This window comes from Artibeus jamaicensis, unplaced genomic scaffold (assembly GCF_021234435.1).
Source record: "Artibeus jamaicensis isolate MK-2021 breed Jamaican fruit bat unplaced genomic scaffold, CSHL_Jam_final scaffold_1019, whole genome shotgun sequence".
Lineage (NCBI taxonomy): Eukaryota > Metazoa > Chordata > Mammalia > Chiroptera > Phyllostomidae > Artibeus > Artibeus jamaicensis.
Window position 1 is genome coordinate 12,455,229 of NW_026522025.1, and position 288,358 is coordinate 12,743,586.

General features: G+C 39.8%; 4 protein-coding genes and 2 pseudogenes across 8 annotated transcripts; 4 read left to right on the forward strand and 2 right to left on the reverse strand.

Moving 5' to 3' along the window:
- Positions 1–5,931: 5,931 nt before the first annotated feature.
- Positions 5,932–46,063, forward strand: ALG6 (ALG6 alpha-1,3-glucosyltransferase). Of its 2 annotated transcripts, none has more exons than XM_037136262.2 (15): positions 5,932–6,006; positions 12,948–13,210; positions 15,500–15,584; positions 18,279–18,368; positions 19,705–19,793; positions 22,490–22,572; positions 23,223–23,287; positions 28,157–28,342; positions 28,918–29,053; positions 30,981–31,066; positions 32,654–32,738; positions 36,563–36,633; positions 38,716–38,784; positions 38,885–39,083; positions 43,286–46,063. In XM_037136262.2, exons 2-15 carry the CDS (start codon positions 13,129–13,131, stop codon positions 43,481–43,483), a joined length of 1,524 nt encoding a protein of 507 aa, XP_036992157.2. In that variant the 5' UTR covers positions 5,932–6,006; positions 12,948–13,128; the 3' UTR covers positions 43,484–46,063. The 2 variants fall into 2 exon arrangements, with proteins under 2 accessions (XP_036992157.2, XP_053511484.1); XM_053655509.1 differs by lacking the exon at positions 5,932–6,006 and adding an exon at positions 12,116–12,359.
- A 2,054-nt stretch (positions 46,064–48,117) lies between these two features.
- Positions 48,118–106,105, reverse strand: ITGB3BP (integrin subunit beta 3 binding protein). 3 transcript variants are annotated; one of them, XM_053655511.1, is made up of 11 exons: positions 105,893–106,105; positions 99,700–99,771; positions 95,844–95,886; positions 83,613–83,699; positions 74,755–74,890; positions 66,873–66,939; positions 60,895–60,973; positions 60,400–60,493; positions 59,905–59,964; positions 53,921–53,971; positions 48,118–48,452 (listed from the first exon to the last, which is right to left on the reverse strand). In XM_053655511.1, exons 4-10 carry the CDS (start codon positions 83,613–83,615, stop codon positions 53,922–53,924), a joined length of 489 nt encoding a protein of 162 aa, XP_053511486.1. In that variant the 5' UTR covers positions 83,616–83,699; positions 95,844–95,886; positions 99,700–99,771; positions 105,893–106,105; the 3' UTR covers positions 48,118–48,452; position 53,921. The 3 variants fall into 3 exon arrangements, with proteins under 3 accessions (XP_053511486.1, XP_036992158.2, XP_053511485.1); XM_037136263.2 differs by lacking the exon at positions 99,700–99,771 and having other exon boundaries at positions 105,874–106,105; XM_053655510.1 differs by lacking the exons at positions 83,613–83,699; positions 99,700–99,771.
- A 97-nt stretch (positions 106,106–106,202) lies between these two features.
- Positions 106,203–162,030, forward strand: EFCAB7 (EF-hand calcium binding domain 7). Of its 2 annotated transcripts, none has more exons than XR_008389705.1 (14): positions 106,203–106,405; positions 108,777–108,964; positions 115,677–115,888; positions 116,501–116,587; positions 117,155–117,350; positions 117,996–118,117; positions 131,885–132,026; positions 135,537–135,646; positions 137,974–138,131; positions 139,065–139,198; positions 148,394–148,542; positions 156,638–156,847; positions 160,081–160,208; positions 160,744–160,815. XR_008389705.1 is itself a non-coding variant. In XM_053655508.1 (14 exons), exons 2-14 carry the CDS (start codon positions 108,778–108,780, stop codon positions 161,880–161,882), a joined length of 1,890 nt encoding a protein of 629 aa, XP_053511483.1. In that variant the 5' UTR covers positions 106,203–106,405; position 108,777; the 3' UTR covers positions 161,883–162,030. The 2 variants fall into 2 exon arrangements, 1 of the variants encoding a protein (XP_053511483.1); XM_053655508.1 differs by lacking the exon at positions 160,081–160,208 and adding an exon at positions 161,808–162,030 and having other exon boundaries at positions 160,744–160,851.
- A 301-nt stretch (positions 162,031–162,331) lies between these two features.
- LOC119042507 (glycerophosphodiester phosphodiesterase 1-like) lies at positions 162,332–163,349 on the forward strand (annotated as a pseudogene).
- Positions 163,350–181,822: 18,473 nt separating this feature from the next.
- On the forward strand, positions 181,823–241,086 carry PGM1 (phosphoglucomutase 1). Its single transcript, XM_037136250.2, has 11 exons — positions 181,823–182,175; positions 213,589–213,751; positions 214,103–214,249; positions 215,716–215,841; positions 218,470–218,660; positions 220,149–220,303; positions 222,619–222,734; positions 231,851–231,986; positions 234,805–234,988; positions 237,992–238,126; positions 240,436–241,086. The coding sequence occupies exons 1-11, from the start codon at positions 181,930–181,932 to the stop codon at positions 240,523–240,525; spliced, it is 1,689 nt and encodes a 562-aa protein (XP_036992145.2). The 5' UTR covers positions 181,823–181,929; the 3' UTR covers positions 240,526–241,086.
- Positions 241,087–252,865: 11,779 nt separating this feature from the next.
- LOC119042506 (ferritin light chain-like) lies at positions 252,866–260,630 on the reverse strand (annotated as a pseudogene).
- Between the last annotated feature and the right edge of the window lie 27,728 nt (positions 260,631–288,358).

Sequence of the window (288,358 nt, forward strand, 5' to 3'; positions counted from 1 at the left end):
CAATAAATATTTGTTGAATAAATAAATATATCCATTGGTAATTATAAATTAACTTGATCAGCTTCATTTAAGCAGTAAAGAACTTTAAATTGCTTTATTCACAGCAGATAACAATGCAATGTAGGTTGATTTCACTTTGGTCCCATTCAAGAAGGAGGTTGGTTTTTGAGGTCTCAAAAGCAATTTCTGTCATCTATAAATATGGCTGTTTGGTGGTTTGAAATCAGGGGGGCTGCAGCTGTACGTTTGTGTGTATAAAAGTGATGGAGAGGAAAGGTAAGGCAAAGGGGAAGGACAAGGGGGAGTGGGAAGGGAGGGCAGCTGAAATACTCTACGGAGAATCTTTCCTGTGTCAACTACATTTGGCTACCTAGTGGAATAATTCATATAACAAAGGCAAAATAACTGTTTGATTTATTTTTCTTTATTTACCAGGTTGCAAAATAAAGAGTGGTTTCCTAGCTTCCTCCATTGGTGACCTTTTTCTTTTTTGGAAGTACCGTTATGGGCTCAAGAATGCAACAGACAATTCAGCAGTCAGTTCACATTTGGTGAGTTTCAGTCCCCTGTGGTTCTTATGCTTACTGATGCTCAATGTGTTATATCTATGGCCAGTGGGAATCTCTTCAAATTGGCTCCCAGTCTTTTTGACATCGACCCTACTGGTCTTTGATAGTTTCCTTGATATCTGATATAACAAAATGTTCCAGATTTATTATTTTTTAAGATTTTATTTATTTATTTTAGAAAGAAAGGGATGGAGAAAGTGAAGAGAAACATCAGTGTGTGGTTGCCTCTCACATGCCCCCCCACTGAGGAACTGGCCCACAACCCAGGCATGTGTCCTGACTGGGAATTGAACTGGTGACCCCTTGCTTCACAGGCTGGTACTCAATCCACTGAGCCACACCAGCCAGGGCCAGATTTATTTTTGTACATTTGTTTTCCAACCTGTAATTAGCTATTTTTACAAGGATCCTTGGTTCCTTTTAATAGGAATAGTATTTCAAGACCACAATCTGTGCACTAAGGATGCTCATTGTTAAGTTGGTCTTTGTTTTTAGTTCTTTCAGTAAAAAGAGCTAGGAAATATGTTTTCTTTTCATTCCCTCCCCCTTTTCTCCCTTCCATTCTCCCTTCTTTTTTTCCTCCTTCTCTTCCCCACTTCCTCTCTCTTCCCCTTCTTTTACTTCTGTCTTCCTTTCAATAATTCAATAAAATAAAAAGTAAGTTCATACTGATATTTACCTTCTATCTTACATCTTTAACTCATTTTTCCCACACAAAGAATTCTCGTATCAAAACACCAGGGATGATAGAATTTGAATATCACTTAAATCTTTCTTTTCTTTTTTTTTTTTTAAGATTTTATTTATTTATCTTTTAGAGGGAAAGGGAAGGAGAGAGGGAGAGAAACATCAATGTATGGTTGCTTTTTGTGCGTCCCCTGCTGGGAATTGGCCTGCAGGGAACTGGCCTGCAACCCAGGAATGTGCCCTGACTGGGAATCGAACCGCAATTGTCTGGTTTGCAGGCCCATGCTCAATCCACTGAGCTACACCAGCCAGGGCCTTAAATCTTTATTTTCTTTACCGCATTTTATACATACAGTGGTCTTAGAACAGCAGTACTAATCCTAATATGTATAATGTGATTCCAAAATTATTTTCTTCATTTTTTTAAACAGATATTTTTTAGGGTATATCCTATTAGGGATCTACCATCAAATTACTGTTTTAAAGTTGCTTAGAACAGTTCTTTGTGTATTGAGCCACCAATGGGATATACGCTTAAGTTCTTTTGTTTCATTTTATTTCTGAGTTTGAGGGATTTATTCTTTCCATTTCATTTTTTATAACTAATTTAAAAATTCATAGTCATACTTACAAGTTATCATGTAAATGTTTTGTCCTTTTGTGTGCAATTTTTACACTTTTGAATTTTTATATAGACCTGAAAATGAATGAAAGTAACTAAAGTCTGTGTTTAATCATAGTGCTGACATTTATTTGCTGTATCTCTTAGGGAAATCACATAATGTTTCCAACCAGCATTTCCAACAGTGTTTCAGGGGCCACTCCACAGAATGGGAAGTCGGAGGTGAGGAAGTGTGTGGGGACAAGATTGCATGGTTACGTAAGCCTGAAAATTCTATACAGTTGATTGTTGAACAACTTTGTGGGTAGGGGCATCTAACTCCTGAGTTAAATTCTGCATGTAACTTTTGACCCTCCCAAAATTCAGTTATCCCTCAGTACCCACAGAAACTTGGTTCCAGGACTGCCCACCCTTGTGGACACTAAAATCCCAGGATGCACAAGTCTCCTATGTAAAATGGCATAGATCAATGCATATAGTCGGGTCTTTGTGTCCACAGACTCCCAATCACAGATCAAAAACAGAACAGGTATTTATTGGAAAAAAGTACACGTATAAGTGGACTCACACAGTTCAAACCTGTGCTGTTCAAGGAATGACCACATTCTCTTGGAGAATCATGATGTATGTAACACATAAAAGGTGCTAAGAAAACCTGGAGTAAGAAATCCTTTTCCGATTTGTGCAATACATTGTTTTCAAACTTGTCTCTGCATTCAGAGAGTGTCCTCATACTTTTTTTTTGCAATAGTTCTTTCACCGAATGAAAGTTCATTCTGTGGGATATACTTTGGGAAATGTTGCATTCCACTTTTCTTGTATGTTGGAAGGGGATAATACATGCTCCATCACTCATTCTCTGTGTTATTGTGAGGATCAAATAAATTGGATATGAAAGACTTTAGTATATAGAAGAGACTACTGTTTCATTAGTGGTTATATTGAAATTTGGGAATGCTGGGGTGAACTCTATGCTACTTAAAGGGTAGATGTGGTTTCTGGTCAGGGCAAAGGTGTGATGAAACTTGGGAGATTTCAGAAGAATGAAAAATGACATACAGGGGTGAATTGATGATGTACAGACAGGAAAAGGGATTCTATTTCAAACAGCTATAATCAGATGAATGGTTTTTCACCTAGAATCAGGGGAGCCCTGGGCCTGATATAGAAAAAGCCTTATTCTGTTAGTGGGTGCAAATGCACTAGGGAAGGGACTAGAAACTACCATAAAATTATGATTTGCATGAGGAAGTTTGACTAGCACATTATGTATTTATTTATAATAAGTACATATCTTTGATAAGGTATGCATTTGTTAGGGCTGTCATACGAAGTACCTGGGTGGCTTAAACAACAGAAATTTATATTCTCACACATCTGGAGGCTAGAAGTCTGAGCTCAAGGTATGAACAAGGTTGGGTTCTTCTGAGACCTCTTTCCTTGGCTTGTAGGCAGCTATCTTCTCCATTTCTTCATATGGTCTTTCTTCTGTGCACGGGCATGTCTAGGTACAATTTTCCTTTTCTTATAAGGCTATTAGTCATATTGGATTAGGGCCTACCCTAATGACCTTATTCAAAATGCATTTCCTTGTGCTATGGATAGGCACTGGACATTCAGAGGTGATAGTACCTACTGGAAGGAAAGAGCAGGAGTAGGTATGTAGATGCAGAGGTGGGGCAGTTCAGCTGTGAATTAGAGGTTTTGAAATCCTCTCTATTTTTTATTCAGTGAGCATTTATTTTATTTTATTTTTATTTACTTAGTTTTTAGAGAGAGGGGAAGGGAAAGAAAGGAACAGAAACATCAAAGTGTGGTTGCCCCTCACATGCCCCGCACTGGGGACCTGAACCACAATGCAGGCATGTGCTCTGACTGGGAATGAACCAGGGACCCTTTGGTTCGCAGGCCAGCACTCAGTCCACTGAGCTACACCAGCCAGGGCTCAATGAATATTTTAAGCACTGACTTAGTTAATACTGTACCAGAAAGGAGAGATTGATACCAACTTTCCTCATGTGAAGTTGTATATTTTTCACATTAATATTTCTATATTATAGAAATGTATATGTTTTACAATTATAACTAGTTTAAGTGGTAACATTTTTTTCTTTCTTAGTGGTGCATGAAATACTGGTGCCCCTTACTATTGGTGGAGCCAATTAGATTAAATAAAATGTGATTTTTGGCATGCCAAACATAGTTCTTGTTCACAAGATGATTAAATCTTGCAATGTACTGAATTTCTCCCTACAATTATAATAATTTAATATTCTTCTTTTCATTTAATATGATTCATCAACTTGTCCTTTTCCCTCTTCACCTTAAACAAGTGTTTACTAAAGTATGGTTGTCTATTCTGCTACTATATTGTATCCCTCATTCTTCCCAAATGAAAGACTTTTCCTATCTCTATCTTCAGTCCCAACTTCCTTGCTAGTGGAAGGAAGTGACTCATAACTGGTGCCTGAATATTCCTACTTGGTTGTCTTGATGTCGCCTCAAAATGAATACAGTGTGTATCTTTCCCTCCAAAGCCAGCTTCTGCTCTAGGATTCTCTAGGTCTTTCAGATTCCTTGTAATTCAGACTCGAAATCTTGGGAACCCTCCTTGATTTTTCTCTCTTTTGTTTCACTTTTTCTGCATATCTAGTATGTTACCAAGACTTGTACATTCTTCTTCTTGCATTGCCATCTCAGTTCAGGCCTTTGTCTAATCATATGGTGACTACTACAACGATCTTTACCTCTTCCTCTGATTCATCTTATCCATAATCACCTTAAATTTTCTCTAACACTTTACTATGCACTTGACTCCTGGCAAAAAGTAATTTCATGGCCTCTTACTGATCATTGAATACATTCCAAACACCACAGTCTGGTATTCAAGGCTCTCCATAATTATTCCTTTGCAGCTTCATCACCTACTGTGTAAGCTGGAGGAAGTGTTCTGCACTTTTCAGCTGCCACCAATTTGGCTTTAACCATTTCTTTTGTCTAAGGTCCCATTCCCATCCTTTCGGCTCATGTAAATCCCCAGGCTTTCCTTCAAAGCTCAGCCGACTTCTCCAGGGAGAGCATTTCCTGATAGTTTTATTTTACAGTCAACCCTTTTCTCTGAACTCCTGCAGTGCTTAATGCGTATACCAATAATCTGCATTTAGCATATGCTCCCTTCTGTTGCTTTCTGTCCTTTTATGAAAATGCCTTTCCAAAAGGAATTAAAGGCCTTGAGGGTGGAATCTTGGCCGGCCATATTTGCCTGTATTTCCAATGCTGATGGTATTTTAAATATAGGATAGAACTTTATATCTGGAAGTTTACCTAGTCCCACTCACTCATTTCACAGTGAAAAAAACCAAGATCCAGAGTTGTTCGGACCTGCACAGTATAAAGTCAGAGCCAGATATTTGCTGATACTGACCGATTACAAATTAGAGGGTTGTGCTTATACTGAACGACAGGATTCAGAAGGGAGGAATGAGACCACTCTCTGAACAAGGAGGAAATGTAGTTGTTCTTAGCAGACAGGCAGTTTGGAAAAGCTGCCTGATGAGGAACGTGCAGTGGCTACTGGCGGATGGGACTGTTCTTTTGCATAACACTCAGGTTCTCGAAAATGGTCTGATGTCCAATAGCGTTTCTTACTTGAAGTGCCTTCCTTGCCTTAATACATTCTTCTTCACAGGCAGGTAACTTGAAGAAAGTGATGCAGATTGGCTTTTTCATTTCTCGAGGACACAGGCCCAGAAGACGTACTGCCTGCTGATGAGAACCAGCTAAGGGCTCTCGCTCTGTGAAGCGGGCCAGGACGCGCCCTCGGCAGGAATTCGTGGACTAAGCAGCAGGCCTTGGCTGTGATCCCAGGAAAGAAGAGCAAGGGGCTTTCCACCTGCCCCGAGCGTAACCCGGGATCGCAGGCCTCTCGGGTTCCTGCCCCTCGGGCCACGCCTCTTAAATCCGCCACCTCCTCACCAAGTCTTTTCCCCGCCCCGCCCCTCCCCTCACGCTGAACGGGCTCGCTCCCGCGGAGACGGAATACGGGAGGGGCACTGCGCCGCGGGGGCGAGCGCGCAGGCGCTTTCTTGGATTTCGTGGCAGGCGCGAGTCTCAACTTGCAGCGGCGGGGTAAGGATCCCGGCCTGGGGTTCAGGACCGCCTGGTTTCAGTGGGGAGGGGCTGGGGACTCGCGACACGTCGTTACCCTGCGCCGAGCAGCGCACCGCTGGCCCCTCGGCTCCTAGCTCCTTTTCACTGAGAGAGACAGCGTCTGGGCTTCCGCAGCCCAGCTGGCGGCTGCTTTGAGCGTGGGGTGGGGGAAGCGGTGATAAGACGGTGGGGGGGCTCCTTCGCTGGAGCGGCTTGGCCCCCGTTCCTGACGTTCTTAGGGTCTGGCCCGCTGGAGCAGGGTGGAGGGGGTGGCGCCGGGGGTGGGGTTCCTTTTGCAGCTGTGCTCACCTAGGATAGCGGCACTCCCGAGGTGGTGCGTCCACGTTGGGGGAAGGAACTTTCAGACTAAAAGGAACAGATTCGGCCCCGGGAAGTGGACAGCCGGGTTTTCTGACTTCGAGCCGCGCTGTCAGGGCTAACTAATCAGGACAGAACATTCCGCCCGCATAGCAACTTCCTGGCTCTGTGGGTGGGGTCGAAAGTTACTGTATTTTGCGTTACAGATGGAAAAGTTAATAAAGAACCCCTTTTATAGTACAAGAAGAAGAGTCACACATAATATCTTTAACCATTAAGGACTCAGTAAAACCAGGTACCTTCTTCCCATTTCACGCGTGAAGATCACCAGCAAATGCAGGTCCTTCTACAGGATGAGGTTAGAGCCAGATAAACCCATCGTTAAACCCATCTTTTGTTGAAATACGTTTCTTATGCCTTAACCACCCCACGTGATAGCCTAGCCTACCTGAAACTTGCTCAGAACACTTATATTAGGCTAAAGTTGGACAATTATGTTGAGTTTCATCTCAAGAATAATTGCCTTCCCCTTCTCACTAGAAGCAAGAGACATAGAAGTGGTTTTGTTAACACACGGGATGTGAAAATAATCCAAAAAAAACGCCGGCAATACAGTAGTGCACTGTGGAGTATGTGTTGACTGCCTTTGTGATGGTGTGGCTGACAGGGAGCTGCCGCCCAGCATTAGGAGAATTGTGGAACGTCACTAGACCAAGAAAAGATAGAAATTCAAAATTCTAGTATGGTTTCTGCTGAATGCTTATAGGTTTCTCACTGTGGTAGTGTTGAAAATCCTAAATCAAGCACTGGCTGGTGTGACTCAGTGGATTGAGTGCCGGACTGTCAATCCAAAGGTCGCCAGTTTGATTCCCATTCAGGGCACATGCCTTGGTTTCAGGCTGTGTCCCCAGTTGGGGGGACGTGCAAAAGGCAATCTATTCATATATCTCTCACACATCAATGTTTCTCTCCCTGTCTTTCTCCCTTCCTTCCCCTCTCTATAAATAAAAGCTTTAAAAAAATCCTAAATTGAACCATGGTGAGTCTGTGGGATGCGGGATGGTGGTGGTGTCATCAGCCTGTACTTTGTGAGTACCTGCTTTCTGTCAACCTTAAGTGCAGGGAACAAAGCAACAGCTGGGACTGGAGGATCCTCCCTGCTTGCATGGAGCATATTTATATTCTAGTTGACCCCCCCCCCCCAAAAAAAAAGTAATTTCCTTGTATACCTTTTTATTGGGATATATCATGTACAAGATAATACTGCACACAGATCATAAGTTGTAACTTGTTGGTTTATCATAAAGTAAACACATTTTTTATTCACCACTCAAGCCGAGAAACAGAACATTCTTAGCATTTTCTCCTAATAGCCTCTTTCTGATTTCTACCTCCATAGACTAGTTTTACCTATTTAAGAGGCCTTCATAAGTGGAACTAAATGTATTTTATGGTGTCTGTCTTTTTTTTAGAAGTATGTTTGTGAGATTGCTTCATGTTGTATAAAAATATAATTTCTGATGGTGAAAAGAATTAGTAAGAAAATTAAAGAAGGTAATGGTACAAACAGTAAGAGCTGGAAACATTTGTGGGGTGGTCAGGGATGATCTTCTGAGAAAAGGACTCGAGGTATAACATGAAGGGCCAGTGAGTTGTGTTAACAGTATTCCAAGAAGAGGGAATAGAAGTGGATAGGAACCGAGATGTGAATGAACCTGACGGGGTCTGAAGAGGAAGTAGTTGTGGGAAAGTGGAAGGAGATGAAATTGGAGAGGCAGGCAGGGGTCAGATCAGAGAGGGTCTTATGTAGCTGGGGTACTTGGATTTTATTCTAAGGGTAATAGATGTTTTTGATACCCTTCGGTTTCTAACTCAGCCACTTGAGGAGGATGGGAAGGCCTATCCATTGTATTCATCAAAGAAACCCTATAAATATGATAGCATTGGACAGCTATTGGGAATTAGGGGAAACATGAACATGTTCAGAGACCAGATCTTCTTGTCTAGTATCAGGATTTATATTCACTCAGACACACAATATGCTTCCACAATCAGTTTAGAAGACACTTTACAAATTAGTCATTTATTTTACACTGAAAATACTCTTGTCAGTTAGTCGCTTAGCTTGTGTTTGAAACTGTTAAAGAGGAACTTTGTCAAGAAGCTCATTTCATGTTTGGATGGATGTATTTTTTTTTTAAATTTATTGATTTTGAGAGAGACAGGAATAGGTGAGAGAGAGACAGACATTGATTTGTTGTTTCACTTATTTATGAATCATTGGTTACTTCTGTGTGCCCTGGCCAGGAATTAAACCCACAACCTTGGTGTATCAGGACAATGCTCTAATTGACTGAGCTCTACCCAGCTGGGGTGGACAACTCTGATTGTTAGAAAAGATTTCCTAATAATTAATCAAAATACCTGCAACATTCGTTATCAGTTTTGGGTCCAAACAGAACTGATAATCATCTATTATCTGTTGCCTCCCCTTCACTTCTCATGCAGTTGATTCTTGTTGGTTTGTTTTTTTCACATTTAAGTGCAGGACTTTTTAATAATTTAATTTTTTAAAAGTATATTTTATTGATTATGTTATTACTCTTGTCCCATTTCCCCCTTCATTCCCCTCCACCCTGCACAGCCTCTCCTTCCCACATTCCCCCTCTAGTTCATGTCCATGTGTCTTAAGTTCTTTATCTTTTACATTTCCCATACTATTCTTGCCCTCCCCCTGTCTATTTTCTGCCTGCCATCTATGCTACTTATTCTCTGTACCTCCCTACCCCTCCCACTCCCCTGTTGCTAACCCTCCATGAGATCTCCATTTCTGTGCTTCTGTTCCTATTCTAGTTGTTTGCTTAGTTTATTTTTATTTTAGGTGTGGTTAGTAACTGTGAGTTTGCTGTCATTTTAGTATATATATTTTTTATCTTCTTTTTCTTAGATGAGTCCCTTTAACATTTCATAAAATAAGGGCTTGGTGATGATGAACTCCTTTAACTTGACCTTATCTGAGAAGTATTTTGTCTGTCCTTCCATTCTAAATGAAAGTTTTGCTGGATAGAGCAATCTTGGATGTAGGTCCTTGTCTTTCATGACTTGGAATACTTCTTTCCAGCCCCTTCTTGCCTGGAAGGTCTCTTTTGAGAAATCAGCTGACAGTCTGATGGGAACTCCTTTGTAGGTGACTGTCCCCTTATCTCTTGCTGCTTCTAGAATTCTCTCCTTTATTTTAATCTTGGGTAATGTAGTTATGATGTGCCTTAGTGTGTTCCTCCTTGGGTCCACCTTCTTTGGGACTCTCTGAGCTTCCTGGACTTCCTGGAAGTCTATTTCCTTTGCCAGATTGGGGAAGTTCTTCTTTATGATTTGTTCAAATAAGTTTTCCACTTGTTGCTCGTCCTCTTCCCCTTCTGGTACCCCTATAATTTAGATGTTGGAACATTTAAAGATGTTCTGGAGGTTCCTAAGCCTCTCCTCATTTTTTTGAATTTTTGTTTCTTCATTTTTTTCTGGTTGACTGTTTCTTCCTTCTGGTTCACTCCACTGATTTGAATCCCAGTTTTCTTCCCATCACTATTGGTTCCCTGTGCACTTCTCTTCATTTCACTTAGTTTAGCCTTCATTTGTTCATCTACTTTGTGATTAAAATCAACCAGTTCTGTGAGCCTCCTGATCACCAGTGCTTTGAACTGTGCATCTGATAGGTTGTCTATCTCTTTGTCACTTAGAAGTATTGGCTCTGGGTCTTTGAGCTGTTTTTCTGCTTGAGCCATAATGTTTCAGTCTGTTTGAACCTATTACGTATGAGGGGCGGAGCCTTAGGTGTTCACCAGGGCAGGGCAACCCAAGTTGCTGGGTTGTGATTTTGTATATGGGGGTGGGTCTGAGATGGAAAAAATGGCACTTTGCTCTGCTTTCTGTTGCACCTCAGTCCCTTCCACTGCTTCCCCAAGCAAACCGGGACTTAACTGGTGCTGTTTCCATGCGGGTGGACTTGTGTGTGTTCTAGGACCCTGTGAGTTTCTCCAACGAATTTTCCTGTGAGGGTGGGAGTCTCTCCCTGTGCCTCAACCCCCACAAGGTTTTTCAATCGGTGTTTTGAGGCTTTATTTCCCGGGGCTAGGACCCTGGGTTGCGTGATCTGTCTTGCTCCCCAGTTATCTGCGCGCGAATGTGGGACTGATGACCAGTCAGCCAGCCACCTTGCACACGGTGCCCTGCTTCTCAGTCGCCGCCTCGCTGGGTCTGCCTGTTGCCACCCGGTGCCCAGAGTCTGCCAGCTGCCACCTGGGTGCCCAGGGTCTGCCCGGTGCTACCTTGAGCACCCAGGGTGCCTTGTACACCCGGTGTCACCGCTTTCTGTGCTGCTACCCCTCTCCTCCGCTCATCCACCCTACTCAGCCCCGCCTACGGGTCTGGATAAATGTGTCTATTTTAACTTCTTGGTTGTCCGACTTCCATACAGTTCAATTTTCTTTCAGCTTTGGTTGTTACTTTGTTTCTGAATTGTTGTCGCCCTTATTTTGCTTGTTCAAGGAGGTACAGTGTGTCTACCTACTCCTCCATCTTGGCTGGAAGTCAGGACTTTTGAATTTATTTAAATTTATCCCTGTCATGATTTCTGGAGTTAGATTTGGTTCATCATAGATGTTGTCCATATCTCTTTGGTTATGATTCTTTAGTACATCAGTTAGCTATCCCTTCCATCATTGTTTGATTAACAAACTTTTTGTTTTAGAAGTATGTCTTTTTTTAAAGATTTTATTTATTTATCTTTAGAAGGGAAGGGAAGGAGAGAAGGAGAGAAATATTAATGTATGGTTGCCTCATGTGGGTCCACTGCTGGGAACTGGCCTGCAACCCAGGCATGTGCCCTGACTGGAAATTGAACCACGATCCTTTGGTTCATGGGCCCGCACTCAATTCACTGAGCTACACCAGCCAGGTGATTAACAAACTTGATCAGCATGATATTAGTTAAGCATTATGTTCTTTAAGTTCATTGTGATTATTAAGTGTTACTGGTAGTTTATTGGTTCATGGGGAAGTACTTAAATATGATTACCTAGGGCCGTGGGTAATTGATTTAAATTGGTCTGATATATTAGTGATTTAAATGTCCAAGACAGAATATTTGTTAAGCTATATGTTTAGATCCAGGAATCAACATTTGTAAAGTCAATTTTAAATGTGACATCAAAGCAAAAAGGAGAGTGTTGTATTGCAGTTTTGGAATATATAGTGGAGTATGTTGATAAAAAGGGTTTTTTTGAGTTAGACTAAAAGAGAATTTGAATAGCTTGTAATGATGTATAACCTTGTCAGGTGCAGAATCAACATCAAAAACTGATTTAATCATGATTTTTTCTCTTTGCCTCTGTGATAAAAGTTCTAGTGAACAGTAAAATGATAAAAAATGGATGTAGTAGAAGGAAAGAAAGGGTATTTATATAACCCAAATATGAGTAATATAGTTACATAGTTTACTGAATGCTTTGTATCATTCTCCCTGACTGAGATGCTAGACTTCATTAGTTCTAGAGTAAGAAAGTAATTTTTGCCCACCTATTGATGGAATATGCCAATCTTCCCTAAATTTTCAGTTGATTTGTTTAATTCAATTTAAAAAATATGTGTAAAAACTATATCCTATGGTTAAAATGGCCCCATAGTTTTTTGTTTGTTTTTGTTTTTAGATCCTAGTTTATGGGTTGGAAGTATTCTTTTTACTACAAATGATATAGAAGTGTTGAGTGGAGGTGTTGAGAAGTGCGGAGGACGCTTTGGAGGTGATCAGGGAAGTCTTCACTGAGGACGTTGAACTTAAACTGAACTCTGAAGAAGGGCAGGATTTTTACAGGCAAAAGGAATTCGTTCCAACTTTTCTTAGGGAACTGGAATGGGTTTTGAAAACCAATCTGAACACAGGTGAAAACGTTTCAATGATCTAAGTGCACTGGCCCACAACTTTTCAAAGCTTTCTTATTTTAATATCCTTGTGGGAAAAGGTGAGAAAAAAAAGAAATATGTTAGAAATTGCATTTTACTGCTTTTTGTATTTTTTTTAAGAGTTGGGGCTATTCTTACGGATTCTTGCAAAGGTTTATTCTCTAAGATGGAAAGTTGGTGTAGTTAGTGCAGGATATTTTGGAAGAAAAGAAGTAAAAAATCAAACTACATAAATTACTTCAGTGGAAGACTTTCTCGAGTAAACAGAAAGATAAAATTCCTCTTCATTCCTGTTTCAAAGATAAATCACCCCTTTGTTTACCTTTGTGGTCTTATTTTTACCTGTAGTAAAAATAAGGTGAGCACGTTCTGGATAGAACTAAATGATTTGCTATCTACATATCTCTCTTCTTTTTCTACACTCAGAAATACTTGCTTGTAAGAGCAGACGCTTCCCCATCTTTAGATACATTGAGTCCCGTTTAACAGGAAGAGCTGTCTGTTGAGGACTAAGGAGTAAGGGAATCAAAAGCACCCCCTGTCCTCAGGGCCCCCGTTCGCCATCTTTCTACTTGGTTTAATGGGTTTGTTGTTGTAAGGACTATGCTCAGCTAAACTTGATATCCTTTTATTCTTTCCCCCTGCAGGCTACTTCTTCATAGACGTAAAAAAAATTACTATTTAACTCGTTGGAAGTGAAACATCACTTCCCAAAATTCTAATTCCAAAGACTTGGCAACATACCGTGATTAAGAAAAGCAGTGACTGACTGCATGTTAAAAGTATCCTGGCGCTGGCCCCATCTTTTCCTCACTGTGTTTGAAGAACATGGAGAAATGGTACTTGATGACAAGTGTGGTCTTAATAGGACTGACAGTACGGTGGACAGTTTCTCTCAATCCTTATTCAGGTAACATGTTTTTACTGTTTAGAAGATTGGTAAATATTCCTTTGGATACTTTTTGTTTATTTGTTTAAAAAGTTTTTTTTAATTTATTTTTAGACAGAGGGGAAGGGAAGGAGAAAGAGAGGGAGAGAAACAACAGTGCCTGGTTGCCTCTCACGTGGCCTCCACTGGGGACCTGGCCCGCAACCCTGGCATGTGCCCTGACTGGGAATCAAACCTCGATTCTTTGGTTCGCAGGCCCGTGCTCAGTCCACTGAGCTACACCAGCCAGGGCCATATAATTAGTTTTTATAGACCTAAGCATACTGAATAAATATTGCTTGTTGCTTTTAAACAAGCCATGGGAAGAGACAAATTTTGATTTTAGTATTGATTGCTTATCTTATCTTGCAGAGATTCACAATTTCTCTATACTTGATCCAAAGTGTTACTAATGATCTGAGAGCAAATAGCAACACTTGAACCAATTTTAATAACCTTTTTATCCCATCCTCCAAAGCTCTATTGGCTGTTCAGAAGGAGAAAGTCATGGGAAATCTTTTTTTTTTGCAAAATTATTGTTAATTATTGTTAAAGCATGTCTGTGTTCTGTTTAGTTGGTTAATTTCTCTCGGTTTACCTATTGCCATTTGTAATGTTTCTTCTTTTTTTTAAAGACCTTATTTATTTTTAGAGAGAGGGGAAGGGAGAGACAGAGAGAGGGAGAGAAACATCAATCTGTTGTGTCTTAAATGCCCCCACCTGGGGACCTGGCTCAAAACCCAGGCATGTGCCCTGACTGGGAATCAAACCAGTGACCTTTCTGTTCACATACACAGGCTGGAGCTCAATCCACTGAGCCATCACAGCCAGGGCTGTAATGTTCCTTCTTACTCACCAGGAACATGTAAAAGGGGAATTTTTATTCTGGAAAATTTTAGCCAGTTTTTCCTCTCTTAGAATGTTTAAAATTTCAGTGTAAAGGCAAGGAGTGTGTATTGTTTTCAAAGAAACCACTTGTTTTTTTTTTTAATTCTAACAAAATTTTGAATAATTTAGCAGTTAACAAAATGAATATTTAAGTGGTGCTTAAGCCCATCTTCCTGAGAATGAGATAAAATTGAAGCTTTGTAAATACATTAATGTGTTTACTTTACACAATTCTGGGTCCCATGTAAATAAATTTGTAGAATTAATCACAGTGGAAGGAATTCTTTATGCCCTTCCCAAGTGAAGCTCCCATGGGTACCATCGGGTTGTCCTTCTGGGTTGGTTTAAGGGCACTTGAGCAGTTTATAAAAACTTAACTACTAATTTCATAGCCAGTGTAGGTGAATTTATTGAAGTAGGTCAGACTCTGGATAGAAACTTGTTTCCTAACCCTAAAGAGAGTCATTATCCATTCTTCTATTTGTGAGAGAATGGTAATAAATTCTTCCACATTTGACCACAGTCTAGAGCAATTTCAGAAAATCTGGAAAGCTGGATTTTTTAAAGTATAGAAGTTATTTAACGTCCTCTCTGACTTTTATTATCCCGGTGGACCCAAAATAAACCAATAAAAACAAAACAAACAAAAAATAAAAATCAATTCCTTTCCCCTATACTCAATGGCCATATTTCTAAAAACAGGAACACACACACACCTATAAACTACACATACAAAAAAAGTAATTAATTCAATGGGGGATTATTTCACCTTAAAAAAATGTATGTTTTCCTCCTCCCATGCCTGTTCTGTTGATTAAGGAGTTTTAATGAAAGTATGTACTATCTGCCTAGCAATATGTTTCCTTTGAGCTCTGGAAAACTCTAGAAGAAACTGAATAGAATAGTCATGTGACAAAATACACGAGACTGAAAATGTAAGTGTCTTGAGAAGCAGTATTAGTGATCAATATGTTCTTAATTTGTAAGGAGAATTTGGAATTTAAGATGGTTTTTGTGGTTGGATATGAATTTATAGAAGAGATGTATGAATGGGGAGCAGGCAGCATGAACAGAGGCTTGGAATTTCATGCAGACAGTAACTTAAAGATGTTCTTGGCCAAGAACTGATATACAGGCAAAGTAGCCATGGCATAATTAACTGGTCTACCTACCATCATAAATTATTCAAGGTCTCACATTCAATAGTGGATAACCAGTAACTGAAATCTTTTGGATATAAAAAGGACATAGGTTTTTAGGAAACTTCTGTGTTCTTTTCCTTTACCTATGCTACCTCTATAATTTAGAAAAATTTCACAAGGAAATAAAAATCTGATATACTAGAGTATATTGTTGTTTTGCTCTTTTTTCTTTTTACCTTAGGTGCTGGAAAACCCCCTATGTTTGGTGATTACGAAGCTCAGAGACACTGGCAAGAAATTACTTTTAATTTACCAGTCAACCAGTGGTATGAACAACTTTGACTTGATTTTCTGGTTTAGCAGAATCAATTAAAATAGATTATTTGAAGCTATGTAAAAGGAAAATAATGCTACTGCTTTTTTCATCTCGAGTGTCCTCATCTCCCTGTGGACTGATGTCACATGTATTCCCTTGCACACTGCAGGCCCATTTTGAATGTCATAGCCCTGAAAGTTACCTGTTTACTCAGGTACCAGCTGGAATACGGTACCGAACTAGAACTTTGATGGTAGAATGCCCTGTGCCTTAGAAATTCTGCTGGACATGAACAGTGGAAGTTCATGGGCTAAAAATATTTCCTCTGGAGGTTTCGCCAAGTTTCTCTGTTAGAGATGGATGAAGGGTAGAAAAGGAGTAGCTGAGGGATGAAGACTGTAGGTGCTACAGTCAGACCAGGTCCTGGCTCTGCTATTTATGTACAAGCAGCATGACCTCTGGCAATTATTTAACTTTCTCTGCTACAGATTTATCACTTGTAGAATGGAAATAATGGAATGCATGTTTCACAGGGTGATTGTGAGGACTGAACAAAACGATACATGTAAAGCGCTCAGACCAGTGCCTGCAATGTAATGAGCTCTCAATAAATGTTAGTGGAGGTTATATTGTCACAGAAATTCATGCTTGTATCATTTTTATTGCACACGTTCTGGTAATAATTGAGGACATTATTTATTGACCTTATTGGATGCCTGGTAGATTATTTTGTTAGAGACTGTCTATACAAACTCTTCATATTGTTCTGTCGACTTCTTTGGTCAGATCCCCAGACACTGATTTAACCATTGAGCATCACTGTTCAGGTTGTTAGTACATTCATAATATTTTTGTCTTGCTACTAGTTAACTTTGTTTCCCCTGGCAGATTTTGAAGCTTTCATTGAACACTTTTAAGTATCTTTTTCAATCATTTCCCTTTTCTTGTTGATGCATTTCCGTAAGAATAGGGAGCATAGTTGTGAACCCTATCCTTTCTTCCCAGTGCAGCCAGCTCTCTGTGAGCGTGTACTGTTAGTGTATATCCTGGTGTGCGTACAGCCTACTGTCAGCACCTCTTCTAGTTATTTCCAGTGGATCTCAAGGGTAGAGTAAACGAAAACTAGCTTTTGCCTTAAAAGAAGCTGGAAACCAAATCAAATTGTAGTGATCAAAATGTAATTCTTGAATTTTTTGATGGTTTTCTATTGCTATAGTAGTTTTGAGACAAACCATCAGAATTACTATTTTGCACTTACTTTGTGTCAGGAAGTGACTTAACAGCTTTACTTGTTTCACTCAATCCTGTGGCAGCTCTCTCTATGAGTTATGTGTAAGAAAACTTCATGCTGATGTGCCCTGTAGTAACATGACTTTGGAAAGAACGTACGTAATTGGTGCCTGTCGTCTGGCAACCCTGTTTAGAGAGGTGGGTCCTCTGGTCGCCACTGTTGGCTGGCCCAGTTTCCCAGATTCAAGCTGTGCAAAGAGGTTCCAATGAACATGCAGGTTCTTGGGTTCACTGCCTCTTGGCTTCAGGTCTCAGCCAGATGTAGGATCCAGGATTATTTATTCACATGGCTGTTGCTGCCGCAGTGGACACCCGCCACCAGGTAGTGCCATTCTTAGTACCCTGTGCCCAGATCTCTTCCCTGTTTAGCACACTTTGATCATTCTGTTAGTACCAGTTCCTCCATTTAAACCTTCATCTATGTGACTGACATTAAGAAAATGAACGTTAACAGTCTTGGAATCATGATGAATGCTAATTTAAAAAGTTTTCTTAATCCCAAAGTAAGAGATCGTGATGCTGAGAAATTGTTACCCGTTTGAAACAGGCTTATTATGAATGATGGTTTTATGTGAGTTGTATAGTTTCATCTCCAAAATTGTAAATTCTTATGACTGAGAAAATAAATTGGATAGTTATAATGGATATAGTTATAATCGGATAGTTATAGTTATAGTTATAGTTATAATTGGATAGTTATAATGGATATAGCTGACTAGTTATAATGGATATAATTAAATCCATTCTACGTAAATTTCATTTTTATTTCTTGAGTCAAAGTAATTGTATATCGTTTCCTTCCATTCTGGCCTCCTGGAGAAACATCTTAGTTTATGAACATTTGACCTAGTTCTCTTCCTTAATTCACAGAATCTGGCAGAACACAGGCTCTCGTTCTGTTTGGTTGACTTCTTTTCAAAGTCTTCCACCTGTTTCATGAAATATTTTTCTTTCCATAAATGAAATCTTTGTGTTCTTTGATACTCATTTTTTACTTTATAGTGTTTCTTTTGTTAGACTATAAGAAGCAATTTGTTTTTTGTTGTTGCATATTTTCTTTTATACAAGTGTTAGTCATTGGTTAAGTCTAGTAATAGTTGAGTGATAAGTTCTGGTTTGTCTAGGACAGTCCTGGTTTGTGTCTATTGTTATGGTTTAATTATTGATAGCTTCCTCTTTCACTCTCAGGAGTATGCTGGTTTAGACAATAAATTAGTTATTGTACTCAATAACAACTTTTAATTATGAGTTCACAAAAATTTTTAGAAGGGGAAAAGACAAGAACGTTCAATTGAAATTTTTAACTCATCTAACATATCTTTTCATTTAAATTAAATGAGATGAGATGTTAGATGTAAGTCTACGTCCTGAATATTGATTAATGGAATGATGTTTTTTCTTTTTTCCTCCCCAGGTATTTTAACAGCAGTGATAACAATTTACTGTATTGGGGATTGGATTACCCACCTCTTACAGCTTATCACAGTCTTTTGTGTGCATATGTGTAAGTTTATCTTCCTTAATGTAACTATTTGTGTCCTTGGCAGATACAGTAAGGAACAGTATGACCCAGCTTTGTTGGATAGAGGAGAATTGTAGCTGCCATTGTATTATGGTTTGTAAAGCACTGTACATTTACAATTGGGTTGTAAAAAAGTTAACTTTCAGAGTTTGAATATTTGCATAATTCCTTTGGAGGACAGACTAGAAAGGAAGGGGAAAAATCTAGCCTTGGCCAGGTGGCTCAGCTGATTGAAGTGTCACCCTGGAGGCCAAAAGGTTGCAGCTTGATTCCTGGTCAGGGCACCTACCTAGGTTGTGGGTTTGATTCTGGTTGGGGTGCACGAGGGAGGGAAGTGAGCCATGTTTCTCTCTCACATCGAGGTTTCGGTCTCTCTCCCTTCCTCTCTCTCTAAAATCAATAAACATATCCTCAGGTAAGGATTAAAATAATAAAAATAATAATAAAAAGAAAGGTGAAAATCTAGTGGAGTTGTTACCAGTTATACGTGAATGACTGAGAAATATACCAGTATGGTTAGTTGTGCGTGGGAATGCTTTTTTTCTGGAATGGCTCAAAGTAAATAAAAAATATGGGTCCAAATGGCAATCTGACTAATCCGTAAAGTTAGAAACTAGAATTACTTCAGTGTTACACTTGTGATTTAAGATCGGGATTGCAGTCCCTTCTTTTACAGAAATGGAATAGTTTATAGATGATTAGGAACTCCACTTTGTTGGAGAAAGAGCTCTGCTCTGTAGTGCTGGTTCATTCAGACTTGAGGTGTGCAAGCAGAAATGTGAGGAACTTCACGGTATCTTCTGAGCTCATTTGTTTTACTGTTTCATATTTTGTAAAAATTAGCTTCTTGGACTAAAAACGAATTGTCGGACTACACGATAATCAGTTATATTTTGCAGTGTTCAGGGTAACATAATGTGATTGAAACTTATTTTATCTGTAACAGTTATGTTTAGTTTTATGCAATAATTTATGATTAATAGCTATTATAGCTGATTGTTAGACTAACTGAAAAGATTATAAATTATAAGTGAAATGGGACACATCGGATTGTTTTTACACTGGAAGAATTGGAGAGATGGGGTTCTTAGTAACGTGTTATTACAGGGTTTCGTTGGAAGGGAGCAGGGCAGACTGTTGTAAAGCTTAGGTCAGCTTCACATGATTAAATAAAAGGACTGAAGTGTAGGCCTTGACTCTGCTGCCTTATAGGAGCAGGGCCCACTTCTCAAAATAGATTCTTATGTCCTTAGACGTCCAGGTTGCTAAAAGTGACGGGGAATTTAGTGAGCGCATGTGTATATGCTTTGATTTGCAGGGCAAAGATGATAAATCCAGACTGGATTGCTCTCCACACCTCACGTGGCTATGAGAGTCAGGCGCACAAGCTCTTCATGCGTGCAACAGGTAAAAACAATAGGTATTGAGTGCAAAATTTGATTAAAAAATTTTTTGAACCTTTTGGTAGAAGGTTTTATTATTGTTCCTACTTATTTTAAGACTACAACTATAATATACGTATATGTGTTGATTGTATTTGTAAACTAAAAGAGGAAAAAGTAGAAAGGAATAATTCTGGGTGGTTTACATTTATTATCCCACTTACTAATTTGAACACCCAAATAAGGTAAATACTATTATTATCTTCATTTTAAGGTGAAGAAACTGAAGCACAGGTAAGTGAGATGAACAGCTCATTTGAGGTGAGATAGCTATAAATTGAAGTTTTACTTGTTTAGGCTGTTGCTTAATATCCTAATTCCAAATCCATTTAGTCTTTTTTCTTTTAAAACTTTTATTTATTTATTTTTAGACACAGGGGAAGAGAAGGAGAAAGAAAGGGAGAGAAACATCAATGTGTGGTTGCCTCTTGCCTGCTTCCCACTGGGGACCATGCCTGCAACCCAGGCATGTGCCCTGACTGGGATTTGACCCAGCAACCCTTTGGTTTGCAGCCCCAGCTCAATCCCCTGAGCCACACCAGCCAGGGCCCTTTGGTCTTTTTCTTAAAGTAAACTTTACAGTTGTATTGCATTCATTGAGTTGCTATGCCTTGTTGCTAAATTAAATAATCCACTTATCAAATGTTTATGGAGAATTTACTGTCTTTGTTCTAAGAGTTGAAGGTAATAAGTTTAGATTGCTGTAAAAGCTTTACATGATTTAGACTTTATTGCTAGCCTGGAACTTTTCCTTAATTGGCCTAAATTTAGTAGTTTGTTCTCTTGGTTATTCATCCAGGTGTGGAATCTCAGGCCCGAGAGGAAATGCCTTGCCCATCTCCCCTCCCCCACACCGTTCCCTTTCCCCGCAGTGCTTCAGTCCTGTCTGAACTGCATACTCACCACAGAGTCACCTAGCTTTTCAACCAGTACCATAAGGGGGGCTCCCCCAAATCGGAATTTATTTATAAAAAATAGTGTATTTATTCTTACATCTTTAACCTTAAGTCACCTTGAAAATACTCTCCATTTGATGCAAAACTCCTATTGAGATGTTTTTTCCACTGCTCAAAACAGTTTTTAAACTTGTCGATTTTGATGCCTCTTAGTGCTTCTGCCATTTTTCGTTTCACCTCTCCCACATTGGCAATACATTTCCCTTTAAGGACTTTTTAAATCTGGAGAAACAAAAAAAAGTCACTTGGGGCACAATCGGCTGAATGAGGGGGCACCAGGGTCCTGCTGTTTTTGTTCTGTGGTGTGGGCAGGTGCACCCGTAACGCAGCCTCTCACAACAACACCAGCTGGTACAGTGATACTGGTGGGTTCCTAGCACACTCACCTGACAGGGGAAGCCTCTACTACAAGAGGCTCTCCCTCCAGAAAATAATTCCAGCTTTTTTGTTTATTTGTTTTGTTTTATTTTTGGTTCTCCCTTGTATCTGCAGAGACCTCACCATCTTTTTAAATAAATTTATTTATTTTGGGGGGTGATTAGAGAGAGAAACACTGATCTGTTGTTCCACTCATCTATGCATTCATTGGTGGTTTCTTACATGTGCCCTGACTGGAGGTGGAACCCGCAACCTTGGCATATTGGGTCGACATTCTGACCAACTGAGCTACCTGGCCAGGGCAGGAACTCACAGTCTTTACGCACTATTTTATTTTAAGAGAGCCTCAGTCATTAAAAATTTCCTTCTTATATTGATCCTCCACTAGTGATTTTGGGTTCTGTTTCCTTGAGCTACACAGAACAAGTCTGATCTGTTATGTGTATACTTAATACCTGAAGACTTTTGAAGTCACCTTTTCCCCATGTAAGACATTCTGAGGTACTTGAGTTATCTCTTAGATGACCAGTTTGTTGAATGTGATCATGGTTTTGAGGCCTCTGGTTGTACTCCTTGGAATATGTTTCGGTTTGCCAGTGTCATCTGAAATGTGGCATCCGGAGCAAGAAGTAGATCACATGCCTCCAACGCTGACACTTTTCTGTCATTTACCTTGTTCTGGACATTGCATTTTGTGTAGTACAAGAAAAAAATAGGCTCTCTGGATAGCTGTGCTGTACTGTTGAAGAAATTAATGTACATTATTTGCTTTTCTTTGGTCTAAAAAGATTGGACATGTAGAGTTATGAGAGTTGGTTTTTTGTTGTTATAAAAACATTTCTTAAGTTTCCCCCTCACCTGGGTCTCTCAGGTTCTTTATATATATTAATTAGTAAAAGTTTATGTATTTTTAAGTAATACTTTTAAAAGATTCCTGTGTATCAATCACTGCATTTGAGGTATTCACACCAGAAAATTTGGAATATAAAGATATTAAAAAAAATGTCTACCTTTGCTTTCAGTAATCTTAATTGTTAAGTTCAAGTCAGAGCAAAGAGAGAATTACTTTTGGATATAGCTGATTGATTTAATAAGTGAATTTGTTAGAGAAAATTAAGGAAAGAGACTGTAATACCATATCAGTAGAAATTTGACAGAGGTGAAGTGAATAGAGAGTACTCTCACATAAAGGACCTGTCCAGGGTGGGTGGGAACCTTGTGTTAACAGAATTCCCACTCAGAGTTGGAGGGAGGGAGACAGTCAATACAGTATTGTGTATAGATGCTGATGGTCTCATAATTAAAATCATTTACTTGTTTTTTTCAGTGTTAATTGCTGACTTGCTGATTTACATACCTGCAGTGGTTCTGTACTGTTGTTGTTTAAAAGAAATGTCAAGTAAGAAAAAGGTAAGTTTCCAAACAACCTGATATTTCATATCTGAAATCTTTTATTAGTTTAACTATTTAGTATGGAGCTTAAGGAAGCTGTGCTTTTGGGAATAAATACTAATAGGGCATTGTTTATCTCTGTTCATTAATTTTCATTTAGAAAACATCAACTTACCTTAATTATTTTAATGCCCAACTATAATAATGAGATGCACTGAATTCTGGAAGTTGTTTACTGCTGGATTGCACAGCATGTTGAATGTCACTGAACGGGAGCTCTGGGTTTGAGTCTGCGTGTGAGAATGACCGTACTGACAGGCACGTGAAAAGCTGCTGCAGGGTGTCAGAGTCACAGTAACCAGCGCTCCCTTTGGTGATTTTTATATTAGACAGTCATTAGGTTAATGTCTGTGATCTGTGTATCTAGACATGCTTTCTCTGACAAATACATTTTAGTGATTTTTTCCTTTTTACTGACGTATCCTGTCCGTGAAGTATCACCTCCATGAAAACTTGTCTTTAGAGTTGTTTTTATAAAAATGAAATTTTTTGATAACTAGAAGGTAAGAGGGGGAGCATTTGCTATTGTGTTAAATGAAACTACACTTTTACCCTGTTTGATTCAAGTAACAGGTTACTCTCCTAATTCACAGTATTTTTCTTCACAGGTTGCTAATGTATTATGCATATTGCTGTATCCAGGCCTTATTCTTATTGACTATGGACATTTTCAGTATCCTTTACTAATTTAGAAATTAAGTCAGATGGATACACATTATGAAATCTAGGCTCAATTTGTGTGATGTTGTCATTCTGTGATATCTGTTAGGGTACTTGCTTATATAAAGTCTTTTCACAGTGATATAGAAGGATCTGTTCATGAAGCTTTTATTTAAATGGTAAAGTAAAGAGTTGTTAAAGGTAGAATTGCTTTTTCACACCAGTTTGACTTGATAACTGATTAGCTCTTCTGGGGAGTGGGAGAAAAAGGGCCACGTGTAGTTACACTCTCCTAATTTGAAAAAGGTGTGACGTGCCTCCTATCTTTTGGAGCTGTTACCCGACACCGAAAAGGAAGAACAATATAGTTTTCTCAGTTTTAAAACGACGTGTTTCTGTAACAGTTATAGCTGGAAGCTTCAGGAAATAAACCAAATGACTAAAATTTACTATGTGGATTTAATGTGTGGTTTTGATAACTAAGATAAGGAACATTCAAGTAAACGAATCTTGGAGAAAAGTTGATAAAAATCTGTACCTGGCTCTACAGTTTATCTTCTAGGGTATTAAATGTTACTATCTGTACCCGCAAAAGACATAGTTCACAGCTACATGATTGCTTAACTATTAGTTTCTCCTTTTGATGCCAATCCCTTTTAGTTATAATAAAATTGATATGTGTGTCTGTCAACAACTTGCAAAAGGTAGTCAGATCTATAGTTGTTTTTATCATATTTTTTAATCTGTCCACTTTCCTCATTGAGGTTTTTTGGTGTTTTTTTGGCATTGTAAAATCAGGGTTATTGGATACAAAATACTGTTATAAGGAAAGGAAAAAAAGTTGTTTACAAGATAGTTAAAGCTATATTTACTTAGAAATATAACACCAACACAGAAGAGTGCACTGAAGGTAAGTGCGCAGTGTGGTGAATTGGCAAACTGTAACCCGTATAGAAAACAGCGCACTGCCAGTACCCACGCCACACCTGTCCGCCTCCTGGGCACTCCTGTCGCCTCCTTTCCCAAACGTGGCCAGGTACTAGTGTTCTAGTTTAGTCCCCCCCTTTATAACCTTGTGTAAAAGAGACAACACACTGGATATTCCTTTGTGTTTGTTGTTTGGCGCTCATCATTTTGTTTGTGAGAGTTATTCATGTGGTTGTGCACAGCTGTGGTTTGTTCACTTTCATTGCTTTATAATACTCCACTGCAAGAATACACAGAATTCTCCTACTAGTCGACATTTGGATTGCCTCTGGGTTTTGGCTGTGATGAATATGCTGCCATGAATATTTTTGTAAATGTCTCTGTACACATATCTCTAACACTTCTATTAAATTTAATTTGTTTTGTTAAGCATATCTTAAATTTCAATTTACTTTTTTTTCTCACCTTTTTCTGAATTATTCCCATTCATATAGGGTCAATATTTTCCCTTTTCATTTTGGTAGGTTTTTTCTTCAATGTTTATTCTATTGTTATTTGAGAATCAGACACAAAAAGCTGCACGTGAGCTTTTTATTTGGTCCACTGGAGGTGAAGTGGGCAGGGAGCTGGCCTGTGTGCTCTGGGATCCTTAAATATCAGAGTGTGGAGGGCTTTGCACCATAGTGTTAACTTCCCCACTAGCTGTCCCAGGAGGTTTATTCTGTTTCTTTGTAGAAATAGCCCTTCTTTTGTTGCTTGGGGCAGGTGGGGCATGGGAAGTGGTAAATGCTTTGGCTGCCAGATTGTCTTTTGCACAGGAGTGAGGTGGGATTTGATTTCTTCATCTAGGGATTTTCAGTTAATCCTCATGTTTTCTTTTCAAATATTACTCAGACCCTCTGACCTACTTGGTGTTTGCAGAGTTCCCTAGGGGCTTGCAGGGCGGGTGGGTGCCTTGCTTGTCTAAGCTGCTTCTGTGTTGTGGCTTCTTCCGTCTTGTTTTATTTGTTACCACTTTCTGTCTTCTGGAAATGGGTTGAAATCTTGATCTGTTGTAACCTATTTTCCAGTTCTCTTTATGGCTGTGAATTTATACTTTTAAAAATTCCCTATCATTTTAAGGGGGTCTAGGGAGGAAGAAGTAAACATTAGGGCTTAGCTCACCATTTTGAACTAAAAATTTAATTGTGAAGTTTTAATATAACAATGTTATTAGTTTATAATCAAGCACATATATTAGTTATATTGATGCACATTATTGAGGAATTATACTGACATCAGTAAATTTTATGTTTTAAAAAATTTTTGAAGTATCATTTTATTCTCTAGATTTTGGTATGTTATTTTAGTAATAATTGTGAAATAGTCTAGCAGAAACAAAGATACGTGTTAACTATTTAGAGTCATTTTAAATCTGCACAAATCAGTTACTCTCTTTAACAGCTTTAGGAGCTTCCAAGCAGGTGAACATGTTGGGGTGTTTTTGCAATGGCGCACCTGGAGGGGCCATAGAAGTTCCATGCCGGAGCCTTGCCCTCTGCATCTTTCTGTTTGGCAGTTCCTGACTTACATCCTTTTATAAAGGGCCAGTAATCTTCCACAGGTCAAAATCTTCAGGCTGGCCACCTCCCTCTGGAACCTGGGGCTTGAACCAGGTTGTTCCCTGGGGATGGGAGATGACGGAGAACCAGTATGACTGCAGCTGCTTCATCAGATCCTGATGACAGACTTCCAGCCAAGATGGAGGCATGGGTAGAAACCATTTGCTTCCTCACACAACCAAAAGGAAGATAACAACTGATCTAAAATCAATAAACAACCAGAAGTGCCAGAAAATCAAACTGCATGGAACTCCGACAACAAGGAATTAAAGAAACAGCCAACCAGACCAACCAGACTGGTAAAGAGTGAGATGGGGGCAGATGGGCGGATGGAGAGAATCTGAGGGGAGGCATCTGACTTCGTGGGCAGGGCTGACTTAACAGGAAACGGAGCCTTCGAGCCGACTGTGGACTATGGCAGGGGTTTCCACAGTGGGAGAAACTCCCAGTCTCACTCGTTGGAAAGTGGGGCTAGAGCCCAGCAAGTGAGCTGCACTGTTCCCTCTCCGGCCACTCCCCCACAGACAGCCCCCCACAGAGTAGCAAAGAGGGTGGTCGCATTGCCCTGGTGTATACCTAAGGCCCCGACCCCTTATAACTAAACAGGTGCCATGAAACAAAGAAACAGGGCCCAAATGAAAGAGCAGAACAAAGTTCCAGAGAAAGAGCTAAGCAATGAGGAGATAGCCACGCTGTCTGATGGAGAATTCAAAGCTCTGGTAATCAAGATGATCACAGAACTGACTGAGCTTGGTTGAAAATAAAAGAACAAATGAAACCCACCCAAAGTGAAATAAAGCAAAATATTCAGGGAACCAACAGTGATAGGAAGGAAACCAGGACTCAGATCAATGATTTGGAACAAAAGGAAGAAATAAACATCCAACTGGAACAGAATGAAGAAACAAGAATTTTAAAAAAATGAAGAGAGGCTGGGACAACTTTAAACGTTCCAGTATCTGAATTATAAGGGTGCCAGAAGGAGAATAACAAGAGCAAGGAATTGAAAACTTATTAGAACAAATAATGAAGGAAAACTTTCCCAATCTGGCAAAGGAAATAGAATTCCAGGAAGCCTAGTAAGCCCAGGAAGCCCAGAGAGTCCCAAAGAAGTTGGACCCAAAAAAGGACACACCATTAACAACCACACCTAAAACAAAAGCAAACTAAAAGGACAGCTAGATCAGGAGTGGAAACATAGAAATGAAGATCTCAAGGAGGGTTAGCAACAGGGGAGTGGGCGGAGGAGAAGGGGGGAGAAGGTACAGAAAATAAGGAGCATAGACAGTAGATAGAAAATAGAAGGGGAGGCAAGAATAGTGTGGGAAATGTAGAATCTAAAGGACTTGAGACACATGGTCATAAACTAAAGGGGGGGTACTGGTGGGGACGGGGGGGGTAGGGTGGAGGGGAATGAAAGGGGGACTAGAACAACTGTAACAGCATAATCAATAAGAAATTTTAAAAAAAAAGGACACACCAAGGCACATTGTCATTAAGTCACCCAAAATTAAATATAAAGAGAGAATCTTAAAAGCAGCAAGAGGAAAGGAGACAGTTACCTACAAAGGAATGCTTATAAGACCATCAGCTAATTTCTCAAAAGAAACCTGACAGACAAGAAGGAACTGGAAAGAGTATTTGAATTCATGAAAGGCAAGGACCTACATCCAAGATTACTCTATCTAACAAAGCTGTCATTTAGAATGGAAGGGCAGATAAAGTGCTTCCCAGATAAGGTCAAGTTAAAGGAGTTCATCATCACCAACCCCTTATTATATGAAATGTTAAAGAGACTTATCTAGGAAATTGAACATCAAAAACTATAAACAGCAAAATGACAAAAAACTCACAACTATCAGCAACAGAACCAAAAAAAAAAATAAAACAATGAAAACAAAAACTAAACACACAGTGGAACAGAAACAGAATCAGAGAAATGGATATCACATGGTGGGTTTTCGGGGGGGAAGGTACAGGGAATATGAAGCATAGTTGGGCATAAAAGTGGATGAGGAGAGGTTAAGAATGGTATAGGAAACAGAGAATTCAAAGAACGTATGTGTACAACCCATGGACATGAGCTAAGGGGAGGACTGTTGGAGGGTTGGGGGTGCAGGGCGGAGGGGGGAAAAACTGTAATAGCATAACCAATAAAATATACTTAAACAGTAGATTTAATATATCTGAGGCCCTTCTTTATGATTTCCAATGTTTACCACTTAAATACTTTGAATTTCTATTTAGAAATAGCTTTCATTAAATAGTATTTTAAAGTTGTGTAAAAAATACACTATAAAATGCAAGATCTGCCCCTTCTAATTATGGAGACGGTTTCCTTGACCCGCGAACAGGTACAATTCCGTGAGTCTCGGCCTTGCCTTGTGGGGCGTTCTCGGAGTCTCTTGCCACTGGGACGTGCTGGGATCACTGGCATTTTGCTTAGCTCTAAACTATAAACAGATGGAACTTTACCACTCCTTGCCATTTTTTTGCTTTTTACTTGGCAAGTGTTTTAAAAAAGGTCTGAAAGGAAAAGGGTGAGTGGCTTTTAAATACCGGAATTGTAACAATTCAGAGAATTTATGTGGCAGACTTACCTGGAGGAAGGTAGTCTTTTGCCTTATCTTTGGTGATTTCTTATTACTGTGTTGGCTAAGGGGTGAGTGGGAAGAGAGATTAAGTCATGTTCTTTGTCATTTAAAATTTTTCTAACTAGAAAAATATTTTGATCAATGTACACTTACTGGAGGTAGCGTGGGTTGGTTTGTTACGGCACTGATGAAGGATTTCATCCATTTAAGAGCATGTTAGATTATATTCTAATTAGAAATACGTCCTGATTTGACGTTTTTCTTCATGGCTGCATAGGAATGGCATCTAAATTAAATGTTAATTAGGATGATGATGGTTTTTTTGGTGGAGAAGTGCACATCTCAATGGTTTTGAATTTCTTCACTCTGATTTGAGTAGATTCCTATCTTAAACCTGTATCAGTGGCGCAGATTTATCATGACTCTCCATTTGCATTTGTTATATTTAGTGAGATGGAGCTTGATTTCTCAGAAGTATTAACCTCTCCCTGTCTTGTCGGTTGCCTTTGTTTTTCTTCCAGGTTTGTATTGTTAATTAAGCTGGCTGGCACTGTGGTGGCTTCCTTCATTCTCTGCTGGCTGCCGTTCTTTCCAGAGAAGGAGCAAACCCTGCAGGTTCTGAGGAGGCTCTTCCCAGTCGATCGTGGGTTATTCGAGGCATGTTTAAAAACTCCTCTCACCCCTTTCTGCTCCCTTTCCTGTGACCTCTGGGATTTCCTGTAGAAGACATGCAGGGAATAGTAACTTTAGCTCCTCTCTCCTCGCAATCATTCCTTGCCAATGATTTAATCCAGTTTATAATCTCTAGCTCAGCTGGCATGTTCAGCTGGCATTACATGCATGGTAATATTTATGGCATCATGAGATCTATAATTCAATTATACATTTTTTTGTAATGAAATAGGGTTCATAATGAAAGACAGTGTGAGAAGTTGCAGCTACAGCCCTGGCTTGGTAGCTTTCTTGGTTTACAGCGTCATCCTAAATGATAAGGTTGTGGGTTCAACCCCCAGTCAGGGCACATACATGAAGCAACCAGTAAATGCATAAATAAGTGGAAAAACTAATTGATGTCTCTTTCTTTCCCCCTTTCTCTCTCTGAAATCAATAAATATATTAAAAAATGGCTTATATTCTTTTTTTTGGTCTTAGGAAATTATTAAACTAATAATCATGTTTCCTTCGATAGCTCTCATAATTCCTTATGAGATATATAAATATAACCTTCACCCATAGTAATTATTAATGAGAGTCTTTCATTTCATTTAATGCCAGCTTAATCACTCTTGTTAAACTTTTATTACACGGATAATTTGATGACTTAGATTTAGTAATTAAATTAAACAAACCATTTTTCTGAAACAAAAAGGCCTTTAATAAAGTCTGACAGAGACAGCATATTTATAGATAATTTGCTTTTGAATAAACATTTCTTTTAAAAAGAGTTAGAAAAGTCTATGTATCTTCCTAGTTTTTGAATCTGTAAATCGGATCTGTGAGAGGATGGAACCAGCAGTTTGAGAGACTTGAGAGCATCTGGTTTTTGTGAAGGAAGAATGTGTGACTTACATGTCAGTGGAGATGCTGCTGCTGCTGCTGATGATAACTAATCACTGTTATTATCACCATCGTTAGGTGCCAGACACCTCTCATGTGATTTTATTTGATCCTTACAGTGGCTCCAAGGTAGCTACTGTACCCACTTTACATACCGGAAAACTGAGGTCATATAGTTAGTGTGTGGCAAAGCTGTGATTTGCACTTTGAACATTGTGCTCCTCACTTTATATTTTTCTAACCTCAACTCATACAAAGTTTAATTCTCTCTGTGAGCTTCCTGGTTATTTGCCTTGCCTTCCATTTCAAAAATGGTGTTTATCACGATAATTATAAAAATGAGTATCTCATAATTGTTTGACGGTGTTGCTCGCCACCTCCATTCACTTGCTGCTCTCCGAGTCCGAAGAGCATGTTCTTTGATCCAACCGAGGGAAGGAGGACGGTGCAGCTGTCCGGCCACGGCCACTTTCTTCACGTTAGGCCCGCACAGCTGAGAGTCGGCAGCTGTGTGGAGGACGGGTTTTGCGAACAGAGAGCTGTAGTCACGAGTGTAATTTTGAACGTGATCCTGGCACAACTGCTGATGTCTTTAAACTTGCTGGTGTATTAGCAATTCCCTCTCGTCATTGCTAGTAGCAAGGCAGTTATATTAGATAATTTCAGATGTGGGATAACATGGGTCACATAATATGTGTTTTAAAAATTAGGAAAACAAAAGATTTCTGGAAAAATTCCCAAAGATGAATAACTTGATTATTTAGGGATAGTGTGCTGTTCTTTGAGAAGTAGTGTTTCTTGGGAACATCTAGATTATGGTTGGCTAGTGATTTAGATCAATTTCCATTGCAAAAAGATGAAAAGTGCTAGTCTGTGTGTGTATGTATGCCTTACTTGGAAAGTTCAATCAACTTAGTTATAAAATTCTGAATACAGTTTATTTAGAGGTTATGGGCTGTAGGTGGTGGAGTTTAATATTTCTTTCAATTATATGAGAATGTAAAACTAATAAGACATCTCTTCTAAGGATAAAGTAGCCAATCTCTGGTGCAGCTTAAGTGTCTTTCTGAAGGTCAAGGATATTTTGCCCCGTGACACCCAGATAATAATCAGGTAAGAGACACAAAGTTTGTATATAGTGTTTTATATGCTTTTCTCTAAAAGTGTTATGGTAATATCTTACCTACCTGGCATTATTAGGGAATTTTCCACATAACGTAATACAACTCCTCTATACAACACTCTTTTATTTGAAATACTTTACGTGAAAATCTTCCTGGATTGTACCTGCTTGCCTCTTCCTTGAACAGAGCATACGCTCAGCATGAGTGAACATGAAGAGTCCTGATTTTCAGCGGTGTACAAGTCAGGGTCCAACTAGAGGAGGAGAGTGAGTAGGTCTGTGTGTGTGTGTCCCCGCATGCACAAATTTGCTGTGAGGAAATAGCTTATACAGTTGCGGGGGCTGGCTAAGCAAACTGGAAGTCCACAAGGCCTCAGGAAGGCGTATTTAAGGGGAAGGAGGAGTGTGCTTCAGACCCAGCTGCTGTGAAGAATCTCTGAGCTTAGGGCAGGACTAAGCCCTTGAAAAGGGTTTCCAGCTGATTGAGTCAGGCGCACCCTAGACTGTCTTCCTACAGATTAACTAAAAATCAACGGATGAGGCACATTTATTAGATCTGCAAAGTCTCCGAGCAGCACCAAGGTTAAGTGTGTGTGTGCTACAAAATGGGCGCTGCCTTCCTCTGTCCTTGAGTTCTTTCAGGAAGGTCCCTTGTAGCCCATGTAACAAGGACTGTAGTTCAGCTTAGACAAGTTGACACACCAGGAGGCCACCACAAGGGGAAAATCCGTTACTGTGTTGTGTTACAGTCCTTTTTCCCAGGGCTCTCAAGGGCTGTTTGCCATGGTACCTCATGGCTCCAGATGGCTCCGCTCATTGAGTTCTTTTTCCCCCTGCCCACCAGCCACCCCCAGGAGAAGTTCTAGCAGCTTCCCACTCCCTTTCTAACTTGTTAATTTTTTATTTTCCATGGGCTTAAAAGTCAGATAATCAGCCTTTGTGAAATGAGGCCAGAGAGAGAGAGCTTTCTTGCTTGCTTATTTATTTATTTATTTACTTACTTACTTATATCCTCACCCGAAGACAGGCTTATTGATTTCAGGGAGAGGGTAAGGGAGGGAGAAAGAGAAAGAGAGAAGTATTGATGTGAGAAAGATACATTGATCAGTTGCCTCTTTGGAAGTGCCCCGACTGGGAACTGAACCTGCAACCCAGGCATGTTCGGTGTGCTCTGACCTGGAATCCAGCCTGCAACCTCGGCTAGTGCCAGAGAGATTCTCTAATGAGTACATTTAATGAATGTTTCTGTTACAAATATAGCATTGTCTCTTTTTACCTGGCTATATTTTCTTATTTTGAGTGTTTGATAATTGATATTTAGCTATCTTTGTATCTTTTCTATAAATGATACTAATTAGTAAAATAATATAAGCAACATTTAAAATTATAATGTTCTGTATTATAAAATCATGTATATATTAAAGAGTGTACATGTTTCATTGTAAGGGTTTTATTTAAATGTTTAGTCTTAAATTGAAAAAATGAAAATAAACTTTAATTTGAAAGCAATTTAAGTTGATAAGTAATGTGATCCTTACTCTACAAAGATAACAAATGTTTTTAAATTAATTTTTTAGCTTTTGTTTTACATTTTTGAGCCTGCTTCCTGCGTGTATAAAATTAACACTCCAGCCCTGTCCCAAAGCATTCAGATTTTCTCTGGTAAGTTTCTCATTACTTTAGGTACTTAATTCTTGCAGCATCTGATCTTTTAAAAATAGAGAATTATTTTCTTGCTTTGAACAGCTTCCTTGAATTGGGACATTCATTTATTTGACCAACATTTGTTGAGTGTCTGACATACGTAGGTGCTGCGTTGGGCACTAGGTCGAGCAATTAGAATCTTTCAGTTCATTCAACAGATAAATATTTAAGTGCTGTTTTGTATTATTAGTCAATGAGGGAACGCAAAGAAGAAAACAATGTGATAGACATATACTTAAATAATTTTGTGCTAAAGTAGGTGGCATTAAGTTCTATTTGGTACAAATTAGGTGCCATGATTGTGCAGGAAAAGTAGATATTAACTACTTAGGGTGCAGATGTTAGGCAGCCTTTTAGAGCAAGTGGGAATGGAGCCAAATTTTGAAAGCTGGGCAAGATTTGGAAAAGAAGGTTATATAGCAGAAGAGAATTCAAGACAGGAGGAAGAGTTAGAAGGTACAGAGATGAGGAAAGATAGGGAATGCTCTAGAACAGTTACTGAATAATGAAATTTGTGTGATGTGTACATGTATGTGTGTGTGTATGTGTGTGTGTGTGTTGAAGACAGGATATAGTGAGAGGTAAGTGTCAGAAAGACCATGGCCTGGCTGGTGTGGCTCAGTGGACTGAATGCCAGCCTGCAAATCAAAGGCCACCAGTACAGTTCCCAGGCACATGCCTGGGTTGTGGGCCAAGTGCCCAGCTGGGGGTATGCAAGGGGCAACTGATAGTTGTATCTGTCACACATTGGTGTTTCTCTCCCTCCGTTCCCCAGTTTCTAAATAAATAAAATCTTTTTTTTTAATTTTTCATTTTGATGAAGTTCGATTTATTTATTTGTTTGTTTTTAAAGATTTTATTTATCTTTATAGGGGAAGAGAAGGAGAGAGAGAAATATCAGTGTATGTTTGCCTCTGGTGCGCCCCCTGCTGGGAACTGGCCTGCAACCCAGGCATGTGCCCTGACTGGGAATCGAACTGTGATCGTTTGGTTCACAGGCCCGCACAAAATCCACTGAGCTACACCAGCCAGGGCTCTAAACAAATAAAATCTTTAAAAAAAAAGGATCAAATTGTGTAAGAGCTTGAACGTTGGGTTGAGTAAGTTGGAGTTGGATTTGTATGCAAGAAGAGCTTAAAAAAATATTTTTAAGTGTAGGAGGGGACAGGTTTCTGTTTCGGGAAGATGACTTGTGCCAGTTTGAAGATGCTTTGGTTCCCCATGCTGGACTTTAGGGAATCCTCTGAACGGGCTTACAGACTCCTCCAGGTTGTATTCCCATGGCACTGACCGTTTTGTTCCTGTGCGCCCTGGCCCATAAAATGACATTGAAAAATATCTTCTAATATGTCAAGAAAATGTGGCTTACACAAACAGTAAGTCAGCAGGCTTTATAAGGGGACAACACTTTAGAAGTCCTAATTTGTTTCAGTTCCGTGACTGCCACGTTACATACATTGCATTCTAAAAGCAACCGGAACATAGCATACCAGTGAACTATTTCCAAAGTGCATGAGTACCACAGTGTAAAACTGTGTACCACAGTTTCATGTTCTTCTCTTTTCGGTTAACTTTTCATTGACAATTCCTGTTATTTCACTTTGTGAATGAACTCTGAGTACACTGTCATTTACAGCTAATATTCTACAGGACTTGTGGATCAGGAGGGATGTGGTTAGTAATGCTCTGATGGCTTCCATAGGCCTCACTTGAAATACTGGCAAGCGTACTCAAGATTGTGCTATTTTTCTAGGAAGTAGCATGCTAAATACAGGTATATTTCTAAGATAATGGAACAGAATTTCAGGGTTTGAGTAACGGTGGCAGTGCTAGAGATGATTTACTTTTAGGGATTAAAAGCCAGATAGAAACATTTTCTTTCTCTTGAGTTCCCTAATTTTATTCTATTTGCTATGTTTTAATACCAGCCATTCTGTTTAAAAAACTAAAAAAGACTTATGTTAATGAGTTTGGTGATGTTTTGAATTCTTATTGAATACTTCTGAGAGCTTTAAAACATTTCTAATTTTCACTCAAGTGTTTTCCTTTCCATGAAGATGATATTATCCTCAGTTCCAATCTCAGTGTAAGTCTATAATTGAGGTAGTCGATAGTATGAATACTAATTATTTATAGCAGCAAAGTGATTTACATTTAGTTTACTCAGGTAGTGTTTATGGAGTTCTCTCTAATGTGTTAGGTCCTTTTCTAGGTACTGGCATGTAAGCGAATGGCAGTTAACACTTCTGCTCTATTAACCGGGGCCTTTTACGGTAGTGGCAGAATTACAGTAAACAAAATGCATGCGCGAACAAGAGAATTCCTGGGAGTAATGAGGGCCAGGAGGGAAACTGTTGTGTGAAAAGAATCCTGGTGGGCTGTGGTGAGGAGGCACTGCTGTAGGCTGAGTAAGGGCAGGCCTTTCCAGGGAAGTGACGACTGAGCCCAGACCAGAATGGCCGACCAGAAAGAGCCAATCACAAGGAGATCTGGGCTCTGACTTGACCAAAACAACTTTCTCCTCGAGGCAGGAACACATCTGGCATGTTTGAGGCATAAGGGCACAGGTGTGAAGTGCTGGTGGACAGTCATAGACTGGAAGAGGAAGGCAGGGCCCAGATCATGTAGGAGTGTGGATTTTATTCTAAGTGAAGTAGCCGAAGAAATTTAAACAATTTACGTGATCTGACATGGTGGCAGAGTGGAGAGTGGATTGGAGGGAGGCCAGAGTGTTCCTGATTAGGAGGTGAGTGCAGTAGCCCAAGAGAAAGGAGGGGCGCTCAGCAGAGGGAGTGGAGAAAAGTGGGCGGGTACTGTGTTAGGAGGTGGTGTAGAGGGTTTGCTGATGGGTTGGATGTGCAGCAGGTACAGGGTAGTGAATGACCCACGTTTTTTGCTTAAACAACCAGATTGGATGTGTATGATATTCAGAGTATAAACTTCTAGAAATAGATCTAAGTAATTTTTTACTTAAAACCCCAAATAACAAATGCTTACTATAGTTTAGTAAAGTGCACATTTCATTTCTTTTTTCTTTTTCTTTCTTTTAAAATTAAATTTGTTGGGGTAACATTGATTAATAACATTACATAATTCTCAGGTGTAGAAGATTGTAATCCAACACTTGTGCACTCTATTGCACGGTCACCACCCAAAGTCTGGTTTCATTCCCTCACCATATGTTTGACCCCTTTACCCAGGTCAGCCCCTCCCAGCCCCTGTCTCCTCTCGTGACTCCCATTCTGTTGTCTGGTATCTATGAGTTTGTTTTGTTAGCTTATTATTTTTTTGTTTTATGTTCCACATATTGGTGAAATAATATTTATATAAATGAAATGATTATAAAACATTTAATATGTTTTATTGAAATGCATGACTTAAAAACATTGAAATAGATTTGTTTTGCCAGTTTCAGATTTTGACCTTCTTGTCCTTCCTGCTTTTTAATTTAAATTGTCACAGTCCAAGGGAGGATGCAGGTGTAATTACTGTGTCTGAAGCATTTAGTAGTTTTGTTTATTGATTACAGTATCAGTGAGTTTATTTTAGATAGTTAAGTATAGTGTAATCAGTTTTTTCAAAAATATTTTGATTATATATTTGAATAAAATATTTTGCATAATAGTGTTTTATATATATATATATTTCCTTCTAGATGGAAGATACATTAAACTTTAAAGTTTTAGTTAAAGTTATTTTTATTCAGATTCATAATTAAATTGCTATCATATTCTGTAAGTTGTTTTATCTCATTTTTCTACTTTTTCCCATTTTTCTCAAAGGTTACCTGTGCGCTGTCATTCTTTTTATTTTCTTTCCATGTACACGAAAAGTCCATTCTCTTGGTATCATTGTAAGTAAAACTGTTTCTAGTGTTTTATTTATTTATTATTTATTGTGTGTTTATAACATATAACTGAATTTATTACTCATATAAAATTACCTAAGTGCAAAACAACTACACAAATGTTACATAGTTGAATAAAATTATTTAAGTCAAATTTTTTTCAGAATGATGATCTCTTACAATTTTACTTCTTTATAAACTGAAAATATTTCATAGAATTATTACTGACATACTTATTTCTCTTATTTCTAGAGAGGGGGAAGGGAGGGAGAAAAGAGATGGAAAGAAGCATCAGTGTATGGTTGCTTCTCGAGCGCCCCCTAATGGGGACCTGGCCCACAACCCAGGCATATGCCCTGACTGGGAATTAAACTGGTGACCCTTTGGTTGGCAGGCTGGCACTCATTCCACTTAGCCACACTAGCCAGGGCCCGTTTCTTCATATATTTTCTATATGCTAATAAAAATATGTCTCCCAAAGCGGCTTTCCTTGGATTGGAGTGTTTGTTGTGGTTACCTTTTTCATTTCCATGTCTGTTCAACAGTCGTCTCTCTCCAGTCGCCTCTCTAGTGGCTTTCATATGTTGCCTCCTTTCTATTTGTTTTGCAGAACCTTTGGCTATACCCTATTTGCAATCTCTAACCAAACTACTTTGTTTTAGGACCATTAAATTTTCTTTCTTAGTCTTCACAGAAATTGGGTGACAGTTACGGGTATATTATCCCAATATTCAAAGAGTATTCAATATTTGCCCAGAACACATTGGAATACTTGAATCCCAACCCACAGCCACTAAATCCCTCACCCTATTTGCTGGGCTCCTGTGGAAGATAACGTACAGAGTGACCAATGACAAATGGAAGGTAGAGCTTTGGACTAAAGCCTCGGTGCATAGCTTTATAGGAAGGTGGGCTGGCCTATGTGGAAGGCTTCTTTGCTCTGAACAAAATAGCCTCATATCATTGCAGTCTGGGAGGGCAGCTTGATTTCATCTTCCCAAGTCTGGACCTGAGTTACCACCGTTGTATGAGGCTAGCCTGACTGTACACAAATCCCTAGTGCCAGGGGATGGAACTGTGGAGAGGTGTTGCTTTTAAAGGTGTACATTTTCCCTAGAATTTCTACCCCATAGAAATGTAGCCCGTTCAGTGACCTGTAATTTGACCATTCAGATTAGCTTTTAGGCCCCGATTACTAGATAATACTTGTAAGAGTTTTTTTCAACTACTTAACAATGTAAAAGATTATTATTATTTCAATTACACATGAGAAAAAAGGTTAAATTAATCATTTATTCAAGCACACACAGTAAGTAAGTGGCAGAGATGAGACTAGGTCTTCTGTCCAGCCCCCTTCTTGAACATCATTGCCACAGGTGAACCTAGAAGGTAAAGGGACTAGGGGCTGATGGTAAGAAAGTCACAGTTTGTACTTGCGCGACCCTAAACAGCTCTTTGGTAAAGTCAGTGGCTCCATTTATTGGCATTACACTTCCTGTTCCTACACTCTTGCTCTTTTCACGTAGCCTCTTCCTATTGGTTTTTCGTTTATTCAGCCATCATCACCTGTTCCCTTTAGAGTTCTTTTTTACATCTGCTGCCCTCTCTTCAGTGGCAGAGGATGAGCCTCTGTTTCAACTTGAGTTTTTAACTTGGCTGAGTGCTGTGTAACATGGAGGATCAGAAAAAAGAAGTCTGAAAACCACTGTACTGGGAATTCACTTCATGTTCACCGAGTAAGATAAAATACATGAAGTGGCTCTCTTTCTCTGTTTAGATCCACTTATGTGATCTTTTTTGTAAAGCCACTGTTTGTGTGACCGAGAAAAAGTATTCTGTTGGTAGACTGAATTCTGGAAGAGCACCTTTCCAGTTATCTTAAGTAGTTGACACCTCTCTGCTAGACTCACTTGGTTTGGATTGATAGTTACAAAAAAATGAATCAGTCCATTTGAAGACCTTGCTGGCTGTTTCCAGTTTTTGTTTTTTTAGCTACCCTGAAAATAAGACATAAAATGTGTTTATATTTTTTTACAAGAGTTGAAATTATATTCTATAAGATTAAACTATTTTTCTTTATCATTTTAGACCTGTCTGCTTAGTTTTAAGTGAAACTCCGTTTATGTCTACTTGGTTTTTACTTGTGTCAACATTTAGGTGAGTAAAACCAATGTCCATATAATATTTTCAGTATAGTTCTCATAAACTCATTAAAGCGTTTTTACGGAGTGATTATGGTTTCTGGTTTCCCTTACAGTATGCTCCCTCTCCTATTGAAGGATGACCTCCTAATGCCCACGGTTGTAACAGCGATGGCGTTTTTCATAGCTTGTGCAACTTCCTTTTCCATTTTTGAAAAGACTTCAGAAGAAGAACTACAGCTGAAATCCTTTTCCATTTCTGTGAGGAAACATCTTCCATGTTTTACATTTCTTCCCAGAATTATACAACATTTGGTACGTTGTTCAGTTTTTAAGAAATGGTACTTAGCTAATGGCGTTACCACATTGTCTTGATTACTATAGCTTGGTATTATAGTTGGTTGTGGTTTTTTTTAAGATTTTATTTTCAGAGAGAGGGGAGGGAGAGAGACAGAGAGGGGAGAAACATCGATGTGTGAGAGAAACATCTGCGTGAGACAGACACACCGATCGGGGTGGTTGTCTCTTGCACGTGCCCCAACCAGGGACTGGGCCCGCAACCCAGGCATGTGCTCTGATCAGGAACCGAACTGGTGACCTTTTGCTTTGTGGGATGATGTCGGCTGAGCCACATCAGTCAGGGCTGCTACTTAATCCTTAACACCTTACCTCATTGCCCTGGCTAGAATCTCTAGTACAACGGTAAATACAACAAGCAGCAAGAGTGGACACTTCTTCTTCCTGATTTCAGGGGGAAAGCGTCCAGTTTTTCACTTTAACTAAGGTGTTAGCTGTGAGTTTTTAAATTGATGGCCTTTACTTGGTTAGGAAGTTCTTCTATTCCTAGTTCCTTTATTTGTTTAATTAATTATTGTTTTTTTTTTTAGCATAAAAGGCTATTGGATTTTGTCCTGCTTTTTGTGTATTTAATGATATGGTCATGTGATTTTCCCCCTTCTTAATGTGGTATGCTGCATTGTTTTTTATGTGGAACTAACCTTGCATTCTTGGGGTAAGTCCCACGTGATCATGCTGTACAATCGTTTTTATGTGCCACTGGTTTGGGTTTGCCAGTATTTTGTAGACTTTTGGTCTATATTCATAAGTGATATTGATGTGCAGTTTTCATTTCCTGTGATGTCTTTTCCTGGTTTTGGTGTCAGGATTGATACCAACATCTGCCGAACGGAATGACTGGGCAGTGCTCCACTTCTACTTTTTGGAAGTTTATGAAGCCTGGTATTAATTCTTTTATAAACATTTGGTATATAACTCATCAGTGAAGCCATCTGTGCCTGGGCCTTCCCTTGCGGGACTTTAAAAATGATTAATTCAATCTCTTGTTATAGGTCTATTTAGACTTTCTGTATTTCTTGAGATAGTTGTAGTGGTGTATCCATTTCATCTGTTATCTAATTTGTTGGCTTATAGTTGTTCATAATAGTCCTGTATCATTTATTTTTATTTTTATGTCTGGTAAGGAGTAGTGTCTGTTTTTCATTCCTGATTTTGGGAATTTGTGTCTTCTCTTTTTCTTCCTTGGTTAGCCTCGCTAGTTTGTTGGTTTCATTGATCTTTTTACAGAACCAACCACTGTTCACTGGTTTTCTCTATTTTTTGGGGTATTTTTAAATTTAATAATTTTTAATTGCATTTTTATTACCATTTAGTCCTCATGTGCTCCCTCCCCCCATAATCAGCACACTATTGTCCGTGTCCATGAGTTTTTTCCTTTTGTTCAATCCCTCCACCCCCAACCCCTCTCCCCGAACCCCCATAGCTGTCATCCTGCTCCCTGAGAGTCTGTCTATTTCCCTTGTTCAGTTTGTTCACTAGATTCCTTATATGAGTGAAACCATACGGCATTTGTCTTTCTCTGACTGGTGTATTTATTTCATTGATTTTGGTTCTACTTTTATTATTATTTTTTGCTTGCTTTGGGTTTGGTTTACTTTTCATCCAGTTTCTTAAAGGTCAGGTGATTGATTTGAGGACAACCTTCCATTTTTACACAGGCATTCAAATCCACAAATTTCCTTTGGTGCCATGGTTAAGTAGCATTCCATATATTTTGACATACATGTTGTATTTAATTAAAATATAGCCCATTTTCATTGTGATTTATTCTTTGGCTCATAAATTGTTAAAGAATTTGTTGTTTCCAGCCCTGGCTGGTGTAGCTCAGTGGATTGAGTGCCATACTGCAAAGCAAAGGGTCATTGGTTTGATTCCCAGTCAGGGCACATGCCTGGGTTGTAGGTCCAGTCCCCAGGAGAGGGCGCATGAGAGGCAACCACACATTGATATTTCTCTCCCTCTCTTTCTCCTTCCCTTCCCCTTTCTCTAAAAATAAATAAATAAAATCTTTTTAAAAAGCAATTTGTTGTTTCTAAACATTTGGGGATTTATCAGATTTCTTCCTGTTTTGTATTATAATTTAATTTTGTCATGTTTGGAGAACATACTCTGTATTATTTCAGTATTTTTAAATGTATTGACTTTGTTTTGTGTTCATTTCTCTTTAATTTCAGAAGGGTACTTTTGCCAGAAACTGGTCTTTTTCTTTGAGCAATTTGAATGTCATCCATCCCAGTGCCTTTTGGACTCCACGTTTTCTCATGAGAAGTCAGCCATTAATCTTATTGAAGATAGCTTTTGCATGTTCTTGGTTTTGGATGCCGAATAGATATCTAAATGGAGATATTAAGGAGCATTTGGATATGTGCATCCGGAATTTAGGGGAGGTGTAGACTGGAGACAGTAACCCGAGTCTTCGGCATATAATAATTAGTCACGTCACTGAATGAGCTCACCAAAGGTGTGAGTATAGATTAACAGGAGCAAGTCCTGAGCCATGGGATAGGTCAGTGCATGGAGATAGGGGACATGAGAAGGAACGTGCAAAGCTGCTGAGAAGGGTTAACTAATGAGATGGAGAGACACCAGGAATATGGTGTCATGGAAGCCAAGTGCTTCCAGGATATGGAGTGTTGTGCTATTTTGGATGCTATTGGAAGATCATAAGGCAATAATAATTGACCACTGGACTTAGTGCTGTGGTTATTGTGGGTCTTTGATCAGGGCAATTTGATGAGAGTGGTTGGGGTGAACACCTAATTGGTGTGGCTTCACTAATGAGTGGAGGAATTGGATGCACCAAATTATAGCCAGTTCTTTTGGGAAACATTGCTATAAATGGGAGAAAATGGGAGGGATTTTAGCATGTATTTTAATACTGGTTCAAGTTCATAGTACCATGACATTCCAATTAGTCCCATATTTCTTGGGAGTTTAATTTGATGATTTCATTCAGAAATTTTCACTCCCCACAAGGCTGACTCAGGGATTTTTACTTTGAAGGATACTTGTAGCTTATTTATACCTTTGCAAGGCTTTTTGGCTTCCATCCATCCCACTCTTCCATCTGGAATGATCACTGTACTATTCATAGTACAGCCATGAAAGCATCTTTTAGGGTTCTGTTTACATCCTGCCTCCTTCATGAAAGTCACTGACTACTGTTCCTTACTGCTTGCTTTCTACATTCACTTAAGGAGCTTCTGTGTACTTACGTGCCATGTTAGGGATAAAATAAGAGTTGGCTGGTCCTTGTCTTAAAGGAGCTCAGAGTATAGAGCTATACTGTCTAATACAGTAGCCAGTAGACACATGTAGAAATTGAAACTTAGAAAAATTAAATGCAATACAAAATGTAGCTCCTCATTTGCAGCTGGTACATTTCAAATGCTCAGTCAGTAGTCACATGTAGTTAGCACCTACCCTTTTGGGGTGCACAGACATTTCCATCATTGCAGAAGTTCTACCATACAGGGCACTAGTCTGGAGAAACCTGACTGCTCTGTAATTCTAGTGAATGCAGTTACTTCTCCTCATTTTGGCATTTAATAAAATGTGACCTTGTGATTTTATTTAACTAGTTCATGTATTCCCCTAATTAAATGGAAAACTCTCTTGAGGCCAGAGGACATTTTCTTGCACATGCATCACCATGCTTACTTACTGCAGCACTAGCTCATTGAGAGCGTAGTGAGCATGACATACAGTTTTCCATTTGCCACGGATAACTTTTCCACAAAGGGGTTCTTAGATTAGTTTAGAATTTTATGTCCTGTAGGAACTTGGGGTGCTGGAGCATGCTGTGAATTTAACCCTGATTAGCAATACTACCTGTTCCAGGAAACTTTCTTCAGTGCCTGGGCGGTACGAAGTACAAGACAGGTGTTCTCAGGCTTTCCCTATACACGGGAATCACTTAAATTTTAAAAAATCCTGAAGGCCTACCCCAGAAACTCTGATTTAATCGGTCTTGGGTGTGGCATGGGCATTGAGATATTTAACCCCAGTTGATTCTAACTTGCAGCCTAAGTTGAGGTCCATCATGAAGAGATGGTACCCCCCAACCCTCCCCTTCAATTCTGCTGACTTATAGCTGTAATCAGTGTTACCGGTACATTTAACTTAAGTTACTGAATAATGCTTCTTTTTCCTCCTTACAGTTTCTTATGTCAGTAATCACAATGGTCCTTCTGACACTGATGACAGTAACGCTGGATCCTCCTCAGAAATACCCAGACTTATTTTCTGTATTGGTGTGCTTTGTGTCCTTCCTGAAACTCCTGTTCTTCTTGGTGTACTTTAACATTGTAATCATGTGGGATTCCAAAAGTGGAAGAAATCAGAAGAAAGTCAACTAGCTAAATCCCCAAATGTGAAAATGTTAGCAGTGCTAAACGGTTTTGTGAATTTTTCGCTATGTATAAATAAAATCATTTTGAGAATTATATAATTATAGGGAAGAAAATTCCCTAAGATTCCATCCCAGCTAACTTACAGACCCACCTAAGCAACTTTTCCATATGAATGGATGGTCTTGGGTGATTTTTCACAACTTCCTAAATCCTCTCAACCAAGCAATAGCTGGCCTCAGTGTGACCCAGGCCTGGCACGGGCAGCAGTCAGCCTAGATTCACAGCTTGGCTTTGCCTGGGAATCTTCAAGCCCTGCACAAGTAGCAGCCTTCTCATATTGCTTTGTAGCTCGGGCAGGGTGGCCCCTGGCAAAACACACATGATAGCTGATCTTGGCCTGCACCATCTGGGAAACCCCAGGGCCAGGGTACTCAGTGGACAGCTACAGACCATGTTGGAGCACCACCACCCTGCCCCTGCACAGCTGATCCTCTACATAGGGCAGAGGTAGATAGTAAGTGGTCACAGACAATCCATGCAGCTGCCTGGCCTGGATAAATCCTTCCCATTGATCTGCCAACAGCCAGTGCTGTACTACAAGAGGAAGGTGTACTCAGCCCACACAAAGGGTGCACCTCGAATACCCAGCTTGGGTGAAAAGGGGAGTCTGTGCCACTGTACCCTATAGGACACCTACTACAATAGGCCACACTACCAAGACACAGAGTCAAAGAAGTTCTACCTAATACATAGAAATAAATATAGTGAGGCTGCCAAAATGAGGAGACAAAAAAACATGGCCCAAATGAAAGAACAGATCAAAATTCCAGAAAAACAGCCAAACAAAACGGAGATAAGCAATCTATCAGATGCAGAGTCAAAAACAGTGGTTATAAGGGTGCTCAAGGAACTTAGTGAGGACCTTAACAGCATAAAAAAGATCCAGTCAGAAATGAAGGATTCATTAATACAGGGAAACAACAGTACAGTGGATGAAGCTGAGAATCAAATCAGTGATTTGGAACATAAGGAACCAAAAAACAACCAGTCAGAACAAAAAGAAGAAGAAAAAAAAATCCAAGGATAAATAGCCTGTGGGACAACTTTAAGCAATCCAACATTTGCTTCATAGGGATGCCAGAAGAAGAGAAACAGCAAGAAATTGGAAATATGTTTGAAAAAATGAAAGAAAACTTCTTTGATTTGGTGAAGAAATAGACATGCAAGTCCAGAAAGCATGAAGAGCCCCAAACAAGATGAATGCAAAGAGGCCCACTCCAAGACACACTATAATTAACATGCCAAAGGTTAAAGAGGAGGGGGGTGTGTGGGAGAATGGGTGAGAGGTAAGGGGATTAAGAAGCACAAATAAGAAGTTACAGAATAGCCATGGGTATGTAAAATACAGTACCAAAGAACTTACATGCATGACCCGTGGACATGAACAAGGGTGTGGGGATTGCTTAAGGGAATGGGGGTATTTGGTAGAGGGGCAAAGGGATAAAAGCCAGGACAACTGTAATAGCATAATCAAAATATAATTTAAACATATCTAGAAATACACTGAATTTAATGGGAGAATTTAGCCCCTTTTAAAAGGAAATTACTGATTTTGATATTTAAATGTAATTTTATTTACATTTTACAATAGAATGCAAGTAATGGGTTTTTGTTCTTTAGGATTTATATTGCTGGTATTAAATTTGTGATAATGTTTTAAACTCCTATTAGAAGGCAATTTAAACTGCTTGAAGTCTGAACATGCCTTATTACATGTGCAAATTCGAATTTTTTAACAAGGCTGAGATTAAACTTTGTTATTTATTTCCAGAATGGCTGGTTTACTGTAATGCAATTAAACAATGAATTTTCCTGAATTGGAATCTAAGTGGTTTGAGTGAAGTCTTCTTATTACTCATGAGCACCGGGTTCTAAATTTCCAGGACTGTTGAAGTTAAATGCCCTTATGCAGCATTTCATCCTTGTGTTCCTTTTTGTTGTAACATGGTTCGAGGTTCCCAGTGCCATGAGCATTGCCTCGTATCATGCTTCCTGTTACCTTAGTCCTGTTAATACTGTATCACGCTGTATTAGCAGAAGCCCCCCTTGACTCTAGTATTCAGTTGGTAAAAGTAATGTATTATATCCATGTTGTAGTTTCTCATACAAAGATGTCTTTAGTGTGTAATAAAAACAATCACTGTCCCATCGACATATATTTTTAACAAATATATTTCTTTCATAAGACGGCCATTAAAGCAAATTAAATAAATGGTAGTACATTTTAAAGCAAATGCAAGCTAAACACATACGCAAAGACAGTCTCATTTTAGACATGGACAGCTGCGGGCTGATGCAGGAAGATACGTGTTTGATAAAGGAGTGGGTTTAGACAAAGCGAAAAACAAAAATTATTTCTTTCTCAAAGTATATGTGCATAAAGACGCAAAGGGCGGGCCAGCAGAGAAAAGCAGCCTTGAATCCCTGCCGAATCAGCAGGGACATCGCTGTCCACGGTCACCATCTGTAATCAGTGTGCCCAAATGTCAGCATCTTGGCTGGTGGGTGTAGTCCTATTTATTTATTTTTTGTTGTAGCATACTTGTGTTTAACACAGGATGTTGATTTGAATCGATGAAGTTCCAATTTAGAATAACTGGAATACAGAAATATTGAAAATAAAAGTATTATATAAACAGTAAAATAGAATGCACCTATATTTAAGATATCTTACAGGTAAATTCTGTAAATAAAATACTTTCCAGATCATTTAATCTAATCTTACTGAGTTACACTGTACCTTTTATATAGACTTACCAGCAATGATCTTAAGTATCTCTGATATCAGCTAGAAATCAGTTTGAGAATCCACTTTGAACTTTGAGAAGTTTCAAAATACCAAAAATGTTCAGTGATGAATTAAGATTAAAGAAATAGGCAATTCTGTCAGCTACACCCAGGATTATAGGGCCATTTATATTTAATATAAAGACATTTAGGCTTTATAAAAATACTATTTCTCACTTTCTTCACTAATATACCCTTCTAAGTTATTCTGAAGTTCATTTCATACAAGAGGTCTGTTTCTGAGAAGTGCAGTTTTCTGTGTTGCCAATAAGCTTAGGTTTGCTTCTTAAAATGAAGAGAATAGGGTGTATGTTCATGTATCAAATATGAGACACAGAGAAGTCATTTTCTCTTTGAGCCCTTAGAGAGGGGAAAAAAATCCCCGATGTAGCATTCTGTCCAAATGATAAACCACAACTAAGTGAGTGAAACATTTACAAAAGTCAGAGCAGCCAAAGGATCCTCTCTGTTCAACAAAAAAAGAGTAAAAGATGGATAGGATGTAACTAAATAACGGTTGGAGTAACAGTGGTTTCAAGTCTCAATTGGTCTTTCTTCTGTTATGTTCATTGGAAAATCAGGGCCAAGTGTATCCGTCCCCCACCCCCATATAAACATTAGTTTTGTGTGTGGATCTTTCTGCTTTGTCCTTCATGTGGCCTCCAAGGGTGATAAAGCGAGAGTCATCTGATCTACAATGAAGAGAACTGAGAAATGATTCTTAGCAGACCCAGCTGTTCTGAAAGGCAAAAGCTTAGGATATCAAGAGGTCAAATATACAGTAACTGATTTAATAGCATTAAGCACATACCTACATAACTTGGATTACATATGAAACCAATCTACTTCTTGACCCTTTATTTCCTTATTAATGTAGGTATCTTTATATGTTTTGGCTCACAATCTAAGGTTTTCAATGCTAGAACACAATTATCCTTTTTGGTATATTTTAGGTAATGTCCTATCACAAAGGTTGTATCACACAGTATTCTGAATATTCAGCAGACACATTATCTCAAAAATCATGTTTAAATAGTCAGAGAAGGCCATGAAGTTTAATAGTTAATTGGGCTATTGTTTAGTATCTATGTCATTTAAATTAGTTTTTTTAAAACTCATTTTCCTTTTAAAGGGTGAATCTTAAATTTCTCTACATGGAAATTCAATCTTAATTTGTTAAATTTTGTTTCAGATTTTCAAATAGTATTTTTATGATACACTGAATTAAATGACATGATAATATCTTACACAAATTTCATGAAGCCTTAGGGCAAGTACCAAGGAGTAACAGCCCTCAGAGAAAAACTGTGTTACCTGGTTGTAGCGTACTCGCTGGTTCCCTCCCCCACTTTACTGGCCGACAGCACAAACATGGTGATACAAACCACCACCACACAGAAAACAGAAGTTGAAATTAATGCTTCAGAATGATTTGGAGGGGCTCATAGACTGCCCCGTAAGAAAACTCCCTTGTTTAATTTTAGTAGCCTGTGTAGTTCAGTTTAAAAACTACTTTGTATTTAAACATCTATTAAAAATGTATTCTGATATTTTATAAAAGACATAAGAATTTTAAAACTTTAAAAATATTTCTTCTCTACAATAGAAATAACTAGAGTATAATAAGTCATCCCCGTGATAGGACCTATACAATAAACTTCTAGATAAATTTTTAAGGTTTTAAAAAGAATCTTACTAATACACATTTGGGGCTTTAAATGGAAAAACTGGTCCCTAAAACCACTCACCATTAGATTTAATGAGTTTTAAAATATATAGCTTTACCAAAGGTGTCATTTTCATAAATGCTTTATTAAATCTATTCATAAATGCTAAAAGTATACAGAAGCATACATGATAAAGAATATAAGGCAAAATCCTTGTCTACATGTTACCTTACTCATTAAAGGGTCAAGAAGAAATGTATTATTTACATTGAGATTATCTACTGGTGTGTGTAGAAAGTTTAAATTAGCTGCAAGAAATTTTATCTAGACATGCACCTGCCTAGTGCTATGATCTGGTATTTACTGGGCAGATTAATTACAAACATTTCTTCTGTTCCTTTAAATATGATCAGGCAGATGCAGAAGTCGGTGTTCATAGTGAGTGCATTTCTTCTGAATGCCTGTAAGATATAAAAGGTGAATGCTATTAAATCATCAAGAATTAGTTTCCAAATTAGTATGCATGTCATACATGATGTAAGAAGTGGTTTAAACGCCTATTTACCATGTAAGTTCATATCTAGTTTAGGTAATAGTGATCTCTCAATTGCTTCTTTTAGTCTCCTAAGCAAAATTTACCTTCAGAAACAATCATCAATATGACTACTCTGACCAGCACTCTTCACTTTTGTGAATGTGGATTTTGACATACTTTTGAGTGTAAAATTTCAACATGACCTACCCAAAACACCAACATCTACATGCCTTCTGTCTATAAGCCTCAAGGGCCTTTCAGCAGGTGTTCCCTTCAACAGCTGCCCCCACTTCCCCAAAGAGAGACAGTATTTACCGACATTCCCACTCAGACTGTGTCCCTCTGGGGCCTCCTAGTGGTGGTAGAAGTTCTAGTCTATTTGACCTTAGGAACCTGTGTGAAAGGAAGCTTTCAAAGAAAGTCATTGGTCACTGATAGCATATGTTCCCCTCGGGCATGTGGACCATCCACTCCTGAAATACCCCTTCCTCCACTGTATCGGCAGCTATGAAGAAATCGCTATTTTTGAGTCTACATGTATTCTTGTCCTACAATAAGATAGGTTGCTAATTAGACAATCAACTTTTGCCAACTCTTGTTACAGTCTGGTCTCAATTTCAGTAGATCTAGGCAGCTCTACTGTTCACTGATATCCTTATACGTTGTTGAAACACAGTTATCAGAACTAATAATACTACAGAGGAAAAGAAGGCTGACTTACAAATGTCATTTGTCCCATTTTGTAATTTAGGTTTAGGGGAACCAAGTATCTTGTCTAAGGCCACAGAGCTAAGTGATAGTGCTGGACATTTAACCCAACCCTGTTCTCTATTACAATGTCAGGCCCTGTGAAGATGTTCATCAACTGAAACAGCATGTAGGAGAATTGTGGTGGAAAAGACTGTGAGGCCAAATTCAGGATCCAGCAAAAATAAGTACTCTGATCAAGGTGAGGTCTGTGACAGGGAGTAGCAGTATGTTTGTTTTCTCTTGCTGCCATTCTATTTTTACACAAATGAAAAGCAATTATTTTTTAAATTAAGAAATTTTAAAATTTACTTTTAGCTTAGCCCTGGCTGGTGTAGCTCAGTGGATTGAGCGCGGGCCTGGGAACCAGACAATCGCGGTTTGATTCCCAGTCAGGGCACATACCCGGGTTGCAGGCCAGTTCCCTGCAGGCCAGTTCCCAGCAGGGGACCCACGAAGGGCAATCATACATTGATGTTTCTCTCCCTCTCTCCTTCCCTTCCCCTCTAAAAATAAATAAAAATCTTTAAAAAAATAAAAGAAAAAAAAATTTACTTTTAGAGGGAGGGAGAGGGAGGGAGAAAGAGAGGGAGAGAAACATTGACATGCGTTGCCTCCTAAACACCCCAACTGGGCACCTGGCCCACAACTCAGTCATGTGTCCCAATGGGGACTTGAACCAGAGCCCTTTCGGTTTGCAGACCAATGCTCAATCCACTGAGCTACACCAACCAGGTCATGAAAAGCAATTTAGATACAGTGGTGCAGTTCATGAGCAGTATTATGATAGGACTTACTGTTCATACAGTTACTGCTTCTAAAACGTATTTTGGATTACTCCTTCTCTAATACTTTTCACTGGCCCACGTCTGCCCAATGAATGAAGTGTGAACTCAGGAGCCTGGTGATCACAGCTGTCAATGGTGCTCCAGTCCACCGACCGATCATTCTGCTTTTCTGTTCATGTTTTTCTCTGCTTAGTATGTTTACACAGCCCATAAAAATTACTCACTTTTCAAATTCCAAATTCCTGGGAAACTGCAAAGTTTCCATTAGTAGAGTCTGGATGGCTCTGTCAGACAATTTAGTGGAATAACTAGAACTGATTTTAAAATTACAAACCCAACCCCAATCACCCCGTCCTGAGGTGATCTATGTCTGCCGTGTACTCTACACCACTGCTTACTCTGCATTTGGTACTGAGAGAGGGGCGTTTCCCCTTCTCAGTCTGCAGAGGAAGGAACTCCTGTTCACTCTTGTGCTCTCCATACCCCATGGAAGGGTGACACATTGGACTGGTCAAAGACCAGAATACTGGTCCACACTCGACTACTAACACAACACGTCACTACTCTTATGCAACCATCTTCCCCACCATGTAGTTTCCCTTTCACTGTCTGCTCTCAAGTCCAAATGGGCCTTTGTGCTTCCTAATTTCGGGTTGTAAGAAATTAGAAAGAATAGAAATTCGGGTCTATTCTATCTTCATCTGCAACAGAACATGTAAAGGCAGGCCTGCGGTCTTACTGTCAGAGTTGCACATGGACATGGGGTTTATTTCAAAGATACCACTTTCTCCTCAGCTTCAGGAGAGCACACAGGGTTCGAGATTCAGACTCAGTGTGGGAGAGTGGAGCCCCCGCACTCCGCTGCAGGCACAGCCCACACTGGTGACCCTGGGCTCCTACCTGAGAGCCTGCCAGACTGGGGTTTATCAGTTCCTCCAATAATCTACTTGATATTTTGATCCTCTTTGGACTCAATCCTTTTTTTGATGTTGTTGCCCAAAACCCTGAAAAGAAGGGTCTGAACTTGTATTATTATCATAGCTTGCCTTATATTATTATTTCATGTACATAATACAGATCTTGTATCCTTAGTTTGATTACCAGGTTTCAAAAGGTTGGCATTGTGCAGTGCTGTGTTTATACTTTTGTTAACTGATTTATCCACATCACTTCCAGATAAAAGCACCCCACTCTCTCCTACAATATCTTATTAACATTAACCAAAATCATGCCTTCTCCCCCCACACCCTTTTGCTTGTCTTGGATTATGGTCTGTGGATTATGGGTTGCTCGTTCCCTTACTGACAATCTCTCTTATGATAACACTTTATAGAAGCTTCACTTTTTAAAGACTCTGGGAGTAAATCTGTATGAGGTGGTTCCCCTGACAGAAGACAGGAGCTGATGTGCAGACAGGGAAGTTGGCCATTGTGGTATCAGCAGGGTAACTGAGAGAGGTTTCCAGGACAAAGTCTGGGAGCTTAATACGTTCCCACAGTCATGCCAGTTGGGCAGCTATGCCCAGTGCATGAGAGAGCAATGAGCAGATGGGGGGGAGAGGAGTCTGAGGAAGCTTCGCAGCGTAAGGGGAGTTACAAGCGGGTTTTGAATGATGGGCAAAATTTTGACAATGCTGGGGGCAATGGTGTGTCAAGAAGAGGGAACAAGAACAATAGTAAAGAAAGCCCTGGCTGGTGTAGCTCAGTGGATTGAGCACAGGCCTGCGAATAAAAGGATCTCGGTTCGATTCCCAGCCAGGGCCCATGCCTGGGTTGCAGACCAGTTCCGAGCAGGGGATGCACGAGAGGCAACCATACATTGATGTTTCTCTCCCTCTCTCCTTCCCTTCCCCAATAAAGATAAATAAATAAAATATTTTAAAAAAAGAACAATAGTAAAGAAATGAGAAACGCACTTTGTGAAGAATTTGTCTGGAGAATGGCAAGTAATCTGGAGTGACTGAGGCACAAACTGGACAACCTAGAAAGGCAAATTGTGGTCAGATCTGGGAGAGTTCTGCATGTCAGTATAAATTTGGGTTTTTCTGTGAACGTGGTGCAGTGTACCTTCTAAAGCATAATTTGTCCAGCAGCAGGTCAGGCTGTGGAGGAAAGGGACCAAAGGGCAGGGAGGCAGGTCACAGTAAGGGCAATCTGGGTGAGAGGTCATGAAGAAATTAACTAGTGCAGTGGGCAAGGAAGGAGAAGTAAACATTTTCAGAATTGATATGGCAGGAATTTGGACACGAGGATAAAACAAGACAAGAACTTTGAAGTTTTGAGCTTTAATGTGAGATGAATGCAAACCCTAGAAAGATAGAATAAAGAACAGTTGGGGGAGGATGATGGATCAGCATACCTGGGGACAATGGATAGCAGCTAAAATGTGGGTTTACAGCAGGAGGAGGATCACAAATAGATTTGGAAATAATATACATTAAGGTAAGAACTGAAGTCAAGGGAATGGAAGAGATCATGAAGAAAGTACCCAAAGGGAGGAGAAAACACTGTCAAAAGAACCCAGGGAAGTACCTCAAAGGTAAGTCAAGTTTCACTTCACTGATAGTTCTCTCTGTTGCTTCCCGCTAAATGGGAAACTGGTAGGTCAATCTAATTCTTCCAATATTTTTGAAAGTACCCTGTTGAAGTTCCACAGACCAGAAATTTTATAAAACGTTTAACCCAATAATGAATATGTGTATGCATGTATATATATATATTATATCCTTACTATTTAATAGGATCTAAAACCTTTGACCAGCAGTGAAACCTGACATTCATAGATTACTGCTATATTGTGGGCAAAAGCACAGCCTGGTGCCAGCTACTCAGGTCACTGTCCTGGCCGTCCTCTTAGGTGATTCTGGAGCAAGGTACTCAACCTCTTTGTTTTTCCGCTTCCTTGCCTATGAAGACAGTAACTGTTATCTACTTCACATAAGTAGTTGTGAAGGTTAACTGGGATATGTATAAAGTGCCAGGCATACTGAAAGTGCTCAATAAATGCTAGCTATTATTATAAGCTGTTATTTGTTGTATACAACAGAATGAACATTCTAATGAATGAAAGTGACATCATTTTCTATGTAAGATGCTTTGCAAATCTAGATTGTTATGAAGCTGATATTAATCACTTAGATACCATTTCCAAAGAAATTTATTTTCAGGATACAATAGACTTCTTTCATTTTATATTATTTCTAACAGATACAATATCTGGTTGGCCTCTAGAAAAATTAATATTAATGCCACTAAGAATGGGATAATGCTAACTTTTAATGTGAACCTTCAATTACAGGTATTGTAAACACTAATATCACATCATGAAACATACTGCTCCTGGGTAGCTATTATAATAAGCTATTTATAAATATAATTTTGCTTATCTTGCTGAATCCACTTGAACTGTTTTGAAGAAAAGGTACAATGAATTAATATGTAATTATTTAATCAACTTAGCACATCTGTAAATTCATGGACTTGTTATATCCTGTTTAGTCTGATGTGCCCTATAGAAACTATAACCTGCTTGTCCGTATCTAGTAAGCTGTTTATCCTAAAGGTGCTTAATTAAGTGCCCTCCTCACACTCATACGCATGCCCACTCTGATTTTCAAAGCTGGCCTATCAGACCAACAGTGTCCCTTCCCACCCGGTCTCTCATGGGCAGGGCACTGTCAGGCTGCCCTCCTGCTGTTTGTAAGAATGGATTAAATATAATTTCAATTAACGCTTCAAAGCGCGCTATTTTCTCTGTAGACAGACACCACCGAATTTGATAATGCAAATAAAATGTTTCCACCAGAACAAAGCAGTGAAACTTAACAAAGCTATACTTAATTAGAAAGGTGAGACAGTACCTCAGTTTAAAATGGCTTTAAGGAATTCATAGCTGTCAAGATGATGTAACTCTGTATGAAAGAAAAAAGAATATTTTAGGAAACAGTTCAGTGTAAGTTGTCACAGTATATGTTGCAGGATAAATACTGAATCAAAATGAAATTAAAATAAAGAACCCAAACATAAAGTTTTATTTTACAGTATAAATAGCAGCTCTGAGGCTATAAATTCTTGTTTCAACAGACTACTGATTTGCCTGATTCTGTGCCAGAATGTACATTTAAAAATTTAGAATGAAAACTGCCGGGAAACTTACTGTAACGCAAGTGCAGGGGTTTATTACAATTTCTTGTCTTTTGTGCTGGAGTCTACCATCCCGAGGGCAGGAGTGTGCCCATCTTACTCACTCGTGTGTCCCAGTGCTGGGACGGTGGCCTGGCTCACAGCAGGTAGTCAGTAAACATTAAGTGAGCGAGTCATGTAAGGAGACAGCAATCGTAAGTATTTGAAGATATTGAGGTAATTCCTTTAAAAATTCTTATAGCAGTCATTTGTTATTCTTCATTCATGGACTATGGATTGTGGACCTCCTGTCTGGGTTTTGTAGTAGGCTCCGGGGCTACAGAGATAGGACTTTTGTCTGCCAAGGAGGAGCCCAGAAAGTGCCCAGTACCCAGACAATCACAGTACACGACAACACTGCAACATGATACGTTTATAAACATTCAGACAAGTGTTGTAGAAGCCCAGAAGATGAAGCAATTTAGCTTCACCGAGGCGAGCTAGGGAGAGTTTTACAGACAATGGAACAGCTGAGACTGACCTTACAGGACAAGAAGTCCACTAGACAGAGAGGAAAGCAATCCCTGTAGAGAGGGAAGCAGCAGAGGGGCCTGGAGTCACAGAAGACGGGAGTTTAGCACATGCTGTGAACAGTACGAATGAAGATGGCTACTCTCCTCTATGCGAGGTCTGAGCTGAAGGAGAAATCACCTAACATTTACTTATTACACAAGCCCTGCTTTGAAGTATATAATTAGCTATATAACACTGTAAATATCTACTTTATTATTATCTGTATGTGTTTAAAATATATAAACCACTTAGAAAATTTAACTAACTCTTTTTTGAGGAGCTTTTCTATTTTAAGAGTTAAAATGAAAAAAAAAAAAAAGTTCACCTATAAGGTGACAGAAAACCAATTTCTACTAAATGTGCCAGAATAATTTTTCTCCACCTCAAGAACAGTTAGTCTTCAGTCTGTTCATTACTATCCTTTTATAGTATTTTTATTTAATAAAACCTATTAAGACTACCATACAAATCTCTTTACTTATGCTTTTATCTTTTAGCTGATCAATTTTTATATTGCTGACATCCCTTCTTCACCATTTGCTCATTTAAAAATTCATAGTATGTGAGATATGTCTCTGGAGAAAATGTCTATAAAATTTGTTACAGCTGGCAAATGTGTATGAGTCAGTGATAGCACATGACTAAATGCTTCACAGAAAATAAAATTTGTTTCTGTAGTAAGCAGAACTGTTTAAATGTTATTTATTTTTATGTTTCAAAGAAAATATATTGTGAAGTGTTGCATTGATTTAATACGCAACAATGTCTGTGTACACGCTGTAGAAAGAAAATTTATGAAACCTTTGCACAACTCCTTTAATTGAATTTTCCAAATCTCTCACCACACACAAATAATCAATATCTTCTGCAGAGAAAACCAGTCAGAATTATTACAGTCTTTCGTTGCAATTTTGTTGTCATCAGCACATACAGAGCACCTGGATATTTATAATGTCTGATAGCAAGTTATTTATACCTTTTAAACACATAATTGCTATTCAATGAGTTCAAGTCTGTGGTTTAAATTTTTTTAACTGATTACTTAAAAGGTAAAAATTGTCACACTTCTGGTAAAGTATAAAAAATTTAAATCATGAAAAATATTCCTTAAAACGCTTTGAAAAAAAGTAAAGCAGTTTGTTTTTCCTTAAGCCCTAGAAAAATCTCAAGGAAACAGTCAGAATGTCTCCCCCGAACAGTGATGGATAACGTAGAAGAACATCAGTGGTACTGAGCAGAAAGGCAGAGAAAGGGCACAGCACACACGACAGCTGAACCTCTCTAAGGAGCGAGGACCACGATGGTACGCTAATATGCACTTGGGTGACCAAAACTGCTATCTCCATTTTTTTTTATCTTCAGATAAACTCAGAAATGTTAGAGCATAGGGGGAATTTTTATTGGTTTACCTAAAACTCTTAGGTTTAAGCTTCAAGCCTCAGTGCTTTTAAAACTGAAGTATTTGTCTGAAAAAATATATGGTTTAATGTTAACATACAACAGGAAAAACTAACAGGGTAGTAGTCTTCCAGCAGTAAAATTATTTAGCTGATCTGATGAATACTTTTTCAAGACTGAGTGGGGGAAAGAACAACATATTTTTAAGTTGAAAAATACTTCAGTGGGTGGTTAGAATGAAAAGGCACTATCAAACTATTTCATCGCCTTGGAGCAGGAGGAGTTTAAAATCTGTTCTAGAGTCCAAAAATTTGAAAACTTTAAAATCCTGTAACCAAGATGAATTTTGCAATGTAAGAAAAGAGTAAGTTAGCTGAAGAAAACAGAAACGCTATAGTCTGTGCTTTTCTTTTTAAGGCTAGACATAGAAATTCTGAAGTATGTTGAATTATAAAGAGCTGAAACAATCAACTTTTTTGAACGATGTAAAGTTCAGATAGTTAACATTTCATTTAAAATATGCATACTACAACCTACACAATTATTCTCAAAAATGATAAAATATGTTTTGGACTGAAGCTAAGTGTCTAGATTTCATATCTTGGCAACTGCTCTACAATTTGCTTACATTCTTTTCAAAAATATTTTGTTTACTGGAAGCACTAGTCACAGACAGACAATGATGGCATTTTCTAATATCTCTAGAAAAAAGGGAAATACTAAGTACTACATAATGCAACCTATTGACTTAGGAATATTTGTATCAAGTTGTTTTAAGCTGAGGTTGATTATATAAAGTAAATAAATTTCATGCCTTACCATGTGATGATAATGTGACTTTCCATCTCTATCAACCCATTGAATGGTCATATGTTTTAAGTGTTCAGCATAGCAAATTAAAAATAATTACAAAAATTCACATTCAAAAATAACAAAAAGAACCTTTCATTTCATTATTTTGCTAATAGTCATAAAGCCAATATTATTAAGGAAAGTGAAGTTAGGCTTACTTCCTAAGTAACTTAGAAAAAAAACAAACCTTCCTTTGTTTAAGAAATGTGTAGTTAGCAGAGGATATCCTCTTTTATTTATACACTCTCTCAAGGCATTTCTTGATTTGCAAGGTCCAGTTCTTCTGAAAACTATAAAAATCTCAGTGTACCTTTAAATTTTTTTAATAAGTTATATAAAGCCTTAAGAATGTGTGTCAGATGTCTTTTCACTTAAAACTCTAGAGTGTTATTTTTACAAGTACACTCCTCTGACTGTATTAAAGACTGCAAATGATGCTAAACAAGCTAGCACTGAAATTTAAAACAACATACAACCAAGGGACCAATCTGAAGGGCCAACTATAGCGTAAGTGTTGGAATTCTCCTAGTATTGTCTACTTAGACATTCTCTGATAGTGAAACAAATTATTTATTTTCATTTCATAATTACCTAATAAAAGAAATCCAATACATGTTATATAGTTTTATATTACATAATTCCTAACTATATAATTTCTAATGTTAAGAAGATTCCCAAGACACTTTTACATTTAGACAGCTCTGGGTACTAGCATAACTAAAAGAAAAGAGTGAACTAAAAATGTCTATAAAAAGGCCAGATTCCCAAATAAGAAACATATAAAGCAAATTAGTTTGGCTGTTCAGGAAAACTAACGAAGTCCTCTCAAAAAGAATGTATGACCAGGAGGGGATTAGAGTTACTAACTCAGCAGAAATTTACATAAATGTGTGCGTGTGCTGGTGATCGTCCTCTGTAACCAAAAGGTGAAACAAAACAAAAATGCCACCGAAATAAAAAATTACATGTAATATTAGAGACCAGAGAAAGAGGGAAGAGCACCCAGTAAAAAGATGTAGTTCAAACTCAAATTATAAAGAAAAGAAGCGTCTATCTATTTTTCAGGTATTACTTCAAGATAGCTAAAAAGCTAATGAAGGTCTGAATACCTCAAAAAATATAAAAGGATAATGTAGCTTTTGCCAAGAAACAGAAATGGAAGATGACATATATTCTAGGATATACTATATGTATTGATATATAACATATATTATGTATATATTAACTCAGTTTTCATTTAAACCACAACAAATAATCAATGCTTATTAGGAGTTGGAAAACACGATTTAGTGATACAATCCTCTCCATGCACGAAGAAATACTTAGTCCTTAAGGAAAACCCGGTAATGAGAAAGTCAGTTTTAATGCCTAAAATGTTAGAAAATAGATTTAAGACTGATTATACCTAAACACACAAGGAATCAGTATATACTGGATAACTGAAAGATGAAAACTGTTTTAGCACAGGGAAATAACTTTAATGTTTTAATACATGTTTAGGGAAGGAAACAATACTTGTGGAAAGTTTTTCCTTCTTAATTTTTAGCCGTGACAATTCACTTACTTGTTCTACAATTTTATCTACCTCATTTCTCAAAACTGTTGGGAAAAGCTAACTATGTAAAGCCTAATTCTAATTAGCTCTAGGGAATTACAGATTTAAAAGAAAACTGGAGAATTGGCATAATATATATAGACTCAACATTTCTTCCAACTGGGAAATAATAAACATTCCAACTTCCCATTATGATCCTCTAAAACTTCTCACGTTTGGAGAGATTGAAACCAATGAAACCCATATATCAAGTTATACAGCAGAGGAGAGAAGAAGTCTCAAGCCTTCTTAAATTCTTGGGGTCCATTGGAAGTTAGCTGCTTTGCTGAATGGCTCAGGCAGCTACCCAGCTGCCTTCCCATGTGAGTTTTGGAGGAGAAGAGCCACAGCTGCTGGCCTGCCATGACTTAGTTGGCTTTTGGAGCTGACCTGCAGGGAATCCCAGCACTTTCCACTACAAGTTCACTGTCAGCAGTTAAAGATCCTAGATACAGTCTACCATGATAGACTGGTTGAACCAGTTTCAGTTATGTCTCATCAGAATCTGAAGAATGGGTGATTTGATTTGCTTTAGGAAGAAGCAACATCATATAATGAAAGGATCCTACTTTTTGGGGTCAGAATGGTCTTTAGTTGGAATTCCTTCTCTGGCACTAAAATAGCAGTATCTTTGGGCAAGTTTACCTAACATTTTCTGTGTCCTTCTTCCTTATCTATATCTAACATCTTACAGAGTTGCTGTAAAGATTTGCTGATCCTAGTAATAATCATAGTAATTATTGGTCCTTAATAAATGGCAGTCATTGGTACACAAAGTGATAGACTATACCATGGCTACCCAATTCAAGGCCTACCTCTGCAGAGATTGCTAAATGGCATTCATATGCGTGTGTTATGGGAACTTAAATCCTGCTAATTGACTTAACCACACTGTGAAATGCTCAGTGGCGTGACAATTAACAGTAGATCTAACATCATTAATGATGCCAAAGTTTCCAAAGCACTGGTTACAAAGTAACTTTATGTGTGTCTCTTTCCAATTCACCATTAAAAGTTGCTATTTATTAATGCATTGTTGCTCCATTTTTCTAAATCTCAAAAGAAACTTTGAATGAAACTACAGAAATGAAATCTTACACAGAAACATATATTTCAAAACATATTTTGCAAGTTCAGTCATCAGGGAAGTTGAGCTCATCAGATATGGTCTTCTGCTAACTGAAATTTCAGTTCAGATTCCTGGTCTTTTAAGAGTACACCAAAAGACTCATAATGATTGGTTTTAAGTTGTAAAATGAGATGAAAGGATCTTTTTATATAATAAGTTAAAACACAACTTTTTACCTTTGTTAGAAAGTTCTGAGCTCTTCTTCTCAAACAGTTTTTGTTTTGTTACTTTTGTCACTAGAGAAAAACAACTCATGTTAGGAGTTAACATGGAAGGCAAATAATTTCTCATCTTGAAAGAAACTATCAAAAAATAATTCAAAGCAATATATGTGTGTGTATGTATAGATATCAAGTACAAAATGCAATACATTATATCTTACTTAAAGAAATGAGCACTACAGAAAAAAAAGCCCAACCACAGTTTTAAAGGTACCTTCTTCCCCTTTACATTAAGAGCAATCCCTGAAATAACATAACCTGGTAAATGATATGTGGCTGCTACTATTTCTATCTCGTGTTCGGTAGTGATACATATAAAGAGGTCTATCAAATTTAAATTTGGGAAAAATTAACAGGCTTATCTCTAAAGTTGAAAATATTAAAATACATATCTAACTTTGCAAACAGGGAATGGACAGACACCACTGTAACCTCATAAAGTCTTCTTACTCAGTTCTTTTGTTTTCTGCATTTCTCTTTTTAAGAAACATGATCCACAGGAGATACCAATGAGATTTTCCAGCTTTCTATTGCCCTCTAAAGCCTAAAACAGAGTAATTTTAAATTAGTTAAATTCTCTTCAAATATCGCTGACAAATCTAGTAAAAATACTGTTTCCTTAATCTGAAAAATTAAAGCTTCACAGTAGGAAATTTAACATTTCCTGGTATGTTAACTATTGCAAGCCTTAAATACCTGGATTAAAAACAACTTATTAATTAGAAAGACTAAACATAATCTACAAATTTACTTTTAAATGTGAAAAAGCCAGGTATTACTAAAATATTATGGTTTATTAATTTTCATATTAAAAATTCCCATGAAAAGTAAATTAAATATATGCCCGGCAAACTACTGAATTGGATTCTCCAAACTGGGGCTTCTTTCCTTTCCTTTTTCAAATGGGATAGTAGAAATATAAAATATGCCCCCCAAAAAGCAAACCTGTATACTACTTAAACCTTGCATTATTTCCACAATTTCTTCTGATGATTTCTCAACTTTAGATAGCAATGCCATTAATCTGTGAATAAAGAAAAAATAGTATTTAGCAAGATCAAACATTTTAATACAAGTCATTTTCAGAACTTTATTTCTTTTTACAGAATTTTACATTGTTTTCTATTCCTTTTCTTTACATTTTCCAAAGTGGTTAGAGATGTAAATGCTCCTCCTCCATTCCTTCATTCCTTTACAAACAATACATATTATCAACCATCCTGTCTTTTTAGAGTTTCACTTTTTCTCATTCCCACCGAGTAGCAACAGATTGTAGAACTAAGAAATGTCCAAACCTGTAGAGAATTTTATGAGTTTATTTGAGCCAGACTAGCATGTTGGGAAGCGTGACGAAGCATGATCTCAAATGCCCTGGGACATGAGTTTTGCTCTTTCTTTTACGCCTTTGGAATTCATGAGGGAACGTAAAAAAGATTACCTGAAGGTGACAGAAAGCAAAGTACAGAATAGTTAACGAGATTATGTGCTCCCTTTTGTGTGACTATTTCTTCAAGAGGTCTGGAAAACAGGATTACTTCTGACAGTGCAAAGGTGTGTTAATCTAAATGCACAAGAATAACAGACAGGGTTGCTTAAAAACTTTTCACTAAAGAAGATACAGTCTGTGTTCATTGCAGTGTTATTTACAATCACCAAGATATGGATGCAGCCCAAGCACCCATCAGTAGATGAGCGGATGAAACTATGGGACATTTACACAATGGAATACTACCTGGCCATAAAAGGTGAAAAATTTTACCCTTTGAAACAGCATGGATGGACCTAGAGAACATTATGCTAAGTGAAATGAGTCAGTCAGAGAAAGACACCATACAATTTCACTCGCATGTGGAATCTAATGAACTGAACTAACAAGGAAAATCGAGACAGACTCATAGATGGAGAACAGATAACAGCTAGTGGAAGTGGGAGGTTATGGGGTGGAGGGATTGAGCAAAAAGGAAAAGGACTCATGGACATGGACAACAGTGTGGTGACTGAGGGTAGGATGGAGTATAAGGGGGCTAAGTGGTAATGGGAAAAATATAATAACAAATATAAATAATTTTTTTAAAAGAAGGAATCCTAGAGGCCCCGAGGCCCATTACCTTGTTATATCCCTTTTCCTGGGAGGACTGGGATGACATGGTGTCCATGTGACTACAGTCACACAGTCTTTAACATCATCCTTACTTTCCTTTACTAATTTACTTATCTCTGAAAACCAACAATCTCTCATTTCTGCCTGTACATTTCTCAATAATTGAAAATTTTCTACAAACTACTGCTCAAAATAATGGTCTAAGCTAACCTCCACTTCCTCGGTACTGAAATTAAGCCCTTTTATTCAGATCTCTGCCGTACAACTCTACTAACACTATACTCTCAAAGGCCACTCTTAATTCCATTGCTAACAAATTAGCTGAAAGTCACTACCTGTAAGAGATTTTATTTTTTACAGAAAAAGGTAAAGGGGTCAATGAACCTTTATTTATCTAACTTTATCTAAATTGATTACTTTGGATGATGATAGTGGGATTGTAATAAAATATATTGCTAACTTATTTTTTTGAACTCTTTCTAAGTTCAAGGCACTATACTTGTTACTTTACAAGCTATATCTTATTTTATCTTGCAAAAAACACTAGTATTAGCTCCATTTTACAAATATGAAAACTGAAGCACAAATTACTTATTTACTCAGAGTTACACAAAAAGGGCACAGTCAGGATGGAACCCAGGTTTTCTGACCTGTGTTTGTAACCAAACGCAGTGCTTCCTGAAGTGTAATTCATTTACCACTACGGTCAGAATTCCTTGGTGAGACTGTCAAGAATGCAAAGTAATCAAGACCTACTGATGAAGAATATCTCTAGATGGGGCCTGGAAATATGCATTTCCATGTGATTCTCATGCATATCAGCTAATCATGTAAGTTAATTAAAAACATTTTCTCCTAAGACTGGTTAAATTAAAAATAAGTGGACAATATAAAAAATTTGACACCCCTTGTCAAAAATTCTTTTTTTGTGTTTAGGTCTATTTATTCCATTATATTCTTAAAAGCTTTCTCAGGGAGGTTTTCTTTAGCTGTTCTTTTATTTGTAAGAAAAATTTTCTTTCTGTGGCAAACTATATATAAAATTTGTCTTTTTAATCATTTTAAAGTGTGCAGTTTCATGGTATTATTTACATAATGATATGCAACTATCATCACTACTTCCAAAACTTCTGTCACCATAGAGAGAAACTCTGTTTCATGAAGCAGTAACTCAGCCTCTGGTAATCTCTAATCTACTTTCTGTCTCTCTGAATTTCTCTGTTCTAGATACTGCACGTAACTGGAACTGTACAATAGTTATCCTTTGGTGTCTGGCTTATTTCACTTACTATATGTTTTCAAGGTTCACGTTGTAGTACATATCAGAACTGCATTCCTTTTATGACGGGATAATACTTGTAGAAGGTGTGAGGTAGGGTCCATCTACTATTTTTTTAATATTGACCTTTCAATTGAGGTATAATTGACGTATCAATTATTGTACATTGAACATACATCTGAAACACTGTATTAATTCCAGGTGAACAACATAATGATTGGATATTTGTACGTACTACAAAATGACCACCACAGTTAGTGTAGTTAACACCTGTTACCATACACAGTTACAAAATTATTTTTCTCATGAGAACTTTTCAGATTTACTCTCTCAGCAACTTCCATATATGCAATAGAGTATTATTATTTATAGTAATCATGTTGTACATTACATCCCCATGACTTACTTATTCTATACCTGGAAATTTCTATCTCTGACTGACCTGTTTACCCATCCCCCCACCGAGCACGCCCCATCTCTGGCAATTGCCAATCTGTTCTTTATATCTATGAGCTTGGTTTCTGTTTTCGTTTGGTTGTCTTCGGTTCCCCATATAAGCCAGATTTGTTTTTCTTTGTCTGACTTATTTCAGTTAGCACAATGCTATAAAGGTCTATTCATATAGTGGCAAATGGCAAGATTTCATTCTTTTTATGACTGAATAATATTCCATTGTGTGTGTGTGTGTGTGTATGTATGGAATATTATACTACACACACACACACACATATACTGCATTTTCTTCATCCATTCACCCATTAATAGACACTTAAGTTGTTTTTGTATCTTGTCTATTGTAACTAATGCTGTAATGAACATGGGGGTGCATATATCTTTTCAAGTTAGTGTTTTTGTTTTCTTTCAGCTTTACTCTTTGGCATGTAGAAATCCTGTTGTCTCAGCACCATTTGTTGAAGAGACTATTCTTCCCCCATTAAACAGACCTGGCACCCTTGTCAAAATCACTTTGGCTGTAGATGTATGGGCTTATTTTTGGACTCCCAATTCTACTCCATTGATCTATATGCTTATCCAGAACCATACTGTTTTAATTATTGTAGGTTTGTAGTGAGTTTTGAAATCAGGAAATGTAAGTCCTCTGACTTTCTTGTTCTTTTTCAAAAAATTTTTAAAGATTTTATTTATTTATCTTTAGAGGGGAAGGGAAGTAGAGAAGGAGAGAAATACAATGTATGGTTGCCTCTCATGCATCCCCTGCTGGGGACTGGCCTGCAACCCAGGCATGTGCCCTGACTGGGAATCAAACTGCAGTCTTTTGATTTGCAGGCCCGTGCTCAATCCACTGAGCTACACCAGCCAGGGCCTTTTTGAATTTTTTTAAATTGAAATATATCTCCAGATCACTGAATGAGTAGAAACAACCACTGAGTGGTCTTAAAGCTGTTCTTCCACAAACTCCTGACAGAATGTAAATAAGGTTTACAGGAAACAAAGTTTCTAAAAATATATATATACTTGACATATTGTGTAAATTTAAGGTATATGACATGTTAACTTAATAAATTTACATATTGTAATATGACTGCCATTGTAGTGATAATTAGTGCCTCTATCATGTTACGTAATTACTATTTCTTTTTAATGGATGGAATAATTCTAGCCTTAGGAAATCTGAAGATTATAATACAAATATTGTTGTCTACATTCACTATACAGTGCATTAGACCTTTAGGACTTACTTACTATTGTTTGCAAATCTTGTACCCTTAAATAACATTTGTCCTATCCCCCTACCCCCTGCAGACCACCAGTTTTTATGGATTTTTTTTAAAAGATTCTACATATAAGTAATACCACTACTTGCTATTTGCTTTCATTGTATGTCCTTTTGTACAACTTTTTTTACTATGTACATATATTGCTTCTTTTTTTTTAAAGATTTTATTTATTTATCTTTAGAGGGGAAGGGAAGGAAAGAGGGAGAGAAATATCAATGTATGGTTGCCTCTCATGCACCCCCTGCCGGGAACTGGCCTGCAACCCAGGCATGTGCCCTGACTGGGATTTGAACCACAATCCTTTGGTTCACAGGCCCGTGCTTGCTTCTTTTAAACTATAATAAGTTAAACAAAAAAATGCTTTCCTCTCACCATATTTTGCCATGTATAATCTGTATTTTACTGCCTAAATTTTTGAGGAAGAAATAAGGATGCACATTATACATGGGTAGTACTAATTCCATATCTATATAAATGCTCTTAATTCTTTTATTTATGCTTATGTGTTAAAAGTGTAATCTAGAAAGCAATAACATTATTCATACGGAAAATAATACCCTGGAACATGGTAATTGGTTTTGTTTCTAAATATAAATACATACATACATACATAAAATAAATGAAAAATTAAAAGATTTTTTCTTGAAAGTTTGGGCCAAAAACATGGGTACACATTATACACTACAAAATACAGTAGTATCTGGTTGAGATAGGTTTCACTGAGGAAGTGAGAACTTTAAACAGGGGAAGAAGGGAGTAGTAATTTATAACAGAAGTATGCTGGGATAGGGCATGTGAAAATATTTGGAGCTGGGGGAGTATGGCTAGGGAAAAGAGCTAGGAAAAGCAGGTAAAGGGGCATGGGGCTAGTGTAGGAGATGCCAAACAAGAACACTTCTCTGAGAAACTCTGCATCCTCACCATACTCTACATGGTACTCACTTTCCATCTTTTAATGTAGTTTAGCTATTATGAAAAAAATCCACTTGAGACCCTGACCTGGGGGTATAACCACAAATTACAACTTGTATAGAAAATTCATTCTAAGTTTCACTCAAATGGTTTAAAAATATTTTGAAACATTACCCACTTCTGAGTCAGAGCAGGTATATTAACATAAGATCCCAAGCTTCCAATGGGTAGAAACTTCATTTTCCTCATCTCTACCCATCCATGATATTGTGTGGTATGAAGAAGATAACAGCTGAAAGGGTAAATGAGCTGAATATATGAATTACTTTGAATATTTGATCACTGTCCTCCTTAATTCAATTTCTCCAGGCTCAATGAATACATATTCTTTCCAGAATACATAGGCAGCAGCTTTCTACAGATAATGACTTCATTCAAGGGACCTCTGGCAAGCCAATATGAAAGAAGCTGGTTGCTGGCATGTAAGCCTTCTAGGTTCCTCTGGATTCCGTCATCTGCGGGCTTCACTGTGTTCTTAGCTATTGAACCAGCTATTTCTTAGGCGTTATGTTCCCAGACGACATATTACTTCTCCACCCACGTAAATCTGAAAAGAGCTCTTCAGTTTTACCCTAAGCTGGTCTCTTATGTACGAGTCGGGAAAAGTGGGCTCAATGAGCATTAATATTAAGGTATCACATATCACCATCATGTGAACACTGCAAAACACATTACAAGTATTTCACGTCATTAAGAAAGACCACTTTAACTCAGGCATAACTCCTTACTAACTTCTGTAAGAAAATAATTTCTTGTAAATTATCACTAACAAATATGACCCCCCTCTTTCAAGACACATGTACAGTATTTAAAAAAAAAAAAACAAACTTACTCATCGTCTTTTGTTGTAGATTTCTTTCTCTTGGTTAAACTGAGATGATTCGATTTTTTTCTCCTTCCTATACATGTGCAACAAAAAAAAACATAAGGGAAAAATTGTCAAATGTTAAATAAAATTCAGATCACCACATTTTAAATAGAAAATAAAAGGGTAGACAAATAAAAGGAAAGAAAAAAAATCCTGAAATTTACTATGGGAAAAAATTTTCACTGTTATAACTTTTCAATAGTTATTTTACGTTTTTCATTTCCTGCTTTCCTATTGTTTATTCATGATGATGTTATATAAAACAAACTTTTTAAAAGAAGGGAAGGGAGGAAGTTAAGAGACAGAGAGAAATATTGACGTGAGAGAAAAACGTCGATTGGTTGCCTTCTGTGCCCACCCTGACCAGAAACCGAACCCACAACCCAGGCATGTGCCCTGACTGGGACTTGAACTGGTGACCTTTTGGTCTGAGGAACAACACACAACCAACTGAGCCACACCTGCCAGGGCTAGAAAAAACAATCTTTTGAAAAAAATTCCCAGTAGGGCTTATATATTAAAGAGAAAAAGAAAAAAACTAAGTTATTCTTCATATGTGTGTGGGGTTAAAAATGTTAGTTTGGTTTCATAGCTCTAGTAGAACTTAATGTTTACACCTATTAGTGGTCAAGTAAACAATGGTTTTATGAGCTAACCATTTGGTTGTTTGTTCTAGATTATAGTACAATATACACTATATACTTTAAACACATTTGATGTCTAAGTATTTCAAGATACATTAGCATAGTTAATTAAAGATTCTCAGTGTCTTACATATATGGCCTTTGATGTTTATTAAATGAATAAACAAGCAAATGAATGAATAATCCAAACTCTTTACTATTAATGACAAACACTAAAGAAAATCACTTCTTAAAATGTTTAAATGATGACACTCCCCTCTTACTATTCCATATTTTCATGCAGTTCCATTTGTTCAACAACTGACACAAGAACTATTATTTACTCAATGTTCTCATTACTTTTCAAAAAAACTATTTGATGTAATATATTGTGAAAAACTATCTGATTCTCCAACAGAAATACAAAGTGAAACACTTAATGTAATTTAAAATCTTCTACTAGCAAAATTTTTCTAAAAAGTAAACAGAGCCACAAGCCAAGAAACATCACAGTTTGCTGGCAGCCTCCAGAAGCTGGGCAGAGGCGTGGGACAGAGTCTCTCAGAGCCTCCAGAAAGAGCCAATCCTGCCGACAACCTGATTTGGGGGTTTGGTCTCCAGAACTGTGAGAGAGTAAACTTCTGTCATTTTAAGCTACCAGGAAAAGAAAAAGAAAAAGAAAAAGAAAAAGGAAAAAACTAAGCGAAATAAATTCTGATATTTCATTTAACCCAATATACCCAAAATACTATAATTTTACACATAGAATATACAATTATTAATGAGATAATTACTTTTCACACTAAATCTTTGATATGCAGTGTGTATTTTACACTTATGGCACACCTCATTTCAGACAAGCCACATTCCCAATGCTCTACATGTACTGAACAGTATAGGATTATACCAGAGAAGGCTCTAATATTTCCAGATAAAGTCAATTATACAGATAATGTGAAGGCAATTTCTTTCAATTTTCAAGTGTAATTTATTAAATACTAAGAAATATATAATCTGGAACAGATTTTGCAATGCTGGTTTGCACTTTTTAAATTTAATTTTTATTCCATTAATTATACTTGTTCCTAATACTAGGGGGAAAACTTATTTAAAGTATATTTCCTATGATCTGGTATTTATAATTCCATTGAGTAAGTTGGTTCAGAAGGTGATTAATAATTTCCTCACTTACTTTGAACTTTATACCTTCTCTAAAAAAATTATAACTAAACTGTCATCTCAAATTAGACTTTAATGCCAAAAATGTTGTGATTTAGAAATTTTGCTAAAGTACTAGTTACCTCTCTTGTTTATTAACTTTTCATTACTTGACTTGTCTGTACCTTAAATTTAACAGAATAAATTAATATGGTTAAGAGTTTATTTAATGAAAAATGTAAGGGTAAAAAGGTAACATTTATAATTTTGGAGAACTCTTAAAAAATAAGTCTATTAGAAGCTGTCTGTCTCAAGAAAAAAATCAAGCTAGAAATGTATGTTTTGTAGAAAACCACAAATGAAAACCCATAGTACACATTAAACCTTTATTTCAGAAAATTAGTATTAATTAATTCCCTGAATTTTGTACTATGGTGTCTGTACTCAATGAATCTCTACAACTAAATATTAAAATTACTCTGTTCTTTTACCTTGTATTTAATTTTCACATTTTAGCACCCATCAGTAATATTAGGTGAGAAATAATAAAAGAATGCTTTATTTAAATTTTCACCCATTCAATACTTTTCTAAACAGTTTTATTATTGTAAGAGGATTAGTCAAATCTCCTCCTATAAAATCAATAGCATTAATCTCAATTTTTCCATGGAAGAACTTATGTTTTACTATATATTTCCAATTGATAAGCAGGAAGAGTTTTAAAGTCTCTAAGAATAACACTTGCATCAGTTATCAAAGACTGTTAGTAAATGCTAATATATCATTAGGAGTCATTAGGAGGTTTCTAGTTACTTAACAGCTACTTTCCTTTATTTCATTCAATTCTAGTTAAAAGGCTATCTGGTCTTTTTCTTGCTAGGTTACATATGACAAACAGTTGTATGCTTGACTCCCTTTAGATGCAATTTTGCAAAACTGTAGTAATAAACATACCATCACTAAATATGGGCTATATTCAAAATTGTTTGTGGACATTCTAGTAAGGCTCCAGAGAGCCCCTTCGGTAACTAATGAAGATAGCTTACAACAAATCATAACATTTAGAAGTATAACCAATGATGATGATGATGATAACATTCCCTTATATAGTATTTTTAGGGCTAGGCACTGTTTTTTTATAAATGTTACATATGTTAACTAATTAATTTGCACAACTCTGAGGTGGTCACTCTTATTTTCATTTTACAGATGAGGAAATAGAGGCATAGAATGACTTACATAATTTATCCTCGGCAGCCCTAAAATTAGTGGGTGGCAGAATCAGGCCCTGCTGGCTGTGAAAATGGTGCTCCTACCCATGATGTTATGCTTATTTATTAACAGATTAATCTAAAGTTCAAACAGGTCTAGGCTAGTATCATGCTGCTTCTAGATATACATACTTTGTAGCTGACACACATCTCAGGCATCATTTGGTCCCAAACTAGAAGTTAAGATTTGAAGAAAATTTTGATTGACCCAGAGAGATTCAAATGATTTGTGTAAGGTGTCACATACATGTAGTAACTTTTTTCTAAAACAGTTATTGCTAGAACAAGTTGGAGCTTGCAGGCTAACAGGCAAATCGAATCTTGGTATCCTCTTAATTAACCAAATTAGTATTAGTAAACAAGTGTGGAGAACAAAGAAGCCCTTTAGAGAAACAATTGATGAAAAATAACAAGGTTAATGGTGCTTATTAAATTCAAAATACCTTTACTGAGTCCTATGGAAGAAAATATAACATTCTTAAAGTATTACCTATAATATTGACTAGAAAGGTATCAATGAGAAAAGTGGAATGGCTTTTTATCAATGAGAACATTAAAGAGTCAGCAACGGAACAAGTTTTAAAATCTTTTAAAAAAATTGATTATACTAATTACAGGTGTCCCATTCCCCCCCCAATTCCCCTTTGTCCTGCACACCCCCTTCCCACCTGCACTCCCCCTCTTTAGTTCATGTCCATGGGTTGTACATATAAGTTTCTTGGCTTCTATATTTTCTATATTATTCTTAACTTCCTCCTGTCTATTTTCTAACTACTATTTATGCTACTTATTCCCTGTACCTTTTTCCCCCTCTATCTCCCTCCCATTCCCCCTCTGATAACCCTCCATGTGATCTCCATTTCTATGACTCTGTTCCTATTCTAGTTGTTTGCTTAGTTTGTTTTTGTTCTTGTTTTAGGTTTGGTTGTTGATAGTTGTGAGTTTGTTCCCATTTTACCATTCATATTTTTTATCTTCTTTTTCTTAGGTAAGTCCCTTTAACATTTCATACAATAAGGGCTTGGTGACGATGAACTCCTTGAACTTGACCTTATCTGAGAAGCACTTTACCTGTCCTTCCATTCTAAATGAAAGCTTTGCTGGAGAGAGCAATCTTGGATGTGGGTCCTTGCCTTTCATGACTTGGAATACTTCTTTCCAGTCCCTTCTTGCCTGCAAGGTCGGTCTCTTTTGAGAAATCTGCTCACAGTCTGATGGGAACTCCTTTGTAGGTGACTGTCCCCTTATCTCTTGCTGCTTCTAGAATTCTCTCCTTCATTTTAATCTTGGGTAATGTAATTATGATGTGCCTTGGTGTGTGCTTCCTTGAGCCCAACTTCTTAGGGAGACTCTGAGCTTCCTGGACTTCCTGGAAGTCTACTTCCTTTCCAGGCTGGGGAAGTTCTCCTTCATTATATCTTCAAGTAAGTTTGCAGTTTCTTGTTCTTCCTCTTCTCCTTCTGGTACCCCCTATGATTCGGATGTTGGAATGTTTAAAGTTGTCCTGGAGGTTCCTCAGGCTCTCCTCATGTTTTTGAATTTTTGTTTCTTCATTTGTTTCTGATTGAATGTTTCTTCCTTCCTTCCTTCTGCTCCAAACCATTGATTTGAGCGCCAGTTTCCTTACTTCCACTGTTGGTTCCCTGTATATTTTTCTTTACTTCACTTTGTATAGCCTTTGCTTCTTTTTTTATTTAGTGGCCATACTCAATTATTTCTGTAAGCATCCTGATTACCAGTGTTTCAGACTCTGCATCTGGGAGGTTGGCTACCTCCTCATCATTCAGTTCTTTCTCTGGAATATTGCTCTGTTCTTTCATTTGGGCCAAATTTCTTTATTTCAGCACACCTGTTATGTTGTGAGGGGCAGAGCCTTAAGTATTCACCAGGGCAGGGCAACCCACATTCTGGCTGCATTGTGGCAGGTATGTGAGGGAGGGGTCAGAAAGGCAACGATACTGCTCGCTAGGCTTTCCACCTGCTTTCACGAGACTGGCAGCTTCTCCTGCCCCCCCACCAACCCTCACAGGTTTTTACATCCAGAGGTTCTGAGGCTTTATTTTCCTGTGTTGGAACACTGGGTTGTGAAGTCTGTCTCGCTCCTCAGTAGTTCCTCTTGATTTACCTGCACATGAATGTGGGATCACCTGGTCTACCAGCTGACACCTCACCCACCTGGGCTGCCAGCTGCTCCCTTGCTGCAAGTCCTCTCCACCTCAGTTTCCCGTCTCCACCCCTCCTACTAGTCTGGATGAATGTTTCTTTTTTAACTTCTTGGTTGTCGCACTTCCATACAGTTCGATTTTCTGGAAGTTCTGGTTTTTTTTTTTTTTAAGTTTGTTGTTTCCTTCTTTTGGTTGTGCAACCAGGTGAAGCATCTCTACCTACACCTCCATCTTGGCCTGAACACAGAGCTTCTTCTATCATTTCTCTTCATTGTTTTAATCATATTCTGTTTATATTTCTGTGCTGTTACATTGCTGCAATCTGAGTGATTTCTACAGATCTACTGTCTAATTTATAAATATTCACTTTTACTATGCAAATTTGTTGTTTATCCTTCTATCCTAATTATTAAAAAAATAACTCTGATGCATTTGGGGGAGTAAAGATGAGCAAAAAGATGTAACCGTCTTCCTTTCTTCTGAAAGCATAACAGTTTGGAGAAATTTGCTAAGGGATGGGGAGGGCAGCAAGGTAATCACACACACACACGAGATAAATGCATGTGTGTGTGTATACATACATAATACATACATCTTAAATGTATAAGGTTGAATCAGTCACCCCATTTATGGTCCATGCAGAGTCTAAGTAGAAGGAAGACTCAGAATCAGATTTTTCTTCCTTTTATAGCTAGAAATGAATTTAAATTTAATATTAAGTAAATTGTTCACACACCACATTGTTCAATGTATATTGAATGTACATATAAATATCTAGAGAAAGGGTATTCCAGAGACAACTGCAAGTACAATGTTCTTGTGGTAGGAAGGGGCTCAAGCATGATTAACGAATAATAAGAAAGAATGGCTAAAGAAGTGTAAACTTGGGAAGGGGAGTAGAAAATGAGTCAGGAGATATGCTCAGGTATTAGATGATGTATGGCCGTAAAAGTCATGATAAGGTTTTGGATTATACCCCAAGTGTGATGGGAAGTGAGTAGTAACTCAAGTGTCCTTGAAAATGTTAGATAAAAGTCCTATTTAAATCATACCTTATATTTTGTACAATATTTTAAAAATGAGGATTGTTAATAGAAATTATGACTTCATTAGGAACTTAAATTACTTCATAAGAGTCAGGCTTTTTAATTTCTAAAACATGTATAAGATGACATAATCTGATATAAGAACCTAGACAGAACTCTCTTACTTTGAGACTTCTGTATATGAGATATATATATATCAGAGTATATAAAACACATCATGTATAGTTTAATAAAAAATTATAGAGTGACCCAGTGTAGCCATAATATAGGTTAAATTGAATATTACCAGCTCCCCAGGAACCCTTGCTATATGACTTTTTAAAAAAGAGCTTACTTAGTACTATAATCTGATAATTATCCACTTAAATGTCAACTGGAATCATGTGACCAATCTTTTTACGGGCAAAAGGAATGTTCCCTTAAGTCCATATTTAATTTCAACATGGAAATTGAGTACATATCCACTTAGAACCTATTCACATTTCAATATGGAAATGTACCATCTCAAAGGCACTACTTTTTAATTTTAAACAAAATATATATCAAAAATGTATAAAAAACAGAACTATAGAACTTGAAGAAAATGTGTACACCTGCATACATTTTTGTGAAAGCAAACCTAATAGTAATAGCTTCAACATAAAAAGCATTAGATTAAAGTAAAATAAAAGTCACTTGAAAGTTTAAGATCTCATTATGGATTTCATTATAACAAATTAGGTAAAATAAGACTTTTTTGTTTCTGTATAGCTTCTAGTATATGCTTAGCACTCAATAAATGTGAAACAATAAAATATGAATTAGGCTAATCATATCTAAAATATATTTTATTAAATTTAAGCCTACTTAAAATTTTATATTATAGAAACTTGACATGTCACTGATTCATAACCTTTTTCAATATTAAAAATTAAACCTATGAAGTCTAGATTGCTATATATTTTAAATAAACATTTTAGCAATAAACTACCAGAGAAGAACAACTATATGTATGTATGGTCAAATTTAAACTAACAATATTTTAAAATAAAACATTTCACATTAAATTAGGTTATTTGCTTACAGAAAATTCTGCAGATTTTTTGAAAATGAATTTAAAATAGTAAAGGAAGAGAAGGGAATGAAATGTAATAAAACCAGCAATATAAAGATATACAAAGTGTGGATAAGACTAAATGGACAACATGTATAAAAATAATGTTTAGGAGTATCATTCTTAAACTGCATAGTGCAGTGGTACCTGAATTATGTGCCCTTTAATTTATGCACATGATGGATAGCTTGTTAAGAGGCACATCTGTAACCATTATAATTGATAGTAGCTGAAGGCAGTCAGGCCATAATTTCTATTTAATAGATAGGACGGTAAAGGAAGAAAGTCTGCAGTAGCATTTTAAAGTAAGTACCTACAAAGTTTACATTTATGTCCAAAGTAATATCTATATTCTAGCCTTTTCTATGTTGAATTCTTTAAGAAGAGAAAAATCAGCTGCAGTAATATCCATATATTATTAAATAAAAATTTTGATTTAACCAGTAACTAGAAATATATTATAATAAATGAAAAAGAATGTTTAACTAACCATTTGATGGTCCATTTTTGTGCTCTTGTTCTTTAGACCTTGTGGGAGAAGCAAATGGGCTCAACTGACAAGTTCCAGTTGTTGGAGAATAATCTGTAACACTTTTCTTCCTTGTGATTTTTGAAGGGCCAAATGACTGGAAACAAGCATTAATTTGGGACAAAAATACTATGTTTAGTTACAGATATTTGAAAATACCTTTGAGAACTCACAAAATTCAACCAATAGTGTTTTTCTTGTTCTTTCTTTTAGACTTTAAACATACTCAATTATCACCTTCAAAATGCACACTACTTTTTAAGTTATGTATATATTTTCAGTTTCCCTATGTATATACTTTGTATATATTTTAGGGCATCTCAATTGTTTGGTATTTATAAAATTTTAACATTAAAGAGTTACTACCTTCTGAGACAGTACTTCCAAACTAATTAGAGATGGCTGACTCTCCCAATTATACCCTGACTTTTACTATTAGCGGAACTTGACATACAATTATGGGGGTGGGCCAGGAGAACTCTGAGATCTCTTACTAAATCCCATAGGGAAATCCTAGGAAGGGTCAGTTCTGTACTAAACCTTCACAAAGTTGCTTTGTCACAGACAGTCTTTTGCCTTCCTGATAATCAAAGTAATGTCTAAATAATTGAGTATGAAATTTAAGGTCTTTGAGAATTTGGCCTATCCTACACTAATCCCCTCTGTAGCTTCCTCCTCTTTGTCTTCACAGGCCTTGTGCATATTTCCTATTGAAGTTAGCACATTTTTTTATGTTTTTTTCCTGCCCCATTAAAATTTGAGTTCCTGAAAATATCATTTCTTTGTTTTTGTACCCTAGAACTCAAAAAAATATGTGATAAATGAATGATACATAATTATACACCTGAAATCTATAAAATTTTGGTAACCAATGTCACCCCAATAAATTCAATAAAAGTCCAATAAACTTGGCCAAGCCACTATATACATTTGTTCCTTAGTTCACTTATCCAATATTAAATGGCACTTACAGTTCAAGTATCTGGCTATACACACATGGGCCCTAGCCCTCTCAATCTTATCTTCCCTGGGACGTAGTCTTTCTTTGGTTTGGGTCTCCGTTCATGTCCGCTTTCTCCAAACACCATTATCACACTATTAATTGCTTGTTCTTCTGAATTCCCTTTAAACTTGTTTTCATTAGTAAACAATGCTTACTAATTACCCAGCACTTGCTAACTAATGTGTACAAACAAACAGAAGAAGTTGTTCTGGCCCCAGACACAGCAGTGAAGGGGTATTAAGGTAGTGTGTGTGCTAAGGAAATCGAGACAGAAAATCAAAGCAGGCTGCAGTAACCTCACAGCACAACTTCTGTGAGGGGGCAGGGTGAGGCTTAGATAAGTGAAAATAAAAGGTATGAAAAACCTGAAATCTAGACATAAAACAGATAATATAGAGTGTTTGGGGGATAAAGGAAAGGTCTGAAGACTCAAACGCTGTCAACATTATGGAACTGAACTTTAGTTTGGTAGCTGTCTTGAAATAGTTATTTAATTTTCCAATATCAACTACTCTTTATTTTCAAGACACCATGGCAGAAATAGTGGCTGTGTCCCACTTTTCAATAATCTTGTTATTAGTTCCCAAATCTAATGCATCAATTTTTTTATAGTTAAGATTTTAAATGAAAAATACTTCTTTGTATTGAGGGAACAAGGGCATTCCATTCTTTATTTTATGTACCCACAGTAGCCACAAATGTAACCAATATCTTTAAAAAAATCAAACTATTATATCAAGTTATAACTCTAGCACAATCTTTTTTTTGTAGGGTGAAAGGGTTTTAGGTCTCTTTTATCAGGTAGTTATTATTACCTCTCCATCTTGAGTTTTCACCTGTTTATATGTATTCAGTCATAAACTATGACATTTATCCAATCCTACCCTACTTTCCCAAGAATTTATTGCCCAGAACTATTTCACTGTGTATGTACAAGAAATGAAAGTCACTACCCTAATGTACATTTATGTCGATCTGTTTTCCTATTTTCACCAAAAAATTATTTTTTCCAATTGCCAAATATCTAAACATTGTAACTGTAGATCATACATTTCTCCTTGAAAACAATTTTCTAGCTTTCATAAAATAAGTCTTTGTGTGTGTGCATGTGTGTGTGTATGTGTATATGTTTTCCTTCACCTTAAAAATACTGAGTCTCTTGCTTTCTTTCTTTTTTGGTCATCTGTGTTGTTTAAAAGAAAAAATGTCTGTCCACAATTATTATGCACAGTAATACATACTTTCCCACTAAATATTCCTCAGTAAATAAAGAATTTTTATATATCTGCCTACTGATATATATGAAGGCATAACCTTACTCTAAGTTTTTCCCCCCTCTGAAAGTTGTCTGAAGATATACTTTTAAACCTTAAAAATGCTTGAAAGTGACCCTACAATTGTTCTGAGAATTTCCATTCTACCATCCCCAAACACTGAAGGACTTGGCCTACTGATTAGTCTCCCACAACAGGAAAAGTTATGAAGATGGGATTGTCAGGCCAGTTTCAATGGTTTTTCCATACAAACTACTTGTACTGGCTCATGCCATGGGCTTTCCTAAAATCTCTCAAACAGTGTCTGGCCTCAGGAAGCCTCGTACCTCTTGTTAAGTGGCTGCAGACCTGGCAAGGCTTGGCAAAGCCAGCCTTGATTTGCAGCTTAGCCTCTCCTGGGTACTTCCAAGCCAGGCACAAGTCACAGCCATCGGCAGATCGCTTTGTAGCTCAGGCTGGGTGGCCCTGGACAGGGCACATACAATGACAGACTTCAGCTGACACCTCCTGGGAGGCCCCAGAGCCAGCGTACACAGTGAACAGCCTCAGACCACACCCAAGCACCACTCGACCACCTCCACAAGCTACACACTCAAGCGGCAGACTCAGGGAGCATCTGAGATCTAGTGGTGTGTGTCACTGGTTTGGCTCCAATAAACTCATAAAAATTCTCCACAGGTTTGGCATCAATTTACTTGGTAGCTGGGAAGAATCCAAAGTAGTACACCCAGGACCACCCCATGGACCTGGTGCTAGGTATAAGCAAGGTCCCATTGTGCCCCACCAGCTCCTTGCCTCCCATCAGGTGAATTTGGTGAGCTCCCAGAAGACAAAGACTTTAAAGATTATTGACTACCACCTGGTGACATGGTTTACTGGAAAGGGCATCTAATAAAAGGCACACTCCAACCTTGTTGGAAAGAATCTACTCAGGTGCCTAACCATGAATGAACATCTATGCCTGTCCAAGATTCCTTGAGGATGAGGAGCTGCTGACCCCAAAGGGAGACAGCTATCCCAAGACATTAATGTGGCCTGTATATCTACAGATTGATACTGAACTCAGAATCCATTTTGTGTGATTGTCTTTATCTGTCTGCTAATGATATTAGTCATATTAATAGTTATATTTGTCCTCTGAGTTTTTTCATTTAGTCCAACTGTTTATGATTACTGAACGTGTATGAGATATCTGATAATATGCTTTTCATGGCTCATGTCAATATTATACTAAATACCAAATACAGCCCTGGCTGGCATACTCAGTGGATTGAGCGTGGGCAAACCAAGGGGTCGTCAGTTCGATTCCCAATCAGGGCACATGCCTGGGTTGTGGACCAGGTCCCAGGTAGGGGGCATGGGATAGGCAACCACACATTGATGTTTCTCTCCCTCTCTTTCTCTCCCACTTTCCCTCTAAAAATAAATAAAATTCTTTAAAATGGTGGGGCAGAACAGTGGGCACAGGAGCCTCACTGCAGTGAGTCCTGCTCCATAGAGTTGGTCCCTGCAAAACAGATCCTCCACAGTGGTCATGGCCAGCCAAGTGGCCTCCAGGTAGATCCCTCCCATTGATGTGCCCACAGCAATCAAAGCTCAACTACAACAGGAAAGTGAATGCAGCCTACAGAGGGTTTGTACTTGGACTGACCAGCTTGGATGACTGGATGGCCTGTGCCACTGGGCCCTACAGAACACTTACTACATTAGGCCACTCTAACAAGACCAGGAGACTTAGCAGCTCGACTTAATACCTAGAAGCCGACACAGGGAGGTTGCCAAAATAAGGAGACAAAGAAACACGTCCCAGATGAAAGAGCAGAACAAAACTCTAGAAGGAGAACTAAACAAAATGGAAACAAGCAATCTACTAGATGCAGAATTCAAAACACCGATCATAAAGATGAACTTAGGTAGAGAGCAGATGAACTTAGTAAGAACATCAACAAAGAACTCTGAGAAACACGGAAATGGAACTAGAAAACATTTTTAAAAGAACCAGTAAGAAATGAAAAATACATGAACTTAAAGGAAGAATACATTACAGGAACTCAATAATGCAGTAGGTGAAACATAGGATCAAATCAGAGATCTGTAAGAAAAGAGCAGAAAATACCCAATCAGAACAGCAAAAAATAAGAAAAACATAAAATAAAAAATGAGGACAGTATAAGGAGCCTCTGGGGTAACTTCAAGCCTACCAACATTTGCACTTGAGGTGGGGGGTGCTAGAAGTAGTAGAGAGGGAGCAACGAATTGAAAACCTATGCGCTCTCCCAGCAGCGAGTAGAGGTCTGAGTTTTGAATCAGGGGTGGTGAATTCCCTACCCGCTGGGCAACCGGATGCTGGAAGAATTCAAAGGCCAAGCGAGGTGTGGCTGCTGGGGGGCATCATCCTGCTCACAGCCTCTGCCTCCTGCAGTAACACTATTCAAGACTGTGGAGCTCCCTCTTTGGGATCGGTGTTCAGACCCACCTAGGCCCACAGCTGCTCTGGCATGGTGGATGGCCTGGAAATGGAAGTCAGGGCCGGACCCTGCTGGGTTCCCTGTGTAACCAGCACTCAGCTTTGAGTTAAGCCAGTTCAGCTTCATACAGATTTACAAATGAACTCCTTGAACTTTTCCTTTATTCGACCAAGTGACCTCAGGACCTTGGTTTTGCAAGCCTTTGTATGCTACACTGAGCTCACACTGGCTGCCGCTCAGGTTGGAGGCTGCCAGCCCCAGGAACTGAATAGCTGGAGAGCCAACTGGGGTGGTGCTCAGGTGCCAAATTTTTCATGGCCGCCAGGTTCCACGGGTATGCTGCCTCGGTGTGCTCTAGTTGTCCTGCTGGGGGTGGAATGTCCCTGGCTGAGCAGGCCTCTGAGGATGTGGGGGGTGGTGGCTGTGATACTAACCAACCCCTGCTATTTGGGTAGCCTTCATGGGGAGGGGTTATTTTCCTGGGAAATTTGCAGACCTGCTGTAAAAGATAGTTCTTACTTTTATTCTTTTCATAAAGACATTGTAAAACAACAAATCATTGAATTTGAATGAAATTGAAGAAGGTGATTCTTTTACCTCTGGAGTTATAGAAAAGCACATTATGAAATATACTTGAAAACTGCATGGATGTATTTAAAAAAAACAAAGAAAAGAAAACCTATGTGAAAAAGTAATCACAGAAAACTTTCCTAACCTGGTAAAGAAAATAGACATACAAATCCAAGAAATGCAGAGTCCAAAACAAGATTAACTAAAAGAGGTCCACACCAAGGCACATAATAATTAAAATGCCAAAGGTTAAAGACAGAGAATCTGAAAAGTAGTGAGAGAAAAGCAGTAGTTACCTATAAGGAAGCTCCCATAAGACTGTGAGCTGATTTATTAAGCCAGTCCATGAAAGATAAATACCATATGATCTCACTTTTATATGGAATCTAATGAACAAAATAAACTGATGAGCAAAATAGAAACAGAGGCATGGACACATGGAATTGACTGAGTGCTGTCAGAGGGGAGAAGGGAGGGAATACTGGAGGAAAGAAGGTAAACAGTGTGGGGACTGCCTGAGGGAGTCGGGGGTGCTGAGTGGAGGTGGGCAAAGGGAGAAATGGGGACAACCGTAATAGCATAAACAATAAAATACAATTTTTAAAAAGAGATAAAAGGAAAAAATCCCCCAAACCAAAAAACCAAGTGTCATCCTAGTATATGAGGTTTTATATTATATATATAAACTATTGCTGCATATATAAATGTTAATATAAACTGTTATCCAGAAAACTTAATTTCAAATTCTTCGTGATATACCTTTTCAAGCAATGTAATTCATAATAAAAGCTAATTTGAAAAGAAAAGGAAAGTCAGCTGATTTCTCAATGGAAACTTTTGTAGGCCAAAGCGTTTGGCATGAGACAGTCAAAGTGAGGAAAAGCAAGGATCTACAACCAAGATTACTCTGCAAAGCTATCATTTAGAATGGAAGGGCAGATAAAGTGCTTCCCAGACAGAAAGCTGAAGGAGTTCACCACCACCAAACCATTATTACAATAAAGGTTAAAGGGTCTTCTTTCAGGAGAAAAGATAAAAAATATGAATAATAAAATGGCAATATATAAATATCAACAATTACTTTAAATGCAAATGGACTGAATGTTCCAATCAAAAGACATAAGATGGCTGCATGGATAACAAGACAAGACCCTTGCATATGCTGTCTACAAGCAACTCCCTTCAGATGGAAAGACACATGTGGACTGAAAATAAAGAAACAGAAAAAGATATTTCATGAAAATGTTAACAAACAAAAAAGCTGGGGTAGCAATACTTACTCCAGACAAAATAGACTTTAAAACAAAGGCTATATATAATAATACACAAAGAAGGACCCAGCAGCTCCACTTCTAGGTATTTATCCAAAGAAACCCAAAACATTAAATCAAAAATATATACATCCAGGGACTTCTGGCCAAGATGGAGGCGTAAATGGAGACATCATTTTGGTTGTGCCTCCTCGCACAACCAAATTGAAGGACAACAAAGATTTAGAAACAAAAACACAACCAGAACAGACAGAAAATTGAACTGTACCAAAGTCCAGCAATGACAAACCATTCACCCAGACCGGTAAGTGGGGCGGAGTTGGTGGTCGGTGGAGAGGGGTCCTGGCAGGAAGAGGCGGTGGTTAGCAGAACCAGGTGCGGGGACAAATTGAGCAAACCCAGTGAAACACGCCAGGTGGTTGGCTGACCACGGATACACACCTGCATGCAGATAAACCAGGCAAAAAACAGGCAGTGAGACAGACCACACAACCCAGGGCCCGAGCGACAGGAAATAAAGCCTAAAAACACCAACTGGAAAAACTATCGGGGGTAGAGGTGCCAGGAGAGGCTCCCAGCCTCACTGGAGAGTTTGCTGGAGAGACCCACAGGGTCCTAGAACATACAAAAGCCCACCCATCTGGGAACCAGCACCAGAAGGGCCCAATTTGCTTGTGTGAAGTAGCAGAGGGGACCAATTTCGAGAGAGCTCAGAACAAGCGCCATTGTTCCCTCTATGACCCTGTGCCCACATACAGCATCATAACCTAGCCAGGTGAGTTGCCCCATCCTGGTAAAGACCTAAGGCTCCACCACTCATACATAACAGGCATGACCTGACCAAAAATGGCTCAATTAGAAGAACAAATCAAAGCCCTAAAGCCAATACTTTTAAGCAACTAAGAGACCTTATCAGATGCACAAAACACTGTTGATCAGGATGCTCATAGAACTGGTTGATTTTGGTTCCAAATTTGATGAAAAAATGAAGGCTACACTAAGTGAAATGAAGGAAAATGCACAGGGATCCAATAATGATGAAAAGAAAACTGGGACTCAAATCACTGGAATGGACCAGATGGAAGAAAGAAACAACCAAACAGAAAAGAAAAAAGAAACAAGAATTCAAAAAAAATGAGGAGAAGCTTAGGAACCTATAGGACATCTTTAAACTTTCCAACATCCGAATTATAGGGGTACCAGAAGGAAAAGAGGAACAGCAACAAGTGGAAAACTTATTTGGACAAATAATGAAACAGAACTTCCCCAATATGGCAAAGCACATAGACTTTCAGGAAATCCAGGAAGCTCAGACAGTACCAAAGAAGTTGGGCCCAAGGAGGAACACACCAAAACATATCATAATTACATTACCCAAGATTAAAATGAAGGAGAGAATTCTAGAAGCAGCAAGATAAGGGCCCAGTCACCTACAAAGGAGTTCCTATCAGACTGTCAGCTGATTTCTCAAAAGAGACCTTCCAGGCAAGAAGGGACTGGAAAGAAGTATTCCAAGTCATGAAATCCAAAGACCTATATCCAAGATTGCTCTATCCACCAAAGCTTTCATTTAGAATGGAAGGGCAGATAAAGTGCTTCTCAGATAAGGTCAAGGTCAAGGAGTTCATCTTCACTAAGCCCATACTATATAAAATGTTAAAGGGACTTATCTAAGAAAAAGAAGATAAAAAATATGAACAGTGAATGAACAGCAAACTCACAGTTATTAACAACCACACCTAAAACAAAAGCAAACTAAGCAAACAACTAGAACAGGAGGAGAGCCACAGAAATGAAGATCACATGGAAGCTTAGTAACAGGAGTGGGAGGAAGAGAGTGGGGAGAAGGTACAGAGAATAAGTAGCACAGATGGTGGGGAGAAAATAGGGAGAGGACAAGAGTAGTATGGGAAATGTAGAAGCTAAATAACTTATGACACATGGACATGAACTAAAGGGGGAGAGGTGGGTGCAGGGGGAGTGTGCAGGGTGGAGGGGAATGAAGGGGGGAAATGGGACAACTGTAATGGCATAATCAATAAAATACATTTAAATATATATATATATACATCCATATGTTTACTGAGGCATTATTTACAACATCCAAGATATGGAAGCAACCTAAGTGTTAATTAATAGGTAAGTGGATAAATAGATAAGTGGATCATAGATAAATGGTGCACCTATACAATGGAAAATGACTTAGCCATAACATAAAAGAATGAAATCTTACCATCTGCAAACAACATGCATAGACCTAGAAGGTATTGTGCTGAGTGAAGACAGACAGAGCCAGAATTATTTCACTTATAAGTGGAATCTAAAAAACAAAAATAAACAAACAAGGAAACCAGAAACAGATTCATAGATACAGAAAACATTTTGATGGTTGCCAGGTGACAGAGGGCTTGAGGGATAGATGAAAAAGGTAAAGGGATTAAGAAATACAGTTGGTAGTTACTCATGGGGAGCGGAGAAAGTACAGCATAAGGAATATAGTCAATAATATTGTAATAACTGTATATGGGGTCAGATGAGTAATAAATTTACTGGGCTGATCACTTTGTAAGTTACTTAAATGTATAATTACTGGGTTGTATACCCGGAACTAATATAATACTGTATGTCAACTGTAATTGAAAAAAAAATTATTTAAAAAGAAAAAAAAGACTGAGATTTGAGAGATTAGCATTCTTCCCACTCAGCAATGATGACTGCTACCTACCAGATCCTTTAGGAAAAAAAAAAATAGGAATCAGGTAAGTCAAAACTACTTCTTTAATAATTTACAACTGCTTGTGATACTTACTGACTCCTTAGAGGTATTTACCACAACTATTAAAAAAAATTTCTATGACCAGACCAAATGCCAGTACACTTTTTTGTAAGAAGGTCAAACCTTGTACATTCATAAAACTAAGGTTTGGACATTGATTTTTCTGCCAAAAAAAAAAGAAGAAAAAAAGAAATGAATTTTCTCCCCATAATTTCAAATATATATGATGTTCTCCATCAGTATCTTTCACAAATTGTAGCTTGCTTTGTCACCTTGTTTAAAGCATATTCTACCAAATAGATGCCTGAATTTTATTGATTTTTACCTACTATAAACAGTCTTGAAAGTACTAACTAAGGCTTCCTTCAGTATGATTTATGGAATATTAAGGATGAACTACACTATCATTGAAATACTTGACACAGGTACTATAGGTTTTTGGACAAGCAGAAACAAAAGAAAAGTTAGGGCAGCCAAAGGAAGATAATTCTTTATAAACCTCTACTGGCTTAATTAGTTACCTCACCTAAGATATTATTATGAATAACTAGTACTAATTATAGAATTTACATTAGAAAACTCTAAATATTAGCTGTCTCAAAAACTTTTCTCGATTTGGATCTAGGGTTCCTGGAAGAGTCCTTGATACCAACAAACTTCTGATCAGCTGCCACAATTATTGTCCTTAGTGGTTCTTGTAATATTGTGGTTTTGTTATTATTTATTATTTTCATGGTAGTTACGGAGAATAAAAGCATCTTGAACGTACCTCAGTAATCTTACTGGGGTAGCAAGGAAATAATATAGCCAATATATTAGATCTGTGGTGATGGAAATGTTCTATTTCTTGACTGGGTATTTGATAGAGGTACACATCTATTAAAACTCACATGGAATTGTACAATAAAGATCTGTGAACTTCACAATATATAAATTTTACTTTGATAAAAAAATTTAATAGAAAAAAATTAAAACTAGTTAAAGATTGCATAGTGTTTCTTTTGTGCTCATTATTGTACCTTAAATTTAGGATATGAACACATTAATTTTAATATTACATATGTCCCTACTCTGTTACTCTCTTCCACTGTAATCCTGAAGAAGTTTTTAATGAAGTCTTTACCATGGCTATTTCCCATCATCCTGCATATGTCCTCATATTTTTCATAATATAAAGTGAATTCTACCTCAAACATAGTGTTGTTGGTTTTTTAAAAATCTGTTTCATTGTTCTTTAGCTATTCTAGTGGGTGGAAATGGTATCCCTATGTGGTTTTAATTCGTATTTGCAGTGATGCTGAACACTTTTTCAAATGTGCTAATTATCCATTTAAAATTTTTGTGAAATGTCTGTTCAAGTTTCTGTACATATTTTTTTGCACTGTCTTTTAAAACTATTTATATAGTGTAGGTACAAGTCTTTTGTTAGATATATGCATGAAACATATTTCCTTCTCAATCCATGGCTTGCCCAATTGTTTTCTTAATGGTATCTTCTGAAGAACAGAAATTTGTAACTGTGATAAAGTTTAATGTATCAACTTTCCCCCCCCTCTGGTTAGTATTTTTGTGTTGCATGAAATTTTGCCTACTTTTAGGTCTGAAAGATATGTTTATTTTCAGAAGCTTTATGCTTTTGGCTTTTACCATATACCTATGATACTACAAGAAATGAAAAATCATACTACATTAATAGCAAGAAAAGAGACTGGATCAATATTTAAAAAACTTAAAAAAAAAAGAAAAAGCCAGGACCAGCAGCTTCACTGGTGAATTCTACCAACATTTAAAGAAGAACTGATACCAATCCTTCTCAAATATTAGGGAAACACCCCCTAACTCATTCTAGCAAGGCAATATTACTCTGATGCAGGAACTAGACAAATAAATCACACACAAAAACAGTACGGACCAATATCCCTTATAAATATATACACAAAAATCCTTGGCATACTGCCAAGCTGAAATGAGAGACAAATGAAAAGAATTATATATTATGATCAAGTGGGATTTAACCTGTGTATGCAAGGTTGGTTCAATATATAAAAAACCAAACAATGTTATACACCATATTAAGAAGATAAAGGAAAAAACCCACATGATCATCTCAGTAGATGCAGAGAAAGCATTTGACAAAAATCCAACATCCTTTCATGATAAAAATACTCAACAAACTAGGAACAGAAGGGAACTTTCTCATTCTAATAAAGGGCACCTAGGAAAAACCTAGAGCTAACATCCTATTTAATGGTAAAAGACTGGATGCTTTCCCCTAAGATCAGGAACAAAACAACAAAGTCTGTTCTTGCCACTTTTTTCTCAACATTGTTCTGGAGGTTCTAGTCAGGGCAACAAGCAAGAAAAATAAATAAAAGGCATCTGATTAGAAAGAAAGAAGTAAAGCTACCCATATTTGCAGATGACATTATTTGATATATATAATATCCTAAGTAAAAAATTAGAGCTAATAAGTTCAGCAAAGTTATACAAAATATGATCAATATACAAAAATCAGCTGCATTTCTATACACCAGCAATGACTAATCTAAAGTGAAATTATAAAAACATTTACATTAGCACCAAAAAGAATAAATACTTAGGAATAAATTTAACCAAAAGAGTGTAAGACCTGTATACTCAAAACCACAAAAAAATTGCTGAAAAATATTGTAAAAGAAAGCAAAAATAACCTGTTTTCATAGTTTGGAAGAATTACTGCAGATTCACGGTAATATCTACCAAAATTCCAAATAACTGTTTTTCAGACCTTGATAAGGTGATCCTAAAATTCATATGGAATTGCAAGGGACACAGAATAGCAGAAGCAATCTCAGAAAAAAAAAAAAAAGAGAACTCACATTTCCTGAGTTCAAATTTACAGTAATTAAAATTTGTTTACTTTGAAAATTTACAGTAATCAAGACAGTGTGGTAGTGGCATAAGGACAGGTCTGAAGATGAATGGAAAAGATCTGAGGGTCCAGAAAAAAAAAATCAGTATATTTATGGTCCACTGATTGTCAACAAGGTGCCAATGCCATTCAATGGGGGAAAAGAGCTTTCAACAAATAGTGCTTTGACAACTGAACATCCATACCATGTACAAAATTTAACTCAATTAGGTCTTTGACCCATATATAAGAGCCAAAACTATAAAACCTTTGGCAAAAAAACATAGTAAAAATTTGTGGTGCCCTACATTATGCAACAGTTTCTTAGCTACAACCCCCAAAACACAAGCAATCAAAAAAAAGTTAATGAATTGGATTTTATCAGAATTTAAAACTTGTGATTTAAAGCACACTATCAAGAAAATGAAAGGACAACTCACAGAACTGGTGAAAATATTTGCAAATCATGCATCTGATAAGGGTATAGTACTAAAAATACATAAAAAATCTTGTAACTCAACAGTAAAAAGACAAATAAACCAGTTACAAAATGAGAATGAATTTGAATTGATATTTCTCCAGAGAAAATACAGATAGCCAGTAAGCACATGAAAAGATGCTCAGCATCATGAGGGAAGTGAAAATTAGCACCAGAATGAGATACCCACTTCAGACCCAGGAGGGTGGCTAGAATCGTAAAGTCAGATAACAACACGTGATAAGGATGTGAATAAACTAGAATTCTCAAATACAATGTTAGTGGGAAGGTGAAGCGGTGCAGTCACTGTAGAAAAGAGTTTGGAAGTTTTTCAAAAAATTAATGACAGATTTACCATATAACCAGCAATTTCACTACTAGGTATATAATCAACACAAGTGAAAACTCACACACAAAAAAGAGATTTTATTTATTTATTTTTAGAGAGGGGAAGGGAGAGAGAAAGAGAGGGAGAGAAGCACCAATGTGTGGTTGTGTCTCGCACACCCCTCAACTGGGGACCTGGTCCGAAATTCTGGCATGTGCCCTGACTGGGAATCGAACTGGTGACCCTTTGGTTGGAAGGCCAGTGCTCAATCCACTGAGCCACACCAGCTAGGGTGAACACTCATTTATATAAAAGTTTTATAAGAATGTTGATAGCATAATTATTCATAATAGTTAAAAACTGTATGAACAGCTCAAATGTCCTTCAATTGAGGAATGAATAAACAAAAGGTGATACGTTCATACAAAGTAAAATCATTCAGCCATAAAATGGAATGAAGTACTGTTAAATGTGACAACATGAACCTTGAAAACATTATGCTAAATGAAAGAAGCCAGTCACAAAAGGCACCTATTGTATGATTCCATTTGTTTCCCTAACTTGATGAGAGAAAAAGTCACACAAATCCAGGAATCACAGAGAGTCCCAACCAAGAGGAACCCAAGGAGGCCCACTTCAAGACACATCATCATCAAAATGGCAAAATTCCAAGACAAAGAGAGAATCTTAAAGGCAGCAAGGGAGAAAAAAGAAGTAACATACAAGGGAGCCCCAATAAGGTTAGCTACTGACTTCTCAATGGAAACACTCCAAGCAAGAAGAGAATGTCAAGAAATATTCCAAGTAATGAGAACCAGAGGCCTGAAACCAAGGCTACTTTACCCAGCAAGGCTCTCAATCAAGATAGAAAGCCAAATAAAGAGCTTCCAAGACAAAAGAAGTCTAAAAGAATATGCCTCCACCAAACCAGCCCTACAAGAAATACTAAAATGACTGCTTTAAGAAAAGGAAGGAAAGGAGAGAGACAGAGAGGAACACAGGTACAAAAATGGCAATGAATAAGTACCTATCAGTAATAACCTTAAACGTAAATGGATTAAATGCTCCAATCAAAAGACACAGAATAGGTGAATGGATAAGAAAGCATGACCCGCACTTATGCTGCCTACAAGAGACCCACCTCAGGACAAAAGACCTACATGGACTAAAAGTGAAAGGCTGGAAACAAATATTCCAAGCAAATGGACAAGAAAAAAAAGCTGGGTTGCAATTCTCATATCAGACAAAACAGACTTCAAAAAAGGAGCCATAAAGAGAGACCCAGAAGGTCACTTCATAATACTCAAGGGAAGAATCCACCAAGAAGACATTAACATCGTAAATATATATGCACCCAACATAGGAGCACCCAAATATATAAAGAAAATCTTAGAGGATTTCAAGAAAGATAGTGACAGCAACACAATTATAGTAGGGGATTTTAACACCCCACTATCAAAAATGGAGAGATCTTCCAAACAAAATATCAACAAAGACATTGCGGCATTAAACAGCACCCTGGATGAAATGGACTTAACTGATATATATAGAGCCCATCATTCCAAAGAAGCTAAATACACATTCTTTTCAAATGCACATGGAACATTCTCAAAGATAGACCACATGATAGGACACAAAACAAGCCTGGACAAATTCAAGAAAATTGAAATCATACCAAGGATTTTCTCTGACCACGAGGGACTGAAATTGGAAACCAACCCCAGCCCTGGCTGGTGTAGCTCAGTAGATTGAGCGCGGGCCTGCGAACCACACGATCACGGTTCGATTCCCAGTCAGGGCACATGCCTGGGTTGCAGGCCCGTTCCCTGCAGGCCAGTTCCCAGCAGGGGACACACAAAAGGCAACCATACATTGATGTTTCTCTCCCTCTCTCCTTCCCTTCCCCTCTAAAGATAAATAAATAAAATCTTAAAAAAAAAAAGGAAACCAACCCCAAAGGAAAAAACCCCAAACACCCAAAATGATGGAGACTGAATGGTATGCTATTAAACAATGAATGGGTCAAGAATGAAATTAGGGAAGGAATCAAAAAGTTTCTGGAAACAAATGAAAACGAACTCATAGCAACCCAAAACTTATGGGACACAGAGAAGGCAGTCCTGAGAGGGAAGTTTATAGCAGTACAGGCCTACCTAAAGAAAATAGAAACAGCTCAAACAAACAACCTAACCCTACGTCTGCAAGAACTCGAGGAACAACAACAAAGACAGCCGAGAGCAAGTAGAAGGAAGGAAATAACCAAGATCAGAGCAGAATTAAATGACATAGAGACTAAAAGCACAATTCTAAGGATCAATGAAACCAGGAGCTGGTTCTTTGAAAAGATAAACAAAATAGACAAGCCTTTAAGTAGGCTCATCAAGAAGAGAGTGGACACAAATAAACACGATCAGAAATGAAAGAGGAGAGATTACAACTGATACCACAGAAAGATAAAGGATTGTAAAAAAATTACTATGAAGAACTATATGCCAAGAAATTTGAAAACCTAGGGGAAATGGACAAATTTCTAGAAAGATATAATCTTCCAAAACTCAATGAAAAAGAAGCAGAAAACCTGAATAGACCAGTAACAGCAAAAGAAATTGAAGCAGTAATCAAAAAACTCCCATCACACAAAAGCCCTGGACCAGACGGTTTCACAGGAGAATTCTACAAAGCATTTAAGGAAGAGCTAACCCCTACTCTTCACAGACTATTCCAAAAAATCCAAAAGGATGGAAAACTCCCAAACTCTTTTCATGAAGCCAGCGTTATCCTAATTCCAAAACCAGATAGAGAAACAACAAAGAAAGAAGACTTCAGGCCCATATCACTAATGAACATAGATGCTAAAATCCTCAACAATATATTGACAAATTGCATCCAACAATATATCCAAAAGATTATACACCATGACCAAGTGGGATTCATTCCAGGGATGCAAGAATGGTTCAATATTTGCAAATCAGTAAATGTAATACATCACATAAACAAAAGCAAAGACAAAAACCACATGGTCATATAGATAGATGTGGAAAAAGCTTTTGATAAGGTACAACACCCATTTATGGTAAAAACACTCAGCAAAGTGGGAATAGAGGGAGCATTCTTCAATATAATAAAGGCCACATACAAGAGACTTTCAGCCAACATCATACTCAATGGGCAAAAACTAAAATCTTTTCCATTAAGATCAGGGACAAGACAAGGATGTCCACTTTCACCACTTCTATTTAACATAGTACTGGAAGTTTTAGCCACAGTGATCAGACAAGAAAAGGAAATAAAAGGCATCCAAATTGGAAAGGAGGAAACAAAACTGTCACTGTTTGCAAATGCAAATGCAAACAGTGTACATGGAAAATCTTATAGACTCTACTCAAAAACTGCTCGACCTGATAAAATGAATTTGGTAAAACAGTGGGTTACAAAGTCAATATCCAGAAATCAAAGGTACTTTTATATACTAACAATAAATCAGCAGAGACAGAAATCAAGAAAAAAATACTATTCTATATAGCAAAAACAAAAATAAAATATCTGGGAATAAATCTAACCAAGGAGGTAAAAGACCTGTATGCAGAAAACTACACAACACTGAAGAAAGAAATCAAGGAAGACACAAATGGAAACATATACTGTGTTCATGGATTGGAAGAATTAACATCATCAAAATGTCCATACTACCCAAAGCAATTTACAGATTCAATGCAATACCTATTAAAGTACCAATGGCATATTTCACAGACATAGAACAAACACTTCAAAAATTTATATGGAACCATAAACAAGCCTGAATAGCAGCTGCTATTTTGAGAAAGAAGAACAAAGTAGGAGGAATCACAATACCTGGTATCAAATTGTATTACAAGGCCACTGTAACCAAAACAGCATGGTACTGGCATAAAAAGAGGCACATAGACCAATGGAACAGAACAGAGAGCCCAGAAATCAACCCAACTCTCTACAGTCAATTAATATTCGACAAAGGGGCCAGTAACATAAAATAAACTAAAAATAGCCTCTTCAACAAATGGTGTAGGGAGAACTGGACAGCTCCATGCAAAAAATGAAACTTGAGTACCAACTTACACCATACAGAAAAATAAATTCAAGGTGGATAAAAGACTTAAATATAAGCCATGAAACCATTAAAATCTCAGATATTTCACGCAGCAACTTTTTTACTGATATGTCCCCTAGAGCAAGGGACATAAAGAAAAGAATAAACAAATGGGATCTCATCAAAATTAAAAGCTTCTGCATGGCTAAAGAAATCAGTATTAAAATAAAAAGACAACCAACTGTATGGCTACCTCAAACAAGGGTTTAATCTCCAAAATATACAAAGAACTTACACGACTCCACTCTAAGAAGACAAATAACCCAATTAAAAAATGGGAAAAGGACTTGAACAGACACTTCTCCAAGGAGGACATACAGAGGATCCAGAGACACATGAAAAGATGCTCAGTATTGCTAGCTACCAGAGAGATGCAAATTAAAACCATAATGAGATACCACTTTACACCAGTCAGAATGGCCATCATAAACAAGGCAACAAACAACAAATGTTGGAGAGGTTGTGGGGAAAAGGGGACCCTAGTTCACTGTTGGTGGGATTGCAGACTGGTACAACCATTATGGAAAACAGTACGGAATTTTCTAAAAAACTAAAAATGGACCTGTCTTATGACCCAGCAATTCCATTGCTGGGACTATATCCTAAGAACCCTAAAACACCAATCTAAAAGAACCTATGCGAACATCATCAAGTGTACTTAGAAAAAACTAGATGGCATAGCCTACTGCACACCTAGACTATATGGTGTAGCCTATTGCTCCCTGAACAGAATGTTACTGTACAAAACAACATGAGATCAAATCAAGTGCAAGAAAAAATGATGCAATCATGAGACAAAGTAAACACGAGGTGTATGAGGCTGCTGCTGGCTCAACACGCATGCTGTCTTATAGCAAACTTTTTTTTTTTACAAGTAGAAAGCATACTTGTAAAAATATTAATAAAAGTATAATAAACACAGTCACTTATTATTATGTATTGTGCACTGTACATAATTGAATGTTTTACGCTTTTAGAAGACTGGCAGCATACTAGGTTTGTTTATATCAGCGTCACCACAAACGCATGAGTAATGCACTGTACTATGATGTTGTGATGGCTATGATAACACTAGGCGACAAGAATTTTTCAGCTCCATTATAATCTTATGGGACCACCATTGTATATGAGGTCCGCTGTTAACAGAAATGTTATTTTGTGGCGCGTGACTGTGCTTATATACACACATAAATATGTTTATATATTTATAAGCAAAATTAGCAAAATGTTAATAATTGTTAAAGTTGGGTGATAGCAACATGGAAATTATGGAAGCTCGTGAAATTATTTTCTCTACTTTTGTATATGTTTACTTACAGATTTCATTAATTAAAAGGTAAAGAAGGAAGGAAGAAGGAAAGGGGAGACAGGAAAGGAGAGAAGAAAGGAGCTGATTTGAGCCAGATCAATAAGTAAACCTGCAGAATGTGTGCTATAAAATTTCCTAATGCCCAGAAGCCTTATCTTAGATAAGACAAGCTTAGGCCATGGGAATGATCAGACTGAGAAGTGTCCTACCAATGTTAATGGAATAATCTATGTCCTAATTAGCAAACCGCCCCACCTGAGCTGCCATTCTAGCCTTCTAGCAGCATGCCTACTGCATTTGCCTGAATAGGAAGTATGCTCCGCCCCCCCCCCCCCATCTGTAGCATCTGCTCCTTTCATTCCTTCTCTGAGATAGCCCGAGAGAGATTGGGTCAAGCTGGCTAGGTCTATGACCAGATAGCCAGTTGTCCCTATAAATTCATCTGGACCAGTACTGGCAGCAGTTTGTAATAAAAAATTCATCTTTGCTCACGAAAATTCATCAAGAAACTGCTTGGAGGGCAATAACTTGAGCAGTCAAACACTGTAGGTGATAATAAACTGAAATTTCCTTTACTCATCACTACCCACCAACAATTTGGGAGGTTCAGAACTAGTGGTATGTGCAGTATGTATTCTATATATTAAAGAAAGGTCACAAGGGATGATGCACACCTCTGCTTCCCCCCTTAGGACAATCATTTTTTTAAAAAAATGACTTTTGTAGACTTGCCCTAACATCATACAGCATTAATCTCCATGAAGGTTTATAGCACTGGGAACACCGGGATATGGAAGTTACCAAAATCAGTAAGACAGGGAATAGCAGTAGATCAGGATAAACAGGCTCCACTTCAACCAACGGGCATATAAAGGCCATTTCCTCTCCTGGGACACCAAAGCTTTCTTTCTTCAGCATCATATTGGTAAGGCAAAATGACCAAGTTACTGCTAGTTCCTCTGTAGCTTCACAGCAATTATGTCCTCTTAGAATTATAGCTATATGTTTTGAATGTCTGCTTTTCCTTTGCTCGGGCTAAGGCAGCCTCAGTGGGATCACTGGCATGTGGGTAGGTTCCTGGGGATCTGCCTGCTTAAGGGCTAAGGTTTTTTTGGAGTGGATGGAAGCCTAGACTTAGGACCAGTGCAAAAGCTATCATATTCAAGGTGTGAATATAGAGCTACTACCAAATGGCTAGGTAGGGAGTTCAAAAGCTGAAAATATCAGAAATAGATAAAAAAAAATAGAAGAGAAATGTTGAAGGCTCAGGCTAAGATGCTGAGAGTTGGTGTACAGCAGGCTGTGTCCATGTGGTACCAAACTAAGTCAATTGGTTTAAAGGTACAGAATTGGGCCAAACATAACAATGTATTTTCTAATACAGGATATTATCTGTAGCACTGGCTACCTTGATACATCCTAATTTGAAAAAAAAGAAGAGAAAGCCTGCCATGATGACAACTGTACTTCACAAAGAGGATAAATTCCTAAATGACCACTTTTTTCCATTCAAATAACGTTACCATCTCCCAAAGAACAGTTTTGGGGCTGGAAAGAACAGTATTTCATTTCAAGCTGGACTACTCATCTACCAAAATACCATTCTGACCAAAGAAACAGATGCAGAATTACAGTCACAGCTGCATTCTATACAGAGCGAGTTGCCTAATGGTACTCTAAATTGCTAATTACACTGCTAATGATTTTTTTAGTGGCATTGCAGTATTTTTCCACCTTTGTTTAAATTTTTTTAAAAAGCACCTAGGAACTTTTTAAAGTAGTAAACTGTTAAATAGTAGTGAGTCTTCCAAAAAAAATTCCATATAAAACCATTTCTTGAAATGGCAAGCTCATATGAGTTTTTGTGGGAGCCTATTTATTGACTAGCTATTTGTTGTAATTTACTTTCTCACCAATTTACTTGCACTTGAGATTACTGAGGCCCTAAGTATCTCAGTATTAGTGTTTGCATCTAGATCCATAATGGTAAGAAAAGATAATAAACTAACATATGTCATGATATGCTGGCACTGGGAATGTGCTATGACTAGATTTACAAAAAGTAATAGCAACTGTACAATTTTATTTCTATTGTGACAACCATGGTGAAATTTATTACAGTGTATTTTATTGTTTAATCATGCTAGCATAGCTGAAGAAGGTAATTACATTTTTGATATAAAAATGCTTTTAATGTTTTTATTTCAGATATTATAGATGGCTAGAAAATGTATATTAAAGTATTGCCATTGTTCCATATTGCTTCTTGTGCATTTAAGTGGCAGAATATTTTTCTACATATAGGAAATTAATTTCTACCAAATTATTTCATAAGGTTTCTAAATAATTTGCCTCTTAAAGGAAAACCTCCAACTGGCCAGGAATTTCCATACATTAGATTTATAAGACTATATTATATGCAGGAAATGATGTACCAATCACAATTATGTCAAAATGTTTTTTCATTATTTTTATATTTAGTAAGGTAAATTAGCTGTTTAAAAATTAAGAACACAATCTTCATATGCAATTACAAACTTGTTAAGTAACTACTTACATTTACTTCCAAAGGGTCATCCAATTTCAGTGATCTTTTAACACTGCAAACAAAATATTTGAAGAAACCTTAGATTTGCTATGTTTTAAGCAGCCAAATATTTAAGAGTAATACATATAAAGATTCTAAGTTACTTTCATGAAGTAGAATACAATAAGAAAGCAATTTTTACAAAACGGTTTTTTAATAGCATATTCAAGGTGGAATCATAATTAAACATTTAAATGGTTCTTTTTATGCATTATGTGCTTATATATGCATTATGTGCTTATATATGCATTATCATACAATTTAATTGTTAAAGTCATATTATAAAATAATCAGTAAAAGTTACTATTTATGTGTTTTAAAATACCACAAATAAAAATTATATCTAAGAGCAAAATAACTTACATACCTTCAATGGAGATATTGAAGGAATATTATTTGTACAAATAATGAACTTAAAATAGAAGTATGAGCAAGGTGAAAAAAGTTATACACATTTTTTGTAGCTTTAAACATGATTCAGTGCTACCAGACTAGGACTTGGCTGAGGAACAGATGCTCTATGTCTTTGTGAGTCCCCAATCCATATGAAACTATTTTTTGTCTCCTTCACTAAACCGATTCAAGAACATGCCAGGCTCGCTCTGTGCAAAATCTGTTCTGCTAAACTGGATGCCCAGCTGTTGGTGACAATGCTTAGAAAGGAAAGCTGAATATTTATAATACTTTATTTCATACAGCTGTCTTCTAAAGAGCAGTCATCAACATTTTATTGAATGCGGATTAAATGCTCAAAGGAGAAAAAGGTCAATATAAATTAAAACAAGTTTTCCCAATGACAAACACAGAGATAAAAGTACTTTCTTGATCTGTGAGAGAAATTCTTATTTAAAATATTCAAGAATTTGAGCATTAGGAAAAAAAGGTTGTAGTATAAATAACAGTTACAGCATAGAAAACCAAAAACTTATACATCCTAGAAATCACTTTTCATAAATAACTGACTACTGACTTTTCAACAAGTGACAGGAGTGAGAAAAGTAAAAGGGATGGACAATTTATAGTAATTAGTAGACAGTAAATATTAAATACAAAAATTTTATCCAAAAAGGGTTCACTTAAATTTGCTATTACATCTACATTAGCCTATCACATAATAACATTATTTCTTGAGATTAATTAAATTGGTTTAAAGAATTAGTTATAATTATAGACTTTAGAAGTCTACTTGAAATCAATTGAATTCGAATTCTCAATGAAGCAGTAAGAGAGGTAAGAACAAGTAAAAATGGCAGATAATCCAAAAAGGTATTTACATTTAGCTCTGGAATATATATCACCCTATTCAGGTGAGTGAGATGTTCTGGCATTTAATAAAACTTCAAAAACAGAAATAAAAATTTAAAAGTATGCAGTAGGGCATTTTATTATCCTTTGTTGTCAAATGCTGTTAAAATGCAATACTACTTTTCAGAAGGAAACAAGCCCCACCCTGTCACTACAGCTCAAAATATTTTTGTTTTATTATTGATGGTTAATTCCTTGAAAAAGGAACTAAATGTTTAGATTTAAAGACTTCTAGTTTAGGTGCTATGATGATCTCAAAAGTCCAAGGAAACATGTAAAAGTAAACAAAGTGAACACAGTTAGAATATCTTCCAGTTTAACACTTCAGTGAGAATCTAAAAACTTGATTTATTGTGGGAAATGTAGTTTTCCCATAATTCAGGCATCTAATAATCAAAAACTGAAAATATTTACAAGAAAAAAATTTAATAGACAAGATTGGAAGAAATCAGAGAAATCACTTAGTTCCCCAACAGGGGCAAGTTGGTGTGACTTGACCACTATCACACAGCTTGAGAAACTCACATCTCAGGTCGTGTGCATAAGAAATATTTGTCAAATTGAGGGGAAAAGGTAAAGAAGAAGAAACCTACTAGAGGAATTTATGACCATCTATTCTTACCATTCTGTTAGAACTGGGCCCACTGTCAAGGTATCAATTATTAAAGCACCTACCATATGCTTTACCCTTAAAAAATTTTTTTACCCACAAACAACTATAATACAAGCATGAGATGATGTCAAGCAGGTTAGGGTAATATTAACAGGAACAGAGAGAAGAGATGTATGAAATATATACATAAAGGGAGAACAGGCAAAACATGATATTTTCCTAAAGTATTCATTCACTTGCTACCAGTCTTAGTCAGCAATTCAAAGTGATATCTCTCTGGTAGTTCTGTGAAGTTTATAAGCAGCTCTTGTGGTTACTAACTTAGTTGTAAAAAACTGGGCACTCAAAAACAGGCAAAAACCCAAGCAGGCATGTCTCCAAAAACACACAACAGGCTGATGAACACACGAAAAGATGCCCAACATCACTAGTATTAACAGCAGCACTAATATTAAGGAAATGCAAATCAGAACCACAGTGAGATGTCACTTTAAAACCACTAGAATGGCTACTACCAACCCCCACCCCCCGCAAAAAAACCCTACAAGAACAGAAATTAAGTATTGGCCAGGATGTGGAGAAATTGGAACTCTTACGCACTGTTCGTGGGACTGCACAATGTTACAGATGCTCGGGAAAACCGTTTGGCAGTTCACAGCAGTTTTATTCACAACAGCCAAAAAGTAAAAGTAATGCAAATATCCATCAACAGATGAATGAGTAAAGAAAACTATATATGTACACATACATATGCCCACATTGGAGGATTACTCAACCTTAGAAAATTCTGATACATGCTACAACATGGATGAACCTTGAAAACATTATGCTAAGTAAAACAAGCCAATCACAAAAGACAAAAACTATGATTCCACTCACATGAGGTACTCAAAGTTGTCAAATCATGAGAGAAAATAGAATGGTGGTTGCCAGGGGTGATGAGGGAGTTACTGTTTAATGGGCACAAAGTTATAGTTTTCCAAGATCAAAAAGTTTTGGAGATGAATGATGCTGACTGTACATGAATGTACTTAATGCCAGAGAACAGTACACTTAAAATGGCTTAAATAATAACTTTTATGTTATGTATTATTTTAACACTAAAAAATTAAATTACTCTAAAATGATTCCTAATTAAAAAGTAGGAATGACACCTCAAAAACTCATGCAATTACATGACTTGAGACTCTCTTACAGGATTTTTAAAACCTTGGATTACTTATTTTGATTAGCTGAACTGAGGGTAACACTATGTGTTGAGAGGGAGGGTAGAAAGATAAACTTGGTGAAGCAGGTAAGACTCAGGGAGCCTTGGTGCTACCTATGCCAAGTTTTCTCCCTAGATTAGGCAAATCACAATCTCACTGAGCTTCACGAAGTTGGTAAGACTGGCCTAAAAACTTATAGAGAATTTATCAATGGAAAATAAAAGTATGACTTAGTATGTTAGTGTTTCCATTTACTCCTCACTATAATGGAAATGATAATATTGCCAGCTACAACTTCACAGGAATATATAGGATTATTGAGTATGCTTATGACATACTTAGATGAGATACCTGGATGAAAGGCAATGGCCAAATTCACATCCCATGTGACTCCTTAGGCGTAAATTGAGATATCTAAAATATTTTTTCCACTCTATGTATAAGAAGGATCAATATCCTAACCAGTTATTGCACAACATGTTTATAATGTCAAAACCATCTTTATTAAAAAATTAATAAAGAATTAGCTAAATTATTCTTATAGAAGCAAAAGAGACATATTTGGGAATAATGACCCCAGAAGATAAACAGATGAGGGTTAAGATGTTCTTGGGCTGCCCTGGCCAGTGTGGCTCAGTTGGCTGGTGCATCATCCTGTACACCAAAAGGTTGTGGTTAGACTTCTGGTCAGAGCACATACCTAGGTTGCAGGTGGAATGTTTGTATGGCAAGCAACCAATTGATGTTTCTCTCTCATTCTCTTCCTCTGTCTCTAAAATCAATAAACATGTATTTTTTAAAAAGATGTTCTTGGGTTGAATAAAGTGAGAAATGCCATAAAATTATTTCACTCCTAAATGGGTAGTCCAAAAAATGAACATTAATATTCACTACTATTACCTTCTGCAAGAAACATATAAACATGTGCATCATCACACAATACATATAAAAAGCATAAATCCTTACTATTGAAAGGGGCCAAAGAGGTTTGTCAGAATTAAATATGGCAAAGGGATTTTATATACTTTCTTGTATGCATTATATTTTGCAACATAAATATTAATAATAATCCATTAACATTGATGCTACCCTACCCTTGAGATTCCAGCACAATAATTTCTAAGAAGTTTCCCCTGAAAATGTCCAGTTTACACTAAGGATCTTTCTGCTCTACACCATAGCACCTGTACATGTCTCCTTCATGAAACGTGTCATGTTGAAATAGTCTATTTAGTCTAAGACACTTACAATATCAGGACCTTGTCAGTTAACTGGTAAGTTATGAGTTCTAAAAATGCCTGTTCAACTACCTCTCCCACTGAAATTAAAACGCCTAGAGAGGTACAGTATCTGTTCACACTGGAATCCCAAGGCCTGACACAGTGACTGGCACAAAGTTATAGAAATTAATAATTTATATTTATTTTTAATTTAAAACCTGCCTCAAATCCCAAAATATATTTACTTCCTTTAATTTTAATGATCCTCTCATTTTTGTTAAGGCTGTTTAAATGTAGGTTCTCAAAGGATGTCATACTAACATGGTTTTAATCTCTAAAACAGTCTCTTTTTAGACTATTAGACTATGCTCAAATAGTGGATTTGTGTCTTATCAGTTGTGGAAAAATCCATCATAATCTCGTCAAATACTGACTGGCATTCATCCTACCTTTTTGAGACTTCCTCTAGAAGTTATTCTAGACATTTTCATTAATTATCTAAGTCTCTAAATTCCTATATTTGATCATTGGTCTCTATGCTTTTTGGCAATTTCTTCAGATGTTTGTCAGTTGTCCAATTCTTAATCCCACTCTAATTTATGATCTACTCTATCATTAATACTTTCAGTTTTAAAAACAATTTGATGAGTTTTTTTTGTAAGTTAATTTTTATATAACTTTAAACTTAAAAACAGTTCTAGGAAAAAGACTTGTTATCTTTTACTCAGTCTGCCACTTATTTACATTCTGACCCATGTTTTATCATTCTCTTGCTATACACATATACGTATATATGATGAATAATCTTTTTCTGAGAGTAAGATAGAAACATCATATACATTTACCCATAAATATTTCTAAGAACGACATTTTCTCATATAAGCATAATACAATGATCAAAATCAAGACTTGTTTTAGATATAGTTGACATAGAACATTCATTTCAGGTATATAACATAATAATTTGATATATGTATATACTGTGCATTAATCATCATGTCTACTTAAGATCCATCACCACACAGTTACAAAGTTTTTAGATGTACACTCCGCAACTTTTAAATATACAAAACAGTAATATTTATTATAGGCTGTACATCCCCAGGACTTACTTATTTTGTAACTGTAAGTTTGTACCTTTTGACCACCTTCACTGACTTCATCCACCTTAACCCTTCACCCTTGGCCACCACTTCCAGCAACCACCAATCTGTACTGTGTCTGTAAATTTGTTTTTTTCCTTAAGATTCCACATATAAGTGAGATCATACAGTATTTGTCTTTTTCTGTCTGATTGATTTTGCTTAGTATAATGCCCTCAAGATCCATCAATATTGGAGCAAATGGCAGAAATTCCTTCTATTTAATGGCTGAATAGTCTTCCATTGTATATGTACGCAACACTTCTTTATCCAATCATCTCTTGGTGAATACTTAGGTTGTTTCCATGTCTTGGCTATGATAAATAATGCTGCAATGTACATGGTGGGGTGGGCAGTGAAGATATCTTCACAAGTTAGTATTTTTGTTCCCTTTAGATAAATACACATAAGTGGAATTGCTAAATCATATAGTAGTTCTATTTATAATTTTTAGAGGAAAGCCCATACAGTTCTTCAGTGACTGTACCAATTTACCTCCCTACCAACAGTGCACAATGGTTCCTTCTTTATCAGGTACTCAGCAGCACTTGTTATCTCTGGTCTTTTTTGATGTCATTCTAATAGATGTAAGGTGGTATCTCATTGTAATTTTGATTTGCATTTCCCTGGTGATTAGTGACGTTGAGTAGTGCTTCCACGTACCTACTGGCCATCTGTATGTTCTCTTTGGAAAAATGTGTTTAGATCCTCTGCCCATTTTTTTAACTTTTTTTTTTTTTTTGCTATTGAGTTGTATGAGTTCTCTATCTATTTTTGTTATTAATCCCTTATAAGATATATGATTTGCAAGTATTTTCTCCCATTTCATAGGTTGCCTTTTCATTTTGTTGATTTCCTTTGCTGTGCAGAAGCTCTTTAATTTGATGTTGTCCCCCTTCCTTATCTTTGCTTTTGGTGTCAAATCCAAAATATCATCACTGAGACTGATGTCAAGAAGCTTACTTCTAGAGTTTTATGGTTTCAGGTCTTATGTTTAGGTTCTTAATATACATTGAGATCATTTTTGTTTATGGTGTAATATAGGGGTCCAGTTATTCCAGCACCATTTACTGAAGAGACTGTCCTTTTCCTACTGTATATGCTTGGCTCCTTTGTTGTAAATTAATTGACCATACACATGTGGTTTTTATTTTGGGGCTCTCTATTCTATTTTGATTACTACAGCTTTGTGATGTAGTTTGAAATCTGCATGGTAACTTCAGCTTTGTTCTCTTTCTCAAGGCTGATTTGGCTATTTGGGGTCTTTTGTGGTTCCATAAAAATTTTATGATTTGTTCTATTTTTTTTAAATGCTATGGGAATTTTGATAATGCTTGCATCAAATATATAGATTGCTTTGGGCAGTGTGAATATTTAAACATCCATTTTTCCAATCCATGAGCATAGACTATCTTTCTATTTATTTGAGTGTTCTTCAATGCTTCATCAATGTCTTACAGTTTTCTGGTCTTTTCACCTCCTTGGTTACATTTATTCCTGGGTATTTCATTCATTTTGATGCAATTATAAACAGGACTGTTCTCGTAACTTCTCTTTTTGGTAGTTTATTATCAATGAAAATAATGCAACTGATTTTTTATATATTAATCAAATTCAGGAAATTAATCATTGATACAAATTATTACTAACAGTTCACATTCAAATTTTATCACTTGTTCTAATAAGTTCTTTGGTAGCCAATTTTCTACCCAGTCTAAGATCCAATCCTGGATCACTCATTGCATTTAATTGTCCCACATCTTTCATCCCCCTTAGTCTAGAACAATTCGTCAACTTTCTTTTTCTTGATTGTAACATTTTTTCCAAGAGTTTAGGCCAAAGATTTTTGTAGAATATCTGTCAATTTTGGTATACTGGATATTTTCCCATGAAGTTAAGTATTTTGGAGCAGAAATATTGTGAAAATGACGATGCATTGTCTTGAGAGCATGTTAACTTGAGGCACCTGATACTGGTTTGTCACAAGACAAGTGGCATGTTTTGGTCATTGATTAACAAGTTATTTGCCAGTTTTCTCCAATGTAATAAATAAGAAAACTTATATGTAAATATCTTGTTTCATATCAAACTTTCTCCCAATACTATTAAAGATTTTTAAAAAGTTTTTATTTATTGAATTGAGATAGAAAGGAAGAAAGAGGGAGAGGGAAGGAGGGAAACATGAATCTGCTACATCACTTATCTGTACAGTCAGTCATTGGTTGCTTCTTGTATGTGTCCTGGCTGGGGATAAAACCCACAACCCTGGCATATCAAGACAACACTCGAAACAACTATGCTACCTGATCATGGCTCTTCCAACACTTTTAAGGAGCCACTGATGATTTTCTATCATTTTAAAAATATTTGTTAGCACTGTACTCCAAAAGCTTTCCTTTCTCCTCTTTATTTATATATCACTATGAAATGATGGAATTTTATTTTATCTAATGGATTACAATCAATTTGTATCACTTATTTTGATATTTCATTGTCCCAGATTTGGCAATGGGATCTTTCCCCTTCACATTGCCCTTAACAGAACTGTAATTGTATGACTACTTCCTTACTTACCAGCATAAAAAAATGTTCTCTGTTCCAGTCCTAGAATTAGCTTTGGCTTCAGTAAGACTTGGCTTTTTGTGTTTTTTTTTCATTGTTTGTTTTGTCTTCTTTCTTTTTTTTTTGTGGACAATGACATTTAGAAATCAAGATCTGGGCATTAAGTAGTCATTACTACTTAATGTCATTGCTTATAGCTAATGGACAAAGCTAAAACAAAATGCCTACACATTCTATTTACTTGTATCTTCACATGTACATTTTAAAAATCCATGATTGCATATTGGTACTTCCAATACCAAGCCAAAATATTTTAAATTTCTCTATCTCACACCGAAAACCTAGCTCCCATGATTTTCAATCCACTTATCATTTGCCCAAGCCTACCACACATAAACTAGTTTTGTAAGTGCTAACCCATACCTCTTGCAAATCAAATCTATTCAATAAATATTTGCCTAGTAGTCTTAAAATGTGAAACATATATGCAGTCATTTGCTGTGTGTTAAACAGTATTTCAACATAGTTTTAATTTTAATATCCCTGGTGTCTAAGATATTTATTTGCCATTCATATAACTTTTTATTAGGCATTGGTTCAAATCTTTGACCCATTATTTTAGTAAGGTTTTTGTCTTTTTACTGTTGAGTTGTAAGAGTTCTTTATATATTTTTAAATATAAATTCTACATCAGATAAATGTGCTGTGATGTCAACCTCAACTTTAAGATCATATATTTACTGTCAGAATACATTTACCACAGATTCTTCTCATATAACATGTGTGTTAATATCCCAAAGTTCCATTTTTAATAGTTTTCTGATTCCCCACAACTATAAGAGGGCAGAATCACAGTTCAGGACATATCACCCCTTATATATTAAACAAATACACACCAGTTTCCATTGTATGACTACTTAGGAGGGATTTTGCTACATCATGCTTGCAGTTTCTCAAAAGTGCTAATGGGATTTTTTTTTTAAAAATAGTGCAGCAGTAGGGAGACAAGTCTTCTTAATTCTGGGGAAAGAGAAAACCTCTTCAATAATCTATAACTTTCAATGATATAAGTGAAACACATTATTGATATACTTATGTATCAGACACCATACTAAGTGCTGAGTTTCCTTATCTGGCAATTAGAGATACCAGCAGCTCCTACCTCCTGAAGTCCGTTCTTGGGATTCAATGAGAAAAGGTAAGTAAACTAAACCCTCTACCAAATTATAAAGATTCAATAAACGTCGGTTATTTCTTTACATTTTTCCACTTTCATGTCGATTCCTATGTGATACAAATACATCCCTGCTGTGTTACTTCTCATCTGACTCAAACCAAAAAATAACGGAGGAATAAATTACTCGAGAAATGCACAAGAGGGGAGACCTGAGTCAACCTGGGGGCAAGGGACAGCTGGAGAATTTCACGTTAGATATTAATCCCTCCACCCCAAAGAAAAACTTCTTCAGTGAACTTTTCAACGTTTCTACAAAGCAGCAACAAGTAAGCACGCCACAACTGGCTATGCTTCCTCGTTTCAGAGCTGGAATCCTGGTCTTCTGAGACCCAGTTCTTGAGTTGTCCCACAAATTTATACGAACTAACCACACTAAAGGGCGTTATCAAATTATATGGCGCCTTTCAATCTACTGTATCACATTCTTGGTATGTTCACCATATTTGAAATTATTTCAAGAACTAAATACATCGCTAAATACAGCCATAGCCTATAATCAGCCAAAAGCCTTGGAATATCGGAATTAAAGTGGATCGAGTCTACCGGAAAACTACGGCTTGAAGATGAGCACAGGTGGACTGAAGGTACCAAGCACTACGAAATGTCGATGGAGGAGTCAAGTTTATACTCAGAAAAGTAGAACAAAAAAAGGTTATTGGGCCACACAATATTTACTTTTGTTGCCCACAGAGACGCCCGACAAACAGCAATACCTGGGGGGGAGATACCTACGGCATTTTCACATTCAGGGAAGGATCGCCGCCGCTGGATAACACTAACGGAGCAACCTCGTTCGAAAACAGAGAACCTCCCGAAGAAAACACAGAAGCCTGAAAAGCGCGGGCGAGCTTTCGCCTGTCGTTGTGTCACTCTCAACGTAGCCCGCCGGAAACACCACCTTCGCGACAACGGATCCGAATGCAAGCGGGGAAAGGAGGAAGAGAGTGTCCATCTAAGACCTCATCCAGTCCCTCGCAGCGTAGCGCAGGACCCTCTCTCACGCTTCTGGCTGAAACAGCTTCTGATGGAGGAGCAACAGAACCGTCTCTGATCACTGTGGGTTAACGATCCCTTGATTTCTAGCCGGACCATTTGGGGAGTGCTCTATATCGTATTTCCGGTGGTGGAGCGAAGCAGTTGCCATGGTAATTAAAGAAAGGTAGAGGTCCGACCGGTTTCGAGGAGCGGATTGTGGAATCCGTGCAGAGAATTGGCTGAGCTTCCTCGTCTGTGAACTGGAATTAGGTAGCAATCAATTCACTGTCTTTGCGCGTTCCGTCCCTTACTGCTGGGTTTTTCTTCCACCTGCTACTTTTATTTCTCTATCATACTAACACTCGGTCTATATAGGTACCTGAAATGTACAAATAAATGCAGTTTTATGCCCAGAGGCATACAAAAAGAGAGACAGAGAGAGACATGTTGCCTGAGATCGGCTGTGAACATATTTCACTGTGTAGGGCGGTGTGGCTGGCTCTCTGTTTCGCTTGGCCCTTTAAAAGCCCTAGGCGCTTGTTAGTTTATTTTTCTTACTATTGTGTGGCTGGTTATTTATGGAGCCGTTTGCTGCAGTGTACTCTCTAGGCCCCTGCCTGAGTCTCGGGCTAGAGTTTTAAATGAAGGAGGTTTCCAAGCCTGAGGGGGTACAATTATATATTTATTTAAGCCTAGGTTAGTCTTTCCTCACAGAAAGGAAAAGAATAGAATTCTGGAACATTTCTGCCCTGGGATTTCCACGTGAGGCAGTCCCCTTATTTGGAAAGAGTGTTTGAGGACCATTCCTAAAAAAAAAAAAAAAAAAAAAGCGTTACATTTTGAAATTGCTTGCTGCAAAATGAACATTCTCTATGCCTTATATAACGGTTTCTTTCACATTTTTGAGTAGATGCATGCACACATATGTGTTTAAAACAGTGATGCTTAATTATAGTGATACCAATTTGCAGTAACCAGACTGTGACACCACACATCCCTATGGGGTCCTTCTAAATCTGCGGTAATATGAAAGTGTCAGGCAGGCGGTCTGTGTATTATAAATAGGGTACTTCATCCATGATAAGCGATTATTATCTTTCTTTCCCAAGTGTAAAAGACCTATATAATTCAAGAAGGTGCAAGTGATTTAGGTCTCTTGAGTAAGAATCCAATGAGTCCTGAAGGGGACCCTATCTGTGTCGTCTTATTGTTGAACTTGAAATATTCAATTTATTAGGCTGGAATGTATTTTTAAAAGTCAAAGCTGGGTAAAATAATGTTGGAAGCTGTTAGAGCACCGGCACAATTTAGGGTCTCATAGTAACTATTGTACAAGAAGCCTTCATTCACATTAATAAAGAAGAAATTGTTATTGAATTTTACTGCTTTTTCTACTGACAATTAAATTAGTGACATTGTGTCCCTCAATTTCCTTATCTGTAAAATGGACCAAAAATACCCGAGCACTGTAGTAGGAATAAATCATGTGTATGAAAGTTCTTTAAGCTCTTGTGAGCAGAGGTGCTATATAAACCCAAAACATTATTATTAGTAATGGAATACGGTAAAACCTATAATGCTATAAATAGGATTTTTTAAATTCACTAATTTAAAATGTGGGCTGTATTATCGAGATGTTAGTGAAATGACCTGCTTGGTCCTGCTGTGACTGACGGATGCCAATCGTCGGTCACATTACATCCACATTCTTATTACTGGGAAGTTTTACTCTATCTACAGTTTATTTAGCACTTAATTTGTGCCAAGCACTGTTCTGTATGCTTTACGCATATTCTTTTTTTTAAAAAATAATTTTATTTACTTATCTTTAGAAGGGAAGGGAAGGAGACAGGGAGAGAAATATCAATGTATGGTTGCTTCTCATGCATCCCCTGCTGGGAACTGTCCTGCAACCCAGGCATGTGCCCTGGACTGGGAATCGAACCGCGATCTTTCGGTTTGCAAGCCTGTGCTCAATCCACAGAGCTACACCAGCCAGGGCTTTACACATATTCTTTAATCCTCATGACAGCCCTATGAAGAGTCTCAACCAACGTGTTATTTTGAGAGAATAGATGTGTACATGGATTTTTTGTTTCTTTTGCTCTGTGATTCTTCCTTTATGTTTATGTTACCTCTTTGTTTTGGCTTTGTTCTTTTGGTATATGCATAAAGAGGGTCCAACACAAATAACTCCCCTTTTTAATTACAAAATCATGAGCATGTAATTCTAGCTTGTAATTCTGTAATGTAATATCACACTCAAGCATACCATATGACATTTTAGGTGCAATGTTCAAATTAAAACTAGAATTATTATACCCATATTATTACCCTACTAACGACACTTAAGCAGGCCTTACTTCTGCCTAACCCTGTATATTAATAAAGAAGAAACTTCAGAAAGTTGTGTGTGTGTGTGTATACATATATATACACATTATATAGCAACTGCCAAAAGGCTTCTTCTAGTTTAACATATATTACAACCTTATGCATATTATAATGTTCATCTTTTCCCCCACAAATAAAAATGTCGATGTCTTGATTTCTCCTCCCTCCCATTTGAAAGGCGAGGTGACATTTTCATTTTAGGGGATTAACAGTGACTAAAGCAATTTTAAAAATTATTTTCTGATAGAATGGCCTTCAGCCCAGGAAGTGATGCTGCTCTCTCCAGTCCGAATTCAGCACTTTCAGAGAGTCCTCGAACAAAGACATTTCCGCCGAATGAAGAGGAGATATTTTACATGAATTGTAGAGCTGCCTACTTATCTGTTTTCAAAAGCAGCTTAGAAAACATTATTTCTAAAGATCAACTTTACTTAGGTAAAAAATTTTAATGGAAATATTTTGTCTTAGTTGTTGAGAGTTAATAGATCAGAAAGACTAGAATTGGAATTACGTTGTTGGATCACCCCAATTTTAGTGGTTTGAGCAATGGAACTGCCACATTATACTGTTGTGCCATTTTCTATAGTTACATATTGTAGAATCTTCAAAATAAAACTTTCATGTTTATAAAGGATAGAATAGTATTTTTAAACCTTCTGTCAGTTACTTGCTTAAATTTTTTAAAAATTCTTATTTTGGTACTTTAAGATTTACAATAGAATTATAACACTTTTGGCATCAGAATCACTACTTTGAATTTGACCTATATTTAGGAAAATGCAAAGGATATATAAAATGGGATGAATGGTTTTAGAAGAGAAATAAGTGAAATTTTAAAAGAATTAAAAGAGTCCTGGGTTTGGATTTGTGTGAGTATGGTTGGGTTGGTGGGGGTAGGGGGAGACTGGTCTTTTTTTGCTTCTCTCCATGATCATATCTTAAATTCCTCTGGTTGCAGATATCCCCCAAAACAATCAATTTGGTCCTTGCCCAGGTGTATCAAATGACTTGGAGGCCTTCAATATTAAGAGCATTAAACAATAACACTGAATACTCATGTTATTTTCATCAAGGCTAATAACTTTATGAGTAGAGAAACTGAGTTATTTTGCCAATTTTAGAAGCATTTTCCTTAAGTAAAAAAAATCTGACATATTTTTCCAACATTTTGGGTTTATATTCAGTAAAATCTGTCTTTGAGAAAATCCATTTGGGGAATATAAAATAGTTTGCATTTTACTATAAATTATACTTTTAGTTTTTTCTCTTTATTCTTGACAGTAGAGACACGAGTGTCTTGACACTAGGCCAAGATCACAAAAGTTTGAAAGTTTCAAATACGGGCCCTGACTAATGTGGCTCAGTTGGTTGGGCATCATCTTGCAAAGCAAAGGGTCGCCGGGTCCATTCCCAGTCAGGGCACACACCTGGGTTGCCAATTTGGTCCCTGGCTGGGTCATGTACAAGAGGCAGACAATCGATGTTTCTGTCTCACATCGATGTGTTATCTGGGGGAGTAATAATGTGTTGTTTGTCTCTTCGGTGCCATGTACACTTTTGGTTTTATGGTGGGATACTCTTTGTAACATGGTAGTGACTGATTTCACAATATCTAGATTTTAAAAAAGTAGTAGTATAAATCAGTGATGTCTCTTTCTTACGACTATATCTATATTCTTCTGCCATGCTGCATGTAACATGTGCTTTGGCATTCCATTTCAAGGTTAAATAGAGCAGTACCAGTACCAGAACTTTACAATTACTTTTTCCCCCATCTTATAAATAATATAGGTATTGTAGACTTATGTCAAAGATTCAAGTAAACTCTGGCAAAAGATTAGTATCTTGGTGTAAATCTTTAAACAGCTGCAGTTACATAATGTTTTTACTGTTATCGGACTTAATTATGGGTTCCAACTAACTCTCTTCTTAAAAATTATATTTTATTGATTATGATGTTACGATTGTCCTGACTTTTCCCCCTTTGCCTCCCTTCACTCAGCACCCCCAACTCCCTCAGGAAATCCCCCCCAACATTGTTCATGTCCATGGGTCATGCGTGTAAGTTCTTTGTCTACTCCAGTTTCTGTGCTGGACTTCACATCTCCATGGCTGTTCTGTGACTGCAAATTTGTACCTCTTAACCCCCTCACCTCTTCACCTGTTCCCCCACATGCCCTTCCCATCTGGCAGCCATCACACCCTCTCTGTGTCCATGATTCTGTCTGTTCATCTGGTTTGCTCAGTTTTTTTAGATTCAGTTGTTGGGAGATTTGTGTTTTTTGCCTTTCATTGTTCATAGTTTTGATTTGCTTCTTTTTATTAAATAAGCCCCTTTAACATTTTATATAATAATGGTTTGGTGATAATGAACTCCTTTAGTCTTTTTCTTGTTTGGGAAGCTCTTTACCTGCACTTCAACTCTAAATGATAGCTTTGCTGGTTAGAGCAATCTTAGCTAGAGGTCCCTGCTTTTCATGACTTAGAATGTTTCTTGCCAATCCCTTCTAGCCTGCTAAGTTTCCTTTGAGAAATCAGCTGACAGTCTATGGCAACTCCTCTGTAGCTAACTAACTTCTTTTCTCTTGCTGCTTTTAATATTCTCTCTTTACCTTTAACTTCTGGCATTTTAATTGTAATGTGCCTGCATCCATCTTGTTTGGGTCTCTGTGCTTCCTGGACTTGCATGTCTACTTCTTTCACCAAATTAGGGAAGTTTTCTTTCATTATTTTTTTCAAATACATTTCCAATTTCTTGCTCCTTATCTTTGTCTTCTGACACTCCAATGATGCAAATGTTTTACCCCTTGAAGCTGTCCCACAGGCTGCTTACACTATCCTTATTTTTTTGGATTCTTTTTTCTTCTTCTCTGATTGGTTGTTTTTCACTTCCTTTTGTTCCAAATCGTTGATTTAATTCTGGGATACATCTACTTTACTGTTATTTCCCTGTGAATGGTTCTTTATTTCAGTTAGTGTATTCTTCACTTCTAACTGGATCTTTTTTATGGTGTTGAGATGCTCATTAAGCTCCTTGAGCATCCTTTTAACTCTGCATCTGATAGATTGCTTATCTCCAGTTCATTTAGCTCTTTTTCTGGAGTTTTGATCCATTCTTTCATTTGAGCCATGTTTGTCTCCTCATTTTGGCAGCCTCCCTGTGTTTGTTTCTGTGTATTAGGTAGAGCTGATTTGACTCAGTGTCTTGGTAGTGTAGCCAAATATAGTAGGACCTATAGGGTCCATTGGCACAACCTCCCCTATGACCCAAGGTGGGTACTTGAGGTGCACCCTTCATATAGGCTGAGTACACTCTCATCTTGTGGTTGAGCCTTGGTTGCTGTTAGCAGGTCGACGGGAGGGATTTATCCAGGCCAGTCAGCTGCAAGGACTGGCTATGACCACTGACCACAACCTCTGCCCTCCATGGAGGATCAGCTGTGCAGAGAACTGGGTGGTGATGCTCCGACATGGTCTATACCCTGTCCACTGGATGCACTGGCCCTCGAGTTCCTGGGTGGTGCATGCTAAGGTCAGCCCGCACCTTTGTTTTGCCTGGGGCCACCCTGCCTGACCTATAAAGCAATCTGAGATGACAACTACTTGTGATGGGCTTGGAGATTCCCAGGCAAATCCCAAACAAGGTAGTTGCAAAAAGGCCCACTCCAAGATACATTACAATTAAAATGCCGAAGTTTAAAGGTAAAGAGAGAATATTAAAAGCAGCAAGAGAAAAGAAGTTAGTTAGCTACAGAGGAGTTGCCATAGACTGTCAGCTGATTTCTCAAAGGAAACTTAGCAGGCTAGAAGGGACTGGCAAGAAATATTCTAAGTCATGAAAAGCAGGGACCTCTAGCTAAGATTGCTCTAACCAGCAAAGCTATCATTTAGAGTTGAAGTGCAGGTAAAAGAGCTTCCCAAACAAGAAAAAGACTAAAGGAGTTCATCATCACCAAACCATTATTATATAAAATGTTAAAGGGGCTTATTTAATAAAAAGAAGCAAATCAAAACTATGAACAATGAAAGGCAAAAAACACAAATCTCCCAACAATTGAATCTAAAAAAACTAAGCAAACCAGATGAACAGACAGAATCATGGACACAGAGAGGGTGTGATAGCTGCCAGATGGGAAGGGCATGTGGGGGAACAGGTGAAGAGGTGAGGGGGTTAAGAATACAAATTTGCAGTCACAGAACAGCCATGGAGATGTGAAGTCCAGCACAGAAACTGGAGTAGACAAAGAACTTACACGCATGACCCATGGACATGAACGGTGGTGGGGGAACTGCCTGAGGAAGGGGGCAGTGATGGATGGAGGGCGGCCAAGGGAGAAAAATCAGGACAACTATAATAGAATAATCAATAAAATGTAATAAAAGTAAAATAACATCAGTAAGTATTAAAAAATTTCTAAATTAAACCTATGTCTTAAATATGGGAATATCTACTTAGTACATGTTTTGGGCATAATGAATTTTACTTTGAGAAAATTGTTCTATAATTAATAGTTTTTTAAAAGTATTTTGTTACTGAAAATTGCAACAGATATGCTGAGTTATTACTTGGGGTACAGTTCTTAAAACTGGACGAAACACTATGTTCTTTTATGTGGGCTTTCGATTTCAAATCACAACTTCATTTAGGTCCTACTTGTATTCCCCGCTTTTAAGGGGTAAAGGTTGGCTGGGGGTGGAATGCTAAAACATTTATCTTGATTCTCTTGATAGATGAATTAAGGAATTGTGCAATTATAAACTAGGCAAAATACTTACCTTTTATTCTTAGGGCAGTGTAATAATCAGAGTTTTTGTCTACATCCAGAATAAACCTGTGGAAATAAAAAAAAATTCTGTTATCTCTAGTGTTACAAATTTCCACAAAGACTTTCTAGGTGAATGGAAGATGGCAGATACTGCAGCTGCACCTTTTGTTAGCTCTGAAAGTCACCCCCAGATAATGATTTCATTTCGTTTCGGTGCCAGAGCTTTAAGTCATCTAGGAATGATGCACTGGCATTATCTGGAGGATGGGAATGTTTCTGTTGGGCCATGGACTTCTACTATGTTATTAGCCATTTCATGGCTACAGGTAGCAGTTTTACACTTCAGGTATGCACTTTCTATTTAGATTATAAAAGTTAGGAGCCGAGAAGCTTGTATCTCTGCAAAAAACAGAGTCACTTTGAGTTATGTTTGTGCACAGTGAATGTTTAATATAATGGACTCACAGATATCTGTATCTATTACCCTGATCTGATTTCCGTTTCCTTGAGGATATATATATATATATCTTTATTACATTATATTACATAATACTCAGATTATAATTCGTAGTGTTGATTGACAATGCATGATCTTATGAAGTCTCACCAAACATGGTTTGAAATATTCAACATAAGGTTTTATAATATAATTTGATAGCACAATTCAGGGCAGTTATACCTTTTAAAATTCTGTTAATTTATCTTCTTTTTCTTAGGTAAGTCCCTTTAACATTTCATATAATAAGGGCTTGGTGATGATGAACTCCTTGAATTTGGTCTTATCTGAGAAGCACTTTATCTGTCCTTCCATTCTAAATGAAAGTTTTGCTGGATAGAGCAATCTTGGTTGTAGGTCTTTGGTTTTCATGACTTGGAATACCTCTTTCCAGCCCCTTTTTGCCTGTAAGGTCTCTTTTGAGAAATGAGCTGACAGTCTGATGGGAACTCCTTTGTAGGTGACTGTCCCCTTATCTCTTGCTGCTTCTAGGATTCTCTCCTTCATTTTAATCTTAGAGAAGATAAAAAAGATGAACAGTGAAAGGACAGCAAACTCACAGTTAGTAACAACCACACCTAAAACAAAAGCAAACTAAGAGGACAGCTAGATCAGGAGCAGGACCATAGAAATGAAGATCACATGGAGGGTTAGCAACAGGGGAGTGGGAGGAGGAGAAGGGGGGAGAAGGTACAGAAAATAAGTAGCATAGACAGTAGATAGAAAATAGATAGGGGGGAGGGTAAGAATAGTAGGGGAAATACAGAATCTAAAGAATTTGAGACACGTGTTCATGAACTAAAGGGGGAAATGATGGGGGAGGGGTATGCAGGGTGGAGGGGAACGGAGGGGGGGAATAGAACAAATGTAATGGCATAATCAATAAAAAAGTTTAAAAAAAATGCCACCTTATCCTACACCAAAAAAAAAAAAAAGAATGATAAAGTGAAAAAAAATTTTTTGTTAATTTAGTTTATAGTGCTTAGGAACCCTATCATTGATTCACTTTAGATAGTATTGAGTCTTAATATGCAGGGGTTTATTTACAAACTACCAAGTTATTCCTATTCAACTGTACAAAATGTCTACAATTGTTTGAAAGCATTATATTTTAGTGTGATATGACATGCAAACATACAAAGCTTTTCTCACAGAATTCTTTGTCTTTCATGGCTTTTAAAATAGGAATGTCTAATGAATAAGTGGTTATAGGACTATTTTTAGATGTTCTGGTTAAAACTGAAAAGTGATTTAACCATTGTGTCTCTATAATAGTCGTCTCTCAAGTACGTTGACATTCTTGATTTTTAACAGGGCTATGGATGTAAGTAGATACTTTTCTTGCATGTATTTTGACATTTGGAACATGACTAATGTCCTGAAACTCAATTTCTAGCAATGATGAACATTTTAGGTATCATGCCATGGTGGCAATACTAGTCTCAAACTAATTATTTCTTCATTTTATTAACATATTTCTTGAACCATGAAAAGAAATAATTTATTATATTTGCAGTTATTCTTATGTCCTCAAAACCATTAATGGTTGTCTTTAATCTTTTCTCTAATCTCTGTAATGGAGTAAATCAGATATTGTCAGGTAATTAAACTATGTAGGTTGAGAATTAATTGTCAAAATAGGGATAATTTATTAAATTCTAGCATTAATAAATCAAGAATTTTTAGCTGGTAACGTGTGTATATGTGTGTTTATTTTTCACAGTCAGGCGTACATTGATATCACTAGATTATCAAAACCAAAGGTAATATAGTGGCATCTGCATACTTTTGTATAACATTGTCATATATAATGGTTTAAAGAAAAATATAGTTAAATACCAATTCCAAACATTACTATAAAAATAATACTTGTTTTATTGGGCAGCTCTTCAGCATGCAGGAAGAAATCCATCACAAAAGACTATTAATAAATATTGGACTCCTCAAACTGCCAAACTGAATTTTGATGATTTTTGTATAATTTTAAGAAAGGAAAAACCTACTTCAAAAGCAGAACTGCTAAAATCATTTAAGCAATTAGATGTGAACGATGATGGCTTTATTTTACACACTGACCTTTATAAACTTCTCACAAAGGTAAGATCTGTGAAACACTTTTGCAATATGTATATTTTGCAAAACAACTTGGAATCTACCTTTGGCAACCAAAGTCCACATTAAAAATAACTATTTCATTGGCAGGTGAAATGAATCACATATATGTCATCTATAAAGTACTCAGGGATCCTTCTGGATGAAAGGTGCTTTGTAAATAAAAGATAAAGTATAAAATTGAGCCCATGTTGCAATCCCCTTGTGTTTCCTTGCAATTCTTTCCAGCTCAGAACTCTGCGGTTTTTCATATGTGATAAGTAAAAGAGAAACAAAGTATTAATGGGATTCAGAATCCATTCTGTTTCATGGTACGATGTGAGAACGTATCATTACTCTAATTCTAATAGCAGTTATTACTGGATCTATGTTACACATTGTTCAAATTTAGCAAACTGAAATTCAGCATACCGTTACAAAACAATATGATTGTAAAATTTTATTTTATATGTTTATTCTTACTTGACATAATATTCTGAGATTTATAATGAAATCATATATTCAAACTTGTAGAAAAGATTTAAATAAATTTCCATTCTCCCTATGCATAGCAAAATGATCATCATGTTGCTTGAAAATAAATCTTATATTTTTCAGAGAGGTGAGAAGATGACTGTAGAAGAAGTAAATGCCATAATAAATTTGGCCGATGTAAATGCTGATGGCAAATTTGACTACATCAAGGTATATAAGCTCATACTGATATAAATTTGCTTACCTCGTAGAAGTGTTTTGAAGGAGCATGTCTTTTTAATGTTGGCAATAACATATTTATGTATATGTACTGCTTGTACTTGAAATTTACAAGCAGTCCCACAATTGTAATCTGCTGACTATATTAAAATAACACGACCAAGTTAAAATACATGAATGTTCACATAAATACACACATACACAAACTTGCAGACTCTCCTCAGAAATATGTCTTTTGGGGGGTGGAAGAATCATAGAATTACTTAGAACAAATGCAAGTCTACATGTCTTATATGAAAATAATAATATACCACTTGTTTTTGTGTAACAGTCATTTTCACTCAGACTATGACTTCCTGGATGAATCATGGCTGTGTTTCACTAGGTCACTGGAGGGTGGTCAGTCTGACTCAAGAAAATAAAATGAGTACCCTAGTTCAGTAGGGAATGTACTCCATCTGTCAGTCGATTCCTTGCCTACTAATGTGCATTTGGTTTCTCCTCCCAAATGTATGATTGAATGTTTTACCTACTGGACTACTTTTTTATTTCTTGTAGTTTTGTAAATTATATATGACAACCAATGAGCAATGTCTCAAAACTACTCTAGAAAAACTGGAGGTTGACAGCAAACTGAGGCGTCAGCAGTTGGGGAGCCGCAGCGAAGCATTCCCTGAAAGGGGCCCATCACCACGACCAAAACCGTCGCCTAGAACTGTAAGGAAAACTGATCAGGAAACATTCTCAAATAAAGGTATTTACTTTTCGACACTAAAATTTTCTTAGTTAAGAATGGAGGGTTAATTTTTCCTTCCATCTTCACTTATCAGTGATAAAACGAATGGGAATCCAAATTTTGTCAGCTAGTGTTTCTAGATTTTCTTAGCTGTAAAAATCTGTTGAACAAAGATGTTATTATGGAACTTGACTTAGTTATGCTGATTATATTTTATTAAAACTAAAATTCAGGCTAAAAGGTGAAAAATTGAAATAAAGAATCTTATTGGTGGCCCATAAATTAGAGACCATTAAAGTCTGATAATATAAAATTTCTGACTTTATTTCAATAGGAAGAACAACAAGAACACAGGCATTTTATACTACATTGTGTTTAGAAACAAACTTTGTTTTTTTTTTTAAAGATTTTATTTATTTACTTTTAGAGGGGAAAGGAAGGAGAGAGGGAGAGAAATATCAACGTGTGGTTGCCTCTCATGCGTCCCCTGATGGGAATTGGCCTGCAACCCCGGCATGTGCCCTGACTGGGAATCAAACCGCTATCTTTGTTCGCAGGCCCGTGCTCAATCCACTGAGCTACACCAGCCAGGGCTAGAAACAAACTTTCTATTGACAGCTTTTCATAATGCAAGACCAAATAACTGCTTACTACTTGTTACAGGTGACATCCGGAGTCCTTTACTGGCAACCACCAGAAAGTTCAAAACGTCCATGTCTTTCACAATTACCATGGGGGCCAATAGTAACCAAAACTCAAAGCTGACCGAGCCAAACTTGATAACGGTATAGTATTTTAAATTAATACATAAGACTTTTTCTGGAAAAAAAATTGACATGAAGTTTATTAAAAGCTGTTTGGTATCTACAGAGAATGAGTAAAGTTTGTGAAATAATTCTTTGAGGTTTTTCTGTGGATTGCAGCATTCCTACATATGTACCAGTTATAATATCTTAAAGCAAAAATGATGGACAAGAATATTAAAAGGTTTTCAGTTTGAAAATGTTGACTCTTCAGTTTTTTAATTTGATTAACAAGTTATCTAATTATGTATTTTGCCAAGCATTTTTTTGTTTTAATAAGTACTTTTCATGGGTGTTTCCTATAAATAAATCATTCATTCAATATCAATTCCTATGAGAGAAAGACAACGAAGTCACTTTGCTAAGTCAATATTTGTAGAGTGTTAATATTGATCTTCTTCCTTTGTTTTCCCCTTCTAGATTCAACCTTTACTAGTTTTCTTTCAACAGAAAATAATAGCTGCAGAAATATAAAACATTAACTGGAAACTGCTCGGATACATTAAAAATGTGTACCTAGAGACCTCTGTAAAAGGGGGAAAAATGGTTATGACCACACACTATAACTGCTGTTAGAAAACTGAACTGATTGTTCTCAAGAGCTACATTTTTGTTTCAAATAACAACTCTGTATTTGTAATTGAACTCTGAAGTCCCTTATATCTTTAAATTGCTAGACAGTGACATTTGTTCTATATTAAAATTTTAAAACATTATCTCCAAGGAATTTTGGTCAGACTGTTTAGGAATCTATATACCCTAAGCAATTTGGTGTGTATGTCCAACATGTTCACATACAGTATTGTATTCCAGCAATATTATTTTCCACCAGTAGAAGCTTTTTGTCTTTTGCAACTAAGTAAATGTTAATAAAATTAACTTAGTTAAATAATTGCTTACCTGATTCAAAGTGTCAAAAAATATAAGTTTAGCTAGTGTAGAGATATAAATAAATGTTAGTGTAGTTTATATTAGAACAGTGATAAGACTTCTACCCTATATCCTTCTCATGTTAATTGGCTCCATACTAATATAATTCCCTTTAGTTTTACTCAGTGAATATTTACTAAAAAGGTAAGTGTATGCCATCCATTTCATTTAGTTATAAAATATGGGCCTTGAATTTAAAAAAATGAAAAATGTCTTTTGATTATTAATATGTCAAGATAATACAACATAGTATTTATTTTATTCGTTAATTTATTTAACAAACATTTATCGAGTGACTACTCTGTGCCAAGCACTATTTAAGTGCTAATCTAAGAGCTCTGGAGAGAGACAGGTCTGTGCTTGAACTCAGCTCTGTGAACTGGTAACTGGGAGGCCTTTGGCAAGTTAGGCAGCAGTCCTTCTGAGCCTCAGCTTCCTGAGACTCACTATATACATATATAAAATATATATAGTGTGTGTTTTTGAAAGATTAAATCATCTAACATATATAAAGCCTTTAGCACAATGCCAGGGACATAGTATTCACTTTAATAAAAAATAGCGTTGTTTATATTATTACAGAAATGAGAAATGACTGTAGGTCTTAAGGAATGACATGATAAAAGAATATTTTAAGCAAAGTTATTCTGTTGTATACTGTGAGAGACCTCAAATTAGGGAGAGTATCTGAGAGGCTGAGTTATTCAGATATAAAGTAATGATAAGACTTGACTTGGGGTGGTGAACACACAATACAGTATACAGATGATGTATTATAGAGTTATAGACCTGAAACCTGTATAATTTTATTAATTAATGTCACCCCAGTAAATTCAATGCAAAAAAGAGAGATAAAAAAGAGAAAAATAAAACAAAGTAATGATAGACCTATCATGACAGTTAGGGAAGCACCTAAATGCAGTGAGGAAGCCGATCTAATAGACAATGCCCAAGTGGTGCGCAGGCCACAGCAAGTGTGTAGCAAAAGCCTACCTAAATTTTGCATTTAAGATGTGAAGAGCAAGGAATGGTGCCAATAATTGGGAATTAGGTAAAAGGTACTAGAATTTAATGATTAAAAGAAGATGGCATACTGTCAACATTCAAATTCAGTAACTTTCATTTAAAATTTAATGTCTTTAGAAAATACTTCGTAGCCTTCATTTTACTTACCTGACTTTTTATATCTTATTTCTGATCTGGTTATTGCCCACTGTTGTTTACCATCTGATATTTCTTAGATGAGCTAAAGTGATTTTAAAAAGTCCATGAGCCTTTTGTTTATTCAGCAGGATTCAATTGTTTGTTTGCATTTTACTTTTCTTTCGAATCCTCTCCTGAGGACACTTTTTTTTTCATTGCTTCGGGAGTGAGGGTTCCGGTGGGGGGGGGGCAGGGGTGGGGAGAAAGAGAAATATCCTGCTTCCCATACAGGGCCCCTGGCCTGGGACAGCATTCCAACGAACTGAGCCACACCTGCCAGCATTGTTTGCATTTTACTTTAAAGTTACTTGATAAATTTCATAAATTTAATATATTTCTTAAGTTTTATAACAACTCTGAGAAGTACTTGGTTATGAGTATAGTCAATGTTTAATTTGTTTTAATTGAGAGTGCTAAAATAAATCTCAAAAAAGAATTGTGAAATTAATTCTATTCACATTCTTTAAATCTATTTTAAACAAGTTTGGATACCTTAGTTTCATTTCTAGTGGAGAAGTATGGAATGGAGAGAAGAAGGGTCTTCTCAGAAGTTAGAAAATTATTGTAGTGGGGTATACATAAACCAGGTTTTAAACCATAAGTCCACACAATTGGCAAGGGACCTGAATTACAGGAGGAAAAATAAGACCCACATAGGGATTATACTTGTATTATTTTCTATAGGCCGTACATAGGTACTGTATCACTATTCTTTTTTTAATCCTGAATTCTATCCATTTGCTTAGGATTTAAAACATTCGAGGAGTGTCAGGAATATTTCTTTGAGAGAAGAATAGCTTTAATTGATAGTCATGACTAGAATAAGAGAAAACCCCAAAGTGTGGTAAACTCCAGAGATGCAAAACTTCCTATATCCAGACTTCTAATTAAGACTGTACCTACATATGTACTCTGCAGATATTTATGTGTTGTATAACACATGTTATATATATATATATATAAAACAATAGGAATGTAAACATTTTAAGCTTGAAATGGTTGTCTAATTTAATTTTTGTGAAGACACCAAATACTAATTTTGTTAACAAAAGTTTCTTATATTTTAAAAGTGCCAATCAATTTGACCTATCAATTAGGTGGCAATTTATATCAATTTTTCTCTTTAAAAACAATCTATTTGACATTTTTAAAGTATGCACAATTTATAATTCTTTAAAAGCAAAAAGTTCAATAACTGTTTACCTGTTTGTCTTAGTGAAAAGCAAATAGCCTTCTCATCAGTATATGTCAAACAGCAATAATGATGATGGTGATGATTGCTTAATAATGGTACCTCACCTAAATCTTTAATAATAATACAGAATTTCATGCCGAAACAAATCATGTTCTCTAAGGCGTTCCAAGAAAAATCTAACTTTACAGATTTGTTTTTTGATAGCTAGAATTTTCAACTTCACTAGTTTTTATTTGTGCTTTTCAGCATTTCCTTATGCACTGTGAATGCAAAATTAAGTAAAATTTGTATATGACAAATGAATGAACAGTTCTTTTTCCTCTTGTGAATTTATCCGAATTGGTAGAATACAGCACCACCTTATGTCCTATATAAGAATTACAACTACTATTGGATTTTTTTTCTCTCAATGTTGTCAAGTTACATTATACATGGAATTTCTTAGTCTATCATTCTAAATTTTTTTAAAACTAAATCTTTTCCATTTTCTCATAATATTCATTTTTAAATTAATCTGTAATCCTCTCATATTGATTTATGAGGGGTACAGCCAATTTGTCAGTATTTTTTTTTCTTTTAATTCACAACATTTTATTCTAGGTCTTAGAGAAAAAATTTAGTGTGATTGGAAATCTTGTTTTTGCCCTGGATTCTGTGGCTCAGTGTGTTGGGCATCATCCCATAAACCAAAAGGTCTCTAGTTCAGTTCCTGGTCAGGGCACATGCCTGGGTTGCAGGCCAGGTCCCCCAGTGCCGGTGAACGAGAGGCACCCGATCGATGTTTCTATCACACACTGATGTTTCTCTCCCTCCCTGTCTTCCTCCCTTCCACTCCCTCTAAAAATAAATAAATGGAATCTATTTTTAAAAGAAAGTGTATTTCTTTTAAGGAAATTTTTGGTTGAATAAGCATTGTGTGTTTAGGCAGATCTGAAGAATTTGAGTGCTTCCCTTTAAAAAGGAGAGCTACAAATTCTTCTAGTAATGTTATTTAGTATTCAAAAGAACCTGATTATTACTCGAAGTTTGTTTGCTATTAATATGGCATTCATGTTCTATTTTATAATAGGTGCTGTCCTAAAAGTTTCCTGCCATACTAATACTGTATTATAGTATGCAGGTTGGCTGTCTTTCCAAAGAAACATCAATTCCCTTTTACTTGTACCTTTTCTAGATTTGGAAGTTAGGAAAGACTTCTAATAAAAATGTTGAACTCACTTCCCAGCAGCTATTCCTGTCATTTCATGGCCCTGCCCCAGAAATACCATCAGTACCTGGAGAAATTCTTCCATTTTTGAGTTTCCCAAATGCCACAAAGTATGTTCACTACCAGTGCATCTGGTGAAGTGCCTTATTTTTAGCTTTATTTAAATATTTTTAAACAGTGGGGGGTTTGTATAGTCATGATTATAATACAAATTTAAGAAAAAATTTTAGCTACCAAAATCTACCTTTCTTTTTGGTAAGAACACTAAATAATTTGTCTATTTTAACACTTCAGTGTATGGATAATTCCACATGATAATGCTTTCTTATACTCTACGATGATTACCCATCAACATGAAGCTTATTTAAATTCTGGATTTTAAAAACTCATGGCAGATATTTAAGTATGAAAAAGAATACAATTTTGAGTATAGTTTATAGTTTGGACAAAAAGTACAGAGATGTGGATTCTAGCTCTAGGCCCGCAGTTGGCAAGATTTGTAACTCAAACATGTCACTGTGTTTGAGACTTTCACCAATCAAAAGAGAAGTCTGCATTAGATTGCTTTTTAGTCTTCTTTCAGCTTTAATGTTCTGTAATTCTAAACTAGTACCCCTTACCATTCCAGGTGGGTAAATGTAAAAAAAATATGTTTATAAAATAGATTAGATGAAATTCCATCTGATAATACCATAGTCAAATTGATTGAAAGGAAAACAATGTTTTCCATTTGATGTCAGAATTGTAGTTCAAACTGTCTCAAAGAGTAACTTATCGAAATGCAATGTGAGTATATTTTTCCTTTTTTTTCTGTAGCAATCTTCTTCATTCAAGGTCATGTTGATTATATTAAGACCAGTTGACTTTGAGGTAATGTCAGCATCTGTTGTTAGTTCACAATACATTCCCATCCAAGAGATTTACAGGGAGGCTAAATGAAAGTCCGTACATATTCTCATTTGTCATTAATACTCGAACTCCCGGCCCTAGCCCAACTTGAAACCTCATTGTGTTATAAAATATTTGAATTTAGCACTCTGAGTGTATATTCTTTTGGAAGCATGATCTAATAGTAAAAGCAATGATCTCAATGTCTTAGACTCTAGACCTGGTATTTCAGCAGACTCTTTGTAAAAGTCTGAACTGATACAACCTCTGGGTACCTCCATTTCTGTTTATTAAAATCACTTATGTATATCTATCCCATGTTGCCTCATAGGGATATTGTTGAGATGTCATATATAATGATTTGTTTCTGTCATGAGCAATATACTTTTGAAGATGAATTCCAATAACTTAAGGTCGCATTTTAATTTCTCAGAATTAAAAGTAGACATATTTTTTACGCCCCAAAGGTGTGACAGTGCATGTGATTAATTGCTAACTGAAAGCTTGAGTAATAGTTCAGCAATAATGCCAATTTCTTAAAATTCAGTTTAAGAAGAAATCCCCAAAGAAAAGATGAATATAAAAGTTGCATAAGTTGAAAAGTACCTACAGTTAGTACTTACATGTAGGCCTCCAAACACTGCGTTAAAAGGAAATAGAGAGAATGCATGCATCAAAGCTTACGTTGGGAGGTTAATACCTAAAACAGTGAAAGAATTTATTAAAATATGTGAGAAATACACCAGTTCTGAAATTGAGCTATGAGAATAGGGGATGAATAGGAAGTTCACACAAAAGGAGACACAAATAATAAACACATGGGAAAATATTTAGCCTTGCTAGTAATCAGAGAAATTGCAATTAATGCAAAAATGCCTATAATACCAATTTATTATCATTTCACTGCATTAATATAAGTTAATGTAAAAATCATTATAATACCACATGTATAAATTAATAAGTATTTCATGTACTCACACCTTGCTTAAGAAATCACCCCGCACCACCACCCAACTTTTTAAATAATAGTGCTGACCAACTTATGGTGGTGGCAAAATCATCACATTATTCACTACTGGTGGCATGAAATTAGCATCACTATTTTACAAGGCAATATGGGAACACATGTTATTAGCCTTAAAAATACCATACTTTTTCTCAAGGCTTTTCTGAAGGATAGTACTTATTAGAAGAAAAACACAAGTAAAATAATGTTTATTTTAACATGTCTGCTGAGAAATTGGAAATGACCTGAATGTCCAACATTTTAGAAATACTTAAGTAAGAGTGTACCACTAACCAGGTAATCATAGAACTAGTTACATTGAAATTTTCAATGTTGCTTAGCAACTTTTTTTGGTGTGCTGTGGTATATATCACACAATTGACCATTTTAACCATTTTTAAGTGTACAGTTCCGTTGTGTGACATACATTTGTATTATTGTGCAACCATCACCACCACCCATCTCCAGCACTTTTTCATCCTCTTCAGTGAAACTCCGTGCCTATGAAACAGCAACTCCCCCTTTTTCCCTCCCCCAGTTTCTGGCAACCAACATTCTACTTTCTCTTAATTTAACTACTCTGTGTGTCTCATATAAATGAAACAATACACGATTTGTCCTTTTGTGTCTGGCTTACATCACTTAGCATGGTATCCTTAAGGTTCATTCATGTGCAGCATATTTCATTTTTTGAGGCTGGATAATCCTTCATTGTATGCGTATTCTATTTATTCATTCATTCATCAATGGGCATTTGGATTCTTTTCATCTTTTGGTTATTGTGAACACTACCTTATGAAGATGGTATACAAATATCTGTTTGAGCCTCTGCTTTCAATTCTTTATTTATTTATTTTATTTTTAAAAAATATATTTTGTTAATTATGCCATTACAGCTGTTCTATTCCCCCCTTCATTCCCCTCCACCCTGCACACCACTCGCCCCCCTTTAGTTTATGACCACATGTCTCAAGTTCTTTAGATTCTATATTTCCCCTACTATTCTTGCCCTCCCCCTATCTATTTTCGACCTACCATCTATGCTACTTATTTTCTGTACCTTCTCCCCCCTTTTCCTCCTCCCACTCCCCCGTTGCTAACCCTCCAAGTGATCTCCATTTCTATGGTTCACTCCTGATCTAGCTGTCCTCTTAATTTGCTTTCGTTTTAGGTGTGGTTCTTAATAACTGTGAGTTTGCTGTCCTTTCACTGTTCATCTTTTTTATCTTCTTTTCCTTAGGTAAGTCCCTTTAACATTTCATATAATAAGGGCTTGGTGATGATGAACTCCTTGAATTTGATCTTATCTGAGAAGCACTTTATCTGTCCTTTCCATTCTAAATGAAAGCTTTGCTGGATAGAGCAATCTTGGATGTAGGTCTTTGGATTTCATGACTGGAATACTTCTTTCCAGCCCCTTCTTGCCTGTAAGGTCTCTTTTGAGAAATCAGCTGACAGTCTGATGGGAACTCCTTTGTAGGTGACTGTCCCCTTATCTCTTGCTGCTTCTAGGATTCTCTCCTTCATTTTAATCTTGGCTAATATAATGATGATGTGCCTTGGTGTGTTCCTTCTTGGGTCCAACTTCTTTGGGACTCTCTGAGCTTCCTGGATTCCCTGGAAGTCTATTGCCTTTGCCAGATTGGAGAAGTTCTCCTTTATTATTTGTTCAAATAAGTTTTCCACTTATGGCTGTTCCTCTTTCCCTTCTAGTACCCCTATAATTCGGATGTTGGAGCGTTTAAAGATGTCCTGGAGGTTCCTAAGACTCTCTTCATTTTTTTGAATTCTTGTTTCTTCGTTCTTTTCTGTTTGGTCATTTTTTTCTTCCTTCTGGTCTGCTCCCTTGATTTGAGTCCCAGTTTCCTTTCCATTACTATTGTTTTCCTGTACATTTCCCTTCATTTCAATTAGTTTAGCCTTCATTTGTTCCTCTAATTTGTGACTAAACTCAACCAGTTCTGTGAGCCTCCTGATCATCAGTGTTTTGAACTGTGCATCTGAAAGTTTGGCTATTTCTTTGTCGCTTAGAGTTATGGGCTCTGGGGCTTTGAGTTCTTCTTGAGCCATAATGTTTTGCTCTGTTCGCGCCTGTTATGTATGAGGAGTGGAGCCTTAAGTGTTCACCAGGGCGGGGCCACCCAGGTTGTGGGTTTGTGATGCTGTATGTGGGGGCGGGGTCAGAGAGGGACAATAGTGGTCCCCTCTGCTGCTTCCGGCCACTGAGGCCTTCGAGGTCCATCTCACTGCTCGCTCCATCACCAGTTTATCTGCGCTCAAATGTGTGACCGAGGTCAGCCCTCAGTGGGTCTGCCCGCTGCTACTCCACACCTGGGATCCGCCCACAGCTGCCTGCGTGGCTGGGTCATGTTCCCCGGGTGGCCAGGGGGATCTTTCCTGCCCCGCTCTGCTGCTGGCTCTGCCCCTCTTACTGGTTTGGCTGAATGGTTCGTTGTTGTCAGACTTTCGTATAGTTCAATTTTCTGTGGTTTGGCTGCGTTTTTTGTTGCTAAAACTTTGTTGTTTTTAAGCTTGGTTGTGCGAGAAGGTACAGTGCTTCCACCTACGCCTCCATCTTGGCAGAAGTCCCTCAATTCTTTTGGATATATACCCAGTAGTGGAATTGATGGATTATATGGTAATTCTGCATTTAATTTTTGGACAGACTGTCAAACTTTTTTACAGAGGTTCCAGTTTCTCCACATCCTTGTCAACACTTGCTATTTTCTGTTTTTGTTTTTATTATAGCCATCCTGGTAGGTATGAAATGGCATCCTGTTGTGGTTCTGATTTCCATTCTCCTGATGATGTGTGTTCAGCATCTTTTCAGGTGCTTATTGGCCATGAGTATATGTTCTTTGGAGAAATGTCTATTCAATTCTGAGAACCATTTTTTAATTTTTTTATGATTGTTGTTGGAATGTCTAATATGTTCTGGATATTAAAGCCATTTTCATATATGATTTGCAAGTATTTTCTCCTATCATGTGGGTTACCATTTTCACTATGTTGATTGTGTCCTTTAATGCACAAAATTTTTAAATTTTGTTATATTTTTATATAACAGAAATAACATATATTTTACACAACAGTTATATTTTCTTTTGTTGCTTGTGCTTTTGGTGTCATATTCAAGAAATCATTGCCAAATTCAAAATGTCATAAAGCTTTTCTACTGTTTTCTTCTCAGAGTTATAGTTTTAGTACTTACATTTAGTTCTTCAATCATTTTATATTAATTTTTGTATATGGTTTAAGGTAAGGGTCCAAATCAATTATTTTGCAAGGATACACGGTTTTCCCAGCCCCATTTGTTGAAAATACTGTCCTTTTTCCTTTTAAATGGTCATGGAACCCTTGTTGAAAATAATTTAACCAAAAATACGAGAGTTTATTTCTGGACCCTCTGTTCTACTCTCTTGGTCTATATATTTGTCTTATGTCAGTACCACACTGTTTTGGTTATTGTAGCTTTGTAGTAGGTATTGAAATCAGGATGGTGAGTCCCCCAACTTTGTACTTCTTTTCCAATAGCAAAATGTTTTAGATGTAACATTCAATGAAAAAGGCATAAAATATTGTTATTTAGAAAGTAAAAAATAGTTTTTTTTATAGATAAGGCCAATAGTAGGAAAAATGACATAAAAATCAAATGAGGTTGGTAAAACTAGGGGGGTTTCCCCTATTTTTAAATTTCTATGTTTAGATGTATTTGGTGCTATGAAAATAATGTAAAACATGAAAATAATTTTGATTTATATAATAGAAAGATGATGTATAAGTATATGTTAGGATAATTTAGCCTTTTAAAAAAGTGAGTGAGAAATCAATCTCAGTGTAAATTATGTTCGTTCTTATTTTTTAAGTGCCATAGAACTCTTTCTATAATGGATTCATACCATTTTTATATTATTTTATACAGCAAATCCACACTTTTCAGTAGTTATTAGAGGCTTGAATTTATTATTTTTTACATTTAAATATTCTTACAGATAATTTTTTCTTTAAGATTATTTTCCCTTTCTAAAAAATCTGCACCTGAGGACATGCTTATTAGTTTTAGAGAGAGAGGAAAGGAGGGAGAGAAACAGTGATGTGAGAGAGAAACTTTGATCCATAGTCTTCATACATGCCCTGACCAGGGACTGAACCTGCAACCTAGGTATGTGCCCTGACCAGCAATCTAACTTGTGACCTTCTAGTTCACATGATGATGCTCAAAGCAACTGAGCCACACTAGCCAGGGCACATACAATTTTAAAAAAATTTTTAATTTATTTGTTTTTAGAAAGAAGGGAAGGAGAAGGAGAGGGAGAGAAACATCAGCATGAATTGGCTGCTTCTTGCACTCCCCGAACCAGGGATCTGTCCTGGCAATCCAGGCATGTACCACGACTGGGAATCAAACCAGTGACCTTTTGGTTGGCAGGCTGGCACTCAATCCACTGAGCCACACCATCCAGGGCCAGATAATTTTTTAAAATCATTCATTGCTAAGTAATTCCAAAACCTCATTAATATCTTTAGAAGTCATTAGGAGTAGAATAGAAATATGTGTTACATTTTAGGTAGGCAAGTCTACTAATGATAAAGTAAAAGGCACTTATGCACACATCCACAGAATGGTACAATTTTTCATACCTTCAATAGACAATCCTTTACTTTCTGCATAAAGTGCCATTTTCAAGTTGTACTTAATTCTAGTTATGGGATCCTGTGTAGACATATTAGTTTGTTTTTTATTTTACTTTTTAATATATTTTATTGATTATACTATTACAGTTGTCCCATTCCCCCCCATTCCCCTTCTCCCTGCAACTCCCCTCCCACCCACATCCCCCCCCTTAGTTCATGTCCATGGGTCATACATGTCCATGGGTCATGTCCATATAAGTTCTTTGGCTTCTCTATTTTCTATACTATTCTTAACCTTCCCCTGTCTATTTTCTACCTTCCATTTATGCTTCTTATTCCCTACACCTTTTCCTCCATTCTCCCTCTTCCTCCTTCCTGCTAATAACCCTCCATGGGATCTCCATTTCTGTGAATATGTTCCTGTTCTAGTTGTTTGATTAATTTGTTTTAGTTTTGGGGTTTTTTTTAGGTTCAGTTGTTGATAGTTATGACTTTGATGTCATTTTCCTGATCATAGTTGTGATCTTCTTTTTCTTAGATAAGTCCCTGTAATAATTCATACAATAAGGGCTTGGTGATGATGAACTCCTTTAACTTGACCTTATGTGGGAAGCATTTCCATTTCAAATGATAGCTTTGCTGGATAGAGCAATCTTGGATGTAGGTCCTTGCTTTTCATCATTTTGAATTATTCTCTCTAGCCCCTTCTTGCCTGCAGACTTTCTTTTGAGAAATTAGCCGATAGTCTTATGGGAACTCCTTTGTAGGTAACTGTCTCCTTTTCTTTTGCTGCTTTTAAGATTCTCTCCTTATCTTTAATTTTGGGTAATGTAGTTATGATGTGCCTTGGTGTGTGCATCCTCAGGTCCAACTTCTTTGGGACTCTCTGAGTTTCCTGGACTTTCTAGAAGTCTGTTTCATTTGCCAGATTGAGGAAGTTCTTCTTCATTATGTTTTCAATTTTTTGCTTTTCCTCTTTTCTTTCTGGCACCCCTACGATTCACACGTTGGAACGTTTAAAGTCCTGGAGGTTCCTCAGCCTCTCCTCATTTTTTTGAATTCTTGTTTCTTCATTTGGTTCTGGTCAAATATTTCTTTTTTCCTTCTGATCCAAACCATTGATTTGAGTGCCAGTTTCCTTCCTTCTGCTGTTGGTTCCCCATACATTTTACTTTATTTCACTTTGTATAGCCTTCAGTTTTTCTTCTATTTTGCAACTATACTCAGCCATTTCTGTAAACATCCTGATTACCAGTGTTTTGAACTCTGCATCTGATGGGTTGGCTATCTCTTCATTGCTTAGTTGTAGTTTTTTTTTCCTAGAGATTTGATTTGTTCTTTCATTTGGGTCATTTTTTTTTGTCTTGGCATGGCAGTTTTGCAGTAAGGGGCGGAGCCTTAGGTATTTGCCAGGGCAGGGCCACCCACTTTGTTGCTTAGTGGCACTGTATGGGGTTGAGGTGTCTGAGAGGGAACAGTGCCACTTGCTCAGCTCTCGGCCAGCTTTCAGTCACTTCCTCTGCTTCCCAGAAGCAAATTGGGCCATTCTGGTGCTGATTCCTGGGTGGGTGAGTTTGAGTACATTCTAAGACCCTGTGGGTCTCTCCAAGGAACTCTCCTGTGAGGCTGGAAGTTTCCCCTGCCGCCACCAGTCCCACAGGTTTTTTTCAGTCAGAGGTTTTGAAACTTTTTTTCTATGCTGGAACCCTGGGTGCACAGTTTGTCTTGCTCCCCAGTTGTTCCCCCAAGTTTATCCACATGCAAATATGGGACCACCCAGTCTGCCAGCCACTGCCTTGCTGTGAGTCCTCTCTGCCCTGTTGCCCATCTCCCCTGCCCCTACTGGTTTGGATGAATGTTTCTTCTTTGACTCCTTGGTTGCCCTTCTTTTGGTTGTACGAGGAGGCAAACTGTATCTACTTATGCTTCCATCTTGGCCGGAAGTCGACATATTAGTTTGGATTAGGAGAAGGGATTTGGCTAAATCAAGAGATAAGAGAGCCCATCTTATAGAAAGGTCTTTCTCAAAACTGGTATTTATCAATATGTTGCTATAGCAACGAAACTTATTCAGTGTTGTTTTAGTACATAGACTTGAAAAAATTATGCTCATTGTTACATACTTTATCTTTTAAATACAAAATGAGATTGGTTTTTCTTTCAACATACCAATTTTAGTGGTCCTTACTTCTTTATTCCTACATGCTCCCTTGATTATTGCAGCATGTTTATTTATTGGTTTCAATACTCCCTTCTCATGAACTTTATTTTATTTTTTACTTCATTATTTATTTTCCGAACTTTTCATGGTCTTAGTTCTGTTGATTCTCTCTCTCTCACAGATTGCTCTCTCAGTTTGTATTGATGTCACCTCCCTCACCCCACACACCAGACACACATTTATTGAGCACCTGTAATGTGAATGTGTCAGGCACTATTTTAGGAACTGGAATTATAATATTATTTTCATATGTAATTCATTTTTGTTCTAACTATATACTGCTATCAGTTGTAATTAAGTTGTGTCATGTCTGTTTCTCAAACTTGCAATGACAGTTGCAAATTCTGGAGGTTATTGTTCTATTTACAATTATTTTATATCCTCCTCAGACTTCTTCTCATTGCTATGCATGCTATAAACATTTAGTAAATATTGATTAAAAACAAATTTTTTCTTTATTTCAGGAGTGGCAATGTGTACAATCAAAAGGGTGCTTTTTTTTAGAAGAAGATGGCGAAATCATTAGTCATCAATACAGGATGCATATAGCTCAGAGGTCCATGGTTTATTTAACAATTAAGCCATTAAATCTGAGCCAAGTTGAAGGCAAGTTTTAAATTTTTATATATTTTTCAAAGTAATAGTTTATACCCTCTTTGAAAGTACTTCTGTAAGTATCTGATAGTCCTATGTAGTGAAGAAAATAATCTGCCTGAGAAACATGTGGTTAAATACATTTAAAGAACTTAGTTTATACCTAACCAGTTAACATATTTTGAAAAGCAACTAAGGACTTTTATATATATTTAAAGCATGTTTTATTTTAATTCACTTAAAAACCTTATGACATAGAATAAATTTTATTTGCTAATTAATCCTTAGCTTTGCTACTTATCAATTTTTAAAATTAGTATGTTTAAGAGAAGTTCTATAGAAACATAATTTAAGGCAATATGAATTGCAAATATTTTTAATAACTTCAAAGTCCTATGTCATATGACTTAAACAAATCTATTAATAACCTTTGTATTTATGGTAACATTCTTTTTTGTACACAAATACTAATTAAAAATAGTCATTTCCTAGTGTCTAAAAGTGGTTATATAGTTTTTTAAAGATTTTATTTAATTAATAAATAAATTTTATTAATTTTAATTAATTTAATTAATGAAATAATTTTATTAATTTTATTTAATAAATAAAGCCAATGCTTTATTTATTTATTTTACAGACAGGGGATGGGAAGGAGAAAGAGAGGGAGAGAAACATCAGTGTGTGGTTGCCTTTCACGTGGCCCTTACTGGCGACCCAGCCTGCAACCCAGGCAGGTGCCCTGACTGGGAATCAAACTGGTGACCCTTTGGTTTGCAGCCCACATTCAATCCACTGAGCTACAGCAGCCAGGGCGATTATATAATTTTTAACTAGTGAAAAATGTCTATAAGTGCTTTCTCTAGAAATTATTTTAATGTTGATTTTTATATTAATGTTTTATTTTATTACGTTTACATATAAACATTTTCTAACTAGAGTGTTCTTTCGCATTCCCATTCTTGTTTCTACCTAAAGTAGAGATTCTGTAAGTTTTCACTGTTTATCCTATAGGACACTTACATTTGGTAGTTGATGCCTTTAATAGCAATTACAGTAGTCATTTTTCAGGTAAAGATATCAAGATGGGCCTGCAAATTCAATGTAGTTGTTCATTCTCCACATTCTTACAAAAAAGATTTCTTTATTCATTTATTTCTCAAATATTTATTGAGAGCTCATATACTTAGTAGCATTTTAGGTGCTTAGGAAACATCAGAATATGAAATCAAAAATAGCTGCCCTTGGGAACTTTCATTCTAGTGGGAGTAATATAACAGTAAATAATACAAAATAAATAGTAAATGATACAGTATATTAGGAGGTGGTGAATGCTATAGGAAAAACAGAGGAAGGGGCATTTTGAATGCTGAGGGAATATGGGTTGCCACTGAAATGGAGTGGTTACTGTGTGCTCTGTGAAAAAGCTGACATCCGAGCAAAGACTTTGAAAAAGGTTTATCAGTTGTGAACTGCTACATGACAAACCATCTCAAAACTCAGTAGCTTAAAACAATTAAACATCTCTTTGCTCATGAGCTGATCTTCTGGGTAGTTTTGGTTTGAGTTAGGCTTGGCTTTCTCTGTAGGGCTCACTCATGTATCTGTTGCCCATTGTCGGTTAGCTGTTGTCAGGGTTTACTGGTCTTGGCTGGGCTCTCTATTCTGTATGGGGGTCTCAGTCAGGACAGCTTGACTCTGCCTCATATAATCTCTTATCCCCTAGTAAGGTAGCCTGGACTTGTTCTCACGGCGTAACAGGGATCCGAGAGAAAACAGAAGTACCATAGAGACTCCTGGAGCCTGGGCTCAGAAGTGACGTTACTTCTGTTACATTTTGTTTTTCGAAGTAAGTCATTACATAAGTCCAGATTTATAAAATGAAGAGATAGATTTGACCTCTTCATGAAGGAGCTGCAAAGCCTTGCATTGCAAGTTATATTACAGCTAAGGACAGCCATTTTTGCTGTCTTCCACAGAAGACAAGGGAGTAAGCTTTGTATGTGTAGAGGTGGTAGAAAGGATGAAGGAAGACTGGAGGAGGTGAGAGTATGCCTGGTTTTAGAGGAACGATAAGGTGGCTTGAGTGGCTAGAATGAGGTCAGGAGAGAGCAGTAGAAGAACTAGAAGGAAAAAGGACAAAATCAGATACAGGTGTTTTGTTTTGCCATAATGAAGACTTGGCCTTTAATCTTAGGGAATGAGGAAGCCTTAGGAGTATTTTTCTCATGGCTGCCATCAAGATTTTCTCTTTATCTTTTATTTTCAACAGTCTGACAATGTGTCTAGGTGTTTCTTGTTTTCCTTGTGGATACTGTTTTCTTTGTGTGTGTGTGTATATTTCATGCTTAGGGCTCTCCGAGCATCTTGGATTTATGGCTTATTGTCTTTCATAAGTTTTAGAAAAATGTCCACCTTTATTTCTTGAAATATTTCCCTGTCCTCTTCTTTTTCCACTTGCATGGTGCCTGACATCTCATCCTCCTGTGTTTTACAAGTAAGCCAATGCTTGCATTTCATCTCTCCTGGGAAAGGTCTGTCTTCCCTTGGATTTCAGGTTAGCCTGTGACCTCTGCTCTGATAGATTCAACAAAAGTTATGATTTAGTAGTTAATGCACTTTTCCTTGTTGCTAGTGTGGGAGCAACATTTTCCCAACCTTAACTCCATGAGAAGATTCTGAATAGAAACAAGACATAATCTGACTTCTATTTTAACAAGAGCAATCAGATTGCCATATTGAAAATAGACTGATGGTTGTCCAGGAGAAACAAGACCAGCTCGGATGCTGTTGCAGAATTCTAGGAGGGGACTGATTATGCTTTGAACTGGATGTACAAAGGATAAGAAGTAGAAATTCTGGATATATTTTGAAGGTTGAACCATAGGGTTTCCTGAGGGTGGGTTGTGATATGTGAGAAAGAAAAAATGTTAAAGATGATTTTGAGATTTTTTTGGCTTGGCAGTTAAAAGGAATGAATTACTACTAACGGAGGTAAAGTACAGATGGACGGTTTTTAAACAGGGGTTGGGGGAGGTCAGTTTTAGACATAGAAGTCCAGGCGGGAATGTCAAATGGGCAGTTGTTCAGGTGGGTCTGAAGTTCGGAGGTAAGTGTCCGGCTGGAGATGCAGACATTGGAGTTGCCAGCGCATGGTCCGTGTCTGGCGTCTCTTCCTCCTCCAGCGCCTCTGCAGGTGAGCCAGGGCCTGCCTCCCACTTCTCCTTAAAAGGGTTGTTTTTCCTTGGGTTTCAGGCTACTTGTGTGCCTTGCAACCTCAGCTTTCTGATAAGTTGAAGAAAAATTATGATTTTTAGAAAGTGTGTATGTAGAGAATGGTTCTAACAATCTCACAGTATATAAGTACGTGACTTATTGCAAATGCTATGATGTTTTCATATAAAAGTAGAATGTGTATTTCTAAAAAAGAAATCCAAAGACAAAAGAAACCACTAACTTCTTTTTCATATAGGAAAGAATAAATAGTGATTGCTTATTTTAAGATCTTCGGTTTTTTGTTTATAGGAAAACAATCACCTTGGTTATCAGTTGACACTGCCTTATATATTCTTAAGGAAAATGAGAATCCAACAAACCTACAGCTCATGTGTTTTACTGAACTACGAAATGGAGAAGTATACATATTTATTTTCTAATGTTTAATTAAAAATATAGTGTGAACTCAAGTTTGGGGACAAAAGTAGTTTTTGTATATATTTTTTTAACTTTTGTGTTTTATCTTCCAACTAAGGTATATACAATACTTAAACACTATGCATACTACCTATTTTTATTCATCGTGAAGGACTTTTTCTTGTTCTCTGAGATTTAGGCATTGAGGGTTGATTGGCAATCTTAGCTCCATAACTTAAAAGTTGTATGACATTGTACTTCACTTTCCTCTTCTCTAAATGCCCTGATGCCTCGCATGTGAACACTTTTTGTTATACTCAATAAAAATGGTTGATACCAGTGGACTTTTCCCCCCTAAATACAAGCAATTCAAGGCTAGAAAAGTTGCTTTAGATGTTTATCTTACTTATAATACTACTGCAAAAAAAAAACCCTTCAAGATTACTACCCTCAGGCTTGACTCATGTTATAGCGCACAAAAATAGATTGACCTAAAGAAATGCCTTTAAATGATTTTTTATGTTGCCCATAGGGTTGCTCTGATCTTTTCTAATTATATATTTACTCAGAGGCCAAATATGTGAGGCAGATATATAAATGTGGCTATTTATTTTATGAGGACTACAAAATACAACTGCTACACAACAACAGGAATAATACTATTCAAGGGCTTACTGCAATATCATATTTAATCTTTATATAGGTTCAATGACAGACAAACATTTCCCTGATGGAATGTTATATAAAAGTCTTTATTGTAGGCTTCCTAACAGACAAGAATAGTTATAGGCAAGAAACAAATAAAATGACAGAAGTTAATGTTTTGACTAAACTCCTCTTCAGAACTGACTACAAAGTTAAGTTCAAGATAAAGCATTGTCTAAAACAATAGCTGTTCCCATTTTTGTTTTGGATAAAATTACTTTCTTATGAGATTGCATGTGTAAAAATGTGAGTATATAGCAAGCCTGTAATAAAGTTTGAATGAGTTTCTATTTACCTCTCTACTATATAGGCTTCTGGTTATCTGCAATATGTCATATTTACAAAGGACTTTTCAGTTTTAGTTTTAGTTTCACAATTATTTTTTTTAAGAAGAGTTTGGTGCCTGTGAAAGATTTTCTATTTGCCATCCACAGTGGCAATTGAAGGTTATATGTGGAGGTAAGGGAGGTTCATAGGATAACACATATTAGAAAGCAGCAAGAACTGTTTTTCATTCCTGGGTATCAGTCCATATGTAGCCAATCTAAGAGACAGTGCTTCCGAAGGATGGCTTTGATCAATCTCTGGTCTTCATAACCACCCTCAGTTTTTAGAGTGCTTCCTTCATTAAAATGAGACATGGTCACTTTAAGATGATTATGATTCATTCCTCAGATTCATGAGTGTAGAAATAGGGCTGATCCTAGACTTAAGATGAGCAACTTTATTTTGGATATGAGTACCCAGGATGACCTAAAAATATACCTGGGTTTTGAAAGTTTTGGAACATACCACCAGATAGAAATCCCTAGAGCTTTTCTGTGCTGATGGGCAAAGAGCTGACAAAAAGTGCGTAGGTTTAATATATTTGACAGAGACAGCCCCTAGGTTTTATGGGAAGTCTTTGGGCTCCAGAAAGCACACAAAAAGTCCATAGAGAGGTAGCATTTTGTTTTCCTTTATAGAACAGGAGAATAAAGTGTTTTCCCAGACAAATACTGTATCATTCATTATAAATATTCTGTGATGAAAAATAGTTTTGTATAAGGTAGGTTTTTCTGGGATTCTGCCATCTTCTTATATAGTCCATATTACATAATAGTAAAATTCCAGTGCATTTGTCTACTTAATTGGATTCTTACAGATACAGCTAATTTACATGAACAGTTAACTCTTTTAAATATATTTAATTTTTATTTTGTGTCATTGAAATCTGATTTACAAATCATATATTTATATTTGAATCAAGTTAGGGAACTGTCACCTCAAATAATATTCTAAGATCTCTTTCTTTGCCTCCTGTTGAAGATATTTGCATTACAGTCATTTTTGAAGATTACCAAGGATGATTTAGAAATTATATAATATCTTACCTGTTATATTTTTGGGCATTTAAAAATATACATGTAGAGAACAACACAGAGCCGCACATCTAATGGTTACACAGCATAGAGCTGCACATCTAACGAGGATTACCACTGAAAAAAGATTTTGATAGAACTATACAGAATTGGTGAATATTGATTTAAAAATTTATTTCTAATGCTTCTTTTTTCAGGAGGAAAATTAAAAGTAATTGAGACTTATGGTGGTTGTTTCTTTTTTAAAATTCTTTTCAAAAAAGGTTTTTGGATGGACTGGTGAACTAGGACCTGGGATTTACTGGTTAATTCCTTTTACAACTGGCTGTAGGCTCAGGAAAGAAATAAAACCAATAACAGAAGAAGCCCAGCTTGTATATAGAGATGAGACAGGGGAATTATTTCTTACAAAGGAATTTAGGTAAGTCTTGTTTCTTAAGGTTAGAACGATAACATTTAGACCGGATATATACATTAGTAGCCTTCTTCCACCCTTTCCTTTGGAGCTGCCATCCCTACCCCATCATTCTAATTAGATAATTCAAGTCTTTACCAGGCATCTGAAAGTGACCCTCCATTCACGGGTGTGGGTTGCCATTCATTTCTAGGTTCCACACATTTAGCAAGTCAGTTTTAGTCGTACATCTACCAATATTTCCTACATAGCCTTAGAACTAAATTCTGGTACTTTCACTGACTTAGATAACTGTCAGATATGAAATCCAGGCACCTAGGTCATTCTCCCAAACCCTAGATATACACAACAACATCTGGTAGAAAGGCAGAAGTAGGTTGGTGAAAGGAGAAAAGAAGGGGACTACTATCAGCTGAGATACTTCTATGTGTTGAAATACTCTGATTGCTTTAGAAGCTTATCTCATATAATACTAGACTGAATTAGAAAAGATATTTTGAGCCCTGGCTGGTTTAGCTTAGTGGATTGAGTGTGGGCTGCGAACCAAAGGGTTGCTGCTTTGGCTCCTAGTCAGGACTCATGCCTGGGTTGCAGGCCAAGTCCCCAGTGGGAGCCATGTGAGAGAAAACCATACATTAATGTTTCTCTCCCTCTCTTTCTCCCTCCCTTTATCCCTCCCTACCCCTCTGTCTAAAAATAAGTAAATATATAAAAAATAAAAAGAAGCCTGTAAAAAATGAGGGCAGAAACTCAGTTATAAATATATATATGTATACACACACACACACACACACACACACATTTGGATACATTTGCTTTGTAGTTCACAAAAAGTGTTTAATGCCTTGATATTACTTCCTTTTGAAAGTTGTCTTTATAGAAAGCTTCAGTGAAGTTGCCTTGAAGAAAAGAAGTAATATGCTATTTTTATAATTTTAGGTCAACTTTATCTGATATATTTGAAGTCATTGACTTAGATGGAAATGGTCTTCTTAGCCTTGAAGAATATAATTTTTTTGAATTGAGAACAAGTGGTGAGAAATGTGATGAAGATGCTTGGGCTGTCTGCAGAGGTAAGCACGTTTCTCTTTCTTAATGGATATATTAAAAATATATAGCCCCTACTCTCATTCTTAAGAAGTAAAATGTCAAGCTTCTCCATGGAATATTATTATAACAATTAGGACAGTTTAAAAGTTAATAGCATTGTTTATAGACCATACAAACTTAAACATTTGTTTTACTTAAGTTGATAGTTGATGTAGTAATTAAAAGAAAATATGAATTAAAGTACTTAATTATAATTTTATTTTCAACCTGTGCTCTCTGGAGCTTAGAATGTAAAAACTTTGTCCTAGCTCTTGATACCAATGGGACCACAGTGGTCAAGAGTCTCGAGCTGTGCCCAGGAGAAGGCAGCAAAAAGCTCTAATAGACTAGAATTTTACTAAACATTGAGAGGTTTCCAGGGAGTCGTTTATACCTATTAAGAATTCTTTGGTTTGTTGTATCTGATTTGCATTAAAAAAGTACATCCATGGAGGTATGGAAACCAAAAATACCAAAGAAAAATACTTTGAATGAGGCAAAAGCAGTTGTCACTTAGAAGTGTGGGAATTTGTATTTAAGACGGAGACTGAAAAGTCAAAGGGAAGACCAAAAAGCCATAGCCAACTATAGATCGCAGAACAAGAAGTGTACGGAGGCCCAAATGCAGTCGAGAAATAGATTAATTAACTCACATATTCATATCACTGGGGTAGTACTATTTCCTGCTCCTCTGGTTCTTAAAATGGTCTAAGCTTGGCAAAGTCAGTGAGCCAGGAGGGAGTCTGATAGATCTGTTTATCTAAATAGAAAGTAAGGTAGAAATATTAATATAAAGGGTTTAAAAAATATATCTCTTTTTAACTGAAAGTTTATATAGCATAATCAATAATAAGAAATGCACATTGATTTATAATATTAAGCTTTAACAACATTGATAATGCATATAGTATATTATTTTTAGAATGATGTAATTATGTTGTAACTTTAGTTATGTAATCTTTTTGCTTTCTATTATTGGCACTAGAGCACATTTTATAAGATTGATACATAATTAGGATTTCTTATGGGAAAACTGTTGATAAATAAAATTTGTTTAATAATTAAGTTGGTAGAATTGATAGTTAACATTTTTTAAATTATATTTTATTGTTCATGCTGTTACAATTGTCACAATTTTTCCCTTTTGCTATCCACCACCCAGCCCCTTCCCTCCCTCAGGCAATTCCCATACTGCGTCCATATCCATGGGTCATGCATATATGTTCTTTGGCTACTCTATTCCCTATTATACTTTACATCCTCATGACTGTTCTGTAACTACCAATGTGTACTTGTTAATCCCTTCACCTTTTTTCACCCACCCCTTGACCCCCCTCCTATCTGGCAACCATCAAAATGTTCTCTGTATCTATGATTTTTTTTCTGTTCAATTCATTTGTTTATTTTGGTTTTTCTAGATTAAATTGTTGATAGATATTTGTTTAAGGCCATTTTATTGTTCATACTTTTTATCTTCTTATTCTTAAAGCAGATCCTTTAATATTTCATGTGATACTGGTTTGGTGGTGATGAGCTCCTTGAGCTTTTTCTTGTCTGGGCAGCTCTTTTTCTAAATGATAGAGATTTTTAATGATAGCTTTGCTGGCTAGAGTAATCTTGGTCATGAGTCCTTGTTCTTCATCACTTTGATTATTTCTTGCCAGTCCTCTCTAGCCTGCAAAGTTTCTTTTGAGAAATCAGCCGACAGTCTTATTGGAGCTCCCCTGTAAGTAATTAACGCTTTTCTCTTCCTGCTTTTAAGATTCTCTCTTTGTTTCTAATCTTTGGCATTTTAATAATGGTGTGTCTTGGTGTGGGCCTCCTTGGGTTCATCTTGTTTGGAACTCTGCACTTTCTGGTCTTATGTTCCTATTTCCTTCACCAAGTTAAGGAAGTTTTCTGTCATTATTTTTTCAAATGGGTTTCCATTTTATTGCCCTTTCTCTTCTTCTGGCACCCCCACGATACAAATGTTGGAAGTTGTCTCAGAGGCTCCTTTTACACTATCCTCATTTTTTTGGATTCTTTTTTTCTTGTTCTGATTGCTTGGTTGTTTTTGTTTTCTGTTTTTGGGGGGAGTTTTTTGCTTCCTTATGTTCCAAATCATTTATAATCATTTATTTGATTCTCGGCTTCATCCACTCTACTCTTATTTCCCTGTAAATTGTTCTGTATTTCAATCAATGTGTCCTTCATTTCTTTTTTTCTATTGTCCATAGAAATTAATTTTTTTAAAGATTTTATTTATCTTTAGAGGGAAAGGGAAGGAAAGAGGGAGAGAAATATCAATGTATGGTTGCCTTTCATGGCTCCCCTCTTGGGAACTGGCCTGCAACCCAGGCATGTGCTGTGACTGGGAATCAAACCAGGGTAGTTTGGTTTACAGGCCTGTGCTCAGTCCACTGAGCTATACCAGCCAGGGCGGAGTGTGTCTTTCATTTCTGACTGGATTTTTTTATGCTGCTGAGGTCCTCACTAAGTTTCTTGAGTATCCTTATAACCAGTTTTTGGACTCTGCATCTGATAGATTACTTACCTCCATTTCATTTAGCTCTTTTTCTGGAGTTTTGATCTGTTCTTTCATTTGGGCCATGTTTCTTTGTCTCAATTTGGTAGCCTCCCCATGTTTGTTTCTATGTATTAGGTAGAGCTGCTACATCTCCCAGGCTTGGTAGAGCGGCCTAATATAGTAGGTTTCTTGTAGGGTCCAGTCATACAGCCTCCCCTATCACCCAAGCTGGGTACTCAAAGTATGTCCACAGTGTGGGCTATGTACACCTCCTTTTATAGTTGAGTCTTGGTTGCCGTTGGCACGTTTAAGGTCAACTCCTGTCTGTGTTCTGTCCAGGGTCACACAGCATAAGCTACAAGGCAAAATGCAGATGGCTTCTACTTGTGCTGGGCTTGGAGGCACCCAGGTGAGGCCAACTATGAACCAAGGCTGGCTGCAACAAGTGCCAGGCCTAGGGCCAATTAGAGGTACAGGGCTCACTGAAACCAGATGTGGCTTTTTTGAGAAAATTTATGGAAATCTGAAGCAAAGGCCAATACAGGCCATTGGTATGGAAAAGCCACTGAAAACAGGTTGGGTGGGCCTGAAAGTTGGTTAAGGCAGGGCCTCAGCGAATCACCATGGTGGGGTAAACAGTGTGAGCCAGGTTGATTGGTTCTCAGATACGGTGCCTGCCTGCCGGGTCTGTGGCTTTTTGGGGGGAGAGCTGAGAAAAGGAACAATGGCCTCTCCTAGCACTTCTCTCTGGAACAAAGCTGCCCTGCAGCTCTTCCCCAGACAATTCAGTTCCTCCCCGTATGTCTCTGATGACTTTCAATCTTCTGCCCCCACACTGGAGCTCTGAGGGAGAAAGTCTGTGTGCAGGCTTTTTAAAAGGAACTGCCTGGGACTCTAGAAGTTTCTGTCTTCCATAGCCTCAGTTCCTGCTGGTTTTACAGCCAGAAGTTATGGAGACTTACCTCCTTGGCACGGGAACTCTGGGCTGGGAAGCCTGAATGTGGGACTGAGACTGTGATTTCTCTCCACCACACGCAGGTATGGGAACAGCCTGCTCCACGTCTTCGCCCCTCCTGCCAGCCTTGGTGTGGTTTCTTCTTTAATTCTGCAGTTGTAAGAATTCCATTCAGCTCCATTTCTAATGCTTGTGAATGATGGTTGTTCTGTAGTTCAGTTGTAGTTTTGATGTGGTAGTGTGAGGAGGCAAGCTGTGCTTGCCTATGTCACCATCTTGACCTGATATTAACATTTTTTGAGAACCTGCCATGGACCAGGTGGACGTACTTCTACACATCAGCTCTCTGAGCTGTGTGCTGTATTCTCATTTGACAAATAAGGAAACAGAATCAAAGAGGGTAAGTCACTTGACCATGGTTACACAGCAAAAAAAAACAACTGCAGCTGAATTTCAAACCCAGGCACTCAGACTCCAGAACTGCAGCACCATGCTATAAAATACCCCCAAGAATGACCGACTTAAAAATGACCTGGGGGAATGTCCCCTTTGTCAACATTAAAAATACTGCAAAGAAACAGGCTTTGTAGGTTCTGAAATATTTATACTTTTAGTCATATATAATATCAATTTTATTCATCTTTCTCCTTGCAAAAAGAAAATATTATTTATCTGTAAGATAGCCTTAGTAAACTTTTTTTAGACTTAGAGTTACCTTGATTTTATTATTTTTTAATTAATAGACTTTATTTTTAGAGAAGTTTCAGGTTTACAATAAAGATTAAATCTCCCAAATATCCTTTTTTCCTCTGCTACCATTCTCCCTGTTATAAGTATCTTGCATTAATATGGTACATTTGTTAAAATTGATAAACCAATAGGATACATTATTATTAACTAAAAAGCATAATTTATATTAGGTTTATATTGTGTTGTAGAGTTCTGTGGGTTTTCACAAATACATCATTTTATGTATCTGGCATTACAATATCATATAGAATCATTTCATTACCCAAAAAATCCCCTGTGCTCCACCTATTTATCAACCTGTTCATCCCTCCAAACCTTTAGCAAACACTGATCTTTCAACTGTCTGTATAGTTGTGCCTCTTCCAGAGTATTGTTTAATTTGGATATCATAGTACATAACCTTTTCAAACTATCTTCCTTCACTTAGCAATATGTATTTAAGTTCCTTTATGTCTTTTTGTAGCTTGATAGTTCATTTCTTTTTAGCACTGAAAAATATTCCATTTTTTGAAGGTACCACTGTTTATTTATTCACCTATTAGAGGATATCTTGATTTCTTCCAATTTTTGACAATAATGAATATAGCTGCTATAAACACTAAATGTGCAGATTTTTGTGTGTACATACATTTCAACTCATTTCAGTCATTTCAGTTCAGTGATTGCTGGCTAGTATAGTAAGACTGTACTTAACTTTGAAAGAACTGCCAAAACATCTTCCAAAGTGGCTATACCATTTGCATTCCCACCGGCAGTGAATTCCCGTTGTACCACATCCTTGTCAGCATTTGGTACTTTCAGTCTTTTTTGGATTTCAGCTATTCTAATACATGTGTAGTAATATCTCATTGTTTTACTTTGCAATTCCTTAATGAAATATGACATTGAGCATCTTTTCATATGTTTTTTGCCCATTTGTATATCTTCTTTGGTGAGGTATCGGTTCAGATGTTTTGCCCATATTTTTATTAAGATGTTTGTTTTCTTATTGTTCAGTTTTTAGTATATATTGGATACAGATTTTTATCAGATACCTATTTTGCAAATATTTTCTCACAGTCTGTGGCTTGTCTTTTCTTTCTCTTTTTTAAAATATATTTTATTGAGTATGCCACCACAGTTGTCCTATTTACCCCCTTCATTCCCCTCCACCCTGCACACCCCTCCCCCACCATTGCCCTCCTTTAGTTTATATCCATGTGTCACAAGTTTTTTAGATTCTATATTTCCCAGACTATTCTTGTCCTCCCCCTGTCTATTTTCTACCTACCGTCTGTGCTACTTATTTTCTGTACCTTTTCCCCCCTTCTCCTCCTCCCACTCCCCTGTTGCTAACCCTCCATGTGATCTTCATTTCTATGTTTCCGCTCCTGATCTAGCTGACCTCGTAGCTTGCTTTTGTTTTAGGTATGGTTGTTAATAACTGTGAGTTTGCTGTCCTTTCACTGTTCATATTTTTTATCTTCTTTTTCTTAGATAAGTCCCTTTAACATTTCATATAATAAGGGCTTGGTGATGATGAACTCCTTGAATTTGATCTTATCTGAAAAGCACTTTATCTGCCCTTCCATTCTAAATGAAATCTTTGCTGGATAGAGCAATCTTGGATGTAGGTCCTTGCCTTTCATGACTTGGAATACTTCTTTCCAGCCCCTTCTTGCCTGTAAGGTCTCTTTTGAGAAATGAGCTGACAGTCTGATGGGAACTCCTTTGTAGGTGACTGTCCCCTTATCTCTTGCTGCTTCTAGGATTCTCTCCTTCATTTTAATCTTGGCTAATGTAATTATGATGTGCTTTGGTGTGTTCCTTCTTGGGCCCAACTTCTTTGGGACTCTCTGAGCTTCCTGGATTTCCTGGAAGTCTATTGCCTTTGCCAGATTGGGGAAGTTCTTCTTTATTATTTGTTCAAATAAGTTTTCCACTTGTTGCTCTTCCTCTTCTTCTTCTGGTACCCCTATAATCCAGATGTTGGAACATTTAAAGATGTCCTGGAGGTTCCTAAGACTCTCTTCATTTTTTTGAATTCTTGTTTCTTCGTTCTTTTCTGTTTGGTCATTTTTTTCTTCCTTCTGGTCCACTCCCTTGATTTGAGTCCCAGTTCCCTTTCCATCACTGTTGGTTTCCTGTGCATTTCCCTTCATTTCAATTAGTTTAGCCTTCATTTGTTCCTCTAATTTGTGACTAAAATCAACCAGTTCTATTAGCATCCTGATCACCAGTGTTTTGAACTATGCATCTGAAAGGTTAGCTATCTCTTTGTTGCTTAGAATTATTGGCTCTGGGGCTTTGAGCTATTCTTGAGCCATAATGTTTTGATCTGTTTGCGCCCGTTTGGTCTGTTAGGTATGAGGGGTGGAGCCTTAGGTATTCACCAGGGTGGGGCAGTCCAGTCACTGGGTTGTGACCCTATGTGTGGGTGCTGGGTCAGAGAGGGGCAGTGGCATTTGTTCTGTTCTCTCTTGGATTTCGGTCCCCTCTGCTGCTTCCCGTAAGCAAACCTGGCCCTCCCTGGTACCGGCTCCCAGGTGTGTGGCCTGTGCACCCTCCAGGACCCTGTGACTCTCTCCAACAAACTTTCTGTGAGCCTGGGAGCTTCTCCTGGCACCTTGACCCCAAAAGTCTTTTTAATTGGCGCTTTTAGGCTTTAATTCCAATCACTGGGGCCCTAGCCTGAGCCGTCTGTCTCACTGCTTGCTCCTTCGCTTGGTTTATTTGCGCACGAATGTGTGACCACGGTCAGCCAGCCGCCTTGCATCCTTACTAGGTCCGCCTGTTGCCGCTCCACACCTGGGATCTGCCAAGGGCTGCCTGCACTCCTGTGTCATTCCGGCCAATCTTTCCATGCCGACTCCCGCTCCACCACTGACTCCGCCTCTCTTACTGGTCCGGCTGAATGGTTCATTGTTGTTGGACTTACGTACAGTTCAATTTTCTGTGTTTTGGCTGTGTTTTTGTTACTAAACTTTGTTGTCTTTAAACTTGGTTGTGCGAGGAGGCACAGTGTTTCCACCTATACCTCCATCTTGGCCAAAAGTTTCTTTCTCTTAATATTGTCTTGTAGAGGAGAATATTTGAAATTATGATAAAGTCCTACTTATCAATTTTTTTCTTTCATGGCTCATGCATTTGGTGTTGTATCTGAAAACTCATACTCATACACAAGCTCACCCAGATTTTATCCTGTTATCTTGAAGTTTTATAGATTTATGTTGTGGGTCTATGACCCATTTTAGTTAATTTTTGTGACAGATATAAAGTCCTTGTGTAGATTTATTTATCTGCATATAGACATCCAGTTGTCTCGGCGCCATTTGTTGAGAAGACTCCTTTTTCCATTGAACTGACTTTGCTCTTTTGTTAAATATGAACTGCATATATTCGTATGGGTCTATTTCTAAGATCTTTTTTCTAGTCCACTGATCCTTTGTCTAATTTTTTGCCCATGTTACATTATCTTGATTATTGTAGCTTTAAAGTAAGTTTTGAAGTCAGATATGTTAATACATGTTTAAAAAATTAATGGAGGATTGAGAATTTTAACTTTCAAAAGTAGATTAGTTATTGATAGTCTTCATAGTACAGTATCTAAGTATATTTAAAAAGAATTTATTTATTGATTTTTAGAGAGAGAGAGGACAGAAGAGAAACATCAAGTTGTTGTTCTACTTCTTTATTTATTCATTGTTGATTCTTATATGTGCCCTGACCAGGCATCGAGTCTACAACATTGGCGTATCAGGATGTTGCTCTAACCAGTTGAGCTGCCTGGCCAGGGTAGATACATTTTTAAAGTATTAATTTCTTTGGGTTATATATCAAATATTAATATTTAAAATTTATTTATTTATTTATTTATTTTTAGAGAGAGGGGAAGGGAAGAAGAGTAGGAGAGAAACATCAATATGTGGTTGCCTCTCATGTGTCTCCTACTGGGGACCTGACCTGCAACCCAGGCATGTGTCCTGATGGGAACAAGTATTAATATTTTTAATGTTGCTCTACTACATAAGTAGCTCCAACCTCCACCTTAGTGACTACCATTTCTATGATCAAATTTAATCTTCACTTACTTTTTCTTGCAAGAGTTACAAGTCACTTTTTCAACTCTAAATATTTAAAACTATTATTCAGTCAACAGTTTTTAAACCGTTATGTCTCTGCTGCTTTTCTTACTATAATGCATAAGAAAAGATATCTCAGATAAGAGTACCCATTTGCCTTGGGTATATGACAGATGGGAGTTGGAAAATAGAATCTTTCTTGTTAGAGCAGTTAACAGAATATAATCCTTAATGAGTAGCTATTTATTATCTGTATTATAGACAAATTCAGGTATTATAATATCTAGATGCTTCTAGGTGAATTTCGTTTTGCTTGACAGTAATGTTTAAATGGACATGCTTATATTTGTCTAGGACATTCATGAACTCCACAGTGTTTCCTACCATATATCAGTGTTTTAAGGACTGGGACAATTCGGTTAAAATTAGAGTAATTAGGCATATAGCAGTCTCCTTGATCTGGCACTATTTCCAGTTCCTTTTTTACTAATTTTGAGGTATTACATCAAATTCCCCTAAGTTCTGCTGTATGTAAGTGGCAAATTTATATAAAGCATTTTAACTTTTAAAAATATATATTAGTATCTATATAAGCAGGTAGGTTAGAATTTACTCAGAAAAATCACAATTTATCTTAATTTTAGAATAGATTTACATTATTTATAACTTCAGATTTTGTTTAAAAACTAAATCATGCACTGAAGTGGTTATTATGTGGAGCTGTGGGAAAATAGAATGGTATCTCCCAAGCAGGTTTTGAGTCATTCTTATTCCACTTTTACTTGGCTCTCAGATTCATAAGGCCTGAACATTTATGAATAAGAAACATTTATAAATAATATAGACAATTTATTAAATGTATAAATTTTATGTTATGTGAGAAAACTTTTGGTTGCTTTGACAGAGAATTTTGATACAAAGAAGAATGAACTAACAAGACAGGGCTTTATGGATCTGAATCTAATGGAAGCCAACGATCGTGAAGGAGATCCTCGTGACCTTTGGGTTACTCTGCTCTCGATGGGCTACAATAAAGCACTGGAATTAACAGAGGTAAAGCAGTCTGAAAGTTTTGGAGTCAGTTTAATGTACATAATATTTTACCCTGTGAACATTTTGACACCTGACTTTTGAATTGGGCACTCAAATTTTTGACCTTTAGCATGTAGATGAACCATGGGTGCAACAACACATTTTTGCTAGTTTATGTAAATTCCTATTTGGGGCTGAAATTTAGTTACTATAGGCATTTGAATAATTCAGGAACAAAGGAATTTGAACATATATGCAGGAAAAAATTATAATATAAAAAATCATATTTCTTAATTGGTGATGGCTATTTGGGTTGCTAAAGTCTCATCTCTGTGGGAAAGCTCTTTTTCCTAGCAGAATAAAGGCTTTCTTACAATAAGGAGAATGTGTCTGTATGAAAACTGGAATTCTGATTTCTTGACAAAGATACTTCTTGAATTAATATTTGTGAAACACTTGGTCAGTGCTTGTCTCATTTAAAGCACTGTGTTTATATTAGCTATCATCATTATTATTTATTAACATGATAGGTATAGAAATTGAATAAGTCTTGTAATAATCCAGAGGAATAATAAAAATTGGGCCTTACTTTTTTTCAAAATATATTTTATTGATGATGCTATTACAGTTGTGCCAATTTTCCCCTTCCACCCTCTCTGCCCAGTACCCTCATTCCCTCCAGCAATCACCCCCTTAGTTCATATCCAAGGATTGTGCATGAAAGTCTTTAGCTTTTCAATTTCCTATAGTATTCTTAATATCCCCTTGTCTATTTTATACCTACCAATTTATGCCTCTTAATCCCTGCACCTTTCTCCCCATACTCTCACTTCCCTATGCCCTCCAGCTGATAATCCTCCAAATGATCTCTATATCTGTGATTCTGGTCCTGTTCTGCTTAGTTTGTTTTTTCAGTTCAGTTGTTATAGTTGTGAATTTGTTGCCATTTTAATGTTTATAGTTTTGATCTTCGATTTCATAATTATTTTTAACATTTCATGTATTAATGGCTTGTTGATGATGAACTCCTTTAGCTTTACATTGTTTGGGATGCACTTTATCTCAACTTCCATTCTAAATGATAGCTGTGCTGGGTCAAGTAATTTAGGTTGTAGGTCCTTGCTTTTCATCTCTTTGAATACTTCTTGCCAGTCCCTTCTTGCCTGCAAAGTTTATTTTGAGAAATCAGCTGACAGTTTTATGGAAATTCCTTTGTAGTTAACTCTCTTCTTTTCTCTTGCTGCTTTTAATATTCTCTCTTGATCTTTAACCTTTGGCATTTTAATTATGATGTGGCTTGGTGTGGTCCTCTTTGGGTCTAATTTGTGTGAGCCTTTCTATGCTTACTGGACTTGTATGTCTATTTTTTTCACCAAATTGGGAAAGTTTTTTTTCATTATTTTTTCAAGCAAGTTTTCAATTTCTTGCTCTTCCTTTTCTCCCTCTGACATTGCTATGGTTCAAATGTTGGTATGTTTGGAGATGTCCCAGAAGCTCCTTAGACTATCCTCATTTTTAGAATTCTTTTTTCTTCTTGCTGACCTGATTGAATGTTTTTTTCTTCCTTATGTTCCAAATTGTTTCAGCTTCATCCCCTCCACTATTGGTTCCCTGTAGATTTTTCTTTATTGCACTTAATGTAACCTTCATTTTTGCCTGTGTCTTTTTTATGCTATTGTCATATGCCATAATGAGTTCTTTGAGCATCCTGGTAACCAGTGTTTTGAACTCTGTATCTGATAGGTTGGTTATCTCCATTTCATCTGTTCTTTTTCTGGAGTTTTGTTCTATTCTTTCATTTGGGCCATATTTCTTTGTCTCTTGATTTGGCAGCTTCCCTGTGTTCGGGTTTGTTTCTATGTATTAAGGAGAGCTGGTTTGACTCCCTGTCTTAGTGGCATGGCCAATTGTAGAAAAGGCACCTGTAGATTGTATGGGGCAGAGCCTTAGGTAGTTTCCAGGGTGGGGCAACCCATTTTACAGCTTTGTGGCTCTTTGTTGGGGGAGGGCTTGGAGAAGGGACAGTGATGCTACCTGACTTCTGGAGGTTTGCCCAGGAAGAAGCACTTGCCCTGTTTCTAATCTCTTTACTTACTTCCCATATGCTCCTGGTACCCTTCCCACTGTTGCCCTGGTGCTGCATCCCAGAGGGGATGGGTTTGTGTAAGTCCTAAATTTGTGCGGGCCCTTTAAAAGGAGTTTTCTGAAAATCTGGCAGTTTTTCCCCACCTTAACCCCCGCTGGTATTTACAGGAAGAAATTATGGGGACTAATTTTCCTGGCACTGGGACCCTGGACTGTGTGGTCTGGCCTGGGGTTGGGATCCCTCACTTCTAAGGTGTACCACCCAATTTTTATCCACCACATGTGAATGTGGGACCACCCATTCCACCACCTCTCTGAGACACACTGCACCTCTGTGCCTCTCTGCCCATCTCCACCCTTCCTACCTGTCTGGATGAAGGTGGTTTCTTTAAATCCTTTGTTGTTGGACTTCCATATAGCTTGATTTTCTGATGGTTCTGGGTCATATTTGTTTTATGGTTTAGTTGTAATTTTTTCTGTAGTTGTGTGAGGAGATAAAGTGTGTTTACTGACATATCATCTCAACCAGAAGTCAGGTCTTCTCAAATTCTATATTTTTGTTTCTGGTTTAAAATAAAGAATTTAAGAGTTTCAAAACACACATTAGATAACAGTACATTTGTTTATATTCTTTAAAAATGTTTTTTTTAATTTATTTATTTTTAGAGAGAGGAAGAGAGGGTGGAAGGGAGGGAGAGAAACATTAATGCGTGGTTGCTTCTCATGCGCTCCCTCCCAGGGGCCTGGCCCACAACCCAGGCATGTGCCCTAAACTGGGATTCAAACCTGTGACTGTTTGGTTCACAGATTGGCACTCAGTCCACTGAGCCACACCAGCCGGGGCCATTTGTTTATATTCTTAATATTAAAAACTGAAGTGATTGCTTACTCTATGGGAAATCTGCACTGGCTTGTTACATTCTCTCCACGCAGAGCAGAACATGCATTTTATTTATATAGGATTTGGGGAAAGCATGGTTACTCAGGTGAGACTGTTGATTGTTCAGCACTCAGGAGTGTACCAATTGACATGAATCTGTCCTTGACTGTTTGACTTTCAAAAGTGAGGAGCTGACACTGGTTGGCTTACAAAACTGTGTTCATTGAGATGAGTTGTTGCAGGGCAGTTGAACGGGTTTAAACTAGTGCTGGTGACTCCTCATCACAATGACAAAAGAATCATAATTTCTTCATACATTTGTGGGAACATTTTGATCCTAGCCGCCCTGTTAATTTTCACCCAGCTAAAGGTGTAGATGAAACTAACAAAGATTCATTCAACTACTGTCGTTGATTCTATTTGAAGAAGTTTCATCTGTGGGGTCTGATGTACAGTTTGTATACTTTTCATATTTTATCCTGGCTTTGTCTTTAGGTCATCTGTTGGGACAGTGACTGTACAGAAGTATTTTAAGATGCTGGATAACATTTAAACTCCGAGACAAACAGTATAACTAGAAGTATTATAGAAAGGGACTGGAGGACACTCCAGAATCATGACCCTAGATTTTCCAAGCTTGGCCAAGACAAGTTCCGAGGACCCTCTAAGTCTTCTTTGGATAACCTTTTATAGTTTGCTCTTTTAATCGATTGTAGATTGTTTTAATTGTTGTGTTAATCCAGGTACAACATGTAGTAGCTGCAATGATCAAACGTAAACAAGTCTTTTTTATTATCTGTAACTGCTTGAGTTAAATAATTTAAACTGGTTTGTTGTACCCTTAGGACTTAGGCTATATTAATTACTATGTCAACCAACATGAAGGGACATTTTTTTATGACTACCTGGAGTGGCGTGACTGCTATAAACGGGATCACTATATTCAGGAATCATTTTCCAGAAAAAGTGTTATTCTTCTGGAGTGTATGTAAGAAAATATAACTCACTGAGGGTGTTGGGGAGTCATACTCTTGGGATGGCCTAACTAACAGCTGTACAAAATAATTAACCTTGGTTCCGGGTTGGCATTGAATAATCTGATTTCCACAAGAGATGTAATTATCCATAGTGGAACTGCAGGGCTATTGTTACATGGTGTTGTGACAAATAGTGTTGCATTTTGTATTTCTCATAGTTCAAACACATTTTCCTTAAAACTGAGATTTAGGCAAGTTATTGTTACTATTAAGAGAACGTGACAGGCCATGGTCAGACATGTACATGTTAAATCAGTAAAGAGTGTAACATATAGAAAAATCGTATTCTGATAATCGTCTTGAAAAGAAGCTGCTTACTTATGATTACGTGCTTATTCAAGAATTCTGGATTAATTCTGTGCACCACGTGCTTTTAGAGGCTCTCTGGAGAACCTCACTTTCGCATATTTAAAGGATGTATCTTTCTACTTATTTAATGGCCCTTTTCACTTCTCTAGACGTTTCAGAATGACAAAAACAAAAATATTTTTGAGTCAGGAGAAAACCATTATGTAATCAAAATGCATGAATAATTATTCCAATTAAATATGTCCTTCATCACAGAACCAATAATTTGGAATGTCCTAGGCAGTGATGATAGTTGTGGCTTTTCAACAGGGGAATATTTTGACCCATTCCGAAAATAAATGTACTGTTATTAGTAGTAGTAGTACATATTCATAAACCATTGAGGGAAAATCTGTACAAAATCAATTTGGAAATGCTCAGTCTTTTAGAGCATATGCTAAGTTCATGTACCACAATCTTTTCAGGTTAATTTATTTGTAGATAAAGCATAGACTAAGCACATCCTTCATTATCACAGGGAAGGTTTCCTCAGTGTGTAATATTATGGCCTATTTATGCCATAAATAGGAATGAGTTGTTTCATGGAAGATTTTATCTCATGTTCAGATGGTCATTCTGGTTTTGTCAGATTTTATCCCCATGGGTCTTAAAATCTGATTATACTTAGTGTTTCTTTTCAGAATTTTAACAGGCCCCATTTTGTGTATCTACGATGAAATCCTTGAGCTTCTCCATGCATTTGCTTTATTTTATTGTTTTTTATAAGGACTTACTGTTAGTATTGTCAGCAAAAGAATGTCCAGCCTATAGAAAAGTCTTATAAGAGTTTATTGGAGCCAAGTTTTAGACATACTTGGAAGCAAAATCTCAGTGGATTGAGAAAATCCTCCAGAGGATGGCCATTTACAGCTTACTTTATACATGAGAATCAAAGGCAAAGGCAGAGTTTTAAGGAGGATTACACGAAATTCATTGGTGGTAGATTAAGAGTGCAGGAGAAAACAGAGTGAGAAAATCTCTCAAATTGGATAAAAAGCAGAACAGAGAGATACGTACATCTTTTACATTGGTGGGCACAGAATAGTTAATAATTGATCTTTACATGGAGGTGGTATTTGTAAAACAAGATAACAAAGAGCATTTTTGTGGCCTCATGCTCTGGTGGTCTTGTGGACTGGTTTCTGTGGTATTGCCTTTGAGGCGTCTAGAAGAGGAAATTGCCCTGACGTTTCAAAGGTTTGGTATACTGGTTGCGTATAAGCAGTGGGCAGAGCTCACTTAAGGTAAAGTAAGGAAGCTATAGAGTTGGGACATGACTACCTGCGACTACCTGCCCAGTTCAGAATCTGGGATGTTGTGATGTTACTTTTAGTCACTGAGCTTGCCAGGTCTGCTGTGTGGCCCCTGAGCTTATCGGGTTTATTTCATAGCCCCTTTTTTGTTCACAGTTTAGTAATCTTAAAAGCATTTTTAAGTGCTTTCATAGTATTTCTCATACTTTTAAAGTATTTCTATAATATCTATAATATACTTGTATTAGCATCTACAGAACTTCTTTTACTTTGAGTTTTCTTGCTTTGAGTACGCTTTCTGTATTAATTTAGTAGGTTGAATAGGTAAGTAAAAGATTAAACCCATGGACAGAAAAAAACAATAGTTTTACTGCAGCTTTTTAAGAGTAGATATTATTTTATTTAAAAATTTTTAGAGAATATGTCTTCTTAAGATTTCAAAGACTTCTTAAGATTTTTATTTTCTGTGAATTTTTAAATATTGATACTCTTTGGTTGAATAAAATGAATAACCAAGATTTGAAAATGGCAAAATGATATCAGAATCTATTTAGTACTAAAAATAAACCATTAAAATTTCACAATCATTTAAAAAATTATTTTATTGCTTTTCAATTACAGTTGTCTGCATTTACCCACTACCACTCCCCCACTACCCCAGCCAAACCCACCCGCCCTTGCTTCCACCACACCTTGGTTTTGTCCGTGGATCCTTTATAATCATTTTTATAATTATTATAAATAGCATAATCAATGACAAATCTTTTTTCAGAACTCTACATTATGAAATAGTTTCACACATCACTTATTAGATAGTTGCAACAACCCTTGGGGAATATATCCTATTTAATTCTACTTTTTCAATGAAGACATTAAGTGTTATAGAAATTAAGTGACTTCCCCATGTGATTAGGTAGCTAGTAAATGGTAAAATTCAGTTACAAACCCAGGTATTTGGCTTTCTAATCCAATGGTTTTTTAAAAAATTGTATTGTCTTTCTTTAAAAGGGTGAGTTTATCATTGGTAAAGGTTGGAGTCATTAAGATACGTGTTTTTTGTTTATTTTAATTTTTAAAAATACATTTGATTGATTATGCTATTACAGTTGTCCCATTTTTTCTCCCCTTTAATTTCCTCCACCCCGCACACACCCTCCCACCAGCATTTCCCCATCTTAGTTCATGGCCATGGGGCACATATAAGTTCTTCGGCTTCTCCATTTCCCATACTGTTCTTATTTTTTAATATTAATAAAAATGTGTGTTGATGCTCTATTAACTTCAAACTTTTATCTTTGGTCTCTTACATAAAATTTATGTACACCATTAATGTATATAAATTCACTTACTTATTTAACAAATATTTGTTAAATGCCTATATGCGATATGCCTAAACCTATACTAAAGAGGCATAGGGAATAAAAGGATGAATAAAATAAAATTTCTGCCTCCATGGAATTTTACATTCTGTGAAGGAGAATGATTAATTAGGAAAGAAAACAAATAAAATCATTTCAAAAGTGTTTTTGGGAAAAAATAAGCCAGAGGTCACAGTAGAGAACAGTAGGGGCATGAAAGGAGGTTAGGAGACGGGAGCAGCTCTCTCTGCAGAGGTGGCTCTTGAGCTTTAACCTGAAGGAGGAGGATGAGGTACCCCCGTAAAAAATGTGAAAGCATCTTCCAAACAGAGATTATACTACACGAAGTTAGGGGAAAAGCAGGTTTACAGTTGTTGGTGTGGGAAATAATGTAATAATTAATAAATAATAAAGAATTAACTGTGTTTTGTATGTTCACAACTGTAAACCTACATTTGCCCCCGCCTGTGTGAAGGCTCTGGGATAGGAAAGAGCTTCATTTGTTCTAGGATCTGAAAGAGCAGAGTAGTTGGACATAGCGAGGCAGGAGACTGGTGGTGCAGAGAGGCTAAGCTACTCTGTGCAGCATCTTGTGGATGGACTGTGCTAAAGACTGAAAGGCAAGCAGGAGAAAAATCCACTTCCAAAAGCACAGGCTCTTTAGGCCTCAGATTTGAAAGGTGCTTTTACACTAACTTTGAACTGTGAATTCATTTTTATACATTGAGTTCTTTTCGGTATTCCATGCCCACCCATTAAGTTTCATTTGTAAACGTAATTCCTTTAGAGCCCTGTGATGAGTTCTTGCTGTGTCCTTAAAGTTAGCAAAAGCAACTAACATGACCTGAGTTAGCTTTGAAATGAAGGGAGGGGTGGTGCAATCACTTAAAGGGGATGCTACCGATTTGCTAGAGGTTACAGGTTTCTTTCCTTTTCTGTGAATATTTTCAGTTAATATGCTAACCCCAAATCAGAATTTCATACTTTTCTATTATTCAATTTATAGTACTAAAACTTTCTTCTACAAGTGTATCTGAAGGACAAGCTAGAAAGTGCAGTGTACCTTCTTAAATCATGTGATAAACATATTAATAATAAATCATTTTAAATTATGTCAGAGGGCTAAAACGAGGTTTCCTTTTTCTTTCATATCAGGCATGCCCTTTTGTCATCGATGTCTATGCAGACAAATGCAAGCCAAGAATTAAAGCTGTCCATATGGAGCCATGCAGTGGGCAACTTGAGAAGGCCGTTTGTAAATCTGTCCTTAACAAAGGCGATGCCAAAGTAATGGATGGCAACGAAAATGTTATTGTACATACTCACAAGTGTGACACCTGGATAACTTCCGTGATTGAAAACAAGGTATCAGTTATGAAGTGGTCTCATAACCGCAATGTTTACTAATATTTTCCATCTTCTTGCTTACTCTAGTTTTGTATCGTAATTAAATATCTCATTGCATTAATAATATTTATAATAGGCAATTATTCTTTCTCCTGAGATTTCTAACTTAAACTGGGCATGATTTTATATATATACTTTTTAAAATAAAAGTTTTTTTTTTAAATTAAGGCATCACACAGACTACAAAAACTGGTTGTTAGAGAACCAAGGGTATGTCTGAATTTTAAAAGAAAAACTAAGCATGATGGTTTGCACATCTATCACAGCAAAAAAAGTAATGGAGACAGTGACCTTGTTTCCATGCGAAACCTGGAGTGAGTTACTTTGTAAGTTCAATCAGCTCTATTAACAGCAACAACTACAAAAAGTTGGAAAATATACTCAGCAAGTTTCTTGAAGTTGGCCAACTATCTTATATACAAATAGTATTATTTGGTTTGGAGATATTCCATATATTATGAATGCAAGGACAAGGAAGAAGCAATTTTTAAAAATTCATCTCGATGTCATCCTTTTCAATTGCCATTTTATGTATGTTTTACAATATCAATAATAGATTAGAATAATAGTATGTATAATAATTAAAATACACATTTTAGGTATATACTCAAAATTTTGTTACTTATGTATATATTTTTTACTTTAAATATTTTTTTAATTTTTCAGTTAAACTTAACATATGGTACTAATACCACATTAGTGTGAGGGATACAACCCAGTGACCAGTCATCATATACCTTACTAAGTTACAACCTGATAAATCTAATACCCATCTGACACCATACAGAGTTATTAGAATATTAACTGTATTCTGTATACTATACTTCACATCCCTGTGACTACTCTGTAACTATTTGTACTTCTTAATCCCTTCACCTTTTTCATCCATTCCCCCAACCTCTCTCCCATCTTAAAGAAGACCTTTTAACATTTCTTATAATAGTGGTTTGGTGGTGATAAACTCCTTTAGCTTTTTCTTGTCTGGGAAACTCTTTATGTGTCCTTCCTTTCTCTATTCTGGCTTTGCTGGGTAGAGTAATTTGGGTAATAGATCCTTGCTTTTCCTCACTCTGAGTATTTCGTACCAATCCCTTCTGGCCTGCAGGGTTTCTTTTTTTGAGAAATCAGCCGACTGTCTTATGGGAGTTCCCTTGTGGATAATTGCTTTTCCCTTACTGCTTTTAAGATTCTCTCTGTCTTTAACCTTTGACATTTTAATTACGATGTGTCTTGGTGTGATCATCTTTGAGTTCATCTTGTTTAGGATTCTTTGCACTTCCTGGACATGTGTGTCTATTTCCTTTATCAGGTTAGGGAAATTTTCTGCCATTATTTTTTTCACATAGCTTTTCAATTCCTTGCTTTCCTCTCCCTCTGGCACCCCTATGATGTGAATGTTGGAATGTTTGAAGTTGTCCCAGAGGCTCCTTTTACACTATCCTCATTCTTTTTTTGATACTTTTTTTTCTTTTTGTTGTTCTGTTTGGGTGTATTTTGCTTCCTTATCTTCCAAATCTCTGATTTGATCCTCTGATTCATCTATTCCACTGCTGATTCCCTGTAATGTAGTCTTCATTTCTGACTGGTTCTTTTTGTGTTTTTTAGTTCCATTTTGATTTTTTCCTATTTTTTGTTGATATTTTCACTAAACTCATCTACTCTTCCCTGAAGTTCATTGAGGATCCCTCCCAATTTTTATCCACCACATGTGGGTATGGGATCAGTCCATTCCATATCTCTGCCCCTCCTACCAGTCTCAGTGTGGCTTCTTCTTTATATCCTTAGTTGTAAGACTTGTTCAGCTAGATTTCAAACAGTTTTGAATGATGGTTGTTCTGTAGTGTAGTTATAATTCTGATGTGGTTGTGGGAGGATTCAAGCACTGCTTTTACCTATGTTACCATCTTGACCAGAACTTCCTTATGTAGGTACATTTTAAAGGCTTGAGATCATTGTTTTTTCTCTTAAAATATTGTGACATTAAATGTTTGCAGATCTATAAATACAGAGCACCATCTGGGTACAAAATATTTTATTTAGTTTTTTATTAGAAGTCTTCGTACAAACACAATTAGTTTAAATAATAACCATCATGTTTTGAAGAATTCCAAAGAAAAAATTCAGCCCAACTCTTTACACAGATTTTGCACAGATCTAATTAAGTATATTCCACTGTCCAGTACATATTTCTATCAAGCCAGTTATTTCTAGCTTTGGCCAGCTTCCCTGCTACTATTGATATTGCAGGTCAAGAGAGTACATGCATAAATTCTTAAAGACAGAGAAACTTAGTTTTCTAGAAGTTATAAATTTTCATAAAACCTTAATATAGTTGGGGTTTTTTAAGAATTGTTGGCTTTTTTTTAGTCTTGGGTGATATTTTCATTATTTTTATGCTTGCCATAAATTTCTTAAGATGCTTAAGATTTGGCTGAGTATTGAATCAATGTGAGTATTACATTATTTTACCAACTCTCCTAGTCTGACTACGGGGCACAAGAAAGTGTCACATAGTGGCTGCTTCCAAAGAGTTTCAAGAGATCTGAATAATTACGAGATATATGTTAAATTATACAGTACTGTGGTCTGTACAATAGTTTTACTATATTTGCATCTCCTGTAATTGATGTTTGTTTGGACTATGGAAGTTGGGAAGACTTTGTGATGAGGGAAAGGGGAATGTGTGAGATTTGAGCATGTGGTGTGGGATTTGAAAGATACCTAGGATTTAGATATGCAGAGAGACAGTCTTTAGAAGCAGGGAAAATTGTGTAAGACAAAACATGAGAAAAGGTTAGTATGAAGTAGAGAAAAGAGTGAGACTATCAGCTTTGCAAAAATAGAGAACTGTACTTGGAAGAGTATTAGGAAGATAAATAACATTGGTAGAATGGGTCCAGATTATACAGGGTAGGGCAAAAGTCAGTTTACAGTTGTAATAAATGAAACAATTTATTCTCGTGTCATTACTTCTTAATTATTGTATTATTTTCTTTGCAAATAATTATAAACTTACTTTTGCCCTGCCCTGTGTTTTTTCTTAAAAAAAAAGAGATAAAAGAATCTAGACTTGATGAAATAAGCTAGGGTCCCTAGCTAGTAAATTGCATTATTCAAATGGATCATAAAGCTTTGCAGGTTGGTTCCTAAAATCCAACATGTTTCCCTTTCTGCCCTCTGTGTTTTATTAGGATTATAGGGGTGGAAGGGAGTCACTACCTTACCCCAGTTCCTCTGCTCTGCCATAACTTATCACTTCTCCACCCTCCACCACCTTCTTTGCCCTCAAGAAAAATTCAACTTCCTTCACTAAAATGAGGTAAATGATAATATTTTAGAGCTTACAATGTGCCATACACTTTACATATATTTACACTGTTACTTCTCGCAACAATTCAGTGAGGTAAATACTTTCCCCCTTTTACACTCGAGGCAATTGAAGCACGGTGATATAGATTTGCAAAAGGCCACACTGCCGAGTAGCAGAAGAGCTAGAAGTGAATGCAGGTCGTCTAGTGTTATGCTACCCCTTTGTAGTCATTAGGGAGTGATCGCAGGTTCTTTAGCAGGGGAATACTTTGACTCTGCATTTCTCTCATTTTTCAGCTCCGTTCTGCTTTCTCTTGCTTCCTGTCCACCTTAGAGGCCACTACCTATTATCTCAAGTACCACTTTTCCCATAAGGTCTTCCTTGATATCCAGGCTCAGAGAATGCTTCTGTATTTCTCTCTGTGTTTCTGTGTCACCCTGTTAATACCTCTAGCCAAAGACTTACAAAATGTTTTACAGTTACCATTTTATTTGTCTGTATTTGTTAAAAACAGAACTAATAACTTATAAATCTTTTTTTATAGTCAGATGATAAAGTGATTATTCACATCAACAATGAGCTAAGTAAAAACTGCATAAACAACAGAGGACTCAACATATTTGCAGTAGAAGTGGCACCCAAATCTACAATGGTAATGCATTTTTTTCTAATTAAAGCCTTTTATTTTCTCAATTTGAAAAAAAAAAGCATTTTTACTATTAATGCTCTGAATAAGTGTATATGTGAAATAAAATGAAAAATTATTTTAAGTTTGATATTTGTATTAGTATCATCTCATGCTGGGAGATAGGAGACTTGATTCTAATTCAGGCCTCACTGCTTGGTGCAGCCAGTATGAGATATTCACTTAACCCCTCTGCTCCAGTCTCTTTAAGGGTGAAGTTAACCTGTCACCAGCCCCAAGTACTTCACAAGGTTAAGGTAAAGACAAAATGATGTACAGAAAGCTCTTTTGAACAACATATAGAAGTACAACGTAACATTAATAGCAATAGGAATTTTGATAATCCAGAATGCTTTTATGTATAGTACTTAGGTTTTCTAAGGCAACCTGGAAGAGAAAATACCAGGCATCAGGAACAGCTGGAGTTCTGGTGTTAGCGGAACTCAGGTTCTGACTTAGCAAGGACTCGAAAGGCAGGGACAGACTAGGAGGCACTGCAACTAGTCTAGAGAAGAGGAAAGGGACAAAGCTTTCTATCCCTACCCTTTCTTTCTGCCTACTATCCATGAAATCCTAAAACATCCTAGAATAGGATAAAGAAAGATGACCTTTTCTGGTGTTCCAGTGAGGCTTTTAGAAAATGTTGTAGTAATGAGGAGAGGGTATTCACTCCCCTTTCTGCCACCCTTCTTCATCCACCTTCACAAACACCACCTATCAACTTTTATACTGAAATAGAAGTTAGTCTGCTTACCTTGTTAGACATCAGATCACAGATCGCAGGTTCGTGCCAAGGATAAATAGCATAAAATTTTACATGTTCAGGGATATTTTATATAGGGTCTAGAAATACCCTACTGAAAAATTAGTCCAAAATAACAATTTGTAAAAGAAAAGTAAAAGCTTTCTGTTTTTATATGCAGGTTTGTCAACATGTAATGCCTCTGAATGAACGACAAGAATGGATATATTATTGTGTATATTCCCTTATATCTTAAATACTGTTTTTAGGAAATAATTGCACTTGAGACTATCAGACTAAGAAGAATTATTGCAGATTTAGTCTGTTACTTGTTGATCAACTATAAAGATTAATCCATTTAACTGATGCACATAAATAATCTATTCAATTTGTATGCATTTACATTTCCTGTTATATACTTTATTATTAAAATATGAATAATCTTTTAAATGTGTGGCCTTCTTTAGTGGGAAATCCTGGGCACATTTTTATTTATGAATAGTAAGTCAAAATAAAATTATAAGTAAGCTTTTAAAAAATAATATTCAATGAATTCTACAAAATTCTATACACTTTTGATTTATTCATTAAAAAAAAACTAAAAGAAAATGTGATGGCCAGCTGCAGCAGGTGCCTGTGCGACCCTCTTGGCTTTTCGATGCCCTGTCCAAGGGCTCCTGTCTGGGCCTGTACGGTTGCAGGCATATGGCTGTGGAAGGACCAGGGGCCTTTTGGGGCCCCTTTTCCTTCCTGCTGCTGCTGCTGTCGATGACACGCAGCCCCGGCAATGCCTGCCTCTTCATTGGTAGTCTCTGCCTCCTGCTGCTGCTCTTCGACTTTCAGCCTGTGCCCTCCCTTGGGGCCCTGCATGTGCTTTCTGGGTGGACGTGTTCCACCATTGCCCCGCAGTGGGAGCCACAACGTGCTCCAGAATGTGCCGGCAGCCACTGGCAGGCAGCTAAGAATGTAGCAACAGGCTGGGGTTAGATGCTGAGTTTACTTCTGACAGGGTTTATTTCTTACTATGTGATGGCACAGTAGATAGGTTAACTGATGGGAGTGGTCAATGTATGATTTGCCATTTGAATAAATTAGAAAGCTTAATGGTACAGCAAATCACAGATTCGGAAATGATTTCCCAGTGGAGATGCTCCCTCCCCTGAGGGAAGCCAGTGCAGAGCGTTCAAACCAAAACCTCACAATCTTTGATGTTAAAGGCCATACAAATATGGGTACTGATGTTCAAAGAAAGTTTACATGGAGTTTCCTCTACTGTACAGTAATAGTTTGTCTGCTCTCTCTTGCCAGAAGTTATCTATAAGATGAGAAAAACAGATTGCACTGTGGTAATAATAGGTTGAACTCATGGACCTTGAAGTCGTAGCCATACAGGAGGTAGAAAACTGGAAACAATCCGTGATTATGATAATGGCTGTTTTGCTTGATTAGAGCATATCTAATATCTTGTACCTGTGTGGAATTTCAGCTTCCCTCATGCAAAAGGATTTCATATCCTCAGGCTACTTGAAGAAGTGGTCACCTAAAGGCACTGAGGTTGTTGCTTGGACTGTTAATGTCTTTAGTGAAAAGAAGTTTCCATGAATCCCATCTTGGTTCCAGCTGTATCACCAACAGCATGTTGGAAGACTGCATCTCCGTTCTCGATATCCCATTCCCACCCCACCCCACCTAAGGAACTATATCTACAGAAACTCTCTGCCGACCTCATACGAGGATATTAAAATGTCCTTTGTGCTAACCCAAGCCCTGGGGGATCAGGTGGTACACACAAGCAGTAGCCTGTAATTGCATTTTTAGTTGAAGCAAAGCAAAACCCAGTGTTGCCACCACACTCTGTGGGATGCCTGTGTTCAACACTGTTGCTCTTGAAAAGCTGGGCCTGCAAAAAGGTATAGCTTCTGCCCCAACCTAGTGGAGTCATGCACCTTGGCCCAGTGAGGGTAAGCACAAAATTGTGTTTTCAGTTTGGGGGTGCAGATGCAGGAGAAATGCATGATCACTCCCAGTTGACATTTTAAAACTTGCCACACTTAACATAATTTCCTTATTTCAACGATTGTATTCAGCTCTGTTATCAATGTACTATAGATGTCAAACTTGTGACCACATTAGTAAAATTCATAACAGGAAAAAATGTAAATGTAGAAATAGCCATTTATATTTAATTCTCTAATCAGAAAATATAATTAAAGCAAAATCTGGAGAAATTCATTTTATATTGCAGCCAAAATCTAATCACAACTGGAATATTTTGTTTTGACGATTTTTAAAATCAGTTTACTTATGGATTACTTTTAATGTATTTTGCAATAAGAATGAAATCTAAATAGCATTTAATGGAGTAATACAGTACATAAAAAACTATACTAAGCAATTGAGGACTATATAACCATATCAGTAACAGAACGATTGGCTAGTCAGTGTCAGCTTTTGAAATGTGAATGTCAGTGTGGTCGTGTATTATGTCCTACTTAGTACATGCTAGCACACAGTTTAAGTGTCATTTAGGTTTTTGACCCTTGATTTAGAGATCTGTAAAATGGGTAGTCAGTATTTAGAAGTGTGAATTCTTTAGATGATTTTTTTTGTCTTAAATTCTTTTAAGTTTTAAAAAGTAATGCAATGTGAAGGCATTTTATTGCATACCAAATGATTTATAAATCCTATAAATATGACTGAATATTCTACTTCACAAAGTATTGATTTGCAGTAAATAAATTATCTGGCTGTGTTACCAAGAGCATGTAAGAAAGGCATCTTTGCCCCGAGGTGTAAAACTGCTCTTGGTAACAGGATGATGGTAGGTGACCGGAAGTGTTACTGGAACGGGGAAACACAAGAAAGGAACAGCGAGCACTAAGCCTTATCACTGCTCAGATGGGCCAGGCCCGGTTCCCTTCAGTTATTCACTCGGGCCGGTGGGGAAGCGTGTCTTACAGTGCCGTTCTTAGTCAGTCAGTAGAAAAGAAAGATACTATGTTTCAAGTTAAACTTCCTTTCAAATGAATAAAAATCCAGGGGAATTAGCTACTTAATGAATATAAACTGGGTTACGTTTTTGGACTTTAAAGGAAATGACTTTTTAAAGATTAATTCACTACTGTGGTATTAGAATATCTAAGAAAAATTTAATTCAAGTCCAGAAATACCGGAGGTATAGGTTGACTGTAATTCTTTATGCAACCAAACATAGTTGATGAACACATAAGAATGTTTTTGTTTTTTTTTAACTGGAGAGGTGCTTCCCCTTTTCAGGGTATTTTTGTCCAGATTAACTATAGTGTTTTCAAAGGTAACTTTGCATGTGGCTTAATTTTAAAAAGCACACAAACAAAATCTACATCCTCCAAATCTCTCCTGTGTTCTAGGTCCTTCCTGCCTGTCTCTTTAGTGTCCTCATTAAAGCTTCCGATGAGTTTTATCTATAGACACGCCCCCTGTGTTGGCTTCTTCCCGTTGTTGATTTACACACGTTATAGACTTTCCATCTTTAAGAAACTTCTCACTCCCCGTCTCCCTCTGTCATTATTTCTGTTGTCCACATTTGCAGTGTCCACTTTCTTACTCCCATTCGTGGCCATTCCCATCGTGCACTCTCATAACTTCCTTGTCATTAGACCCAGTGGAGGTTTTAAAGCCTTCCCTTCGGCGTTAGACATTGTTGATCTTTCTGGGACACCATATTCTTCAGCTTTTCTTCCCACATTTGACTGTTCCTTTGCAGACTTCTGTAGCTTCTCCCAATTTCTACATTCCCTCTCACCTCAGGCCCTTTGGATATAATGTTTCTTTCTCGCCTATGGAATAACTCTTCTCTCCACTTTTCTTGCTTCAGGTCTTAGAAAATGTCACCTTTCCCAAGGAGTCTTCCCTGATTACTACCCCCAGCAAGACTAGTTTGATGGCCCTAGTGCTTTGCGTTTACTCTTTGTTGTCACATTCATCATAGTATCCCGGAATTTCTGTGTGTTTGTACTGCTCACTAGGCTGAAAGCAAGGACAGTTATAATTCCAGCCTATGCCATGGAAACCATAATGGATAGGCAATAAGTACTTGTTGGACGGTTGAATAAAGCAGGAAGCTAATTAAAATACAGTTACTTATATTTAGTATGAATTTTTCCTAATTCTAAATAGAAACATAAGAAAAATAGAAACATAAGGGGAAAAGTCTCATTATTATTTAATCCCACGTAGGCACTTTGTTTTTCATGTCTTCTTTTTTTAAAATATTTTATTTATTTATCTTTAGAGGGGAAGGGAAGGAGAGAGGGAGAGAATATCAATGTATGGTTGCCTCTTGTGGGTCCCCTGCTGGGAACTGGCCCACAACCCAGGCATGTGCCCTGACTAGGAATCAAACTGCAATCCTCTGGTTCGCAGGCCTGCACTCAATCCACTGAGCTACACCAGCCAGGGCTGTTTTTCATGTCTTTAAATAACAGGTTAAAAACAACTAAAAAAAATAAAAATTTAATGTTTTCACTGATTATATAACATGCAGTTTTAAATGAGAACAGAATAGACTAAATGATCAGTAATTCCTTCCTACCTTAAAATTCTACCATTCTAACATTTTAAAACCAAATTGGTGTTAAGTATCAAATGTTGTCATAAGCAATTTTTAAATTACTATATTTAATAATTTTGTTGATTTTCCTTTGATACTGTAGTAGGCCTGTTTCTGCTTTTTTTTTTAAGCCAGTGGCCTTCTTTTAGATCTATTTTTGGTGTGGGTTAAATGTGAAGCAGAAACTTAATACAGTACACTAACCAGATTTTGAATATAGTCCAGGAAAATGGAAATGTATTTCAGATTTTGGCCACCAGAGGGTGAGCATATTTTATTTTTCTTTGGTCGGGGGTGGGGGCCGAGGGTGTTGAGAGATACAGAGTCACTGATTCATAATATTTCTCAGCACTGGGTTAAGTCTTTTATGATTTCTAAGCTTGCTTTGTTGAAATGTATTGTACTGTGAGTACATTCGTGCATGGGCAAGCTCACCCATTCTTATCAGAGAATACACAAAAACTGTTTCTAACTTACAAAGAGGATACTGTCCTCTCTTAAAAGGGTACTGACTTTCACTTTGTTAAACCAACAGAGGCCAACCTTAAAAATTCCCAGAGCAGACAAAACCAGTTTAATCATACAAATAAACCTTCGTTTAGCTTATCTTGCAAGGCTAGCTTGACTTGGGTCATTTCTTGCTTATGTCTCTGGAAATCATAAACAAAACTTGAACTGTTGCCCAAGGCTGGTAGGAAGTAGCCACTGAAAACTCTAATATAACCAATCAGTGTGAAGACTAAACAGTCACCACATTCTCATTGTACAAGCTGCTTTATAACAACATATTCCTGAGCCTCCATGTTTTGGTTTGAGTGTTCCAGTTTACAAACTGCCTTTCTGGTGAATGCACAATAAATTTTTATTGATTGTTACTTCAGTAATACATTGGTTTTACTTCCGTTATACTTGAAACTTGGACAACTTCATGAAATTACAAGTATAAGAGCACCTAGAAGTAGCGCTAGATTTACATAGGATTACAAAGCTTATCTTTGCTACTCAGCTGTAGCTTAATTCCTGGTGGGTGGGTGGGGGGGAGCTATGTAATATGAAGGGAAATAAGGCAAATAGAAGAACTCTTTAGGGAAGGTTGATGAGATTCGTATGGAGTGACAGTTTAGGGGCCAGGAACTAAGAATGGTTGCTGAAAGGGGTAAAAGGATTTAGGTTACTTTGAAGTGTCTGTGCTCATTAACTGGCGAATTTTGTCTAAGGAAGATGAAGAATAGGCATTTTCAATTCTTATGAATAATTCACAAGCTGACTGTATTTGTGATATTTGATCACAATGAATTTGTGTGTTAAAAATAGGTACTCTATTTTTACATAATATATTACTAAAGATCTATTTGGATGTTAAAAAGAAGACCTACATATTATAAAGGAGTTAGAGATATGGTTCTATTCTCCCAAAGTAAATATATATTTTTTCAATTTCTTTTAGATGCGATAACTACCCAACATTTTATACACATTCTTTATCCATTACAATGTAACACAAAGGTCAACCAACTTAAATCCAACTCCAGCTTAAGTTTAACCATCTAAAGGAGGCTAATGTCAACATGTAATGTAAATACAACAGTGCCAGTTACAGGATACTAGCATTGTATGCTTTCTGGCAATTTCAGATATGAATATGCAAAACTACTGAAAATAAATTTTTCTGTGCCTTTTCTGAACATCCATCGCAAAAGTTTCTGAATTCAGTCCTTGAAAGAGTTGTTTTCTTTTTAGCAGAGCAGTAACAAGTTTAGGAGACAAGTAGGCTGGCGAATGGTAAGTAGGGGCATACAATTAACAAGTGCCCGGGACACATGGCATTAGTTATAAGAGAGAAGTAGTTAGACATCTCTCTGTTCTCAGGAATAGAAGAGGCTGAGGAAATGAGTTTCATGACTCTTTTAAGGAGTAATATTGTCTTAAGCTAACAAACGCTGATCATTAATCATAAACTAGGGATGAAGGTCTGGCAACAGAATAGGAAGGGATGGTTGGCCGATGTGGGGCAGGGAGGTGAGATTCTCTTGGAAGCTTGAAGGAATGACTGAGATGTAGTCTGAAAATAAGTAATGCTTTGATTTGTTTTTAGTCATGCAATACAATGTATTTAAAATTAAATATAAAAAGGCACATTTTAAAGATGAGTCATAGGCTTCAAATTATTAAGTACTACACTTATTAGGTGAAGTTTGATAGAACAAGCTTGGACAAGTTGGAAGAATCAGGACAATTTGAACTTGAACTAATTTTAAAAGGATAAGAGGAATTTTAAAAGGGGAGAAAGGGAATTTTAGGCATTTTCTGATGTTTCTTACTTCTGTAGGATTTGCTGTAGTGTATCTTTGCCTATTAGTATCATAGGCAATAGGTCAATCGATCATATACTGAGTATACAAGTTCTGTCCAGAAAGTATCCGGCCACACATGGAAAACAGACATTTAGTGAAGAAGATACAAGATACAAGAACATAGGACAGTAATGCCTTCATCTCCATCAAAGCTATGACCTTCTTGAGGAAATCCGGTTCATTGGTAGCAGTTTGAATTAAGCCTTCAGCTACTGCATCACGATGTCCCTTCTGCTGTGGCAGCAGAGTCTATGGAACAAATTTTGCGACAACAAGTTTCATGCCAAAATCCTGTGTCAAAATCTCAGCCACAGTAGTTTTTGGAATCCCCAGATCAGCTTCTAGTTCTCACACTGTCAGTTACTGGTCTTTGTTGATTGCAGCCTGTACACATTCAACATTCTCAGATGTTCTGCTTGTTGCAGGCCTTCCAGAATGTGGATCACTTTCAATAGATTCTTGACCATCTTGGAAGCATTTGTGCCACACTTTTATTTGCACTGCACTCATTGCATCACCTCTGAAAGCCTTCTGATTTAGCCAAATAGTTTCCATGAAGGAATATTCAAGCTTAACACAAAATTTGACACAGATTCATTGCTCTACTTGCTCAGTCATTTTGAATGTGTCAGCAACACAGTACACATGCTCACTCAGTGGTGCCAACCGCCCCCACTGACTAGTACAGTAAAGTAGTCATTGTTCACGCATGTGCATTCCAGTCCACGCTCCTTGGTTGCCAAGTTACATCAATGTCATACAAACCATTCTTGTTATATTAATGATGGCCGGACTTTTTCCGGACAGACTTCATATATATGTATGTACAGAGTGTGTATATGCATAGAGCATTGATTTACTTACTGCATATACAAAGGTGAGCGAGTTAGACTTTGTACCTTTAGCATACATTTTTAAATGCCTCATCCTTCATGACACCTTTCATCTTTTCCCCAATCCAGAAGAAACTAATGTACTTTGTGAGCTCTATTTTAAAATGAATGCTTTCTTTTGTCATGTTTTTATTTTATATTTAAAAATTTATTGTGAAATATTTATTTCACAATAAATTTGACCTTATTTTGAGAGGGGGCAAGATTGTATATAGCTCTATTAACTCACATATGAGTATAACTCCATTTAAACACCAGCACAGTCAGGACACAGAACAGTTCCATCATCGAAAACTCCCTTGAACTATCCCTTACAATCACATCCTCGTCCTCTTACACACACACTCCGCCTCTTGCACACGTACACCCCACGCACACTTCTAGCCTCTGGCAATTACTGATCTGTTTCCATAGCTATTCTCTTTTTGAGAATGTCATAGAAATGGTATCGTGCAGTTTATAACCTTTTGCAATTGAATTTTTTCACTCAGTATAATGGCTCTGAGAATCAACCAAGTTGTTTGTTTCAGTAATTTGTTCCTCTTATTGCAGAGTAGTATTTCATTATATGGAGGTATCTCAGTATGTTTACTCGTTCATCTGTTAGGTTGTTTCCAGTTTGGGACAGTATTAAAAGAGCCATTCTAAACATTCATGTACAGGTTCTTATGTGAACATACGTAAGTTTTCATTTCTCTAGAGTAGATACCCAAAGGTGAGATTTCTGGGTCAGGTGGTATGTAAGCGTATATTTGACTCTGAAGAAACTGCCAGTGTTTTCGTAGTGACTCCCACTGCGTGTTTCTACCAGCAGTGTGTAAGAGTTCCAGCTGGTGCTGTTGGCTCTTGGTATTGTTAGAATTTGGTATTATCAGTACTTTTTTCTTTAGCCAGGCTAGTAGATGTGCAGTGATATTTCATACTGATTTTCATTTGCATTTCCCTAAGGAGCTAAAGATGGCACATCTTTCAGTAGGGCTTCTTTTGCATCTGGGTAGATCTTCATCATGAGGTGCCTCTCAAAGTCTTTTCACCATTTTCATTAGGTTGTTTGTTTTCTTACTGTTGAGTTTTGAGGGTATGTTATAAATTCTTGATATATCTTTTGTTAGATATGTGATTTGCATACTTTCTACTAGTCTGTAGCTTGTAGCTTGCCTTTTCACTCTCTAAACTGAATCATTGAGAGCACAAGGTTTTAATTTTGATAAAATCCAATTTATTAATTTTTCCTTTAGTGAATCATATGTTTGGTGTCAAGTCTAAGAAGTTGTTGCCTAAACTTAGGTCACAAGGTTTTTTCCTGTTTCCTTCTAAAAGTTCTGTAGTTCATTTCACTTTGGATATTCATAACTATGATCTATTCTGAGTTAATTTTTATATGAGTTATAAAGTTTAGGTTGGGCTTCATTTTTTGTCAGTATGAAATGTCATAGCACCATTTGCTGGAAAGAGTATCCTTTCTATAGTAAATTACTCTCGTGCCTTTGCTGAGAGTCAGCTGACCATCTCGTCTCACATACTTGTGTGGGTCTCATTCTGGGTCACCTATTCTGTTCCATTAATGTATGTGTTTTTTCTTAAAAATACTACACTGTCTTCAGTACTGTAGCTTTATATGAGAGGGGGACCCCAAAAACCTGGAATGTATTTGTTAAACATTGTCTATTTATTCTTACATGTGTAAACTTAAGTCACCTTCAAAGTACTCTCCATTTGATGCTATACACCTATCAAGATGTTTTTTCCACTGCTCAAGACAGTTTTTGAGCTTGTCAATTTTGATGCCTTTTAGTGCTTCTTCCATTTTTTGTTTCACCTCTTCCACATGGGCAAAACGTTTCCTTTTGAGAGTTTTTTCATCCAGGGAAACAAATGAGCAAACAAAAAAGTCATTTGGGGTGAGAGCCAGTGAATAGAGAGGGTGGGGCACAGGGGTCATGGCATTTTTGGTCAAAACCTGCTGATCACTCAGTGAGGCGTGGGCTGTACATTCATAAATCACCCATCATGAAATGGGCCAATGTGTTGAAAGAGGTTTCAAAGAATTGAAAACTGAAGCCGAAAGCAGCCTCTCACAGTCCTGCCAGCTGGTATGCAGATACAGATGGGTTTCTAGGACACTCGCCTAGCAGTTTCAAGGGGCCTGTACTACAAGGGGCCTGCCCTCCAGAAGATAATTTTGTGGGGTTTTTTTAGGGGGTACCCTCTTGCATGTAATAAGTCTTGTAATTAGGTAATGTGATTTCTCCAGTCTTACTATTTTCTAAAAAATTTGTCCTAGCTATTGTTCTCTTTTCCTTTCCAAGTATATTTTAGAACTAGCTTGTTTATATACACAGAAACTCTTGCTGGGATTTTGATTCATATTGCAGTAAACACATTTGGGGGTAACTGGCATGTTTACTGTGTTGATGCTTCCAGTCTATGAGTATGGTATTTCCATTTATTTATTTCATCAGCATTTTATAGTTTTTAGCAAACCAAAATCTACATCCTTCATTGGATTTACATTCGAGTATTTTATGAGCTACTTTAAATGACATTTTTAAAATTTGTTTCCAGTTTGTACCTTGTTAGTATATAAAAATGTGATTTATCTTTTAAAAGATTTTATTTATTTTCAGAGAGAGGGAGAGAAACATGGATGTGCAAGAGATGCATTGGCCAGTTGCCTCTCAGACACCCTCATTTGGGGACCTGCCCCACAACCCAGGCATGTGCCCTGACCAGGAATTGAACCAGCAACATTTTGGTTTGTGGGATGATGCCCAATCCACTGAGCCCCACCAGTCAGGGCAATATGAATGATATTTGTGTGTTGGTCTTATATTCTGAGACTTTTGGTAAACTCTATTAGCCTTAGGAGTTTTTTGTTTATAGATGCCATGGGATTTTCTACATAGAAAAATATGTTATTTTCAAATAGGGACAGTTTCATTTCTTTCTTTTCAGTCTGTTTGCTTTTTCTTTTTGCTTGCCTATTGCACTGGCTAAGACTTCCATAATTATGTTGAATAAGAATGGCAAATGTGAATAACCTTACTTTTTCCCCACTCGTAGAAAGGAATGCATTCATTCCTTCACTGTTGGTATGATGTTGGCTGAAGGTGTTTTTGTAGATGCCCTTTATTAGGTTAGGAAAGTTTCCTTTTATTCCTAGTTTGCTGAGAGGTTTGTTTTTTTTTTTTTAATCAGAAATGGATGCTGAATTCTGTCATATATTTTTTCTGCATCATCATGTGGTTTTTCTTTTTTAGACAGTTAATATGGTGGATTACACCGATTGATTTTAAAATATTGAACCAGCCTTTCATTCCCAGGATAAACCCCACTTAGTTGTAATATGTTATTTTTTAATTACTGTGGATTCGATTGACTAATACATTGTTGAGCACTTTGGGGACTGTGCATATGAGGGACAGTGGTCTGTCGTTTTCTTGATTTGTAATGTTTTTGTCTAGTTTGGGTCATAGGACAATGCTGGCTTCATACAATGAGTCAGAAATATTTCCCCCTCTTCTTTCCTGGAAGAAATTTTGTGGAATTGGGGTTATTTCTTCTTTAGATAATTGAATTGGTCACCGAAACCATCTGAGTATGGAGGCTTTTAAGTAATGGGGACATTCTGTTTATTTCTTCTTGGGCGAAGGGAGGTTTGTAGTTTTTGAGGACTCAGTCCATTTTATGTAAATTGTCACATTTAGGTACATAGTTTTATAAAAATGTTTATGGGATCTGTAGTGATATCTCCCTTTCTATTTCTGATATTAGTATAATGTATCTCTCTTTTTTCTTTATCAGTCTTGCTGGAGATTTATGAATTTTATTGATCTTTTTCAGAGAACCAACTTATAGTTTTATTGATTTTTTTTATTTCTGTGTTTTCAATTTTATTAATTTCTGCTTTTATCTTTATTACTTCCTCTTTTCTGCTTGCCTTTGCTTTATTTGATCTTTTTCTGGTTTGTTAAGGTAGAGCTTAAATTATTGATTTCAGAACTTTTTTTCTAATAATAGTATTAAAATCCTTTTGTGGCTTATACTTTATTCCTTGTATTTCTTTTTTTTTTAATTTTTAAATTTATCTTTAGAGGGGAAGGGAAGGAGAAAGGGAGAGAAACATCAATGTATGGTTGCCCTTTGCGCATCCCCTGCTGGGAACTGGCCTGCAGGGAACCGGCCTGCAACCCAGGCATGTGCCCTGACTGGGAATCGAACTGCGATTGTCTGGTTCGCAGGCCCGAGATCAATCCACTGAGCTACACCAGCCAGGGCCTATTTCTTGTATTTCATTAATTTGTAGACATATCCAAATTCTCCCGTGTTAAACTCCTTAAGTTCAGGGATTTATCTCAGGTAGCTAATCTGAGGCTACCTAAGTATCTTGTACTGTGTGCTTAGCATTTCATAGATGGTTTGGATGGAAGGATGGATAGATAAAAAGAAAGTGAAGGCATTGAATAGAAGTTATTTCAAAGATATCTTCAAACTAAAGAAAAAGGTATAAAACTCATTATTTGCAGGGGCTGCAAAATTCAACAATGTTAAGGGAAGGAAACAGGACAATTCACTCATGAGGGAAATTGCTAACACCAGTCTAAGCTACTTCCGATGCGGAGTATTCATAAGTTCAAAGTGGTACACAGAACACTCACAGTATGTTGCATCCTATTCTACACAGCAGAAGAAACAAAGAACTCTGTTTCCGAGACAACTCAGGAAAAATTAATTTGTTCAGACAATGTAAGCAAAATAATAATTTGGAAATATTTACCTCCATGATTTTCTTGATTCCATTTTTCACTGTGCTATACCTGGTATGCTCTCCTCTCTTGTTTTTCACTGGGAAAGCCTCAGGATAGCCTGAAGTCAAACCTTAGGACTTGAGAGAATCGGCTCTGAGTTGACTGGCTCATAACCTTTCATGTAATTAAAGCATCTGTATCAGTTTCCTGTGGTGCTACAAACCAAAAATAACACAAACTTGGTGACTTAAAACAACTTGGTGGCTTAAATTTATTTTCCCACAATTCTGGAGACCAGAAGTCCAAAATCGATATTACTGATATCCCTTATAGTAGATTCCAAAAATGAGTTCGAAGGTATCGTCAGGATGGTGCTCTCTGTAGAGGTTCTAGAGCAGAATGTGTTCCTTGGTTCCTCCAGCTTTTTGTGGCTGCTGGCATCCCTCGGTTTGTGGCTGCATCACTCCAGTCTCTGCCTTCAAGGTCATACTGTCTTCTCCTCTGTAGTCAAATCTCCCTCTGCCTCCTTCTTACAAGGACACTTGTGATTGCATTCAGAGATCACCTGAATAACCCAAGATAAGGCAAGATCCTTAATTATTTTTACAAAGTCCCTTTTTTGCCATATAGAATGACATTCATAGTTTCCAGGGTTTAGGACACGGATATCTTTGGAGGAGCTATTGTTTAACCTACCACAGCATCTTGATTCCTTCATCAAGAACACTGATGAAATGGGATAACCAAAGACATTCGTTATTTCTTTAAAAATGTCCTTCATAATCTGTATTTTTAAAAATCTTATCTTTTTGCCATTTAAAATATTAATAGTTGCATATCAAATATTCATATAAATTAATCTAGACTGATATCCTTTATAGTAGATTCCAAAAATGAATTCTAAGGAAAAAGCCCAACTTATCATATATCAATCTTTTTAAAATATAGCTTCATGAATAACCATTTTACACTGAAACAGGAGTTCAGAAACTATTATTATTTTGGCACAGGAACAAACTTAATTTCAAAGTGACAGACTCCAGATATCCATTAATTTTTATTCAAATAAAAGTTTTAAGCACCTGGATAACTTATGGATACAAATAGAATAGATATTAAAATGGTTTCATATTGCTTCCATATGTAGAAACTGGTCATTTCAGCAAGTTACAAATATATCAAGATTTCACATAATGAGCTAAATCTGCAGCCACAAAGAACCTGTGATTTAGGTTTAACAAATTAACTAAAACGACATTTGCAGCATTAATTTGCAGAATTAATGTGCATGGCTCCATGTGGAATCATCAATTAGTTATTTACCAGCTGCAAACAATGGAAAATTCTGGTAGGAGATTATCTACAACTTCCTGCTCCTTCAGAGTGCCCTCAGTTGAGAGACTGTCTTTCAGGCCCAGTAGAACTCTTGGTGGGGAGAAAGGTTGGGGCAACCATTCTAGGCCTACACTGAGACCGCCTCAGTGTTCTTCAACATGGATTGATCCACCATCACTTACACCACCAGATAAAACATTGAGTGTACTTATAACAATGTAATAATACATGCCTTTATCGTATGCCGTATAGGTGCTTTCTAAGGCTTTGTCTATATGTTGTTATGAATTACTTTTCCATATTTTTTATTTTGATAATCGGTTTATGAGCCACATAATAGCTGTTTGATGGCTCCTGCTCACCATCCACTGCATCCAGGGTAAATTCCCTGTCTTTTTCATTATAAATTCCATGTGCCCGCCATTTGTCATTTGTTACAGTCATCAAAGTTTGATATCTTATGGTAAACACACTTCTTGAAATCATTATGGTTGGAATGCAAATAATTTGTGAAGAGTGAAGATAAAGTTGTCTCTAATGAACAGTGTGTTTGGAAATGGGATTTGATCAACTGTTGTGCATTGATCTGGTCAGAATTTAATCTACCTCCCACTTACACACATTGGTATGTTTAGGCCAAGAAATCATTCAAGACACACAGAATTGCCAACTGCTTGTTCTTTGACCTAGATCAAATCTAACAAAATTCTAAATAATTTGGCTTGGAGGAAGGCTCCTTAATATAACTAAGTTATATTAATAACTTGCTGAAGAAGTAAATCTTTCTTGCCTTTGAACATAACCTAATAGATTTAAACTTGGGTTTATAGAAGGCTGGATGACATATAAAGAAATGCATCTAAATCTTTTTCATGCTGGATTGATGTTTCTAAACAAATTCTCTCGCAAGGTAGAAAAGTCCAGTTTTTTCACATTGTAGTTCCTGGACTGAATGGTGGAGTGTCTGAGAACTTGGTGTTGACCTTCTGTTCCTGCACTCTGTATTCTCCTGCTAGGTGATCTCATTCACTCTGGTGTTTTCAAATGCCATCTATATGCTAATGGATTATAAATTCATCCCATGACCAGGTCTCTTTTTTAAGCTCTCGACTTTTGTTATCTGATAGCTTATTTCTGCACCTCCACTTGAAGGCATGCCAGGCACCTCGAACCTTCACACGTCTAAAAATTCATGGATCATTCCATACTGCCTCCCATCTCCACACTTTTTACCATAGTTCCAGTTCCAGATTGCTAGGAGACAGGACTCCTTTTCACTTGCCCTATACATATAATCTATCAGCAAGTCTTGTTGACTCTACTTTCTGAAAATATCTTGAGTCTGTTCACTTCTATCCATCTCCATTGGGTGGATATTCAATCAACTACAATATACCAGTTTCCCACCCACCTGTCTGGCTTCACTTCATCCACTTTTTCCCTTTCATTCATTCACAGAGCAACCAGAGGGATCTCTTCAAAATGCTATTAGGATCGCAGTATTCCTCTGTTTCAAACCCTTTTGGCATGCTACATCAAGTATGGAACTTAAAGACATTATGCTAAGTAAAATAAGCCAGGCACGGAAGGACAAAAATTGTATGATTCCACTTATGTGAGAACAGAAGAGTCCAATTCCTAGACAGAAAGCAGAATGGTGGTTCCTAGGGGATGAGGGAGGGAGAGGTGGGGGGTTAGTGTTTAATGGGTACCAAGTTTCAGTTTGGGATGATAGAAAAGTTCTGGAGATAGTGGTAATGGTTGTACACGATGTGAGTGTACTTAAAGCCACTGAATACCTTTAAAGTGGTTGAAGTGGTAATTTTTGTATTATATATATTTTACCTCAATAAAAAACCCTGTGGTTGTCCATTGCTGTATGGTAAGGACTGCAGTGCTTGACACCACCCAGAAGGCCTGATGTGGTCGCTACACTGGCTGCCTTTTCAATCTTCAAAGCCACTGAGTTTCCCTCTTACTTCAAACCTCCCCTCTAATGTTCCCTCCCCTGGAATGCAATGCTCCCCTTTTCACTAGACCACTCCTCCTCCTCCTTCCAGTCCTCAGCTTATGCATCTTCCTCCACAATATTTTCCCTGACTCGCTCCAATGATAGACCCTCCTACTTACGTTCTTACATCACCTGTACTTCCTTGCAGCACTATCACGATTACAATTTATTACTCATTATCCATTCCCTTCAATATATAGCAAGCTCTGTGAGACCGAAGACCATTCTGACTTGTTAACCTATCACTTTTTAAAGAGCTGGTGCTTTGTAGGAGTTCAAAACATATTTGTAGAGTGAACATGAATGAACCAATTTGTGAATACACGAATACTAGTTAAAGTTTAGGGATAACTTAATGAATTTAAAATTACTGCTTAAAAGTACTAAAAAGAAATAAATAATGCATTTTTACTTAACAGCACAATACAAATTCCCTATAGAAAACATGGAAAAATTTTAAAAAACCATAAAGGAAATAAAAATTACCCTATTTCACAAACCAGAGGTAATTGTTATATATGTTGATATATTTCCTTCTAGTCCTTTGCATGTGTATGTTTCATAAAGAAATAAAACTATCAGCCCTGGCTGATGTAGCTCAGTGGATTGAACACAGGTGTGCGAACCAAAGGGTCACCAGTTCAATCCCTACTCAGGGCACATGCCTGGGTTGTGGGCCAGGTCCCCAGCAGGGGATGTGTGAGAAGCAGCCCACACATTGATGTTTCTCTCCCTCTCTTTTGCTTTCCCTTCCCCTTTCTCTAAAAATAAATATATAAAATCTTTAAAAAAACACTCAAGTAGGAAACGATATATATAATTTTAGTTTTTTATTTATGTTATACTATTTAGTTAAGCCCATGTTATAAGTAATTCTAAGTAAGAGTTATCTTTTGATAAATCTTTGACTGCATCTTGGGTTTTTATTAGTATTAATTAATGAAAGTAGATAAACTGTATGAACATGAAAAAATATGAAATCAGGTAACAGGTGAAAGGATTACACATCTCACAATAATCTAACTGTGCAACAAAGACAACTTACTTTTAAAATAACAACTTATGTTTTCAAAATGCCCTTCTGCTCTGGTAGCAGAGACTTAGATTTCTGTGAGTAGATATACATCTCAGTCCACAGTTAGATGTTTGGGAAATAATATTCATTTTTCTAAAATGCATCTTGATTTCTACTTCATTTGGCTGAGATAGCCCATCTGCGGCTATCATTAGGTATAGTTAGTTCATACAGTGCCAAAGCATTGGAGAAAAAGAATACCTGCCCTTTGGTACCAAATGTCTGTGGAGGCACACAGTCATCCAGTCTTATTTTTGGTCTGCCCTGTCAACAATTCTCATTTCTCTTTCTATGAGCTCTTCTGGTGCAGTGGTGGCTTCTTTCCTACTTCAGTGTCACCCACCAGGGAACAGGACTCATTCTGCTGCTTTTTTCCAACGCTACAACTTGGAAATATCTGAAGTCAGTTTTGAGTGCAGGTAGAACCTGTGAACACAACGAGATCTTGCTCCCATAACTGCCGCATTACATGGCAAAGGGAGATTTTCCAGCTGTGTCTAATCCAATTACACAAGAGTTTCCTCTGGCTGATGGCAGAAGAGGGAGTCAGAGATTGCAGCCATAAGAAGGACTTGATGCAGGTGGTCTCTAGGAGCAGAGAGCAGATCCTGGTTGACAGCCAGCAAGGAAACAGAGACCTCTGACCCACAGTGGCAAGGAAATGGATCCTGCCCACAAACTGGATGAGGCTGGGAGCAGAGCCCATTCTAGCTGACACCTTGATTTCAGTTTTGGTACACACACACACACACACACACACACACACACACACACACACACACACACACAGCATTCAACCCAGCCAAACACATACAGACTTCTGACTTACAGAACTGTAATAATGACAGGGTGTTATTTTAAACCACTGAGTCGGGGGCAATTTGTTACACATCAAGATAAATAATACAAGGAGATTGCATGGTTAGGCATGGTTACCAGGCCACGAGGACCCAGGGGACCGCTTGCTGAGCCAAGATCATTAGACCTGTCCAGTTAACTCATAAAATCATGAATAATAAAAACGATAAATGATTGCCTCAAGCTACTAAATTTGAGCAGTTTGTTATGTAGTTAAAGCTAATTGTTACAATTTCTGAGGTGAGAGACTTATGGAATAATTCCTCTTGAAAAGTCCCATCCTAATTCTGAAGGAAATGAGGAATATAGAAAGAGCATGAGATTTGAATTTGAGCCCATCACTCTATAATAATGAGTTATTGCCCTGGCTGGTGTGGCTCAGTTGGTTGCAGTGTTGTCCCATAGCTGAAGGGTTGTGGGTTCAATTCCTGCTCAGGACACATGCCAAGGTTGTGGTCTGATCCCCAGATCAGACACATAGAGGAGGCAACAAATCAATGTTTCTCTCACATTGATATCTCTTTCTCTCCTTTTCTCTCTTCCTTTCTCTAAAAGCAATGGAAAAAATGTCCTCCGGTGAGGATAATGATAAAGTTACCATTTGTTGAGTATTTATTAGCACTGTGTTAGGAGCTCTATATTCGGGAGCTAATTTGATCCATGCAGCTCCATGAGACAGGTCTTTCTAAGACTCAGTGACGCAATGCTGTATTTTCATTTTGTGCAGTTAGGTAACTTTGATTACATTCACCATTTTATCAATTCTCTAGCCTATAAAATGAGCTGATTATAGTACTTAATTCACAGGTGATACTCTATAAGCTTTATGAAATTTTGTGTAAATATTGGAAATCCTTACCAGCAGTCCAGGATTCAGCTTTCACGTGTTATTTGCCCTGGAACTCATCTATCATGACTGTGTCAAAGCCTACCGATATTGACATGGCACCTACATCAGCATCTATGTCAACACTTGATTGCTGAGTCAGTGGTCCTGCAGGTCTGCAGCCCCCCTGCTTGGTCAAGATACAGCAATTAACCACTGAAAGGGCACAACTATAATCACATTCACAGATTAACAGTAAGTTCTGGTTTTGGAATTGGGGTTGGGGATCTAATGTTTTTTGAGGGCCTCTCTTTCAGGTACCATGCCAAGTGATTTACTTACATCAGCTGATAATGACTGAATCTGTTTGGACTGGATATGGGTAATAAGTGTATCAGGTGATTCTACCAGGTATTCACTATTGAGAACCATTGACATACAAAACCCCAGTGGTTCTTGCAGAAATCCTCTCAGGTTTTGTGTGCATTATAGTAAAGAAATGGATGCCCACAGATATTAACAGGTCTGTTTTTTTCCCACTGCACCATAATGACACACTTCTCAAGTAGGGGAGACAGTCACTGTCACCAAATCAAGGGAGGTGCTGAGCTCGGGGTTCCTACTAAATATTGGAGTCCCTCTCCTTGGCTCAGTCTCTTACAGGAATCCTTTCTAGCCACCTCAGTCCTCCTTGATCTCTTCACCAAATTTCTATTACATGGATAACTGGTGGGTTCTGACCGTTAATTGTCTTCAGCCTTATCTTATATTTTGTACCCATGTTTATCAAGGCCTCCCTGTCCATCGATTTCCTAGTTATCAAATCTGGTGACAACCGCAGCCAAATGTCATGGTAAGAGCTCTGGTTTTGGAGCCACGCCCACGTGAGTTGGCCTCCTGCCTGTACTTTCATCTGTATGGCCTTGACGAGCCATTCTATTTTTTGAATCTCGGTTTTGTAAGCATAAAACGGGGGGGGGGGGTCAAGGGAGAAGCCTGTACTTTAGGAAGGATTAGAAACATATTCGGTAAACCTTAGTTATTAGTATACTACCCTAACCAGTGGAAGTAAAGTTACATGGACGAGTTAGACCTTCAGAGGTGACTCATTTTTCTAACACATATCCTAATTATTTGGAGAGAGAATGAAAGAATAAGGAGTCAAAATCTAGCTGAGGCTAGCACTTTTGTCTCTCAGAACAGGTTTCCAGATAATTACTTACATATGATATTCTAGCCAAACCACAAAAAATCGCTATGCTCTGTATTTTTCTCACCTTGCCTCAAGTTGTCCTTATGACCCTGTCCCTACCCCAAGTTCTGCCCTTCCATTTATGGGAGGAGTTGAGGGTTTCATTTTGTACTGGTTTGGTAGGGGTGCAGTGGGGGTGTTAGGGTAAATCAGAGAGGCTCCACCCACCTCTAATGAAGCCTGGAAGCGGCAGAGGGAGGGCCCTGTCCCCTGTCCCTTTAAGAAGGGCCAAGCGCGGCCAGGAGAGCCAACTTTGCCCCGACCCCGCCTGCATCGTCACCCCAGAACAGCTGCCGCCAGAGCTCCGGCCGCCCCTCGGTGAGCAGAGTCCGCTCCGGCTCCAGGAAGCAAGTCGCCAACATGGTGAAGATCGTGACAGTTAAGACCAAAGCGTACCCGGACCAGAAACCGGGCACTAGCGGGCTGCGGAAGCGGGTGAAGGTGTTCCAGAGCAGCGCCAACTACGCGGAGAATTTCATCCAGAGTATCATCTCCACGGTGGAGCCAGCGCAGCGGCAGGAGGCCACCCTGGTGGTGGGCGGGGACGGCAGGTTCTACATGAAGGAGGCCATTCAGCTCATCGCCCGCATCGCCGCCGCCAATGGGGTAAGGCGCGCGCCGGCTCCCCGCAGCGCGCTCCCGGCGCGGGGCGTGCGCTACGTGCGGCCGCCGTCTTCCCCGTACCCGCCTCGGTCGTGCTTCCTCCCGCCTGTTCCGTGCGCTGCCGCCCCAGTCTCCACCCCCAGCCGCTTGGCGCTCGCTCCTGCTGGCTTTGAGGGCCGGACGGGGTCGCCGTCTGTGGGGAAGTGGCCACTCTTTCCCCCGGAGCTGCTTCCCCGTCTCCCTGCCGGCTGGGAGGAGCGGGTTGGGGAGCCTGCCTCCGCCTCCCGCCCCTCCCCTCTCCCCTCCCGGGGCCTCTGACATTTACTTGAACCTTTCCCGACTGAAGATACAGTTACAGAGCGGAGTGCAGTCGCCTTAACCCAGAAAGGTTAGAGGCCGCCGCCTTGCTCAGAACCCCTCGCCTGCACCCCCGGTTGCCTTCTGTTCTGGTCTGGGACTGGCGTGGGGCGCGGTGGTGGGAGGCCCGGCCCCCTGGAGTGTCAGACCTGCGAGCCCGGAGAGGGTTAAGTCTCCTTCCCCACCCCTCGGTTTGCATTGGGACGGAGCTCTTGCCCTTGCGCGGCTTGGTTGCTGGGGAGCAGGGGTTTGAAAAGGTTAGTAGTAGTCTTTGCCCAGCGGTGTTTATGGATCTGTTCCACAGAGGGGGCTGGAGCTGAATTCTCATTGGAACAGAAACTGCATAGCCCGGGGTGCTCTTGGGCAAGCGGTGGTGGCCTGCCAGGAAGTTAATGCAACACTTTGGGTCTCTTCCCCGCCCAAGGAACGTTAACTCACTTAATGGGCAGGTTCAGTCGGGTGGGGAAAACTTTGAAATAGATTTTGCAGTAAACCTGATATACGAAAAAATGCATTTATGAAATAGGTAAATGGGAGCTGATTGTTCACTCACTTTTTTTTTTGAAGATTTTAATTTATTTATCTTTAGAGGGGAAGGGAAGGAGAGAGGGAGAGAAATATCAATGTATGGTTGCCTCTCATATGTTCCCTGCCGGGAACTGGCCTGCAACCCAGGCATGTGCCCTGACTGGGAATCGAACCGCTGTACTTTGGTCTGCAGGCCTGCGCTCAATCCACTGAGCTACACCAGCCAGGGCTTCACTCACTTTTATAAAATGTTTTCTAACGAGTTTTTCTAAAGAACAAGTTTTCTATACTTAAAAGAAGGTTTGACCTTTATCAACGCTTCTGAAACTCGTTCCCTTTAATAATATTTTAATTCACTAAAATAGTACTTTATTTATCTTATTTTAACGTATTGAGTGCCATTTTGCCAAACACCCTGAGAAGCCCTTGTGGAATTTCACTTAACCCACTGCAGCCCTGTGAGGTAGGTGCTTACTATGAGCATCTTCAAGTTGCCGGGGAGGGTAGGGGAGCTCAGGCAAGATAAATAGTTGGCAGGAACGGTCATGGCAGCACTGAGAATGCAGTACAGAACCCTAACAGCTTCTGGGAATGAAGAGACCCTTAAATCTAAAGATCTGTTCTTCAGGGGTCTCCAAAATATAAGTTGAACCTAATCTACATCTGCCTCCGTGGGTCAAACATTGCCTGGATTTGTTTTCTTCATGCTCCTGAGTTTTCAGACAACCTCAGATTCTCTTGAAAGAACAAACTAGTTATATCCCAGTAGATCCCTTTATGTTCTTATCATTTGTGGTGAATTTGCACTTTATTCACTTGTTCAACAAACACTGAGCCGTGAACTGAGAAATGTGTGGAATAAAAAGGCGATTCAGACCCAGGGCTCATCCTTAAAAGCTTATAGCATAGCAAGAATTTGGGGGTTCCAAAGGAAAATGGTCTATTTGGCAGTTGTGTGTGGTGGGAAGGAAACAGTTAAGACAAAAAATTTGCGCCTGAACCTTACCACCTTTTCGCAACTGTTCCATTGCTTTCTCCCTTTTGGCCAGTCTTTGTAAAACTTTTCTGCGTTCACCATCATTGATTTCTTACCTCCCCCACTTCCATCTGACTCTGCTTCCCCCACCACTCTACTAAAATTTGTCTAGCCGGGTTACCACTGACTTTCTGGTTACTAAATCCATTGACCACATTTTAGGCCTTATCTTCTCCGAGTTTCCTGTTGCATTTGTCACTGCTGACCTTGTATTCTTTTAGCATTCTCATTTCTTTTTCTTGACCATTCTCTCCTGATTCTACTCACACTTTTTAAGTTTCTTCCTGGACTGCTTGCCCTACCCACACCCTAGCTATTCTCTAGGTTTCTGTCCTCAGCTTGCTGCTCTCTGATTTTATTTTCTCTCTCTGTCTGTCTCTTTGTGTCTTGTCTGTCTGTCTGTCTGTCTCTCCTTACCATGGATTTTCTTCTGGTATGGTTAAATTCAGATAGCATCTTCAGAAACGTTTCCCCAACAACCCCTCAGTGCCCTCTCCTCCCATTAAGTGATCTTTTCCCATAGGCCTATAATTCTATAATACACTAATTAAACCTAGTGAAATTTTCTGTTTGCATGTGACACTCCCCAACTGGAGAGTGTCTGGAGAAAGCCTTCCTTAAGATAGATCTATGTTTTATCTGTATCTGCAGTACCTAGGACCACGTAGCATTCAATGAGTCCTTGTTCAGTTGCCTTGAATTGTGAAGTGTACTCCATTGAACATTTATTATGTGCTGATTTCATATCAGACATTGTGCTAAGTACTTGGCATACAAAATATTCTCGCCCTCAGCAAATGTGTAGTCTAGAAGGGGAGGTAGACAATAAGCAGACTGTACAGTGTGTTTGGGGTTATGATGGAGGTACGTGCCAGGTTCTGAAGGGGCAGGACCACAGAGGGGCAGGACCACAGAGGACCCCACTTGGGAGAGAAGACTAAGTGAGGAAGGCTTCACAGAAGGGTGGTAGCTGAACTTAGTTGGAGTTGCCAAGGCAGAGGAATTCTAGGCAGAATAAAAATCAGAGGAGTTGAGGATGGTTCTCTTGGGCAAGTTATTTACTTTCTGATTTTATTTCCCTTACATGTGAAGGTTGGGAGTGGTAGTACATACCCAGAGTGGCTCTTGTCAGGATCAGATGAAACAGTGCATTTAAAAGAACATGGCTGCTCCTTCTCACCTGGAAGCTGTTTGGATGACATGTATGAAGAAACCTCTGGTTGGACCTGGGGACAGGACTTTAGGCCATCAGCGTTCTGCTGATATGGGGACACTGAGTCAGCCAACTCAACCCGATGCAGATACTAACACTTCCCCCACCCCCACCACCCAGAGCTGTCAGCATGGTCTCCCCCGCCCCGCCTCTAACCCTCATTGGTTCCAGTATAGGGGGATTCATGGTGGTCAGAACCCGATTGGGTACAAGTGGCAAAAACATAACTTGGATTAGGCCAACTGAAAAAGGAGTTTATTGGCTCCCGTTACTGAAAACTCTAAGAAGATTCCTATTGCAGACTCCCTGGTTCAAAGCATTCCTGGTCTCAAAATCACTCTTGGGCCCAGTGATCTGCAAATGACCAGTGTTAGCATTTGGGGAAAGTTCAAATTCATGAGTAAATGGAAGTTTAGATATTTTGAAGGATAGTTTATCATCTTCAGCAAAATAAAATAAATGCCCTTATGGGAACTTGTGAAGAAGCATGTTTTCTTCCATCAGTTCACAGGGATTCTTGTGTCACAGGTTCCTTTGTTAAACCTAGGGACCCCTCCTCAGAATCATTTCACTTAAAAAAATACAAAGGATTGCAAAGGAAATAAAATTATATTGAAATACGATTAGTAAAATATTAACCAAATTTGTAACATAGCAAGATATAGTCTTTGTTATTGATATACTAAATAACAAGATTCAGTGGAGGGTCTAGTATTGTCTTACTTTAGAGTAGTGATAAGTGCAAATGGCATTTTGAGATAATTGTGCTATGAAATGAAAATTGTGATTTCTGCTGATGATTAAGTCCCAGGTAGCAGTAGTATCAGCAGTGGTAATAATAATAAAAATTAAAAGAAATAATAAAGGCTGTGGTTTGTTACCTACGTTCATAACTAAAGGAAATGCTACATTATGTTTAGAGGTTAGTACAAATAAAGATGTTTTGGTTTGTTTTGCCTTTCAAATTAATTTACCCCATTACATCCCATCCGAGGACCTCGTGGGCCTAAGGAGTCAGAGTTAAGGACCCCAGCACTAAACAAATGATTCCCTTTTGGTGTCAGGTATTCGCACCAAATGGGTATTAAATACATGACCCAGAGGTTAAAGGTCTCGGGTTCTCAGACCAAACCACTGGGGCTTTGAGAACTTCATCTTAAGTGCAAGAACTTCCACTATGTCCCATTTGGCTTGGATCACTCTCTTCTGAACGCTCATGAGGCCCAGCTGCAGACACGGGTGAAAGGACATGTGTAGTTCTGAGAAGGAAATGACAGAACACCCAGCACGAGGGAGGATGGTCTGGGGCCCGGAGGTCATCGTTCTTAGGCGGAGGCCTCTTTTTTTTTTCATACTTAAAATCTGATATCCTTTGGGCAGGGATGACTTGGCAGAGAAACATCTTTGGATCCCTTTTTAACATGCTGTAACTCCCATGTTTAAAAAAAAAGTTCTTTAATTACAATGGGCTTATGAATGGTTGTTCTCCCCTTGTGTATGCTTTCTGATGTTGAACCGGCATTCAGTACAGGATGAGTAAGATACTGTCTTTTTACATCCAGGAATGTGCAGTCTCTTGGGGGAGATACAACACAAGAAATACACATGTAAAGAGAAGAATTAGAGAAAGTGCAAATAAGGGAGAAAACATTCTGACCCGGGGAAAGAAGAGATGGAAATCGAATTGTGTCTTGAAGAGTAGACAGTGTACAAACAGAAGGACCACAGCCCAGGAGGGGGACACAGCAGAAAGGCAAAGTGTCTTGAAGAACAGACAGGACTACTTTTTAGAGCTGGGCACTTAGCCACTAATCTTTGTCATGTGAAATATTTAAGTAAAATTTAAGAGTTTCTCTTTCTTGGCTTCACTAATGGTCTTGCGGGTTTTCTTTCTTTTTTTTTCTTTAACATTTTTTTAATCCTTACCTAAGGGCATTTTTTCATTGTTTTTGGAGAGACAGACAGGGAGAGACAGAATCATCCATGCAAGAAAGAAGCATCTATTGGTGATTCCCTCTCGTCTGTACCCAGAGTGGGGAGCAATGGTACATTGGGTGGTACATGCACCACCCAACTGAGCCACTCTGGCCAGGGCTCCTTTTCTTTCTTTCTTAACTAAATCTGATAGCCATGGAATATTAAAGACTAAAAAGAAGAACATTCTCCCTTTGCACAGGAAAGCTTCCTTTGGTAAACAAGATTAGATTAGGAAAGAGTGATTCATGAATTCAGTAAATATTTGTTGATCGCCTGTTGTGTGCTTGGCCCTGTTTGGGGAACCAGGGACACAGCCGTGAACAGGAGCAGTTCCTGCCGGCGCGGAGCTGTGGGGTTCAGATGGGAGGGGTGTGATAAATCGGTATGTTTATCAGGAGATGGTAAATGCTCCGAGGAAAACTAAATCATTGAAAAGGAGAGAGCATACCGTAGGGTGGGCTGGTCTTTTGAGTGTGCAGATTGGGAAAACTTCTGATAAACCTGAGGTGAGCAGAGACCTGAATGAGCTGCAGGAGTGAGCCACGCGGACGTCTCTTGTGAAGGGACCTCCAGGCAGGGGAAGAGTTCGAAGTAAACGGTAGATACGTGTAATCATTTCACATTGTACAGTTCCATTCCAAATAAACAAGTGTGCAGATTTCCACTGTACAAAGGGCCCCAGCAATACATATAGTTTATTATATGTATATTACAAATGTATTATAAATTTATCTATAAGAGGTTTAAACAACACTGATCAAATTTTGATTTTTTAAATTTTAAAAAAATTTTATTTATCTTTAGAGGGGAAGGGAAGGAGAGAGGGAGAGAAATATCAATGTATGGTTGCCTCTCATGCGTCCCGTGCTGGGAACTGGCCTGCAACCCAGGCATGTGCCCTGACTGGGAATCGAACCATGGTTGCTTGGTTCCCAGGCCCATGCTCAATCCACTGAGCTACACCAGCCAGGGCTGATCAAATTTTAAAAATAAATTTGTTTGTTCTCTTGGACTTGAGGAGGAAAAACTTTCTAGCCTTATAGAGCCTATTAATTAAACTGTCAAGAGACAGTGGTAACAGTAGATAGGATTTTATCACGTACTTATGATGTTTGTAGAAGTTTACAGAAAGCTGAGACTCAAGGAAGCAACTAGAATTTAGGCTTATATACTATTTTAATAGATGGAGGGGAGGGAGAAAAGGGCTCTTATGGAAAAAACAAATGACTTTTAGGAAAAATAAGACCTTTAGACAATGTGGAGATGATATATTTTGGTGATAGTGATAGCATCTATTTAGGTGTGGTGTGGTCAGCAGAGTCGATCTTCTCTGGTTTCTAGAAACTGTCTCCAGGAGGGGATTTATGATAACCAAGGACACTGCTTTTAGGCAGATAAAGGAATTCATAAAAATACTTTCTCTCAAATGCCTTCAGCTCGGAATGATTGTTACGCTGCAGTGGCATATTCTGACCCCTTTCAGACTTTCAAAGAGCTTTCAGGAGAGTGATTTGAGTGGGCTACACCTTTAGGAAAGTGGACTAGGAAGGTCCGAACGGATCCAGTCATTTTACATTAAATGAAATCCACGCAGACATATCCCAGCATTCCGTTGCCTTTGAGGCTGTACTCAAAGTTGGGAACCACCTTTTACGAATGGCTACGGAGTGCCTTAAGTAATTGAAGACCCACCGAGGGCTTTAGGTGGCCAAGACTTTCCTCACTGGCATCCTGCAAAGGGGAAGAAAATCTGAAAGGGGCACAGCCCTACGGGACATTGTTGGGGGAGGGTGAAAAATGTGCCTTTCCCTTGGGGTGCAGAGATGGATGCCAGTTGTTTGTTTGTTTGTTAAACTTTAACTATTGGAAGTCCCCCTTCCCAGTGCTTCTTTTAGTCATTAATTAGCGGAGTCTCTGAGGTGAAGATAGAAGTGGTGAGTTGAGCCCTGAATAAACATCCTGGGGACTGCCAGTCAAGCCAATAAAGGTTTAATCACGAGTGTCAGACATTTCGAACGTGTTTTCATAGTGGAAACGGTTTCTTTCCTTTATCCACTTCCTGAGTACCCCAGTGTTCCTGAAAAGATGTCGCGCGGTAGACAAGTGGCTGTACAGAAAGACTGGCTGACTCGCCCAACCTGGAAGTAATGGTGGAGTTGGACCCTGGTCTTCTCGTATTCCATCCATGTGATCTTTTCCATAAATAAGTGTATCCCAAATCAGGCAGTTCTGGGGTTGTTATAATATCCAGGTTAAAAGTTGGGGAAAACTGGATTGGGTAGTGTTAAGTTGGACTTTCAGAGCTTTTAATATACAAATGAGTCTGATGAGTTTGCCAGAAAACCCCGAGAATGATTTTGCAAAATACCAACGTGCACTCCCTGGGTCGATATGACCATCCACACATTATATGAATCTTCCCAGATTTAAGTTTCATTTCTTCCCTTTAAACTGGTGTTAATGGCATGTAGGGAGGGTGAAATCTTGTTTTCCTATAGAAAACAACTTATTTTAACAAGTAATTATCAATTTGTTTTAGGTTGCCATTGGGTGTGATTGGTTCAGCCCAAGGAGTGCTTCCCTCCTGGACCACTGTGTGGTAGCATTTGGGGGTATGGATTCGATTCCCATCAAATATTAGTCCCTTATACGGAGCTCCAGCACGCTTGTAAGCACCTGTTGCTGAAGTGAACTGAAGTGGCTCCTACACTCTGTGAGCCCAGTGGGCTTAGTCAGTGCACTGAGTAGCCATCGCGGGACCAGACCGACCAGTGCGAGACCACAGACACTGGCAGGGAGCGCAGGATGAGCCTGTCGGTTAAACAGAGCTGACTCCTGGGATACAGCAGAGATGCAGTCAGAGCTGTGATGGGGGCGAGCGAGGCAGGCTATGAAGGCTGAAAAGAGGTGGACCTGATTCAGGCATAGGGAGCGGGGAGGTGACCACCACACCCAGACCTGGGGGGAAGAGGAGAAAGAGTGTCCCAGGTGGAACCAAAGGTGAGGGAGCAGAGCATGTCGAAGAGGTGGGTTGGAGGCTCCTCTGCCCCCCAGCTATATACTTTTGTTTCATACTCTTCAAGAATTAACCTCACTTAAAACACACCTCATATTTTATATTTCACAAGGTACTTCTACACGCATTACTTTATTTCCTCTGCAGCAAAGATTTCGGGTGTCACAGGTCACAGAGTCAGGACAAGAGACTGGGAACTGCCTGCTGTGTTCCTAGAATGTGAGAGAGGTGACAGGAGAAAGCAGACACCCCGGGACTGGGCTCCTAATACCACATTTCCACTGGGAGTTGCTGAGGACACTGCCATGTGGAGGAAGTTTTAAGTAAATGAGCGTTTGGAGAGAAGTGTGTAGACCTTGCTACTTGGGTTGAAGCCACTTTCTCACAATTAGATAGAATTGAAACCACTTGATGGCATCCCAATGTAAAGGCAGGCAAAACCCACATCAAGACATAACTGTTTTTCTTCCTTTGATCATTCACATAAAAAAATAAAAACTGAGCCGGTAGAATATGATGCTGGGACCACTTGTCCTCCCAGGAGTCAGTTGGATGGCAGTCATTTGCAGTCATCCAGTTAATACTGGGAAGTCACTTCTTCCCATGGGATGGACTCTCACGTTAGAGCAGAAGGTGAAACTTTAGTCAAAATCATCCTTAAAATCTCTTAGGAAAGTAGCACATTGGAAGAAAACAAACTATGTAAACCAATACATGTGTCCTTAAATACCAGGGGCAAGTAGAAATTTTTGCCAGGGGCCACCTCTTTGGCTATGCAGATAATCATGCCCGTTCTTTGTGCCGCTCATTGAACAGATGGCTCTTGTGTTCAGGAGCCTCTCTCAGGGGAGGCTCCTCAAATTCCTTCCGATAAGTACATATACGTGGAGCAGTCACCAGCCATAGTGTTTGCAATCCAGAGTCAGGATTGCAAGAGTATCTTTTAGCAGAGCCGTAACCTTTGTGTCTGTGCAGACTGCCTCGTCCTTGCTTGAACTCCCTTCCATATTGCGGAAGAAGCAGTCCCCCAACCCTCCTCTGGACACTGCTGCCAACCAGTGGCCTAGAGCTGCAGGCTTGGTTGGACAGTGGTCTGCCTTCCAAGGAGGCGGTGGTAACACTAATGCCATGGCATAAGAAGAATGACAATGCCACACACTTTAGATTCTGTTTGGGTATAGAAAACCAAATTTTATTATTAGCTAAAATGTAGATTTGGCTGCTACAACTGTTTCAAAATAAGTTCCTTAAGCAAAACAAATGTGCACAGTAACAGAGGTTTTTCTGGTAGACTGGGTGTGAGCACTCCAGGGCCTACCTGGTGGCCCGTTATATAAAGGGGCCCACGTTTCTTTTGTCACTCAGCTTCCCCCAGTGAGTTGCCCTTACCTGCATGATCCCAGATGGCTGCCTACCGCCACAGGGTCAGTCTCGCCTTCAGAAACAGGAGACAGAGGAAGCAAGGCACTCTTTTTTCAGAGACTGTACATCTAAGGCTGCTTCTAGCAGCAAGGGAAGCTAGGAAGTGTCAGTGCTGTTCTGGGTGCTATGTGTCAAGGTGAACAGTGTGGGTGTCAAGCTAAACGAAAGGGAGCATTGATGTCGAGTAGCACTTGACGGCCCTCCTTATCTTGAATGTGCTTTCCAAACTTGGTGAAAACCACTCAGTCATTTTCGAGTGATGTAGTCACAACGAGAAAACAGAAACTCAGTTTTCTAAACCTAAGCAGCTTTTTGAAAGAGACTTTGACTATCATTTATTCTAATCTTCATCTTAGAAAGCAACCAAGGCAAAAATATTCCCATCGTGGTAGACTTTTAAAATAAACTACTTTATTGAGATATCATTTGCATAGCACACAATTCACCCATTTAAAGTGTACAATTCAATAGTTTTAGTGTGTTTATAGATTTGTGTAACCATGACCACCATCAAAGTTCACAATATTTCTATGACCCTAAAAGAAGCCCACGGCATTAGCAGTTCATTCACCCCTCTTGCTCTCCTGTGCTTTTGAGCCCAAGTAAGCAACCCCTACTCTAGCGTAGGTCTCTATAAATTCATGTGGATGGATTTTACATGGGCTGAATGTTCAGTTTTGGTTGCCAGGCAGCATGAGAAGCCCCCGGAAGCATGAGAAGCAAAGACAGACGGTATGTGTCTGAAACCGGATTTAGTGTCCCTTCTGGGTGCCCAGTTTTGTGCACTGGAGACACACAGTGGAAAATGATCCCATTCTCAAGGAGGCAGGTTGAATGGGAGAATATCGACACACACACAAAGGCGGCCACCCCCATCTGTTATAAGAACTAAATACCTGAAGGAAAAGAGATGGCATGGGAGCTCAGGGCCGGGGCACTGCCCAGCCTGCGGTGGGGCTGTATGTTGAGTGGGTGGTCTGGCCAGAGGAGGCGGTCTGCGTGAGATGAGTCTGTTTTTCTCAGTGAAATGACAGTCCAGAGCAGACCAGGCTGTCAAGAAAGGAGGAGAAATTTCTCCAGGAGAATAGCTTCTTCATTTTCATGAGTGTAAGCAATCGGATTTCCTTTTTTGCAAACATATTTGAACTTATATATCCAAATTAGTCTTCTATCTTGCCAAATCACCACTCTGGGAACGGTACACTCACTCCAGCGATGCGTCTAGTGCGCAGAGCATTTGAAACTCCTCTATGGGAATTATTTCTCAGCCAGTCGGTTTATGGGTCACCTAGGAAAACCAGTCACATTACTTTATAGTCATGCCTCATTTTTCACCTAAAACGATGGAACAAGATTTGATCACCCACTTTATTCATTAGACATGGCTCCAACCAATTTTCGTCTCTTTCCAAAGTTCAAATCTATTCTCCAAGGATGACATTTGTTATGACTGAAGACTTTCAAAGAAAGTGCCACAGACTGTAGTAAAGACAGTTGCCCGAAAAAGAGTTCCAGAAATGTTAGTGCCACGTCAGCATTGTTTGAGTAAATATGTTGCTTCACAAGGTGATTGTTTTGAAGGAAGTAACATTAATTTAAATGAAAATACGCTGGCATAACTTTAAGATGAGTTACTGTATTTTACACTGTTCAAGTCCACTGCCCCGTGCTGAGGGAGATTCTGGCCTCTTCTTTCCTCTGCCATCTCCCGTGGTGGCCTGGGGAGAGGGACATCATGTTCTTCTGTTCCAGTAAATGTCTACACATGCTCTGGTTAGGCATCTAGAAATCATATACAATGGGGAGGTTTGCTGAACCGCAAGCAGTCAAAGTGGCCCTGACCCAAGATGACAGTCCTGTCAATTCTAAGCCACAGAACTGGAAACCTGGATGTGAGGCCCACGCCCACCTGACTCCACGAGATTGGCCCACAGTTGCAAAGAGGCCAGAAAATGGAGCCGGGATAGTGTAACAGGGCGGAGATGGGGAAAGAGCTTTTGCTTTAGTAGGAAAACTATTATATTCCACCGCCTCTATGGGACTTTGAGGAATGCATTCTGTGGAGCAAATTGAAATCCATTAAAAAAGAAAAAAGAAACAGAAGGGAAATTAGTGTAGGAAACTCAGGTGGAATTGGAGTAAGGTTGGCACCTGTCATGAAAGACCTGTCTCCCTGCTCTGAGCTGCACAGCTGACACCAAGCTCTCTGTGGTCGAATCCGTGAGAAAACACTTTCCACTCATTTAGCCAACTCCCCATATGTAGACCTGGTATAGAAAGACTAATAATAACATTTACCTTGGAAGATTCATGTGAGGATGAAGTAAAATTTGTGAAGCACTTATACAGCCTGACATTGTGTTTAGTAAACAGAAGATTCTGATGTTTTAGCAATTGTTATGATTACTACAAGTGCTGATGCCATTGGAGGGCAGAGGAGGTCTTCTGTGTCTGCCACAACCCCCCCACCTCGATGTCCTATCCTGTCTTGGTCCATACAGTTTCCCTTGAGCTTGACCTGGGAGGCAGAGGTTCCCAGTTGCTGTCAGTCTCGGTCACAGGCCCATTGATATCAGACCTTCGCCTTGTTGAAGTCACGAGCTAGCAGTAGATAGTTGAAGATGGGTATTTTAGCATGGGCCCAGGCCAGTGTCACGTCCCAGATGGGAAGCTACAAGAAACGTCTGCTGGCAGTGCCTCCTGGACTGCCCGGGTTTGTTCAGGTAACAGCATTGTGGGGCCCTCTTGATGCACCAGGCACTGTGTGAGGTGGTTGGGGTGCAAAGGTGAATAAGACAGAGTCCTAGGGTGCTCATGCTAGTAGAGAAGTGTCCATAGGTAGTTAGAAGAACATGGTGTGAGTAGAATATTAGTTTCTTCTGGCTGCTGACAAAGGACTGCAAATTGGGTGACTTAAAATCACACAAATATATTTTCTCCCCATTCTGGAGACCAGAAGTCCGAAATCAAAATGTTGGCCTGCAAAGGCTCTGGTGAAGAAGGCTTCCTCGCCCCTTGCAGCTTTGGCTGGCTGCCGGCGTTCCTGGCTCTGTGGCTGCCTCACTCCCATCTGCGGCTCCACCTTCACATGGCTTTCTCTCTGTGTCTTCTCCTCTTCTGTCTCCTTTAAGGACACTTGTTATCAGATTTAGGGCCCATCTGGGTATTCCAGGTTGGCCTCGTTGCAAGATCCTTAACTTAATTTCATCTGCAAAGGTCATATTACCAAGTTTTAGGTGAACATATCTGTGGGGACATGGGTGGGGGGAGCTACCCTTCAGCCCACTTACAGCTGAATGAGAGGAGTTATTCAAGGGATCATGGGAACACAGAGCCCCCCAACCTCACTTTGATGGGGAAGAGGACAAGGATGTCTTCTTTTCCCAGGTGAGGTGATTTCTGAGGCAAATGCACAATGATAAGGAGGAACCAAGGAAACTTTAGTGAAGAGAGGAGTGAGGGTGGAGGCAAGGCAGTCACTAGTTTACTGCATGTAGCTAATACCTTTGTTGTCCTGCATAAAAGTAGACTAATGGTAATAGCTGATGAGAAGATTCCAGAACTCCGTGACCCACAGTGCTTCTGCAGATTCTTGACATAACACCAAAAGGAAGACATGCCACTTTAGGCTTGCTGAATCTTACCGAATCACTTTAGTTAACAGTGATGGGTTGGAAATGAAGGGTTCAAATTTGGAATTGAAGAGTCGCAATACATGATACTGCACAAATTCACTGTGCAGTATCATGTATTCTGCTTACCTGATTTAAAACCCAGTTTTCTCACTTGTAAAATGGAATTCTAATACCTTCCCTACCAGGAAGTTTAATGACAATTAAATAATGGGTATTAAAGGTTTTGGGAACTCCAAGGTACAGTCCAAAGGTGAATTATTAGGGTTGTTTTGAAATCTCTTTAGGAGAGTCACCCAGTGAACTCATGTCAGCCTCCTGCCAAAACAAATCTCAAGGTGCAGTGTTATCTAGCATCTCTCAAAGTCCAAAGCGCAGATGGCTAAAGAATAACCAAAAAGTAAAGCCACCATGCCATTTTGAGGTGAGCAGGATGTCAAAATCACTTCTTTTACATAAGAATTTTGTTGCATTATACCTTTGGTGTCTGACAGACTTGAGAGTGATCCCTGGATATGCTGATTATTACCTGTTTTATCTTATGTAAACTACTTGAACTCTTTTTTTCTTTCCTCACTGTTAAAATTAAAATAATATGTCATAGAGGTGTGTTTAGGAAATGATAAGATAGTGCTTGGGAAGTTACCTAGCCTGATGCCTCACACCTACCTAGTCATAGTAAGCAGGCTGCTACACTGGGCAGTGGGGATTTTGATGGGAAATGCAGACACTTTAAATGTCTCTTTGCTAATAGTCCTCCCGCCACCTTGCACCTTCTCAGTTTCACTTCTCTTCTCAGCTGTGTCAGTGACCTATCAAGATGCTCCATACCTGTTCGGCTACAAAGTTCTGAACAGAAATGCCTTTTGTATGGAGAGTGTTTCATGCCCAGGGCCTGGGGTGGGGCGGGGACCTGTTTTGTGTAACTTTAAGTTTTCCGTGATGTGTTATCAGCCTGATTCTCAATTGTCTCATCTCACAAGGCCACAGTGGGCCAGCCCCCAAATAAGGAGAAATGCCCCTGAGTAGCTTAAGTGCTGGTCAGAGTGCTGCTGTTTCATACCATGTCTCCCCACAAGGGTTTTAGGGCAGTGATTGTTTGAGTCTGCTTGCTCCAACAGTTCCTCCTGAACAATATTGGAGGGGGGTGCTTTCCACCCTGCAAACGTTGTTGACTGACCATGTTCTCACTGCTCTGCGTTGTGCTGTGCGTTCATGGCATGCCCAGGGTGTATAGCCTCCAGCTGCCTGTGGAGCTTGTCATCCCATGAGCATCACAGTCTGGTGAGATGGGTGCCTTGTAGTCATGGGGAGCCCTCGGGTGGTCAGAGGAAGCTTCCAAGGAGACAAATTCCAGCTGAGTCCTGGAGGATAATGAAAAGGAAGCCAGGAAGAAGTGGAGACATTCTAGGCAGAGGAAGCAGCACAGGCAAACAAAGAGGCCATTGTGGAAAGTAAGCCCACAGGCCAAGACTTTAAAACAGAACTGTCTGAGCTCTGGCACGGCAGGAAGGGAGGCTGGGGCGAGGCAGCCAGTGACCAGGTATCATCACACAGGCCCTTAACCCCCGAGGCTCGCGGTTACACACAGGCCAGCCTAAGACTCAGTCTGAAAATTTTCGTATGACCTCAGCAGGTTAGCAAGCCTAAAAAGCTATTTATAAGGGGAACTGGGTGACAGTAAGATATTAAGGCTCTATTAGTATGCTGAGACTCATTAAAAACATTTTTTTGTTAAATATATTGGAGTAACATTGGTTAATAACATTATATAAATTTCAGGTGTACAACTTTATAATGTGACATCTGTATACTCTATTGTGTGCTCACCACCTAAATTCTTTTTTTAAATTAATTAATTTATTTTTATTGATTATGCCATTACAGTTGTTCTATTCCCCCCCTTCATTACCCTCCACCCTACCCCCCATCCCCACAATTCCCCCCCTTTAGTTTATGACCATGTGTCAAGTTCTTTACATTCTATATTTCCCATACTATTCTTGCCCCCTCCCATCTATTTTCTATCTACCATCTATGCTGCTTATTTTCTGTACCTTCTCCTCCTCCCACTCCCCTGTTGCTAACCCTCCTTGAGATCTTCATTTCTATGCTTCCACTCCTGATCTAGCTGTCCTTTTAGTTTGCTTTTGTTTTAGGTACCACCTAAATTCTAATCTTCTGTCACCATGTGTTTGACTAGCTCTACCCTTTTGGTCCCCCACCCCCTCCCCCTCAGCTAACCACCATTCTGCTGTCTGTATCTATGAGTTTGTTTGATAGAGGGCCAACCGCTATCTGCCACACAACTCCAGGGACGTGATTTGCCTTGTATTCCAGGTGGATGGGGCCCCTAGAAGCCACTCAATGCTGCCAGAGCCAGTTAGTGTTACAGGCTGCGGGAATGCTCGCTTGTTTTTCTGTTTTCTACCACAAGAGGGAAACATAGAACCATGAATGATTAGAAAGTAAAACAATTCTTTAGATAAACCTGTTTTTCACCATGGGATCTTAATACATAGTTCCCGGTATTAATCAGAAGAGGGAAAATATTCTGTCAGCTACAAATGAATATTCTTAAATGATTTGAATGAAAATTTCCTTGAGAATGTTCCAGAAAGGATCTAAAAGATATATATGATACATATAAATAAAGATGCATATATACTATATAAGATATATACATATATATAAACTATATGAAGAATATCAATTGCTATTGTTATGGGTCAAAACGGTTGAATATTGGTAATTTCTACTAAAACAGGAGTCTTCCTCACATGTATGTTATGTATGACAGGGATGACTGAGCCCTAATAGACGGATACATGTGAATTATACCTTGTTGTGTAACAATGAGTTAGCGAGGTTGTTTTTAGATTTAATCACACAATCCAGAAAGGCATTTATGGAGGTGAGGAGTACCTTCCATAACTTCTCTGAGTGCTCATAGGTCCCTCGCAAGCTCACAGGTTAGCACTCTTTACTCCATTTTTAAATGATTTGTTGGCTTACCTGACTCTCCTTTTAGGCCAAAAGTTTCTTGACAGCTTGAGTCTGTCATCTTCCCATGGTGCACGGTGCCTGGTGAAACTGAATGCAATGAGTCAACGTATGCAGCAACTGTAGGGTACTTGGGCGGATAAACAGATGGACTGCAGACTGACGGATGCTCAAGGAGGTACACACTCTGAGGCAGCTGTTGGTTTTCAACTTCACAATAGGCTTCAGGAGGCTTTTTGAACCTGGGTTTCTGTACAGCCCCAAGCCATCTGGCCCTTGTAATTCTTCTGGCTCTGTACCTTCTTTATAGTTTAATGTATTTTCTCCTTTTCTTTAAAGAATGTTTCTCAACTCTGTTAAGATGCACAAACCTGTAAATAGGTGTGAAACACAGCTACATATTTTCAGGTTGATTCAGGGTAGTAATAAAAGCTAACACTTGCTAAGCTAGCACTTAGTGCTCAAAAGGCACTGGAACCAGTCACTGCAAAGCTCCTTACATTTATTAACTCTCCATATTTTACACCACAAACCTATGCGATTGTTACCATTTTTTAAACTCTCTTTAAGAGAGGCATTTTTTAAAATTGAGGTACAATGTACATGTATCATTCTGTTAGTTTTAGGTATACAATATAATGATTCAGTATTCCTATTACTTTCAAATGGTCACCACAATGAGTCTAAGTTGACACTATTTTAATCCCCATTTAAAAATGAGAAAATGGGGGCTCCAAGAGATTAAGTACTTTGCCCAAAGTCAGCGAACTGGTAAAAGGTACTCCCGCCTGTTTCCCTAGTGCTGACCGAGGTTGCTCAGGGGAGAAGGGGAGGGGGTCTTTGCTCGCTGTCTTCTTGCCTGAGTGGGACAGCAGCAGGGGGAGACTGACTTGGAGCTGGCAGACAGAAGCCAGCCTTACAGAGCCCTGCTCAACACAGTGACAGTGACAGAAACCCAATCAGACTACCGTGAGCCACCAGGAGGACTGCATCATAAAGCTAGAGGGGTATCTCCTGAAAGCCAAGGGTGGGATGCATGATCGGGCCCCTCAGAGCCTGAGATCAAAGGAACCTGTCTTTCCGGTCTGTTCATCTCGGCACAACGACTTCATTTTCCGCTCTCTGCTGATGTACCTGCCAGTGTAAGTCGGTGGTGATGGTGGTGGAATGTGTATGCGTGAGATGTCTTGGTTATAAACTCATTTACTCCCACTCCTATGGATATTTTGAGCGTATAAAGCAAATTCGTTTATTTACTTTTTTGTCTAGCAGGCAAAACTTTGGAAGTATTCAAGTTGGTTTTTTTCATCTTTAGTTTAAAATTTATTTTAAGCATATCTTTTTTTAGTATTTTATTTATTTATTTATTTATTTATTTATTTATTTATTTATTTATTTATTGTTCAAGTACAGTTTTCCATCTTATACTCCCAACCCTGCCCACCCCCCTCAGGGCTCCCCACCTCCCTCCCATTCCCCCCCCCCCCCCGCCTTAGTTTTTGTCCCTGTGTCCTTTATACTTGTTCCTGTGAATCCTTCCCCTTTTCCCCTGTGATTTTCTCCCCTCTCCCCTCTGGTCCCTGTCAGCCTGTTCTGTATTTCAGTGTTTTTGGTCATATTTTGCTTGCTTATTTGTTTTGTTGTTTAGCTTCTTGTTAAGGGTGAGATCATATGGTATTTGTCTTTCACTGCCTGACTTATTTCACTCAGCATAATGCTTTCCAGTTCCATCCATGCCATTGCAAGGGGTAGGAGCTCCTTCTTTCTTTCTGCTGCATAGAATTTCAATGTGTAAATGTACCATAGTTTTTTGATCCATTCATTTACCGATGGGCATCTAGGTTGCTTCCAGCTCTTGGCTATTGTAAATTGTGCTACTATGAACATTGGTGTGCATAGGTTCTTTTGGATTGGTGTTTCAGGGTTCTTAGGATATACTAACAGTGGAATTGCTGGGTCAAAACGCATGTTCATTTTTAGTTTTCTTAGAAAATCCATACTGTTTTTCATAGTGGTTGTACCAGTCTGCAATCCCACCAACAGTGAACTAGGGTCCCTCACGTTATTTTCATATAACCTAACAATGATACCAGCAGATACTTGTACCTGCTCTGGTTTTAGGACTTTCTGAATATTACCTCAGTCAATCATGACTGCACCAGGTGAGGTCAGGGGGACTGTTATTCTCCTCATTTTTATAGGTGAGGCATTAGAAGCCCAGAGAGGCTAAATAACTTGTCTGAGGTCACACAGCTGATGACTGGCAGAGCTGGGCTTCCACGCCTGTCACTCTGGCCTTAGAATCCATTTCCTGAAATATTACAGGAAATTGTCTGCATTGGATGATTTAAATGTAAAAATATAGTACATTCAGAGTTTTCTCGAATGTTCCAATGATGTTTATAATTATAAATTGGATTCATAAGGCTAATCTGTTAAACTAATATCCCAGATGCATTATTGTACTTAAAGTACCAAATATACTTAAATTTTCTTCCAAACCTATTGCACAAATATTAATGCTGTAAGTTTGATTTACTTTTTCTGTATCCTATGAGTTTGATTTACTTCATCTGGTCTATACTTAATTCTAAATCTTCTCTCACCCCAAGCAATGAGGAGTCACCTTTCCAGTTGAATTGGGGGTGACATTGTCCCATGGCTGAGGTGCAGGTTGGCTGGAGATCTGGATGTAGAACCAGCCCAGCCCAGAACAGCAGTGCCAGTTTGAAGTCTTTTATTTTTTTATTTTTTAAATATATTTTATTGATTATGCTATTACAGTTTTCCCATTTACCCCTCTTCATTCGCCTCCACCCTGCACACCCCCTCCCACCCACATGAACCCCTTTAGTTCATGTCCACGTGTCTTAAGTTCTTTAGCTTCTACTTTTCCCATACTATTCTTGCCCTCCCCCCTGTCTATTTTCTACCTACCATCTATGCTACTTATTCTCTGTACCTTTCCCCCCTCTCTCCTCCTTCCACTCCTCTGTTGCTAACCCTCCATGTGATCTCCATTTCTGTGGTTCTGTTCCTGTTCTAGTTGCTTGCTTAGTTTGTTTTTTGTTTTAGGTATGATTGTTAATAATTGTGAGTTTGCTGTCATTTTACTATATATATGTTTTTTATATTCTTTTTCTTAGATAAGTCCCTTTAACATTTCTTACAATAAGGGCTTGGTGATGATGAACTCCTTTAACTTGACCTTATCTGAGAAGCACTTTATCTGCCCTGCCAATCTAAATGAAAGCTTTGCTGGATAGAGCAATCTTGGATGTAAATCCTTGCCTTTCATGACTTGGAATACTTTTTCCAGCCCCTTCTTGCCTGCAAGGTCTCTTTTGAGAAATCAGCTGACAGACTGATAGGAACTCCTCTGTAGGTGACTGTCCCCTTATCTCTTGCTGCTTCTAGGATTCTCTCCTTCATTTTAATCTTGGCTAATGTAATGATGATGTGCCTTGGTGTGTTCCTTCTTGAGTCCAACTTCTTTGGGACTGTTTGAGTTTCCTGGATTTCCTGGAAGTCAATTTCCTTGAACAGATTAGGGAAGTTCTCCTTTATTATTTGTTCAAATAAGTTTTCCACTTGTTGCTCTTCCTCTTCCCTTTCTGGTACCCCTATAATTCAGATGTTGGAATGCTTAAAGATGTCCTGGAGGTTCCTAAGCCTCTCCTCATTTTTTTGAATTCTTGTTTCTTCATTCTTTTCTGTTTGGTTGTTTCTTCCTTCCTTCTGGTCCACTCCACTGATTTGAGTCCCAGTTTCCTTCCCATCACTATTGGTTCCCTGTGCATTTTCCTTCATTTCACTTAGTGTAGCCTTCATTTTTTTCATCTAATTTGTGACTAAAATCAACCAATTCTGTGAGCATCCTGATCACTAGTGCTTTGAACTGTGCATCTGATAGGTTGGCTATCTCTTGGTCACTTAGTTGTATTATTTCTGGAGGTTTGATTTGTTCTTCCATTTGGGCTATTTTTTTTTGGTCTTGTTGCACCTGTTATGTTTGAGGGTTGGAGCCTTAGGTTTCATCAGGGCATGGCAACCCAGTCACTGGGTTGTGACACTATGTGGGGGCAGGGGTCCGAGAGGGAACAATGGTGCTTGCTCTGCTCTTTGTCAGATTTCAGTCCCTTCTGCCACTTCCCACAAGCAAACTCGGCCCTTCTGGTGCTGGTTCCCATGTGGGTGGGTTTGTGTACATTCTAGGACCCTGTGGGTCTCTCCAACGAACTCTCCTGTGAGGCCGGGAGTCTCCCCCTGTGCTTCAACCCCCACAGGTGTTTTCAATCAGTGTTTTGAGGCTTTATTTCCTGGAGCTGGGACCCTGGGTTGAGCAGTCAGTCAGTTTGTGTCCTGATCCTGGATTACTGGGAGAGAAAACGTGACTCCATCCAGCTTTGGTTAGGTGTCCACCCTGGTGGTCAGGTCTGGTATCATGATGCCGTGGTAACAACATGGGCCCAGGAATCTACTCCTGTGGAGTGGGGTGGGGGCAGTTTTCAGAGAACAGAAGGAATGAATGGAAGGCATTCTGTGGAGAAGCAGTCAGAGGAAAGAGAGATGTCTGGGTAGTGTCTCCCTATTGGAGCAAAAGAAGACCCAGCAGGGCTCAACTGGCCCAGGGACTCAAAGTGAAGGTCACTTTGAGGCAGCAGAGGGGCAGCTCCGGGCAGAATCATACTCACCAGGTGAGAAAGGAATCCTTCACAGCCATCACAGCTGAGGAAGGAATCCTTTTGGCAAGCCATGGAGAATCTTTTTCAGTCTCTACTTCTCCGAACTATTCAATGCACCACCTTCAACTTTCCAAAAAATATGTGAGTTTATATTCCTCCTGCTTAAAAGTTTCTATAGTTTCCGTGCCTACAAAATAAACTTCAGTGTGGTTCATGAGACTCTATGATCTTACTCCAAGTAGTTCTTGAGTCTTACTGTGACCTCCTGAGATCCACAGCTGTTACACGCACCTCTAGGACAGTCCCGATGCCACCATGCTATGGTGGCTTCTCTCGGTATGAACTTATTAAAAACAAAGGTCTGTTCACCTTTTTTTCTATCCCCATCGCCCCCCCCCAGAATGTGAAAAAATTTTCATATTATTACATCATTTTGTTGTTCGTAGAGGTTTTCGTGGACATCCAGTGAGGTCATTTTCACAAAGCCCTTGTGAGGCAGGCGTTATCATCCCGCTGCAGAGGTAAGACCCGGTGGGCCGAGGCGGCTCACATTTACTGACAGTTCGCTATGTGCCAGACACAGTGCTGAGTGTTTTCACATGTGTTATCCGATTCAATCCTCAGAACAGCCTTGAGAGCTCTCCCCATTTTACAGGCTCAGTGCAGTTGAGTGACGTGCTCAAGACTGCACCTCTCACACATTTTAGAGTCGAAGAGTTGAGCCCTGGCCATGCCTGGCTCCTGAATCTGTGGTGTTTGCATTATCCCACAGTGCCTCCCCTGGGGCTGACATTTAACAACACATGCTTGTTTACTGGACAAGTGAATGACTGTTTCCCAGCTTGTGTGTCCTGTCACTGGGGTCAAACACCCCAAGCAGTCAGGGGCAGACACCTGCAGCCAGTCCCAAGCTCAGGACCTCAGGCTGGGGATCTGATGATCCCTGCTGCTTTCAGCCCAATTAGTAGCTTTGCTTCAAGGGCTTGCCCCTAGAGACGGGGTTTGCAGTTCCAGCCTCTGTGCCCATTCCTATGGTGTTTGCTAAAGAAGAACTCTTCGAATGAAGAGGTGAACGTATTTAGGCCCTGGGTCCAGCATTCACATGGGCCCTGGGACATAATAGTTAGCTACCCGATAAATATTGGCGGAAAGAAAGGAAGATAGAATGAATGAATGAAGGCTTGTCAGGTCTACAGTTTCTGCTGTGTGCTACTAGGAAGGCATCATTGCTGATCAGAAAGGGAACCAGGAGTCTTTGCGAGGCCGGGAGCGAAGGGGTTCATAACTCTGCCATTGTGAAATTGATTGGACCCAAGACCAGTGTGAAAGTTCCTTGTCTGAAGGGAGTAATCCTTAAATCCCCCATATGGTTTAAATGTAATTTGTGTCATTGTGAAGGAGTACTGGCAATGCAGGCGAATTCATTAGGCCAAATTGGGTTCGCTATGCTCGACAGTAACGTTCCTGAAGATGAAGTTCAACCTTTGCTGGAGAGCTAAAACAAATGAGTTTCTTAATAGCTGCCCCACTTAGTCTGAGCGTCTTAGGAAGCTTAATGTTTTTAATGCCTCTCCTTTTTTTTTACCACACTTCACAGTCCATCTAACATTGCTGCTTCTGGTAATATTTTTATATCGGGTTGAGTACTTTAGTGTCCATAAAATTATGGCTCAGGCCCATTTGTAGAATAGAAGCTTTTCTAGGGCAAGGATTGTGTCTTTTTTTGGTCTGGCTTTGCATATTGACAAACACCATAACAGACATACGGTGCAGCTGAAACTGTTACTCTCTGTTTTGGGGAACAGAACTCTTTTTTTAGAGTCTTAGATTTGGTGTGCATTTAAATTTCTGGGTGTTCATTGATGTGTGCATGAGCCACAAGAGATGGGAATCTCTCCCAGTCTGTGCCTGGCTGCAAAGCTGGCTTACACGCAGGGAAGTAAAAATGTGCACGCGTGCCCACACAGACATCCCCATCCAACAGGGGACACTGGGTTATCCAGAGATCGTTCCACAGACATATGTGACCTCTCGGGGCCCGAACATTGCTGTCTGTTTCCATTTGTGTTAAATAATCTTTTAAATATGAAGGTGACCAACTGGGGAGGTTCATTTAAAAATCTTGAAACGAAGAGGCAAACAAGTAATGAACTCCAAGATGGCATGTATCATTATTTGGAAAGTTAACACTGGAATAGCACTAGCATTATTAAGTTCACAATAACTACTTTAGAATCATTTTTTTAACCTTTAAGAATTAGAATAATTACCTTTGGAAGACTTTCTGGGTCAGCCACTTTTTAGATAGTTAGAAACTAGCACTAGGCCCAAGAGGAGGCTTCATTCTAGAAAAGTGTAGTTTTCCAACAGTTACAAAGTGAAAAAAATATTTTTAGAAACAAGTTTTGGTTCACAGGAACACACACTGGTAAGCAGAGGTGTTCTGGTATCTGATGTGGACTGATCTTCAAGAAAAAAGAGCAAGCATTTGCTATCCTTAGAAAGAAGCTCTGTTGTTGGATCTCATGCTGCCAATGAAGCCATTTTTATGCATATACTTTTGTGTCGAATACCTATTTTGAATGTGCATACTTTTGGCTTGATTACTCATAATTTCTCATTTTATGAAATTGATTAACCACAAACTATAAATAAAATAAATAAATGTATGTGTGCGTGGGGACCAACAAAACGTTATTCTTCCAGTTCTAGCTTCGGAAAGAGCGTCACCAGCACAGTGGCGGACCACCAGCAGAGAGCACACGGAGCGTGTGGGCGGGGAGCATCGGGTGGTTGGCGCCCGGGCACCCTTGTGACCAAGCATCCCTGAACCTACCCTGGGATTTCAAGATCTCATTAAAACTACCAATTATGTGGTTGGTTGCTCTGCTATTCCCAATGAAAAGATTACTGGGTTGATATTTCATGAATCTGGGTCTATTATTAAATATGTCAAGATGCATATACTGGTCCGATTTGCAAGCCTTTCTAAAACCAGAGGAAACCTGGCACCGAACTTAAAAAACATGAGTTAAAAAATGCATTGTAGGACGTTGAGAAACAGTGTGTAAGTAAACCGTTAATAAAGCAAGCTTACTTCGTAATTTAATTTCTAAAGAATTTTTGTTTTAAAAACCATAATCAGAAGCAAAAATAAGCTATACAAAATAATTGTCTTCAGGGCCTACTGGTTTTCCATGGAATGGCTGTGCCTTGTGGGTTGTTTCAATGCTCTGTCTAGAGGCCTTCCCTGCTCGTGGGCCAGCCCCATTTGCCACCGGAAGGAGAGCAGGCTCCCTTGCTGGTTGTAGTTGCTTTCATAGGGCTGGTGGTCCTGCTGCCCTGCTCAGAACAGACCCTGGAACACAGGGGCACTTCCCCTCTGAGTGCCTTGCTGGGAATCCGGAAAATACTCAGCTTCTGTGTGTCAGTGGATTGTTCACCTTTTCCTTGGAAACCTTGACTCCTCAGTGCATGTCAAGCTCTCCAAACATGTGGTTTATGTAACTAGACTTGGTTTACTTTTTAAGCATCTTTAACAAGTCCACCAAAACCTTGACAATGGAGCTTAATTAACAACTTCTACTGAACCAGATAAAGAACACACATGTATGCATTCAAGAAGATTATTAATAAAATCTCACAGATCAAATGGGGTTGGATGTCAAATTTATTCAGGTAGTGTGTTTCTAAACATTTTAGGTTCTTCAAATGCAAAGGACTTAAACTGCTTCCCTAAAAATGTTTCCTTAAAAATCAAGTCTATTTAAAGCTGAGAAAATTAAAACAAAATTTCATCTTATGTTCATAGTATTGTTCTAAATAATAACTTGATCAAATCTCATGTACTCATAAAAACACACTCCCCCCCCACCTCTGCTTCAAGGTTTTGATGCATCTGCATCCATGCTTTTCCATAAATTCAAGGGTGTGACCAAGCTGTTGGTGGTTCATGGCATTATTTGTAGGTATCTATTCTTCTAGAACTCAATATTATTTTGTTAAACCCTTGGTGGTCAATAAATAAAATCTCTCTTAAGTGATTTTTTCCCGTTCTAACTGGAATTGCACGTGGGGAGTAAAAAATCCCTTGGGTATCAGAATGACAGTGATGTGAAAACCAGAGGTAACTGAGATCCTTCACTTCCATTTTAAGATTGACCTTTAACTTGCTGGATGGCATGGAACGGCTTTAGCTTCAGATGGCCTTCTCAGTGATGAATGCCCAGGGAGGCTCTGGTTTAAGGGGTGTCAGGAGCCACGGGAGCCACACCAGGGTGTCTTATTCATGGACTGCTCCTTGGGTCTGTACTTGCTGTGTCTTTGCCTGGGCTCTGAGCGTGGAATCTGGCAGCCCTCTGGTGTTTGTAACTGAAGTCTGCTGCATGCAGCAACGTCAGAGCTCTCTCCACCCTAACGGGACATGAGGCAAAAATAATTGAAGGGTATTTAGCTTGGTTACATGGGCAGAAGTGTCCTCATCAAAACAACTTTGAAGATCTGCTTTGTGCGTGGGTGTGGGTGGGCGTATGGCCTTTGACTTTTTCACAAGGGGTGACAACAACAGGACTTAATCCAGCTTCCGCCTTGAGAGTGATCATCCAGACAAAACCTCTGTTTCAGTCATTCAGAGGACGCCGCTGCAGCTTCAGGTCAGGCAGACTATTTGGGGGGACTCTCGATTGCTTTCTGGATACCCTCGCTGAGCCACATGGTGGAAATGAAAGATGAGTGATTTTGGTGAATGGATTCCTGGGAGATACAGGAGAATGGAAGAAGGTCCTGTCCCTCTGTCGACTTTGGCTACAGCTCCCTACTATGACCAGAAGCCAGGAACTAGTGGATTGCGGAAGAAAACCTATTGTTTTGAGGCAAAGCCATGCTACCTGGAAAACTTTATCCAGAGTATATTCTTTTCCATAGACCTAAAGGATCGCCAGGGATCCTCACTGGTGGTTGGTGGAGATGGGCGGTATTTTAATAAATCAGCGATAGAAACCATAGTGCAGATGGCAGCCGCCAACGGGGTTGGTATACGATAAGTATTGTTACGTTTCTGGTTCTCCACATAACTTCTAACTTTGCAGAACTATACAAAAGTACAAAGACTTGTTTGTGGTATACACCTCAATTCTACTAACATCCAGTTAAGTTGCATTGTAACTTCAGAGATTGACTGTTGTGCAAATACTGCTGAAATCACATGTCACATCAGGATATAGGAATGTTACGTTCAACTTCTTATGTGTTGTGCTCTGTACCTATTGCTTGGACAAGTACCTATTGCTTTTTAGACATTTAAAATGCACCCTCAGCCCCTTGCTGTCTTATCTACATTTTAACTGGTTTCAAGGGGCACACTATCCTTTATAAGAAGGCTGCAACGAGTAATGGAGAGAGGAGGATTTTGTTTCCTTTCAATGGCATCCTTGTTGAAGTTCAGTCACTTGTCAAACAGGAGAACAAAAGCGTGGGCACGCTGTCGTTTGTGAATCCTGGTAGTCATGCAGAAATACTAGGAGGGGACTGGAAAATGTTAGGTGTGAGCCTTCCAAGAGGACCTGTTACAGGGGAACCTCTTATAATGACCTTGGACACAAAGAAGTCCTGTGTGCAGTGAATTTGGGCACCGGAGTAGAGATAATAACTGTGAGACTGCACTATAAGGAGACTATACTGCTAAGGCTTTGCATTGTGAAAAACGGTGTTGGCTGAACTAACCAAATCAGGAGTCTTGCAGCAGAAAGCATTGATCTTGATAATCTAACAATCTGCAGAGTCCCTCTGATTTGTAGGAAGGTGGGCGGCAGGGCATTTCGATTTTTGCCTTGTAAATTCCTCTGAGACCAAAACAGGTATTTTTAGTGCTTTAGATTATACTTAGCCATAATTTGGAGCACACAGTCTTCTTAGTACTCATAAATTTTTTTAAAAGTCTTTGTATTTCCTTTTTAGACATGACTCTGTTTCTGGGACCCTAAAATTTAGCATTGCCATCACATGTGTTAAGCATTCATTTTCAGTCTGTTTTAATCACATGCCAAGGAGGTGTGATTGCAAAAGCAAATTAAAAAAAATTACCAAATTAAATTTTAAAATATTTGTAGATCCTATTGCTTATAATGTGAAGTTTCCTTTATACCTAGTTTCAGAATCTGAAGCCTTTCATGTAAAAATTGCTGATAAAGCACTCAAATATGAAATTATTATGACACATACACATTTTAAAGATAAAATGTGACATGCTGTAAATCTCACCTTTGAGGAGAGCTGCAAAGGGAACAGAATGAAGATGCTTTTAATCTTTTGAGGGACAGTGAATGGAACATTATTTCTTCGCGTATATCTGGATTGTTGAGTGCATCTGGTACACAGTCCCCTTTGCTGTGATATATTTGGCTTCATTTCATTTTTGTGTGGAGCTGAAGAATGTGGAAGAGGCAGTAGGAATGTGCAATTCAGGCAGACCCTGTAGACTTTCTCTGTTTTACAATCCGAAGGTTTGCTAGATTATACATTTAAGTGATGGTAATGGACTAAATATGGCAACTGCTGATTTGTTAGAGTTGTTGCAGCGCAAGCAATAGTTTTAAGTATTTTGTCAAGGGCATTCTTTGTTAAAAAGAGGGTTGCCTTTGAAGCAGTCATGCCACCAACTGGGGTTACGTCGCACATTTAATGGGCCAGTAAAGCATTTCAATCTGCTAAAGCCTGTGAGAGGCGACATAGTTTGACTTCTTCTTTTTTCTAACATATTCTAAATTCTGTTTTGCCATCCTTTTGATTATGGGCAGACCTCTAGGGAGGAAATCTGAAGGAAAGATAATCTGCCACCACGGATTTTGGTAGAAGTCAGTGTTCCCTCCTCACCTCTGTCCGTGCCCACTCCACCCGTGAGCCTGTTCTTGGGGGGACTTTTCAGCCCAGGCAGCCAAATGGAGATCAGTTTTTCTCTTTAGTACACTTTTATCAGGTGCATTTATTGATTGTCGATTATAATTGACCGTTGTTAGGTGTTTCCCTTTGTATTTGTTTGCGTACAGCTGTATGCAGTAACAGGAAGCTTTCATATGCACAATAAGATGTCGGTGGAGCCGCATTTATAATACTGATGTCTCTGATGGTCCCCAGAGGTTTGTTTAAACGTGGAGCTATGTTTAGAAATGTGACTAACACCCATGTCTATGACTCGCAGGCAAAGAAAATGGATCTTGTTTTTTTGTGAAACATAACAAAACACCAGGCCCTATTTTCAATTAAAAAGAAAATGGAAGCTTCCTCCCTGTCACGTTTGACTGTAAAATATTGGGCGAGCAGTCAGGTGTGCGGCTTGGTCGTGTGGCTTGAGTGATACAGAGGGAGAGCAGGAGAGGAGGAGGGCGGGAGAAGCTGTTGGGTGCGGGGGTCTCTGCACCAGGCTGAGGGAGTTATCTCTAAGTTGGTAGACACCGGGGAGCTGGAGATTCTTCTTTTTTTAATTTTTGATTTTTTTTGTGGCAAAGTATACATAACAACATTTAACATTTTAACCATTTTTAAGAGCACAATTCAGTGGTATTTAATTACAGACATGATGTTCTGCAACCATCATCATTACCCCTTTCCAGAGCTCTTTTGTTATCACTCCATGTAAAACTCTGTACTCACTGAACAATAGCTCCCCATTCTCCCTTCCTTTAGCACCTTGCAACCTCTGTTCTGCTTTTTGTCTTCGAATTGGCCTAGTTTTAGGTACCTCATTTAAGTGGAATCGTACAATACTTGTCCTTGTGTGTTTGGCTTATTTTACTTAATATATAATGTTTTCAAGGATCATCCATGTTTTAGCATGTATCCGAATTTCATTCCTTTTTAAGGCTGGGTAATATTTCATTGTATGTATATACCGCATCTCATTTATCCATCCTCTGTTGATGGACCTTGGATTGTTTTCACCTTGGGCTATTGTGTACAATGCTATTACGAACATGGATGTATAAGTTATTTGTCTGAGCCTCTGTTTTCTTTTGTGTCTATACCTAGTAGTGGAATTTTTGAATCAGTGGTACAGGGAAGATTTTTGAGTAGTGGAGGGGCACAGAACTATAGTTTAGAAAACTGGGTCAGGTGGGTGGGCCTGAGGAGGTAGGATCGATTCAGACATGGTGGGGCAACAGAGGTACAGGTGAGAGAGAAGGAGGGAAGATTAGGGTCAGGAGCTGTTACAATGCTTCAGATTTCCTTAAAGGAATAGGGTAATATCTCCCCAGTGTCAAGTTGAGGATTAATGTTCCTGGGGGTGATTCATGGGAAAGCGTCTGCTCCGGAAGGGGATATTTTGGCCAGCTGTACCTCTTCTTGGACCCAAGAGAAAAAAGGTACTAAGGACTTCCCTTGCTTCCATTTCCCAACTTTCCTTTTTACTCTTACCCCCTGGTATAATCCCTAATCTGGAACCATTACTGACTGTAGATATCACCATAAGGACTACTAGAATTAAGGGGTGATTTGGGTGACATAGCTTAATATTCATCAGAAATGAATCAATAAATGAATATTGATTCATTTATCAGTCTCCCCTCCCACACCAAATACATATGAAATATAAACAAAATCAGGATGCTTGGTATGCAAATACAATTTCCAGGTAACTCCACCAGCCATTCTGGCTGATTAAGTTGCCATCTCTAAGCTGCTCCTATTAAAATTATGGACGACCTCAACCATAGGCTTTTTTTTTTACACTATTGGCTTGAGAGAGAGAGAGAGAGAGAGAGAGAGAGAGAGAGAGATATCAGTTTGTTGCTCCATTTATTTATGCATTCACTGGTTGCTTCTTGTATGTGCCCTGACCAGAGATCAAACACGCAGCCTTGACCTTGGGGCAACACTAACCAACTGAGCTACCTGGCAGGGCAACCAGAGGCTTTTATTCTCATAAGAACCACACCTGGAAACTGCTGAAAGTGTCAGATGTTACCGTTCCCACTGTATTGCGTTTGGAAGCATCAATGCTTTTCCCAGCTATTGTCACTAGATGCCATGTCACCTTGTGTCATCTACCCCAAGATCCACCACAGCACCTTTCCATAATTCCTTTTTTTTTATTGCTGTTAGATGATGTAAGAATGAACAAATGGGCGGGACCGTGACAACTCTTGACCTCAGTTTCTTCATCTGTGCAATGGGAGGAGCAGTTGTGAGAAGAACTTGAAAGTGCCAAGGGTTGCAAAAAGCACTCTGCAGCTCAGTAATAATTGATACTGACTTCACACCATTTTCAGGTTTCTCTCTTTCGTAAAGGAGCCTGTTTACAGCTCCTGTCCTGGCCATTACCACTTCCTGAGGGAGGCGGGATATAACAAAAATTGTTCAAAGATAGACATAGGAGAGCCAAGAGGTGACTGAGATTGAATTGGCTGCTCCCTGGGAGGTGGTTGGGTGTGGAGGGGTTGAATCATGGGAGGGCGACCTGTGGGAGGGTGGCAAAGGTGGCAGTCCCGGAAAAATCCAGGTATCTTACTGGCATGTTCCCCACTAGAAACACATCTTCTACTATCAAGTTATTTCTTCTATTATATTTATCTCTGGTTGGACAAAAGGAAATAACAAATGGAAAATTTGAAAACATCCCTGTCCCTTTCTTCTCTCACAGGGCAGAGTGGAGGGAGGGCACAAATCCTCACTTTGTAAATCTTTTATGTAGCAGTCACATCTACCCCAAGTATGTCAGAGAAACTGGCAGGACTTTTTTTTTTTGGTCCAATTTGGGTCTTGTTGAAACTGGTATAAATTACTATCATTTTAGTGAAGGAAAATTTAGAGGCTGTGCTGATACCATCTTTAAGAGCTATGGGAAGGTGAGTTAAGAATGCAATTACTGCTTGTAGCCCTTTCATGTGGACCGTGCTGACTGGTTTACCCAGTAGTAACTCCCAGCATTCCATGCGTTAGGCCCGGAGGTGATTCAGGTACCCCTAACGTGGTACTACATTAAAATCCAAGCTTGACTAGAAACACAAATTGTGAGATACACTTTGTAATAGTCTTCATATAAAGTTTGCCCTTTTTACTTTTCCAGATATTTTAATTTACAGTCTTCTCTTTGGGTTAGAATTCCTTTAGCTAACTGAATTTATACTCTTCTCCCAAGGTGGATTGAAAGTATGATTGAATTGGATAAAAATGTGGGTTTTCTCACACTCTTTCAGTATGTCCAAGTTTTGAACCTGGTCTGGAGAGACTCTGTGTTGAATATTCTTATGTTTTTTTGCCAAGGTCTTACAGTACCCCAAGATCATACACTATTCTAAAATGGCAAAGTCCCAAAAAACTTTCTGAAGGAAGGCTTTGTTCAACAATAATGATTCTATGTCAATAACAATATTATTCAACAATAATAATATTCTACTTCAAAATAATAATAACCACCCAGGCAGTAAATATTCACTAATCTTTTCTGGTCCAATAGACTATTTCTTTGTTCATTTGCCTGTTGTTCCAGTGTTTCTGTGCAGTAGCTCTGGACTTTGGAGGTTAAAGTGTGTGTTCTGCATTTCTTCTCCTAGATTGGCCGCTTGGTTATTGGACAGAATGGCATCCTCTCCACCCCTGCTGTGTCCTGCATCATTAGAAAGATCAAAGCCATTGGTGGAATCATTCTGACAGCCAGCCACAACCCTGGAGGGCCCAATGGAGATTTTGGAATCAAATTCAATATTTCCAATGGAGGTGAGTTTGCTGTTATTTTGAGGATGGTCAATTGTATGTTCAGTAGGATAAACCAGTAATCAATGCCTTGGGAGGCCTGGGTGGGTTCTGGTTCTGATACTTAGCAAGGGGGTATTTTATTTTCTTTTGGTAGAAATGAAATGCTTCTCATCCTGCTATATCTGAATATGAGGAACCATGCATGAATGGTCATCAACATGATATTTTCTTTTAGAAAACCCTGATACTTTGCTGCTTGAATGATGAATGCATGGCAGATGTGCTAGTGAAGAGGAATTGATGAGTTTTGTGTTTTTTGTATTTACCCGTCAGCTGCACAAAATGACCCCCTGCTTGCTGTTTGACTTCCAGGTCCTGCTCCTGAAGCAGTAACTGATAAGATTTTCCAAATCAGCAAGACAATCGAAGAGTATGCAATTTGCCCTGACCTCAAAGTAGACCTTGGAGTTCTGGGAAAGCAACAATTTGACCTGGAAAACAAGTTTAAACCCTTCACAGGCATGTTTACCCACCCGCTCCCTCCTGCCCACTCCTAGTTTCAACTTGAGCAGTTTGCCTTTCCAGGTTTTAATAGCATGCGTCTTCAGCTTCAGAAAGATTGTGGTCACTGAGCTTCACATGCATTAATTAACAGGTCTGGAATTGGGTCTGGGAGTCTAGAGACCTGGGCTCTCTGGCCCCTGCCAGTGGTCAGCAGTATGACCCTACGTAAGTCATTTCCAAATCTCCAGGCCTCAGCTTTCATAACCTATAAAATGAATTTAGCTCAAAGACCTGAAGATTATATCCACAGCTAAGTTTTACTGAGCTTTTATCATATGCCAAGCTGTTATCATTTATCGTCACATTTTATTGTTTCAATAGTCCTGCGAGGGCAACACTTTTGGTATTCACTTTTTCCAGGTGAGGAAGCAAAGGCTGAGAGAGCTTAAGTAAGAGTTTCCAGGTCACACAGAAAGTGAATGGTAAACCAGGATTTAGAGTCAAGTGTGAATGGTTGCAAAGCCTGGGTTTTGATTTTCTTTTTTGCCCTAATATTCAGTGAAATCAAATTAGGCCATTTGGGGGGATAAGTTGAAACTGCCTATGTAGGCAGGAGTGGTAAACATTTTGTTGTTAAATGCCAAGGCATTACAATTATTGATGGAATACTGTTTATGAAATTATTTATATTAGTCAAATGAGGATGAGATGGTTGGCAACGTGACTTCCGTTTTGCCTTTGCTCTAACGTGTATTCTTTTCTCTGGATTGCAATTTATGGAAGGCATTTTTTGTTTGAACCTACCCATCGAGAGCTGACAGTGCATCCTAACAAGGAGAAGATGGTGCTTTGCGACATCTTGAAGACATACTCAACGGTTTAGAAAACACCAGTAGAGAATTTCTTAAATTCGTAATGTTTTGGAGACGTTCAGACCCCTGAAAATGCAACAAAAAACCCCAGCAATTCTTAGTTCTTATATTTATCTATTCCTTTAGTAGTACATGTGAAAATGATTTGTTAAATTATTTGTTTCCTGCTTTCTACCATTAAGTCTTGATGGCAATGGGCCTGGAAAAAGGAAAGGAAAGTAGGTGTCATATTTTCTGTTATTTATGGCACCAAAATACACTCTCATGGAGATGGATAGGGAGTCAATGCAGCGGCAAAGTAGAGTTTGCCGTGAGGCAGACCTCAATCAAAAATCCCGTTTGCCCCATCCCAGCTGTGTGGACAAGCGACTTAACCTTACAGACCTTCAGTTTCCTTGTCAACAAAATAGGACTAATGATCATTTACCTCCCAGGAAAATTGTTAGTGTTGAATAAGAGATCATATAACAGTGCTGGCATCTTGGGGCCGCTCAATAATTGGCTTTTTAAAATAGCTATGGCATGTTTACAGCAGTATAATCGTTGCAGAGGATAATATTTCGAAGGGTGCTTAGTTCCTCCATCTTTCAATATTGCCTCTTCCCACAGTGGAAATTGTGGATTCGGTGGAAGCTTATGCTACGATGCTGAGAAACATCTTCGACTTCAGTGCCCTGAAAGAACTGCTCTCTGGTCCAAACCGACTAAAGATCCGCATCGATGCCATGCATGGAGGTATGCAGCCGCTTCTACTCCCTTCTCCCCGATAGGAAGCTGCTCTCCGCTCTGTGCAGGATGATGCTTTAACCGCCTTTTCTCAAGACTCTCTCTGGTCCTCTCTCCCCTGCTGCCATTTTTTTAATTTAAATTTGTTGGTATAACTTTAGTTAATAACAACATATGTTTCAGGTATACAGCTTTATAATACATCATGTGTATATTGCACTCTGTGTCTAGTGCAATAAGGTCTAGTCTCCTTCCGTCACCGTATGTTTGACCCCCGCCCTTCTTCCCCTGTGGTAACCACCATGCTATTATCCATGTGAGTTAGTTTGTTGCTTTTTGTTTTATATCCCACATATGAGTGAAATCATATGGTTCTTGTCCTTTTCTGTCTCTGACGTTTTTTAAGCAGTTATTTTGCAACCACTCCAGCAATACCCATGCAGATAAAAATCTAATTGTATGCAACAAAAATAGTTGAGACATTCCTCATGGGAAGGTAGCGCGAAGGGCAGTGTTTCCACATTAAGCATCAGGTTTTGCGTCACATGCAGCTGTTTTCATGGACTCTTCCTGCCCCTCAGCAGATACCTTACATTCTTCCTAAACACCCCCGCTATTTCCAGGGAGACCTTTCATCATTTACTAGATGCTGTAAACATGCTCCGGAGCCCCGCAGCCCCACTTGCCTGCCCCCACACGCTCCTTTTCTTAGCAGAGGACAAGAGCAAGCCCAGGATTAAGTTCAGGAACAACAGGATGTGTGTCTGTCCCTCTTCTTCCTCTGTGGCTTGTGTGGCCAGGTCAGCAGAGACGGCAGCTGTCATTATGCGCCGGAACCATGAGGTTTCCTTGCATGTATGGATATGGGAATTTCTGAATGCCTGGGTTGTTTATTTGTTTTGTAATAATTTAGAATTTTGGAATCTTTGAGTGGCAGGATTTTCCCTGGGGTTGGAATCCAGCTGCTTGCCTGGTTGAGAAAGATTTCTACTTGTGTTTGAACCCTTTTGAGGATACTGTTCAGAGGCTCCTGTTGACGCCGTGTCACTGCGGTTAGAAAACCTCCTCCCGGGGGCCGAGATCTTCCCTCCCCGCAGCTCCTCCCCTTGGAGGAGCCCCACAGGACGGGCCTACTCCTTCCTTCAGACAAAATCTATCCTGTCTTTTCAAACCATGCACCGGACTTGTACTGAGTATCTGCTACACATATGCTCGGTGGGTAGGCAGGGGCCTGGCAAATGACATCCTTCAGAGAGCTTGCAGTGCTTGGGGACATGAGGTGGGTCAGAAACTAACACTGCCAGGCCAACAAAATGAGGGTCAGAGAGACGTTCAAGTATTCTTTCTGGGGTGTGGAAGAGGGCATAGTTTGACATCGGGGTGTTAAAGGTTTCTGGGAAGCAATGGCAACCAATTTAGCTTTAATGAAGGACAGATGGAGGGTGGTGGAAAGTCAAGTGATGGTTATTCTCGGCTGAGGCGATGGCTGTAGCACATGTATTGAGTCTCAGAATAGGAAAATAGATGCCACATTAGAGGAACCAGAAGAAGCCTGGGTTGACTCGGGAACAGGGCTTTTGATGGAGTATTTGCAGGGAGTAGCTGGTCACAAAGTAGACTTCTTTCAGTTAACGTTGCTAATGCCTTGGTTTCTATTCAATACCTCCCTTACGGCTCTGGCTGTCCAGGTCTCATTCTGTGTTGTCTCAATAGCCTCCTTAACATATGACTCCTGATGGAAGACACATATTCTCTTCCCATCCCTGTGGCATATATTGGTGTCAGTACCTTCCTTGATGAAAGTACATTCTCAGTGCTTTAGGGACAAACGTTCTTGGTAGTTACACCAGATGTCACCATAAAGTATAGGACTACTTTTTTTCCTGTTTATTGTTGTTGTTACTGTCTTGTTTGTTTGCATTATTTTAATAAATTTGTCAACTTGATAGAGTAGAAAGGTTAGGGCTCCAAATCGCAGCTCCTACTCCTACTAGTTGTGTAAGTTCAGGCAAATAGCTTCCTCTCAGAAACTCGGTTTCCTTATCTATAAATCGAAGGTGATAATCATAATGCAAAGATTTATAACATGTGCTGGTACCTTTTTCAGTACTTCACATTTCTTAACTCATTTAGTCCTGTTAGGTAGCTACTATTATCCTCATTTTGCAGGTAGGGTAGACAAAGACACAGAGAGATTAAATAACTTTCCCAGAACTGCACAGTCAGTGATTGGCAGAGCTGGGATTTGAACCCAGGCACTCTGATTCCAGACTCCAAGGTCTTAAACACTAAACTGTACCAGCGTGTGTGCCCTTTTGAAGAGCTGAGTGAGAAAACGGTTGAGAAGCGTCTGGTGCAAGTATGTAGTAGGGGCTTCATAATGGTCAGCTCCCTTCGCTTTCTCCCGCCCTTTCCTCCATCACCGCCCTCACCCTTTCCAACCTAATGTCTGACTACTTTTTTTCATAGAACCTTCTACTCCGCTGAGGCTTGTTTGTCTTCTGGCTGCCGAATACAGTTTGCACGTTCTCTTTGTTGTTCATGCCACTTCCCCCAGAGTCCCTCCAGCTCATCCCCCAACCCTCACGGACTTTGGTGAGTTTTACCTCCTGATCCTTCATTTCATGCTTCCCATAGTCGTGGGACCCTACGTAAAGAAGATCCTCTGCGAAGAGCTAGGCGCACCTGCAAACTCGGCAGTCAACTGCGTTCCCCTGGAGGACTTCGGAGGCCACCATCCTGACCCCAACCTCACCTACGCAGCGGACCTGGTGGAGACTATGAAGACGGGAGAGCATGATTTCGGGGCTGCCTTTGACGGAGATGGGGTAGGGACAAGTGCATTTCAGTGAACTCAGATGCGGGCCAGCCCTGGTCCTACGGAGGGGGAGGAAGCGGGCTGCGTCTGCCAGACCCTGTGGGCCTAGGGAGTGAGAGTAGGGGCCTACCATGGCTCCCGGGGTCACGGGTCAACTGTTAGAAGATTCTCTCACACAGAAGTAAGAGTCCTTGAAATTAACCGATATTTTAAATTTCAGACACGCATGTTTGCTAAGAGTGGCAGGGTGACTAGAGCCTGTTTATGATTGAGTGCGTACTGATTCCTGAGCTGGTTGGGTTCTAGGCACCCATCCTCAAGTAGATTTCTGCTCTCAGGTAGCAGCTAGCTTCTCATTTAATCTCTGGATAGGATTCTGAAAATATAATATACCCCTTCATTTGTTCACATTCGCTGAATGATGGAACTATCATGAGAGAACTAACCTTTAATTCCTTCTCTATAATTAATATGTTTATTAATGCTGGCTGTTTTATTTACATTGGTGAACATGTGCCAGGCAAGAAGGAAATGTGTTTTAGGTTTGTATCCTCAGTACCTCAGAGACAGCAGGCACTATATGTGTTTACTTCATTGAAAGTATGTTTTTGTTGTTGCTCTTGTTCTTTTTTTTTAAAGATTTCATTTATTATTTATTTTTAGACAGAGGGGAAGGGTGGGAGGAAGAGGGAGAGAAACCCCAATGTGTGGCTACCTCTCGCACACCCCCTACTGGGGACCTGGCTGGCAACCCGGGCATGTGCCCTGACTGGGAATCCAACCGGCGACCTTTGGTTCAAAGGCCGGCATTCAATCCACTGAGGCACACCACTAGGGCACTGTTGTTCTTTAATATCAGCTAGGTTTCGCTGTTTCCTGAAAAATAAACTTTCCCATATCAAACTTCAGGGGCGTTCAAGGGGTCCATAGCAACCACTATTTGCAGTGCCTCTTTCTGAGGCAGTGCCTGATGGGAGTTTCTCTCCTCCGTACTCAAGCACTTGCTGTGTGCCAGGCGCCAAGGAAGCAGGGAAGGTGGCAGCAGGTTTTGTTGAGTCCCGCGTCTTGAAGAGGTCTGCTTTGTTCTTTGAAGGATGCCTGACAGACCTACCAAACTGTATAGACAGCCAGCATTTCCATGTTTGTTTCTATCTCTCCTGTTCTGGGGGGGAGGTGATTGGTTCCAGAGTTTGGAAAAGGTCTGGGAGGTTAAAGTCAGTTGGCCTCCGGAGGGAGAACAGAGTAGTCGGTTGAACAGAGTCTGCACTTGCACTTTAATTGAAAACAGTGCTGGCTCTTTGGCCTGTACTGTACAGATCCATCAGCAACAAAATCCAGTATTTAGAACCCACTATGAATAAAGGTATCCATTTTAAATTTTATAATTTAAAACTTAAATTAAAGCTTAAATGTTATCCTCCCAACCCCCATGTAGGATAGTTTGGTTTCTTCCACAGTCTGACTAAAAGGTCTCCCTTGAACCCCGCTTTTCTCAAAGGATCGAAACATGATTCTGGGCAAGCACGGGTTCTTTGTGAACCCCTCGGACTCCGTGGCCGTCATTGCTGCCAACATCGTCAGCATTCCGTATTTCCGGCAGACCGGGGTCCGCGGCTTTGCCCGCAGCATGCCGAGCAGCGGAGCCCTGGACAGGTGGGTCTCTCCGCTGCCTGGGCCCTCAGCAGGCTTCGGTGCTTGGAACGCGGGTCCTCCCCTTTCAGCCAGGACACCTGATGCACAGTAGGTGCTAAGTGTGTTTATTTTAGGAAGGAATGGGTGGCGTTTCCTTCTGAATTAGATGTCCCCTCTCTGGGACCCCTGAGCACCCTGCACATCTTCCATCCCACCACACGCCACACTGTGTTCTGATAGCCTTTGTACCCGACCGTGTGCCTGGCTAGACTGCAAACTTCTACAGAGGGAAGACCAACTCTTTTACTCTCCTAAACTCTGCCTGACCACAGAGTGCCTAGCTCACAGATAATAGGGGACACACACGCAGTTTAAAAACCGAATGAGTGAAGGTTCGTGAATACATGAATGGGTGGCACTTCCACTGGAGCCAGGACATCGTTCCCGAGAACCACTGTCCTTCAGCAGTGTAGGGGTTTGGGTGAGAGAGCAGTTTGAAGTAAGGTTAGTATTTCGAGAGGACTTTCAGAGACTTTCCTCGCCCATCCCCGGTCAGATGCTCGTGCACAGACAGACACAGGAAATGTTCGTTCATCCAAATTGAATGAAACTGAAAGCTCAAATAGTTAGAAAAAAGTACATTCAGTTTTTATGAGAAATAAAGGACCCAGTGACGATAAACTGTTGATACAGAGATATTTGCTTATTTATTTATCATATATAACTTCATTTACAAAGGCTTTAAGGTGGCTCATAAGTTCACATCTAAAACAACTGAAAAATATCAGTGATAAATATACATAACCGGGGAGAACACATTAGGTGCCCATTCAATGGTTGCTGACTGAGTGGATAAAGAACAAGTGAAGACCCGGTAGGAAAGCAGAACATACATATCTAGGCTCTGATAATAATAACTAGACACTACATACTTGATATGTTTTAAGTCATTAATTTCCAGACCAGTCCCATGGGGTAAATGTTATATATAAACCCCACTTCACAGATGGGAAAACAAAAGGGACAAAGAAGTTAAGTGAGTTGCCCAAGGTCACCCAACTAGTAAATGGTTGACTCAGGATTTGAACCTGAAATCTTTGCTCATAACACTGGGCCATGTAGTAGCTTCCTATTGCACGTGCATGCGCTTGTGTGTGTGTGTTGCAGAATAGAGCTGACTTCAGCTAGCAAGAACATAATGTCCAATGTTTACAGAGTGGTTCGTGGTTTACACAGTGCTTTTTCACATTCACCATCTCAGTTGATCCTCACAGCAGTCCTGATTTTCAAGAGGAGAGAACCAAAAGAAAAGTTAGCTGTCTTGTCTAGCATCCTGCACTAAATCAGAGCTAGAATCAGAACCTGGGGCTTCTGCCTCTGCATCTACCTGAAGTCACGAGCTGGTTTGTGGCCTTGCTATTGTACTTTCGACCTGTCAGGTCCTGAGATGCCTGCAGTGTCATCGCAGGTCAGTGTAATTCTGCTTTCTGAAAAAAATGATAATCCACATATAGAATCACAATGGAAATACCTCATTACCCAGATAAAACTCTGTTGTACTTTCACGGTTTTCAAAATCATGGATTTATTTTTCTTCAGATATTAGAATCAAAACATGACAGTGTTCTGCTAGCAATAAGGCAGGCATTCTGGAAAGGGAAAAACATCTGAAAGAAAAGTCCCTTAGAGAAGTCTTTAAATAATCTAAAGATACGTAGGGAGAAGTAAATGATGTGTTGGAGGGTCCAGGGACCACGCATCCATGTGAATGAGCTGGTGCAAATGGCGCCGCCCGCTGGGCACTGCCCCGGCCAGGCCTTCTGGTGAGAGGAAAGGCACAGTGACGGGGCAGCTGGTCATCCCGGCTCTGTGACCTTGGGCTGGCCACCTAACACTCTGCACCGTTTCCTCTGTAAAATACTGACCTCCGAGACCCTGTATTTTATTGTTTTGTGTTTGTAAGTACATCAAAACATCATTCTTTTGTTCTGTATGGAAAGCTTAGAGATGCTGATTATATCCAAAACACTTGCGTTCAAATAGCCCCCAAACAGCCTTGTGCATTTTGCTACTGTTGCTTCTTCTAGGATATTAAAGTCAGTGACCTGAATTAATTCTTTCTTCTTCCTCTTCTGCCCCCTCCTCTGAGTCCACATAGAATAGCCCATTGTGCACAAGTTTTCTCTTATGATTTCCCACCAAACTTAGGATTGTATATACCTCTGAGCAATGCTAAATGGGCCCCTTGATTACAATAATGGTGGCTACTTTCCGTCCCTCCCATGGCTGCGCTAACAGTCCTGCTGTGATGTAACTTTGATTTCATGCCTTTGAAGGGTGGCTAATGCTACAAAGATCGCTTTGTATGAGACCCCCACTGGTTGGAAGTTTTTTGGGAATTTGATGGACGCAGGCAAACTGTCCCTTTGTGGGGAGGAGAGCTTCGGCACCGGTAAGTGCGCAGCAGGCCTGCGCTCCCACTTTTCCTGTAAACACTACCTGCAGTGAAAGCTTAGACTGCCAGGGCCGCACTGAAATAGCAGCGGTAGCTGATGTGTCCTAAATCAAGATACAATTTATTTATAACAACCCCGATGAAGTGTACACATTTGAAAAGCAGTGAGCACGTTCGGCCAAGGAGAGCTAATTTTACTTTCAGGAGGATCACATCTACTGAGACAGGAAGTTTGGGGGCCTCCTTGGCAGCCTGGTTATTGAGTCTGTGGGGATTAAACAGTGATAAACATATTTTTCTTCACTCAGTGGTCAAGGAAACCTTTATAAATGTTTTCATTTCTGGGAAGAAATATAGTGGAGCAAGTCAGTTTTTCATTTTTATTTAAGGGAATGTTTCAGCACAGCATTAAATCATTTTCTTTAATAGGCCCAGGTTTTCTGTAGCAAAGAGTTGTGATTTATTGAGGTTAAATGAAGGGAGACCATTAGGGTGGAACTAAGTGATCAAGAAATTGAAACTACGTTCTTGACCATGAGGATGTTTGCGTAAATCGTGTCCCCATGAAGGAGTGCAGCGTGGCACGCTCGGGGGGATGTCCCAACACCCCCAGACCCCACTTTCTGTGCTGTCCCTCCTGTTTGCCTGCCCAGTATTGACCTGAATTCCCACCTCTTATGGCATCACCTACCACCCCATCCTGCCTACGTCAATCTCTCTTTCTTTCCAGTTAGGCATGTGGCCATTTTCCAGGTGTTAGTCTCCAGCTAGGTTGCAAGGTACTTCAGTGGGTATATTTCTTCTCCACCTATTCTCTCAAACTGATATTTTGAAATAAAAGGACCAACCTTCTTTGCCCTTCAGTAGAGTACTGAAGTACTCTACCTCCAGTCTTTAGCACAAAAAAGATCAGAATCTAGCGTTCTGTAAGTCTTGGGTAGAAATTTTGAGACATCTATTTACAAAGTTCGAAGTGAATCAATATCCTCCAATGAGCAGCAATACCTCTTAAATAATGAATTGGCTTGATAGAATCGGAGGGTGTTAAGAAAGATGAATGAATTGTGATGTTAAACAGCATCCACCAAGAAGGCTAGGTGATTTCCCAAGGTTCTAGTTGTTTGGTCAGAGAATACAAAGGCACTGCTTAGTCCTTTCCTACCTCATTAAGTATGGACAGTGCAGCATCAATCCACAGGACACTGGGGACACTGGATGGATACCCAACGAACCTGTAAAGTGGTCTTGTCCCATGCAACTCCCCCTAGTGTTACCCAGTGCAAGCTTGGTACCAGTCATTCTTCTTCATGCATGAAGCTGTCTTTGATGGCAGACACCACGTCCAAATTTTTGTTTTCTAGTCCCATGTACCTATTTCAAATGCTGAGGCTAATGAAAGAAAAAGTCTAGAACAAGACTTCCTGGCGTGTTCGGAAGGATGCTAGTTTCAGGAGAGTGTTCTGAGTTCAGTGAAGACTGGGAAACTTGGAAACACCTTCTTGTCTTGGTGCTTCACAATGGAGTTCTCATTTGGTTTCCAAGACATTCTAGTGTAAGAAATCCTGTTCATAAGTTTTATCTAAACATAGTTAACTGCTTATCTCTATTTTTTATCATATATCTAGTAACATTTTGCTCCACAGACTCGTGTGGGAATCACTGGTCAAGGTAGGTCAGAGCCTGGAGCCCGCTAGGTATCCCTGGTATTGACTGGCTGGGACCAGGCCTGAAGACAGGACGGCACATGCCGCTCCCCTCTCGTGTGACAGGCCTTCAAATGCTGGAAGGCAGCCGTCAGGTTCTCTCCGCTCCAGGCCACCTCACTTCACATTATCTAGCCGCCGACACCAGCGGCTTAGATGCTTCCAGTTCACCACTGCTCCTCTTAGAAAGTCATGTCCAGAACCGAGTGCAGGTCCTCCAGGGCCGACCAGACAGGTAAAGAATAGAGTAGGGTGTTTGTTTTCAGCGAACTGGGCTCTCTACTTTGCTTGATATAACTTCTGTTTATGTTAGCTTTCAGGACATCTTATAATACTCATTGGCCCATATAATATTGTAGATAATTAAACTCCTTTAGGTTTTTGCTCAGGAGCATTGGTCAAGAAAAGTCCCCCATGTTACACTGTGGAACTGATTTTAAATCCAAGTATTAGACTTTAAATTATTCCTTGTTAAAGTTTGTTCTTGTTTACTCATTAACCGACTCAGCAAATACTGAGTGCCAACCATCGTTCTGTCTTCCCTTAGATAACTTTTTTTTTTTACACACAGAGAGATTTCATCATGAGAAGAATCCACAAACTCTTTCTCTCTCTCTTCAGAGAAAAAGAAGATCGCACTGTACCATTTCTGAGATAGCAGTTTAGAAACCAGACTGGACAGCCATAGGTCTCCACTGCCATGAATGAGTGCAGCTGAGTTTACTTAATTTAACTTCTGATCTTCTAACTTAATAGAGGAGTTAATTTCTACCTGCTAGGTCCCTTGATGGCAATTGTCTTTAAAAATATGTTTTTTTAAAAACAAAGATTTATTTTCAGAGGGGGGAAGGGAGGGTTTTCAGAGACAAAGGAAGAGAGGGAGAAAGAGAAGGAGAGAAACACTGATGGGCCACCTCTCATACTTCCCCAGCTGGGGACCGCAACCCAGGCATGTGCCCTGACCAGGAATTGGACTGGCGACCTTTGGTTCGCAGGCCAGTGCTCAGGCCACCGAGCCACACCAGCCAGGGCATTTGGCAGTTCCTTTATAGAGTTTCTCAGGGTCGACATTGGTGATTCTACAAGCTTTGAAATGTTTGAATTCTGTAGCTTAATTGAGTATGGGTCAGTTATTTCTGTATTTTTTTCAGGTGAGAACAGAGACAATTTCTCAGCAAAGCCTCCCTAACCTTCTGGAGTAGGTCAAGTCACCTGATTTTTGGCTTTCATGGCATCATACACTCTCCTTTGTCACAAGTATTGTAATAGCTGTAATTTTACAGTTACTTATGATTACTTGATTAATGTTAGCTCATGAGGACAGGAGTCACACGTGTTTTATTCTCCACCATATCCTAGAGCTTCCTGTAAAGCCCAACATATAATAGGTGCTCAGCAAACACTCGCTGAATGAATGAGAGAACACACTGTTCGCTTGGCACCCTCTATTGAGACAAACAGAATCCTGGTATCAGAAAGGAGAGGACTCTAAAAGTCACCTAATTAATCTCCTACGTGTTGCTGGAATCATAAGTGACCGACTCAGTGCTCTTCTGCTTAAACACCCACCTCCACGGAGAATTCCCACCTCACCTCTTGCAACAGTTTGCAACTTTTATGGGGACTCACCGTCATTCACCACCACTCACATGCCAGAGTCCCAAGTTGGGGACCCAAGGTCTTTGTGTGAAAAGATGAGCTTTTATAAAAGAAAAGGGGAAGTTTTCTTGCCAAGAGGTGCAAAGGAGCCAGACTTTAGAAGAAATGGCTCACCAAATAAAACAAACCACTAGCATTTAAAAGCCAAGCCACAATATTACTAAGGTTACCAACTATACATTAGTCTGTTTATGTTGGAGAAACATTAGCCATCTCACATGATTATCGTAGCCACCAAGGCTGGGACACTTCCCCCAACACCAGCATTACAGATGCCAGGCGTGAAGGTGTTTTTTTGTTAAGGACTCAGAAATGTACACTAGTACTAGACAGCATGAACCTGTTATTTTTGGTTGATCTCATGGTGTAAAGTTGTTTTTCCCCCTAACTGGATGATCATGTGCATGTTTATACACAACAGAGGAGGTCAGAGTGGTCAGTTCTGTCTCACCTTGAACTTACTGGGAAATTGGGAAGGAAATAAAGTGAAGCCATGGAATAGAATAGAATAGAATAGAATAGAATAGAATAGAATAGAATAGAATAGAATAGAATAAAAAAGAAAAGAATGTCACTGCTTTTGAAACTTTTCCTCAGAAAAATGGGGCTTTGGGGAAAGGCATAGGAAACCAGGTTGAAGATCAACTTGATATCCTATGGAAATATGCCAGTACATCGTGACCTGGTCAGGTCTAGAAGTCAGCCACAACTTTCCCTGCCCCATCTTTAAAAGGCTCCAGTGATGATGCATCCTATAGGAGCACTAACTTGAAGAAGCACAGCATTCATGCTTTGCAAATTTCTTTTAATTTTAACCTCCATGAAAATACTTTTATATTTGTACCTCTTTTCATCAGTTCATTGCTCAGATGGTTATTGAACTTCGGCTGTGTCCCAGATGCTGGGTTACGCTGCGGGGACACAACGTTGTCCTGGTGGAGGGCTCTGTGGAGTCCATATTTGGGGAGGGAAGTCGGATCCCGGCTGGTTGTTACACATATGCAAAGTGATAGGAGACAAAGTACAGGGTGCTCTGGGAGCTTTATACTCAAGGGATTTAACTTGTTTCTGTGGTGTAGAGAATCAGATTTTCTACGTAGTTCTCTGCCCATTTTCATTTACTTATCTCTTAAGTGCATTTTCTTGTAGGTAAAGCCATCTCCCCATCTCTGGAGATCTCCCAGAGAGAATACCCCAATAGAACTAGGCTAATACTCCAATTATAACTAAGTTAAACTGTTACCTGCACATCTGTCTCCCTCACCTGTATGTCTGTGCTCAGCTGTGAGGGCAAGGAATATGCGTTACTAGTCTCGGTATTGTCTCATGTGCTTAGAACATGGAAGGCACTAATTCATATTTGCTGGGTAAAAGATGGAGTTAAGACACACTTCCTGCCCATCAGCATACTGCCTTTCTTGAAAGGAAACAAAGTTCCGGGAGCAGTCTCAACGCAGTCCAGGATTCATTGCCAAATGGAAAGTCTGAGGGCGGATGAGGGGGAGCCCCTGAGGCTGGTATGATCTGGAAAAGGCTTCCTGAGGAGCTTACCTGGCCTTTCAGAGTGAAGTCCTTTGTGCAGTAAAAAACAAAGAGGACAGGATTGTGGGCCCAGCAGGTCACTGAAACTCCCAGTCAGGCAACTGGGGTCTGAGCATTCTTTGGGTAAACGTTATTGAGAGCTGACTGTATGCCAGGCATCAGCTAGGTACACAACTCATAGTCCAGGGTCAGGGAGGAAGACCCAGGCTGCCACAGACTATGGGTGAGCACAAAGGCTGAGAAGGAAGGCATCCTGCATGAAGAGTGAAGTTTAAAGTAATTGCAGAAGATGTTAGCCAGGTGTATGTGGGGTAGAAATTTCCAGGCAGAGAGAATGGCATGTGTGGGAGACTTCAGGAGAGAGAGAAATGGGCTGAGGAACAGAGAGAGACAGAAAGATAGAAAGACGCTGTAGCTTTTAGAGAACTCCATGTAGCTCTTTTAGCTGTCACATCCCCATCTGCAGGCCTGCTGCCTAGAAGGGGCAAGAGCTGGGTCCCTCCTGAGATGCCCAGACTTGTCAATGGAACCTAATCCCCAAACCCTTAGCTCTTGGCTCCCTCAGCAAGGGTTGACATTTTTCTTGGCTGAGGCCCAGAGTATGCCCTGACTGAGCCGAGTTTATACTTATCACAAGGTGCTGATTAGGCCGAAGTAAAGTGACAGGTGGTTGGAGATGCTGAGAGAGCAGAATTCGCATGTGCTCAGTTGGTCCCTGAGCTGGACCAAGCTTGAAGAGAACTATGCAAAACCCGCAGCCACCTTTGTGTTGGCCGTAACCAGTGGTGCTGCCAACAGTGCTCTCCCTTTTCCACAGTCAAGTGAACTTGACTTCGTTTACTTTGTTGTTGTTTTTTTTTTCATTAAAAAAGCATTTCAGTAACTTGCATTTACAATAGGAAAATTAGAGAAGGAAGAAGAGAAAGATATTGCAATCCCACTGCCCAGAGAAAAGAGCACATTGGATTGTATTCTTTCATTTTCTTCCCCAATATGTACAGTTAGAGAACATTATTTTTGGAAACTTAGATAGTGGAAAACATAAATTTTTCTCAAGAGTTTTTCTATTTGTTGCCTTAGTCACAATGGTATCTTGTATTTACATAGGACTTACCAGTTTACAAAACATTTCCACTCTCTATCAGAGTAATGTCTTACAACTGTGTGCAAAAGGTGGCTTTATCCCCATTTTATAGTTGAAGAAACTGAGGCTTCGAAAAGTTAAGTGACTTGTGCAAATTTCAACAGCTTCTAGGTAAGAAGAACCTCAGATTTAGGTTTTCTGACTTAAGTATAAAGCATCTCCCATTGAACCACAACTGCCACAATTGTAAAAACAATAGCTTTAGAGAAACACATATCATTGCCTTTTTTTCACTAGTAACTTGTCATCATTCCTGTGAACCCTAAAGAAAATGCAATTTACCCAGACTTCCTGAATATGAGTCAGAGTTAGAGCTCTGATACATCCAAAATGATTAGTGAGATTAATCAGAATTTCCAAGAGACTGAGGATCATACAAGCGGAGTAGAATATTTGTTTATGTTATCCAAGGTAGGCATTTTGTTTATAATGGTAGATATGTGATTGAATTATCTTCAGGTAACTTGATCTGAGTTGGGTATAATTTTTAGATTTTATTTTTATTTTCACATAAAAGATAGCTAAATTCTTTATTCAGAGCCGGAAGAGAACAAAGGAACATCGCCCCTGTACTTTCAGTCTAGCCGAAAGCCAAAAATAAATAAATAAATAAATAAATAAATAAATAAATAAATAAATAAAAGGAAGGAAGAAAAAACCTCAAGGGTGCACAGACGAATAATTTCAACTTATACGCTTCTGTGATGAACTCCAAGTGCAGTGGGGAAGCTGCCAGGGTCTTGCTTACCAGGACAAACTCTTGCCAAAACATATCATCCTTTGCAAAATCTTGAAGAGTCGGAGAGCTAACGTTTTCTTCTTTGAAATAGTAGTAAAGGCAAATAAAAATCCGTAGATAATAAAATTAAGTAAACATTTCCAAAATATGTTATATAAAACACTAAAAGCCTTGCTTAATATCTCTAGTGTTGCCAGCATTCAGGTTTTAAGAACTGTTGTTTCTGAAACCAGTAACTTATTAAAAAGAAAATCTTTTGAAAGAAAAAGTTGCTGTGTTTTTATGAATCAATAGAAAAAATGTTGGAGTAGGTTAATTAATTGATTAGCTTATTCATGAACTTCAAAATTAGCTATCTATACTGTATTCTATGTACAGTGTTAATTAGTAGACTTAGTTACAAAAATTAAAATAAGAGATGCTTCCAGGAAATATTTGGTTCATGGAGTGGAAGACTCATAAATAAATGATTGAGGCTCAAGGAGAATGGAATTTTACTGGATATTTCGAGCAGGTCACTGTAGGAGAAGAGAGAGAAAGTAGGTCATAACTGCCTAGGGAAGCTGGGAGCTAGTCTCAAAGACAAGAGGCCACTTGAGCTGGGTGTCAAAGGATGATGAGGGGAAGATTGTCCACTACCTAGCCAGCATTGTGCTAGATACTTTAGAAGTTCTAAGAGGAATAAGACCCAGTGGAGAGTCAAGAAAGACCCAGTGGAGAGTCAAGAAAGACAGACACATAAATAATTCAAGGCATGATAATATGCAAAGCACTATTAGAGAGTGGTTGTATGAAGTCCTATTCAAAATCAGAAAGTAGAGTTCAACGTTGTCTGCTATTTTTATAGAATAAGGAAGTTAATGGCAAAAATGAGAGTTTTGTTCTACATCAGGCTCTTGGTAAAGCACCTCCTTGCGTATGAGCACATCTAAAGGAGTCAATTTGCTATTTTGGATAAAGATTTTGGCAAGGAACTTAGCAGGAGACAGATGTGCCATAGCTTATTTAACCAAGTTCCTATTGATTGAAGAAAGATATCTTAAAATTGGAGGAGCTGGATTGACAAGTAGGTCCATTTTCAGGGCTTTACTAATTTTTGCCAGATTGCTCGCTCTCCAGGAGGACTGTGCCCTCCCCACAGCAGCATGCGGGAAGCCCACCTCCCTAGGTATTAGGTTTTGTCATTTTTAAATCTGTGGCATTTTGTCAGGCAAGTAGCAGTTTCTTATTGTGGGTTTAACTTTATCTTCTCAAAAACAATGCCAGATATTTATCATATTAATTGGGAGCCCTGCATTTTTTTCTTTAGTGAATTGCATACTTTTATCCTTGGCCTGTTTTTCTGTTGAGGTTTTGCTTTTCTTCTTGTTAATACATAAGGATTTTTTTTTCTATACTGAGGATATTAAGTGTCTATATTGCAAATGTGCTTTTTAAGGTTTGCAAATGATCTTTTAATTTTATCTGTAGTAGCTTTGCTGATAGAAATTCTGTTTATTTATTTATTTATTTGTTTGTTTGTTTGTTGTTGTTCGGTTATAGTTGCCCCGCCTTTTTCCTCATTGGTCACCCCTGCCCTGTTCCCCCCTCCCACAGTCAATCCCCCTCATTGTCCAGAAATGCTAATTCTTAAGAAGATGAATACATTGTTTTTTTAAATGAATTCTTAAGTTATATATATATTAATTACATCCAAGATTTGTAAAAAAGCATTTATATATATTTTTTAGTGTTTAAAGTTTCCAATTTCTACATTCGAATGTGTCATCTATCTAGATTGTTTTTGTGTGTTTTATAGAGAAACAAACCTGAATTGTTTTCAACTATTTAGCTAGTTAACCAAATACTATTTAAACAAATAATTCATTCCTTTCCTACACAGCCTTGAAGTGGCATCCTTTTCATATATTCAAGTCTCATACAGCTTTAGGTCTCTTTATAGGTGTTTCATTTTGTTCCATTATGCTACCAGATTATTTTAATTATTAAAATTTATAATGGTCATATTCTCTGCTGTTTATTTATTTAAGATTTCTTTTCTCCCACTCACATTAATACTTTATTATTGATATGTCAAGTTGCACCAAATTAGTCGACTTACATTTTAATTGGCATTTGCCTTTAAGTTTTAAATTACTTCAGGAAGCATTGACTTCTTTTCAATATTCTGTTGCTTTATTTAATATGTGACTCTTTCCATGCATTCAAGTTCCTCAGTAAAATGTTATGACTTCTTTGGCTGGATCTACATGTTTACTGTTGAGTTTATTCCCAAGTATTTTGGAGAAATCACGTTTCTCACAGCTGCTGGCTCTTCCCCCACCAGGTTCTGACCACATCCGTGAGAAAGATGGACTCTGGGCCGTCCTCGCATGGCTCTCCATTCTAGCCACTCGTAAACAGAGTGTGGAGGACATTCTCAAAGAGCACTGGCGGAAGTATGGCCGGAATTTCTTCACTAGGTGAGTCCCAGCCTGGTTTGGGTATGAGGTAGGGTGGAGAAGCGGGCAGAAGGAATTCTTGTGCACACCAATTCTTTCCTGTCTTAACTGGCCGTAAAACTCTGGTTCATCCAGCTTCTGCCAAGTGAGGATTTTCAAAATAATGAAGTTGGGGTCACAATGAAGTCAGCCTTTATGTCATCTATAAAGAATGAGGTTTACAAAATTTATTTAATATTATTCAAAAGAATAAATGTTTTTTAAAGACTTTTAAATGTACCTATCAAGGGGACGTGATAACAGCATTGGATTTAGATTCAGAAAAATTGATTCAAATTTTATTTCTGCCTCTCAGTAGATTGGGAAGTCATTTAACCTCTCTCTGTACTCAGTTTTCTCATATGTAGAAATGGAGATAACAGTCCACCTATTGAGTGAATTAAATGAAATATGAACCTGAAAATGTGTTAATAAACTCTGGGGCACTAAAAGTATGGAAACTTTTTTTCTGAAATTATGGAAATGACTATGCTTAGTCCAAATTAATTTTTCTGACTCCTTAAAATAGGTCCCCAAAGGCTGTGTACCTGTCAATACTTTGTCAATACTTCATGCATTGATTCAACAAATATTGACTGTGTACCTGTTTTCCGCAAGGCACCGGGGATTCAGTAGTAAACAAAAATACTTCAAATACTTAGTAATTCTTCTTTACTATGCATACTTCTATTTTTTAAGCACTTTCTTTTTTTTTCCTCAGTACTGTTTTTCATTAATTTCAATTTGACTTTCCCCCCAGTAAGTGTAAAAATCTAACAAAATTTTTCCTGGACCTCAGTATCCTAATTAAGGAATTAAATATGAGAAAAAATATATTAGGTAAATTGTTTATCTGTAAAAACTATATAGTTGTAATTTCTCTGGACCTCAGTTGCCTTTTCTATAAAATAGGTGAGTTCAAATAGGGAATTGAAAAAATATATCACAGATTTAATAGTCCATGTTCTCTGGATTGTCAAGAAAGAATTTAATCTTAAGCAACTTGACCTCCTTCATGAGAATTCTTTCCTCACCTTTGGACAAGTTCATTGTTATCTTCTTCCTTCGAGTTAATTCTTTTGTGGAAGGTATAGGTAATAACTGCCACATGGTAGCCCTGGGAACCAAGGCAAGAATCTTTACTTTCTAAGAACCAGAAAAACCTGGTAATTGAGAACAGCAGCCGTGAACTCTCTAGAGCATAAAGAATCATGAAAGCAGAACCACTTCTGTTTTTGTGCTCAGTGGCATCACCAACACCTAACTCATAGTTGACACTGCAGATACGCTTTGAGGAGACAAATGAATGAGTTAACAAGGTGGAATAATGTTAGGAGGAGTTGTTCAGAGAATGGGTCACTCTCGAATGAGTTAGAAGTCTCCATCTAAAAACTACTTTAACAGTTTTTCTTAATTTCAAATAATGGTTCAGCAAGCATTGCAATAAATGTTGCAAATAAGTTCTCAGAGCCTGCATTTATTGCTGGTTAAGTCTCCACTGTACCCTCTGTCGATGGAACAGAAGTGCTAGGTGCTCTTGCACACATTGCTTGATGTTGACCTCAGAACAATGATTAATGAGGCAGCCGAGATCCTGAGAGATGAAGCAACTTGCCCATGGTCAGTCACACAGTCAGTAAGCAACAGAGGCTGGATTCATAGCTTGTCCTGTCTGATTCCAAAGCCCAGATTCTTTCCATTATACCCCTCTGTGCCTAGGATTTATAGAACATTTCCCCTGAACACCCAGAGGTCACAGATGTAAAGCACAAACACCTGGTTGTAATTTCTGGCTCTTTATCATTTTAACTGGGGGAAAGAACTGACTTCAAGATGAAGGGGACTGCTGTCCTTGATTCATAGAATCCTGGAGCCAAAATGGGTCGGCCTCCACTCCCTGGTATTTCTCATGTCTCAGAGGTATCATGTTGCACATATCATATTTGTTCCGCTATTACAAGTAAATACAGACTCTGTTATCCTGAGCCTCTACAAAAAAACTCTCTCAAGAAGGTGTGTCCTGCTAGATCAAGAAAAGCATCCTGGAAGAATCTTTAACCTGAGAGAGAAGTCAAGAATAATTCTTGGAAGAAGAATAGTAATCATTGACTTCGATTTCCAATGCACTTTTTTTTTCTTGTTCCTTTTGCAACTACACCAGGTCACCTCTGTCAGGGTGAACCCAAAGCAGTTTGGATTAAAATCGCCTGTCACTGAAAGGAAGGAGGTGTCTCAGATGTAGAGTTAGGGCTTGGCTCCTTCCTCTGGTCAGCGATGACTTGGCCTTACTTTAGGAAGCTCCTGTGGAGACTGGGACTCTTCTTCACCAAAAGCTCAGCCACCTCGGGCAGGTCCCTGCCTGGGACCTGTGCCAGCACTTATCCCACAGAAGCTCTAGGAGTCTGAAAGAGAAGTTGCCTGAGTCATGAGCTCCTTTATGCAGAGTTCCCAGGAGATAACACTGCTTTTAATTCTACCTCCTCAGGATGTGATGGTTAAACATTAGATAGCATCTCTCAAAAGCCTTTGAAGCTTCTTAGGGCTTTATTCTGTAGAAAAGCCAAGATGGGGGTTTTCTGCTTATTCAGAATCTCCTAACCCTTCCCTGAAATCCTCCAATCCCTTCCTTTTATCCTTGGCCTGCTCCATCCCCAGGGACTGACAGGCTGGTCTTTTTGCCAGCTTCTTCTGAAGTTAGCTGGTCTTGGGACAGGGCCAAACAAATGATGAAGAAAGTGCTGATGTGCGTTGGTGGGATCTGAGGTCGGCCTGTGGGTCTCAGTTTCGTGACTTCTTCCAGGTATGATTATGAGGAGGTGGAGGCCGAGGGCGCAAACAAAATGATGAAAGACTTGGAAACCCTGATATCCGACCGCTCCTTCGCAGGGAAGCAGTTCTCGGTGGGTGACAAAGTTTACACCGTGGAGAAAGTCGATAACTTTGAATACAGTGATCCAGTGGATGGAAGCATTTCAAGAAATCAGGTAGGAACAGATTTATGTGGGTGTAGGAGAGACTCCTCAGGGCTCCATCTCTGAAACATCGAGGAGAAAAGAAAAAGGCCTGTGGTCATTTCTCTCTTGCTGCCCTGTGTTACCTGGGTAGCTGTTCTCAGCTGGCTTTCTGCCGAATCACACCTGACTTGCACACGTACCTACAGGGGAAATGGTTTATGCCCTGGTTCCTTGCACTCCCCTATGCCCTCATTCTGCAGTTCTTAGCCTAGACTCCAGAGGGATTTTTATACTCTCACAGGGATGTCCAGCCTGCAGGCCACATGCGGCTTAAAATGCCTATGAATGCGGCCCAACACAAAACCATACATTTACGTAAAACATTATGAGATTTTTTTTTTGTGATTACATGTTGCAATGCATTTAATGTGTGCCCCAAGGCAACTCTTCTTCTCCCAGTGTGGCCCAGAGACATCGAAAGGTTGGACACCCGTGCATCATATGTAAGATGCGTGTGAGGTGCAAGAAGGAGCCCCAGAATCTAGAGAAAAAGAACTGCTGTGTTAGGGATCAACCTCCCTCTTTTCTCTCAAGAGGTTAGAACAGAAAGCCAGTGTGAGAGTCATTGTTACACACTAATAATTCTAATTTCTCAAAAAAAAAAAAGAGGAAGGAAGAAAGAAAGAAAAAGTAGCCCTGGCTGGATGACTCAGTGGTTGGAGCATCATCCCATACTCCAAAAGTTTATGGGTTCAATTCCCAGTCAGGGCACACACCTAGTTGTGGGTTCAATCCCAGGTCAGGGCCTAGATGGGAGTCAGCTGATCGATGTTTCTCTGTCTCTGTCTTTCTCTCTCTTTCTGTGCTTTATTTCTCCCCCTTCCTCTCTCTCTAAAATCAATAAACATATCCTCAGATGAGGATTTAAAAAAAAGAAGCAGAACTAGATAAGCCATTCACAGAAGCATTAACTGTTATTATCTGCAGCTTGTGACTTGCATCCAACCCCAGCTTCACAGCTGAAGACCTGGACCAGGTCTGGGTGGAGACGTGTGAGTAGCTTGCTGAGGGCCAAGGCCACAGGCCGCGTGAGCCCTTCTCCGGGCTTCTCACAAACACGCAGGGCCCGCGGTCCTCTCTCCTCCGGTTCTGTTGTTGTTACCATAGCATGGACTCCTCTGTAATCATTTAAGGACAGATAATAAAGAGGACGCTGCAGATTCTGTTACAGCTTTCCAGTTTGCGTGTCCCCGATAGATCCAGGTTTTTGGACTGGTTCTTCTCAAGGCATCTGACAGGCTTTGGAGGAACTGGGGTATGGGGTTTATTTACAGTCTCTTTCCGGAGAGCAGGTAGTCGTTGTCACGACTGCCCTCAGTGCGTGTGTTTCCCTTTCTCAAAACTCTAACACAGTGGCTTTTCTTCCTTATGCCTTTTCATCATCTGTGAGAACTGTGGTCCAGTATAGGTGATTGTAAATTATGTCTAACATAATTAGAAAAAGAGAGGCCTGGGGTGAAGGAGGAGAGGTAGGTGCAGAAAAGGGGGGGGTGGGGCCCAGGGGAGGGCAGAGCAGAGGTTGTTGTGGTACAGCCTTCACAGAGAGAACGGACACTTGGGAAAAGTCTCCCACCCTGTCCTGCCTCCAGCAGCTGCGAGGAGGGAGGAGGGCAGCAGAGGGGCGTGGCGGGTGTGGCCATGAGCATGGTCTGCTGTCCGCGCTCTGTGAGGAAGAGGTCAGCAGCTGTGCATTCTATAATAGGAAAGTCTGAGGATTGATTGATTGATTGATTGATTTTAGAGAGAAAGAGGAAGGAAGAGGCAGAGAGGGAAACACTGATTTATTGTTCTACTCATTTATGTATCCATTGGTTGATACTTGTATTTGAAGATCGAACCCACAGCCTTGGCATCAGGATGACACTCTAACCAACTGAGCTACCTGGACAGGGCCAGAGAGTCTGAGTATCTAGATGGAAGACCAGGTAGGAGAGAAAATCTTCTGAAGCAGATGTAGCATCTGCAATCAAGCGCAAAGAATTTAGAAACTTCAGGTTGAAGCTGTGGGAGAAGGAGACCAGTCCTGGTGTGTTTCTAGAGAGCAGGACATGTACCTTGCCACGATGACTTTCCTGGGAATGTCATACATGAATTTCATCTGCTGTCTCCACTGCCGAATGGCAAACCCTGGCTGGGGTTTGGTGACAAATAGCAGATGTGGAGTGGTGCCTTTCCTTCTGGCCAGCCTTTGGCTCTGTACGAAACTCTTCTCTTTATGGAAGAATTCATAAAGATGGATGGGTCCTCGGATAACTGTCTTGTCCAGCCTTCTCACCTCAGGCTGTAGAACATCTACCCGGGAGTTCCTACTTTTCCTCTGAAGCAAGAAGATGATTGAGGATGAGAGATGTGGCCAGGAAGGAGAAGGAGAGGGCAGCAGAGAGAGGGGGCTGGGCTTAGCATAGCACCCACACGGACCCACTGGAGGGAGATTGGCCACCGATCCTGCCTTATAGGTGGGCATGAGCTGGTCTCTGCTGTTCGGAGTGTGCAGCCTCCCATGCTCTTTTGGAGGTGCTCTGCCAGTGTTTTGCAGAGAGTTCTTCCTCTTGTCTGCCCAATACCTCTTCTGCTCTGGTTCCAGCTCTTCCTGTCCTCGTTTCCCTCCTGCAAATTTCTGCTCTAGTAGCTTATTTGTTGACTTGCTTATTTATTTACTGTATCAAGCTTTAAACTGGGACGGTTAGTCCATAAATCAGTGAAGCCAGGAGGGGACATGGGCCCGGTGTCACCAGCCTCCCCAGGATCAAGTCTCCCGCCTGATCCTGCAAAAGCCTCTCCCCCGTGAGTTCAGCCCCTATTGCTTGGGACTGACTGACAGGGCTCAACTGCCACCATTTATCAAGGATCTAAGCCCCTCATTGATCAAGTATAGATGAAATTAGATCCCCAAACGGACCCCTTGTCATTTTGCTAGCCTTTAATCCCCATTCTAGTGTATAAGGGGGACATATCCCTCCTTATCTTTTCCAGGGCATTCGGCTCATGTTTGCAGATGGTTCCCGCATCATCTTTCGACTGAGTGGCACTGGGAGCGCGGGGGCCACCATTCGACTGTATATCGACAGCTATGAGAAGGACGTTGCCAAGATCTACCAGGATCCCCAGGTGACGCCCAAGCTCTGTAGCCTGACTGGTACTTTGTGTTGAAAGGAATAATAGTGGTTACCTCAAACCTGTGTTATTACAGCCCATTTCTCAAATCATCAGACAGGCATGCTCACTTTCCTGCATGTCTCCTTCAGTACGTCATAACAGCACTAATAGCTAACAATTAGTTGAGCATTTTCTGTTTGCCAAGCTCGGTTCTAAACCCATTGTAGGAATATACTCATTTCAGTCGTGAATGAGGTGGATCTATTGTTATCTCTACTGCAGATGAGGACATTGAAGCACAGGAGGGTTGAGCAGCAGTTAGTAGGCTCACATGCCTGGTCAGTGGCAGGTTCAGGGTAGCTAATTTTTAAAGCAGCCCCTCAGCTGGCACTCTGCTCTGTCCCTGATAATTTGCTACTTTGCTTGGTCTGATTGCCTGCCCTGCAAACACACGCTGGTTCTAGATTTGGTGGTGAGGGAGAGTTTCATGACCCGACAAGAAATGCCTTTATGGAAAAGTCAATGGACTTTTCAGTGGACTTGTAGCCTGGCTGTTCGGGTTCCCAGTCTCATCGCAAAAGTCTGCAGAAGTATGTCAGAGTATGGCGGGGTCCCGGGAGCCAGGCCCAGGACAGAGAACTGGAGGACAGACGCCCCAGTGGAGGAGCCAAGGGGGAGCAGTGACATACAGGGTCGAGTGTCCCCATGCGTGCTCCTCATCTTGGCGGGTGCTCCCCAACCAGAGCACCAGAGCAAACATGTCTAGGGAGTGTTGTACGTTAGCCCCTTCTTGGCAATTCATGGCACACAGCACTTCTTAAAGGCTCTGAGAAGACTCCTAGTAGAAACACCTGTTTCAGTAGCAGTCACCGTGCTTATTTCTGCCCAGAGCCTTTCTTCTAACACCCAATTAAAATCCTGTGAAACTCACTTGAAAACCCTGGCACAGTGGTGTCAAGCATACACTTTGGAGTTAGATCTTTCTTTTAATTCAGTGTCTGCCACTTAGCTGTGGTCATTTCAACGTTCTGGGTCTTGGTTTTCTGGTCTGTGCAATGCCAGGATACTACCTACGAGGCAATCGATGCAGAATTCTAAACACCCAGCCTGGCATATAGGATTAGCTTTTGAGAAAGAGTGGCTCTTATATTTGTCTTTATTATGAAAATACAGAGGTAAGAGGACGCTTCACTTTGCATTGTTTCCAGGGCCAGGCTTCAGCTTCAGTCACCGCGAGATCTCTCTTGTGTTGCAGGCATCGCTAAAACTTAAACGAAAGACATGCCTAAAACTCAAAAAATAATAGAGGAAGAGGGAAAAAAGGAAGGAATTGTGTTTCTCTGTCTTAATGCCTAGAACATGGTAGATGCAGAGAATGTATGAAAGATAAGTTTCTTCTGGACCGTGGTCCCGAGCAGGTGGGCGGGTGCCGAAGGGTGCCGGGTGCCCGCAGCACCCAGGTGCACCGCCGTTCCGGTGGGGGCGATGCCTCCGCACACTCTGGAGCTGCCGGGCAGCAGCCTCAGCACTGTGTTGGAGCCCCACAGGGAAGTGGCCAAGGGGTGTGGTCTGCACATGAAGTCGGTTCTCTAGTTTTCACCTAGATAATAGCGGTTGGTGGAGACTTCGATGAGGGAAAGTGACAGCGGACAGTAGAAAATGTACTATTTTGGCCTTGCCCTTGAGTCACTTGGTCAGATCACCTCTCTGGATATCCATCCGTTGCTTCACCTGTAAAATGGACTGTTCAACTAGATAAGTAGTTTTCATTTTTTAATTAAAAATATTTATTTATTTAAGCAACAGGAAAATTTTTTCTTTTAAGCAAGAGGAGGATAAGAGGGGAGGGCTGTTGCATTTTGGAAAGAGCCCTTCTGGGTTCCGTGTGCAACAAGGACTTGGAGGGTGCAGAAGAGCATCTGGAAGCATTGCTTTCCAGGTTGGAGAGGGAATGTTGATTTAGCAGCAGCTATGGCCCTGAGACGGAGAAAAGTGGGTGCCATTGAGAGACATGTAGAAAACAACAACAACAAAGAAAACCTATGCTTGCTGGTAGATTGGAAGGGGGTATGTGGGAGAGGAAGGGTGCAGTTGTTTCTGTGCTTTGTGTGGTAGACCGTGGTGTTGATTTACGGCAACAGAGAATGCTGGGGGGGGGAGCGGGGAGCACACGCCTTTGTTTTCAGACTGGGAGAATCTGAGGAGCCTTTGGGACTTAGGCAGTCAGCTAGGTCGGGAGCTCAAAGGCAAAGTTCGGGCCTGAGCAATGGATCTGTGTCTAGAGACAGTGGTGGAAAATGTTCTCTTTGTGTCTTTCCCAGGTCATGTTGGGCCCCCTTGTTTCCATTGCTCTGAAGGTCTCCCAACTCCAGGAAAGGACAGGACGCTCCGCACCCACTGTCATCACCTAAGAAGACGGGCCGGGGGCGGTGCGTCTCTCCACCCGGGGACCCCCAGTCATCTGATTGAAGAGCATGGTTAGAATAATGTGTACTCACCCAGGCTTTTTAGGATTTGGCTTTTCCATTAACTAGTTTTTGATGAATGGTACGTTTGCAAAGCGCTGCCAATTGAGATGCCCTTGGGAGCCACGTGGGAAAGAGGGGAAAAGGACCCAGGGGCTTATGCTAGTGTCAATCCCTTTTCATGCTGCTGTGTGGGGGTTTGTCTCCTCAGTGCCAAGTTCTGTTTACACTACAATGTAACAAAGAGGTTGAGCATCAGCTAACGAGGCCACTTTTCATCCTTAGGATGGGCCAGTGAAATGACAGTGCACCTTTCTTTCTCCTTGGTGACCCTTTCCCCCCATTTACTGTTTACATGGAACCCAGCGAATACAATTTCTGGTGCCTTCTCTCCAATCAGCTCTTTCGTCAGAGTGAGATGTACCTGTCTACAGATTTCTGCCTTGTTTTGCAGCGTAGTCCCATTCACACAAATACTTCGGGTTATTAAAGCAAAATAAGCCACTCTTTCTTGGTGTCTTTTTTTCTTAACTATAAAATGCATTTTTTTATTTCAGAGAGAAAAAAAACCAACTTGGTTGTGGAGAGGGAGGTCGGTATTATATTTTGTTTGGATGTCCTAGGTAGAAAAAAGAACTTCCCTGTGTGAGGTTTAACATCCTTACACTCGAGGCTATAACTTTAGGTCTTAGCAGGGTCGACTGAGGCCTCGATCCTTCTGAGGAGGATAGAGTAAGCTTGACATGGCTCAGTGGGAGCGAGGGAAAGGAAGACGGTTTTCAGGAGGTCTTAAATGGCCAAGCACTGCCGGGCGTCCTGTGGCGCTGAGGTGCCGTGATGCCTGTTGGGATGGAGGCAGAACTCTCCGAATCCTAGAGCGAGATTCCTGGCCCTTGTCAGGAAGCCACGAGCCCACTGGCACCTTACTCACCGTAGAATGTTCATTCCAAGAGTGCATTCTAAGTGGTTAAAAGCACAGCCTTGGGAGCCAACACGCCTGAGTTCGAGTCCCACTTGAGTCACCTTTGAATATCATTCTCCTCCTCCTTAAAGTGGGAATGAAGATCGTTCCCCCTCTGTGGGGGCACTGAGGACCTTCAGTGAGTGGGCCTGTGGAAAGCAGTGGCACAGTGTCTGATTCATGGTAGGCTGTCAAATAAATGGGAACTAGGACTTTGCTTATTATAATATTGTTTCTAGATTTTAAAAAAAGATTTTGTTTATCTTTAGAGAGCGGACAAGGGAAGGAAAAAGAGAGGGAGAGAAACATCAATGTGTGGTTGCCTCTCGTACACCCCCTACTGGTGACCTGGCCCACAACCCAGGCATGTGCCCTGACTGGGAATTGAACCGATGACCCTTTGGTTTACAGGCCGGCGTTCAGTCCACTGAGCCACACCAGGGCTGTTTCTAGATTTTTAAGTATTGGAAAAAACACAAAGTACGGCACTGGTATTTGCAACGAACTTTGTGGTTTCTTATGAGCTATTCCAGAGAGACATTTCAGCTCTGTACCCCTCTGCCACCCAGTGTGGAGTCCCTGTTCCAGGTGACAGGGTGTTTATCTGGGGCCACATCTCTAACGTTGCCATTGAACAAGGGAGTCCAGCCCAGCAAACTCAGTTGAGCTTTGGCGACGATGAGACGAAGGTGCGTACTTACTGAACTTTAGATGCCAGGCCTTGTTCTAAGTGTTTTCCATATACTCTGAATGCTCCCGATAACTCTGTGAGGTAGGTACTTTGAATACTACCATTTGACAGGTAAAATCCAGTTTCTTGTCCAAGGTCACACCTCTGGAGAGTGGTGGCGTGCCCCCAGCCAGTGCATCTCAGCCCTTCACGGTTTACCAGTCCTTTGCCTCTTCTACTGACTGGCTACAAATACTCCTGTAATTGTACTTATTAAAGGGTGATACTGTGTGCTTTGGGTGCTGGAGAGTCTTAGTTTTAGAATTATTGTCTGTACCCTCCCCAAGACCTTGATATCTGGGTGTATCAGTCAGCCAGGAAACATGTATCAACCCACGTTACATGTGAGACACTGTGGGAGCAAAGGGACATGTGACGCGTGACTGCCCTCCCGCTGCCTGTGAGACCGGCTGGGGGAATGAAGCCCAGCGCAGACCGGAGACTGTGCAGGACAAGGGCCTTATGAGTTGTGTGGGCAGTGCCTACTGTGGAAATCCGAGTTTCCCAAACACCTCTTCTGTTTCAGATGTTGGGCTACATGCTTTCCAGCATCCTGCTAAGTGAGGCATTGTTATTCTCCTTTTAGACTTGAAGCAACTGAAGCTGAACAGAATTAGGTAATTTGCTCCAGGTTCCCAGCTACCATGTGGTAGAAGTGGAATTTTGACCCGAATCTTACTCACTTTCCATGACCCTTCCCTGCCTCCCCATCTGTTGAATCAGCTGCAGGCACTCCCAGGTCTGTGGCCCTTGGAATGGCTTCACAAAGTTCCTCCTCGGCCTTGGTCATAATTCAGCTGCTCTCCCTGATCTCACTTGGCTACAGGTTTCAGAGCTGGAAGTTCAGGGGAGGAAGAGGGAAGTGGCTGGGGCCATGGAGGAGTGGAGGGTGGGGTTGGGCAAGGGCCACCTTTTCTCCCTTTGTGGTTTCCAGAGAGGCACCCCAACACTTGTGCCCCCAGGAGTACCAGGAGACAGAGCGCTGCGAGGCTGGCCAGCAGCACAAAGCCAGGCTTCCCTGCCTCCTGGCGCTGACGTGCTCAGCGAGTCAGGCCTGTTTTCTTTGGGGTGTGGTGCAGATTGTACTGAGAAATCACTTAGGAATTGTTTGGGGCCCAACTCTGAAATTTTACTTTTCTCCTCCTTCTTCACATTCAGCTCTCATGTGGGAGAAGCAGATTCCTATTCAGGGGTGTTCCCCAGGCCCAGGAAAGGGCCAGGGTTCCAGGGGAGGAGCCCTGCCTCAGGGAACAAAAGCAAAAGCTGAGTTCGCTGCAGTGAGGAGGCAGGCTTTGGGGCCGGTGTCCTCCTGTCTCCTCCACCGCGAGTCCATCCAGGCTCTTTTCTGCTGTATTTCTTGTTGACTCATTAGGTAGGAATTGGCAGTAGTTTTAGAAGAATCCTCCAGAAAACATATTCCTATGTGTAAGAGACGTTCTCCATGTGTTTTCACATTCCAAACCCCCAGCAGAATGAGTACCATTGGGCACTGAGTCACTGCACCTCCCCTGGGTTACCGCAGGGCCCTCCTCATGTCCTCTGGCTTTCATCCTGGCCCCTTGATCCCTTTCCCACAACATCAGCGAAGTGCCCTTTCAAAAGCTGAAGTCCAGATGCCTTTATGTGGCCTACAAGGTTGTGCAAGCTGCCTGCTGCCTACCCTAGCAACTCTTCTTTTTCTCTCTCTTGCTGCCTATGGTCCATGTTTCAGCCATGTGGACCCATCGGCAGTTCCCTGGAAATTCTGTGCTCTCTTGTCTCCAGGCCTTCGTTCCTGCTGTCCCGGCTTCCTGCATCACCTGCCCCCGACACCACACCCTCCACCTTATTCCCCAGCTCCCACTCATTCCTCAGGTCTCGACTTCAACATCATCCTCTCCAGGCAGCTTTTCCTGAGCCTCCAATATCTGGTTCGGGAGCTTTTTCAGGTATTCGCATGGCGAGCTATTTATGGCACTTACCCTCTGTGTGAATAGCCTGCTTATTTTCCGACTCCCCTGCTTCCCTGGGAACTCCTTCTAGAAGGCACAGATTACCTTTTTCATTAACCTTTATCTGGGATCTAGCCCTGTGCCCAGCACATAGTAAAAGTTTAATAAACAGTTTTGGGAAACAGGGAGTGAAATCTAGCTGCGTGGCACGGTGCCTTCCAATGCCGTGAACTCCCCAGTCATCTGAGGCGTGATCACTGTCACGTTATAGGTGGTAAGTGACTTTCACAGCTAGGGAATGCCTAATTATGACCTCTCCTGGCTCAGGTGTCCAACCTGTTGGTGTCTCTGTGCCACACTAAAAGAAGAAGAGTTGTCTTGGGCCACACATTAAATACATTGCAACATGTAATCACACACAAAAAAATCTCATAATGTTTTAAGTAAGTTTATGATTTTGTGTTGGGCCACATTCAAGGCTGTCCTGGCCTGTGGGCTGTGGGTGGATCACCCCTGCTCGAGGTGGAAGGTGAGAAAGCACCCAGGAGAGTCAGGGTGGATACCAGCAGCAGGTGGGGGGTTACTTTGAATAAAACTTGATTTAAATATTAAACAGCATTTTATCTTCCATTGCTACAAAAGTTAAGTGGGCAGGTAGCCAGGAAAGACCTCACCAAATTAGCTTGAATACAGAAAGAAGTTATTTTTCTCCAGGAAATAGAGTCATTGAAACCTCCAAGCCCTGAACCGCCCTCTCCCCATCCCATGCTCCCACTGAGCACATTCACGGACGGGAAGCCGTGATGGGGCTAGGTAGGGACCCAGGTCCAGGTCCCTCAGCATCTGGGTCCAGGGCCTACAGCATCTACTTCCAGAAGGCTCAGAGCTCGTCTAGGCCCCTATTATCAGAGTGTGGGGCATTCCCACAAAGTTGGCTTGTCGTCATACAAAAGAAATGCGGTCATTGCCAGCAAGAGCATGTCTCATGTCTGTCTGCTAGTCCTATGGGGACTTTGGAGTGCTTTGGTTTCGTTTTCACCAACTATGAGAGCTCTACCTAGGATGTGTGGGTATGGGCTAATGGCTGTTTTCCAAAAAGCATGTCTTCTATGATTCCATGTGCTGCTCTCCAGGTGACAGAAAGACTAGTTAAGATTAGCAAGGTATTTGCTTTTCATGACCATTGTTTCGGAGAAGCTTTGTCTCCATTGTTTTCTGACTGCATTTTTGTGCTGTGCTAGCAGGACTATTACTTTCCCTACTAAAGAGAGACTCTGAGGGTTTATGTGGCCTATTAAGAGCCTCACAGTCATGATGAAGGTGAAGACCCACCAATTTCACCTGTCCTTGGGTCTGGGATGGTTTTCTGTCTAGCATTACTGGGTAAGAAAGCACCCCAAGATCTAGTAGTGCTGCCCTGTTGCGTGATCTTACCATGTTCTCAGATTCTTAGGCCAGGAGATCAGACGGGGCGCAGGGGAGATAGCTTGTGTCCACTCCACAGTGTCTGAGCCCCCTCTGAGAAGACAGGAACAGCTGGGAATGACAACTGCCCAGGGGCTGGAACCCTCTGGAGGCTCCTGGACTCAAAGGCAGGGTTCAGTGGGACTGTCGACCACTGTGCCTGCACACGACCTCTCTGTGGAGCTCAAGTTTCTCACAGCATGGTGTTAGCTTCTGTGGACAAGTGTGCCAAGAGAGCCAGAAAGAAGATGTATTTTTCTTTCCTATCCAGCTTCAGAAGTCATGTGGTATTGCTTCTGCTATATCCAACTGGTTATAATCAAGTCACTCAGGCCAGTCCAAGTTCAAGGGGAAGGGTATTTACACTCTACCTCTTCTTGGGGGTAGGGAGTAGCAAGATTACGTTGCAGAACATGAGATAGGAGCTCCCGTAGCTCCTGTATCTTTGCAAAACACCACCTGCCACAGTCCTGAAATTAGTATTTTTCCCCAGTAAGTGTACCATTCTGGGTCATGTGTGTATGAGAATGAATTTAATTTAGAAATTCTTTTCCCCGAGAGCATCCATTTATCAGTTATATAAGTATAGGTATTGCTATCATCTCACATTCCCATGCCCATAACAGACAAAACTAATCAATTGCAGCACTTTCTATGAAGTCTAGAAAGGCCTCCCAAACCTCAACATAATGCCCTGGACAAGGAATATTTATCGATGGTAGTGGAGTTGTGAATGAAATCTTATCTGTTACATCAGTGGAATATTCCTGCTCTCCTACTTTCACAAGTGTTTAACATTTATGGGTGGGAAGCCTGTTTGTAACTTGATGAAAAATATGTGCCCAGTGATTTTACTGATACTCTTAAATTCAGAAGTGAAATAAAGGGTGACTTTACTGGATGGTCCTGGCCCCAGCTTGCTTCCACACTTTGGCTCTCTCCCATTCCCCACTTTGCAGCCTCTGCTGTGACGGTCCCCCATGTCCGACTTTACCATCCCTAAGGCTAACAGAGCACTTCCCAGAGCACTTCACCTCTCATTCTCTCATTTAATCCTCCAACTGTGTTATGAAGTAGGTAGCTTTACAGTAAACATGACATTTAACAATCAGATTATTTGCCCCAACTCATACAAATCACTAATAATAATGTATGTCAATCACCTTTTAGGTACTAGATACTATTTGATCACTTTTCATACACTGGTTCATTTCATCCTTAACTGTAAAGGTGGGTGTCGTTAGCTCCATGTTACAGATGAGGAAATGAAGACTGTACGAAGTTAAGCAATTTGCCTAAGGTGGGAATTAGTCAGTGGTGGAACTGAGATTTGATGCAGAGTCGATCAGACAGTGAAATCCAAGTAAAATCTAGAGCAGGAACCAAGGGCTCAGTTACTTTCTTTCGGAAATTAAATGTTATTTGTATCTTTTTTAATGATGATTTTAGAAAGATGGACTAATGAAGCATTTCGATGTCAAATTTGATAACGTGTGTTTGACTGACGGGCAGTGGTGGCAGGGAGATTGCACCACTGATGCTGGGGGAGAGTCTGGTCCAGTGTGAAACAGAAGCCCAAGTTCAGGGTCCCGAGTGTGGTCAACTGATAACCTCTGGCAGAGCGGCTGCCCGAGGGGAGGGAGGGTCACCTCGGGTGGGGGGGGCGACCCCATACGTGCAGTTTCCCCAGCCCGGGCTGGTCCTGGCCGTCCTGCTGGGGAAGGGCTTGGCTTCATAGCAACGGGTCATCCCAGGACCCCTAAGTTCAAGTTTATGTTCCTGTCTCCTCGCTTAAGGGAGATTTATTTTCTGTCATGTATAATTTCCAGAGAATGAAGAATCACCTTCAAAGTGTCTTTTTTAGGGTGTGGGTGGAACAAGGCCGGGGGTCCCCGCTCCAGTGCCCAGCATGGTCCCTGACCCAGAGCGGGCCCACACGAGTATCTGAGGGACGGCGACTCTCACGTGTCTTTAGCACTTACTTCATTTCTGCTAGATGTACCCACACCTTCAGCAGAGAACCTCCCGCAGTGTGACAGTTCGAGCTAGTACTTCCCTTGTGCCAGGTACTGTTCCAGGGAATGTGGAGAAAAATTGATTAAGTGCAGTTGAAAATCGTATCTTTTGAAATATCAATTCAAGTTGCTCTTAGTTCAAGAAGGGATTTGAAGCCCAGATGCTTTTCTCCTTTGGAAAAGCCTGACTTTGGAGGAAAACTTTCCAGCCCCTCAAGTCCTGCCTTTATGAGCCTTCCTCTGGAAGCCAGAGCCTAAGCCGTGGTGGTGTGGGTTCCACAGAGTCAGGGCATTTTCTGTCCATCACATGAAGTGTGAAGGGGCAAAACCTAAACGGGATGTTTATGAAAGATTTTTTTTAATGCCTCTTACTCGTAACAGACTCTGCTTGGTAGTTTGAAATCATTCTGTGACACTGCAAGTTCAAATCGTGCATCACAGGCCAGCATGGTGAGTGGTGAGCTGCAGCGCTCGCTTCTGCGAAGTGACTGTTTTTGTCCCCACGTCCTGGAGGAGGAGCGTGAGGCCGGGGGAGGGTGGAGTCTCCCTGAGGTTGGCGCGCTGTAAGTGGCAGGCAGTTAGACTCTAGTCTTTTTCAACAACATTTAGATATAACTCACATACCAAGAAAATCACCCTTTTGAAAGTGTGCAAAGTCCTAAAAAAAACCTGGTACCCATTAGCAGTCACTTCCCATTCCCCTTCACGCCAGCCTCTGGCAACCACAGATCTGCTCACTGTCTCTACAAATTTGCCTGATCTGGACATTTCATATAAGTGGAATTGTAAGATGTGTGACCATTTGTGTCCGCGGGGCTCTTATTTTAGCACAAAGAAAATGCCCCTAGACCGTGAGCTCCCCCGGCACGAAGACTGTTCTGCCCATCCTGCCCACAGTGCTCTGTACACACTGTGCTTATTAAACAGATGACCGAATGTGCAAATGAATTGTGAAGCAAATACACACAGACACCGAATACACTCAGAGTCCGATGTCTGCTGAGCACCTGCTCTGGGCCGGGCCCGGTACTGAGTGCTTCTCAGAGGTGACCTGACTGCGTCCTCATGACACCCTGCATGAGTGCCGAGACAGGCCTACTTTATAGATGGGAGGCATGGTGAGGTTCAATAACTCGCTACAAGTCCTAGACAGCAGTGGTGGAGACAGACTTGGAACTCCTGTACCTGGTCTCTGTGCCTGCACTTCTAAACTGTATGCGCCAGAAAGTCCTTTAGAAATAGGGTCTAGTCTCTAGTGTCTGCAGCAGGAAAATGGGGGTCTCTCATGCGTTTGCAGCTATTTACTGAGCCCATATGTTGGGCCAGCTACAGCACTGTGGTGGAGGCCACACGACCACAAAGACAAGAACAAAGACAAGTAACCCCCCAGCGGCAATTCCCTGGGACGGGCACTGGAGGGGAGGTAAGAGTGCATGGAGAGCGGTGGGAATGGTGGTTCCGAGGGGCGCACAGCCAAGGGCCTGTGCCAACCTTTCTATTCTCTGCTGTTAGCAAAACACAGCTCCAAGTGTGAGCTCCTGGGGCTCACCGTCACCCTCCTCAACTCCCCGAGGGGCTGCGGGGGGGGCGGGGAAGGATGCCTCAACCGGGGGGGATTTTCCCGGCCTGTCAGGGCGCAGGCAGAGAGCCCTGCCCTGGCATCGGCTGTCAGGGCCCTGCCTTTGTGTCTCAGGAAAGCAGGCGAGCAGGCTGGCCTTTCTTCCCTGCTGCGGGCCATGGCGGAGCTGCCAACCCACTGCCTTAGTTTTTGGCCTGCTAGTGGCTTTTCTCTCCTCACAAAGACTGCTATGTTGGATCTGTTTTTCTAAGTCAGAGAGTTATTTGATTTCCACCTCAGAACTCAGTGCCAGCATTCCACGTTGCCAGCCTCACCGCACAGGCCGTGGTGTGCGAAGGGACTGGGGCGCCTGGAGCCCAGTCAGAAACTGCACTGCTCCATGCAGGGCGGTGGAGCCAGAAGCGGCTTCCCACACCCACTGCCTGACCTGTGCCAGCCCTGGACCTGGTCAGCCGGAAGGCAAAGGGGCTCGGGGGTCAGGAAGGGCCAGGCTCCACCAGGCCAAACCACCAGCACAGGGTGCCGCAGACTGGGATGAAGACCAGCCCAGAGCTGGTCCCTGGCACACCTTCTGCCTTTTCTTGTTCCCTCTGACTCGGTCCAGCGCTCAGGGTCAAGGCAAACAGAAGGGGGCGTCCTGCATGTGGGGTCATGACAGCATGTAGAGTGTCAAGGCCGTGCTGGGCCTAAGAGGAGAGAAAAATTGTCATGGGGGCAGCCAGGGGCCTCATAACTAAGGAAACCCCACACTAGGTTGAGAGGGAGGCAGAAGTTCCGAGCCAGAGAAGTGAGGCAAACAGCAGAGCTATCGCTGGCTTTGTTCTGGCGGTGGGCAGGGAGAGGAATTACAAGGACAGAAACCAGGAAGGTCAGAACAGGTTGCGAGGATCAGGAACGCCCCAGTGCTGGGTGACCAGCTGAAGGTCTCTGGTCATCTCCAAGGAGAAGAGATGGCTGAAACCTCAGCATGAAACGTGTGAACCTATGCTCAGTGGATTTTTCTTGGGGTGCATCCTAGATTGAGGGGTCTCCAGAAAAGCACTGGGTTTGTTTCTCCCAGGCACTCCAGACCATGACTAGTCTGGAACCCTTTCTAATGTCGAGGATTTCAGGACCATGCAAGTGAAATGAATTTCAACCCCAAACCCATAAGAAGACTTATGTTTATAAAATCTCAAAGGAGAGGGGTTTTTCCATCCAGAGCCCAGGTCTAGACACAAATGCTTTCTCATTCTTTCTCCACAGAGAGGGGTGCATAAGTTTTTCGGATCCATCCAAGTGTCCATATTTATGTGTGGTGTGGGCAGGGGAGAAAGGTTCTCAGATCTAATACTCACCTCATTTAGGCATAAGACCTTCCCTCTTATTTTCACGCAGCTGTTAAGATGCAGCAGCTCTCTTGGTTATGAACATCGGAAGAATTTTCCAAGGGACCTGCAGCATCAGCTACTCACTTGACCCTGTGTTTCTCGGTTTCCTGCTTGTCTTTGCCCAATGAGGATTTCTTACACTTTCTTGCAAGTTCTATTGTGCATCTAAAAAGATCTTCGCTGTGGTGTATTGAGCTTGTAGACATGTTTTGGGTTGTTGGGAGGTGTTTCAGTTTGCCTAGAAGCTGAAGTCCTTTCTGCTCCCACTGTTTCCCTTCCATTCCATTCTTACAAGAGCCAGTGTGACCTTTGAAAAAGAAAAAAAGTAAACCTTATTTCCATTTCACTTGGAACAGCCCTTCAGTGCTTTCTCATAGCTCTCTGCTAACTATGATACCATTTTGTCAGTGTGTTTGTATCTTACAGTCTTTCCCATTTCTCCTTTATAACCAGCACCATGTATCTTTGGGGGAAACCCTCGCTCATTCCGCACTGTCCTGGGCTGTCTGTCAGTCACGGGCCTCCCCTTCTGCTTCCTGCACACTCCACCCTCGTTCTACCTGCAGCAGTAGGGACATGGCCTGGTTAGGCTAATCCTGTACCACATCCCGCTGGACATACTGATTGGTTCTTTGGATGGGCATGTGACCCAGGGACAGTCAGAGTATTTTCCTGATTTTTTTTTCTAAATGGAGATAGAGGGGTAACTTTCTCTTACTCTCAGCCTGCAGGGTTTAAAGCTATAGGTCTAGTAAAAATCAGCCACTGTTTCCATGCCAGACTGACAGAATCTGTTGGTGCAGCAGAGAATTAGGCCGACTCATAAGAAATGCAGAAACAAGCAGAGACAATTAATCAGTTTTAAAAAATCTTTAAATTTTTTAAATTGAATTTATTGGGGTGATGTTAGTTAATAAAATTATATAGGTTTCAGGTATACAGTTCAATAATACATCACCTGTATGTTGTGCTGTGTGTTCACCACCCAAAGTCAAGTCTCCTTTCATCACCATTACCCCCCATTTACCCTCTCGTACCTCCCCCTGGTCCCCTTTCCCTCCGGTAATCACCATACTGTTGTCTGTGTCTATGAGGTTTTTCTTGTTTATTTTTGATTAATTTCTTCACTTTCTTCACCCACTTTCACCCCTGACAGCTGTCAGTCTATTCTCTGTATCTATGAGTCTATTTCTATTTTGTTCATTAGATTCTACCTATGAGTGAAATCATATGGTACTTGTCATTCTCTGACTGGCCTATTTTAGTTAGCATAATGCTCTCCAGGTCTGTCCCTTCTGTCACAAAAGGTAAGAAGATTTCCTCCCCACCCCCCTCTTTTTTTCTTTTCTTTCTTTTTTTCTACAACCAAGTAGTATTTCATTGTATAAATATACCTCAGCTTTTATATCTGCTCATCTACTGATGGGCACTTGGGCTGCTTCCAAATCTTGGTGATTGTAAATGGGGCTGTAATGAACATAGGGGTGCTTATGTTCTTTCAAATCAGTGTTTTGAGCTTCTTTGAATATATTCCCAGAAGTGGAATCTCTGGGTCATAAAGAAGTTTCGTTTTTAATTTTTTTAAGTGTCAGAGTTACTTTTTCAAGATTTTATCCACTTATTTTTAGACAGAGGAAGAGAAACTTCAGTGTATGGTTGCCTCTTCCACACCCCTGACTGAGGACCTGGCCTGCAACCCAGGCATGTGCCCTGACTGGGAATTGAACCTGTGACTGTTTGGTTTGCAGGCCGGCACCCAATCCACTGAGCCACACCAGCCAGGGCTGATTTTTAATTTTTTTGAGGAAATTCCATACTGTTTTCACAGTGTCTGCACCAGTCTGCGTTCTCACCCACAGCACTTGAGGATTCCCTTGTTGGTTGATTTGTTGATGATAACCATTCTGACAGACGTGAGATGGTATCACATCATGGTTTTAATTTGCATTTTCTGATGACTAGTGATGTTGAGCATCTTTCCATGTGTCTTTAGGCCATCTGTATGTCCTATTTGGAGAAGTGTGTATTCAGGTCCTTTGCCCATTTTTTAAATGGATTGTTTCCTTTTTTTTCCCCCTGAAAAAAAGCTTAATTGTTTCGATTTGGTCTGATGCATGGGCAAGGGCTGCAGGGTGGTTAAGAGGAGGCCTGGTTGTTTCAGGGAGAGGCTCAGGCAGAAGCCGGACACCAAAAAGATGCAGAGGGCCCTTCAAAGGCCTCTGGGCTCCAAAGGCTCCTAGCCATGCTGGAGGGTGAGGCTTTCCAAGAGATACTTGCCCAGCCCAGCCTGGGGACTGGCCAACCTTAGGGGTTAGTCAGCTGGTCCGCATTTGCTTGATGAGTTTCACCTCCCCATCCAGGAAGTGGTTCTCCAGGAAGTCACAGAGATGGGGGTCTGCGCCGGTAAAACCCAGGACCTGCAGATCCAAAGTGGTCTGGTTCAGGCCCTTCTCCAAGGCCATGGTGGCCTTTGTGGCACCCGGAGTCCCACCCCACTCATCATGGGAAGGCTTCTGCTTGTCCTGGAAGAGGACATGGCCACCGGGCTGGTTTTGGATCTTTAAGAGATGCTCCGCACCCTCGTGCTTCTTCTCAGCCAGATCCCGGAAGAAGTATTCCATGCCTCCAAAACGGAGCCCAGGGAGAGGTAGGTGTAGGAGGCCGGTAGACGCAGTTTGACGAGGCAGTTGATGGAAGCCTCTGCCTCAGTGGAATAATTCTGGTGATCTTGGGAACTCGTGGTTGTTCGGCAATAAGGAGTTAAGGTCAAAAACCGGTGTTGGCTGGTCTCAGAGGCTGAGGATTGCTGAGGACTGCTGAGGTGGTTCCAAAGATGGTGACTGGAAAGGAGGTTGGAGGGTGGTCAGAGGCTGGAAGTTGGGGTCTTCCTGCGTCTGTTCCATCCAAACACTGTTGAAGCAAGAGGCAGATCTGTGGACCGCCAAGGGCACTGCTGGTTGATTTTTTTTCTTCACATTGAGTTGCATAAATTCTTTATAAATTTTGGTTATTGATCCGTTATAAGATGTATTATTGGTGACTCTGTTCTCCTGTTCAATGGGCTGTCTTTCCATTTTATGGATGTGCAGAAATTTTTTAGTTTGATGTAGTCTCATTTGTTTATTTTTCATTTTGTTTCCTTCATCCAAGGAGATATTGGGTTGGCCAAAAAAGTCCATCTAGTTTTTCCCCATAAAATAAAAGACACATTTTTCATTTTCACCAATAGCTGCATTGATTTGGATATTTTGAGTATGTCAGCTGTCTCTTGCTATTGACTTCTAGTGGGTAGAGGCCAGGGGTGCTGCTAAACATCTTCCAATGCATAAGACAACTCCACAGCAAAGAATTATTTGGCCAAAATGTCAATAATTGTACCATGAAACTTTGCAAACCACTTTTGACACATTTGATCCATCTTAGCACATTCTCCATACATTGCATAAATCTTTGTTTTGCATTTCAGTTGTGTTTTTACCTTCCTTGAAATAATAAAGTATGATATGCTGAAAATCTTCTGTATTTTCTTCTCCCTTCCATATTAAAATGGCTGCACAAAAATTAATGAATTTTGATGTTTCTTTAAACGCACACTGATACGCCAGCTGTCACAATATAATATAATAAAATTGTTCCAAATGAAGTTAAAGACAACTAAGCTCTACTAGAGCCACCATACAAAAAATCATAATGAACTTTTTGACCAACCCAATACATCAGAAAAAATATTGCTGTGAAAGAAGTCAGATTTTACTACCTATGTTTTCAGCTAGAACTTCTAGGGTTTTGAATCTATAATTTAATCCTTTAATCCATTTTGAGTTTATTCTTGTGTATGGTTTAAGAAGGTGGTCTGGTTTCATTTTTTTGCACATATCCAATTTTCCCAACACCATTTATTCAATAGACTGTCTTTACCCCATTGTATACTTTTGCCTCTTTTGTTGAATATTAATTGACCATAAAGGTGGGGATTCATTTCTGGGCTCTCTATTCCATTCCATTACTCTATACTCATATGTCTGTTTTTATGCCAGTGCCATGCTGTTTTGATTAGTATGGCCTTGGGGTACAGTTTGATATCAGGTAGTGTGATTCCTCCAACTTCATTTTTCTTTCTCAAGATTGCTGTGTCTGTTTGGAATCTTTTGTAGTTCTATCCAAAATTTTGGAATATTTGTTCTAGTTCTATTGGTATTTTGATAGGAATTGCATTGAATCTATAGATTGCTTTGGGTAGAATGAGCATTTTGATGATGTTAATTTTTCTATTCACGAACACAGTATATGCTTCCACTTGCTTGTATCTTCTTCAGTTTTTGTCTTCAGTGTCTTATAATTTTCCTAGTACAAATCTTTCTTACTAGGTTCTTGGTTAAATGTATTCCAAGGTATTTTTGCTTAAATGTATTCCAAGGTCTTTTTGATGTAATTGTAAATAAGATTGTTTTCTTAGTTTCCATTTTCAATAGTTCATTGTTGGTATATAAAAATGCCCTGGCCTGGTATCTCAGTTGGTTAGAACATTGTCCAGATATGCCAAGGTTGTGGGTTTGCTTCTGAGTCAGGGCGCATATAAGAATCGATGAATGAATGCACACATAAGTGGAACAACAAATCAATGTTTCTCTCTCTCAGTCTCTCAAAAATCAATCAATGAAATTAAAAAATAAAAAAATTTTAAAAATTAAAATGTCACTAATTTCTGAATATTCTGTATTCTGCTACTTTACTGACATTATTTATCAGTTCTAGTAGGGTTTTTTTTATGTGGAATCTTTAGGGTTCTCTATATAGAGTGTCAGCAAAGAAAGTATTCATGATCCTACTTGAGTTCCTGGTTCCAGCCATACCTGAAGCTTTAACTCTGGACTTTCCAATTATATGAACCAATAAATTGGTTTTTCACTTAAACTAGTTTTCATTAGGTCTTTGTCATATGTAACAAAAAAATAAACTTGACTAAATATGGGACCAGATCCTTAATATGGCATTCTAATGCTGTGTGTGATCTAGTTGCCACCTCTTTCTCCACTCTCACCTCACACCACTCTTTTTCTCTCTTGATGGCTGATTAATACAGAACTTACTTCATTTCTTCAAATGTGCCAGGCTTGCCCTGACTGGTGTTGCTCAGTGGTTTGTGCATTGTCCCACAAACTGAAAGGTCACCTGTTCAATTCCCGGTCAGGGTACATGCCTCAGTTGAGGGCCAGGTCCCCAGTTGGGGACAAGCAAGAGACAATCAATTGATATTTCTCTCTCACATCAATGCTTCCCTCATTCTCTTTCTCCCTCCCTTTGTCTTTTTTCAAAATGTGCCAGGCTTCTCTTTGTCTCAGGGTCTTCACACCTGTTGTCTCCTAAATCACTTTGCTCGGCTAATTCCTACACATCCTTCAGGTATCTGCATATATATCGTGTCCTTAAGAAAGACTTTCGCCCTAGCTGGTGTAGTTCAGTGGATTGAGCGCAGGCCTGTGAACCAGAGGATCATGGTTCGATTCCCAGTCGAGGCACATGCCTCACTTGCAGGCCAGTTCCCTGCAGGCCAGTTCCCAGCAGGGGACATGCTAGAGGCAACCATACATTGATGTTTCTCTCCCTCTCTCCTTCTGCATTATGTATTCCTCCAGCACCGTGTGCTTTTCCTTGTACGCACTCATCACGGTAATAATGAACAAACTCTTATTTACAACTCCTTGTCTGTAGTCCATCTGGACTATAAGCCTCCTGAAGTCAGGTACCACTGGTTTGGATCATCATTGTGTATTCCATGCATAGCCCAGTGCTTGGCACAAAATAGGTCCTCAGTAAATATTTGTCAAATGAAAAGATAATTAATGGTTCAGCATTTGACTCGGAAGCCCACACTTCCAATCTCCATGGGCTTTGTTAACTAATAAACAAACACTGGCAGTCCTAACCCACAATGTGAGTAAGAAGGCTCCAGCGGGGAAGTACAGAACCTGACTGTCATTTGGTCTGGTATTCTGAGCCGGATCTCTGACTGGCAAGGTCAGAGTGGACCTTGCCCCCAGAAGATGGCAGTGTTGCACAGTCTCTGCCACTCCAAGGCTCCCAAACTCACTTTTCTGAGGCCCTGGAAGCTACCAGGCTGGACCTTGACCCCTCCGGCCCCCGAAGCCAAAACCCATGGCCCTTTGAAAGAGTTGTGTGTTCAGAGCAACTCAGAAGTAGAGCCTTTGTTTCAGAGACTGGCTGTCCCTCAATCCAAGATAAATAAACCTGGACTGATAGATTGATTGATCTGGTTTGGCCCTCTGTTCAAGAATTCCATCTTTCTCAGGGTGGCCCCCAGGCTGCCTGTCAGTTTTTATGCTCTGCAGTCTCCTGGGAGAGAAGACTCCTCAAGCCAGAGTCGCTACCTCCTGGGGCTGGGAGAGATCTTCCTACTCATAATTTCTCTCAAACCCAGAGGCTGCTACTGAGGGTGCAAAATAGCACAACTCTCAACACAGACCCACACTGTTCAAATCCTGGCTCTATCCCTTATTGGGTGTCTAAGGATAAATATCTCACTTTCTCACAAGAAAAGAGTAGTAGCATCTGCTTTTCAGGCTTGTGCTGAGTGACAGAGCCAACAGTGTGAAGGCCACCTGGTGTCCAGGCTAGAGCATAGTAGGTGCTTAGTAAACATCAGTTCTCTTCCCTCTCCCTCTCCACTGCACGGTGGGGCCACATGTACAGGGAGAAAACATGAGAAAGCCTGCTCAGTAGGTTTTTACTGGCAACCATCTAAAAACAACAACCTTCTTCACTTCCCCCAAGCACCTTCCTATCCCCGTTGTGACTAGAAAGCCAGATTTAGAAGTGCCCTTGGTCATTGGAACACGCCCCAGTCGGATCTTCACATCAGCGGTGCCATCCCTGCAAGGCTTGCTCCTGCTGCTTCCCGCTGTGGGGAACCAGGTGCTCCTGGGAATCCTGAGATCTCTCCTGGCCCAGAGGCCTTGGCTCCTTTTCAGTTCATTTCTTTCTTTTGTGGTGGAGCATCTGGGCTGTAGAGCTGGAAGTGTTTTGGCCCCAGTGTGGAGGCCCTTATCTCCGGGCTGTGTGAGCCCCATTCCTGCCACGTCGGAACCATTAGAGGCCACTCCGCTGAGGCTTTTGAAGGAGTAATCGGTTTGTAGAGGGAAGGGGCCGTGCCAAGCCAGGCCAGATGGAGTAAGTAATGAAGGCCCCAGATTAATCTCACTTGTCTCTTTTTTCCAATATGAAGGCTCAACCCAAGGGCTTGGCAGTCTCAAGACAAATTATACTTGTCAGCTTCAAAGCACAAGTTCCCTTCCAAGTCAGCATGTTTGTGCTTTCTCTTTCTCCCTCCCGTCTCCTTCTCCTTCTCTCTTGAAATTAAAAAAAAAAAAACTGGAGTAAAAAATGGGGTGCATGTGAAATGTTGTGACGTTTTTGCATCATCGTAATAATAAGAGCTTCCATCAAGCATTTACTATGTACTAGGCAACATCCTGAGTCCTCTGCATGCATTCGACTCATTCATTTCTCACCATAACGCTGCAACCCAGGAATATACTGGCATCCCCACTTTACAGATTAGGAAACCGAGGCTCAGAGAAGATGACTAACTCAAAGTCAAGAAGTTAGTAAACGGTGGAGCAAGCACTCACACCTAGATTTGTATTATTCCAGCCACTCCATTGTACACATTCCTTAGTTTTCAGAGCTGTTGGTCTCTCTGACCCAAGTCTTTGCCTGCAGGAAGAATCCAGCTCTGAAGCCAAGAACACAGTTTCCTGCTTCTTCCCACTGTTAAAAATTCCCCCTGGAGTCTCAGGCTGAAAGTGAGGGAGGGGAAAGGACTGGGTTCCCAGGAAAGTGTTTCGCGGGGTGTGCTTTATAACATTCTAGTCTTTGAGCTATAGGAGGACGGAGATCCTGTGGTTAAATAAAACCTGGGATGTACTACATATAATGGATTTCTCCAGTGTCACGAGGCATGTGAACAGGCAAGAAGTCCTGAAGGTTAAACAAACAAACAAAACCCGATGACCTATATTTTATCCCATATTTCCCCAAATTACTGAGCCCAGTTATGTTTTTCAAGATGCACCTAGAAACTTCCACAGAACTGAGTCCTCAGAAACCAGTTTGCTTAAGAGCCCAGCTGCTTGGAGTCCTGTGCTCAGACCAGCAAAGCATCATCACCTGCGTGCTCGCTGGAGCTGCAGAGTCTCAGGTCACGGCCCTGACCCACTGACCCCCCGCAGGGGATGTGAAGGTCCTGGCATCTGGGAAGCCCCACTCTGGGTCAAGGTAGTCAAACCGAAGTCGATAGACTGGGGAGCTCACTGGGTAGATGGGTCTCATTGAGCCCCCCAATTTTTGAATGGCAGCAACACAAGTGCTGTCCATTTGTGAAACTAAACAAGCGCCACTTCCCACCTTGTCCAAACAGCCCCAGTCTCACAACTAATATAAACATGACATGGGGGCAGAATGCCGTATTTAACGAGGGCACTGGTCCACCAATACGTTTTTGGCAATTTCTCATTGGCAATAACTCTCAAGAGTTAGCTCTATGAAGGATTGCTTTCTCCTTCATTTCATACATGCTGCATCAGAACTGAGTTCTTATCATTTGGTTAAGAATTCAGATGTTTGAGCTGAGCCAGATCTGGCAACTGTACCATCTGCCACACTCACAGCCCTGCCCAGGTGCAAAGGCTCTGCCCATGACCCCTGAAGGGGGAACAGCTCTGTGAGCCACGGTAACCCGCTGTGTATTCCTCCCAAATCTCAGTCGGGCCAGGGCAGCAGGACCACAGGTGGGCATCTGACTAGGGCAAGCAATCTATACACTCACTAGCAAACTGATGTGTCCTGGGGCAAAATGCAAAACTATTCAAAGCAATGGCTGCCTAAACTAAAAGGTTCTAGCACAGAAAGGTGTTGGACAGAACATGGACAGGCTCACTGTAAGCCAACATTAGGATAGAGCAGGAGCTGTGAAGAAGCAGAGGCTGCGAGGTGGGGAAAAGACATACCAGCAGAGGAGAGGGGTGAAAGAGCAGAACAGGCGGTGCAGGGCTGGGGCATGCTTGAGGCAGAGCAGCGGGCAGTGGGTCATGCCTTGCATCCATTTCCCGTGGCTGCTGTAACAAATCTCCACAAACTTGGTGGCTTAAAACAAGAGCAATGTATTCTCTCATAGTCCTGGAGGGAGGAAACTTGAAACCATGGGGTCTTTAGGGCAAGTCTCCCTTTAGAGGCTCTAGGGAACAATCCTCTTTCTTGCCTCTTCCATCTTCTGGTGGCTGCTGGCTTTCCTTGGCTTGTGGTGGCATCACTCCATCCTCTGCCTCCTCGGTCACATCGCCTTCTCCTGTGTGTCAAATACACTTCTCTTGCTCTTAAAAGATACTTGTAATTGCATTTAGAACCCACTTGGATAGTGCAGAATAACCTCCCCATCTGAAGTTCCTTAATTATGTCCTATCTGCAAAGTTCTTTGTCCAAATGAGCTAACAGCTATGGATTGATTTTGTGTCCCTTCCCTGCCCATCCTCCATCCTTATCCCTCACACTCAGTGTGACTATATTTGGAGACAGAGCTTTCAGGAGCTAATTAAGGTTAAATGAGGACATAGGGTAAGATCCTCATCAGGTAGGACTGGTGGCCTTAGAAAAAGAAGACAGATTGCTTTTTACATGTACACACTGGAAAAAAAACCATGAAAGGACATAGAAAGAAGGCATCTACAAGCAGGAAGAGAGACCTCGTCAGGAACCAAGCCAGCCAGCACCTTGATCTTGGACTCCCAAGCCTCCAGAACAGTGAGAAATAAAGTTCTATTGTTTAAGCCACCCAGCGTATGGTATTTTGTTATGGCAGCCTGAGCTGACTAATACAGTAATTTGTTCAGGTGCCATTAGGAAGTGATATCTTTGGGGGTCATTAACCAGCCCATTACTCACCTCAAGCCCAGGACCTTCGCCTTGGATCGACAGTGGCTTTCCATGCTCTGTTCATGCTGGAACCTGGGGTCAGCTCTTCTTGCTTTTTTTGTTCTGACTAGAAACTTGGAGGGAGGCTCTGTTCTTTGCAATCCAAAGTCCAGCTGACTCAAAACACACAAACCTACATGATGTGTTATAAGAGACCCATTGTCCTCAATCTCACCTCTCCTCTCAAGTAAGATTCCAGTATTTCATGCCTCCATGATACACATTGCCCTCAGCTTATATTTTTTTCTTTTAAAATGAGCATACCCCAGGGAAAGATAACAGATTAAGCCTATGTTAGTCAGAGTCCAGTCAGGAAATAGAACTCAATAGAGATTTAATTCAGGGAATTTGTTACAGAGGGGACGGAAGGGCAGAGAGTGCAACCAGAGGAAGGTAAGGTGAGCCAGAAATGAATGAATTTAGGAGGAGATGGCACTACCAGCGTCTGGGACCGGAGCTGCATGGTGAAAGCAGGAACCTTGGAGGAGGAGCTGTGTGCGGGGCCATAGGGCCTGCCTCATTAGGTAAGGGCTGCAGCAGGGGCTGCCTGCCACCGATTGATGGGTACTCAGTGGGAAGTGGGACCACAGAGGAGATGCAACTAGGGCCAGAGGTGCTTCCTGGAGCTGAGAAAAAGGGAGCAACACCCTGGCTTCTCCCCAGCCTACGCCACCGTCCGAGTGCCTCTCACTGTCTGAACCTGGCCGGAATCCTGTGGACCAAGGAGCCTAAGAAACATTCACAATCATGGCCATGAGATCCAGGACAGAGCAGGAGAGCGGTGGGAGTGGACCACAGAGCTGGTATAAGTATCCCGTGACCCTGGGAGAGTGACCGGCCCAGAGCAGGTGCATGAGAAATGACGTTGAATTGAAACAATCATTTGCATTCTCTCCATATCAATGAACCATTTACCTTGTCCCTCCAACCCAAGCATTATCAGAGGTTACTGTCCATGTCGTGAGCATGCAAAACTAAAGTTGGAAAAATTATGCTAGAACTTAGGTTACAGACCGATTTATTGATCTTACCTTGTGCCAGGCACCGTGGTAAGCACTTTTTATGGAAAATTTCATTTAATCCTAAGAATGAGTATTAGCTTGAACCATATGGAATTGTTATTTCTATAGGTCAAAATGGTTAAATAGTGAAAATTTCATATGCTTCCACCCTATACATAGGTCAGCTCTTATGGTTGTTATTCTGATTATGCAGGTGAAAAATCTGAGACTTGAGAAGGTAACTCAACCCCGGTCCCAGACTTGCGCATCTCAGACTGTGCTGTGCAGTGGAATCACTGGGGGCCTGTTCAAGTGCAGCTGCAGGTTCAGTGCGTCTGGGGAGGGGCTGAGATGCTGCACTTCAAGTTCCCAGGTGGTTCCTGCTGGGCTGTGGACCACACACTGAGTACCGAGAAATAGTTAATAGGTGATTTGAATTTACCTGACCCCTAAGGCAGCGGTCCCCAGCCATTTTGGCACCAGGAACTGGTTTCATAGAAGAAAATTTTTCCATGCACAGAGGGCAGGGGATGGTTTTGGGATGATTGAAGCACATAACAGTCAAGCTCACCTCCTGCTGTGAGGCCTGGTTCCTAGCAGGCCACAGACAGCACAAGTCTGTGGCCTGGAGGTTGAGGACCCCTGCCCTAAGGGACCCCTAGAACTGAAATAGGGATCAGGTAAGAAGGCTACCAAATAAGTTATACTATGGTAATATTTTAGAGTGGGCCTTTTGTTCATTCAGAGTGCTTACTGAGCATATCGAGCATATGCTAGGCACCCATTTGCCAGCCAGAAGATGACTCCCATCCCCTCCCCCATCCTCCCTCTCAGCTCCTTCTCCTTTCTTCCATCCCTTTTTTTCCACTTCTCTCTCTCTCCTTCTCTTTTCCCTTTGCTTGCTATTGTACTAGCTAAATTTTTTCAGATGCAAATGAACGGACTGGTTTTCTTGCGTCAGAAGAGTAATTGATTGGAGGACTATGAAGGCTCACAGAATTTACAGAAAGTCTGGAGGACCACACTTGAAACAGATGCTTGAACCGAGACAGCTCCAGAAGGCCAAGAAGCCTCTGTTGTCCAGAGAGGCTGTGGCTGGGACACAGCCTCCTGGAGCAGATGTGGCTACTGCAGCCAGAGACACCCCTCTGCCCTCTACAACAGCTGCTGGTATAAATAATTTTAATGACTGTTCACTTTTCCACTATCCCATAAGGAGTCCGAGTCCAGGGCGAGAGGGTTCAATTGGCTGATCTTGGGTTTTACACCAGAGCTGTGGCTGCCAGGGGACCAGGAGGAGGCAGGGCACTGCCATCACCAGGCTGCACAGCACAGGCGCTGCCCTAATAGAAAGGGGGGTCGTGCCGGGCAACCTGACCTGCCAGTATACAGCTGTGCAGGGCTCATCTCCTTCCCTGCGCCTTCTAGAAGAGAAAAGATCTCAGCTGCTCTGCAATTACTGAGAACCTCAAGGAAGAAAAATGACAAGCACAGCCCGTGTGGCTGAGAGCCTAATGACCACAGTTTAAACACCAAGATTTTTAAAAATCTGCTCAGCTGCAGGAGAACGGGAGAAAGGGAAAAAGTTTTACCCTGATTTTAGAATCTGTTGATGAAAGTTTTGAGGCACTTGCTGATGACTAAATGGTCCTGCAAACCAAATGTGGCTCTCTGTAGCTCGTTGCGAGCAGAGGGGCTTATAGAAAATGTTTGTACTGCTCTGGCTGGGTGGTTCAGACGGTTGGAGCATCATTCCATATACCAGAGAGTTGTGGCTTTGATTCCTGGTCAGGGCACGCACCTAAGTTGCAGGTTCCATCCTTGGTTGAGTGTGAATGGGAGGCAACCAATTGATATTGCTCTCTTACGCTGTTTGCCTCTCTCTTTCCCTTCCTCTCTCTCTAAAAGCTATACACATATCCTTGGTTGAGGATGAAAGAAAGAAAGAGAGAGAAAAAGAAAGATGTCTGTCCTTCCTTTCTCCCCTGCTCTTGTATTCATGTTTTCATTAATTTATATATATATGCATTTAACAAACTTTTACTGAGTACTTACTATTTTTCAAAACCAGTGCTCTGCGCAGAGGAAACAAAGATGAACAAAATAGAATTCTGTAGGAGCAGCTCTGAGAGAATGAGGCTGTAGGATATGACTGTGATAAATTGAAGTTATTGTACAGTTAGTCCTGGAAGGTTCCGGGAATTTTTTTTTTATGTGGATGAGTAAAAACATGTCTACCCCTGGTTGGCAGATTTACTATTGAAAACAAAACATTCTTAGCTGCAAAGTTATCAGGATGTTTTCAAGGCAAGAAGCTCCCTCCCGACCTTAACCTTACAGAGCAAGTCGCCTGCCCTTTGTCACCAGTAGGGGATGATAGCACAATAGATTAAAACGGGTCCTGGGTGAAGAAAACCTAGAGGAAACGGTTAACCTCCTCAAGTTGGAGCTGGGAAAATACAGGCTGGCAGTAAAAAATAATTATATCCTTTCTCATGGAAAGCTGTTTCAAAACTTTACAGTCTGTTCTCAGGGAGCAGGTCCTTATGTTGGTGAGGGAGGAAGCTCACAGGAAGAAACGAGGCCCAGCACAACATCAGTGGAATTCAGGCTGCAATTACAAGAGCCTGGGGGACAAAAACCTAACAAAAATATCGCTCGGTGTTAAAATGTAATGTGTCTTTATGGACCAATTGATTAGCAGTATTTACAGAGCAACTACTTACTTTCCTGGTGTTCTAGGAACCAGTGTGGCATTCAGAGAAGGCAACCTACCTTCAAGAGAAATAGAAAATTATTTTTTTAACTGGGCATATAACAATAAGATGAACATTTCTATGCTGGGCTCTACTTTATACTGTATTTAAAAGCAAACGGAGTATTCAGTGCAACTTTGGGTTGCTGGCTTCCACAAACCTCCTTGTACTCCAAAAATGTAAGATCATTTCCATCGTTGAGTTGAATTGATTCTCATCATTGAATTGATTCTCATTAATAAAGAATCAGTAATGCATAGGCACCCCTGGGCTAGAAAACAGAGAGATACTGAGATCTCAAAGGCATGCCATCTGCCCAGAAGCACTTGTGATCAGTTAGAGAAGAAAAACTTGGGAACAAACATGCTATTTAATAACGAAGGAAAGAGCCAGGCAGGAGGTCTGGACAGACGGACGGTCAGGGTGATGGCAGACTCTCTACTGCAGGGGACGAAGGGTGGCCTTTCCAGTCAGCTGGCACCCTGGCTCTCCCTGTGGTGGTGTGCGGGGGAGGAGGGCAGGGCTGGGCAATCCTCACCCTCACCGGGAAGTCACTGGGGCTCTGGAAACAGAAAACTGGTTCGGTTCTGGAACCAGACCCTCATCTCTGCGAGAACTTGGGCAAATTCACCTCTCTGAGCCTCAGTTTTATCAGTCAAGTGGCTACTATCGTAAGGGTGCCGACTTAAAGGAGTGATTGTGTGGGTAATGCAGGTAACTTATGAAAACTGTTTAGTTCACTATCTGGTGCATTATTAGATTTTATTATTTTGATGGTGCCTCAGTTTCCTTTTCTGTAAATGGGAAATAATCATGGCTCGTATTTCATAGGATCATTGCAAGCGTTAAGTGTAATGAAGAATGTAAATTGTTGAGCACAGTTCTTGGCACATAATAAATATTCAAGAACTCCTGTGAGTGAAAGAGAGTATCACTTCATGCCAGGGGGGTCAGGGGAGGCTCCTGGAGGAAACGAGTCCTGACGGATGGATGCTTTGGGGAAAGAACACTGAGGAGGCGTTCCAGACTGGGGCACACACACAGAGGCAAGGCATGCAGGTGGAAAGGAGGGCACACTCCGTGCATGCAGGGCAGAGCCCCTGAATGGAGCGCCTGATCAAATCAGAATCTCAGACAGGCCAGTAGATCCAAGGATTGGATTCGGTTTTGGCAGCAGTCAGACTTGTTGCTAGGTCATGAGACAAATCACTTCAACGAGCTGCTTCCCTCTCTGGGCCTCAGCTTCTGGGCTGGAGGGGTTGGCCCGGAATGATGCCTCATCAGGGACTCTTTCAGTGCTAACAGTCTCTACCTAAGTCCAAGGTTGTTCCACAGTGGACTGAAATAAACATGTGAGCATACACGTTTACACAACTCCAGAGGACTTTGAAATTCATGTGTGAATATTTCCGTGCTTACACCAGGAGGCAGTTTCCTTGAAGTTGTTCGTTCATTTTTTTAATTCCTCCGTCCATCTATTCTTCCATCAAATGTTTCCTGAGCACCCACTATGTGCAAAATACTGTTTTAGATGCTAGGGCTTTCTTTCTAAAACCAGGATCTGACCACATCATAGATGCACCTTGCTTAGATGCTTTCAACGACTTCCCATTGCCAAGTGCAAACTCCGGGTCACACACACCATGTAAATGCTCACCTGCAAGCTTTTGTTTACGCAGTTTCTCCTCTTTGGATCATCCCTCCCAGAGATCCAGATGTTCTGAAATATCCTTCTTCTCTGCAGTTGTCAGCAAACCTGCCTAAGTTCCCGTCCCTACGCCACACTTGCATAATGCTCTCTTCTCTGGGCTTATACAACCCGTTGTACCACCTCTGTTACTGCTCATGTAGCTTTTTATGTTAGTTCATCGTTTATGTAGATTTTTCTCCTGCTAGATTTTGAATTCAGTAAAGTTTTATTCATCTTAGTAACCTCAGCATCTAGGATCCTGCTTGGCACATGAGCGATAATTAAATATTTGATGAATTTACTTGCTGAAATTTGGGAAGTAGATGAGAATGGTTAATACTAATAATGACAACAATAGTAACAACTTTATAGCATATATTTCTTATGTGCTGAACTCTGAGCCAAGAGTTTCATATCTGCGATCTATTTAGTTTTCAACCTCGTGATGCCCTGAGAGGTGGGGGAACTGGGAACTGGTGAGAGGAATAGTGTCTCTGGAGTTAGAGAGCCAGGATTTGAATCTAAGTTAAGTTGTATACTTCTGCTCTGCATGCTTCATGTGAGGATTTAACTAACAGGGCAAGTGGAATTCAGTGTCGCCCTCCGTTTGCAAAGCCAGTGAGCAGTGTCTGCCTAGGGGTGGGGGCACCTTTTCCAAATGTAGTAGAAAAGCACCCTAAGGAAGCTCTTGCCTCTCTGGCCCCACCCCTGGCCAGCTATGGCCTTGTACGAGTTTCTTCACTCTGCTTTTTGCCTTGAGTTTCTCGTCTGTGCAGTGCAGTTCCAGCACTGCCACCCTCAGAGGGTCCTTGTTAGGGTGAGGCAGGATAACCTTGAACCCATCTAACATATGTATTCAGTAAATGTCAGTTAATGTTATTATTAGCGGTAATAGCCCTATTTGCCAAACAAGAGAATCTCAGGAGAAAAGAGCTGGCAGAGAGCAGAACATGGCGGCTTTCCTCCATTCAGAGGCATGGGGAGCAGCCAGGAGAGAGAAGGGCTGACAGCGCTGAGCAGGAGTGAGTTTGAGGACAGGCGGGCGAGGTGTCTGACACTTCTGAGAGACTGAGTTGGAAGAGGCAGAGAAAAATCCCCTGGACTTGGCAGTTCAAGTGTGACCTCTGCATGAAAAGTCTCAGGATAGCAGTGGGAGAGGACACCAAACTGCTGTGTGTTAAGGAATCAGTGAGTGATAAGGCAGCAAGAGTCACTCCGGCCTATTCGTCAGAAATGAGGTGGTAAGGGGTCAGAGCCAAACAAGTCTGTTGCTTTAAAAGAATGCAGCCCGGGTAGCAGCTCAACCCCACACATTTCATTTAGAGAGACTGCTGTCCCCTCCCGAGGGCCAGGTCAATGGAGCTCTCAGGGAACGTGTGTTCCTGAGAACCCTGTGCCCCACCTGACCCCCAAATGTGATTAGAGAATTGGGCCATCTCTCCAGACTCCTGGGATGACAGGGAAGAGGCCTTGCCTCACCTACTCAGCTTCTAGATGGGACGCTCTAATTTAAAGAGAGGAGAGTTGAAACATTTATTTATTTATTTATTTTAGGCAGAGGTCCGTCAAGAGAACACAAGTGCAACGTAGATAGGGGAACGGGATCAGGCACCCAGGTGAATGGATTCGTCCTGAGGGAGTGAAGGGTAAAGAAAAAACAGGGGTGGAGATACGTAGACAAGTCAGGGTTGTAGCAGAAGGAACCTGAAGGACTCTAAACGGCCTGTTTGGTTAGAACAGGAGGTTCTGCTGAGAATGCGATGAGGAGCGGTGGGGGGCCTTCAAATGAAAATACTGTCTTCTCTGCACCTTGTCAGTCAGAATAGGCTAAAGGCTGCAACAAACCACCCCTGAGTTTTAGAGGCTTAACCCAACTTAAGTTCATTTCCACTCACGTGAAGTCTTGTCAGCGTGGGTTCAGAGAGGACTCTGCTCTGCGCAGCTCTCAGAGACCCAGACTCACTCTGTTTCACGGCTCCTGTGGGCCCCCCGGGTCCTGCCTGGACCTTTTGCATCCACCGGCAAACACAGGACAAGAGGAAGACCGCAGAGGATTGTGTGGGAGACTTTGTAGGCCGCTCTTGGAAGTGCTGCATGTCACTTTCGCCTGTGTTCTAGTGGCCAAACCTCCGTCACCTGGCCAATCCCAACTGCAAGGGAGGCTTATCAAACGGTGTGCACAGCACTGTCTTGTCTGTGTCCTCAGCGCCCAGCACAGTGTCTGGGGTCCAGCAGATGCTCAGTAAGCATCGTTGTATAAATGTGTAAATGCATATTATCTTGTGGGTTCCTCCCCACTCTTCTCTCCTTGTGTCCTGCTTCAGGTTCATAAATAGCATAGACCTGATGTCCTGGACACGTACTAAAGGTGGGGCTGGTGTTCGGAGCCCTTCTTCCTGGGATGCTGATGTGCCACGGGGGTCCGTCCAGACTGTCCACACCAGTAGGCTTGCCCCCTCGGGGTGGCCTGCAGTCTGTGTCAGTAAAGCTGGAGAGTGATGCTAACTTGCTCTCAGGGAGATAAGGATTAGGGTCTTTCTCCCAACGCCCAGCACTATAACGAGTTGAACTCATCAGGGAGAAAGATACTTTCACCGATACCTGAGCTACAATTTCCAATTCAAATATGAGCTAACCAGCCTATCACTTTGCTAACCAGCTCCCACCTGAACTATCCAGCCCTTCGCTGAACTAGCCAGTCCCAAAATGAAGTAGCCAGTCCCAAAATGAAGAAACAAGTCATTGACTAAGCTACACTTCCCTCAGTGAACCTCACCGGTTCCGAATCAGACTTTGGCCACAAGTCCCCACCCAGGACTGGGATTGATCCTCTCCATAACCTTTATAATGACCCTTTTATGGATAACATGAGCTATAGAAAGGGAAGGAAAGCTGGTACTATGAGTCATAACTTCCCTAAGGGGCAAATAAAGGCTCCTTATCGGGCTGGCAAAGCCTGCCTGCAAGCAGAGCATGATGCAGAACCATGTCGGGCAGGGAATGCCAGGGGTATTTTTATAAACAACTTCAGAGATATCAACAATGTGAGGCCAGTGCAGAGATTCCCATATTTGCAGATGATATTTCACGAACAAGGGTGCTCACGAATGAGCGCGAGTGCCAACAAGCCCAAGAAGGAAGAGGGAAGCAGAGGCAGATGGTTGTAAAACAAGTCACTGTTTCAGACGTGAGGAGACACAGAGGTGATTGGACATCTCTGACTCGGCCAGCCCAGTGCGGGGCAGCAGAGGCGGGTCTGGGTAGCCGGGTGCTGGGTAGGTATGAAACAGGACAGGGTGGCCTGTGCTAGAAGCCCTGCCCAGATGGAGGGGACCCCAAGGATGAGGTCCCTGATGGTGAGGAGGTAGACATCCCCTTATAGGGATAGATCAGTAGAGCCCTCGGGGAATATGCCCCCCTCTCCTCCACTGGAGCCCCAGATCTGTCTGGACAATTGGGCCATTCTCTCCCAGCTCCTGAGGTGACAGGCGGATGACTTACCTCCACTACACAAGCCCTCCAGTCAGGGCTGCGCTGAGCTGCCCGTGATAGGCTGACTCATTTCCAAGCAGTAGTCATGATGTCACAGAAAGAGGCCAGGCTTTGTTTAGTGAGTCCTAATTCCTCCAGTCACCTCTTAGAGCTGATGGCCTTGTTCAGCCTCTTTGTGCCTCAGCTTCCTCTTCTTTAGAACAGTAATTCTATTTTGCAGGTTAGTGAGGGTTTAATGAGACTGTACATGAAAAGAGCCTAACCTTCTGCCTAAAAAGCAATAGGTGTTTCTTATAAATAGGGACAAACGCATAGATGGAGAACTGGATGACAGCTAATGAGGGGTGTGGGGAAGTCAGAGGCTGGAGGGATTGAGCAAAAAGGGAAAAGAGCTCATGGACATGGACAGCAGTGTGGGGATTGCAGGGAGGGAGGGGGGATAAGGGGGTATTAGTGGACTAAATGGTAATGGAAAAAACATAATAGAGATCAAATTTTTTAAAAACACTTGAAAAATGATAATAAACACCCCCTTCCCTTCCCTCCAAGCCCTACCTGGCCCTCCTGGCCAGGTTCAAGCCTTCCCTCATCTTGTACCATTCCTGTAGTGACCACCCTGACAGGCCCTCCCCAGCACACATGGCCCTGTGATGGCTCCAGCCTGCCTGGTACAACTTCCAGCTACTTCCAGGCTGTGGTCGAGACTCCGGCCCAACATACATATTCTTCTCTCATTCTGAGAAAGTACAGGTAGTAGTACTGATACTGCCATGTAAGGCATCATGGGACGGAGGCTTAGGAACCAAGTCAGGTCTCACATAAAGGACCACAGCTTGCCCCATGGATGAAGGCAGGGGCAGCTGGGATGCCCAGTTCTTCATCCCCATGTCTAACAATGTCCAAATTAATCTCAGCTCTGCAGATGGAATATTCTAAAACACAGTGACTTGACCTAGAAAAAAGGCTAAAATTCAGGCATGTTTATACCACATAATTGACATGAGCTGAGGTGGTGTGAATGAGAGCTTGTTCATGGACAACCAGGGAGTGTTCTGCATTCTCGAGTCAGATTGGGGTGGTGTGGATTGTGGGCCTAGGGCCCCTTTAGCACATGCAAAGCTCCAAGCTGTTGTTTGTTGCCGAGGTGGTAGGGACCAGGGAGGATTCTCCGGATCACCTTTCCAGAACCTCCAGGGATGCTTCTGCATATCTCCTACCCTCTTCACTCTCTCACCCTGCTCCAGACAACCTCTTCTTCCTACTTGAACTCTCCAGGCATAACCTCCTGGAACCTCGTTTCCACTCTTTCTCCTGCTCAGGGCTCTTCCCTCACCTCCTTCAGGACGCCCCTTATCAGACAGCCTCTGACAGACATCTTTTATAAAATGGCAGCTCATTTCCATCATCCTCTATTGATAGTTTTCTTCTTAGAACTTAGCATCAGGCCTATTATCTATGTCTTGTTTGTCATTGGTCTGTCCTCACTGGACAACAGGCTCCACGAGACCAGGATTTTGTTTTGTTCACTGCTGTCTCCTCATTCCTAGAACAGCCCGGACTCATAGCAGGCCTTTCATAAGTACTTGGCCTAATAGATACCTGAATTGACTTTCAGTTTGGTCTGTTGTTAATTTAGTGAATTAGGTAGAAAGTTAGCATTAGTTACATTATATAGATGAGCAAACTGCAGTTCACAGCAGTTAAGTGGCCTGCTCAGGGTCACCAACTAGTTATAGAAAAGGTGAGAACCAGAACCCAGGTACCCCAAGTCTCAACCCGATGCATGTGCTGAGAGCTACTGTTTCTCTTTAATTCTTCAGCCCATTTCCCAAAATGAGAGCCTGTGGCATTGCCTTAAAGACCACCCTTAAATGGAGCACTAACTCCATTTTAGCTTGATTGATTTTCTCATGGACTTGTCAGATATTGGAATCTAGAGGTAATAGATAGACTATGTTGTGTTTTTTTTAATAAAAACCACTTTTTCAGTTCACCCAGCCTCTACTCTAAACTCTGTTTATTTCAGGTCTCATGCAGAAAATATATGCACTAAAAAACAAATTTAAAATAAATGATAAGTGAGTTAGAAACTGCCCAGGGCTGTCATGAACTTATGTTCCACGCTATGTGGGTTTTGAGTAAATATTTGCTTTGCAAGCCAAGAAGCAAAATGTATTTACCGAGGCAATCTCCAGCTGAAGGGCACATATGCTACTTCTGGGATTTGGCGTAATTTCTCCAGAGCAGTGCATCTAAGCTCCATAGCGTTCTGCAAAGAGGAGGGAGCTTGGCACCAGGAGACCTGGGTTCCCTTTTGTTCTCTGTCCCTTTCTTGTTGGGTAAATGGGGCAACTTACTGCCCTCTCTGGATTTTTCCACCCTTGGCAGAATCCAGTGACATCAAGAGAGAATGTCAATGTTTTCTAATTAGCAAATGACTCAGATGAGAGACTGGGAGAGAATTTAGTTATGCTTCTTCTGTCTTTTCCCCTGAGTTAACTCTCTTTCTTTCTTCATTTTTCTCAACTCAAGCAACTCTTTTTCCAAGAGTTTGTAACTAGTGCTAGAACTGTCTAAGAGTTTTTCTCTGTTCTTCAACAGGAGCTAGTACTTGTGCCCAGGGCCATCTGGGTTTGTAGAGTAAGTGGTTGGCTATGCCGCTCCTCTGTCCAATAAAATCAAGCATCAGGTCTCACAGTGGGAGGACATCCAGCCAAGATGGAGGCATAGGTAGACACACTGTGCTTCCTTGCACAACCAAAATAAGGACAACAACAATTTAGAAACAAAAAACAACCAGTACTGACAGGAAATTGAACTGTATGGAAGTCCAACAACCAAGAAGTTAAAGTAGACACATTCATCCAGACCTGTAGGAGGCATAAAGGCTTGCGGTAAAGCAGTAGTTGGCGGACCCTGGACATGCAAGGCAGCAGCTAGCGAACCCAGCAAGGTGGTGGACTGTGGAAGGGTGCGGCACGCAAGGTGGCTGTCAGACCAGGTGGTCCCACATTTGCATGTTGATAAACCAGGCAAAACTGGGGAGCAGGACAGACCACACAACCCAGGGTCCCAGCGCCAGGAAACAGAGCCTCAAACCACTGATTGGAACCACCTGTGGGGGTTGAGGTACCGGAAGAAACTCCCAGCCCCACAGGAGAGTTCGTTGGAAAGACCCACAGGGTCCTAGAACATGCAAACCCACCCACGTGGGAATCAGTGCCAGAAGGGGCCCAGTTTGCTTGGGGGAAGTGGTGGAAGGGACTGAAATCCGACAGAGAGAAGAGCAAGTGCCATTGTTCCCTCTCAGACCCCACCCCCACATACAGTGTCACAACCAGCAACTGGGTTCCCCCGCCCTCCCTGGTGAACACCTAAGGTTCCGCCCCTCACTATGTAACAGGTGGGTCAAGACAAAAAAAAAAAATGTCCCAAACAAAAGAACAGATTGAAGCCCCAGAACAAGTACAACTAAGCGATGAAGAGATAGCCAATCTATCAGATGCACAATTCAAAACACTGGTGATCAGGATGCTCACAGAATTGGTTAAATTTGGTCACAAATTAGATGAAAAAAATGAAGGTTACACTAAGCGAAATAAAGGACAATATATAGGGAACCCATAGTGATGGGAAGAAAACTGGGACTCAAATCAACGGAGTGGACCAGAAGGAAGGAAGAAAGTTCCAATCAGAAAAGAATGAATAAACAAAAATTCAAAAAAATGAGGAGAGGCTTAGGAACCTCCAGGACATCTTTAAACATTCCAACATCCAAATTATAGGGGTACCAGAAGGAGAAGAGGAAGAGCAACAAGTGAAAAACTTATTTGAACAAATAATAAAGGAGAATTTCCCCAATCTGGCCAAGGAAATTGACTTCCAGGAAGCTCAGAGAGTTCCAAAGAAGGTGGACCCAAGAAGGAACACACCAAGGTACATCATAATTACATTACCCAAGATTAAATGAAGGAGAGAATCCCAGAAGCAGCAAGAGTTAAGAGATAAGAGATAAGGAGGCAGTTACCTACAAAGGAGTTCCCATCAGTCTGTCAGCTGATTTCTCAAAAGAGACCTTGCAGGCAAGAAGGGGCTCGAAAAAATATTTCAAGTCATGAAAGGCAAGGACCTACATTCAAGATTTCTCTATCCAGCAAAGCTTTCATTTAGAATGGCAGGGCAGATAAAGTGCTTCTCAGATAAGGTCAAGTGAAAGGAGTTCATCATCACCAAGTCCTTATATGAAATGTTAAAGGGACTTATCTAAAAAAAATAAGATAAAAATGTACAGTAAAACAGCAGCAAACTCACAATTATTAACAACCATACCTAAAACAAAAAACAAAAACAAAGCAAACAGCTAGAACAGGAACAGAACCACAGAAATGGAGATCACATGGAGGGTTAGCAACAGGAGATTGGGAGGAGGAGAGGGGGGAAAGGTACAGAGAATAAGTAGCATAGATGATAGGTAGAAAATAGACAGGGGGAGGGTAAGAATAGTATGGGAAATGCAGAAGCTAAAGAGCTTATAATTATGACACATGGACATGAACTAAAGGGCGGGAATGTGGGTAGGAGGGGGTGTGCAGGGTGGAGGGGAGTGAAGGGGGGAAATGGGACAACTGTAATAGCATAATCAATTAAATATATTAAAAAATAAAAATTAAACTAATAAAAAATTTAAAAACATTCCACAATGGAAAAATGTTCATCGAACACATTCATTCAATGACCACTTAGTAACCATTTGTCACAAGGACACACTAGGGAACAAGGCTCAGTCCCCACCCTCATGAAGCTTAAGGTGTGCTAATGGACAGATAGTTAAGGATCAGGTACATTTCATGCTACCATAAAACAATGGCAGGAAGCTACATCCACAGGAGCCCCAACAAACCTCTTCCTCAATCTTGAGGGGGAAGTTCTGGCAAAATCTTTCTAAATTAAATAAAATCTAAACCAATATGTGAAATTGGGAGGGTAGAAGTTATTCAGGCAAAGGTGGGGAGAAAGTGTTTGAGGAAGAGGGTGTAAATGTGTGCAAATGCACAGGCCAAGGTGGTGGTGGAGGGTGGGGGGGGGCAGGAGGTGTATTCAAATAAGGCAGAAAGCCCAGTCTGGAGTATGAGAAGGAGGGGCAGGAGATGAGGGCTCAGGGGAAATGGGTTGGCCTGGGTCTTGCCTCCAACCTTGTGAGCCACTTGAAAGAGTTTGGATTTTGTGCCCAGGGCAGTGGGGAGTTTCTGGAGCAGGGGAGTGTTCAGTTCAGATTTTAATTTCAGAAGGATCACAGTCCCTGCAGTGTGTTACCCTCCCTGGAGGGGGGCAAGGCTGGAGGACCAGAGGCTGAGTGACTGAGTAAGAGCCACACAGGTAATTGTGCAGGAGAATCTTCCGACTCTGAGAGCAGGTCCAGGCTTTGGAACTTCTACAACAAGTTTTGGCTCCTGTCGTTTCTCAGACCCCCATTGCTCCTGTTCTTCAGGAGCCACAGCATTCTTGAATTTTATTTCAGTAAGTTCCGGGGCTTGCATCACATTACAATAATAAATAGCATTTAACCCCTTTGAGCACAAGGACCCTTTGTTAACATATAAGACTTCACCCCCACATCACAGTCACTGTGCTTTTCATATCAGTTAGTTTAGAAAATACCTAAAGAACAAAGCCTCTAGTAGAATGGGAGCACACTTGGAAATTATGCCCATGTATAGTATGTGGAAGCCCGTATTTAGCCAGTCTATTGACACAGCTATTGTAACATATGGGTCCCCAGAGCCATCTGAAAGAAGCCTGCAGCCCCCAAGGGGTTGGGAACCCCTGCCCTGGAACATGTGTGTTAAGAAGCCGCATCGACATCTGTCCCCAGAGTGCAGTGCATGGCTGCCTTCTCCATAAACGGCGGGGTGCATACACTCAGCTGGTTCTAATTGCGTGGGGCATGCCATATTGTTGCCCGATGTAATGTCAATTTTTATTTATTTGTGTTGTGAAAAGCAGGGCTGATTAGACCACTTAAAACTACACAGGCTAGTTAGAGCCAGGCTGGCGTTGGTGATTTCAGCTGCCCTCCCTCAAGCCATCAGCGCTCCCAGCTCTCGGCCTCCCTCTGAGAATGTAAACTTGGGGCCTGGTGCTATCATGATTTCTATTTCATCCCGGCTCTTATAAACTACCATATAAAAAGCAGCCGCTGAAGGTTATTTTTTTCAATTTCATTTTGAGGCTTGGAAAATCACAAAATAAAAATAGCCCAGAGAGTGGAAAGTTTGGGGGAGTTTGTTTAGCTTTCTTTGAAATACACTTTGTGAAGGAATAAGTAAGTCATAAGATCTCTCTTTGTGGAGTGCTTTACAGTTTAGTGATTTTTCACATCCCCTTTCTCTTGTTTGATCCTTTCGGAGACCCTGTGAGGTGTGCATTATTACTATCCTCATTTTGCAAATGAGACAGGAGTTCCGGAAGATGGAGTGACCAGGTAATAGCAGAGTCAGTCCAGGGAAAATCTTTACCCGAAATCCTGGCCTCCTCTTGCGTTCCTTAGTCTCTACTAGGGTCCCTTCACCCAGGCCAACTCTTGCCTTCTTCCTCAGGGCCATTCTCATGAAGGGACGTACATATCCAGGCCAAGTCTGGACAAACACAGGCTCCACACTAGTCCTCAGTGTCTCCTTCCCTATCAAGGGACCTACTACTCAGTATAATATTTATTACAGACCTGTCTGAGTCCCCTCACAAGCTGCCAACTCCTAGAAGGGAGGGCCTTTTTGCCTTGTCATCTTGTCGAGTCCTAGGGTCAGAGTAGATGCTCTGTGAATGGTTTCCTAATTGAAACATCATTAAATAAGAGTCGATTTTTAAAAATAATTCTTCTATTTCATTCCATTTCTGTCCTGAGTTATGGATGGGCCATTGGAAGACTGATGAGCATCCTGAGGTTATCACTTGACTCATCATTTCCCAAAGTGTGTTGTGAGGAGTGTTTGGAGACATGTCAATAGATATTCTGGAACATTAAAAGTCATATAAGTTTGGGAAAGACAGATTCAGTAAGTTCAACAGGCTTTTTAAATCGCAAATTCTCTCAAGGCATAGATGCTCTTTTAGGTCTGGTTCCCTTCAAGACCTCCTCATCTGTGCGAGTTTCAGGCATAGCTCTCCATTCTCACGATTGTTTAATGAGTCACTTTTAAACACACACATCTGCACTCATACACAGAATTATTTCCCCGAATGGCCCGGAGTTTTCAGGGTTGCTTCTCTTACGGCGTTGGCAGTCCTCAGCAAAGGGAGGGGTACGTGCAGTCCTCTGCTTCCTAATCTTCTCTGTGTTCTGTCAGTCTTCAGGCCAGAGTCCTCCCGATGGCTGGAAAACTCCCTTTCCTCCAGTTCCTTCCCTTTAGTCTAAACAGTGCTCGTGTCACTTTCATTTAAAGAAAACTTCCCTTGACCATACCATATCCTCAAGCTGTGGTTCCATTTCTCTCCCTCTCTTTGACTTGAAACTCTGTGAACAGCTGCTGTCATCCAAGGTCACACCTCCCTCCAGCAGGCAGTCTGGGTCCAGTGAGTAGTGAATGCATAGGAATCAAGTCAGCCTTCCTGCCCCAATTCAGCCTTTCTCTGCAGGTCCACCCAGGCTCTAGAGATCCACCAGGAATTAGCTGAGAACTTTACTGTGACTGCTCCAATCCCCCAACTTCTTCCTCTGTTCAATTCTGTTTCTTCATGTCCTTCAGGATGTTTATTCTGAGAGTATTCCTCAGTAAGTTTCCTATATGCTAATGTGTATCCCAGAATTTGCTTCCCAGAAAATTTGACCTGCAGCAGTTGGTTTCTGGAGTATGCAAAAATGCATATGTTAATAGGAAATTTTTGAGCTGGCCGCTAGTGTTAAGAATGCCATCACTAGTGGTAGGTGGAACGAAGATGGCTCCAGGCACAATTTAAAGATTGCAATTGTTAAAAATTTCCTTATGGTGAACTGGGAAGGTATAGAAGTATATTCCTGTACAGTGGTGTGTCCAATGTTTGGGTAATATGGAGGAAATAAGCTATAAAGAGAATGGAATTAGATGGGTATGGCTGGGAACAATTGATGCTTGGACAAAGATAATAAAAATCTGAGAATAAATATTCAGCAGCATATACAGGGACTCACATTTCCTGAAGTCTGGAAAAGAAATAACTGAGGATCAGGCCTGGGATTTAATTATTAAAAGTAGCAGAGATTCTAAACCCAGACAAGATTGCTCCATCAATATGGAACCTCAAACAGTAAGAAATAGGAACCTGAGATATGGCAGGAGACTATCTGGGTGGATGCACTTGAAAGTCTTGAGTGTCTAGATTGCCCTGAATCTTCTGAGTCTGCGGAAGTAGCCTACCACTCCCTGTTAAAGGCTAGTCCTTCCTCCTTGCTTGAAGACAATGCAGAGGACTTTGCCTTGCAAAATAAAACATGACAGTCCTATTTGCCACCAGACCAAAAAAAAAAAAGAATTAAATCACAACATAACCCAGTGAGGGAAGTGGCAGGCCTGATAAAGGAAGAAAAGAGCTGCCTGTTAGAGGGGGCAGCAGAACCAAGCCAACGTGTACCCGCAGAAGCTGGGAGAGCATGTGGACTGGGTGCTGAGAACACTTGATCAAGGAGGGCCCAGACCACAAAACTGGAGAAGGGAAATTCTGTAGGTATGGCAGTACTCTGCCTAGGACCCTGGGAGGAGGTGATAACACACTTCCAGGAGGACTCTTCAAATGTTGAAGAACCCACAGTAAGTGATATTGAAATAAAATAGCTGCTACTTAAGATGTTGGAAAGAAAGATCAGATGGCTCATAGAAGTATGCAAACTAGAATAAATAAACTCCACCAGACTGGGAAATCCACCAGAAGACTGTGCTGCACAGGGAGGCCCAGAAGACGCTCCACTTGCCGAAGCAATAAGGAATGCACTGACAAGAGCAAGCTCAGCTTCAGCAGAAAGCTCAGTGAAGGCTGTCCTCTGTAGGCCACAGCTGATGCTCACCTCCTCGTGACAGTGGACACTATATGATCCCAAACATGAGACCAGATTTTAGCATTTAACTTTTGGAGTCAAGGAAGTTACAATAATTATGAGTGGCAGGACTGGAGAGGGTGATCTGCAGAAAGTTATAGAGATGGTGTGGTGTTTGTAATAGGTCGAATCCAGGGGTCTGGAAACCAAGGTTTTTATGCCTGAGTGTTAACCACCTTGTCATCACTCTCAGCTCCTCACTTGGGGAGTTTGTGTTTCATTCCCACGACTCTGGTCTCTACAGGTTTAGACTAGGTCTTAGCTTGCAAAGGGGGGAAACGCTTCCACCAGGAGATACAGCAAGAATCCCATTATATTTTCAGCTATATCTTATTCTCTTATCTCTTCAAGCTCCGGGCAGGGGTAGGTGATCCTGATTATCAGGAAGAGACAGAGCTGATAAACAATGGGAGCAGGGAAGAACAAATCGGGCACCCAGGTTGATTCACAGGAGAGTTTCTTGGTACTTCTTTTTTTGCTCACTTTAGATGGTAAATAGATAAGTGCAGCAGCTATTGCCTGTGAACGGCACGGTGACTTAGAGTTTAGATCACTCAGACATGAGAGCCTGTGTTGCCCACTGGGTAAGCCATTTAATTTGCAGAGGTGCTAGCTGAGAATGAGAGGTCTGGAGAGAGAAGCAATGATGAGAACCTGCTTTGTCCTTGATACCCAGTGCAACAGTCAGTGCTGTAGTTTATGCCATAACCTTCTTATTTTTAAGTTTCTCCAGAAAAAGAAGTCCACTAGCATCCTAAAAGATCTGCCTCTGGGACGTACACCAACACATGGATCTGAGCAGCATGAGGGATAGAGTGCAATGGATACCGGGGCATCCCGGCCAAATCACCATGAGTGTCGCTATGAGTTTTGGCAATTGACAGGTCACAACTGTCAATTTCCAGAGACTGCCCTCAGCTAAAGAGAATGGCCTTACCCAATGTCAACCACCTTTCTTGAGGACAGCCCTGTCCAATGAGTCACTGCTGGGGGGTTTATAAAGGCCCAGTTCCATTACTCCAGTTTGGGACAATTGTCCATTGTCTCATTTGGGACAATTGTCCATTGCTCCATTGTCCATTTGGGACAATGCTTCAGGGCCAAGCAAGTGCCAGAGTGCCCTATGGGATGGGCTAAGGTTATTTTTGTGACTATTTCACAACGTCACTGTGCCCTGTGCCCAAACCTTTTCCTTTACTTCCTCTACAGATCTTGATCCTGAGAGCTCTCCCCAGCAAGCTTTCCACATATTATTCTTTCCTTAGTCTGTTTTTCAGAGAACAAGGCATACAATAGAAACCAATCCTTAGAACCCCGGCAACAATATACTCCTAACTGGATATATAATCTCTCTCTTCCCCCCCCGCTTTTTTTCTCTTGATATAGATATAATATATAGATATTAAATATAGATAGATAGCTATAGATACAGATACCTCCAATATCTCTAGCTCTGAGAAAAACTTCAGGAAATCCAAACTATATATGGAGGCAGGGAGAAAAAAGATAAGTCAGAGTAAAGAAGATAAAACTTTTCTTAAGAGATCAGCAATGTGACCGTGTCCTGGTGGCTCAGCTGGTTGGAGTGTCACCCCGTACACCAAGGTGGTGGGTTCAAATCCCAGTAAGAGCACATACCTAGGTGGTAGGTTCGATCACCAGTGAGCACATATAAAGGAGGCAACTGATGGATATTTCTCTCTCACACTGATGCTTTTCCCTTTCCCCCCTCTCCTTTCCTCTCTCTAAAATCAATAAACATGTCCTCCGGTGAGGATTAAAAAATAATTTAAGAAAAGATCAGCAATGTGTCTGAGGGAAGATATTTTAGAGAAAATACGGAAGCCAGAAAAGGGTGAAAAGATGTCTTCAGTGTGCTAAAGTAGTGACACCTGTAACTCCTTACCCAAGGAAACTGACAGTCATGAGGAAGGGTAAAATACAGAAAACTTCAGAAAAAAACAAAAAGCTGAGGAAGTTTACTAAGAGCAGACAAATATTAAGAACAAAATTAATTTCTAAAATAATGATAATGTCAAATGTCTGTTTAGTGCAGAGACCCTAGAACTGAAATGTGGACAAAAATAACACGGAAGTTTGGAGCAGTAAATCATCCAGTATGAGGCGTTCTAAGGTGCTGGTATTTTTGAGAAAAAACTAAGGATACTATTTAGGCTTTGTTAAAAAGAATAGACAGGGGGCATTTAATTTCCATGCAAGTAGAGAGAGAAGTGGGTGGGTAAGAGCAGTCGGTCCAGAGAAGGTAAGAAGGGTGGGTGTCAAAGTAAAGGTAGCATGAGTAGAAAAGACAAATAGAAAGTAGAGAGTAGAAATAAATTCAAATCAATCAGGGATCTAAGTACATGTAAATGAGTTAGAGACTCTCCTGCTAAAACACAAAAACTCTCACACTATATAAAAACAACATTTAAGTAAGTGATTTATGTCAGAGACTGTAATCCAATATATGAACACAGAAAGGAAGCAGCTGTAGTTAAATCAATGCAAAACAAAATAAATTTTGAGATAAAAAAGCTTTCATAAAAAATTTTCTCACCTGAGGATATGTTTTTATTGATTTTAGAGAGAGAGGAAGAGATAGAAAGAAACATTGATCGATTGACTTCTGTATGTCCCCTGACAGGGGACTGAACCCGCAACCTTTTGGTGTGCGGGATGACACACCAATCACCTGGGCCATCCAGCCAGGGTGAGGAAAAAGCTTTTTAAAAAGATAAGGAAAATTGCCCTGGCTGGTGTAGCTCAGTGAATTGAGTGCAGGCCAGTGAACCAAACCAAACAACTGCGGTTCAATTCTCAGTAAGGGCACATGCCTGGGTTGCAGGCCAGTTCCCAAAAGTGGATGCATGAAAGGCAACCATACGTTGATATTTCTCCCCCTCTCTCCTTCCCTTCCCCTCTAAAGATAAATAAATAAAATCTTTGAAAAAATTATTAAAAAAGATAAGGAAAATCACTGCATTATGCCAAAAGTTTCAATTTATCAGGAAGATAATAATTGAACACTTAAATTTCCCTAATAGCATAGCTTCAAAATACATAAACTCTTTCTTAGATCTACAAAGAGTTATTAAACACTTCACTACTGTAATACAGCTTTCTTGGTTATTGATGGATCAAGTAGAAAACATTGGCAAGGATAGTTGGGTTCTGACAGCTTTCGGGAAAGTGCCTTTGTTTACTACGGGCCACCCTTTGCCCCACAGTTCCGTCCTTCACTTCCCATATCCTCCCGTAGTAGCTTTTGTTCCTGACTTTTTCATTTGCGCAACTCAGGGAAGCTCCTGATGCATGTTCTGTGCCTTAATTTTATTATTTGTCTCTGGTTTGAGGCATTCCTCATATCTTCATTTTGCTTTCCCAGCTTCTTAAGCAAGATCTCTCTCTCTCTCTCTCTCTCTCTCTCTTCCAGTATCTTAGCAAAGAGAAGCCCCTAGTAGACAGGGCTGGGCTTTAACTCCTCACCTTCTTCACATTGCAAAGTTAATAGAGAGGCTGGTTCAGACACCACATAAATATCACTGGTTGGCACATGTTAGGTAAGTGCTCATAAATGTATGTATAATAAAAACAAAAAACATTAACTTATCTGAAGGGTTTTCTCCCAGCTTTTTTAACTCCAGACCAAAGTGCTTAATCATATCTTATCCTAATCCCCAAATGCAGAGAGCTCTATCAGCCTTCATCCTCCCAACCCTGCATCTCTCCACATTCCAGGCCTTTTTCTTTCTTCTCTATTTAGTCCGTGTCTCCTACCACTTAGTGCCAAATGTGAGATGAGAGTCTGGGAATGGTTTCTCCAGTAGGGCTTACGACAGGAACAGCAGTGGCAGACGGAAACCACCCATAATATCCACCACATATGGAGGGCTTTCCCAGCAGACAGCCTTCTGAGAAAATGAGCATCCATCTGGCAATAAATAGCAAGGGCTACAAAGCTGTTCCTACTTTTTGACTCAGTAATTCTACTTCTGGGAATTTATTCCAAGGAAATAATTTGAGGAGGAGGGATGTCATCTGTCTAAAATAAAGATGTTCATACCAGTCCAATTAATAAGAAAGGAAAACAAAATAATCGAGATTCCCGACGCTGGGGAAACAGCAGAGCAAACTATGACATTGTCATGGTGGAGTACTCTACAGCTACCACACATGGCACATACACACGCTAGGCCAACCTTGGAACTGGACTTGCAAAGTAACATTCAGTGAGAGGCAGCAGACCAGAAAAAATTTGTTGTGTGTCTATGGTATGTAACGCCTTCCCGATCCTGAAAGGCAATGGGATCATCTGGTTCTAAGGATGAAGACACTGAGGCTTGAGGGGTTTAGTGGCCTGCCTGGGCAGGAACTGGAATTCCAGCCTGGATCACTCTTCCCCCAAAGTCTACCACCTTCCTGTAATGGGAGCTTCCAGGATGGGAGCTTCCTGTGCAGCTCCCATCTGTGTCTCATTTTTTAGCAAACATTTAAAGGGAACATAAAGTGATCCAAGGAAATTAGAGTTTATTTTTAATTGTCTTATTAATGAAAAATTATTTAAAATTGAGTTAGGGAAAGAAGAGTAATATAACATGGGGTCTGTCCCATGAAGGCCAGGCCGGACCGTAGCTTGACTGGCCACTCCCTGTCCATCTCCCCATTGTGTATCCAGATCACTTGGAGGGCTTTTCTGTCCACTCATGCTTTCTTCCATCTGCCCATACCCTGCTTTGAAATTCTATAATGCATAGTAACTCACTGTGTGCATTGTGAGTTACTGCCCCAGGTGGAAGCATGAATATTGATTTTTGGCTTATTTAGAGCCAAAAACAAAGACTAAAAATCACTGGTAAAAGCGCTACCTTCAAAAGGCTCCTGTGAAATCCCAGGAGCTTGTATGTCAGGTAGGAAGAACAGCATTTTCTTATTTTAAACATCACCCATGCAGGTGACTTTGTATTGGATGTACCATATTTGGGTGGGTCTTGGATTAAGACTGACTTGGTTGGGTTCAAGGTTTAGTCCAACTGTCATTGTAGTTAAGACCTATTTCACACACACACACACACACACACACACACACACACACACACCCCTTTGGCTTGTCCCTAGAAACTCTGTGAATGGCATGTTTACCTTGCCCTTTAATCAGTTGAATTTCGTAACCAAGGAAATGTTCTGGTTCTTGGACTAACAATATGTATCAGTAAAAGAGAAGGACTAGAAATACTTTGTTCCTAAAGATATCTTGTTCCTTGGCAGCTATGGACTGAATATTAGTGTTTCCTCAGCTCTCATATGTTGAATCCTAATCCCCAATGTAATGGTACTAGGAGTGGGGCCTTTGGGGGATGATTAGGTCATGAGGGCTCTGAATGGGATTAGTGACCTTATAAAAAAGATTCTAGAGAGCTCCTTCCTTTCCTTCAGTCATAGGAGGACACAGTGAGAAGACTGTCATCTATGAACCAAGAAATGGGCTTTCATCAGGCACTCAATCTGCCAGCACCTTGATCTTGGATTTCTCAGCCTCCAGAACTCTGAGAAATAAAATATGTTGCTATAAGCCACCCAGTCTACGGTACTCTGTTATAGCAGCATGAATGGACTGAGACATTGGCTGGTGCTTGTGTTTTTACTCTTTGTTTCCCTCTAATGTACCCTCCACCCAAAGCTGCAGTGGCAGCAGTTATCTTGATTTTTCCTGAGGCCACCCTGCACCTGCAGACCAGCTGGCTGACTTCACCACCTCCTCCTTAATTGCTCCCAACTGGAGAAGCAATAGGATCACATGCTTGAATTGACCAATGCCTAAAGGGCAAGGGGTCATTCTGAAGTGGCAGCCTCCTGGTTTCGCAGAAACAACTTCACCAATCCAGGTAGAAAAGTCGTAGAAGTCACCAGTCTCAAGGAAATTAGGCCCAGAGGACACCTTGCCATCGGGGCAGTGGCCTCTGAATTGTCTTTCTCAGGTGTCCTTCTCAGCCAGAGGCTATTCCCTTAATGACTTTGGAGAAGTAACTAGATGAGTTTGGTGGGAGAAGACAAGGGACATGGGCTTGCTTCCTGCTGCCATAACCACATCCTTTGAGTTAAAAGTATTATTTTTCTTCTTAAGTGACAGTTGGTTGGAATTTTTTTTTACTTGCTATTGCAAACACATGGGAAGGAAACAGTAACTGCAAGGCTTAGGAGAGTGCAGAACAGCTCAGACATTAAAGTCAGGAACTTAGTCACAGGGCAGGAATTAGAAGAGGAGGTCCATGTTATATAGACCTCTGAGATCCATCAGCAGAGGCAATGACTTACTCACAGTGTGACTTTGGGCCAGGCACTGTGACTGAGAGAGACTATACCTGCCAGAAAGGACTCCTTGTGGGTAACTGGGCCAAAATTTATAATCAAAGTCTAGCAGCCATTATTTGCTGAGGCCTCTCACATACACGGCATATCAAGGAAAAGCCTTAGACTGAGCTGCTGAGCCCTCTGCACTGTGTTCCAGCTGTCTGAGCCAAACCTTATAAAGGAGTTCCTGGAACTGTACTTCAATCAATAAGTTAAGACCTGCATGGACTAATCAGAGCAGCCCCATGAGGACCAATAAGCTCCATAAGAACAGGTAATTCTGACTAATCAGAACAGTGCTATTTGGATCAAACTGTGCAACTTTGGCTTCCCCATTTGCATAAAAATGAACCAATCAGGAACTAAGACAGTCACTTTATATAACTGAGCTTCCCCTTTATGTCAGGGGAGAGCACTTCTGGTTTCCACTGGAGGCTAAATTTCCCAGGTTTGCACACTGTTCACCTGAATAAAGTTTCTCCTTTACTACACTCCAAACTGGAGAATCTGTTGGCATTGGTGACCTTTTGTATACATTACTTAACTTCTCTGATGCAGAGAAGTTGGTTTTGCCCTACTAGAGAAGCCATTCCCAGACTCTCATCCACAATTGGCACTAACTGGTAGAAAATACAGACTGAATAGAGAAGTAAGTTCAAGACTTGGAATGTGTAGGGATGCAGGGCTGGAGAGTGAAGGTTGATAATGCCCATGCTAATCTTGAGGTTCCTTATGTGTGAAATGGAGCTAATTCTTCCCAGCTGCAGAGCTGTTGCAGAGATTGGAGACCTCTAGGTTCATTGCAGCATTACTCAGAGTGGTCAAGACATGGAGACAACCAAAGTGTCCTTTGATCAGGATTGGGTGAAGAAGATGTGGTACATACACAATGGAATACTACTCAGCCATAACAAAGTCAAAATACTGCCATTTGTAACATCATGGATGGACCTGGCTGTTATCATCCTTAGAATATCATGCCAAGTAGAATAAGCCAGTCAGGAAAAGCTAAGAATCATATGATTTCACACATACGTGGGATATAAAACTGAAACTATGAACACAGACAGCAACATGGTGGTTGCCAGAGGGAAGTTGGTGGGAGGTGGGGGGCAGATGTGGAAGGTGCCTAGTATATGGTGACAGAAGATGATTTGACTGTAGGTGGAGGGCACATACAGGTCTAGTATCATAGAAATGTACACTTAAAACCTGTATGATCTTATTAACCAATGCCACACCAATACATTGAATAAAAAAGATTAGAGAGAATGTGTCTCATGCCTGGATATCAATAGCCATTAAGTGAATGAAACTGACCTCACTGCTGTTGAGCATTGGTCTTTTGGGCTCTATTCCTTTCTTTTTTGCTTCCAGAGGTGAACTGGCTGTGAACCCACAGAAAAGCGGGCAGGGCAAATGTCACCAGTTGAGATGGTTAGTTTTATGCATCAACTTGACTGGATCACGAGGTGCCCAGACATTTAGTCAAACATTATTCTGGGATTTGAGTTGGTAGACCGAGTGACACAGATTGTCCACCCTGTTATGGATGGGCCTCATCCAACAGAACAAGAACGCTGAGTAAGGGCAACTCCTGCTTGGCTAACTTGAGCTGGGACAGCAGTTTTTTCTTGCCTTCAGATTTGAACGGAAACATTTGCTCTTCTTGGGTCTCAAGCTTGTTGGCTTTCAGACTGGAATTTTTATTTTTGTCTCTCCCAAATCTTAGACCTTTCAACTTGAACTAGAATTATACATTGACAATTCTGGGTCTCCAACTTCTTGATTGCAGATCTTGGGAGTTCCCAGCCTCCATAATCATGTGAGCCTATTGTAGTAAATAAATAAACAAACAAACAAATAAATGCACGAGCCTAGGGGAGGACGCACAGAGGAAGAGGAGGCCTTCCACACTGAAAAAGAGGATCTGACTTCAGGGGCCATGAGTAGGGGTGATAAGTCAGGAAGAGCAACTTTGCTCTCTTTCCTCGATTGCCAGTGTTAACTGCCAGAGACAGTCTGAACAAGTCTGGCTCCTGTCAATGTTCTAGGAGTGAGCTCGGAGTAAACGTAACATGGAAAACAGACAGATGAAGTGTTCTACCTTCTGTGTACCTCAAGCACTTTGTTTATAGTGGATCCATGCCCATGCAGTATCCCATTGTATTTTAATTACATGCCCGGCACTCTTGCCGGCCTGTGAACTCTGTGCAGGGAAGGACTGGGTCAGATTCCTCCCTGTTCCCTCAGTTCCAAGCTTGGGACCTGTCACCATGCCTAGCTTAGAGTGGACACTTTTGTACTTTGAAATTGTACGATTGTATTTGAATGATGGAGACACCTCATTCTTTCCTTCTTTCCTGCACATTTTCCTCATCTATTTCTCAGATGTAAAGAAATTTAAACCAAGCAGGCTTTTTTTTTCCTCTTTAATCAGGTTGGGCTAGGTTGTGTTGCATGTACAGCTCACTCTAAAATCTCAGTGACTTAATGCAAGTTTATTTCTGAGTCATGCAAAGTCCCCTGTGGTTATGGGCGCCCCTCCAGGGCAGCTGTTCTCCATACAGTGGCTCAGCAATCCCAGACTCCTTTGATTTGGTAGCTCCATTATCTCAAAACAGGCAGGGCAAGAGCTTGTGGAGAAAACATGCCCCTCTCAGCTGTGCTTCAGCCTGGAAGTGTCAGCCATCATTGTCCCTCAGAGGCCCTTGGCCAGATCTGCACACGTGGTCACACTTCACTGCGAGATTGCTGGGATGAATAGTTTTCCATGTACCAAAGGAGGAAGGGAGAACTGGATATTGGTGTGTACTAACCATGCCTACTGCAAAGGTCCAAGTTGAAATGAAGGACAGGCCCGATTAAAAGTGGTACGACTACCAAAATTTGTTGTTCTTGTCATGATGCATGTATTTATTTATTTAGTCATCCAACAAATATTTATTGAGCACCTACCAAGTAACAAGCATTATTCTAGGTACTGGGACACAGTAATGAATAAAACAAACTCTCTTATATCATGAACTTACATTCTACTGGAGAGAGACATACAATAAATAGGTATTTTAATCTCTCAGACAATTATATGTGCTATGAAGGAAAGTAGAAAAGGGTAAAAGGGTAGAGAGGAATAAAGGAAGTTGTTATTTTTGTGGTAGAGGGGTTTCTTCTTGATAAGAGATTTGGTGAAGTGAGGGGGATATGCCCATACATGTGGGGAGGGGAGGCAGTACTGTAGGTAGAAGGAAGACTCAGCACAGTGATCAATTCATTCACTTCCATTCAGCAAACATTTACGGAGCTCTTACCACTATGCCAGACCCTTTATATAGAGCTGTTGAAACAAATGTGAATGAAACCCAGATAGCGGCCTCCAGCAGTCCACATT

Coding starts and splice junctions, on each gene's coding strand:
- ALG6 (XM_037136262.2), top strand. CDS start 13,129: ATGGAGAAATGGTACTTGATGACAAGTGTGGTCTTAATAGGACTGACA. Junction 23,288..28,156: donor ATTGACTATGGACATTTTCA/GTATCCTTTACT, acceptor ACCCGCGAACAG/GTACAATTCCGTGAGTCTCG. Junction 31,067..32,653: donor GACACCCAGATAATAATCAG/GTAAGAGACACA, acceptor TTAATTTTTTAG/CTTTTGTTTTACATTTTTGA.
- ITGB3BP (XM_053655510.1), bottom strand. Junction 60,494..60,894: donor AAGGTTTAAGTAGTATACAG/GTTTGCTTTTTG, acceptor ACTCTGTTTTAG/GCTTTAGAGGGCAATAGAAA. Junction 59,965..60,399: donor GCAGAAAACAAAAGAACTGA/GTAAGAAGACTT, acceptor GTTTTTCTCTAG/TGACAAAAGTAACAAAACAA.
- EFCAB7 (XM_053655508.1), top strand. CDS start 108,778: ATGGCCTTCAGCCCAGGAAGTGATGCTGCTCTCTCCAGTCCGAATTCA. Junction 118,118..131,884: donor CCGAGCCAAACTTGATAACG/GTATAGTATTTT, acceptor TCTTTATTTCAG/GAGTGGCAATGTGTACAATC. Junction 135,647..137,973: donor CTGAACTACGAAATGGAGAA/GTATACATATTT, acceptor TTTTCAAAAAAG/GTTTTTGGATGGACTGGTGA.
- PGM1 (XM_037136250.2), top strand. CDS start 181,930: ATGGTGAAGATCGTGACAGTTAAGACCAAAGCGTACCCGGACCAGAAA. Junction 222,735..231,850: donor GGAGGAGAGCTTCGGCACCG/GTAAGTGCGCAG, acceptor TTCCCCCACCAG/GTTCTGACCACATCCGTGAG. Junction 231,987..234,804: donor GGCCGGAATTTCTTCACTAG/GTGAGTCCCAGC, acceptor GACTTCTTCCAG/GTATGATTATGAGGAGGTGG.